This window comes from Chelon labrosus, assembly GCF_963514085.1.
Source record: "Chelon labrosus genome assembly, chromosome: 5".
Lineage (NCBI taxonomy): Eukaryota > Metazoa > Chordata > Actinopteri > Mugiliformes > Mugilidae > Chelon > Chelon labrosus.
In genome coordinates, this window is record NC_140341.1 from 13783567 (window position 1) to 14026744 (window position 243178).

The following is a 243178-nucleotide window of genomic DNA, read 5'->3' on the forward strand; positions in this document are numbered from 1 at the left end:
TGCTACTGATATCTATACTGAATAGTCAAGTGGCAGAAACTGACGTGGCCACTGCAGTGGTGCAAGTGAAAGCACGCCTTTCACAATGCATACTGATTACCAGAATTCCTCTTTAGAGGAAATGAAGTTAATATAACTAAGTTCAGGAACAAGCTTCATGTCGTTCTATTTCTACTCTCTGTTACGCCACCAAACCCTCCCCATCCCTCTCGTTTCTTTGCTTCCTCTTCCCCATTGCGTTACAGGAACCAGAAGGACAAGGTTTTCTGACACCTCCCCCCACCCTTAACATCGCTCCCTGTCTGAAGACATTCAGCCTCTCTCATTCCATCTCTATGAATCTTTTCATCCCGCCATCTTCCTCCTTTAGGTCCCGTCAACTAATCAAGTCTATTGCATCAGTTAAGGCGTTGTCTTTGTTGCTGAACTGGTCATAGTGGAGCTCCGCAAGGCTCAAATCTGGGTTCACTGATTTTTACATGTTGCTGTACTGATAACATTAAGATCAGACGGTAATGGTTTAACAGAGCAAATAGGCACTTGCAGAAATAAGACATATTGGCTGTCCAGTTGCGGTATGAAGAACGGAAGAAGCTACTCGGATGAAACCTCTTCTCAAAAAAAAACATACTCTACAAGTCCAGTTGCTTTTTTTTTAAGCGCTACTTTTTTCAATATGAAGGTACATACACAGAAACCGTTTTGAACCTGTTCTGAATGCTGCTGAGTCTCTCATCTCTCTCTACTTTTTTTAAATTGCTTTGTAAACACCTGCAGTGTGACGTCCTAGTGAGCTAAATGTAAACGAGGCATTTGCATTCTGCATATAAACACTGCAACTAAAACCGTTTCAACACAGCACCTGAGAGTACCTGAGTTCCTGTTATTGAGCGACTGACGTCAAGACCGTGTCTATGAAACATTCAGAGATTTACATTGCAGATTTTTTTTTCTCTCGCTCATCCTGTGGTGAGGATGACTTTTGCGCATGAAAAGGGTCTGTGAACTTCGCATGTCATGCATGAAACATGCAGCAGATGGTCACAACCTCTGTGCTTTTGAGAGCATGTTGCAAACGGCTTGTTGGCTAATACATGGTTACGTGTGAGACAGGCAGCCGCTGCTGACTGATACGTTTGCGGCAGCTGGACATCGTTCCTTTTAAGCTGAGACCTCACGAACAGCTCCCTGACGGCCGCATGCCAAATGTCAGGCCATATGTCACGCATGTAAATGTGTGCCGAGTGTATGTTCGAGGCGGCCCCTCACACCGTCAATCTGTGTCGCGAAGCGAGCAGCAAATCAACACCTTTCAGTCTGCTGAAATTTAAATAGAGTTGCCTCATTTTCTTGCCGTCTTATCTGACTGGAAATAATGAGCAAGCAGGGAGGGTGGAGGAGTGCAGCAGAGTTCACTTGGCTCGGGCCTGAGTTTGGCTTCTCGTTTGTCTGTTACGTCACTTGACTCCCACATTGCCTTTCCTGTCACACGTCAGGCACCTGTCTGTTCTTGGATTTATGAATAACCGGCCAGCAGGAGGGTCATCAGGGTTTGATGCATCATCAGCATCACTCTGAATTAGCACAGGGTGCTTGTGCATCACCAGCGTGCCTAATCATCACTTAGGGGAAAAGCATGAAGCGTTGTGGAGGGCCGGCGAAATAGTGGACGTCTGTGTTGTGTGATTTTGCATCAACTGTTTTCAATGTCACTGTTCAGGTCTGTTCCGTAATATGAGTATTAAAGATGTACAGAGATCAGGCATAACATTATGACCACCTTCCTAATATTGCGTAGGTCTCCCTTGTGCCTCCAAAACAGTTGTGGCTCATCAGAGAATGGACATGGGTCTTCTGAGGGTGTCCTGTGGTGTCTGGTAACAGAATATTGTTAGTGGGGGCCTTTGGGTCCTATGAGTTGAAGGGAGGGGCCTCTGTGGATCAGACTTGTTCCACTGCATCCCACAGATACTTGATCAGTTTGGGATCTAGTGAATGTGGAGGTCAGGTCAACACCTTGTGCTGCTTTTCATGTTTTCTGAGTTGTTCCTAAACCGATTTTGTGACTAGGTGGGTGGCACGTGTCTAAGTGACATAAGTAACACGAATGCAAGGTCCAAAAGTTTCCCAGCAGAGCATTAAATTGTCACAAGATGGTCAATGTAATTTACTTCTCCTGTCAGTGGTCATAATGTTGTGCCTGATCTGTGTATATCGACTCAGTGTGTATTTCTCATAGTATAAGATTAAACAAATGTACATACAGTTAAATAATAGTTTATGTTCAGATGCGGTTCAGGGGCGATAATCGTCCTGATGGAGTGAAGAAAGAAAGAAGTGTTTTCTGAGTCTCCGTGTGTTGAACCTGAGCACAAACCCCGCTTCCCGCTATCAAAAACATCCAACCACCGACTGTTTAGGAAGTGAACTTTATTTAAATAAATAGCCACATAAATAAACAATCTCTCTTGCGGAGCTAACATTTTCTCTCCTTCTCTACCTCTTTCTGTTTTCTTCCATCCACACACACACTCTCTCTCTCACACACACACACACACACAGGCATGCGCACACACAAAGACGTGTTCATGTTTACAGTCAAGTAACAAATCGGAAAAAAAACAAAAAAAAAAAACATGAAATACTTCTTGTTATCCAAAGTTTATCAAAAGGGTCATCTCAGAGATTTTGCATCAAGAGTCTTAGTGTTAATAATTTTATGATTTCTTTTTTTATATATACACCATGAGAAACAAACCCAAAAAAAAAAAAAAAATCAATAATAAGAAATATGAATAAAGTGCAAACCTTGCTACGGTTTAAACAGCAAGTTCGAAGGTCAAAGAAAGCATCGGAGGGGCGTCTGAGCGAGCGAGCGAGCGAGCGGCGGGTAATGGAGCCGCCCGTCGCTCGTTTCGGATCGGGAGTTTGTTCAGATAAAGGCACAAGTGATGGTAGCGAGTGCAATCAACCAAAAAAAAAACTGTTGGGCAGAAAAATATCAACACCTTCCCAAGTAAGATCCAGGTTTGGAAAAAATAAACACTGCTCCCCTACAAGATGTTTCACAGATATGATAGAACTAACTAACACTATTACACATCTCTTGTAGCTTTGTAATACGTCATCTGAACTGATCAGCTCGCTGCAGGTCACGTCTACCTATATCTACCCACTTTACGGGCAACAGAAGAAAGTTCAACTTCCTGCACAACATGGTATTGCTATCTTCTGACTTTTTATTTATTTATTTATTTTTTTGATCATTTTTTTCTTATTATTTTCTAGAAAAGTACAAAAAAATGAATACTACCATGGTCCTGATAGTAACAGCTAGAGATAATCAATAACAACACGCGTAGCATAAGGATTTTGGTGGCGGCGGGAGTTTTCCTCACAAAAGCTAAGGAGATCGTGTGAAAATGGCAGCTAGCCACCGCGCTACATCTTGAGACAGCATTCGAAAGTGAAACGTCAGTAGTGTGTCTTTGATAGATCACCAATCTCTTGCGCTGTTCGCACTTTGGTAAAACCCAAATTCCTCCTTACGGTTAAGAGAACTACGAGCGCGCCGGCAGGGAGGAAGAGCACGTTGGAGTTCCTCGAGGCTCTCTCCTCTAGGTCACTACAGCATCATGTTACCGGGTTACATAACGAGTACCTTTTCTAGTCAGCTAGCTAGCACAGCAAGGTCAAACACACTACAGGTGAGAAACAAACGAACCTCAGGCAAATATACACGTAATTTTGACCATGTCATGTGGCGCCTCATCTTTCCGTCTTATTCCCAAGTAAAATATTGCACTGTTCCCACTGTCTTTGTTCTGTCCATGTGAAAAAAAACAAAAAACAAAAATAAAGAACGGCTTTCCTCTGATATTCTGGTTGGTTTTTGCAGGTTTTTCCGAAGTTTCCAAATGGTTGCCTTGTTGCCTGAGGAGGTAGTAAAAGCATCTGACAAGGAGGTGCTCATCACATGAAGGGAATATGGACACGTATCCACACACGTAAGGTGCTACCAAGCTGACGGATGTACCTTTGTGCTTTGCTCAATCAGCGAGACACTGTCTTCATTCCGTTTTGGCTGACGAGGAGTCGCAGCAGTCTTTTTTGCAGCTTGAGGTAAAAGCAGCGTTTGCGTAGCTAAAAACAAAAAACAACTCACAGCTTCAGTACAGATCGACTCCTTCAGTGAACGTTTGTAAGCTTAGGGCACTATACTGCATGTTCATTGCACTGCTACAGAGAAATCAGTCTCTTCGGGAAGGCGAACAATGTCGGGTGGGGGGAAAGAAAGAGTTTTGGTCTTCTGTCCAGGCGAGTGAAAAAAAAAAAAATCACTGAGAACTTTTAACAATAATAATTAGGAAGAGGAAGAAGGAGCTTTCCTGTTTTCAAAGGAATCAAAACGTTAACTTAGACAGCATCAGTGAGAAATAAATGTTGGTTGACGCCAGCTCTCATTTCATTCAAGTCAAACGGAGAACTGGAGAAGAGTCTTTCAGTCATTATTGCTTCTCTGGCTGTTTGATACGGATTTAACGCCTCCTCCAGAGTTTGGTTATTGCTTAGTCTTTAGCTTATATGATTCAAAAACACGTGTCCGGACACATTCTCACATGTGTACCTCATGTTGTTACAGTCTTGCATCTGCTTTTTTGTTCTTCCTCACGTCTGCTCTCTTTTCTTCCGGGCTCGACGTCGAGTCACTTCTGACGTTTTTACTTCACCATCACGCAGCTACTGAGCTGCTGCTGCTGTCCAGACAGGCCCAGCTCCTGCATGTCAGGATTTGCGCGGGAGGCCGATCCGATGCCCCACACCGCCGGTTTGGGCAGGATGGTGAAGGGGCCTTGTGCTGCAGAGTGGAGCTGCTGCTGGAAGCCGGTGAAGGCGTGAGGGTGGGGTTGCTGGCTGATGTGCAGACGAGCCTCGAGGAGGTAGGCGGCAGAGGCCACGGGGGACAGAGTGGAGGAGTAGCAGGGCGAGGAGGAAGAGGTGCAGCCAGAGGAGGACGTCTCGAGGGGCTGCTGCCAGGGGCCGTGCTGCAGGCCCACCGCGGCTTGCTGAGGAGCCAGGGCGGTTTGGGTTGGGGTATCGAACAGGGGGGAGGACGCAAACACGGTAGTAGGTGGAGGAGAGGGTGACTGTTGGTGTGCCAGAAAGAGCAGGGGATTCTGGGTAGGGCCTGCCTGGGCGGCTTGGACCTGAGGCTGAGGTTGGTGCTGGATCTGGAGCATCCTGGAACACAGAGACAGAAGATCAGGCTCCACATCTATCTACATCTGTTCAAGACAACTGCACCCTCCCAAACCCGCTCTGAACACCAGCTGTTTGAGCTTCTTGCTGTTTCCTTGAAAGACCTAAAACCACACTCTAAGAATATTTGTATTCCCAGAAGCCCAAAAGGAGAACAATGTTTCTACTCTCTCTCACAAAACTTGTGATCTAATACGTCTAAAAACAGTGTGTCTTCAGTGTGTCTCACCTTTGCTGGTGCAGCACCTCCTCCAGCATGCTGCGGTGCTCGGAGAAGGCCGGACCCAGAGACCCTCTGCTGCCACGGTTGCAGGAGGTTGGTGGGACAGCCTGCCTCGTCAGACCCTTGATCTTATTTAATCCCAGGAGCCCTTTAGTGCGTGTGTTTTTCCTCAGCTGCTGGCGGAAAGCTTTGAGGCCTGCAGGAAGGCATGGGAACGAGTTACACAATGCTCCTTTGATCCTCTAATGTGACAGCAGATGTGAGAATAAAACGACGGGCGAGATAAGTGAGGAAGCGATTCCATGATCGTGTTCGCGTACCTTGTGTGAGGGAGGTGTCAGAGGCTCTGCGGCCCTCCTGGAAGCTGGCAGCGGGCAGGCTGCCCTGGGCCTGGGGCAGGAGGTGGGAGGAGAGAGCCAGTGGGGCTCCGGCAGGCAGCAAAGCTCCACCTTCAGCCCCTGAGGCCAGAAGTGTTGACATCTCGCCCACAGCAGCTTGCAAACTGGGGGCAGGACTGGATGAGGACTTCAGACAGCTGTCAGACGAGGCGCCATCAGAGGGACTGACCACTATACCTACAGGAACAGGACATGGTGTTAAATTCTGTCCAGCTGGCAGAATGAAGATTGATTGATGTGTGTTTTGTCAACATATCATACTAACATGGAGGGTTGCACTGGTGGAAACGAGCCGAAACTTCAGCCAGAGTGTGTCTGCGGGAGGTGGTGGTGGGAGGGAGCAGGGGCCCAAGAGTTTGTGTTGCCTCCTCCTCCTCCAGGTCCCTGGGTCGCACCTCTTCGCTGATGCTCGTCTCCAGCAGGCTGTTGGGTGAAATGGAGCGGTTCCAGAGCAATCTGTTCAGACTGGCCTCCACTGGAAACACCACCCGCTGAAAAGAGAAGGAGCAAGACGGTTAACCACTGAATGATAGCAGAGCAGGACGCAGTATTTACATTCAGTCTGTTAGTTAGAACAAGAAAAGCGCAGTTTACCTGGAACAATCCGCCTTGGTCGCACTCCACCTCCGAGTACACAGGAGGAGTGTTTTTGGCTGGGATTGAAAACGCCGTCGTTCTAAAACTGTCGGTGGACTCCATGATCACCTAGAAGCAGGCAGAAAGCACCGGGTATTTTAGACTTCAGGTGGAGGACTCGATCAGGACTAGTTTGAGCTTGCAGCAGTCGGAGTGCTGACCTCTGGGCCGGTGGAGTCGGAGGTGCTCCTGGGTCTCTGGGTCCAGGTTCCACACTGGCGGCTCAGCTGCTGCGTGCGATGCTCTCTCACTCTCTCCAGCAGCAGGTAGTAAATAGCGGAGAAGTGATTGTAGCTGCTGCTCTGCAGAGACTGCGGAGAAGAGCGGTGGATTAGTGAGTTTGCCGCTTTGTTTACTTTCTCTGCCTTGTAATGACAGATTACATCCATCTCTGCAACTTTTATCTGTTCAGTCACCTCGATAGTCCTCTGGCGGTCGATCCCCAGGGTGTTCATGATGCCCAGCACGGGCTCGCTGTAGTCGCCCAGGTTGGAGTTGTACTCCGTGAGGGAATGGCTGAGGGTCTGGTGGGCGGCCGTTGGGTCAGCCAGCATCCAGCGGTGTTGCTTGATCTGGGCCACGCTGATCCTCTTGGCCGGGTCCACCACAAGCATCTTACGGATCAGATTTTCACAGTCTGCAGGACACAAACAACTAATTAGTCTCTGACTGTGTGAAAGTTACACTGAATTAGTAATGAGCGGTAACTGCTGGGACGGATCGTCGGGGTAATGCACACCTTGCGACATGAAGAAGGGAATTCTGAATCGCCCCTCTGTGACTCTCTGTCTGAGTGCAGGAAGGCTGGGTCCATCAAAAGGCAGCGAGCCGCAGACGAGGACATAAAGCACGACACCGAGGCTCTGTGAAGAAAAGAGGACAATTTAACCACTGCTTTGCCTCACTATTTCAACAAACATGACTCAATTTCTTTGTTATGAGCTTACCCAAATGTCCAGCTGAGGACCCTCATACTCTTTCCCTTCAAACACCTCAGGGGCGGCGTAAGGTGGGCTGCCACACCATGTGGACAGAGGCTCCCCTGCGTTGTAGAAGTTTCCAAATCCGAAGTCTGCAGGACATAAAGAGGCATGCACAACAAGTTTGTTATTCAGACTTGTTTGTTTTACATTCCAGTGTGAGAAGCTTCAGGCGTTGCAATGCAAACTATTAACTGTCCACAGTGTCTTATGCAATTTGCGATCATGACGTTCAGAGACATCGGCGGGCCAGATCATTAACATAACATCTCTTGAACAAAAGATCAGTTGTCTCTGACTCCTCTGAGAGTGGAGCCATAAACTTTCTTCATGCAAGAACGTCTGTTTGTGTGCTAAATCCATTTCTTCTGGTTGACATTACTCTTGGTAAACGGGTGGATTATTCACATTTAATTAGCACACAGTCTGCACAGCAGTAATTTAACATGAATGGTTTAGCAGTCCCAAAGCAGCAAATACTTTCTTCGGGCCAAAAACAGGAAAATAACACAGAAACAGCAGCGAAGGAGCATCTAACGCTCATTGTACATCAGCTTCCTGCCATCAAAGCAGTAACCATGGTAACGGTAAATGGCAGACGTACCAGCCAGTTTGATATTCATGTTGGCGTCCAGCAACAGGTTCTCGGTTTTTAGGTCACGGTGAACGATGTGGTGTCGGTGGCAGTAGTCCACCGCCGTGAGAATCTGCCAGAACTTCTTTCGTGCCTCGTCTTCGCTCATACGTCCGTTTGAGGTCAGGTGGTCTGGAGGGAGGCGGGGAGGATATTTTAGTCAGCATGCGAGGCAGAAGCATTGTGGCGTTCACCGGTCAAGGCTGTCACAATCATCTGATTTAGCCTACATTCACAATTGCGAGCGAAGGGACTGAATGTGAACTCACCAAACATCTCTCCGTTCTTTGCATACTCTGTCACGATGTACAGCATGTCTTTGGTCTCCATGACCTAAGAGAAGGAAAAAACAACAACTGGGTCATTCACAGCTGGCGATGATGACTATATTTATGAGTAAAGTCTGTTCCACAACGTCTCAGTGCAGCCGTTCTGGTATGCATTTCTAGGAATGAGACATTTTCTAACCATCAAATTCCCCTTTTCATATTTCTCTGTGTCCGCGTTCCCTTCACAGAAAAAGCTGACACCCTGCCCTTCCATCAAATGCCCTCTTGCATAATCCTAACGTCAGCGACTTCCTGCAAGCATTTTTATCATGTCTTAAAAAAATGTTTACACACGTCACACAAGCCCAAAAGGAAGATGTGTAACATTCACACACGGGACCCAGCTGATCAGACGGCCCGGGAATGTTTTCTAGATACGAGTTGGATGCCGGATGCCGGTGTTGAATTTCAAACTTCCCCTATCTCCTTATTTCCAGGAAACTGACGGAAGACTTCACACGAGCCGTTCGCATGGTTCCCATCTTGTGTATGAAAAACAGAGTACGTGCAATAACTCCGGCGCACTTTATGGGAAGGGACAACACACTCTGTGGGACGGAAAGAAGCAGCTCCCAGCCCTTTGCTGGAGCTCCATTTCCCAGGAAAGCCCTCTGGGAAAAGAGCAGTTGAGCTGAAAGGTTCCACAACAAAGCCAAATTTATCAGATGACAAAGCCCTGTCTGGATAACGCCGCCGGCCGACTCTGAATTGAATGTCACCAAATTCCATTGACTGGTGAACCTTACTTCTTTTCAGCCACCAGGCTCCTTTCAGAAATGTGAGCGGGAGTGATTGAATACACACATGTCTCTAAGCGGGAAGTAGTCTTTATCTGTGAGATAGGGCAGCTCTCTGGGGCTCAGTCACCTTGAGGTGCAGCTGACGTCACGGCTGTGAAAAACAGGCTCGGCACGTCAAGGGCTCTCAGGCCATCCCAGAAGAAAGATTAACACTTTAACATCCGTATTCGCCACAAAGTAGATTTTTGAAGCTGCGAGTATAAAAAAAGATTTCAAAACAAATCAATGTGGGTTTGAACTATACTTACCGCCCCACCGGTGGCCAGCAGGGCAGTGTGCGACTGACAAGGTCGAATAGAGGCTGAGACAAACAGAGAGGGAGAGGCTTCATTGATCCTCGACTACAGAGGAAAAAAAAATGCATTTTTTTCCTCCCATGAGGCCGGCGAGAGAATGGAAGCAGCAGCTGATTTATCAGGCCAGAGGTCTCAAGAGCGCTCCCAAAAAACTGCGCAGACACTAAGAGGATGTAGCCGTGAGATCACAAGACCGTCTCATGCCACCGTGCTCCCCCCTTCGTACAGGAAGGAGACCAAGAGGTGCTGCAGCGGCGTGGGAGGGTTGCCTAGTACTATCGTCAATTACCGACCATCTGACTAGCATCACCTCAGAAAAGCCAAGGGGCGAGGAGAAATTAACACACGGGACGGAGACACATGCGCGCTGATGTCACCTCTAACACCTGGCGTCTGATCGTCTCTCTCTGCTTTCATGTCTAAATGAAACCGAGGTCATTGAGAATTAAACCAATTTAACTATTTTATAAATTCATTTTATCGCACCTCTAAATATTCCCTAACACAGAATTACCGCATCTACTCTAACATCCCCTGATTGGAAAAGCTTTTAAATACATGTCTTCATTCTCATTTGACTAATGAAGGAATAAAACATGATTTTTTTTTAATTTAATATTGACACATACTCATTATGTTAAAAAATAATACTAGGGCTGTGACAAACAGTAACTTTCATTTTCGATTCATAATCATTTCCATCTTGAAATTGCCCAATTTGCTCAACTACCGGTCCAACAGAAACATATTTAGTTTACGGCCACGTAATACGGGGCAAGAAGTTTAGATTATCACTGTGCATGAGGGGAAACATTGTTGGGGCTTCCCGGGAATAATGTCACGCTCTCATTTCTACAGCCCAGACATGATTTCACAGTAAGAGCTGCTCAGCTGCTTAAAATCGGATGTGAAGTAATCCATGCAAGGAGGGAAAAAAGTACATGACTAAACACAGGGACACAGAAAAAGACCACATTTTTTTTAAAAAAAAAAAAAGGAAAGGAAAGAAAGAAAGAAAAGGAAAAGGCGCTGTGTGTTTGTTTGCGTGGGTGTGTGTTTGTTTGTTTGCTGCCAGACGCGTGCCACAGCGCTTGGGAGGTCAGCTGAGTGGGAAAAAGCGGATTTTGTCTACTAAGACTTCGATTTGATTAGGAGTAAAGCAGCGCTTTGTGAGGAGGCCTTCACGTGACGCACAGACACATTGCACTTGGCTTTAACAGGTGCTAATTGGTCTTAACGTTCAGAGCTGTGGACGCGTCCTCAGCCAGCACTCTTCCCCGGCTGCTGTTTCCCCATATCACTCCACCATTATATAACTGGGAAAAAAAAATCTCCGAAACGCATTGTTCCTAGCGCTGACTGGTACCTATGAGTGTACTCACACTCTCACTCTCTCTTTCTGCAGCGCACACACACACACACACACACACAGAGGTCAAAAGGGATTGCACTAATGCTGGTGTGCTATACTTATGATTCAGTCTACTCCGAGTATCAGCTCAAAACCACAAGCTGGTATAAACCACTTTGATAACAAATGCCCATTATTTTTGCCACACACACACTCACACAATGACACTGCTGCATCTGCATATCTGTAATAATGACGCACAGCACTCTGCAATAAAACAATATTTGTCCCCGGCTTTGCAAATCTTTCCACACCAGAGCCTTTTTCTTCAATATTCATGCACGCATTCAGACGTGGAGCCAGCACAGACCACTCTGAGCGTTCAGCAACGGCGAGGATGTAACGCCGACTGAACAGCACAAATGCACGGCAAAAAGAAACACTGCAAGGTGGATTAAACAATAGTACACACCTGGTACAGTTTGATGATATGGGGGTGGTTCAGCAGCTTCATTATCTGCACTTCTCTGTAAATCTTCTCCAGGTTGGATGGATTGAGTCTGGTCTTATCAATGATCTTTATGGCCACCTGAGAAGAGAATTGACGTCAGAAAATTCTTTAGTCCAAAAAAAAATTTAAATAAATGAGGTGCATTGTCGAGTAATCGCAAATTAGGAGAAGAGCTGCTGACCTGCGTTTTGGTGACTTTGTGTTTGGCCAGCTTCACTACTGCAAAGTTTCCTTTCCCCAGAGTGCGGATGATCTCATAGAAGCCGACCTGCAGGGGCCTCCCCTGGGCAGGGGTGGACTGAGCCACCCGGCTGCTCTCTGTCATGATCACCATGTTGCACCAGGAGTTACGGCGTTGGGATGAATTAAGGCTAGTACCTGCAGAGGGTTGCATATTTAACATTACAGCATTCATTGCTGAGGGCGTATGATCTCTAAACACCATTAAATAAATAAATAAATATATATATATATATGATCAATGGGAGTAAGGTGCAGTCAAAAATTTCTTCGCAGTCCTGTTCTCAAATTAAATGTACAACAACTATTACATTTTTAAATGAGGTTTTAAAACTGATTGGTTTAAAAAGTTAATTCCAGTGAGAAAAGTAAAATAGAAAATGTAGGTGTTTTATTTTACGCTTGAATGAAAATAGTACAATAAAATATAAATAATAGAATAGAATAGAATAGAAAGCAAAAGGCTCTAATAGAACGGAACAGAAAGTAGAATACATGAGAACCCGGCTTCACTAAAACCGAATGAAACATTAGAAAATATTAAGCGGTGAAATTTGTGTTATCGGGCGTTTAGTCTTACCTTAAAAAGACATAAACCACCTTCTCTCGCAGTTCAGACAGCTCTCAAACAAAACGTAAACCATTCCACAACCAGAGCTCCGGGTCAACTGCGCAAATAAGGAGGAAAAACTGCGGGAAACACGCGCGGAGCAACTTTTTCCTCTCGTCTTCACTTTAGACAACAAGTCTTTTGGGCCCGGGACTGGGCTGCGGCCGATGTGTGCCTGTGAGCTCCGCCGGAATGCAGAGCGGAGGGCTTCGGCACTCACTGGGGGAACTCCTCCTCCTCCTCCTCCTCCTTTCTCCCTCCCTCCCTCCGCCACCATAACAAATTGATACCCACCTTATTAACGTCACACCCGCGTCAGAGCTCCGAGCTGGGTGCAAGGCAAGGCCGGACCCGAGCGCAAGGCACGGGTTGCCGGGCAACAGCGCGGCTCGGGCGCACGGTGACGCGAGTGCTGATGGAGGGGTTGCTTGGAGATGGGGACGGTGACGTCAGTCGTAGAGATGTGTCACCACGTGATGTTTCCCTGTGCCGGGCTGTTGCTCGCGGGCTGCCTCGCTCTCGCGCAGCAGAAAAGGCTGCGCGCGCGGCTGCAAGCAGGAAGAGAAAGAGAAAGCAACTGGTGTTCCTCGGATAGATGTTTTTTCATTGTTTACCCAACACTTTTCTATTCAACTCTATTTTATATATAAAAATACTTTATTCACTACATTAAAATACAATTTATATCAATAGATTTTTCAATGAATTTTACTTAAAGTACGCCATTAAAAAAATACTATACTACACTTTTTATACTTTTTCATAATTTTTATTTTAAGTTAGTCATCCATTTTTTTTCCTGATTAAATGTTGTTTTTTTCTTTGAAGCAGAAAGTTTTGAGGTTTTTCACCTAAAAAAAGGTTATTATTAACTGACTATCAAAGGAGTTGTTGATTAATTGTTAATTTAATTAAGACGATTGACTAGTTGATTTACTGTTTCAGCTGCATTTATTCATTTGTTCGTTACTGATACATGGATGAAGTAGGTCAAGATCGATGTGTCATTAAAGAAATATGTTCTCTACAATCTAGTCAGTCCGGTCACAGTGGCTTTATGACTTTCTAGTGATCATGTCATGTGCTGTGTGCGTCAAATTACTGTATGTGAGTAAAAATCCAAGCTTTGAACCAAGCTCCAGAGTCTGAACTTGCTAGGCGACAGGAATGCAGTGCTGGATCATGCAGTGTCAATAAAATGTTATGATAACCTACTTTTGATTCTTGATTTGTTTGTCAGATATCACTGTACGCTGTCAGGCATGCAAACACTGACCTAACCTGATTCTCAGTAATGCTGTGTGTGTGCGCGCGCGTGTGTGTGTGACTTTCTTCACCTTTTCCACTCACTGAGCCGTAGCTTGAAGCTAACTGGGATTTTCTTGCGGTGGTTCCATTTTGACTGTCAAGATGAGGAGAAAAACACAGCCCAGGTCATTAGGAGAGGTTACAGCCGCTAAAGCTGGTGTGTTTTTGTGTGGGTTTCTCTCATGTTGACAGGTAAACTGCCCATAATTATCACGCAGTGAAACTGTGGCTGTTTTGCCTGCAAAGCACAAGAAGACCAAAGACAAAAAGACAGCTATGACTATGTTGGTGGACAAAGTGTAACACCTCACACCACGCACACTATAAAAGTCAGTGCAACCACCAAACACCAAGCTCAATATAGACACTATTTCTGCCCTCCCACGGTCTTAAATGCTAAAGGAATGCAAATCACATGCAAAAGGTCTCTACTGAAAGGTCACACAATATTTTCGCGCACACTTACAACGTAACCACACAGCCCACTCTGCTTTGCGTGTCGCTGTTTTCACAACCAAATGCCTCTGCCTGCTGCCATTTGAATATGTGCCCCACATGCATGTTGCACTTGTTGTATTTCCTGATTGTGTGCAAAGCAGACACAGTTATATAAACGGTAATAACTCAAGTCAGATTTTTGAGGCACGGCGAGCGACTAGACGTAGCGCCAGCTTACTCATGTGAGGGGATGCAGGTTAATTATTTATCAAACTGACAAATAAAAAAATTCTCGTTAAATTAAATCAGACAGCATCTGAGTTTTGCAAGTCATACCAGACTAAGTGATAAAAATGTTTAATAAACAAGGAAATGTGTTGAATTGAGAGGTCTAAGTCTAATAAGGTAGCTTTAGTCCACTGCTCAAATTCTCTGCTAAAGGTATATTTGTTTGCATGTCTCTATGGTGCAATCACAAGAATAAAACTAACGACCTTTTGTATTACGTGTATTATGTTAGTTCTCTGTACTTGTGTTTGTGGTTCTAAATTCCCCTTATTACATGTTTCAAATAACCAACTTCCTTGTTTTTCATTGTTTTACTTTTGCTTCAATCGTTTCCACATCCATATGTGGAAATCAGCTTAATAGCTTTCTGTTAGTATTAGACTGTCAGTACAGACTTCTTCTACAGCATTTTGAAGTGTACTTCTAAGTTTAGGAAGGAGTGATGATGGCCACTTGTGCTACTAAACCACAATATGCAGATAATTTAGTTTTCAAAAGACGTGAGAATAAGAATATATCCAGCGGTTAACATGCAGAGTGGAGTAATGTGTTGAACGTGAGCCAAACCACACTTAGCCCGAATCAGCCGCACAGGCACAACTTCTTGTTCCTGGAAATGACATCCCTTCTCGCCGTCACACACTCATGCACCACTGAGTGGTCTTCTAATGGTGCTAATGCTTTGCCGTACGTGTTCTTTAATCTGCATGACCATGTGTTCATTTTTGAGATTAACTGCTGACGTTGTGCTGTAACACTTGACACTCGTGCTGCAGATGTTCGAGAACTTCCTGCGTGTGCAGAGCAGAAGATATTGTGATTCCTGCTATCAGTCACGTGCAGACTATCTGCAAAGCAACGCAAATATGAATGATTGAACAGTCATTGTTTTGTCTTCAAGAGTTATCAGTGTTTACTGAAAACAGATGAATATTCAGGCACTTTCACTGCACATGGCACAAAGGAAGTGACTTCACATGTTCTGTTCTTCTTATGCTTCTGGTGCCCTTTTATCAAATGTGGGCGCACAAAGGTCACCCCAAGGGGTATTTCAGCCTCTTACTTAAATTTTGCGGACTGACAGTAAACAGAGGGTGTATGACAGGAGGTGATGAGTCACGGCGTCGACCCATGGACTTTCTGTTTGCTACATGCTGGGGTATTTATGCCGCATCCTCTCACTATTACTCAAACGTACTGCTGTGTAGATCGGTGAAAAACGCGAACAACAGCAGGAATGCGGGCTTCGAACCGGACGATAGATGCGATTCCTTCAAAGTGAGGATCAAAAATTCACTTGTAATAATCTTGTGTCTTGTAATTATGCCAGGATACGAGATCTAATAAAGCTCAGATGTCCCCTGGCTGCTCTTTTCAAACAATACGTCCATCTGGACATCAAGGTCAGCGATCACAAGACAGCAGAAAATCCTGTGATGGTGGGACGTGCGTCTACAAAACAAGATTAAACTTGGCTCTAGCATACTTTAAAAGGCTTAAACAATACACGGGCCGTGCTTAGTTTTACTTTTCACATTCACAGAACATCCGGCTGTTAAATTCCTGCTTTTTTTCCCCTGTTAGTTTTAAACTGTCCTCTTAAAGAGGTGACTGCCGCGACTTCCGCGCTGCACATCACAACTCAAAATGTGACACAGCAGGCTCTCAAGAACATCTGCTGTAACCTGACCTTGTCTTACCGAAGAACTGCCCTGGATCTGTGCCGACTCTTGAATTATCTCCAATCCTTCTCGTTCCAGACTGCTATGCTTGTGTTTTCTAATCCCCCTGACTGCTTAAAGCACAGAAACAGAGGAGAACACAGATAATTGAAATCAATATGTTTCAAAAGGAATAATTCAGACCTGGAGTAGTTTTAGCCTGCACCTGCTTTAAAATGCACCATAGTCGGCCTGCCTTGTTAGCAATAAATAGTTTAAATATATTAGATTATTGTTGTTGGCGAGCAGCAATGAGCTTCGATGTGACGCTATTGAGGCAACAACCGATGTCAGCGTACACTTTGTTTCACACTTCTATGTTTATTTTAAGGAAACACCGTCCACAACTTTGGTTCCTGCCATCAAATTCACCATAGTGCTCAGATCTATGCTAGCTGCCTTATAAAGTTGTATTTAGTCACGGTGGAGCTTTAAGCTTTTTAGTGTGCTAGTATGCTAACACTGGATAAACCCTGAACTTATGATTCTCATAAGTTTTGCAAGTAATGTGCAAAGTGAAATTTTGACATGATGTCAACACAAGATGAAAGGTCAAAGAGTCACAATTACCCCATGGATAGTGGTACATCTAGTTGAATTAATCTCAGCTTTGATGCGACGCTATTGAGGCAACAACCGATGTAAGCGCCTGGTACGCTTTGTGTCAGACACTTCTGTATTTACTGTAAGGAAACAGCGTCCACAACTTTGGTTCCTACCATCAAATTCACCATGCTGTGTAGAGCTCAGATCTATGCTAGCAGCCTTATAAAGTTGTATTTAGTCACGGTGGAGCTTTAAGGCCTGTGCTGTCAGAATGCTAACATGCTCACAATGACACAGCTAACATGCAGATAGTTAGCATGCTTGCCATTGTACTTTAGTGTGCTAGTATGCTAACACTGGATAAACCCTGAATGTGCAGTAGCCTACGGATGATTTTCATACGTTTTGCAAGTGATGTGCAAAGTGAAATTTTGACACGATATCAACACTAGATGAAAGGTCAAAGAGTCACAATTACCCCATGGAAAGTGGTACATTTAGCTGAATTAATCTCAGCTTTGATGCGTCGCTATTAAGGCAACAACCGATGTAAGCGCCTGGTACGCTTTGTGTCAGACACTTCTATGTTTACTGTAAGGAAACACGGTCCACATGCTGTGTAGAGCTCAGATCTATGCTAGCAGCCTTATAAAGTTGTATTTAGTAATAAAGAGTTTAAATATATTAGATTATTGTTGTTGGCGAGCAGCAATGAGCTTCGATGCGACGCTATTGAGGCAACAACCGATGTCAGTGTACATTTTTTTTCACACTTCTATTTTTATTTTTTAGGAAACACCGTCCACAACTTTGGTTCCTGCCATCAAATTCACCATAGAGCTCAGATCTATGCTAGCTGCCTTATAAAGTTGTATTTAGTCACGGTGGAGCTTTAAGGCCCGTGCTGTCAGAATGCTAACATGCTCACAATGACACAGCTAACATGCAGATAGCTAGCATGCTCGCCATTGTACTTTAGTGTGCTAGTATGCTAACACCGGATAAACCCTGAATGTGCAGTACGGATGATTTTCATACGTTTTGCAAGTGATGTGCACAGTGAAATTTTGACATAATGTCAACACTAGATGAAAGGTCAGAGAGTCACAATTACCCCATGGAAAGTGGTACATTTAGCTGAATTAATCTCAGCTTTGATGCAACGCTATTGAGGCAACAACCGATGTAAGCGCCTGGTACGATTTGCGTCAGACACTTCTATGTTTACTGTAAGGAAACACGGTCCACATGCTGTGTAGAGCTCAGATCTATGCTAGCAGCCTTATAAAGTTGTATTTAGTAATAAAGAGTTTAAATATATTAGATTATCGTTGTTGGCGAGCAGCAATGAGCTTCGATGCGACGCTATTGAGGCAACAACCGATGTCAGCGTACATTTTGTTTCACACTTCTATGTTTATTTTAAGGAAACACCGTCCACAACTTTGGTTCCTGCCATCAAATTCACCATAGAGCTCAGATCTATGCTAGCTCCCTTATAAAGTTGTATTTAGTCACGGTGGAGCTTTAAGGCCCGTGCTGTCAGAATGCTAACATGCTCACAATGACACAGCTAACATGCAGATAGCTAGCATGCTCGCCATTGTACTTTAGTGTGCTAGTATGCTAACACCGGATAAACCCTGAACGTGCAACACAGATGATAATACATGTTGCAAGTAATGTGCAAAGTGAAATTTTGACACGATGTCGACACAAGATGAAAGGTCAAAGAATTACCCCATAGTTCCTTCACCGTGTGCAAAAATCCTCTTCAGAAATCATGAGGATAATCCATCTATCCTTATTTCATATACAATCTGTTTGGAAATTGCATACAATGCGCAATAAATGCCTTCAAACGATAATTACACATCTCAAAAATAACACTTCTAACACATAAATACAGAGAAGCAACTTTTGTCCCTGTCCTGATTCTCTGCAGTTTCTCTCAGGTCACTCTCCTTCTGCTCCCTCCAGTGACTCTCAATAGCCGCTTATTGCATCCATGTTCAATCTGTGACAAAAACTGGCTTTCATAATCGCCACAGCTTACACTCCGCGCACATGCTATACACATTAGCAAACGACCCCTCTCAGAAAATCAGTTTAGGTGAGGTAATGATGCTCCATGTCCTGTGCTGACTGTTCAGCTGAAGGCATACCATTCTTGTTTTCTTGTTTATTTTTCTCATCATGCTGGGCTTACTCTGCAAAACGTCTGTCCACTCGCAGCAATGCTGAAGCACAATTACACGCTGAGAGATCCATGGCTGTTCTCTGACCTCGACCCATTTATCCACTTACTTAGCTCTTTGCGTTTGCAAACTACGGCAGTCTGTGAAAAGCTCCTTTGTCTGATCATTCGGTGTCATTGTGTCTTGTGGAGCACAGGGGTACCATTCTTCTTCGATAATTAACGCTAGTCTGTCTCCGCTTGTTGACTTTGGCAGGCGCAGTCTGTCCTCGTGAGCTTGTGCGTCAAGCTCTCATCCAGGAGGTCCAGCACCAGCGCTCCTCAAACAAACAGTTTCAGTGATGAGGCCCTTACAGATCTTTCACTCACACAATACCCGGAAAAAAAAAAGAGCACATTTCTCACAGATTGTGAGAATTTCTGGCTTCTTCTTTGAATGCATTCTAACATGAATGTCCTCAACTAAATCTTAATTTCACGAAGGTTATGGAATTTAGCACATGTTTAAATTAACTGTGAGAGATGTTGATTCAGCTGTGTTTTCGTTTTTGAGGCTGTGGTTTGTAGAACTATTGAGTTGCATTGTGTTGCACCGACTTGTTTCTATTACACAGTTTAACATCCTCTAAAACGATACTACAGTTGAACATTATAGCAGTAATGAGGGGGGGATTTAGTGCAGGACCGTTTCATTAAACTGCATTCATTTTCTCTTAGTGCACGTAATGAACTGTCTAGTGACAGACTGTGTATTCTGAAAAGTGTGTCCTGTTATGGTGTTGTGTACATGCACAACATTTCCTTACAGGCTATGTGTTACTGTATAGATAATAAATCACCATAATCAGATGAGTGTTTTTTTGTGTTGCAGGCCCCGAGGGTGCCAGGAAGCTAGAAAATGCTTCATTGATATGAATTGTTTTCAAAGCATTTCCACTTGGAGCGTGCAAATGGAAACCCTTACATAACGTACTAAGATATGTTGCTGGTTGACGTCTTTTTCCACATGATTGCTCAGAAATCTGAAATAGCTATTATCAGAACAAGTTGTGGTGAAAGTGTAAGAGATTGTCACGAGTACTTTCGACTAGCATGTATGGCGACGTCTTTCAGGGCGCTTAGTCCACGGAAGGATCAGGTGAGGTTAAGCGAAGTTAGAGCCAGTAGAAGGCTAGTTTAGCTTTGTGGAAAGAGGTAGCTGGCCTTTGTTGTTGCGATGTAATTAAGCCAACACTGTCGTCGCTGCTGACTTGATTTTATTACGGGTGTTTGTGCATTCACAAGCTTGATGTAGTGGCCTTGTTTAACCAAGCTGACTTTTCCAGCTTCGACGTGTTGTTTGTGTGCTTTTGAGTCAGAACGTGGAAACAACACAGACGCCCTTGTTTTACCCTTCTTTTTTTTTTTTTTTTTTTTACCCATTCCCACAATGTGCTGATAGCTGTTTTAAAAGTATGTGCAGGAGGACAACGCGGAGCAAAGGAAGCAGTCGCGTCGGCGTCTCTGGGTTGTGTCAGCACCCAAGCTATTCTCAAGCTCCGAGTGTAGCACAGATATTAGCAGCCCCACTTTAGGCTCTGCACGTAACATCCCCTCTCATGCTAACGTAAGCTACGTGTGAGAGCCAGAATCCAAGACTGCAGTTTTCCATCTCTAGTTTTGTTTGGTCCAGTGTTTAGAAAGGGAATTTCAGTCTTGTTTTTTGTATATATATATTTTTTTCTCTTATAAATTTTCAGGACTGCAACTCTCTGCAAAAAGCAGCTGTAACCATAGAGACACAACATAAAGTCATTTTATTTAAGCTGAATTAATTGCATTGTTTTTCATTTCTTTGCTTGCAATGCTTGTCTTGCCTCCAGTTTGCTGCAGGGTTTTAGACGCTTTTGTTGTTGTTTTGCCAAGGGGGGTGATTTTGTCGTCAGTAAAAACGTCTCTGACTCTGAATTGCAACTAAATTAAAGTTGCCATTAATGTTTTGTTTTTGCCTTGCAGGCGCAGGAGTAAAAGCAACCCGAAACTCGAGGAAAAGCAAACTGATCTTCAATACCAGCCTCTAACCCTGATACCTGGCGGCTACACAGTAATCAGTTTTTGCGATCGCTATTCATAACAGTAACAAAAGCCCTTTCTGCTAAAGAATGCCGAGTCTATTGTGCTGACAGCCGAGCTGGTGATACAGTAATCTTATGGTGTCAGTTATCTCAAGATGTAAATACCTGGCCAGCGCCTGTATCTGCACACCAGGCTGTGCAGAGCCTTTATGAATGCTTGTGTGCGCAAAAGCCCCTCTGGAGACGGAGCCATGTGCGTCATACCAGAGATCAGCCTATTATCCGGAGCTGAGGGTGGCAGGGAAGGGGATATGGGGTACCCAGAAAGGTGATAGTAAGCCTGACAAGGAGAGTGACATGAAAAATGGAGATAAAGCACAGTAATAGATAATAGAGTTGACGTGCGGGGACACTTCAAGAGAATGAAGGCAGGGATTAAAAAAAGGCAGCATTTAACAAGGAAGTATAGATGGCTCAGGGAGGTGAGTGCACGAAAACTGAGAGCTGCATAAAGAGGTCAGCTCTGAGCGGAGCGGGATGATGCACCTTTCGTAGTGATTTGGTGATGTAAGGCTCTTATTTGACTGCTCCAAAAACACGGAGAGTTAATGGACAAATATATATATAAAAAAAAAATGTCTGGGTCACTTTTATTTTTCTTTCCCTCGTCACAAAACACACACGCGGCGTTTAAGTGCGGCACAGTTGCACACAAACACGCGCACAAACACGCTCGCGCAGTCTGAACCGACCCGGGGATTTGCTGAATTGTGCTGCTCATGATGAAATGGATTTGATATATGGGACAGTGGAAAATCAGCAGAGTGCCGGGACCTGATTAAAGTCACATATAAAACAAATAAAGCCATCAAAGCTCCACCCGAATGCAGGATGTAGAGGGGGATAAGGGGGCTGAGGCAATGAGTGTAATCGGGATTGAAAGCAACTTTATGTGAACAAATATGACTGTTGTTTACTGTGCTCACTATCCTAGTTTAGCCTCTTTTGGCATTTAGGTGTGCCAAATAGTCCACTAGTCCATCTAATATTTTCCCTTCAGTGAAAAATACAAATTTCAATCAAGAGGAAAATCAAGAGGATTTATTTTAAGGGACCTTAAATGTCATTTTAATCAAGCCAGTCGTTGATATTTAGTCTAGGCCAAGTTTAAAGCTTAAAATTTCTTGCATGTTTAAAACACAGTAGCTCGTATTGTCTCTGTTATAACTTGTTTACGGAGCAGATGAGCATCAAGCATGACTTGGAAGTGACACTGCAACAGTCCAGATGGAAAGAAAGTTGTACGTTTTATCTCTCCAGGTGGTGCTGCATCTTGTGCCACTGATCTTTTTGCTAAACGTCCATATGGCCTCTCAGCTGGCCCGTAAAGCCGGATAACAGTCCTCAACCCACCAGAGGAAAGAGAGAAATGAGAGAACTGCAAAGACATAAATGTGCACGGGGCATTCGAGGCAAAAATCAGTGCACAATGACTCTCAAAGGAAACAACCCTCCAGTGCTGATTAGTTAGGTGCTGAAGAGGATGCATCATTAATTACTTTCCTCGTGCACATTGTTCCTGGTCTGAATTCACCTTAACTTCCCCCCCTCTCTTTTCTTTAACCCAAACGTGTGGTGGTGTAACTCACTTTAGTCATTTTCTCATTACCTTTGCTTTATTTCTTTCACCTGACCTCCATCATCTCTTTGCACGTCTGTTGGTTCAGAGGAGGCGGGCAGCAGGTTGAGGGAAAGCGTAATGTGTTTTTGATTCAGTGGTGGGGAGCCTGAGCGAAGTCTGGCAGAGAAAAGAACAGCTAAACGGGGATTAAGAGACCTAAGCTGGGTGAAGGAGGGTGTCTGAGAGGTAGAAATGACGCTGAGGACATCTGTGTGTTCGCCTGCTCCGGCCATGTGAGCACTGGAGCTTCCAGGCTAAAGGGGAGGGGAGGGGAGGGGAGGGGAGGGGATCTTCTTTTGCACCAAGGCCAAAAAAGGAAAGCCAGAGCTGATGTCTAGAGGTCACGCATCGTGATTTGCAGCAGGACGAGCTTTAATGTGGTCTGTTCCTGAAATAACCTTTTCTTTGAAATTAAAACCAAGACTTTCTGATATGTAAACAAAATTACATTTGGACAACAGCCAACCAAGGAACCAACAAATCCTCCAACCTGATATGCTGGGAGGACTGTAAAGGCTGATGGACCGTGCCTTTTGAAGCATTTACTTGAATTAGCAACACTTGCAGCACAGATATTTTACCTTTGTCTGGTTTGTCTAGCGATGATGTGACGACAAGACAATTTACAAAAAAATAAAAAATCTGACGATGCAAAATGCTACCAAGTTGAACCAACTTTGAGGTGATGGCTGATGGGAGTGTCTGATACAATTTATTGACATACACCGATCAGGCATAACATTATGACCACCTTCCTAATATTGTGTAGGTCTCCCTTGTGCCTCCAAAACAGTTGTGACTCTTCAGGGAATGGACATGGGCCTTCTGAGGGTGTCCTGTGGTGTCTGGCAACAGGACGTTGTTAGTGGGGGGCCTTTGGGTCCTATGGGTTGAGGGGAGGGGCCTCTGTGGATCATCCCACGGATAATTGATCAATTTGGGATCTAGTGAATTTGGAGGCCAGGAAACACCTTGTGCTGTTCTTCATGTTTTTTGAGTTGTTCCTAAACCGTTTTTTTGTGTGTGTGCCTGTGTCAGGCTGCATCCTGCTGGGGATGGCTGCTGCCATCAAGGAGTGCTATGGGGTGGGTGTGCCTGGTCTGGTCTAGGTGGGTGCTACATGTCTAAGTAACATCCACATGAATGCCAGGTCCAAAAGTTTCCCAGCAGAACATTGAATTGTCACAAGATGGTCAATGTTATTAACTTCTCAGTGGTTTTAATGTTGTGGCTGATCGACACCTTTCACCTAATAAATGATATGAGGCCTTTCTGTGAACTGAAATAAAAATGGGTGATTGTTGTGACAGTAAAAAATTCGATTTTAAAGTAATAGATTAGAAACATTGACTTTGGGTTTTATTGACCCATCTAGCCACACCGACCTCCTCCCTAGAAGACTTTGCTCCTGTCATAATTACAACAGAAACTAGAAGGTTGAATCGCAATGGAACACAGCTATTTCTCCTGTGATACCAGGAAATGAAACTATGCACTAATTTGTCTATAGGTTACCCCTAAATCTTTTTTTCTAGCAACAGAAACACTTCTCAAAGCCTTATACCTAATACTTATACAATCACTGCATAAGAACGTGCACATTCTCACAACCACAGTAAGTGCAGAACATATTGTTAGTTTCACTTTCCTTGTATGCCAGCGATTCTTTTGTGCCAGGACGATAAATCCAGAAAATCTGTTCCAGCTTTGTGCGGAGTCACAGGAATGTGGGATCGTTGAGTCCCGGATACTTTAAAAAAAAAAATATAGTAATCATTTAATATTGCTGTGCTCTGTGAGATTTTCCTGATTTATAGGATCAAACCGCACATGTGCAGCTTTTGTATTTGATTATGTTTTTTTATCGTAAAATAACCGTTAGTAGTGAAAAACACAGAGTGAGTAGTTTGATTTTTATCTCTCGGTTTGAGGTTAAGGGTAAGGGTTGGGGTTGAAAATGTTTTAAAACATTTGCACAGAGACAAGAGCTTTTATGAACTGAGAGGCTGAACTGCTGAGCAAACACAAACATGGTCTGTGCCATGTGTTCCTAGGTAGCTGTGCTTTCCGTCTGACCGCACCTGAAGGCAGTGTAATGTATGCTTAAGTGATGTATGGAAGCAAGTGTGTGTTTGGTGGTGACGGTATATAACAGACACAGTGTGTGTGTGTGTGTGTGTGTGACCCTGTGAAGCTGTGAAACCCATCTCAAATTAGTATGATATTATTAGTAGTTCTGCTTTGATGCGACATCTTTTCCCATCGTTTATATTAGGGTTTGTACCGACTAGTTGACTAGCTGACTTGGCGCCATGACGCTTTAAGCACGAAGTCTAGGAGATTAGTCTCCGATAACGTGACAATAACAAAACGGACGCCTCGGCGAAGACAGTGGGTCATTGCAGCCAACTAGCAGAATGTAAGTCAGTCCTGAAATACAACAGATGTACTACTGCAATACACACTCATCTGAAAAGGCATCTGCTAACGCTAATGCTAGCAGAGGAACGGTCCAAATCCTCTCAACAGCAGTCAGTTAACTTCTCCAAAGGTCCTGCGGTAACAGAGAGAAGGAGTCTACAAAACAACAATTTGAATTTAACTGGCTAAAGTTATTAGACCTTTAGCTGCTTATTTTTATCCCAGCTACATTATCATATCTTACAACACGCTGTCAAGTATTAAACGCTATCTCGACGTTGCTGATTTACGTAGACTAAACATATCTACAGCGCACAGTATTGCTAAGCTCGTGTCAGTTCTGTTGGTGTTGACATTGGGAAAGATGGAAATGTTAGCAGTTGGTGGTGTTGACGTGGGCTACGGCCAACGTTAGCCCGTGTTCAAGCTTCAGTTAGCTTGCAGCCTCTGTAGCTTCGTTTTACAATACTAGTGCAGTGCCCGTCGGAAGTATGTATTCCTATAGTGGGAGCCTACAGGTGCTGTGTATGAGGATTAGTGGAAATATTAGAGCGGAGAAAACCTATTTTACCGATATATTTTACATTTCTTATCCAAACAACGTCAAACTTATCAGTGCACATCTTCGTGCCCGTAGCAAGACACCTGCCCAGTTTCAAATCCATCGGGCCAACGGTTCGCGAGATATGCGTGCCACAGACACACACACACACACAGACGCTTCTTGATTTATAGATAGATGGCGGACTACATGCTAGTTTTCCTGCCGGAGAAGATATTGAGCCTATTAGGGTTACCAGGGCAAAATATCATTTCTCCTTGAGTTTGGTTTCTTCTAAAGCCGATTTGTAAACAGTGCTCAAGATTTGTGCGCATGCTCTGCCTCTTCCTCTCCGTTTTTGGTGAATTTCTGAAAGTGGCTGTTTTTGATGCCATGGCAACCGGAGTAGTGGAAATATTAGAGCGGAGAAAACCTATTTTACCGATATATCCAAACAACGTCAAACTTAGCAGTGCACATCTTCGTGCCCGTAGCGAGACACCTGCCCAGTTTCAAATCAATCGGGCCAACGGTTCGCGAGATATGCGTGCCACAGACAAACAGACAGACAGACAGAGCTCCTTGCATTATTAGATAATGTATTCAGGCCAAGAACATAGATTTAATTGTTGCAAAGCATTACTTTACTTTGTGTTTTTACATGTGACGTCATCGACGAGTCGACTCGACTTTCACCACATATTAGCCGACTTAAAAAACCCGAAGTCGTTCAACCACTAGTTTGTATTGATATCATAGTGAGAGAGTAAGAGGACTTTTTACTTTGCTTCCACATTTGGTCTAAGTTGCTCACACACTTGTTGTGTCCACTCGCTGTCCAGCAGTTTGTCAGCCACACCAGGAAGCTTCAAAGCCATTCCCTATTTGAGTGTTTTGCACTGTATTGGGTTTTGTTGCTAGGGTTATTGTGAGATAAAGTAATCCAACAGATAGTTTGACAGCCCCTTCCTTTGTTCCTCGGCCAACTTGGTGCTCTCTTCATCCAACACCCAAACATCCAATGCTCATTTTAAAGATTAACCTCAGATTAGCTGCAGCACAAAGACCCCTTCTTTCGTGTTTTTGTTGCCGTTCCCCCTCCAACAGCCCCCTCTCTCTCGCTCTCTCTCTGTCTAAGTTTATCTCCCTCCTCTATCTTCTCTGCAGCCAGTAAATGTCAGCCGCTTAGGGCAGGGAAATGAATATCCGAGAAAGCGAAGCAGCCAGAAGAGTCACCTGCCACACTGTGCAGCAGCGTCTGCTCATCCAGCTTAAAGCGCACGATAGTCGAACCTTACACCATTTTTAGCAGCGGAGATAAGAGAGCTGCAAGAATCCAGTTCGGCGCAGGGTTCGCTTTAACGCTCCCCCCGTGACAAAACTATTACTCAGAAAGAAAATGCTCCGATTCTCTGCTGAACTTTTGCTTGCATACACCCCTGTGCACTTTTCGCCAGCGCCACCTCCGCCTATAGCACGTGTGACGTCAGCCAGCTTCCCTGGAAAGTTACTCTCTCTTTTTCATGATATCCATGCCTCCCACACCGTGAGTCAAATACCATTATCTCAGTGTGATACTCCTAGTGTATAATTAGTGTCAGGTGCATGGTGACATTTCCGCTGCTTTAATGATGCGCTGCAGGTATGAAGAAGAAGGCGGTGGCATTATTTTCTTGCAGGAGTGACAGAATAAGTATCCTGGTCGCAGGGGTTCAGTGGGCGAACGAGTGCCAGTTATTATTTTCTTTGAATTAGTGCAATTTTTTTTCCCCCACCTAATAACTTCCCTTGACAGGCCACAACTGCCTCTTAATACTCTTCTGCTTTTAATTTCCTTCAAATCAAGCCCCGTCTTTCATTGGCATTACACACTCCGTCACTGCTTTCCTCCTCCTCCTCTTTCCCTCCACCCTCCACCCTCCTCCTCCTCCTCCTCCTCCATGGGAGTGAGCAGACTGCTTGGTCAAACGGAGGTATTGGCAGTGATGTCAGCAGCCTGCGTCAAAGTCTCAGGGGCACGTTTACAATCCCCTTAACCGAACTGAGCCTTCCATCGAGACCATTGCGCTCTAATCAAATCTGCGCTGCTAGCGGCGCGTCTTTGTGTATGCACGTCAATTTCCTCCTCCCGTCCATAAAGAAGTGCGGCCACTCTGCAAGTGGGCACCACATTGAGCTAAACAGATGCCGGCGTGCATGTGTGAACAACGGACACGCTCACACACATGCACAGTCCTTGGGGGAAAAAAATGAAAAAAATGTATGACCTTGAAATAAATCATTAGAGATTTCTTTCCCGTGTGATCAATGGAGGTGACCGAATTCTTTTCTGACATGCACCAATCCATCATATTCTCCCCGGGGGTCATGACTTTTGCTGAGGAAGAAAGAAAGAAAAAAATCACCTCATTGCAATCTTCTGTATAACAGTGCCATTCTGTTGCTTCCTGTTAAAGATGTACTGTGTTTACTAGACACCGACAATGTAGGGTTGTGTTTTTGAGAGTCGGGCTTCCAGCGAAATGAGTCAGTTGTGCAACGCTTCTTTGCATTTAGATTTGACTGCGTCACACGATGCCATGAAAGCTGACCTCCATGCGTCAAGACGGGTTCGGTTTAAAAGTTATTAGAGACAGCATGAAAAAACCTGGAGTCTGCTAGACCGTGCAAACACACAAGTGTGCAAATCACGTGGAATCAAAAAGGAAATGTTTGGGATTTATTCATGTAAACCTTAAGGAAATAACATTGACCATCTTGTGACAATTCAGTGTTCTGCTGGGAAACTTTTGGACCTGGCATTCATTCACACTAAAAAAAAAAACAACATGAAAAACAGCACAAGGTGTTGACCTGACCTCCAAATTCCCTAGATCCCAAATTGATCACGTATCTGTGGGATGCACTGGAACAAGAATGATCCACAGAGGTCCCTCCCCTCAACCCATAGGACCCAAAGGCCCCCACTAACAATATCCTGTTACCAGACACCACAGGACACCCTCAGAAGGCCCATGTCCATTATCTGATGAGTCCCTACACAATATTAGGAAGGTGGTCATAATGTTATGCCTGATCGGTGTATGTGAAAGACAGATTTTAAAAACAACAGTAGATCCTGTCGAGCGATCGCTCACAAGCTCAGGCTCCACAACTTGTTTTGCAGCTGTCCCTTAACTAATAGACTAACGCTGCATTTACACCATGTGTGACAAAAGCTACCGTGGCCAGAAACAGTCACAACTCGTCGCCGTTGAAGTGCGCTCTCATGAACTCGTGAAACAAATGCATATGATTTGTTAAAGCCAGCTCAACCTTGACAGATAGAGCCACACGCCCGTCACATGGTTGCAAGTGCATGGTGTCAGTTTGTCGCTTCATGAGGCCAGATTTCATTGAAAATGACTCGAAGCCTGTTGCCTTTTCGCCTCTAGTATGAACACAGCCTAACAGTAAGCACTTGCACCGGCAGCCACGGCTGTTGGATAGTTTATATTTTTCACGCTTATGGGAATTAGCACAGCTAGCACCCAGCCCAAACTACAACTGATCGACAGCTAGTCTTTCCATTGCTGCACCACTGTAAAGTGAAGCAAACGGTGGTATTTCAGAATGACTTTTTGGTCCGAAACCAGCTTATCCGGTGGTTACATTGTCTTGAAATGCATGTACTCAATTTCTCAGCCACTTCAGTGCATGTTGAAATGTATTCTAAATAAGTAAAAAACTGACTTGCTCATGCAGCTGGAAGGAACTCAAGCAATCAAACAGTTTTTATGCATCCATTAGTGGTTATAATGTTTCAGCCCGGACTAAAATGATTGACTGAGTGAATCTGCCATCGTTACAGTCGCATTGATGAAGCTGAAAACCTGTTGCCATCGTCTGCGTTACTTCTTGAGACCTCAAAAAGCACCTCCAAAGCGAAAGGAGACAATATACAACTGCCTTCACAAGCTGAATGGTGCTTCCCATAGGCAGTAAACTCAATTGAATTAACTAAATTAGACCTTAATTGAGCTCCAGTTGCGTCTTAGCTACTGTAGGATGATTCATTCTGATTTTGCACATACATCTCAAGATTATAGGCACTTAGTGGACTTAACTGGCATCTTTACAGACAGATGACAGTATGTCACTGTGATCGTCAGTGGCCTCTGAGCATCTGCTCAGGCTTGACTGTGAGCCTGCTGGTGCAGCCCTGCAGAAGTGAGCCGGAGGGGAGAGGAAGAGAGTGTGAGGTAACCCATTAACTGGTTAGAGCTGTCAGAGGGGCTGTGACCGCACAAACAGAGCGCTTGTGCTGCATTTACGTCAGACAGCAGCTGTGGTTCATCCCTCCCCCCCCTGCACTACTACGAGAGTCAGCCAGACGGGCTTTCAGACTGGGAAAGAAAAACACCGCAAGGAGCCGCATGTTTGCGTTAACGGACACGCCGATATGCTCCACAATGCGTGCACACAACACACGGAGACGCAAATGAGATTAAGATTAAGGTGGTTGCCCGTGGCATTTCCACGGAGGTGACAGAGAAAGATTCACACACATACATACATAAAGCTTCTATAATCCACAACATGACATCTGCTATAATCCTCCTTGGCATTTAGTGCACACGGCTGAGCGATTATAACAGGTGTCATGCCATGTTTAAAACAGGATTATGCTGGCTTAAGCCTGCATGTGTCTAACAGCAAATGTAAGTGTGCAAGAGCGTGTGAAATCACTCAGCTGCAGACTCATAAATGGCGTTTATTGTTTTAATTGGGGAGAGCATAGAGTCACGTCTACTGTTCGGGATTTTAACTTGCCACCCGTATTTCTGCAGGGACTGGAGAGGAAAATACATAAAATGAAAGAGAAGGAGTTGCTTTTATCCCCGGGGGAAATTTACATGACAGAGAAAACTCTTCTGTTTTGGCTGACCTTGATATTTTCCTTCTTTCCGTTGTCTTATTTTTCTTTCCAAACCAGCACCGTGGAAGAGGAAAGAATACACAGCACATTGTGTTTGTTGTCAGAGTCAAAGATGCTTCCAGGCATGTGTGTGTGTGTGTGTGTGTGTGTGTGTGTGTGTGTGTGTGGGTGTGTGTGTGTGTGTGTGTGTGTGTGTGTGTTCAGGACAGGCGAAGCAAAAGCTGTTTACTAACTAGGCCAAGCTCTTTCAGATGCAGTGTGGAGCTCTACATGTTTGCAGCAAAACCACTTATGCACGGCTGTAACTTTGCAGGATACAATTGTAGTCGCACAACAAAACATGAGCTCAAATATTACAAAGTCATGAAAAGACCAAAACCATTTGACTTTCACTCCAAACCTCACTCCCATTCTTTCCTACTGAAGCTGTAATTTTTTTTTTAAAAAAAGTATGCATTTGGTGCATGAGTTAGTGTGCACAGCAGCACTACGAAGTATTTGGTATTGACTTTGAATAAGCTATAGGAAGACGTCACCTGGTCCAACAGAAGGGTTCACCGTGATGTTTTTAGCATAACTTAAGGACATTTCCATCTTTCCCAAAATGTCTCCATTGTTCCTGAATGACTTATGGTGCCATTAATAAACTGCACGATGTGGTGATTCTCCTTCGAGGACACTCTCTGGGGTCAAAGCGTGTGAAGGCCACAGATCATAGACGCGCTGGAGACATCTGGGTCGAGCGCCACGCGGGGACAGTTGTGCTCCTTGTATTACTAGTCCTGATGGCTGACATTCGTCACAGTTGTGGCTGTGTTTGCATTCTCCGCACCTGCCTCATATATTCTCTGTTTAGTTAGCGCTAATGCATGTTGTCCTTTCTGTTTGTTGAATCACATTCATGGCTGCTCATCCCCCCCTCGCTGTCACTTGAGCTCAGACACATGCGTCATTTCGGGTGTGTTATTCAAAGCATCAGCTCACAAACACATAGTTGTGACATCTGATTGACGGAAGTGCCTCCGGGTTATAGATTAAAACAGCATTATGCTCAAATAGGGCCCGATCTATTACCTGGAAATGCTTTCTTGACCATTTTGTATCATTTTAATCCCAATTTAATTTCAATATTAGCATTAACATTGTGTAACTTTTGGTGGTCAACAGAAATGTGCTTTGTAAAATGTGTTATCTGCTGTGATCACAGTCCATCTCTTGTTTAGATGCAATCTGTTAACGTTGTTGCATGCATGCCAGAATTGCATGCATGCAACAACTGAGCGCTCTGCTGACTTTAGACAGACATAATGTCTACCACATGAATCATCTCAGTCGAGTTTGGTAAGTTTGGTTACATTTACTGAACACTAATCATAAAGTACAGCTCTGGTTTATGGAAACAAAATATATTAATTCGGCATTAATTTGGACAGGTCTCCAGCCCATTGCAGGGATAACACAGAGAGACAGACAACCATTCACACTCACATGCAAACCTACGACCAAATTAGAATCACCAGTGAACCTAACGAGCATGTCTTTGGACGGTGGGAGGAAGCCGGAGTACCCGGAGAGAACCTACGCAGACACAGGGAGAACATTTCTTACTTTTACTGCAAAAAGTTTTTATTAGATTTATATATATATATCGGTTTCCAATGAAATTTCCTGCAAAGCATGTTATGCGCAGGTTCATATTCAAAGTTAGGAGCCGCTCCTAGCATAAATTTGCATATCTGAACTCAAACCAGTTAAATCCATTCTGAACACACACTGCACGAAGGGATGAGTCTGCTGTAGCTGCTGGCACGGCTAAAACACACACCGTATTTCTCTGCGTGGGAGTCGACAATAAATGTGGTTTATGTCTGCAAATGTGACGTGCATACTCGCGGCTGCAAGTGTGCACCCGGGCCGAAAGATGAAACGATAATGTTCTTAAAAAATAATAACGTCACTACTGGAAGATGGATACTAACGTGAACCTATAACAGGTTGAGAATATAAAGCTTTATAGTTACAGCTGAAAAATAAAAGTGCTCTTAAATAGACTTCAGAGAAACAGAGAAAGAAAAAAATAGCAATCGATCATTAGAGCTGGTGCTGTGCTGGCGTCAGAAGCAACTGATGTCATCTCTAAAGCCCCCCCTCCCTCCTTCTCCAATGTGTCCAGAAACACTGCATCACTCCTGGGCCTGACGATCGCCTCGCTTCTCCCCGGAGGCCCCCCCCCCCCCCCCCCCCATGGTGCATAAACGACTGATGACGTCCTCCTACAGGTATATCTTTATGTGATAGATGGCGACAGCTGTGGTGCCTGATGTGCTGCAGACCACTGAACATATGCTGCAGTCCCTTGTGCTCTACAGTCCATTGTAGACACACAATTGTGTCATGCAGACAAATTAACAATGTGGCAAAAGAGCAGCCATCTCGCAGCCAACCATGAGAAGCAATGCATGATGAATACTCCGAACAGATGGTTTAACAGTGTGTGTAGCATACTTCCTCTCTGCAGTGACACTATGAATCACATTGAACCACATATGGCTCGCTACATATACCTCAATTTGATGCAATTCAGTGCATGTGTGCGTGAGGAACTAATGTAGGCGGAAGTAAGAAACCGCCAGAGGGAAGAAAGAACCGCTTTCAAGCTCTGGGAACGGGTTTATTTGGTTCTTGCATGTGCAGGTCTGAGATAAGACAAAACTAAAGAAAAAAGGAACATCTTACAGCACCGGAGTGATGGTGCACAGTCTCACATTAACATTATGGCACCGAGATATATATATATGCTAAACTTTAATAGATAGTGTTTAATGCTTCCGGGAATCTGCAGGATGCAGTATTTATATTTATGACACCTCTTCTGCTCCCCTGAGAGCGCACTCTCCTCCTAGAGTCGCCTGAAGTCATATCTTGTAATTGCAGTCGGTGTTGATTATTTTTTTTTAACTGCAGACAAGATCTACATCTGTGATCACAGTCTGCACAGAAAAGATTCATTCAATTAATGATCAAAAGATACAGAACAATGTTAATTAGTAAAATCTGATAATTGTGGACAATTGCAAACGCATTACAAACAAGCCCAGAGATCAGTTAATGAGCAGTTCAGCCTCACAGGGGTTTGTGAAATAGTCACAAAATGTAATTTACATGATCTGTGATGGGGGTGTCTGGGGCCTCTCTGTGGAGTTTGCATGTTCTTCATGTGCCCGGAGGAGGATTTTCTCCAAAGACACACATGCTAGGTAAATTGCTTCGAATTTTGCATGGGTGTAAATGGTAGTTTGTCTCTTGGTGTTGGTCCTGCGGTCTCTTTTCTGTCTTAACCCGGCTGGCCTTAGGCAGATGGGTCCCTCGATATGAGCTGGGTTCTGCTCAAGGTGTCCTTGCCACGGTCGCCTTCAGGCTTGCTCTGGGGGTTTCAGGCCGGGTTTTGTAAAACGTCTTGAGACGATTTGTATTGTTATTGACGCTATATAAATAAAATTGAATTGAATTGAACTGAATTGAATTGAATTGAGGCGGCACAATGGCGAGGTGGTTAGCACTGATGCCTCACAGCGAGATGGTCCCGGGTTCGAATCCATGGGCCAACTGGGCATTTCTGTGTGGAGTTTGCATGCATGGGTTCTCTCCAGGTACTCCGGCTTCCTCCCACCATCCAAAGACATGCTCATTAGGTTAATTGGTGATGGACTGGCAACCTGTCCAGAGTGTACCCTGCCTATCGCCCGATGACAGCTGGGATAGGCTCGAGCAGACCCCGCGACCCTTAACAGCAAAAAGCGGTTACAGAAGATGAATGAATGAATTGAATTGAATTGAATTGGCTGGACTTGCGACCTATCCAGGGCGTACCTCGCCTAACCCCCTTGACCCTCCACAGGATAAGAATATTTCTTCCTACCTAACCAGGGAGAGGTTAGGTAGGAATCTTCTGAATCCAATCTTCTGGATGAACGTCCTGCATGTGTTTGGAGCCACCACTGCCTCTCTAGTCGGTAACAGTGTGTGTACGTACCTAAAACTGATTGGTGACCTTTAATCCAAAACTGAAGAAAACAAAACTTTAGTATGCCAGTGTAAAACAGGAGGCTACACTTTTTCTTTTGTTTCATCTGTGCATGACGACAACCTTTGTCTGCAACAGATAGTCGTAGTTCAGTGCTTAAACATAATCAGAGTTATTAACATGCTTTTGAGTCTTTTGAACCACACAGTCAGGCACATACAGTCAGCTCAGCTATTGATGAACAGAACATTTTCTAATAGTGAATGTTTATTTGCTTTGGATGATCACATAAGTCCTCCTTCTACGAATCTGTCACACAGTCGTGTTTGCCTCTACACTCAGAGCAATGAAATCATCCACATTGCCTTGCTGCTGACATCACACCTCTCCTTTTCTAGTGTTGTTTGGATGATCACTCCTTCCAGTGAGCAGCGAAGATCCTCTCTGTTGTTCCGTTGCATGAATTCACCTTCAAGTCACACCAACGCTTTCACATTTGTCTTTTTACCATTTTAATAGTTTTGAATAACCGTTGAATAGACTGGCTTAAAATAGCACATTTGGTTCTCATGCTCTCTGACTTTGATACTTGGTCAGGGGTGAACACACTCACCTCAAGAGGAAGCAACCCACCAAACCAGTGTGTGTTGACGTGTTTGAGCGTGAGCGGGTAAGATGGTGTTTTCAGTAAAAAATAGTTTCAGCTCACTCTTCTATCTCAGCCGTGACCTGACGGTGCAATCTGCGTGCTCGGAGCTCGGAGCACGGCCGTGCGCGCATGCAGACGCTGGCACATACGACACCGTCCCGTCTGAGGCTAGGGGAAAAGATTTACAGCGGGGGGGAAGCTGTCGTCTTTGGGGAAGGATTTTTACCTTTGACCTAGATAAAGAAAGGGAGGAAGAGGGGAACACGTGGGAAATGCATGAGCATGTTGCAGCACATTCATCTGCTTAAGGCTTTACGAACGCTGGCATGCGTTGAAAGAAATGAGTAAAAAAAGGACATGTGTAAAATACAAACACACACGAGTGCACGTGATTCTCAACACAGTATCTGTGAATTATATAAGTGCTGTCAAGAGGACAGTTTTAACTTTGTCAGTGTGGCTATTACATGTAGAGATATATATCCAACAAAGTATTATTTTTTATTTTATTATCACTGTCTGGAAAGAAATTGCATTGCAAGTAGGAAGTAGCGCACCTTAAACACACAATAAGACATCGTCAACATACGGAGTTACTTCATGTTCTTCATTTCAAATAGCTTTTACGGTTTCAACCCAAGGTTATTATTTGTGCAACGAACGAGCGTTACAACACTTTTATAAAAAAAAATGCTTGAGAAAAAGGAGCACGTTTCTAACGATGCATGTTGAAGTGAGAATAGATGTGGAAACAAATACGTGCAGTCTCGTTTAGCACGTATATAACCGCAGCTTTTCTGAAACTATTACATACGTCTGGTAGCAAGTGGTGCAGAACTGTATAAAGTGGATTGAGTAGAAGTATATTGGTGGTGGACACAAACTAATTTAGGATGTTTTATAGCTTATATTCATCACTGACCTCTTAAAAATGCAGGGTTTTTTTCCTCTTGCACACACCCTTCCATGACTTATCATAGAGTTACACCTACCAAACCCAAATTAGTCACTAATTACACACGAGTGTCTGGTCTTCATTGTTACGAAGACATTCCCCAAAGCAGTTTTTTTTGCTGCAGTCAAATGCTGACCTCAAAAAGGAGACATCACCTTGATTTTTGGGGGGGAAATTTATTTTGATATAGTTTTGATTATGGACAGAGCATCTGCTTTTGGAAGTCATGGCAAAGCTTTTTTTTTTTTTTTTTTACTTTTCAGGAGACATGGCCCTAGCTGCACAATGGCAACATTTTCCAGGGGTGTGAGAGCTTGTGACGTCTTACCGGCTCACCGAACACGGTTGAAACAATTGACGTGCATGTATGACATGTCCTTATCGCCCACACACTTCTTGACTTGGACTAATTTTTGACCTTTGTGTGATTCAGAGGGCATGCTGTTCGTCATTTTAATTTGAATGCCCCTGTTCTGCCTTTTGCTTGTTGAAGACTGCTCCCGAACAGTTATCGCGTTCAAGCATCTGCAGCCTCGGGTACGGCTTCGTCTACAACAGGTTAACTGTCAATGAGATTCTTCAATACACAAAAAGAAAACGCTGCTCTGAACTAAACCTTTAACCAGCTGCGGTGTCATCGTGTTTTTGTGGTTAAGAGCCAACAGACAGATGTTCTTCTGCATCACCGTGTCTGGATTCAGAAACCATAACAGAGAGAGACCACCATGAGATCAAACTGGAAAATGTTTACAGATAAAAGCATTAAAAATGATCAGTGCTTTCTTTTTTTTTTTTTTTTTCTTTTAGTGCTTTTGGTATTTCAACACCAGATAATTGTCAAAGAGAAAAAGCTGGTGTGTTCAGCTGAAGAAAAGGAATGAATTATGCAGAATGAAAAAGAGATTTCATTGTCCAGGTTGCAAACGACGCGTGTTGTACATTTGAGGGTTATGAATATTCAAAGGCAGCATTATAGCATGTTCACTGATTCCAAAACAACTAGTGTAATCTACGTAAATTGCACATTCAACAGATTTTTTCTTTCTAATCTCGACATATCTGCCTTTTACTTTCTCCTGTGCGGAGCGTCAAGGAGCTGCACTCCTCTGTCAGCTTGTGTCTCAATCCGAGTATAGATTGGTGCTGCAGTGACGGCATGATGACAAATGTCTAAACACAAGTCAGACCCGAAGCTTCAAGACTGGTACAGGCCATTAAAAAGAGATTGGGAAAGATGTACCGCTATGCGTGTGTTCTGGTGAGAGACGCGGCCGCAGCTGAGAGAACTCCCCCATTTCCCAGAGACATCTGTAACCCACCAATCCCCTTACAGTTTGCTTTAGTAACACCCTGCACCTTTGCGTCATTCCTCTTTCATGTGTTTGGAGTTGACTCAGAGGTGCATTGTGAGACGTCAGCAAACAGTCCTTTGTACTTCCCATGACACTGGTGAACATGTGAAGGAGAGACTGGGAATGTCAGCAGGCGTGCCAAATTGGATTTACGGTGCATTATGAATTGCAAAAGACACCCATTAAACACATGCGCTTTTTTTTTCCTTTTTTTTTTTCCCTGTCTGAGCTGAGGTCAGCAGACTGATCAGTATCGATGGAGAGGCCGGACTAAGTGGGCAGAAGAGTGAGTTTCAGGTCAGCCTGTCCGATCTGAGCAAACAGACAGTAGTCAGGTGGGATATTGACCCACGCTGATACGTTATCAGCAGACATTCCTGTTTAGATGTGCAGTCAAGGTCAGCGACGGAGATCAAGACACAGGAACTGGCAGCAGGTCCATAAATTCACATTGGAGTGACGCATGAAGAGACAGAGAGATAACTCATTAGAGTGGCCTGACATTCAGCGGGGCTGGATGTGATTCACCCGCCGAAAAGAGAAGCAACTCAGTGATTCAGCTCTAACTTTAATCTATAAACAACACGTTTCATTTTACCGTGCTGGCATAACACGCTACATTAGCATAACCACATTATTTTGCATCATACTCAGAAAGAGACGGGGAAGACGGAAAGCAAAAACACGCAAGGTGAATTTGATCTAATCTTTCGCACATAGCGGTTATAAGCTCAAGAATCAGAGCCGGCTGATAATATTGGTTTTGCGACATTATTGGTATCACACTGGGTAAATAACAGGAGTCGGTACACGGCCCAGCAACTGTCAAAAAGTACAAAAACACACAATCAGGAAAGCTTCCTGTGAATGTTGTGTCCTTGTTCTTGCTGTGCTCAGTTGAACTGTAATGTTGTGATATGCTGCAAATCGCTGGGACCACAGAGTGTCTGCATCACACCGGACAACGTCCTTCAAAACTATTATCTCCTAGTAATCAAGCTGTACAACAGGCGATTCTTATCTTTAACGAAAACATCACAGGATTCAAATTATGTCTTGCATGCCCTTATTTTACGAGGGGCATAAAAATTGCTGAAGAAAATAAAATTATTTTACTACTTCCTCAGTGTTCTTCCAAATTAAAGCTATAAAGTGGAGTTTCCTAACGCTGATACCCGCCCCTCATCATCTTTAAAGTTAAAGTTAAAATCAAGATGCAGATTCGGCTGCACATTAGGTGGTTGTTGTGTTTACTAATTTATGTAGTGGCATCTCTTTGCAGTGATCAACTGGGAGTAAATGGATTACACCGACTAAGTGCTTTGATCCTCACACGCACACTTAAAGGTATTTGCCAGGCCTAACTATCGGGGGTCATGTTACGTTTGTCTTTATAAATGAGGCTTCATACTTGACGTTGCACAATGAAATGACGCAGGCGAGTAAGCCGGCAGAAATTAAGGACTGGTTGTACCACAGCAGCCGGCACACGCTGAGCTGAATCACCGACTGAATCATCATACGACACGGATTTGGTTCGATTACATTTTGTAATATATGGTAATCGTTTAATGTATTTAATGTTAATTTAGATATTTAACACGCTTTTCCCTTTGCTTAGACTCTAACAGGCAAAACCACTCAGAGGTTAAGAGTCAGTCAAAGTTGAAATACACCGATCAGGCATAACATTATGACTTATGACCTAATATTGTGTAGGTCTCCCTTGTGCCTCCAAAACTGTTGTGACTCATCTGAGGAAGGATATGGGCCGTCTGAGGGTGTCCTGTGGTGTCTGGTGACAGAATGTTGTGGCGGGGCGTTCTCTGTGGATCATCCCACAGATACTTGATCAGTTTGGGTTCTAGTGAATTTGGAGGCCAGGTCGCCACCTTGTGCTGTTTTTCATGTTTTTTCGAGTTGTTCCTACACTGTTTTTGTGTCAGGCTGCATCCTGCTGGGGATGGCTGCTGCCATCAAGGAGCCTGGTCTGGTCTAGGTGGGTGCTACATGTCTAAGTCAATGTTATTCACATTTCCTGCCAGTGGTTTTCATGTTGTGACTGATCAGTGTATTTATAAAAATGTGCATCAAACTGGACATGAGTTTGTATACTTTAAAAAACAAAAAACATGACTATAAAGACACTAAATCATACCCTAAATTATTCTGTTTCCTACTTCCTCTACAATAGTTTCAAAGGAAGGTCACTTCAGACATGACATCCTTTAATATTGATTACTTTTGCTCAAACTTGCTGTTAAAAATGATCAAATTCATGATCCAAACAGCATAAAATCCAACGTTGTTGCTCCTAACAGCCTCCAGTTGATCATGCAAATGAAATCTGGACTGTGTTCTTAGGAGTATTGTGTGTACTTACAGTGGAACGGCATCATATTTCCATATTAAAGTCTATCAGGTGCCAGGGAGCACTAATGCACACGTGGAAACTTGATGGAAATCTGTGATCCGCACTTGACTCTGTTAAAGCAGGGGTGTCAAACTGATCCGTGAAAGGGCCACTGTGGCTGCAGGTTTTCATTCCAACCATGCAGCACCCATGCAGTGGGTGTGGCTGGCAAGTTTTTGCTCCAATCAAGCAAGAGGACACCTGAAACGACTGCGTGAAGGCAGTTCAGTTGATTGATTGAGCCAAGTCAGGTGTGCTGCTGCATGGTGGGAATGAAAACCTGCAGCCGCAGCGGCCCTTTCACGGATCAGTTTGACACCTGTGTGTTAAAGGCTGCAACCTTGAAAATGAAAAATCTGGGGCCTTCTCACAGGAAGGCCTGAAACATGGTTCTATTACACAATAATTATCTGTCTTTCTTTGATATAGGAAACGCTAAACACCCTGTGATAGACTGGGGACCTGTCCAGGGTGTACCCCACCTGTTCCCCAGTGACAGCTGGGTTAGGCTCTAGCCCCTCGTGACTCACTAAGAACACTTAAATATTTTAGGAGGTCTTGTTAAAAGTGTAAATACACATGTGAATAAGGGGCATCCTCTATTCCAGGGGTGTCAAACTGATCCGTGAAAGGGCCACTGTGGCTGCAGGTTTTCATTCCAACCATGCAGCACCCATGCAGTGGGTGTGGCTGGCAAGTTTTTGTTCCAATCAAGCAAGAGGACACCTGAAATGACTGCGTGAAGGCAGTTCAGTTGATTGATTGAGCCAAGTCAGGTGTGCTGCTGCATGGTGGGAATGAAAACCTGCAGCCACAGCGGCCCTTTCACGGATCACTTTGACACCTGTGCTCTATTCTATGTTTTAATAATCTGCAGATTTTATTTGGTCCATATTCATTCAGATTTGTGTATCGGAGCCCAATTATCTCATGGGAAAAGCAACAGGGACTCGAGTGGAAAGGGCAGGGAATCACTTTTTGTGCAGAGAACGTCTCTGCGTGCCGCTGCTGTTGTGTCGTACTAATTAGTGTCCGCATCCACAAATACTGACCTAGATGTCACTTGGTGGAAAGAGCTTGAGGGAGGTGACTTGGGGAAACTGTGTAATGGCGAGCCTCCCAGAGCTCCCAGGCTAGCTGGTTGAAGTGGAGCAGGACATCAACACAGCGATATCAGGATGACACAGACTCATTCCAAAGAATTTCTCATTACAGAAAACAGTGCTGGAGCTCACGTAGCAAGAGAACGAGAGTTTTTTAAGGAGAGAGTGACTGTCTCTGCATACATGGAATATGTCTCAGCAGTGGAAAGTACCAAGAAAGAATCAGCTATTTACAAAATGAGGTACATACTCCCTTCTTGCGTATTACCACTTCTGCCTCACTGTATTTCAGAGGAAAGGCTTTGAAAGTCACTGCAAGCTCTGCAGATGAACTCAAGTCTGTGTTGGTTAAAGGCCACAACCATAAAAAACAGGAAACATATTTTTAAAAGTTAGTAAGAAGCGGGCACCTTTGTAGCATGCAGAGGCTTTGCTTGAGGCCTGCAGCTCGAGGCTATATTCATCACTGCTAACATAACACTCTGAACTTTTGCTAGTGGAGTTGCATTGTGGGTAATGTAGACGCAAGGTTTTTACAAGCCAGTGAAAAAACCCTCACAAGGAATTAAAAAGGAAAGCTCTGTCACATGTGTCTCAGTGGTGCGAAAGTGACCAAGAAACACGTTATTAATGATATTAATACAAACTATAAACCCAACTAACAAATTCTTACAGATTTGCAAACTGCATCTGCAATACTAAAAATGCTTGCAAAGTAAAAATACATTTAAAATACAATATGTATTTTTCTTAAATGGTTTACTCTGCAGTTTTTTTTTTGTTTTAAGTAAAAGATCAGATCAGTTCAGTCTTAATATTCATCTCTAATACGACGTTATTGGATTTACAGGGTCTGTTTTTTTTTTTTGTCTGTGTAGCTTAAGAACACGACCTGTCAGTGTCCTCTAAGGACTGACATGAGGAGATCTGAACTAAAGTGATATGGATAATGAACCGTAAACTGGCTCAGGCGGGAGGGACATCGACACTACGTCATCCTGTAAAGCTCATGTACTGTATCTCCCTCCAGTGTGCAGAAATAAAACTTCATCGCAGACACTGACTGAATGGTCTGCGGCGTGCAGAGAGGGAAGTTCATGTGCATTATGTCTGCATAGAACAGGCAATGTCCCTGAAAAGATAACAATCAAACCAATGATGGGATTCGTATTTCCTTATTTGAAAGCAGTTATTCCAGTATCACTACAATGCCCTTCCATGTTAACGTTGGTCAGCCTGTGCTTGTGTTTCTCTAGTTGTATACTCCCATCTAGTGGTAAAGAAGTGTGTCTGTCAACATTTCAGTGGGCTTATCTCTTCTTCCGTAGTAGACTCCGGCTTTCTAAAAGTATTTTTCTGTGCCAGAGTGAGACTTAAAATAATATGTGCAAAAACAGTGTCCTTAGGCCGCTGGTTCAAATCTGGCTTGAAGGAGATGCTTTTGGTAGTCATAATAGTTAGAGAACACAAAAACTAACCTTAAAGGTCAGTTAGAGGTACTGCATTCACATGGGAGAAAAATATTTAAAGTTTCATGGACCGTACTTGTGTTGGATGGAGTGGAGGACTGGTTTGCTTGTCCAAATCCAGCTCGAAGGAGATGTTGTCATTGCAACAGTTCATGAAAAGGACCGGTGTGGCTGGGACACTTGAGAATGAGCACCTATTTCCGCGACATCCGCAGCTGAAGTACTTGAGAACTGTACCTGGCCACAAACTGCTCTTAGGAGGCTGCTGCTCACTTTAAATACAGACACATTTGAAGGACAAGAATCCTCAAATCTTATCCAAAGTGTCTCAAAAAGGAAATACTACTGAAATACGCCAGATTTGATGTTCAGTAGTGTGATCATAAATTGCAAACAGAATAGACACTACACTGGAACAATTGAGTTTTAAACTTCTGTTTGGATTGTTTTATTGCTGCTTACAGTAAAGTGAGGATCTGGATGTTTTTGAGGAACACTTAAGGCCACTCTGATCCACCAGGGGTCAAAGGTTAGAGTCTGTAGTGGTGGAGGCCTGTTTTGGCCTGGCCTAGTTGTTAGAAAAGCGGGATTGGAACTGAAATGTCACCAGCTGGAGGCAGCGGATGTTTGTGAATGTGATTAAAATGCAATTTGAGAACACCCGAAATGTAGTGACTTTAGTATTTAATTAAAGTTCTGGATATCTCTGTGGAAGAAAAAGGGGCCACACTCCAACCCACAAGCTGGGACTTCTAAAAAGAGGCAGACTGGGCAGTTTTCCATCTAATGTTTTTCAAAATAGTTTTTTCTGTGTGTGTAGAAACTCAGTTTGAGTGAGCCATGTCTTTTCTTTTCTTTTTTCAGATTGAATAGATGGGAAAAATCTGTGAAATGTGAAGAAGTGTTTTAATAACCTTTATAATTAAATCAAAAGACCAAAGTGTCGCTTAAGTAGGTTTTTATTCATGTATGAATCTCACTGGTACACACAAACGCCCCTATCTGTGTAGGCTAATCCAAACTTTTCAGTGTAGCAGTGATAAATATATGTTTCCTATACGATAACAATAACAATGACAGTAGAATATGCCACGATACATCTGTGAACTGTCAACAAATCTCAGTGAAAATGACCAATTATCCCTTCGATAGCTCAGTTGGTAGAGCGGAGGACTGTAGTGGTTAAACAAGACATCCTTAGGTCGCTGGTTCAAATCCGGCTCGAAGGAGATAGCTTTTGGTCTGGACGTGTAGATAGAGAAAGGACAACTGAAATTCCGCTGGTTGGAATCACTGGACTGAATATACACTGTGTCGGCAAAAAAAACGTCGCCACCTGGATTTCACTAAGCGAATAGGTATGAGCCTCCCATTGGATAATTACTGCATGGGCGATTATCTTTCAGCTGGCAACAAGTTATTTAACCCCAACTGATGCAATGAGTAGCTTCTCATTTCTTACACAACCATGTTGAAAGACACATCCTGTGGTCGTGGGAAAGATGTTAGTAAGGTTTGAGAAGGGCCAAATCATTGGCATGCATCAAGCAGAGAAAACATCTAAGGAGATTGTAGAAACTACTAAAACTGAGTTAAGAACACATTATTAAAAACTGGAAGGATGGTGGGGATAGTGGGTAAGAAGAGAGGCAGATGAAGTGATGCTCCCATCATGCCTAGTGTCTACTGTACAAGCCTGTGGGGGCAGTGCTATGATCTGGGGTTGCTGCAGTTGCTCAGGTCTAGGTTCAGCAACATTATGTGCCCAAAGAATGAGGTCAGCTGACTACCTGAATATTCTGAATGACCAGGTTTTTTCTTTCCTGATGACATGGGCATATTCCAAGATGACAATGCCAGGATTCATGGGGCTCAGATTGTGAAAGAGTGGTTCAGGGAGCATGACACATCATTTTCACACATGGATTGGCCACCACAGAGTCCGGACCTTAACCCCATTGAGAATCTTTGGGATGTGCTGGAGAAGGCTTTGCTCGGTGGTCAGACTCTCCCATCATCAATACAAGATCTTGGTGGAAAATTCATGCAACACTGGATGGAAATAAATCTGGTGACATTGCAGAAGCTTATCGAAACAATGCCACAGTGAATGCGTGCGGTAATGAAAGTTAAAGGCGGTCCAACAACCTTTTTTTGATGGCGACTTCGTTTTGGCCAGGCAGTGTATGTAACTTATACGATAATAACAACTGAATATGCCACGGTACAAGTGTGAACTGTCAACAAACCTTAGTGGGAAAAGCAGTTTGTCCCTTCGATAGCTCAGTTGGTAGAGCGGAGGACTGTAGGGGTTAAACAAAGACATCCTTAGGTCGCTGGTTCAAATCCGGCTCGAAGGAGATGGGTTTTGTTCTGGCCTTGTAGATAGAGAAAGGGCAAGCGAAATGCTGCTGGTTGGAATAACTGGACTGTGAATAGTCTGTGCTCTAAATGAAAATAATGGATAAGCTATAAATAAAACATACTTTCCTTCACATTGTCCAAAAGAAATTCCAACTTTTCAGTGCTAAGGATATGTCTAATTTACACATGTATTTTGGCGGTGAAACCTACTTTAATCTTGGTAAAAGTACATGGTTCATTTCTAACCCGCTATAATAGTGTCAAGGCCAAGGGGCGAAGGTTACATCCTGTGTTGATAACCATGTAACTACCTGTTCCTTTCTCTCACTTCCTGTTTCTCTGCAGCGTGCAGCGTGCGTCCCTTCGATAGCTCAGTTGGTAGAGCGGAGGACTGTAGTGGCTCATGCTGAAATCCTTAGGTCGCTGGTTCAAATCCGGCTCGAAGGAGACACGTTTTGTTAGTAGTTAAAGAAAGCGGGATTAGAACCTATATTGACAGGAAAAGATTTGTGGTTTGTGAGTTCCGCGCAGCTCGTCATAATACTTGTCTGAGATTGAATGTTTGCTAATGTGATTAAAACAGGGAGTACACAACACACACCTCAATAAGCATGAAACTTAGTGACTCAGTGTTTCTGTGGAAATCTGAGCTACACTCCAATCCTCAAGGACTGGTTGCCAAATTGGTCTCTTTTTTTTTTTTCAGTGTGGGTGGAGCACCATGCCTTCGCAGATTTTCCCTTTTACGTGGATGTAATAAATAGACCAGTGCTGAGCTGTGGAAGCTGCAAACTGTGATGGTACCAGCAGTCTGAGTTATGAATGACCGCCAGTATCATCACACACCATGAAAATAACAAGCAGTTATTCTACAAGCAGAGACAGATCAAAAATGTATCCACTGCATCTGTGTTAGGAGAGTTTCACTACTGTCCCACATTAATAATAATACATGTAACCAGGGGTGTAGATCCGATGTCAGGACTGGGGGGGACGCAAAAGTGATTTTTGTTTTTTGTCGGTATGCAACTCATACCATGGCACCATACCAATCATTTCTTTTTAGATGTGAATCTAAAATGTGAAGAATGTGAAGTCTGAAAATACATTTGTTCAATTTTGAATAATTTTTATTGGGGGGGGACAATTCATGTTTTTCACAAATTGGGGGGGACATGTCCCCCCCATCCCCCCCGGGATCTGCACCCATGCATGTAACCCATAATGAAAATTCGCTACCCCTGCCAAACAATCCGCTTCCTGTCCCTTCGATAGCTCAGTTGGTAGAGCGGAGGACTGTAGAGGAAAAAGGCTGTAATCCTTAGGTCGCTGGTTCAAATCCGGCTCGAAGGAGACTCGTTTTGCCCAGAACTAATCTTAATTATTGACGGTACACTCTACGGTCCTAAGAGCTGGAGAAAGCACCACTGGACCTCAAACGTCACCGGTTATAATAACAGGACTGAAAGGAGGAAAACATGTCGTAATCAGATTTTGAAAGGCTTTTCCACCATTAAACACCCACGATTGATGAGGATGAAGCACTGTAAGTTGCTTGGCAAAGTAATTAAAATACAAACAAAACATAGACTGATACACAAAAAGCTGAAATAAATTAAGTTAATAAAGTGGCGTTGCATTGCTACCTAAATTCTGGATGTTTCTTTGGAAAACTGGAGGCCATTGCGATCCTCACTCCAATCCACAAGGTGGAGGTAAAAGTCCTAAAAAGATCTGTGTTGCCAGATTGGACGGTTTTCCCATCCTGATGTTGCCAAATTTGGCCTTTTTCACGGAGGCACTGCCTTTTTGAATTTGTAAAAATGTATATGTACAAAAGACGATTTTTCAGGAAGAGTTTTAGGGTTAAAGTTTTAGATTTATAATTGACTTAAAAGACTAAATGGCAATTTTATGCAAGTTTTTATTGATGTATAATGTATGTTATTAGCACGACAGAGCATGTTTGCCACAAGTTAGCAAAACATTTGAGTTAGCTTGTTGTCTTTTACTGTGACTAGTAGCTATACATGAGAAGAAGGCTTCAAGTTATCTAAAATTAGCATTAGCTTGTTTTGGTATTTGTTGTGACTTGACAGGCAGCTTGATTACTGTGTTTAAAACACACACAAATGCTACATTACTGAAGTCCCAATGAGGGTTAAATGCTGCAATTAAATAAGTTTTTGAAAGTAGCTGCATGCTGAGAATAAACAGTGTTGCAGTCTAACCTACTATTAACTCAGTTAGGTATTTTTTAAATAATGCCTTGTCCTCCATGCAATTGGTGCAGCATTTAATGTTTCAGCTATGTTTTAGAACATCTTTCCCACAAATTAAGCTAAAATTTGTGTAAGCTTTTCTTCTTTTGTTGTGACAAGCAGCTAAAATATCTTTTTTGAAAATAATAACGCCACAATACTGACATCCTAATGACAACAGGAATTAAATAGCGTAGATAAAATAGTAGCCAAATACGTGTTTCTAGCTAACTTACTATTATACTATTATCAGAAGAAAGCATTTTTACCTTTTTAAACTCGATTAGGTCTTTTAAATTATATTTTACCCCTTTATACAATTAGAGAAATGCATCATTATTATTATTTGCTACACATTATCACCGATTAGCTGTTAGCTTGTTGTCTTTATTGTGACCAGCAGCTAAATTACTGCTTGTCTCAAAAAGTCATTGAAATTCTAATGTCAATGGGAATTAAATGGCACAAATTGAAAAAATTAAAAGAAAAGTATAGCTTCATGCTGAGAATGCTTCTGAACTTTCTTTTATACTGTGTTGCAAGCTACACGTGAGAAAAAGATATTTTAAAAAAAAATATTTAAATGTATGTAATATTTTTCAAATATCTTTCAAAAGGTTAGAAAGGTAGAAAATGGTGACTTAAATGCACTGATGTAAAGAAACAGGAACAATACCGGAAGTGAGGAATGTGAAATCCAGTCCGGAGTTTGCGGCTCTCGCGGCGTTTCTCAAGTTTCACCCCGGCGCGTGCTCTGCCGTTGTCTCTGCTTTGTGTTGTCAGGCAGAAAGAAAGAAAGAGTCGACAGTCAGGGTGGCGTGTGTCCTGATTCACGGGCACTTCGTCAGCGCCCAGAAATAAACAATAGCCAGCCATTTTATTATCACAACAGAAGAATAACTCTAACGTTTCATTATATATATATATATTTTTTGTTTTTTGCTACAATGTCGGTGAGTGTGGAGTCTGGATTCTCGAGCGAGGAGGTCTTAAACAGCCGCTTCCCTCTCCATCGGGCTTGTAGGGATGGAGACGTCGGTGCCTTGTGCTCTCTCCTCCAGTGCACCTCAAACCCGGCTGACCTAACGGTGGAGGACACCTTCTACGGCTGGACGCCCATACACTGGGCCGCTCATTTCGGAAAGGTAGCTCTCAACGAAGCCGACACGCGGACCCCGGTTTTCTGCTAATTAATATTTTTGGTGAAATCCTCTCCTGAATGGGCGCCAGCGCTCTCCGACATGAGCTTCGTCTCGGCCATTTCCTGATGTTTGCCTGATGAGACTAAAAAGCAGCCATCGTTAGAGGAGGCAGACAATGGGCCGTTAACGCTTAACGGTTGCTAGTTACGCGTTAACGGTTTCATGCGTTTATATTTTTGAATATATGCAACGTTAAGTTTGGGCGGGAACATATTAACATTAACTTAACGGCAGTTAAATAATTTATTGACTTTAAACGTTAATTAGCTAGCGTAACCGCCCAGCTAACGTTTACTTCAGCTCACATATATTATTAAAAATAATCAACGGCCAGTTCATTAGGTACACCAGTGAAAACAAATGCTTTGTAATTTAACAGTCCTCCTCCAAGTCTTCCTCCATGCTTGTTTTAATGTTCAGTTTATGTTGAAACAACACAAGAAAGGTGGTAATCCAACTGTATGATCATTTTGCTGTTCTGTTAAACTGGATTGAATTAAACACTTAAGTGTTTCTGTTATTTAGCCTAGCCTACTGACTAAAATGGGATTGTCAAAATAATAGAAACACTTGTCTGTACGGCACAGTACAACTCAATAGTGCTACAAACCACTTCCTCCGAAATGAAAACACCGTTGAATAAACAACACTTTTTTAAACAAGTGCTGAATACCGTGACATTAACGAAGCTAAGTTGTAGTTATTTTAGCATGCATTCACTAGTGAGCATAAAACTGTTAAAGACATAACAAAAGCTTGTTCTTATTGTTCATACTGAAACGGAGTGGCAACTTCCAAGCTGCTGCAGACAAACTCTCTTTGTTTGGTTTTAAACCTACTCATGCTTAGCTTTGTTTTACACTAACCATGCATTGTAAAGGGCAGGGCTACACTTTGCACAGAAATTGTTTAAGCTTCTAGCTACTGTGCCACACTTGTCCATACCTGCCCAAAGCAATGAGGGAATTTCGTCTAACAATCTGTCACGGTTGTGTCTTTGCAGCTGGAGTGTGTCATGCGTCTGGTTCAAGTGGGATGCGGCGTGAACGCGGTTACGTCCAGGTTTGCACAGACGCCCACTCACATTGCTGCATTTGGAGGCCACCCTGAGTGTTTGTTATGGCTGCTTCAAGCTGGTGCAGACATTAACAGACAGGTACGGCACTGGATGCACCTACACACGCACACTTTATTCAGGGAAGGAAAAAAAACAGGACATTACAATGAAACTATAGACATGGCTCTACAAAAAATAAATACAACTTTGAACAGGCAGGGGTGCATGATTAAAAAGAGCAGAGCGGTGTCAGATGTCGAGCTCCGATGATCCTATCAAGGAGGATCATCCCAACGTTGGGATCACGACCCTTTCAGTGTTGCCACTTACTCCTCCACTTGACCTACATTCAGACTATCTGTGTGTCCTTTCCTGATAGTGCAGCTGCTGTCAGACTGCGTTTAACTCATCACAGCTTTTCCTCTTCACGGGTTTTCGTGCTCAGACTACTCATGCACTGGGGCTATATTTTATGCTCCGCTGCTCTACTGAGAGAAATCAGATTAGTAGGTCACAATGACATAACACGCTGCCGTCACCGTCAAAAACCCATTGCTCGGATTTGGCTATGAGGTTCGCTAAGCATATGTTGGAGAAAAAAAATGCCTTGGGGGGAAATTGTGGGATTTGTGATTTTCTTCCTTGTATCCGTTGTATTTTGATCCGGCTCGTGTTGAACATTAGAACAGCGAGGAATTTGAGCATGGCCTGCGTTGCATTGCGGTTTAAGACAGCCTCCTCAGTCAGATTTTTTATTTTTTCCCCCCCCCCGCTCTTCCATCAGCACTCTCACTAATGTGTGACTGTAAATGTGCGTGGGTGCTGGCGGAGTCTGGGTGAAAAGTTCAGGCGTTGCTCTGCTGCTACTTCCTGTTGTCTGTACTCGGGATTATCAAGGAGAAAGAAAGGGAGTATATCTCTGATAAGAACATATGCACTCCCTTCGCAGTTTATTAGGTGCACTAGTAAGTGAGTAAAAGTATTCAGTGTCTGAGAAGAGTGTTAAAATAAGTGCTTTGGCTCATATTCGTTTACTATATTGTCGTGCGCAATACAGTCTGTGTGTAACCGCGGTCTTCTGTCATCACTCAGGACTATGTGGGCGAGACGCCCATCCATAAGGCTGCTCGTGCGGGCAGTCTGGAGTGTATCAACGCTCTCTTGATTCAGGGAGCGAAAGCTGAGTAAGTCCTGTGACCAGTCCTGTGTACTCATTTCTTTTCCTCTCTACTATCCCAACATCTCAGTTACACCTTTACAAGGGATCACCACCAAACGCACATCAGAGCAGTGAGGTTTAAAGTGCCAGATTTATGTGGTACATGTACAAACGGGATAAGTCAGAGGATTTGCAAATTAACTGTGCAGATCTGAACAAAATAAATTACTGAAACGTGCTAAGGTAATAAAAATTAATTTGGAATATTACATTTGTTGTTACTGTGGCTGACATGTACTCAGCCAAAAGCAAGCTGCTCTATTAAATGCTAACTTTGCAGCCGCTGGGGTTGTTATCCATATATATCACAGTGAAATATGTGAGTCACAGTGTAAAAGCGCGGGATTAACTTTCGCATACACTCCAACAGTGTGGAGACTTGTACAGTAATACGCCTCTTTGTGCTGCTACTATACCAGGTCACTGTGTAAACATCTTTATCTCCTGTAATATGATAAGAGATAAACCTTATCAAATAGTAAGAGTAGCAAGAGATTTCTTTTTGGAAGTTGGATCTTAGCTCGCAGCGCTTTGTGCGCCACAAGTTTAGTCACAAGAGGAAATAAAAATACAAATGAGCACGTATGATTCTTAATTTTCTCCAGCTTTAAACAGTTTGACAATGAGACGTTAAATATTTATAGAATTGGTGGTGCTCCCTTGAAAATGTGACACATTTTGTTAATCCTTGAAATTGTTGTTTATCATTGCAACAATTCGCATTAAGTTGCCCTCCGTGTGTAATTTTTTTTAGCTAAGAAATACTGGATTCATGGTGAATGATTAAAAAAATACCTTTTTATTTACTGTAAGCCAACACCTCTATATTACCTTTGTAATCTGAGAGAGCGAGAGAGAGCTACACCTCCATAAGAGTAAATAATTAACCCTGAATAGCACCTTTTGGTGTTTAACGGAGGGCTTAGTAAGTCCACCGCGGGTATTACACGAAGATGAGGACAACTTAATGTAAAGGTTGATAAACTGTTTTTTGTTTTTTACCTACTAGGACATATTGCATGATGTTTGTTAAATCTAGAGTGTGGTTTTCTTTGTTAACATTTGTTTTGTTAGTGTCTTAAATACACAGCTTGACTTGATGACCAAATGCACATTGCTTCTTTTTCAGAAGACGATTAAATGTAGTTTGTGAAAAGGCTGCTTGTTGCACAGAATGAAAATGCGCAGATAATACAAATTGGTTTTATATTTTACATTTTGAGCGTGCTGCAAGATCAGATTTATTTATTTAGTTTTGACGAGGCTGTTTTGGGTGTCACCTTAGTAATACCAAGAACACCTGTAAAGGAACACATCATACAGATTGATTAAGATATAATAATGTTTTTCTTAGTGGCGTTTCCATATCACTACAACCTCCGTCACACGCTATCTTTAGCCGCACCCTTACAGTTTGCAGCTGCATTTTTGTTGTGACAGTCTTACTCCATTTGTAGAAACATTTTGTTGGTGTACTCAAGGAAGAACAAAAGTATGAGACACAGCCCATCTTTCCTGTTTTTTAAAATATGTATCCAACGCCTGCAGGGAAGTGAAACAATAACGGATAATTATAGACGTCTCAACTGATCATAGCGAATCTTTCCAAAGGTCACGTATGCTGGCGCTTAAATTACCAACTGCCAGCTTCCTCTTATGCAAAAAAAAATACTTCTTGATCTGCATGACTCGATTGTTAAATCATAGTTTAATGTTTGTTTAGTGCAGAAATGCAAACATGTTAAAAGTGTATTTTAATGATTCGATTAGCAGTTTAGACGTTTTTTTTTTGTTTTTGTTTTTACTTCTGATTAAACTTTGTATTATAATATTTGTTTAACAATGTTTTTCTTAAAGTTTCATTTTGTGCAACAAGCCGTATGCCTTTTATTTAAGAGAACAACCATTGGAGTACCGAAACGTCAAACTTCCAGAGAGTTTACAGTTACACAGTTTATTTCATGTATATTTTGTAATCTAATAAATCTGAGCGCAGCAAAGTCTGTCAGTGGACAAGGTAAATAAATACCTTAGTGCAGCATTGGTGTATATATTATACTTATTTTAAGATGGAGGCAAAAGATATTTGTATTTGACAATAAAAAAATATATAATCTGATACGGGTACTATTGACATTAGGCCTTTTCTGGTTTCAATAAGGAATGTGAAAAATGCTTAAACAGATTGCATGTGCCCTAGTTACATAAGGCACTATAAATAGAGGAATAGCAAAAACTATTTTACGTATGTATTTTTATTGATGAAATGACTCTGACAGCTCAGACAGATTGATTATTATAAGTCAGACTTAGAAGCAGCTAGATTTGTTTTTAATTCTTCTTAATTCTTAATTTTCTACAGCGTAGGAAATCCCTGGTTGCTTTGACTGTTTCTACAAATTAAGTCAATTTCATTTGTGCAAACATGTTTAAAAATGCTTTACGAGTTGTGTAATGTGCATTTGGTTATCGGCTGATGAGTATTATTTACGATGTAAATGATATGTGATTTTTTTCCCCCCTGCAGATGACAGATATTTAGTTTAGTTTATTATCAAGTTTGTTTCTTTGTTTCTTTGTTTTTTAACTTGTGAAATATAGTGGGACACAACTGGGAGGGAAACTAAGGCAAATCAGGTGGGAATGAGGCTCATGACAAAATAACTTTGGACTAATTTTAGAGTTGAGTTGATGTCAAATATCTAATCAGCGTAAAATATTTAGGTCGTAATGTTTAAAAGATCATATAATAACACTTCTTCCATAAAAAACTGCTCACCAAAGCTTGAATATATGAATATATTGCACTGTTATGCAACTAGAAATACTTAGTGTTAAAAGACACCAGCTTTAACTTATTTACTTTAATATGCTTTATATTTAAAACTGCCAGTCGTTGATGTAATGTACAGTATGCTGTGTGGCTCTATTGGCTCTGATCTGTCAAATGAACATTATGCTTAACCAGTCATGATCATCAATACACATCGAATCATAACCTTGTTATGTAAAATTAAAGCAAGCAATTCTGCAGGGTATCGGCTTGGTTGTGTATTGTTTACTACCTCATAGTTTGTCATATCATAGGAAATTAACAATAAACACAACAACTCCTTATTACTTTTTTGCGTCACTGAGCTGGCAATATGACATCTTACGCAACTATTGCGCGATACAGATAAATTTGTGACTTTACGGCTTTGGTGCTTTTACGATAATATTAAAATTGATGCAGAATTTAATTAGAATTAGAAATGCCACCTCTTGCTGTCTGTGTCTTTGATAATATAACTGTAGCCACACCAAAAAATGCTTTTATTAAAAAAAATATAATAATAATTCCCTGCTCTATTATAGACAAAGTCTTGATTCTACGTTCAAATTAGGATCCGATCTTCTGAATTTCCTTTTATCAAGGCAGCTTAAACACTTAATCTCTCCTTCATGAACTGCCATTGGACCATCTATCTTCTCATGGTGGTTTCTTTCTGATTTTCTGCCGACACACATCTATGAAGTTCCTTTGTGCTTCTGGGCACCGTCTCAGTGCACTGTTATACATCAAGGTGTGACCGACCCAATAAAGCGTTTTTATTCAGGGTCAAAGAAAATGAACCCCAGTGTATTACATAAACCTAATTTAGTCTTTATGACTTCCATAAACACTAACGTCAACATAACTTGTCATGTTCACAGATTAATATTTGCCCAAATAAAATTCGCCATGTCACGTTAATGATGTGGACGATAAATATAGTGATTGTAATATTTGATTTGCTGGATTCCTCCCCAGCTGGCTTCTGTGATTGTTGACCTCCTTTTGGGGGGGGATTCTTGAGTAAAAATCCTCCATCTTCTGTTCAAACCACCTCATGCTTCGTCACATCCTCTGGTGATCTTGAAAAAGCCTGAAACTTGCTTTTGTGACCTGAGCTTTCATCACATACTTTAGAGCACTTTGCAGCCAGGACTTTGCTGCACTCTACTTCTCTTTGCACTTTCATACTCAGTCTTTTGCTGATGTAAGAAAACAGAAGACACAGAAGTGAAGAAGAACAACCTGCACCAAATGAATCCTCCTCCCATTAGGAGGGACTCTGCTCTTTCACCAGCTTCCTCCACCACTGATTGAACTCTTGGTTGACCAAACAGCTGCTGATGAAGTCTGACTGACTCTGGGTTCACTACCACCAATGATCAATCATGGCTCCACAACGCCAGATGTTAGCATTCATCTGAAGGTGTGAACAAAATATTTCACCCACAAATGCTTTTGAGCATTTTCTTGAATCTCTGTCTGCACAGCGTGAAGTCAACAGGAAGTTGGATTTTGTCTCATTACGCCATCATGGTTGAAGACAGTTTGAGGAAATCCTGCACTACTGGAATAGTCTTGGGGTTTTAACTCCACTGGTCACGTTCGCCGCTTTCATCTTACCATCATGACATCTGTGTCTGTGTTGACATATCAAAAACAAATCTACTCAACTCAACAGGACAAAAATTAGCTTAAGCTCATCGATTTTAAATTCAAAACTCTACAAATAAAACATTTAGAAAAAATCTATCCTTTCAAATCTAGGAATACTATTAAAACAAGTTTAGGTCTTTAAAATCTATTTTATTTGTCATGAGCCTCAGTCAAGTGTTATGGTGGTCCAGTAGCAAGCTAGCAGCAGGTAGGACAGTGTTTAGAGGCTGCCAGTGATGAGAGTAGTGCAGACATGCTTAGAGCAGCTGAGTAAAGATGGGTTAGATTTACGTAGCATCATGTACTGAACTGTTTAATGCTAACATCATCCTGTTGCAATGGTTATTCACATGTCATTTCACTGTACCAGATATTTTACTTTATACACAGAAATGTTTTATTTTGTATGTCACAGTATTAACCCTATACAGTATCATAGTCTGTTTTGACATCTAATCTTTGTCACCTTTTCCTTTATGAAAGTGACAATAAGTTACAAAAAAAACGTTTTCTATACTGTTAACAGAAACAGAACCGTACGTCTTAATGTTTTGCAGCCATTGAATTGGAAATGACTTGGTTTTTTCAAGTAATCCTAGAAAGGGGGAGAATAGACACTGCTGAGTCTGCCCCGTTCCCTGGGATAGCCGCACTGTTGTGGCATTGAGTGTTCTCACTATCGCTTCCTATCTACACACTGGCAAACTGTTGAGGTATTTCTTGCGGTGATTGGTTTTAATGCTAGGTTTTTTATGAATCAAAACTAAAGTTTTTAGACCTGCATGCTTTGCTTATTATCCATGATTGTTCCTGTACTTAGCCTCTTGTTTTTATTTTATGATTTGTTTTTTGATTTTGTGAACTAACCATAGGAGTCCTTTATATGGACAGGTTTAATCACGTGAGTCCCATGCCAACATGTAGCATGATAATAGGCTGCCTCTGGAAGGTTAGACAATAGTTAGAGAAGATACATATTGTGTGCTTAGGACCGAAAAGCAAAGCATACCAGGCATTTACAACGAATTAACGCTTCCTTTATACATTGTCAAACCAAAACCTGGGTTGTTAGAGTATAAAGTTATCCATTTTGTTGGATCGGTGTTAACTGTAGATGTTCGGTCTCACTAAAGGAATACTGCTTTAAACTTTTTAGGTCAATACAAAGGTAGGATGGATTTTCAATTATGTATGGGTCAGTTTAAGGGGACAAACTAATGTTTAAAATGAAGCCACAGGATTTAATTCAGTTTATGGAGGGGCATTTAAAGAAGGTTTAATTAAAAAACAATCCTACATTTTAAAAATGTTCGTTGGATTTCAGCACAGTTTGAACATTTGCAGTCTGACAAATCAGCATTGTGTATTTTATGTCATATTATCCAGCTGTTTCTTTTCTGAACCTCTAGTCATCTTGAAAGTCCTCCTTATGTTTACCCATCGTTAAAACAAGGGTGCATAAATCTATGAATTGCTAATTTGTCAGTAAATATCAGCTCTTTAAACCGAGGGGTGACAGCAGTCTCAGTCACCGTGGGCTCAAACTATCTGTTGTATATGAGCGTACTGTTATGGAGGAAGTCTGTGGGTCTAGAGGCTGCACACTTAACCACTTTACTACCTCGGGACAAAAAAAAATATGACAGGAAATCGGTGTAGTCTTTAACATTCAACAAAAGTAAAAGAAATGTAAACGGTGAGGATAAAGTAATGCAGCTATTTCCTTCCCTACAGTGAAATTTTATTCAGCATTGCCACTCTGGTGCAGTGCTTTGCTCAGGGTGTCGCGAGGACACTAGATTAATGAACATCGCGATTAAAAATCTAACTTGAGAATTTCTATCCCTTAGAGTGAGACCAATCCATCTACCTTATCACAAAATTGTTTACGGTATAAATATAACCCCCTTGAGATAATCCTTTGGAAGCGTTAATTTTGATGGGGACGGGTAATGTGCAACAAGTTAATGTGTGATTTTGTTACTCTTTTGTTTTTTTTAACTCTTCAATTCTTTATAAAATGTATTTTCATGTGCACTAGTTCTTGAAATGTTTCTTTTTGCACAACTGTTTAGATAAAAACGCAGAGAATGAGCAAGTTCTAAACGACACGGATGAGCAAACAGTGACTGCGCGCTTTAAATTCTGCCTTAATAGTGTGGAAGTGAATGTCACTTGGTTTTAATTTAAAAAGCAAGTAAAAAAAAAAAAAGCCAAGCATTGTTCTTCTTAAATCGACCACGAAGTAGCCAGTTTTATTCACCACAGAATGTCTCGTTTTATCGTGTACGTGTGCAAAATATCCTGCAGATGGAGAAGTTTTCCTCCTATTTGTCGTTCACATTTTCATAAAAAGTACAAGGTTGGATGAGAGCCAGTAGACCCGGTTCTTTGACAAAGGCTTAGTTGTTTGCTTAGAGAACTCATTTTACAGTGTGATGACATTTAGGCTCAGAACAAGTGCAGTATTGTTTTGTAGTCGGTCAGCGGAGAAGAGAGAAATTCCCATCATTAAACTGAAAAGCCCTCCATTGGCCAGTGAGATATTTTTCTATGCACTTCTCACGAGTTGACAAGCTGCATTTCATAGCAGCTTGAGAAATTCAACAGTTTTGTATCTTACAGCTCATATACTGTTAAATGAGTGCAGCAACAGCTCACAGAAAAAATTTAGGACTAGTTAGATCATGATTTTGTCTTCCAGTGAATTTGCTTCCATACTAGTTCCATGCGCAAGCCTGAAAATTGACGGAAATGTGACGCAGCACTGTTTGTTCATTCATTATTGCGCTCAGAAAAACCACTTGAATCTCACTGCAACTGGACATGATTAACACAACTGGACATAATGCACAGACTTTGAGTTATGAATGATTGCACATACTGTTCTTACAGTAGCAGACCTGCTTCTCCTATTTTTTTTTTTTTATTCTTGTTCATTTTTCTTGAAGCAACACAATGAAGTTCTTGTAGCTTCTGATTCCAAAGAAGAGATGTCTGGATGTCTGATGCTTGAAGACAGCAGCCTGACCTCGTTATCAAGCATTCATTCTTTGGAGTTTCCTCTGAAGATTCGACCTTTACGTCCTGGTCTCCTCTGGATGATGAACTTCTAAGTCTTGTACTTGATTCTGAAGACTTCTTTGCTTTGTCTACAGCTTGTTTTTTGTGCCGACTTCCCACTTTACATACACCCACTGTGCCAATGACGTGGTTGTATCTTGGAGTTTGAAAGCAGCAATGCAGAAGTCCTTGAGCGCTATCATCGTTGGAAGCTGGCGATTGCAGTGGTTTTTCAAACGCTTGCAGACGAGAGCTCTTGACTGTCTACAAAAATGATGTCCTTTGGATCATTTGACACGACTCGTCCTGTTCATTTTGTTGGATTTTTTTTCGGGTACACACAAAAGAAGCTTGTGCATATCTCCAGTTGTCTTAACCATGTGCTCTTGCAGCAGACATGTTTCCTTAAGTTTGTGGAAACTGTTTCAAATTTTTAATTTCTATGGAGGATGAAAACGATCCTAAAGGGATCAGTCGTCATCTTTCACGGAGATGACGAAGAGGATGTGAGAGGGTAGAGCAGCACAGGCTATTTCTGTACATCTGTGTTTGTCTGTATGTGTGTGTGTGTGTGTGTGTGTGTGTGTGTGTGCGCGCGCGTGTGTGTGTGTGTGTGCGAGTGTTTGCTTAATGAGTCTGTATGCGTGTGTGTGTCTGCGTGTGTGCGCGCTTGGGCTTGTCTTAATTTGTTTGTTCTTTATTTGTGTACATCAAACGTACAGTGAGCCTTTCTAACACTCCTCCTTCCCGTTGTGCAGCATGAGGAATGCCAGTGGGCTGACTGCGGCTGACCTGGCCCACGCGCAGGGATTCCAGGAGTGCGCTGAAATTCTCTCCAATGCCCAGAACTTCCAACAAAACATGGCTCAGTCCCATAACGGGGTTTTTATGAATGGCATGAGCCGGAATGGGGGCCTCGCTCACCCCACCATCCAGGGACGCAGCTTCTTGAATGGCGTACCCAACAGAAAGAGGTCTTTTGATGGCATGGAAGTAAATCCAGGAAAGAAGGCTAGAACTAATGGTAGGTCACTAAGCTAATCGGAATAGTAAAAAAAACTGTTTCAGTTCATGTCGCATTCATTTTGGGGTACTTTTAAAGAATCTGAACGTGTACTCCGCTGCAAACATAAAACAAAACATATATTTTTGAGATAAATACACAGGATATTAAATCAACAGACAAGACCACGATTACTTGTATTAGCATCAGGGATAAATTGTTAAATGTTATGAAACCATCTGTCTATTTGTGAAGTTTATAGAGTAATTAATTCAAATTTTCAACAGAACAAAACACCGGACAGTAAAGACGGTTTAAAGTTTTGAAAACTTTGTTACTTAGAAGTGAATGGAAAAAAATGGACATTATAATAGTCTGTAATACCTAAAAGGTTGTCAGCAGCAGAGATTTTAGTTGAATCACTAAAAATAAGTAAAACAATATAATGTATGTGTAATTTCCAGTGAAATATATAACATTCTGGCACAGTTTTCATGAATCTCTCATGGCCCCCAGGTCTGAGCATGCCACCCGAGTTGCTGAACGGGAACGGGCCGCCAGGTGGCAGTGGAGAGGCCCAGATGGAGAGCATGAACATGGATTTGGCAGCTACTGTAACCACAGGTGGGCCAGGAAGCTTTGCATTTGGGCTGAATGGGTTTGCACCGCCACAGGGGCCCACGGATCAGTGTGAGGACCAGGGGGGACTGGTCAGGCCAACCCCTGCAGCTAAAGAGCTGGAGGTCATCACTGTGGCATCAATGCAGACCCCTTGCCGCTGCACCAACTCTTACGCCTACCTGTAGAGGGCTGGCCTGTCAAATGGCGCACTCTAATGTTCCCATTTGTATTTGTCTGGCGATGTTTGCTTTGTTTTTTTCATAATACACACACAATGGAATATATTTGTTTGGTCTGGTGATGAGCTACGTTTGAAAGGCGTATAGCAGTCTGTGTGCTGTATTATCTACTTTTTCCATGTACCTGTCAGATGGATAAAGGTATTAAGATTGCTTTTGTTATACAGTAATATATATATATATAAATATATTCAATGCTTCTATCCTAATTGTCATATTATGCTCAGTTTTTACGTTTTTAATGAAAAGATGAATTTGTTTTGCACAATTATATAGTAGTGTTTGCATCACCGTTGCAAAGTACAGTTTGCATAGTTTGTATTGGCTTGGTAAAAAAAAAAAAAAAAAGCACATTTTAAAAATAGTTTTCATTATTGCTTCTCAAATTCTGCAGCGTTCACGTCATTGGTCATGTGAAGATGTGAACACTGTCCTTGCAGTGGGAACATCCTCTGTGAATTCATATAACATTTATTTGACCTGGCTAGCAGGAATGGCTAACGCTGTTACATGCTCAAGCAACAGGTAAGAAAATAATATTTCCCCCCACTTAAAGAAATCCAGTTTTAATAAATCAAATATGATTAATGTTCACTTAATGGCATCTATGTAAGACTGACGAGTGCCTAAGCACTCTTCAAAAAACGAAGACTGACAAAATGTTTGGAGTTACTCATTAGCTGTTTTATATTAAAGAATGACTTTATGCCAAAGCATATCCCTACATGAATGTAGCTCGTAAAGATTAAATGATTCACTGTGCAGCTTTGTAGAAATCCTGTACTAAGATATAGTGGTCTATGTGCTTGGTATTGAGTTATTCCACCGTGTTCATCTTTGTTTATTTGGTCTGGAGTATGGTGAATGTTTATTGTGTGCGTGTTAGCACAGTTTCTAGGCAACTAACTGAGCTTGCACATGTGATACGAAAACCCAGTACAACTCTGAAATTCTTCTGGTAATTGGCTATTTTACAATCACTAAAGTGTAAGCTGTACTGCTCAAGAACGTTTGCACGGACTTGTACTCTTTGCAAAAAGCCTTACTTCTTGAGCTGCATTGAATAGTTATACAATGACTTAATGTACATTATTTTAAACTTTTATAGATACTAAGGGAAATTCTTCTTTCTGTATTTTGTAGTACCGTTTCTTGATAAAGGTGGTTTCTGTTTATTTTACATGGCTGAAGGTTTGATTGTACATTCTTTTCAGTTTGGAGCATCCAGTGCTTAGTACCGAGCAGGCTTAGCTTTGTACTTGACTGTGTGCGATCATTAAATGTTGATCAATTTTATACATTTGATCGTGGTGGCCTTTTTTTTTTTTTTTTTTTTTTAATGTACTGAAGTTATGTGTTTTTTGTTGTCTCGCAATAATGCGTTGGGGAAAAAAAACTTTCAAATTAATGATTACAAACACATACTACACTTGGTAAACTTTAATCACCTCTGCATGTTAAGATGGGTTTTATGTGACGTCGTCTGAAAGACTTAAGATTTCCTTGCAATAGAATTAGGTCACCGTGTCATACAGCACAGTCTGTATGTCAGAACCACCACCAGTCAGGAAGTGACCCATTTAAACCAAGTTATCAGGTCAACCTTTGTTACACCACAACGCTCTGTAATATATTTCACAATTCATTGATTATTCTTGTGAGATCGAGGCTTGTGGAACGTTCTTTCTCGAGCGTTGAAATGTGGCCATGCAATAGCTTCTTCACATTTTTTGCAGTTGACTAGCCTCTTAATAATAGTTGTGCAAAACAAAATCATTTTTTCTCCCACCTAACTTGTTATTTTAAAGAAATTAAAACTTAATGATGTACGTATATACCATTTTGATAATCTGTCTCATTTACTGTGGCAGGTGAGAGACACTGTGGAGATTTTTCCTCATACAACCCAGCAGCAGAAATCCTTCTTGGCCACCACGTCTACAGTGACTCACCTGAGGTCAATAGCACTGCAGGCAGCCAGGTGGAGCACCAGAAGTCTGTGAAAGCAGAACAGTTGTATGACCATACCCTCTACAGCACCATGCTTCTTTACCATGGCTCCTAAACTACAGAGGATATATAGCTGACAGGCCGTCCTTTTTGCCTGACTCTCATGCAATCCTAAATAAGCATTCATTCGCCTTAAAGCCACTCAGTGGCCAAGTTGTTCGTTGAAATTATTTGTTGTTTTAAACAGCAGACCCATTGTTGTGGATGGAGCTGAAGTTAGCAGCTGATAAAGCTGGAGAAGTGGATTTTTGCTTGTGTCCTTAAAGAGAAAGTCTTTGTTTAGCTCCTTATTAAAGTTTGATTATACTGCAAGTACACTAAAGTAAGCATTTGTGTTGAACCACTGCCAGTACTTACATTTTGTTTCTGTCACAACTTGATGTTAATAAAACAAATATAAAGGCATTAAAAAAAGTTTTGCAAAATTTAAAGTTGCACTGGAAGTTAATTTTTTTGATTGATTCACTTTTATATAAATAAGTCTTAAATTCTGGTTAGGATGTATACCTTATATCTCTCCAAAGTGAAGTATCCTTTCAAATCAGTCTTTTTAAAACTTAAGTGTATTGGAGTTTTTTTAAACCTTAAAGAGACCAAGAAATCTTATATCTGGGATCAGCAGCTATCGTTTTATCCAGTGCAGTGCTGCAGATGTATCGGAACAGTTCCCCGCTGGCAGTGGGCCATTGCAGCGTCACGTGTAGAGGCGGCACACCTGTCACCATCAGGGCCGACCTTCATCATAGCTGCGCTGCACAAACACCACGTCACTAGGCCACGCCCCACGGCAGTCGACGCCTTCAACTAGAATAGGGGACGAAAAAGACTCCTGTTGATTAAAACATCGTATACGATACATCTATCTGTCTGGACTACATCATAATTAATTTGTAGACGTGCGTTTTGCTACCGACAACGTACGTCTGTAATACCCTACTCCCAGAACATTTCAAATTCATCTGGCATTGGAAAGTGTCCCCTCCTTCATGCGAGGTGGTATCTTCCTGTAAACCTATCCGGGCTAAACGAAGACCTGGGGTTAACGAAAGAACGACGGAAAGAGTCGGACTCCCCTGAACAGGGAAACTGTGAAGTTGTCAAAATAACTGTAAACTACAGTGTAACGTTTTGATCAAATAAGCTCCTGTCAACGCACTGGTGTCGCCTGTACACTGTTTCACAAGCTAAGCCATGTCAACCCCGGCTAGAAGAAGACTTATGAGGGATTTTAAACGGTAAGTGGGTGGTCAGAAATTATGCCGATAACATTAGTCAGCTATGATTTGCCAAAACAGCTAACAGCGTTAGCCTAGCTCGCGTTAGCTTGGCGTAGCTTAGCCGTATTTCTTATTATCAAACGTATTTATTTACATATCTCTGTTGTAAAATACAGCGTAGACAGCGTAGTTTAAATCGCTTCCTGTGGGATATGTTTAAGCGAAATACTGTTATTTTCCGGCGCTTCGGCTGTATCGCTAACCGTGCTAGTGTTAGCAGGTTAGCCGGCTAGGGTTACTGTGACAGTTAACGGCTGCTAGCTTACTCTTGACCACAACTAGCATTTAAATGTCCGGTACAGGTGGTAAGATGGCCATTTTATTCACGTTAAAAACACATGTAATGCGACATGTCCTACCTTACTGCTCCGCTAAATCTACCCTGACGTTTCTTTAATATTGGCAACGTTGTTACAGAGTCGTAAACTAATCTAATCTGAAACTAATCGTAATGTAAGTTTGGTGGATGTAGAGTAGATTGTTATTCCGAGACTATTTTTATTTATTTTTTTTAAAGGGGATTGAACATCACGGATTATTAACCCGAAATCTCCCAAGAATACACTCTTGACAATCGTGAGAAGACAACACAACGGAAGCTACACTGTGTAGTCGGCAGCTGCTTTCTGTGAAGTCAGCATTAGACTAGCCCGTCGTTAGAAACGAACAATTTGTCCACAGAAAATTACTTGGTTTATACTTTAAACCTCACTGCACGGTAATGCTTCTCTCCAGTCAGCCTGCTTACTTCATGGTCGTCACAATAGTCACTCATCTCGCTGTAAATTTCACCATCTTCTGATCTCTCGGTGGGACAGGGTAATTTAAGTGCTGACTTATAGAGCTTCAGGAATTTCTACAGGTCTTTCCAGGTATTGGGAGTGGTGTGTTGTTTGCAGGTGACAAAACCCCTTGTTTTTTATCTGTGGCAGTAGGATTTTGAAACTTTTTACAGGCTCGTATAGGACTGGATTGCTCTGTGGAGGATAAGTTGGGCAATGATTAAGCACAGTAAAAAGAAATAATAGCGTCTGGAGGCTTTAACCTTTTAATTGAAAGTTAGATAGGACTGTAAGATGTCATAATGTGTGTCTCTGTAGCACGCCTAAGTTGCTCAACAGTTAGACAAGACATTTATTGTATTATATGCACTAACTTTGTAGTTAAATAGCTGCAATGAATACAGAGTAGTGACAACGAATGCATCCTAATGTGTCCTGCACTAAACCCTATCTTCGTGAAGGTTATGGTATTCAGCATTCGTTTGAAATGACTTAAGGGAGCTGTTGATTCAACTGTGTTTCCATTTTTTGTGTTATCGCTGAATTTTGTTGCATTGACAAATGTTTTTAATGTGTCGACACCCCCATTTTAGTCAGTGGGATAGGCCAAATAGCGTAAACACTGTTGTGTGTAATTCAGTACAGCTATACAGCACCACAAACTACATCATCCAGAATGATCATACAGTTCAGATACCACCTCTCTTATGCTGCGTCAACACAAATTTAACGTGACAGTCGTGAAAGGCGGATTTAGTGCAGGGCTGTCGTATTGGAATGCGTTCGGTTGCACTCGTGTAAATAAGGCACAGCGCCCGCAATTTATGAATCACAGCACTGGCTTGTGTTTTGTTTGGTTTACACAAGACAGCTGCTATTGTAATTATGTATATATTTGTTCGGATGTGTAAGTGGCATCGAGTCTTCTAGCCAGTTGTCAGCTGTGCACCACGGATCCATGTTTCAACATAGTTTGTTTGACAGGTTAAATTTGCCTATGGTTAAATGATGAAAGAGGCCATTTGATTATGTAATACACCCATCTATGCACTGATTCAAGAAATCCAGTGGAATAAAGATTCGAGGAGCCGTTGTCACATCTTCGTGTTTTACTTTTGGTTATACAGGCTACAAGAGGACCCTCCAGCCGGTGTCAGCGGTGCCCCATCTGAAAACAACATCATGGTGTGGAATGCAGTCATATTTGGGTAAGAAACTAAGACACATCTCCAAAGTTTTAATTTTGTGAATTTTATTTGTAAAACTAATGACTTTTTTTTCCCCTTAATCCTCACAGCCCTGAAGGAACTCCTTTTGAGGATGGTAAGAATCAGATTTAGTTTGCTAAGGAATATTTGTATAATTCTTCTATCATTGCTTTTTTTTTATTGCTTATTATACATAGCTGTTATATACATGTAAATGTTAAAACTGTTAAAAGTATTTATCAATAGCTACCGGCCTGTATATACACAATCAGATTTCAGCTTTGGAAAGTATTCTTCATTAGCTTTTACTGTGTTTGTTGTAACGGCTCCGAAACTCAAGTCGAACGGCTCACTTCCTTTGTTTCTTTGTCACAGGTACATTTAAACTCATTGTAGAATTCACAGAAGAATATCCCAACAAACCCCCCACAGTACGATTTGTGTCGAAGATGTTTCATCCAAACGGTAGGAATAATGTCCTCTGCAGGTAAAGTCTGTGAAGCCTGTGGGTGGTGTTCATAATTTTATTTTTTATTTTTTTCCACAGTGTATGCAGATGGGAGTATATGTCTAGACATCCTACAGAATCGCTGGAGTCCCACTTATGATGTGTCCTCTATTCTTACATCGATCCAGGTAAGAAGTGTCGACATCCAGCACTGTAGGAGAGAATTTTATGAATTTAATTTTTTGCTTTATTCTACACATAAAAAACCCAAACATAAGTTAAATGTTTTTACTACAAAAGTGGTCATGCATACTTGCGTGCAATGAGATTTTCTAATTTGAACGGCTTTATAGCTGGAGTTGTAAAAAAAATTAAGATTCTTATATTGTTGCTTAGCAAAACAGATGCCCTAGTTGAATTTTTTAATGACCAAGTAGATTAACAGGTCGATGTGGGTTTGTTATTTTCCTCCCAACACATTCTCACCGCCACTGGTAATCTGTTTATCCATCCAGTCCCTGCTTGATGAACCAAACCCCAACAGTCCCGCCAACAGTCAGGCAGCTCAGCTGTACCAGGAGAACAAGCGGGAGTACGAGAAGCGCGTGTCCGCCATCGTAGAACAAAGCTGGAGAGACAGTTGACCTGACAATCCTGAAAGCTGCTCTCTCTCTCCATCGTGAAGCTGTGTGTGCTGCAAGTTTTAGTGGAGTACCTCTTACATTTTTTTATTTTTTTTTTGCCTCCCCACCTTTTGAATTTTAAGCTTTTATGCACTTTACCTTCAACTTCCCTTCATAGAATGTCTTTTTCTTGCCCACTGAGAAGGGTTTATTTTTTTTCTATTCTATCCCACTTTTCCAGTTTATCAGGGGAAATGTGCTGAATCTTGCCTTGGATGTTTTGTCAGTATAGACTTGAGGGCCACTACCAAAAAAAATAAAAAATCTGGTGTGTTGCTGTAAAAACTCCCCATGATTAATAATGTTTAATGACTCTCAGTTATCACGGGTCCTTTTCTGTTGTGCACCTGATCTGTTATGTTAGTTTTATATTCGCAAGGCAGCGGGGGGGGGGAACGAGCAGCCCGAGGACTACAACTAAATCAGATATCTTCACACCATGTCTTTTGCTGTGTTGTGAATTGTTACATGCATGACACGAGTGTATTCACAATCCTGTTTAGTTCTCATGTATATAAAGACTCCTGCAACTGAAATTATGTACAGATTTTGCACTGGTTGTTCCCCATGTCACTTTTCCAGTACTTGTAAATAAAAAAAAAAAAGGCAAATTCATCCTTACATGGAGAGTTTTTTCTTTTTTCTTTTATTGTAGTTGCAAAGTTAATACTCTTCTGGGTGTTTTAGATTGACTAATAGGAGGTAAACCATGGTTTTATACAGGGGCCTGTCTGCCTAAATATACTCTATACTGCAGTTAAATAGCAGAGGGGACCTCTTTTTAACAATGCACCAGTACGAGGGCTTAACAGGTCAGATAAGACACCGTTAAGGACTTCCTGTAAGTGGTGTATTTACAGTCTACAACGCAATCTTGATATAGTACTCACAGGCCCACGTGTGTTATATAGCGTTTGTGTTTATGTAAGGCAAAAATACAAAACACTTGGCAAACATTAAGCCCTCAGCAGGTTGAACTTCAGAGAAATGTTGTACCATGGTCGCTCGAATACATCCACTGAAATACAGAATTCATCCGATTCATTTGAGCCGTCTAGTTCAGACTTCAAAAACCTCACACGAGCTTCTGCTGAACTTTCAATGTCAGGACACAGACGAGGACTTTGGCTTTTGTGTCCCACGTCCCAAACGCTGTGAATCACTTTAGGAAAATCAATCAATCTCCAGTGGCAGAATTGACAGAGATCAATAACCTTTCAACTTTCACACGAGTGTTACAGTAAGATACATAGATATAGTTTTGAGGGAGTTGCGTTTACACAGATCAAAAAAAAAAATTCTTCTTTTCTTTAGAAATGTTTTATTTGTTAACGGAGCATATACGAGACAGAAGGTAACGTTGCATGCATGATGAAAAGTAAAGAGGGATGTAAGTGCAGAACAGCTAGTTACAAACATAAAGCTCAGTCCTGTTCTGTACCGTGTCCATTCTTCACAACTTGGAGTCGGCGATCTTGTTTCTCAGCTACACAGTAGTTACAAAAATAACTATTTTTAAGATCCACCTCATCAGGTAACAACTCCTTTTAAAACTGCAGTAACTGTGAATGGAAACCAAGACAGATAAAATATTGTTTTATACACAACAGAGTTCATTGAGCAGGCAGAGCGAGCTACCTGTTGTAGGCCCTCTCCTTCTTGGCCCTCTCCAAAGCCTTGTCCATGGTTTTCTCATTCTCGCCTCTACACTTGGGGCAGTACCACTTTCCTTTGGGCTTGTGATGGAGCCCAACACAGGAGAAATGAAACCACTCGATGGGACATTCATCGTTATCACAGCCAATCATCTCGCCGTAGGACACCTGCTCACACAGGCAGTACGTCGGCTCATCTGGATCGATGGGCAGGTCTGGAGGCGACACTTCTCTCTCAGACTTTCCCTTTGACCTTTTCTTCTTCTTGGAAGAAGTCTTGGCCCTCTTCTCCCGGGACGCCCCCACTCCCACTTCCTCGGGGTGATCCAGGCCCCCGTAGCTTTCCCGGTTTTCTCCGTTTTTCTGGCGCCTCGAGCGTTTCCCCCCAGCCTTGTCCCCACCACCGGAGCTCGGGGTGACCTCGTCGCGCTTCTTTTCATGGTGGCTAGGTTTGCCCGGCGTGACTGTGGCCGAAGACGAGGACACCAGGGCCGCTGCAGCGGTTGTCACGGATGCTGCCGTGGGGACGTGGCTCTCTGGGACTTCTTGAGAGGAGAGGAGAAATTCAGAATGCCAGTCTATTTGTCGTGTCCGGTTCTCAACCAGCTCCACCTGAAAAGAAGAAAATTAATATTTTATTGGGTCTCTTCGCTTTTATTTTCGCATGCATGTAGAAAACGACACACTGAGATATCATCTAAAAAGAAATAGAGAAGTGGTTATGGTGCATAACACAAGGGAGGTTAAATATGGTACTAGATTTCTGGTAACTGTCTAGCCCAGGGGCGTCAAACTCATTTTAGTTCGAGGGCCACATACAGTCCCAATTTGATCTCAAGCGGGCCGGACCAGTAAGATAATAACCTATAAGTAACGACCGCTCCTGATTTTTTTCCATTTGTTTTAGTGCACAAAAGAACAAGTAAATTAGGAGAATGTTTACAGTTGATAAACTAGCCTTTAAAAAAGGACATTTCTTAAGTACAATAAGTGCAGTTTGGGCACTTTGCTGTCTGTTGTTCAGTCCTGGGTGTCTGTGTTGTGTTCTGTCCACTTCTCTTACTAAAACAGTGGACAACTTAGGGCTAACAGTTATTTTCATAAAAAAAACTGCAGTCTTCTATGTACTTTTTGTACTTTGCAAATTCACACTGTGGGCCAGATTAGACCGTGTGGTCTAGCCTTTATCTATGAGGTCATTCTGTGTTTTCTGCTAAGTTATACAAACGTTCAAAAAGCTTTTTCTCTGGTGAACTACATTTAAGCGTGAAACCAAAGTCCACCCAAACAAAAAAAAAAAAAAAAAACATCCAGTTTCTCCTCGTTATTTGCTGGAGCAGCAGGAGAACGTTACGTACCATTTGACCTGCAATCTGGATCTTTTCGTCCCCCAGCTCCTGACTGCGGATCAACGCCCTCTGAATGGACAGCTGAAGCTTGCGCCTCTGGAACGCATCCGATTCGCGGCGATACCTTTCATAGGCATCGTCGAGCTCCTTCAGAACATCTGGCAAAAAAGGAAATTGAGGGAAAAAAGAGAGTTTAAGGAAAAATAAGACAATGGGAACTCAAGCTATGCTCAGAACGAAGAAGATATGTCAACTGTCACCATATTATTATTGGCGTCTGGGCATAAACCCTCAACTATGAGCGAATACACAGTACAGTATGTCTGCCAAATACAGATTAGGAGCAATTGTGGTATCATGCAAACTTGCTACAGCACCGTTATCAGTTCGCAGCGGATTATGGTGATTCAGCTAAAACCAAAACAACATGATTTCAGTTTGATTTGAAAGAATCAGGGGCATGGGGTTGTGAAGCAAATCTTTAATTAATGCACGTTTTATTGCCACACTCTTTTTTTGAAACCGTTCTAGTATATCCAGCTCCTTCACCTTGATACTTGGCATCAATTTCCTTCATCAGGGACACGCTTCTCTGCAGGTCAAAGGGGAGAGACTCCACCAGGTCCAGGTACTCCTCGACATAGTTAACAACAACGTGGCCCGGGTCACCATTGGTCGGGTTCAACATTGTGGAGCCGTTTTCCCCGCCAGGACACTCGTGCACCTGTTAGCAACAAATCATTATTAACACTTTCACTGCTGCTGTAAGGCCACAGTGATCCTGAAGCATTTCACTGTCAAAATAGCAGATAAATGACAAAGGAAACTATTACTTTATAACATCAGACAATTCTAACTAATATGGAAACACATACACATTTAATTTAATAACTTATTTTGATGTGGCAGTGCTGAGTGACTGTTATAAATGTTGAGTTTGTATTGAAACAGTGTGAGAAAGGTAGTAATTCACCTATGTGATAATTTAAGGAGGTAGTTTGTGTTGCTGTTAAACTATATTGAATAAAAACACAAACAAATGTTCCTGCTGTTGCTGTTGTGGTCAAAAACCACAGCCTCCAAAACGAAAACGCAGTTGAATCAACAGCTCTCTTAAGTTATCTCAAACTAACGCTGAATGCCATAACTTTCACGAAGCTGAGATTTAGTGCAGGACTGTTTTTGCTTTTGTTATAACTAGTCTACCGAAGGAAAGCTGCTGCAGACAATAACGAACAAAATGTAAAAGGGGGAGGGGAGGGGGTGATCTGTGGTCAGCCATCCTGAAATTGCTACGTGTACCATGAATCTGCCAGCAGAGAGTAGACTATTAAAAACGCTAATAATAGCTGAACACGAACATGGCAGTCGGAAGACATCATGTGGACAACAAAGCACTTTTAGTCGCAGATAGTTTGTGGCGACAGTAATGTTATACGGCTAAACGTTAGCTGGCTAAAATTCCCGGGGAACCGTGTTGTTTATTGGGAAGTGGATGAATCATAACCTAGCATGCCTCCTAAATACAAACAAGTTGACCGCTAAACTAGATTTATATCCATCAATAACAGCTCAGCTCTACTGGCTAACGTACGTCAACGCTAACTACAGCTAACAGGACCCTGCTGGTACGTTTACGTTAACGTCAAGTAACGTTAACCAACTTTTTTTTTAGTTAGTTAAACGTTACTCCACGCAGAAATACATTCAACTGTAATTTATATGCGTGCCGTTAGCTAGCTGCAGTAGCTATATGACAACGTTAGATGTTTACGAAAATAATACCCTACTAATGTGACAAACAAAAAGATAAATCAACGCACTCAGAACAGAAAACCGTTTACAGCCTCCCCGGTACACCCGCGATGTAACGGTACACACACACACCCAACGCTTAAATTAAACAACTGATTGAATTTAACATTACACGGTAGACGAGACGAACAGATACGAGTTGACACTTGAAGCGGTCTTATTTCTAGCATGGTTGCTTCAGCGTTGATAGCCAAATTAGCTTGTTAGCTTACAACGTTACTAACCGAACCGTGACGTTAAACCCTACTTAAAACAAACACCGTAGCGCAAACTACAATGGTGTAGTTAATGGGTAAGAAGCTCGCGTCGTAACTTACCTGTGGATAATACTTTTTTTACTGAAGCTAACCTTTAGTGCTCCGAGATGCCGCTGTTGCTAACGCTAGGCTGTGTGTGTAACTACGCTGCTGCACTACTGTAGCAGCGCAGGTCCTAGTAGCCTACAAGCCGTCGATGCTACAAACGGCTAATGTTAGCTGTCGGCTAAAGTGCCTGAGTAAATACTTTCAGCTATGCGCATGCGCTGTACTCCACAGCGGGCGGTTTAGGTTTTTAACGATGAAGTAACACAGCATTTCACCGCTCTCCCCCCAAAGAATTACGTTATACTCCATTTATAATAATACTTTACTATATTTCGACGTGAATCTCAATTAAAACCAGTTGCCGTTTTTGTCTGTACACAAACAAACGTGTTTAAATCTTTCCACATACAAGTCAATGCTGCCACCCTCTGGCGGTGCGTTGCCATGGCACGAAGCACGACTGCTTTCAAGAACTTGGTCCAACATTCACACTAAAGTCAAATTTATAGTTTATTTGAAAACTCACACAGGTTTACCGTGATCCCACTTATGTTTACCTTACAGTCTCTTTGGTGGGCTGTGAAGAATTTGGCTACCTCAACATCCAGTTTGGTGACTGCATTCATTACACTACTAGGGAGATAAGACGCTGCGTTTCATTGAATACGCTTCAAACAACGTGTCAGCGTATTCATTTTTTTTTTTGCACCATGTTTCAAACATTTTCTTTGAAGGGACGGTCCACAGTCAAATCTTCATTTAGATTCATTTTTTTCTGAGAACATATTCTGCTAGCCCAACAAAACGTGTGTGTGTGTGTGTTAAGAACGCACTTTCAAATATACACAACTATACAACAATTTTGACCGTTTTCAGTTTTCAAATAGCTGTTTGAAGGCTGAGCCGATCTCCTGGATCATGTCTGAGGTGGTGGTGGACCTGCCGTGCCGCTGGAAGGCTTGACTGTTGCACTTTCTGGTGAGCGAACAGGCGCCGTACGCAGCAACAACCGATGGGTTCACGCTGAAGGACGAGAAAATAGATAATGAGGAGACAAAGGGACAATATAACACAAATTATACGGCCTATATTTCTTTGTGCAATATTTTAATTCAAGAAAGTATCAAGACCCCGCATTGTGAAAGTATAAAAACACAGAAGGCTAATGGGAAAAAGCCTCACACTGTAATGTTTCTGCATTTCAGTGACGTGCCTATGTAACAATAACAGGATGCTACAGATGGGTATATGGAGGTCTGGAAAAACGTTAAGATTCAGTTAGAAAAAAGTCTTTAAGTATATTAAAAAGTCCAACATCAGTGACTGCAGGCTGTCGAGATGAAAAAATGACAGGAATGAAATTAAACTAGTCTCGGCCGGGCTGTGTAGCCATAACATTTACTCGACTGATATGATGTATTATCATCTTGGACTGTGGAAATATCTCTGAGTATTTGAAACTATTTCTGAACACAAGCATAAGTCATACAGTACATCAACAGTGTTTGTCTAATTACTCACTGTGAGAAGGAAGAGTAAAAGGTTTCGCACTGCAGCTTTAAGGAAAAAAATAATAATAATAATAAAGCAGTCCCAACATGCAATAATTTCTTCACCTTCTGATCATTCCAGCTGGGGAGGCAGCATGGGCCCAGTGTGCGAGCACTCCCATAGATCCAGACAGGAGATCACCCTGTCCGCCACATCGTCTCCCGCTGCCCTCTACGCTGCACGAGTAAACTGAAAACAACAGGCCATTGCATGACGTCAAAAGAAGCACCGCCTCAGAAGAATATAATATAGCAGTGATTTAAACAAAACGATGCACTGAATGATCAGCTGGAAGCCTTCAAAGAGTGCGTGGGTCTGTTCAGATCTTGCATTAAGATCCGATCTGCGCGATATCCCAGACATCTCAGATTGAGATATCTGATCTCTGACCACATTTGGAGGTGATCTGGGTCACGTGTTCCCGCATTCGTCCGCATTCCTTTGGTGGTGTGAACGCAATGCGTCCTGGGCCACATTAAAGACCGCCTACACTCAACAGGGTTGCCTCAATCATTTGAGGAAAAAAAAGCATACGACAGGTATAAACGATCGCCTGAAAAGGAAAAAGCTCTGTAAGTGATGTCTGTTCATTAGTAATGAGAGCCTTTTAAAGTATTCTGTCCATGTAGCTGTTAGTTAACTAAAAAATAAATAAATCCTGTTCTGTTAATTATTGATGTGGTCATGTTGATGTATGAGGAACCGCGTTGAGTATTTCCTCATCAACAGTGTCTTTATTTGCCTTTATTAACAGAGATCACGGTGCGTATGGAAACTTCCAGGGCTCTAGTTAATCAGAGTTTTGTGCAGGTCTAACTAACGTCAGGGCGAAGATCAATAAATAACAACTAAACGTGTTTGCCAAAGTCATGACGCACGCACTTAAAACGCCGCTGTTCTCGGCTCCGGAGCAGCGGTAGAGATCCATTAGAGACAGCAGCTGTTAAAATATTGTAATGCGCCGCAGATGATGTCGGTGTTTATTTACATACAGAGTGTGAAACTGAGATCGGATCGGGAGGACGCATTTGGAGACGCATGCTAATGCCAGGTCTGAACCTAAAGCTGGCCACTTGCGATCTGAGAACAGGCCTTATAATAAAGCTGTGTGTGATACCAACCCTTGCTGCCGTCCGTGATGAGATCCTGTTCTCCTTTTAGCACCAGAGTGAGGTTTCCCAAAGCTACACTGAGCTGCACGACGCTGCGTTGATGGTCATTGCTGTTCAAGGGCTCATGGTGCTGAAACGCACAAACAAGAAGAAAACACTGAATCACACCGTATGTTACACGACATCAACAGGCGACTAACTGAACTCTGCAGAGAGACCCACCAGCGCCTCGTATAGCCGGGTGAACTCCATGAAGTTGGGTGTAAGGATGCCCTTCTGGTACCCTTGGATAACAGACGGTTGCTGCGTAACTAGCCACAGTCCATCCTGTTGGAAAGAACCAAACGACAAACACGCGCTGGTTACGACGTTGCGAACAGAAGCCCATCTGTTCAGCAGCGGAAACTCAATGTTATCAAGACTCACCGCATCAATGACTATAGGGATATCTCTTGATTTGGACTTCTCAATCACCTCCTGAAAAGAGAGAGCAGAGCATTATAAAGACAAAGCAAGAACACGGCATTAATACACGGAGCCACAAGCATACAAAGCTTAGGTTTATCACGGTCATCTATCTAAGAAGTCCTTTTGCGTCAATACACAAGCAGCCGGTCTAAGGGGTCGTCTTGAGTGATTACAGTCCACGTGCCTTGGCCGTTTTCAGTAACGAGTCTTCTCTTCCCAGACCTGGTCCCACCACGAGGCCATGCAGTCTTGGGAGCCATTTTTCAATTTCTTCCACCGCGTTGGGGCTGTCCCTTGATAGACACACACAGATTCGTTAGGGTTAGGGTGGTGTGAACGCAATGCGTCCGGAGTCACGTTAAAGGCCGCCTACACTCGTCAGGGGCGCTCCCGCGTCAGTCGAGTTTAACTCATTCATTCAGACAACAAAAAAGCAACACACAGCTTTTATAAATGATCGCCTTAAAAGGAAAAAGAAATAAGTGAGAATTTACAGATGAAAGTATTTAATATGAGCACACGAGTGGGATTCTGTTTGTTATTTATGCAATTATGCTGATGCATGAGGAGCCGTGTGTGATTAAGTTACGCGTTTCCTCATTTACCGATGTCTTTATTTACCTTTATTACCGGAGATGGTGCGTGTGGAAACTTCCAGGGCTGGAGTTAATCAGAGTTTTGTGCAGCTCTAACTAACGTCAGGGCGGAGATCAATAAATAATAACTAAACGCGTTTGCCAAAGTCATGACGCACACGCACGAACCGACGCCGTTCCCTGATCTGGAGCACCGGCAGAGATCCATTAGAGACGGCAGCTGTTAAAATATTCTACTGCGCCCCGGACGATGTCGAGGTTTATTTGCATACAGAGCGTGAGACCGAGATGGGATCTCGGGTCTTAACACGCGCACCTAAAGCCCCCCCCCCCACCCGCAATCTGACAGCCCAGACCGGATCTTAACGCAAGGTCTGAACAGGCCCATAGTCAGGGTTGAATGCACAAAATTCAAAGCTTATTTTTATTCATGCCTTGGGCGAAGATAATAAACAGGAACTTGGTTAAGGGTAATTTTTGCATGTCAGCCACACCCACAGAAACAAGTGGAGATCTGCACAAGCCTCTGTAGAGCTAATTACTTGCATGTCCTGTATACACCATTTTTTAAAAACCTGCTTCTCAGATAAAACATCTGAATAAAACTAAGCCTCAAACCACGACGTTTAGTCGTTTTTAAAATTTTTTGTTGTTTACTGATGCCGTTGTTCAACTCTATGGTCATTTTGGAGGGTGCAGATTATAATGCTGATGAACTGTGAATGCGGGTATGTGGGGAGTAGAGAGGGGGTTCCGGTTATTTAGCCTGACCTACTAATGGTGGCCTGGACAGAGTAAAACAATTAACAGCACCACAAACCGCGGCCTTCAAGTCATAAAATAAACTTTGAAGCTAGCGGAACCTAATAAACTGGCTGAGTTGTTGTCCATTTCAGAAATATTACTCAACATCGCATGTCATTAGCTGACATTTTGGCATGCCAGAGCAGGGACTGCACAGATGCAGCTGATAAAATTAATGACATCTGCTATCAGTTAAGTTGTGCAACGTTCAGGGTCGGGGTACGGCGAAAGTCAGCCAGATGGCAACAGTTTACTGGCACACCTAATAGAACTGAGCCAATGAAGCATTTCTTTTCTTGCTATGACAAGTCAATAACAGCTCGATACCAGGATCCTGGCATCGGCTCACCTACGTGGAATGCACGTTATCATTAAGGCAATCAGTTACCTGGACCTGCGCTTTTCCTGCCGTGAAAAGTGGCAACATGTTTGGTGCAAAAAAAATAAATTAAAAAAAGTCTATTTCGCCACGTTGTGATGTGTGGTAACATATACTGGATACTTTGGCTGAAGATGTAAGTCAGGTCAACAGTTAAAAATGTGTATAAAGTGAATTTCATCATGAGACTCGATAGTCGGATCGATTTTCATTGGAGGCTCTGAAATCTGACACCGGAACACACGCTGAAAACCTTGAGAGACGTTTAAAGCAGAAGCTCCCAGTCTGCTCTACTTACAGACTGGTTTAATTAATAAAGCCCTAATTCAATGCAGCTCAACCGACTATTAACAACTTACCAAATGAGCACAGCAGTTGCAGGCGGTTGCAAAATTCTGACCAGACACGTTGTTATAACTCCACCTATAATATCACACGAGTGTCGTTACGAAATCGGACGTATCGAGCATCTTGAGCCGTCTTGTCAGTGATGCGGGTGTATTTGTACTCACAGGACCGGGTGGACGATGAGTTCAGGGCTGTACGATTTGATTACAGTCGCGGCGTCTTTGGTGCAGAACACGTGAGACAAGTCGGCCCCCTGGAAACAAAAAAAAAAAAAAAAGAAAGGCGCCGTCGCACAATCAAACCCAAAAAGACTATGAGTTCTGAATTATTAATGATCAAAACGGTCGCTTACCACTTTCAGCGCAGAGATGGCTGCAAAATACGGAGCTCCTGTGTAGCTTTAGAGGGGATGGAGGTGAAAAGAAATTAGGGACAATGTTCTGTGCATTTACAAATTTCTCAGTGAATGACATTTATGAGGGTTTGTTTATTTTTTTTTTTGACATACTCTTGGCATCCTCCAATGATCCCAATACGCCCATCTTGTCCCTTGTGCTTTTTGGATGTCAGCGGAGGGACTATGGTCTTAACTAGAGAGAGGATCTCGTCGTCCATGCCTCTGTGTGATGCAAAGCCGGCTCTCATGTGGCGTTCTATCGCTGAGGAGATAAAGAGGTTTATCCAGTTTCAAAAAGGCACAAAAGTTGACCAACAAAAGCAACGCACAGTGATGGTGTAATAAAAGGACAATAACAAGAGTGACTGAGCCTTCACGTAACAGCTGCTCCGCCTTCACACATTCCTCCTCGAGGCTCAACACATGACACCGGAACCAATACCTAAAGCGTGGGGATCTGTGTCGGGCAGCTGGCTCTGCTGAACGAAACTGTCTGTCTGGGGCGAAGGGCGTCTGGGGTGGCCGGACGGGCCGCGCGCGTGGGACGGGGAAGCGCTAGAGATGACGGGGGCGCGGGCTGGGGGCGCCGCGGCCGTCCTGCAAGGGGCGGCCGCGGAGTCGGTCCTGGCCGCGGAGATGCCGGAGAACATCTGGCCGAGCATCTGCAGCATGCGCAGCTCCCGGTCGTGTTCCACCTCCCGGCGGCGGTCTTCCGCCTGCAGGCGCTGCTCCTCCATGCGGTAGAAGCTGTCCTCGGCTTGGGCGCTCTGCTCCAGGAACTGCTCCATCAGTTTCTCCATGGGGAAGTTGGCGCGCCTCTTCCTGGGCCGCTTGGGCGTCCTGGCTGATGGATTGCTCGTCGACTGGGTGCTGTTGTTTGCCCTTGCTGAGGCGCCTGTGAGGGGAGGACAGGAGTGAAACATTATGTGATGCAACTAATAGAAAAGGCATCTATTAACACAGAAGGACAAATGCACTTACTGTTATTGCCCACAGTCACTTTCACTGGAATAGGGATGGGGACAGTTGGGTATTCCAACTTCACTTCAGTCTCAGCAGGGTAAGGACACTCCCCTGTGCTCTCCGAGTATGCATCTTGAATGTCTTCTCCATCTTCCTCCAGGCCGTCCACGGCCTCCTCTCCTCCCACCCCGCCGTCCATAAACTCCTGAGGGTCAAGCGCCGGCCGGTTGCTCAAAATCCTCTCCATGATGTCGTAAAACTTACAGATCTTGTGGTACTGCCCGTTGTTCCGCAGATTGCCCTCCTTGGCTAACAGGTACTGTCTCTTGAGGCTCTTGATGCGCACCCTGCATTGTTCCGGCGTCCTCTCAAACCCCATGGCCCCCAGCCTGCGGGAGACGTCGCGGTACACAAAGCTGTTTCGGAAGCTCCCATCCAGCGCCGTCTGGATGTCCTGCTCCCCCCAGATGTTCAACAGGGTCCTCGTCTCCACGTCCGACCACAAGAAGCCCCTCGTCGTGTTCGCTTGCATGGCTGATCCAAAAAACACAGGCCGGCTTCACGGCGTAACCCCCACCACCCCGGGGAGTTGAATGGAGGTGTTGACTCCGCGGACTGTGGTGGACGTCTGGTCTGAATCTTTGCTCTTCTGTTTGTCAAAGCCGCGGGGTGCCGCTGCCCCAAACCACGTCAAACGTCCATTTGTGTCGCTTACAAGGACTCGCGGAGGGGACGGTTACAGTCCTAAACTTGAGGACCATCACAATAAGGGACAGTGGTCAACTCTTTGCATGCTAGCTACAGCCTAGCCGTCTGTGTTTATCCTTTCACGTCGATAACAAAATGCGTAGTTTGGTACTTTCCGACAAACTGACCGGGGATCAGCTTCCCGAGCCGACTCCGCAACCTTTAGATTCATTGGTGGAAATTCAAACTGACCTCTGATCAGTCCTCTGAGGTTAACTTCACCTTTCTCGGCCCGGCCCCCTCCCCCCCGCCCCTTATGCTAGGTGTCTGCGGGGTCCTAGCGCCCCCGGGTTACACATCCAACTGTCAACCGCTGCACCGACATGAAGTAAGAGGCAACGAAAATGCTCAAGCTAACACTAAAGCTACAACCACGTTGGAATAAAATAAAAAATGTCAGAACACTTCCTCCACTTTACCTTCCTCGTTCAAACACACCGACAATCGACAGTGCAGCTGTGACCAGGCTACAGGCGAGGGTCTGAATGTGTTGAGGCATGTTGTCGTTCTCCAGCTGCAGCCACCGACACACCTGAAGTCCCTCTTACCATAGTCCAAGCCTCTCTCATCATCGTCGCCAAGTGTAAACAAATGACCCTGATCGATCATGAAGCTCTCTAACTAACCCATGGCTGCACGACAGGAAGGAAAACAGTAAGGGCAGGGCTTATGCTGCCTTCACAGGCTCCTCGGACATCCAGCTATGCTCTGAGGCAGTCAACAACCAGTGAGCAGCCACTACACTACACCTGGGCAGGCAACCCGGAAGTACCTTAAAGCAGCACTCCTTTAAGATAGAACAATAATTTGGAAAAAAAACTTGGACCTACTCTAACAAATATCAATAAATAAACAATAAATAACAATAAAGTTAAAGAAGTGTCCTTCAGAATTACACACTTGATTTATCCAACAACCCAGTATCTAAAAAAAAAAAAAAGTATAGAAGTGACCTTTCTGAATCCTGTGTGTTATTGTGAACTAACTTTATTAATGTATTTATGCTCAACTCTTCTGGAGTGATGTTAAAAATTACCTTTAATGGTTTAGAAAAAGGGGGAGGTTATCTTTTACTTTAAATAATAAGGATATGGAAAGAAGTCATGTTTTCTTCTTAAAACTTCTTATTTTATATGGATTTTTTTTTTTTTTTTTTTTACATCGATAAATGCAAATGGTCTGTGAGAAAACCCAGTATCCACCAGTTTAAGAATGAAATGATAGGATATTTTAAACCATTAAAATTACTATTAAAACAAAAAACTACCCAGACGTTAAGTAACTACAAGGCTTTAAAAATCTTCATTTTAATATTGACCCAATATTTTACATCCCTATTTTGTTTTCTTCAAACAAATGTATTATATTTGGAACTTTTATATTATGCATATTATCTATTTTCTTTATTCATAGTTTTGCTTTAACTAGCTAAGTGTCCGTATGCTAGGTGTCCGCGGGGTCCTAGAGCCCCCGGGTTACACATCCAACTGTCAACTGCTCCACCAACATGGAGGAGAGGCACCAAAACGCTCAAGCTAACACTGTAGCTACAACCGCGTTGGACTAAAATACAAATGTCAGGACACTTCCTCCACTTTACCTTCCTGGTTTAAACACACCAACATGGCGATAATCGACAGTGCAGCCGTGACCAAGCTACAGACGAGCAGCTGAATGTGTTGAGACATGTTGCCATTGTCTAACTGCAGCCACCGACCCAGCAGAAGTCCCCCTTACCTAAACTGGAGCTGCGCTTCAGCGCTGACAAGTGTACACAAGTGATCCTGATCATGAGGCTCCCTAGCCCAGCGCCGTGGGACAGGAAGAAGAGGGTTTATGTTGCCTTCACAGGCTCCTCGGACAGGCCGATACTCAGCTATCCTCAGTGGGCAGCCACTACAGCTGAGCAGGAAAACCGGAAGTACCTTAAAGCTGCACTCCTTTAAAATATCACAAGATGAAACATTAAAAAACTTGATTGTATTTATGTTAAATTCCTCTGGATTGATATTGAACATCAACACTTTTAATGCACTTTGTGGGATTAAGATTAACCTACAGAAAAAAAACGAGGTTATCTTTTACTTTTAATAAAAGGACATGGGCAGAAAGTCATATTTTCTTCTTAAATCTTCTAGGTTTTCTTCATAAGTGACATGAGAAGGAAGAACTGGAGAGCGCTGAGGTGAAAAGATCCTGGTCCAAGTACACAACCACTTTCCCAATGTATCTAATGTTTTGTCAAGTCAGTGTCTAAACCCATAGGCCTGCGATACAGACGCTGATCATTGTTGGTCTATCATGAGACTTCATGATTCTTTGTGTTACTATATATAGTGAGGAACTTCAAGACCACTGAAGAGGAATCTTTGTGTGTCATACTAGTCAAGCTGAGGTTTGAAAACTAACACCCGCCCACTGGAATGATCCAACATTAGAAACAGGGAGATTGATGCTCTGTTTTTTACCCTGAGCTTTGTCTTGCAGGCAAAACCAACAAAACACTGACCAAACTTGTTTATTTAGCACTTAAACTATTAAGTGTAGACATAACTATTTTGGATTTGGTGAGATTTCCATATAGTTTTGACTAAAAATTCATTCTGATATTCTTGTGTTTTCCGTTCTACAGAAGAAACTATAACCTTGTTCGTCTCGAATCAAGTGTGCTAAATGTTCATGAAATGTTCCCTTCTCCAGTAATTATTAGTAAATTAATAAATAAACTGTATTAATATTTTTTTCAGGACAAATATTTATTCTATACAACTGATATCTGGCAATTTTACTTTTAGATTTGTCCTTCAGGTAGTCTTTAAACGTATGCTAGGCACTATGTTTACCACAAGAGCAATTCTCTTAATTTGTATATTTAAAAAATATGCTGCTGATAAGAATTGCATAAATTTTACTCATGTTTCTGTTTCTTATGGTTATTAGTTGAGACATGGTGAATTTTTTGAGGAGGGGGCACAAACAACATCCTGACAATTGTCAGCAACTTGTAAATAATTTTATTTTAATTAACAGTTTTTTAAAAAAGATTTTGAGAACGTGGAGGATATTGCGGGACTGTTGTACACTCATGTGCTAAAACATTAGGTACACTAATGAAAACAAATGCATTGATTCCAGTATAACAGTCCTGCACTTATTCCCCTTCATGACTGTTAGAATCCGTTTAGCATTAAAAAAAAAAAGTAGGTAATTCAACGTCATGATAATTTTGGAGGATGTTAAATGAAAATGGGATTGTCAAAATATCAGTACAACAAATCATTAGTGTTTCCCAATGAAGTGGTAAGTGAGTTATATGCAGCTGATTAAAATGAAGACTACTGGAGGCGGTGCATTAGTGATGTGTCGTTGGCGAACGAGCTGTCTCCAAGAGTAGATTCTTTGAAGCGAACGAGAAGAGTCGACTCCCATCAAGGAGAGCCGAATCTTCAGCCACTCTGCTGAGAATCCATGCAGGCCAGGGTGGGACTTCATTTTGATGGTTCTGTGTTCAGTTCTTCATTTAAAGGTTTGTTTAAAAGGTAAACACATAGTAATTGTGACTGTTTTTGTAACAAACAAACCATCCATAATAGATAAACTAGGCTAAAATAGAAGGGTTCGATTTATACTAAATGAAAAGTCATCCGGGAGCCGTAAGTGCATTCTCATCTAAGGGAGCCGAACCAAAAGAGACGAATCTTTGAAAAGAGATGTACTTTCCATCACTGCGGTGCATTAATCCTTAACAGAAGAGCCTGAGAGGCGGGACTGCGGGTGAAAAGCTCCCATGATCTTTAGCTTCTCACCTACTTCCTGTTTTACCTCAGTTACTTTTTGAAGTTCCGACTGTCGGCGGATTTGACCATGAGCCAGCACAGGATTTTCACGTTGCCACAAATGAACTTTTCTTCATAAAATGGCGTTTGTCAGAGGAATTCGCGAAATGTTTTTTACGAGTTAAACGTCTGCGTCTCTTCTCCGCGTTAAAGAGAACTTAAGCTCCAGGGCAGCATCATGCCCGACGTGTCGAAGATGAAGAAGCCTGACGTCAAGGTTGTTCTCCTCGGGGACATGAACGTGGGGAAGACGTCGCTGCTCCACAGGTACATGGAGAGGAAGTTCAAAGACACCATCAGCACCGTCGGAGGGGCGTTTTTCCTCAAACAGTGGGGACCTTACAATATCTCAATATGGGACACAGCTGGTAATACCTCCTTCATGTTACCTATTTTCCTTACAAGTGTTTATTTTTAGGCTCCTATCATGCCTCCTTTCCCTGGTTCATAAACTGTGTTTACCTGATAACGCGTGACCCCACCACCTGAGGCAATCACACGCATGTGACTGCTCGGTCTGCCTCATGGGAACCGTGGGATGGAAAGTTCACTCTGATACTGTGCTGATTCATTTTAAACTTTAAAAAAATATTTGATCAAGAACATGCCACCTAGAGCTTCAACTCAAACAGGGTCAAAACAAACTGGTAATCCATCTTTGAAATGTCATATTTTAAAAATATAACTCTTTAGATGATGGTTAAATATACTTTAAAGTTTATATATGGGCTGATGGCCTACTTGGGAACTAATGGATTTGTATCTTGAACATAAATTAACCATTCAAGGGAATTGGAAGTGGTTATAGTAAAGATATAATTGCACAATATAATAAACATTGTCCGCCAAGTCAGTTTTAATAAGAGTGACAGTAAGAATAAGGTTTTAAGTAGAGACTTTATGTAAATAACCATCAATTACTCAACTACTGTGGTAAATAAACAGTTCGACGAAAATATTGATGTCAGTTTTAGTTTCACAAATGTCTCAAATGTTAGATTTGTGCGGAAAATGACAGAATCACAGGTGCATTAACTAAAATCTAGTAGTTTGCTCCAGTTTTAGTTGCCAAGATGCGTTCAAGGCCCTGCAAGTGAGCTAACATAACTATTAAAATGAGAATCCACCAGAAAATCATTCAACATGCAGGTAAAAGCCCTTGTAAATATTTATTTTGCCACAAATACGAAATCAGTTTTTCCACCTCTCCGAACAACATGTCGTAAAATCGCTGTGTGTGTGTGTGTGTCGCCTTGTGCCCTATTGCTCAATTTTGGACTGCTGTGTCCCAATCCAAGCTGAAGTCAGTCTGCAGATACTCACGCACTGGATCCTGTTTTAAAAATTAAAAATAAATTAAAAATTGTTAATGGCTGCATGATAAAAAAGTCTTCAATAATAACAACAGTTGCTAAACTCTTCTGCGCGTTTAGTTTAAAAAAAGTTAAATTGTGCCTTACAAAGCCCTTTATTGGTCAGTTTGAACTTTATATGTTATTGTCAGAAAATGCAATTACTTTGAACCTTACTGTTGAACCTTAAAGCCTTCTTCTATGTTGTCTTAAATTTCCTTTCAGCATCCACTTAATTAATCTTTCTGTGAACCTGCAACTTTAAAACGAATCCATATTTAATGTAACTGGAATCAATTGTTTCCAGTTGATTACAGATGGTTGCAGATCAGTCGTTATTCTCTAGGCTCTTATAGAAAGCAAACCCCAGGAGAGTTTTTTCTTTAAAGAGTCTAGCATGAAACTGACTGTGGTGAGTGTGGTCAGTTAAAGCTCCAGTCAGTTCTGTTGCATGTCATTGATTTAGCCCCCATGTTGCTCTGACATGTTACATATCAGCTACACAACATACACACTATCCCTGACGACCTCTAATGAATTTTCTCCTAAATAAACTAATTCGGTCTAGCTATTGCAAGGATAATCATTAGTCTGTGAATGAATAAGCTCTGAATTGCACAGCATTCCAGGATTGTGTAAACATGAATTACAGTAAACCTTCTTACTCAAATACACCCTCCACAAAAAAAAGAGAAACCCAGTGATAAGGAAAGGCGGCTGTGTCACCAGTGAGCCATTTCCTGTCTCTGTTCCAGAACTCCTCGACCTCTGTGACAGCTCCCCGTTGGGTTCAGTTCAGTCACTGCGGTGGAGAAATGGTAGATTAGTGCTGAGTCATTTCAACGAAGACCACAAGGCCGTGGACGAGTGACAGTTAGGAGGGTGGTGTGTACGTTTGTCTGCTGCTTGTTTTTCTCACTGATAATGTCCCGTCTTAAGTTACAGTTTAGTTTCAAAGTCCGGCGCCGTCTTCTCAGGCCTAGGCCTAGCCTGTTCCTCTTAATAGTCACATGATGGGGTCATGACAGGAAGACTAGACTATCCATGTGTCAACCCGTCTTTTCCAAACTTGCGTTAAACAGTGTTTTCAAAAATCGTGCTCGAGGAAATCTTGGCGCTTACTTCAGCCGGCATGTAAAAGATAGATAAGTAGAAAGCTAAATGACATCTGCTTCAATCATATGAAAGTAAATTAAGACAAAACTAAAACTCATTTGAGACATTTAAGAAGTTTTAAAGGGGTTTCCCAGCTATTAAAATGTATTTATACATGACACATCAAATGGGAGCATCCATTTTGTATCAGTCCGTCATTAAATTACCGTAATAACGCAAATATAGCAGCAGCTATAAACAGCAGCAGCCCGTGCGGTTCATGTACATGAATACTAAGCATAATGGTGTTGATATGTGGCATCTATGGACAAATGTGTGTAAAATTAAATAAAGTATCAGCGAATAAAACGTAGTTTAAGAACACTGTTGAATTTCAATCTAACTTTAAGCTAGTTCACGCTACGTCTGGAGTCATTTCCTTCGAGTTTTGATCAGCTCTCAATAATTGTAAATCTCCCTTGTCTAAAAAAAAAAAATCACAAGCACAATCAGGGTTTTACAAAGTTGCGGTAACGTAAAATTTTATGAGTGACCAACACAACTAGCTTCACGTGGTACGTGAGTGAAACGGCATGTTTGAGAAATATGGAAGTGACTCATCAACGTCAGCAAAGGAAGTCCATCTATGTATCTGGAGAGTCATTTTAACACTTTGGTTTTATCTGCGGACAGGACCGGCCTTGGTCACAATGAGTTATTTGTGGTGAGAAGCTACCGACGGTCTTGGATCAAAACGCTGTATCAAGGTGCTTTGGATGCTTTTGTGTGCAGTTGGGTACAGGTTTGTCATTTGTGTGCACGTGAGCTGGAGGGCTCAGCTTTATTTAGGTGGAAGTAAGAGGAGGGGGCTCCGGGGGAAAATAGTGGGGAACCACTGATTTATTTAACAACACGCCTCTAAAACAGTTTCCACAAAAAAAAAAATGAGCATTGCAACCTTCTCAAAAGTTGGATTTATCGTTGCACTGCTGTATTAGACTGCATTAGTATCTAATTAACTGCCAACTGGTACCAGGACATGCCCCCGGTGGGAATGTGATCTCGCACAATGTGCCCTTTCAATAATCCTGCATATTCCAACAACAAAGCTTGTTTCTGTTTCCAAACTGCTGACTGTCTTATCCTTCTGCTGTGCTGCACATACAGAATAGCTGATTTTGAAGTTTGCGTTGAGTTGTTGACCTCCCTCTCGTCTTCTCAGGCCGGGAACAGTTCCACGGGTTGGGCTCCATGTACTGTCGAGGTGCAGCCGCTGTCGTCCTCACGTACGACGTCACCAATTGGCAGAGCCTGGCCGAGCTGGAGGAGCGCTTCCTGTCCCTGACCGATACAGCTAACCATGACTGCATCTACGCCGTGGTGGGCAACAAGGCGGATCTCACAGACCCTAAAGCCCACATCTCCCAGGACTCGGATGAATTGTCTGAGAACAGAACTGAGTGCGAGGAGGAGAGGACAGAACCGGAGGTGCTTCCCTCTTGCCCCACGCCTCCAGCCTCCCCTACATCCCTCTCTGGCGGGATGCTTCACAAACAGGTGACACAGGAGGATGCGAAGGCCTTCTATGGGAGAATACTGCGCTATAAGGGCCTGGACGAAAACAGCAGCCTGCCCGCCGAGAAGATGTGCTTCGAGACAAGTGCCAAGACGGGCTACAACGTGGACACTCTGTTTGAGACGCTGTTTGACCTGGTGCTGCCTTCCATCCTAAGGAAAAGACACGAGAACCAGAAGTCTCCTACAGTGGATCTGGAGGAGTGCAGGGTCAGCGGCAAGCGGGCCAGGTCTTCCTGCTGCTAGGGGCCAAAGAGATGCGAAGAGGCTCGCAGATAAAGGACAATCAGGCATGAGCACCAAATCCATGTAATGGTACTACTTTTTTTTTTTTGCCTTGACTGAAACCAATAGCATCAATGACCTCCCGGTAGCACACAATACATTCTTGATGCTGTGAAGACGGTCCTCAGAATAGAGTTCAAAGTGTTTTAAGCATTTCTTTGCAAGGAAGGGATATAACTGTGTTTTGAAACCTTCCACCCTAATGACTGAAACTGCACTTGTGTCCCAAAGACAGATGAGAAACCAATCACTGCTATTTGTAAGTGTTCTGCATTATGAGACTTCCAAGGATTAAACAGCACTAATTTTCAGCTCCGTGGCACATTGCACATTGTCGTTTATTATACCTAAATGTTTGTTTTTTTGTTAATCACGCTTCACTTTAATGTTCTGTTACTAACATTGACACCAATCTTTGTATTTTACCGGCACTTTTCCATGAGTGTAAAGTACCCTTTGTTGAATTTTTAAGCTTTCTGTCATAATAAAGATTTTTTATTTTGCAGTTTGCCTGCTCTGTCCGATCAAAAAAAACAAAACAAACAACAACAAATCAACCAAACAGACGTATAACAAACAACATTTAATCTTTACAATCCAATGAATCGATCATGTAATGGAAATAACCGTAACTGTATTACAATTAAAACTGATGTTGTCTAATTTTCCTGGTCTTACCGATCTGTTTACGTCCAAACAAGTGTGGCAAGGTGGAGTAGAGTTGGTGACCTACTTTGTAAAATGTTAAACGTTAACCCGGGATCAATGACCGGAGCGGGGATTGGCTACGGTTAGACCTCTGATCCAAAGCGTTGTTGAAAACATGTCCTGTTGGCAGTTGGATTTGTAATGACGATGGCGAGTATTAGATTAGATGAACATTTAAAACTCTTGGGGGAGGGGGTCAAGTTCATTCAGATGATAGAAAAAAAAAAAAGAATCAGTGCATTGCTGTGATCATATGGTATATGAAAAAAATACATATATAGATGACTTGCAGTAGTTAAATATGCATAAAGCAAGTTAACAGCTGTAATTTAATGAAAAAATAGTTTTTTTTTGGAGCAATGAAGTCAAAGCAGGATAATACTGTCAATAGTATCAATCATTCACCTTTAATTTTTCTGAGAAGCAGTGTTAGTGGCTTTACGGCGGGCTGCAACTCTTAAAAACAATAAAGAAACATGTAGTAAATTTAGAAGCAGTGCATATATATGTGCATCTTTGGTTCAGCTGTAGTGTACGGTCTCTGATAGTTAACAATGTGACATAGTAGCTGAGGTAATAAGTTAAAAAAATAGTAAGCACCAAACCATATTCAACACAAACATATTTCCCACAGTGCAGATATTTTTCAATGTGGGGTTTCTCCTGTTGTATCTACAGTGGAACTCAAGGCGTCACGCAGTCATTGTATACCTGAGCTCTGCGGCTCAGTGGAGAAAGTTTTCCATTGACATCGATCTAGGTGAGTGATTTCAGATCCCCCGACGTTTGATGGGTTTAGTGCGCAGACGGAGAGATGACACACTGTGCACCACTGTTAAAACGGGGCAACTTCTTCCCGTCAGCGCCACCGTAGAGTCTCTCACAAGTTCTTCATGCAGACCTGGCAGCGGCTGATGCGCGACAGCAGCTGGCCCGCTTTGAGCGTCTCTGCTGCCGGCTCGGCGTGGAACGACTTGTCTATGGAGGTTAGCCAGAAGCTGTGCTTGTTGGCGAAGTAGTGGCACGTGCCTTTGGCTCCGTTGCACTCAATGAACGGTGTCGTGCGGAAGTCCTCCAGGCAGGAGCCAGGCGACGACAGGGACTGGCCTCCGCCTTCGCTTCCTGCTGCTGTATGCTGCAGGCACAAAGGTGAGAGGAGATTCAAATGTGCATCAAAGTATTTGGTTTCATACAATATTAGAAAAACATGTTTCTTCACCAGCGGCACTGTGTTGTCACCATAAATGTGACACCTTGTGTGCCAAATTTATGGTGCTCATTTATACTGTATTGATCCCAAATGGGGAAACATTTTTCTGCATTGGATCCATCCATTCGTTCACAGTAGGTTGCTACCAGTGTGGCGCCTGTGGAGTCAATTTAGGGTTGGGTACTTGCTCAAGGCACCTAAACCATGAGCATAGGGGGGATGGGCTGTTCGAAGCTGCTTCTCTGACCACTACGCCACAGCTCGCCCCCAAACAAAATGAGATGAGATCCCCCACTACCAGAAATGATGCAGTCAAGATTCACACATTTGGGAATTTCTTGTGGGACTCTCACGGTCCCATGGTAGTCGCTTTTATGTCACATCCTGTTTCTATAGCGTCAAATAACGAACTTAAACAAAATTTATCTGAGAAAATTGACTCTTGAACATGCATCAGTATTATGTTAACCACCTAAAATGACAGAAACCATCTTTGAAAATGTGTATTTTAGTGTTTTAGTTTGACGAAAGCCCCACCCACTAACATGGAGGGGGTGGAGCTTATGACATATACTGCAGCCAGCCACCAGGGGGAGCGCTACTTGCTTTGGCTTCACTTTTGAGGAGCAGTCCTGTCATCCATCTTTATACTGTCTATGGGTCAGACACAACCTGGAGTGCAGTGGCTGAGCCTCACCCTGGGTGAACCGTCAATGTATCTTAATCTAAAAAACTACACCTGGTTTTCTTGCCATTTGTGTAACCGTTATAATAAGAACCCTTTCACCTTTGATTTCTTCCGTACAAAATTAGCATTCTCTGGTTTGAGAGTAAGAGTGAAAAGATAAGAGCTTCTCGAAGAAGGAGAGGATATCTGCACTCTGATTGTCAGACCTTTCGTACACTGAAAAAGACCTGAGATGACTCACTCTCTAAAAGAGTTTACACTGTATTTAATAAATAAAATAAAAAGCCAACATATGCGAAGTTCCACCACTGGTGTTTAAAGTCTTGCTCACCATGAGGAAGGAGTAGCCAATCCACAGGCTGCGCCAGCCGTTTGGACACATCGGGATGGTGATGTCCTGACTGTGAACCGCTATGGCGACGGACGGAGCTTCACACACCGAGCAGCGGCTGATGTAGGGTTTGATCTCTCCCTCTTCCACGGGCATCATCGGGAGAGGAGCAGTCGTTGACAGCCAGTAGGACTTATCATTTCTGCTGGCGTAGTAACAAATGTCTCCGGGGTTGCAGTACAGGAAGGGCATGGTGTTGAACTTGGGGAGGCAGGAGCCAGCCAAACCTGGGGAGAACAAGTCAATGCGTTATATTCTGAATAATAGGCATTTTTTTATTGGTACGGCATATTTAATTCACAAACTACAGTTTAATATACAGTGCATTTATATATTAAATAAAAATGACATGCTTAAAATACTCGTGGAAAAATATAGACTTGTGGTGGTTTGGAAAGGCATCTAGTTACCTGTCATGTCATCAGACAAACAAAAACCAAAAAAACTGAACGTATCAGTGCATTAAAATAGAAGTTGAATTCCAATTTGCAGTAAGGAACAATGTGTTATTTCCTCTTTCAACCGTTGCATAGCCACACTACAATTGTGGTCAGAGTTGAAAAGTTTATTTTCCCGTCATTCGTTCCAGCCGTTTTGGCATAAGCTGTTTTTTCTTGGGGGTTTTTGGGAACGTCTAGCTTATCCAGTCTCTGAAGTTTCACCGTTTAAACTCTTAGCAGCAGATCAGTGATCCAGTGTTGGTTTTAGATTTTTCTCACATTTAGTGAGATTTTGCTCAGATTTATAATCAAATCTTCAAAGAGAATGAACTGTTCTGCCTCTCACACATAGTTGATTCCTGTCTGATTACTTTATGAAAAGTCAACTGGCTTGCACAATTGGATTAGATTATAAAATAAATCTTTTCTGTAGCTTTCATGTGATTTCAAGTATAGAAAAAAATGTGTCATTTTCAGTAAGGATGCTTACTGTTGCTCTTAATGGAAACACAATAAGAAAGAGACCTTTGATGGACTGAGACAGGACTCTGTGACAAATTCACAAATGGATACACAATACTGTGCAAACGTACACAGGCGGGTGCCACTTATGCAATATTATGCAATACTGACGGCAAAGCACCTTAAAGGGGAACTACCGTTTTTTACAACCTGGACCTTATTTCTGGCATATAATACGATTGTTTACTCACCCATATAACTTTGGTGTCATTTGGAGTCGTTTCGGACAATATTTATAGCGCCGCGTATATCCATATAGTGGGAGTGACTGGGGCACCGAAACGCGAAACTCGTTTATTTCACCAATATTTTGTTATGATACCCTAGTGCTATTGCCCGTTGAGTCTGGAGTTACCTGTTATCATCATCCGGGGTCTGTAGATTGACCTACTAACCTCTGACCTGGATGATGTCATCTCTGAGCGTCATGTGTCAAATGGAGTTAAAGGTTTGTTTGCGCGGCTTGTTTACCCGTAATTTGCTACTGCTAGTTTTTTGCAACATGGCTGAATATTTTTCCGACTCTGAGGTTGTGGACGACGACTTTGTTTATGATGGACGTCCTTACCGCTTTGAGCCAGAGTATACGGATGAGGAGCTTGTTGAAACAGCTGGCCAAAGAATAACAAACCGCTGCACGTCCGCGAAAAGACAACAAGTAACTCCGGACTCAACAGGGAATAGCACTAGCTATCATAACAAAATATTGGTTAAAATGAAGTCCCCAGTCACTCCCACTATATGGATATACACAGCTAAATATCTTCCAAAGGTAAACAATCGTATTTTATGCCAGAAATAAGGTCCAGGTTGTAAAAAAACGGTAGTTCCCCTTTAACTCCATTTTTTCTCAAGCATGGAAATGACTCATAACATAAAGCCAGAGTTATGAAGAACAAGAAGAATAACGAGAAGTTCTGCAACAGAGCAGCAATATGCAAATTATGGATTCAAAACATTGCCGGCCGAGTGCCTTGGCAGGTGTACAGTTGCTACAGTTTAAAGTCAAAGGCTGGACACAACAAATATTGAGCAACATTTTCTGTTTACTGCACTTTGAGTCGAGTTAACTGAACAAACTTTTCAAACCATCCTTTGCTTTTAGTGCCTAAACCTTTCACACAGTACAGCAACTCTACACACTACACAGATAAGATTTATTATACAGATAAGATATCAATCTAACGAATCTAAAAAGCAATGTTACTGTTCAATCTGACTTACCGAGATCCTGGTTATGGGCCTTTTCCTGGCCCTCCAGGTACAGCAAGCTGTAACCGTCCCACAGTTTAGACATACCCACCGGACACATGGGTGTCTCGGATGACTGACTGTGTTTCACCAGCAAGTAGCCCACGCTGACACTGCGGCCAGGCATACCAGGTAACCCAGAGATACCAGAGCGGCCACGGGCGCCTAATGAGGAGTGAAGAATTTATTCAGCATAATACAAATACACCTTTATAGTCTGCTAACGGCTCAGTACTTAGTGGTTTTATTCACTCATTCAACCTTCACAAAAAATAACAATCAAAAACTTCTTTGTAACTGGCTCCCTCCTTAAACCTCTGCCTACTCTTAATCTTTTAATCTGGGTTTATTAACCTAATCCTTAATTTCCCCACGGTGTCAGACGCACCTTCCGTGCCTTGTAGACCAGGGTGGCCTACTTGTCCAACCGCTCCGCGGAATCCAGGCGTTCCTGGGGTACCACTAATCCCGGGCATGCCTTTCTCCCCAATGGGTCCCATGAACCCTGCAGAGAAACAGGACACACATGTTGACGAGCTACAACGTGTGCGGGTATGTTCAAATATAAAGTTAAATGCACTTACCATATATAGCCTTTTCGCGTTTTATAAAGAATTTTTGACTCTCATTCACACAAACAAGCTCAAACACCAATAGCGGTGGAGTCGTCATGCAGGTACCTCTGTTCCCATCGAGAGAAACTTGGAGCGATGTGTTCAGTGTCTTAACCAAGACACCGACCCCACTCTACCACCTGGGCAACAACCGCAGGTGAATATTCGGTAAGAATTACTAACCTCCATCCCCAGGGGGACCTCGTGGCCCTGATGTCCCTCTAACACCCTTTGGTCCTTGTATACCCTGCGGCCCAGGAGGACCCCTCTCTCCTGGAAGTTTGACGGGAATTGGAGGAGGACCTTGGCTGCCGGGGATCCCGACAACACCTGCAGAATAGATATATCATTTGACACTGAAGAAGAAACAAACAACAACACAAAAGTACGTCCAATATGCGATAACAAGTGGTGAATTTATTATGAGTGTATAGTTAACCTGGGAGTCCAGTGTTTCCTTTTGGACCCACTGGTCCTCTTTCTCCCTTTATACCAGTCATGCCAACAAATCCCATATCGCCTTGGTCTCCTTTCATTCCTGTGTTAAAAAAGCATATGAAGAATATCAAGATTATTGGGTCATAATTACTATAATTTACATAATTACCAAATTAGTACATAGCACAAGTTGTAAAAAAAATCAGAACGATAACTAACATAATATTAAGCCATTATAATATATTTCAATGGCCTATTGACAGTAAAAGCAGCACCATACAGTACTGTATGTGTTCTTTCTCTTGCTATACTAACTATAAATTAGACGACTGTTTAAATTACCATGTAGATTGACGTCATTTAATTTAACACGGGATGCTCAAGTAACTTTGCAAACATTTCATCCCCGGTACAGTTGTAATCTGAACACAGGCATTTAATGTTTGATATGTGGCCTTGAACAATACAAACGTTCAATTCACACCTTTTTTCCCAGAAACACCATCAGGCCCCCTGTATCCATATTGACCGTGATCTCCTTTGAATCCTTTCCTGCCGGGTAATCCAGGAAAACCGCCAACTCCTGGTATACCCTTTTCTCCAGGGGATGCATCCAAACCAGGGAATCCGCTGTCTCCAGGGGAACCTGAGAAACAAATAATTTAGTGTCAGTAAATGCATTTGAAATATGCAGGAAGGCCCCCCAATATATCAGTGTTTGAAAGAAGGATGAAGACAATGAAGTAGATAATATGTATATCAATGCCTCCAATACCAACGGTTTCTTCATCTAAACTGAATCTTTTCACCTTGGTATCCTATAGATCCTGGGAGGCCAGGGTCCCCCCTGGCTCCTGGTCTGCCTGGGACTCCATCTTGTCCTATGGGGCCACGGAATCCTGGTGGTCCAGGTTGACCTTGGTCACCTGAACAAATGAACACAGGATTGTTTTGAGATTTAAGAAAGTTTACCCCACACGACGTGTGTTTCTGGGCAGCACCGGTTCTTTTATCGATACACCAGCAAGTAGATGATCCCTTCTCAAACTGGGGACTTATTTATGTACAAGGACACCAGCTAACCTTGACTCCCCTGGGGGCCTCTCAGACCCTGAATGCCTGGAACACCCTGCTGGTTGTTGGGGTCACCGCTCTCTCCTTTCGCTCCTTTAAGGCCTGGCTCTCCGGCAGGTCCAACAACGTCCAGACCTTTATATAACAGAAAAACCAAGACATGGTCCTGTAAAGGGTCCTGGCTCAACAATTGTAACATCTCTGAAAGCAAGGCTAATAGCAAAACACTTCTATGATATTAAATATTCATGACAATTTAAGCAAACTTCAGGAATTACTTTTTTGACATCAACTCAACAACGCTTTAGTAACTTTTAAAAAAAAATGTATGCGCAAAATGGTGCCCATCATTCTAAGTAAGAGACACATACTGACAAAATACACATACTCAGGGTAGTAAAGTATTACCGAGCTAATTTATAGCTAAATAAATACGATTGGCATATATCATGGTGCATCGTAGCAGCACTTTGAGTGTTTTTGGAGTCTGGTTGAATACCTGCTGCTCCTGAGAGACCCTTTTGTCCTTTCAGTCCGTGTAATCCGTAAAGACCCTTCAGTCCAGGATAACCTGCACGTTTACATAACCCAGATGAATTAAAAACAAATATGTAAGTTTGAAGAGAAAGAACAAGAGGACAATTATTCGATCTTGTTACCTTTGCTTCCAGGGAAGCCAGGGGAGCCCTGCTGTCCGTCTCTTCCAGGAGTCCCTGGAAAGCCCTTTTGACCTTGGGTACCAGGAGATCCAGTCTGGCCATCTGAGCCTACAAAATAAATAAATACAAGTACATGTGATGTAATTCGCCTGCAATGTGTGACAGAAAAATTACCTTAACTAGAAAGCATGTAACAAAGAAGTGAATCTTTTACCTGGCTGTCCTTGAATTCCCGGATCACCAGGCGTTCCCTTTTTCCCTTCAATACCATCAAAACCAGATATGCCCCTGTCTCCAGTTGTTCCGAATAATCCTTTCTCCCCTGTAAGGGTGATATTATTTCATATCATCTACATTCAAAACCAGTGAAAACAAAAACAATAAGTGTAGGAGCTACAGTTTGTACCTAGTTCTCCTGGAAATCCAGTCTCTCCTCTCAACCCAGGAGTTCCTGGAAGGTCTATACGAAGTCCTTTCTCACCTGTAATAAAAAACATAAAATATTTTCCTCACAGCCACTTAAGCAATATAGCTGGTATATACCACAGATCCTGGTTTGTTTGAAGTTTAAATTTAAGGTTGTACCTTTGGCTCCCTTCCTTCCTTTGTCACCGTATGCACCGTAGGCACCGGGGCTTCCTTTAATTCCCTGAAAAGTAAAACAAAAAAGGTCATGTCATTTACAGTGTACTGTTACTGATTATGAGCACTGAGAAAACACTGACATCATGAGGGCCAATTGGGGGAGTATATCTTTGAGGCCACTTGAGTCACTCCAATGCTCCTATTGTTTCCCTGCTCACCTTGTTGCCAGTCATCCCATCAAAACCAGAAATTCCTCGGTTTCCAGTCGGCCCTGGCATTCCTTTGAGCCCAGGCAGCCCCTGTGCTCCAGGATCTCCGGGAGAACCTTTCTTAGTGCTGGGCTCTCCAGGAAGACCGTGACTTCCCGCGGTGCCTGGCACACCGGGTAAACCCTTATCACCTGCGGAAAACAGTAAGACATGATATAAGGAGTGGTGAGAACATAGAGAAGAAGAAGAAGAAGAGGAAGGAACGGCTGTTATTTGAGCGGAGCTGCACACCTCTTGGCCCTGTGAAACCTGGAGGTCCTTTCTCTCCTAGTGATCCTTTTTCCCCCTTCATGACAGCCATCTCCTGAGGAGACATTTTAGGCTTATCCCCAGGCGCCCCTGTCAAACCACGTTCACCTGGCAGAGGCAACATACAACAAGGAAAAGAGTAACTATTGCACAAGTTTCAACGAGTCAATGATGAATTACTGGGTGAAAGTCTCACCTTTCTCTCCACTTCTGCCTGGCATTCCTTTTTGACCAACTTCGCCCGGCAGTCCATGCTCTCCTTTCTGCCCACTGAAGCCCTTTACTCCTCCATCACCCCTGATCCCCTCAAATCCTGACATACCGGAAGACCCTTTTTTTCCTGAAAATAGAGAAGTTCCAAAAACAAACGCTGTGACTAATGTTGTTTGGATATATTAAGGATATATTTAAATACATTATTTGATTATTTATTCTCAATACTGCAATACAGAAGAAGAAGATTGTCTGAAGAACAAACCCTTCATTCCGGGAAGTCCTGAGCGTCCGCTTGCCCCTGGCTGTCCTGGGTCACCTGGTGTGCCGTACTCTCCGAGAACACCATCTTCACCATATGTTCCTGGGGTACCTTTTAATCCTATTGGACCTGGAGGACCTGGGTCCCCTTCGCTTCCTCTTTCTCCAGAAACACCTGGTGAGCAGGATGATGTATCAGAAGGATCAGGGATGTTAGATGTGAACAAAACTGTTTTAAGAGTGTCTGTGTGTTCCTCTCACCTGGCTGCCCAGTAGAACCACGTGGCCCAGGTGGACCTGCTCTTCCAGGATCACCAGGGAAGCCATACTTGCCCGCTGGCCCAGGCCTTCCTTCCTCTCCCTGCAGGCCGGCAGGTCCGCTTTCTCCCTTGAAGCCAATCATACCAGGCATGCCAAACATTCCTGGACAAACAAATGAGTTGTGAATGTTCTGTAGTTAATTATTTCATTATTATAATTATTGATTTAATAAAATAACAAGGTGAAAACACAGCTAACCTGGATAGCCTTTCTGGCCTTGCTCTCCAGAGAGACCTTTATCACCTTGAAGCCCAGGCAGCCCTGGGTCACCAGGCGGTCCAGGAGATGCTCCAAGGATATCTCCATGAACACCCTTCTCACCTTGCGCCCCATCCCTGCCACGCATACCAGGTAAACCAGGATTTCCTACTGAACCTTTCCTGCCAGGAATACCAAGGTCTCCGCGGGGGCCTGGAAAACCTGTAACGGAGAACCAATAAAAGTCAATCTGGACTAAAGAATATATTCAAATCAAGGATAAGACATGATCAGTTCTATCTGTCTGACTCTTGCACAGTCAGTTTTGTCTCGTCCCTCCTTACCTGGTGGCCCAGTATTGCCACCTCTGCCTCTATCTCCTTGTTCTCCTTTCTCTCCCGTTACTCCACGTAAACCCTGGCCTCCTTTTTGGCCAAGAGGACCTGTTAGATAAAAAATATAAAGGGCCATCAAATTACCATAACACTTAACCTGCAGGCAACATTTAGTACTAGTTTCTTGTCACGTTACCTGGGAAACCTGGAAATCCACTGGGTCCTGGAGGTCCAGGCGGCCCAGGAGGTCCTGGAATAGCTTCACAAAGGCCTTAGAAGAAAATAGCATAAATACAATCTTCAGGGCAACATCATGGTTGTATGTGGAAGGTTTATAAATGACTATTTTGGTGCAAGTGATTTTTGACTGCTGCCCAGCGTGGGTGGTTTTCAGAACATTACATTACCATTACGTTAGCTGGTATCTCAACACACTACATCTAGAGTTATACACAATTAAAAAAAAAAAAAAAAAACACCATCATGCACAACAGGATTATAATCCAGAGGCAAAGCACAAAGGAGCTGTTATAAAGGCAGCAATAAGATGAAAACGTCATTATACCAGCTACCTGTCACATCCACCTGTTCTCCATCTCCTGCTGGACTACAGTCGCCTTTCAGTTGCAAAAGAGAGAAAATGAAAGAGGCATTCGAAACAAGAGTTATTCAAAAGCACAAGCACTGTCTCAAGCTCAGCTGCCGCTGGTTTGAGGGATGCAGCTCCTTCATCAAGGAGGCAGTAGGAGGAGAAGAAGGAAAATTAAATAAAACAGCAAAATCTGCTCATCATGCTTCCTCCTTTTTAATCACAAGCCATTAATCTTCATTCCCATTTCACTGCTTTGCATTAAATTGCAAAAGACAGTTGTTGTTTTTTTTTAAGAAAGGCAAAGTCAAATGAAATACTTAGTAGAGTGAAAACAGGTAAAATACTTTTAATAAGATAAAGCCTTACAGGAGACATATTAAACACCAACAATGAGAGTGAATACAAGGAGGCAGTAAGCTGCTCCATACCTGGACTGCCAGGTGTTCCCTGAAGTCCATCATAGCCAGTGAGGCCGTCATCACCAGGTAAACCACGCTGACCTTTGAGGCCCCTGAGGTCTGCACCAGGTTCTCCCCTCAGCCCGGCTGCACCGGGTCGACCAGGAAAACCTGGAAAACCTTTGTCTCCACGTTCTCCCCAGGGCCGCTCTCCCTGTTTATATGAACCAGCACAATTATTATACTGTAGGTCCGAAGCCATGAGAGGTACGGAAAGGAAGAAGAAGTTCATGAAATAAACAAAAATAATTTTCTAAAATATGACCATTTGGGAAAGAACTGACTCACTGGAAGACCTGGGTTGCCAGGGAAACCAGGTAGACCATTTGCCCCTGGAGTTCCTGGTTCTCCTGGCTCACCATCTCTTCCTTGATCTCCTGGGTCTCCGGGATATCCTGTAGGAATTACAAGCACAAATGTTTACACACAGTATGCCCACACATGGAAGAGGCTGATCAGAAATTAGATGAAATTATAAAACCACTGCACCTTTCTGCGTAGCAACACCTGTGTCCCCCTTTCTGCCTTTTGGGCCTGGCAAACCACTGAGCCCAGCAGGTCCCTACGACACAAGACAGAGAAGTGTTAGACGAGTATTTAAAATAAACAATGGAACAGATTTATTTTGATTATTTTATTTGATCTTCTTGATTTTTCTTACAGGGATCCCATTATCTCCTGGGCGACCCGGGTCTCCTTCTTCACCCTCCCGGCCAAACTCTCCAACCATCCCAGCATCACCTTTATCTCCAGCAGGGCCGGGTAAACCAGGTGGGGAATTTACAATGGTGCAGTTGCATTCGCCGTGATCACCTAACCATACAAAACATCACACCCACAGGTCAGCGATCTTGGTAAATGTTTTAGAAAATTCAACTCATTATAATGCCGATTAGGCGTTGTGTGTTATTATGATATCTACAGCTGTACTAGATCTAACAGCATGCTTGTAGCACCTTTCACTCCTTTGATGCCTGCACTGCCAGGCCGTCCTCTTTCTCCCGGGGATCCACTAAAATCTCCCACTAGAGACAAATACAAGCACAGTAAACATTTTTGAAACAAACTTAGACGACACTGAAACTACTCGTGCCACTTCTTACTCGTTCACTCACATGTTCCTTTGGGTCCGGGAGGGCCCATGTCACCTGGGCGCCCGTCGGTTCCAGGGGGTCCTGGCCTGACTGCTGGGCGTCCTGGTTCCCCTTGCTGGCCCTTCTCTCCCATCTCACCCTTGTAACCGAATGGCCCAAAGAAATCCCACACTGCCAGAGAGAAATTAAAAAAGAAAAGTTACAGCACCTGTGATGACAACAACTCATGAAAACTGATTCTGTTGTTCACACCTGCAGATATTTAATGTAGGCTTGTATCTAAAGACTCCAGAAACAACTTCATTTACTGATCAGGCATAACATTGTGACCACCTTCCTAATATTGTGTAGGTCTCCCTTGTGCCTCCAAAACAGTTGTGACTCATAAGAGAATTGACATGAGCCTTCTGAGGGTGTCCTGTGGTGTCTGGTAACATAATGTTGTTAGTGGGGATGCTTGATCAGTTCGGGATCTAGTGAATTTGGAGGCCAGGTCAACACCTTGTGCTGTTCTTCATGTTTTTTGAGTTGTTCCTAAATAATTTGTGTGTGTGTCTGTGTCAGGATACATCATGCTGGGGATGGCTGCTGCCATCAAGGAGTGTCATTGCTATGGGGTGGGGGTGCCTGGTCTGGTCTAGGTGGGTGCTACACATCTAACTAACATCCACATGAATGAATGCCAGGTCCAAAAGCTTCCCAGCAGAACACTGTGGTAAGATGGTAAATGTCATTTGCTTCTCCTGTCAGTGGTCATAATGTTGTGGCTGACTGGTGTACAGCCACGAGGCTAAAGACAATGTGGCCACTAGAAATTTAAAGCACACAACTATATGCTCAGATTTGGAGCAGGTTGCCAACATTTACATAAAGTTGTGACTGTCTCAAAATAAACCTTTGTGGCTTCATCGTCTAACGTCTCTTGGCTTTTCTCTATTCGTGTCACCGCCACACAAGAGTGTCGGCCTCTGTGTGAATGTTTAGTCTCTGGCTGCGCACAATATGAGGAAAATGTGCAACGTGGGATAACATTCTTCAGCGCTGCGGTGACGTGAGTTAAGTAAACAAATACTGAGTGAGCCGCTGTGCTAGCCAACCTTATCACCAGTTTGACACCTTTTAACCTGGGGACACATGAACGAGCTGGGGCTCCATCTGACCGGCAAAATGGGTTTTTGGGACATGTAAATGGAAGTGACTCCAAAAACTTGAAGGTGATGTCACTGTGTGCTACAATCCACTGTGTGTACAACTCTCTCGATAACAGCCATTCAAGTTAGTTGAAGAATCGCTTTCTACAGCTTCAGTTTACAGACCGTCTTGCTGCCTTTCAGAGGCAGGAGGTCCAGGAAGTCCGCGGAAGCCTTTGTCGCCTATTGGACCCCTCTCTCCTCGTGGGCCCTGCTCACCAGGAGGGCCTGGGGGTCCAGCTGATAAAAAATAAAAACATTTATTAGCATGTGTGCAACAGCAGCTAGCATTAATGGTGTTCAGACATTATTGGCACATGATTCACTTCAACAAGAGTTTTTATTAACAGTTGTACCCTCATTTAAATGCACTGAATACCAATACTGACGGTTGTGTTTGTTTAACACTATGAGAACACAAAGATTCTCGTTGCCTTTAGGGCAAAAGTTCGACAAGGAGAATCTGTCTCCTCATGTTCTGTTTCCCTATTTCCTCATCTCTCCCACTTTCCCACGCTCTCGAAATCACGTGCTTCTCAGTTTCAACACCATCACTCTCGTCCAATGACCCGTTTGCCCTCGTTGTCTGAGCCAATCAAACCCTGGTCCCTGTGCTTTAAGGCCCCCCCCCCCCCCCCCCCCCCCGCTCACGTCATCTGCTCCACCACCACCAGCGTCTCAACTCTCCGTTGTCTGTGATTCAGCTCTGGTTTCTTCAGTCTAACCACCAAAGCACTTTCACATTGTTCCCAAAATAAATGCTCATTAAGCGCTCTCACTTGATTTCCCCTTGTTGAAATATACAAACTAGATGTCCGTCCAACATCTGTTGCTGACAGGATACATCACTTTCCATCCCACACGAAACAAGTCAGCTGTGGTATTGATTTTAATAACTGTAACAGGTCCACACGCCCTGATGAACCTCGGTGGTGGGTTAAATTGCACATACGTCTCATTTCCATGCAGAGTTTCACTTCTTGTTTAATCTCAGAATCAGAACTCATTTAGTTTCCTGTTGACTTGTTCTACAATCAACGTACCATCTGAAGGCCAAGTGGAGTCTCTTGAAATCAGCTCTCCGGCGTCGCCTCTGACTCCCTGCAAGGCAAACTCAGTGTCAGTCGTTTTGGGATTCAGTTTGCCGGGGCTGAACTTGTCATCTCAGCAGAATATAGATCAGATATGGTCCATCCAGCTGATGTTATCTGTATGCCTTATCGCGTCACATTTTCTTCTAAGTCTCTGATCTTGTTTTTACTTCGGTGCATATTTTCTTACACCGATAAGAAAACAAAATAGACAAAGTATAAAGAGTGGAGCAGTATACTATGATACTAATATATCAATTTACTGATCAGATAAAACCCTCTAATTTCTCTCTGTGGCTACTTGCTTATTTGAAGTAGGTCAAAACTTTCTAGAAAAAGTAAAAAGAAGGCTCCCCCCTCATTACCCACAAGGATTCAAACTATCTGGTGCTCTGTAATGCTTATATAGATACTGATGTCAGATATATTTCTAATAAATTTTGTCTGGAATCTTTGGAAACTTTCGACTCTCCGCTGCAATTTATTACAAACGGCCCGCGGGCCTGAACGGTGTTAGCTTTTAATGTCTGACCCATTGATGGTGAGATTCAAACACACCTCAAATATGATATGTAAGTACAGTACGTGAATAAATGCACTTGTACTTGCAATCGTCTATTACCAACCACAAATTGCTGAATTTGAGCAGTCATATGTTTTTCCTTAAAAGCGATCTTAATCGACTATGTTCTCACCTTAGGACCATGTCTGCCTTGTAGCCCCGGGTCACCAAGATCGCCCTGAAACAGAGTTTTCATCATGGAGTCATAAAATTAAATCTGATTGTAATTCAAGGCTCTAATGACGGTCTTTAACTTACCCTTGGTCCAGGTCTCCCATTTTCTCCAGACTCACCCTAGAACACAGTAACAAAGAGCATAGGTTATGAATTCAGAGCGTGGAGAGAAAACAATAGTTTACTGGGAGGTGAAGAAATGTTTCCGTGCTAACCCGTGTTCCGGGGTATCCCATGATGCCCGTTTCTCCTCTGTTGTCTGCCTGAAATAAACCGAACAACAGAGAAGATCAGCCGAAGAAGTGACAATGCCGGCATGTGCATGCATCTGTGTGCTCTTGGCGCGGATATGTGAGACGCAGAAATGTGGTTCGTGTTTGATCAAAATGTCCGATCACGTACCTGATCTCCTCTTTCTCCTTTCAGACCCTTTTCTCCAGTAGGTCCCTAAAATAAATGAATGATAGTGAATATATGATACACATGTGTTTGCAACACTCTGCAACGCTGTTTTTTAAATGTAATTCAAGCCGATTAATGAATAAAAGTGCGTACTCGTAGCTCAGAGGGCGAAGTATGTTGGTAAGTAGAGTTTCCTGGGGGCCCTTGTTCTCCAGTCTCCCCCTGTGGTGAAAGCAGAAAGTTCAACAAGAGTCAGATTAAATCATAAAATCTGCCATGTGCAGTGTGTGCGTACAGACATGCAAGGAGTCTGGTCTCCGCATGTAGCCGATCCAAGTGAGCACGCCTGAAGCAGTTTGAGTTTGGGTTTTCTGGTGCTTGCTCAAGGCACTTCACCACTATCCCACATCTCCACGGTTAACAAATCCTTAAAGCTGACATCTTTAAATAAAGCTAGATAAAAGTATTAGGAGAATAAAAGTGTGAGAATGATATACTCATATACTGATGCTGTTATTATTAAATGACTAAATTCTATAATGCAAAACATTCCTGTACAAGGTGTACCCCGCCTCTCGCCCAGTGACCTCCCACCCCGGGACCCTCCAGAGGACAAGCAGTTATAAAAAAAATTAATGAATGAATAAATCCTATAACGATGCATGAATGCAGTTAAATTGACTGCAATAACATCCATATATTCATCTTTTGGACAGTGTAATCTTTAATTCTAATAAATAATTATGCATAATTTGACATATTCAAAAAATTACTACAAGAACTACAACTACTAACACGTCACAGACTCTACTAGAACATAATTTCACATTGGAATAAATTGGAAACAGTCGGATATAAAAACAACGCTTCAGTAAAAGTACTCCAGTCACTTTGCACCACTGCCAATCACCGAATATGAAAGTGCAAAAGCAGACCTCAAACTGGAGTGAATCAGATGTTTTGAGATCCTGCATAAATTCAGGATTCTCCATGCAACAAACTATTCTGCTTCCATGCGTTTGCTCTACAGTAATGCAAGTGGACCTGACAGCCTTGAACAAATACGCTCACTCACCCGGTCTCCTTTGACTCCTTTAATCACTTTGGTCATAGTGCCCTGCAAGGAAAATAAAATAAGAATAAATAAACAAACAAACATGGGATATATGATTATTTTGCATCAGCATTTACAGCGATACATCAAAATTGTATTATATTTGATTAAATGCTTATTATTGCTGTCTTACCTTTGGTCCACGGGGACCTGGAGGCCCTGGAGGACCCTGGCAGAAGACACAAAGAGGTTTAAACACTTTGCATAACAACTGATTATGTCTGAGAAGCCTTAAAAATAACACATGCAGTTACTTACCTTTGGTCCTGGTATGCCTGTGTTACCCGGCCTTCCTGGGTTTCCTGAATCCCCCTGAAAAAAATCAGTTGAAAGACGACAGTTGGGAAAGGCTGCAACTGCGCTAAACTGTCAAATAATTAAGTTGACTGGATAATGTGTCTTACGATTATTCCATTGAATCCTGGTGAGCCTTGTTCACCCTGAGGAGAGATGATCGAAGTTTCAACAAGTTAGCATAATCTAAAGATGATGCCGGTCCTAATATTAATTCAGGATTTTTATGGGGTCAACAATAATCCCATTAGGTGTGAATTTCCTCTTCCATACCCTGAAACGTTGCATGTACACACTGATATCCAGAGTGTCTCCCTTCTCTCCTTTCCTGCCTGCCTGACCCTGAAAGTCGAGAAAGGAAAAACAGTGGTCACACGCAGTAAAATCAATATCTTTGTATTTACAATTCACTGTCTTGGCGATTTGGGATTACACACAGGAAAACCAGGTGAGCCATTATAGCCGGGTTGCCCCCCGAAGCCAGGATCTCCATTAGTCCCATTACAGCCGTCTGCGCCTGGCCTCCCCCTGGGCCCTCCGTGTCCGGGATGTCCCTGCATAGACAACGACACAAGCAGAATTAACAGTCCGTCAGCAGACACTGACCTCCCAGTGCCCAATTCACCCAGACCGCCTGATGTACTTACGGGAATACCGTTGTTTCCAGAGAACCCAGGTACGCCAGTCATTCCCTATGAAGCAACAAGAATCACACACATTATAACAAAACGGTATTCACTGTAATATCTATTTGACAATTAAATATGAAGAAAATAGAAAGACATCTTACCACACTGCCTTTGGGACCCATGAAACCACCGGGTCCACTGTCACCTTTCTGCCCTTTTGGTCCTTGGATGCCGTGATCCCCTGGTCTCCCTGTAGGCCCAGTATTGCCCTGTGGACCAAGGGGCCCGGGGAGACCCTGAGATTGAACAGACACAAAAATTATGTTGATTAACTTCAAGTCAAGGAAGCAATGTCAAATAAACTGTAAGATACTGCAGATTCGGAGCAAAAAAGTTTACTCACCTGTTGTAAGAAGAGGATAAGAAGAGAGAGATTTGAAAAGAGTAAGAGATGTGTTAAAAAAAAACAAAAAACTAAAGGATCACAACAATGCAACAAGAAAAATATATTCTATATATTTAACAATATTTCCCTTAAATTCTTTTTAAAATTTCTGCGTGAACTTACACTTTGCACCACCAGGGGGAGACATACCCTTTTCTTTTTCTAATAATAATCGCCTCTCCTTCAACACTGCTTGCTCTCTACACCCATCTAGTGGCCAAGCTGTAGACTGCAAATGTGCATTGTTAGAAAAATAACTGGAAGATAAAGCTGAACGTCACCCCCAGATACTTTGACGCATCAACAAAATCCATATAAGGGAAATTTAATGTCTCTAAACTACAACTTTAAAGGGACACAATAAGCAAGAGGAAACTGTTTAAAACCTGCACGCCAACTTATCAACTCTAGCCTGTAATAAATGGACCCCCCCGCCCCACACACACACACACTGTTATTCCAAGATGGAGACAGAGCAGCGAGTAGATTAAGTTAATATAAATAATGCTGAGCTGCACTGTCAGATGTCTCCTTAATGAGAAGAAGAAATGTACTTCAAGTGGTTGTTCAGACGTATTTAGTCTGTTTGAAACTGCAGACAGCCCCCCCATCTGAAAGCTAAATATAACAATTTGATTATGATACTTGAAGTGACGAAAGAGAGGAGACAGGCCCCTAGATAGGAAGGAAGAAAAGTGAGCAGTTTGGCAGAAAATGACCGCCAAGCCCGGGCTGCTACATTTTTAAGGATTTCAATTTTTAACTCCTGAAATTGTCTTCAAAATAACTGTCTGCTGCAAACTGACAAAGGTGAATATACAAGGGTCGTGACAATGGAGGACTTCAGTGGTTCAGGGTGTGTGACGGCAACCAAAAGGTCAAGTAGAGTCCTTTAAGAGATGGAAAACAGGTGCTTTTCAAACACTCTCACTCGTAACTCAGCGTTTCACGGTGACAGTCATTCACGTGGCCGAGGGGCGGCAAGAGTTTCGGCCAGCGTGGGCGGTGACGGAAAACAGAGCGATACGAGGACAGTGCTTTTGGAAGAGTCAGAGGCTGACGATACCATGGGAATGTGGCGTGTTTGTATGGTCTGGGGGTTCGCGGGGTCGGCAAGCGACGACCTCTGAGGTTCGGGGGCCTGACCGAGTTCCTGTGAGAACCAACAAACACAGCGGCGCTGTTTGTCCCCAGACAGAAAACGCTCTGTGCTGCGCAACATTAAGCTAGAGCCAAGGGTCTCGGAGGAATAAATAAAACTGCTGAGAGCCTAAACAAAAAAATAAATTTAAACAAGCTCACGGATGAATCAGATGCAGATAGTGTGAGATAAATACCCCAGCTGAACTCATGAAACCGGCAGCTAGAGTGTCTCCATCCTGTGTGTGTGTGGCAGACAGAGCTTTGTCTATGGATGGATTTTGGAACAGGAGGTGTGTGTTTTGTCTCTGTTTGCTCTCGACCCTGCAGCTGTTGCCTATAGAGCAGACAACCGACAACAGTCCTGTCAAAACAACTCAGACTGTAGTGAGGAGGCATCCACAAGCTCCTTATCATTTATCCTTCCTATGTATATGCTGCATAGTGACTTCTATTTCTATTTCTTGTAGATTTGGACATATGCAGATCTTATATATTTTATGTTTGGGCGATTCTATACATAGTTGTTGAGGCATTTCAATCAAAACCACAAATGTGAACCTTGTGGCTGCACTAGGCAAGCCAGGGCGTCCTCGGAGTCATTAGGATTCAACCTCTGGAAACCATGAATGTTTCACAGTCCACTGGGAAATATAAGTCTCACCACCAGCTTGGCTAAAAATGTGCGACCGCGGTTATATAAAACATATCCTGAATATTCGGACAACAGGCTGGAAACGTCTCTGAAAGGCGCGTGATGCAATTTGGTGTTTCTTTCAGCGAGAAACCACATATATCACAATATCAATTATTTATAGCAAACTTAGAACAGATGGCTGCTGGGCGTGTGCCTCCGTCTCGGTGCAACACGACAGCGCGGACTCCCAGTCCTCTTCATCGCTCTATATAAATTCATTTCTTGTGTAAAACAATCAACGTTCAGAATCAACAAACGCGCCTCCTTGACTAGACCGCCAGCGGTTTTATTTTTCTCCGTCACACTGGAAATAAACTCCCTTTGGGAACATGAATTAAGGTGAATTCTACCCATGCGCACAGGCAAGCCATCCATCTGAGAAGGAGATTAATCAAGCTGACTCATTTGCCGAAGACAAATGGTTCTGTCAAAGCAAAGGCATCGCAATAATTCACACCGAGAGGGCGAAGCAAAATATACAGTAACGGAGGGGAGGAGTGGCGTCAGCTGGAATGAAGTCGTCTAATTAAAAAAACGGCATGTCTCAACTGAACCACGTGTGCGAGTGCGCTCATGTGTGCAGAAGATCCTTGTCTAAAGCGTTTGCACGGTAAATGGCACTGCTTTATATCTTTTTGCATGGCTTAAAGCAGAGGCCTGATAAAAGCCAGTCTTCTTCTATGGCTGATAAGGGCAGAGATTTTTCTTAATGTGTGTGTGCATTCAAAAATAAAAGGTCCACTGAGCAAACATTCTGTCATACATAACAGGCTCCTCATTTGTAACACTGTCTCTCACACACAAACTACTGATTCTTAATGGATTTTTGGAGAAAACATTAGACCTATAGAGCCCAGCTGAACTGTTACTCAAGTAAGACACCAAAGTTACAGAGACCTCCCATCACACTTGGAACTTGTAATGGCAGGGCTTCTGCCTAAACCCTAATTCACCGTGTTACTGGGTGAGAAAGTTCTGTGAAGTTCTGGTTAGTCTGTTGAACCAGAGTTTGGGACAGATCAGAACAAAGGTGCAGGTCTAACTGACCATCACACGTTGAAAGGAAAATAAAAGTATCCCTTCTAAGAAATAAAAGTTTGCAGGGCCATGAATGCGGGGGTCTAGAACTTTTAAGCGACCACAAACACGGCCTCTTCCTGCAGTGGCTGACCAGTTAGTGACAGGTGAGAAACTCTCTCAAACTCTCTGCCGCACAATAACTTCCACCACTCTTTGCGTGTTGCTGTGGAACTTTTTTGCTGTTTGCTGTTGGTGAATAATGAAATAGAGACGTCTGCCGGCCAACAAGTCTTATTTGCTTGCGAGAAAAGGTCACTCCCCACCCGAGCGGTAATGGTGAAGGAAAAGACCCTGAGCATGGGAAGACGTAGACATTTATACCTGAGGAAACCCCCCCTAGGTTTCACACTCCTTTGTCTTCTGCAGGTATCAGAGTCTTGACATCATCAGTTTGCAAGTGATTAAAGACAAGGGGATGCCCCAGTGGGAGGTGGGGCATCTGAAATTATTGAATTTTCCATTACAGTGTACAGTGTAAAGCATTGCAGTACAATTTCCTTGAAGAGAGATTTCCTAAATAATGTGCTCCTGTCCCCATTTGTATGAATCTGTCTTTGTGGAGGTGGATTGAGGAGGAGTCCGTGATCGTGAGGTTTTTACAAAATGTCATTTGGAACAGGTTTGTGCGTTCAGACATGATTAATCAGTTGTCTAAATGAAACCAGTCACAGAACATTATCCAGCTGTTTTGTTAGGAAGCTTAACACTTTCCCTCGTCCTCCTGAGCTCTCTCTTTCCGCTCTTTAATTATCAGTCTCCACAGCTCCGCTTCCTTCACACATCTATACTCCCCTGTCACCCATTCTTATCTGCTCACACTACCTCTACCCAGCCTTTCCTCCTCTCCTCTCCTCTCACATCCCTTTGCCTGTCTTCTTGCTCTCCTTTGTCTGCATGTCCTCTCTTCCTGTCTCCGCTGGCCGACAAATCAGCCGGCCCATGACGGGTACCATAAGACCGCTCAGAAGACTAGAAAGAGTAGAAAAGGCCTGAGGTCGGTTAAATTCCGAAACCGAAGAGTGAACTTGTGACGAGGGGAAGCTAAAATGCTCTTCAACCAGACATGGTCTTGACTAAAGGACACCGAACAAACCCACATGTTTGTCTGGTCAGATCTGAATTCCTCGGCCTTTGAAAGCTGGTCATGACTTTACCAGATTCTGAAGCCCAGGAGACGTGCTTTCTCTTTTCGCAGCTGTAACTGTCTGTACTCCTTTATTTTTCTTTCTGTCACAGACGGCCCAGGTCATACGTTTGGCCTCTCGTCTTGTGAGCTCAATGACGCGATCGGGGCTGACCGCTCATTTCCGGAAGTTCTGATTGACGTCGAGTACTCTGCACTGTACAAACGTTGAACTGTAATTTAGTACACTCAGACAGGACGTCTTCTTGTTGTTGTTATTGGACATTTTTAAGTTCACACTGGTTGGATAGAGCGAGCTACGTGAGCTAACTTTGGATTTTAGTAAACCCTAATGAGCATTTTATCATCCAGCAGATTAAAGGACGTGCAATTAAAGCTGAATTTAATTTTTCCACATTAATCTGTTGTATCTAGTCCTTCTGCATTCCTGTATGTATCACAAGAATGCAACCAAAGCGAGAACCTTATGGTGCCTTCGTGCTGCGAGTGACGAAAGTTACAAAAAGATGAATATCAACAACACCAGTGGACTATCAGAGGAGCACGAGCTGTCCTGGCTGTTATGTGGGAACAGGATGCAACGAGGGACGACCCGCGTCCAATATTTGTGAAATTCCATCAGACTGAATGACTTGATCGACTTATGGCCAAAAACCTGTTTATCCTTGAGTCCAAGTTCACGTTTGAGCCAGTTTGGAAGAAACTCCCTCGAGGCCTTCCTGACACATTGAGGTCAGAAGAACGGGAAAAATGGATAACCTTTAAAGCATAAATAATTACAACAGACTGACGACAGGATTAAACTACAAACAGTAGAGAAAGGTATAAAAATACTGCTAATGCCAATAAAACAACATGTGATAATGAATGTGTGCGGGAACACCAGACTGTTAAGGAACGGACAGAAAGAGTCGTAAAAGAGCAATAAAACACCAGTGCAGCCCGCGCGGGTCTGCCGACTGGAGTCTGCTTTTCATCCTTCTCACCCCATTTCAGGGGGCACACAAAGCATGTCACTGAGACTAACGTGTGGGATGATGGGATGCTGATAGGGAGAATTAATCTTAAATTACATTTCTTTCTGGAATGCGGCAAAAAGAAAGACGCACAGCTGTTGTAGGGATGTACAGGGAGGACTCTGAACAGCCTCCTCTAGTTAAATCTGGGATTTGAGAGACCAAAGAGCGCTGAGCAGCAGAGGATTACCACTGATTTGAAGCAAACCTGGCCTAAACACTGCTGGAATTGGAACAATGTGGTGCAACTAATAGGCGGTTTTAGGCTTTTGAGTTAATTTGACGACATAGCTACGGCCCTGCACAGACCCTAGCCTGGCCTGACGTGCACCTCCCCAGAAATGTAACCGAGTGCCGCGGCGACGCATATTGCAAGAGCCGTGATCGGTCCGCTCAGTAGTAGCCTGCTTCTGCTTTAGTTTTTCCGGCTGCTTCTGCATCCCCGCAATTTTCGGATTGATTGTTTTGGATCAATAAAGATGGAACACATCCAGGAAAGGCTAACTGAGGAGTCGTCTTCGGTAGAAACAAAAATGAACCCGACTGGCAAAAAAGACACAGCGCCGACGTTGTTACAGCGACTCAGACTGACGAGCGCAAGTACAAATGGCTTGCAACGGCATAGGCTACGTGCGTAGGTAATGCCGTCTATGTCCCTCAGTACCTTAAATGAGCCATAAAGAGCAAGAGAGGATTTTTTTTTATGAACTACCAACTAATCGCTGGCAAAGTTCAGTCTCTTTCACAAACACATAAGCTTAAATCAACGGAAGTTTTACCAAATTCTGCACGAAAACACATTTCTTATGCATCTTAAGGTGCACCTATGAAGACTTTCTCTTGTTGTGAGCTATTTAAGACACTGTGAAAAAAAGCTGTATTTGTGTAAATAATAATAATAAAAAAAAGATATTGAATCGAACAGTTTGCACGAAGGGACATTTTCACGAGGAAGAGAATACTCCTTTCTAACTGAAAGCATATTGGAACTACATAAAAACAAATCTTGTCCATGTTGACCTCTATTTTTCAGAGTGGTCACAGGTGTGAGAAGTCTCCACCAGAGAGGGCAGTAAAATCTTACTTTCAAAAAGTTGAGGAAGGATGTTTTCATTATCCCCCTTTGTGGTTTTCTTTTCCTTTTTTTTAATTTTCCGTCATACAGACCACATCACTGCTTTGCTTCTGTAAACTTCAACAAGTGCCTTGCTGATGTACGACCATAAAATCTCTGAGAAAATTCCTCTTACTCACAGGCTGTAGAAAAAGCAGTGACCATACTCTGTCTCTCTGTCTGCCCCTCCTCCTGGTACGTGGGTGTGTTTGCATTTCTCATTCCTAAATCACAGATCTATTAAAAAAAAAAAAAAAAAACCTCCCCTGTCTGACACCATAAATTTCATCTGGGCCCAGACCGTCCCCTGGGGTGGACGGTTTTGGAACGAACCGCTAAGAACAGGATGGGAACGCGCAGCCCAGTGAGCAAACCTCTGACCTGTGAGAGGAATAAAATAAATCAATAAACAACTGGCCGGAAACCTGCTTTGTTATTTCATCTGTCTGTCTGCAAAAAACGGAAAAACTGGGAACTATAGAACATTTTGTAATTGTTTAACCCAATAATATTAGGATTAAAAAAAAATAAAAAAAAGGCAACAAAGGTGGGATAAATCCCAGTGATCACATGTCGGATGTGCAATTGAGAACTAAACGGCGCTGCCAAAGAACAAGACACTTAATTAAACGCCTCGTTGCAATAAAATGCCTTCTACGGGGTACAGATGCATGCACGTGGTCCCTCACCCGCTTCCATGCCTGTTTATCATCTCTAGTGATTATTTATTCAGCTCCTACTTTGCACTGTTAATGCCTCGTGTCTCGACTGGATTGCCTTCCTGGTGGTTGTATATACTGCGTCTCCTCGGGAACAACACTCTAATCTAAACAGGAGCCGTTGTGTTGAGGGAGGACTGATGCTGCGCAGCGTGACCGGTGACTCCTGATGTCATCACTGTGAGACGTGGAGCTGACAGACCCGTGCGGCACTTCCTCAGAAACATCCTCAAGCTCCGCAGTTTTATTTTGTTTTTTATATATCATTTACACAACACTCACTCATGTAAACTCCTCATTGTGAGCGCGCTATCGTGGTAGGTGTCTCTGTTGCACGGAATGCCAAAACACCTCACCCTGCCAGCGAAGAATAATTACAGTAGGTGGATTTGATACGGCTCAGGACTGAAAATAAGCCGTGTGTAAGGCATGGGATCCAAACATGTCTAGAGTCTAAGTGTTTACAGCTGTTCCTGAAGGCATCGCTCAACGTTACGCACAATTGTAACAAAAACAGTCGAAAGAAAACCCTAATAAAGGGATCGTTTTCACCCAGCTCCGTCACATGAATCTCGGTCTCCAGTCTCCGGCCGTGAGCCTGCATGAGCTGCATCTTGCTTTCCTCTACACATGCACCAACCTTTACACCTGAAGTGTGAAATGTTGCAAATCAGTTTGATTGAGTTTCTCACATCTGTAAAAATGCCTCCATGAAAGAAAGTGAGCTTTGGGTTGTTAGTTTTGGTAAGAAAGATTTCCGGCTTGGCCCTCTCTGCTCTAGTGCTGCAAAGGTGTGGTGAAAAGTGGGTCGATGCGGCTGACAAACACTTTGTTTTAAGCATGCTGAGCGGCTGTTTGGGGTTTTGAACTGATTCCTGCAGTGAGCTACAGAGGAAAGGCAAGAAAACCAAATCAACGGAAGGAAGGACCAAAAAAAAAAAAAACAACAAAAAAGAAAACAAATAGAAGGCATTAAGTAAAGCAGAGAAGGACAAATGAAGGAAGGAAAGGTGGTGTGAAAAAGGAAATAGGAAGATTAGATTAAAAAGCGTGTTTTTTTTAGAAAGGAAGAAAGAAATTAAAGAAAAAAATATGAATAAATCCAAGGAGAAATTATGAATAAAGAAAACAGGACAGGAAAGCAAATTCGTAAACGCCACTCGTCTGCCCTTTTCTCTTGAACTCCCACAATGGGGCTCAGGCACTTTGCTCTGCAGCCCCGCTCAGATGTTTTTCTTGGAAAGCTTTTTCCTCGACTAATTTCCTGAAGATTCACAACCCTTAGGCATGATGAGCGGGAGGGAAGCGGGGGCTCAGTTCTCCTGGAGGGGTGGGCCTGGGATTAGGGGTCAGGGGACAGGCTTCGGGGACTCTGCTTGGAGGGCCCTCAACGAAAAGCCCTGAGGAGGACGAAGGCAGAGCAAATAAACATCTGTAGATGATGTTTAGACGTCTGTTAGAGTGTGTTTAGATCTCCTTGCTGGGGGCAAGAAGGTCAGTTTTCAGAATCCAGGCTGGAAGGGGATGTCCAATTCTAAAAAATCACAGTAGATCAGAGTGGATAAGAAATGATAAACTGATAGTGAAGGATTTTGTCTGAGAAGGTTAAAGCTCTGTTGCCAAGGAGACAAACCTGTGGCCAGTATTGTGAAAACATCTAAACTGAAATCTTCATATTCCCAACTGGTGCGACAAGACGTTCCTCTGACTCATCCTCTTAAATTGTCATCATGTGCCAAGGCAAAGAGATGTCGGAATAAAATAATAAAAAAAAAAACAGATGTCGGTCATGGAGGGCTGCTGCTGCTTTTTGTTTGGCCAATTCGGGCACGGAGCATCTTGGCTGCGTCGAGACCGGTTTACATTAGAATTAATGTGTTTAGACGCTGACCTAATTTCTGCGTGCACGTGTGTCAGTTTCTCCGAGCACGTGCCCTCGCATGTGCCAGAGGTCTGACAGCATCCAGACAGTGCAGAGCGCTGCTAATGACCAGTGCTTAGACTGAAGTGCGTGAGAGAGAGTCTGCATGCGTGCTCGGGGTGTGTGTTGAAGATCAAGACTCGAGGGGGGTAGGGGGGGGGGGGGGGTGAGGGGGATCCTCCCAGCCTGAGAACAGAACAGCCTGGACCTCCTTCCATCCCAGGGGTCTCTGGGGCCTGACACCTGTGATATTGCCTCATGTCAGAGGAATGAGACGTCTCAAGCCTTGTGGTGCGAGCACATGTGCGTCTAGGCAGGACGCAGCTGCAGTGTGTGCATGGGTGTATGTGTGAAAGAGCGAAGTATGGAGCGCAGAGTCAAATGAGGTGTTGCCCTCACCTCTGAGATCAAGCACCTGCGTGCCTGTATCGTGTGTCTGCGTATGTGAGGGTACGTCTGTGTGTAATGAGGTCCTTCATGGGCGTGTCACCTCTCTAATCCCACCGTTACATTTATCGCTGTGATTGTAATGACATTATAGCTTCCATACAGGAGATCTCCCAGGGCGCATGGAGTGACCTCCTGTTTATGAAAGTCCACGGAGGAAAACTCAATTTCCTCACACTGACGTACATCACACCCAAGGGCTCAGAGGTATATATTGAATTATATTAGAGAGGCCACAGGAGCGACGGTGAATATAAGAAGCGTGAGAACGTTTTTATGACCTAATGTAGGTTTCATTGATAAACAGCATGTTACTAAAAGTCAACTGCATCTTGGGAATCATTCATTCATTGATTCATCTTCTAGCTTTCATCGGGCGAGAGGCGGGGTACACCATGGACAGGTCTCCAGTCTATCGCAGGGCTAACACAGAGAGACAGACAACCATTTACACTCACATCCACACTTACAGCCAATTTAGAATCACCTATTAACCTAACAAGCATGTCTTTGGACAGTGGGAGGAAGCTGGAGTACCCAGAGAGAACCCACGCAGACACAGGGAGAACATGCAAACTCCATCTTGGGAATCAAATAAAAATAATCTCAGTGAGAAAAATTATTACTCCTATACAACTGACTACACCGGCTCTAATTCATACAATGGCAAACGGAAGATCTTTGAGCAACAGGCAGTTTTTCGGACAAATGTGGGAAGTTGATGACTTCATTTTGGACACTGAGGGATTGTAATGGGTATTTTCCAATGTTATGTGATACACTGGCTCGCCAAAGTCATTAAATTCATCCTGAAGGGAACATTAATGTCCACCCCCGAGCATAAAAACTGCAGTTCTGCAAATGGCCACTCGAGGCTGCCTCCAAAAGTGAGCAAATCCCCAAAAGACCTCCATGTCAAAATGCCCAACTTCACAGCAGAAATTCTGTTAATCAGCCTGGGTTTGGTCTCTGTAGATAATTTCTACTTTCATCGAGGGTGTATTTGAGTGACAGGTGGGTGTCTCAGTTTGCTAGCGGTCTGACACTCCCCCCTCTTTGCTCATTTTTTGAGTTTTCTTAGTGTCAGTAGTAGTCAGGCACCGCAAAGCCTCAAAACTACACTCCAGACATCCTAGGGGTGATGACACTGAGGATTTGTCCATTTTTATTTATACAGCCAATGCTTCATGCCAAACGTCAAGGCAATCCAAGCCAAAGTTATCAAGACAGCTCACGTAAAAACCAAAAAGGTCAACCTTTATAGTCGACTCTGGGACCATGAATCTTTGGTGCTACCATGTCTATAACACATCACTCCATCTAATGTTTGCTGACTGTTTTTTTTAAACATAAAAACAGTATAAAACAGTAGATTGTAATGGAGAGAGCCCAGTATAAAAAATTTGATTTATAGTCGAATACCCAGCTGTGATCTTGGCTCTGGTTGCCTGTCACATTAGCAGGGGATACCCATGTAATCCTCAGGGTTTGCCTCTGCGCCCTCCGACGCATCCAGCTGGCCAAGCCCACAGTCCAATTTGGCCGCCTGGAAGGGGTTTTTTATTTTCCCACACAGGGATGCATCGCCCACTGCCATTCCAGCTGCCACGCACATTCCTAGATGGTTTGCAAGAGAGCAAATTGAGGGAATTGCCCAAGCATGTATGTGGTTTGCTCACTGAATGAATGGATGATCATATGATTATTGAGGATTTCCATGTAAATGACATCACATAATTTGAGTAAAAGGCAGAGGACAGGGTTTTACCTTGACTTTTTGATATGGAGAAGAGGCTTTGGTCTAATATTACACAATGTTTATAAAGTCTCTCAAATCTCAAGTCTATCTTGGAAACATGTGTTTCTCTGAAAACTTTGGAGAAATAAATATGAGAGGACTTAGAGGAGGTCTAATTGTTTCCTCTGTAGCCGGCCCCCGATGTAGGTTTCACAACAAGGCCTGATGGGGAACACATGCTGTTGCTGTGGTGACCCAAAACCCTGGTCACATTTTTCCTACAGGCCTGAGAACCCCCCTCTTGTCAACTATAACATTTCCAGACTGCTGTCTGCAAATAAAATGCATTCAACCCAGAGGACTGACAGCGCTAACACCTTATACACCCAGCGTGAGAATGCAGACCAGACAGATGTGATTGACGTGGAAAACGTGATCTGTGTCTGCATGTGTTTTTCAGTGAAACGTATAGGGAGATGGATGGCACCGCAAAGTGTCCTCTGGAGAATTTTCAGGAAGCAGTTTTAATATGGGGATGAAGCTCATCGCGGGACATGAGCAGACCTTTTTGCCGTATTTCTCAGCGATCAGGGGTAAAGTATGCTAAAGTTCATAGCCGCAGCCACAACATGAAACGCAATATCTCCGGATAATCATCTTGATTTCTGTTCGCGTCGCTTGTCCTTGGTCATACTCATGCCATGTGCCGTGGTTGAAGATAACAAAACCAGACTACAGATGGTAACAAGGTCAGCGTCTAGGGTTTGAATTAAAACATGACTGTGCAAAACTTTTTTTTTTTCCATAGTAGGAGAGGTCAATGAAAGTCCAAAACCGTGATGTTATGCTCAAGACTAAAATATCCCTGAGGTGGATGAAGCAGGTAAAATTCAACGTTTGAGCTCGAGCCAAGCTGCGACTTCTGGGCCTGAAACTTGAAGCCGGTGCAAACTGCCTAAATCCGCAGTTCCTCAAATGGCCAATTGAGACCGGCTCCAGCAGCGAGTCAGTCCCCATAGACCTCCAAGTTAAAATGTCCAACTTTACAGCAGAAATAAACCTGTTTATAGCCTGGTACAAAAACGGTTTTGATCTCTAAAGCTCACATCAACCGTTCATGACAACTGTGCAGGAGTTCATTTCATATATGCTGTAATTCAATCATTTCAATTATATTAAGGCTTCAAGCTAAGCACAGTTAAGGGAGTGACTGGCCCTGAGGTGGCCTGCCTTAGTTTTACTCACACTCCATCTCTTTATCCAATTTTTGAAGTAGCTGACGGTTAGGCACAGTCAAACAATCCAAGATGGCGACGGCCGGCGCCATCCACGTTGAGCTTCAAAACTGTTTTTCAGAATTCCTATCGGTAACATTAATGAAATAATTTAAACTGGTGACCAAAGAATACGTCATACGCCTGTTTAAGGCCAGGGTTTTTCTTTTGTTGAAAGAAAGGAAGGACTTAATGGCTTTTAACACCTAGTAGGAAGTTGACTTCATTTATTTTATTTTAAGGATTTTACTGTGTGTTATCTGTTATCTCTTTTATCTCATTGGCTTTATTTTTGTTTTACCATACTTTACCTTTATTGTATTTTACTGTGAAGCACTTTGGAAACCTTGTGTTTGTTTAAATTGTGCTATATAAATAAAATTGGATTGGATTGGATTGGATTAATAAAACGAGGAGAAACACCCTTCCACTATGCTTGTCTGTGCTCGACAGCGCAAGTTAGGCGCTCGGCTGTCATTAGACTTTTTAATTACTACATCTTAGAAACACATAACTATATCAGTGAACTGGTCAGTGTGCTCGCCTGCGTTTCTATGTATGTGTAATAGTACATGTGTGTCTGACATCAGCTCAAACCGGGGAAAAAACAGAAACAGAGGAAGGATGCATTTGGAAAAATGTGACGTGATCTTGTGATGTTCGTTACTCGAGTTATGCGTCCGAGAGCTTCTCTGTACATGCTGCCCTTTCTGTTTGTAGGGACTTTTCTCTTTCTGTGCTGAATTAAAGTAGCAAAACCAAACATTTGACGTACTTTAACATATGGAAAGATGTGATGTACGGTATGTGATGAAAGTGGTCAGAGAAGGGGAGATTTGCACCAACGCAGAGCTGCTTCTCTTCTGGTTTGCTAATGTAGAAATTGAACTGTCATGCAGTTTATGTAGAAATTGTTTAAGAGAGGTGGTTAATGTAGCGTACGGCACATGGATGTAAACTAAAGGAGTTTCAGTTAGTGTTCTGTTAGCCTCACTGATTGAAATGGGACGGTTACAACGACAAACTGCAACCTTGAAAATGAACACAGGACTGAAACAGCAGCTCTCTGGATTAGTTTAAGTAAACAGTGCGTGTTAGAACCTTCATGAAGGAAGCTGAGATTTATTGAAGAACTGTGTTTGCTTTGGTTAAAAGTCCCAGATAAAATGGAAACTGATGTTTGCACTCAATGGATGCTGTTCTTCATTTTATATAATTTAAAACTTCTTGCGCTGTACTCACTAACAAGTCTAGGAAAAACAGTGGAACCAGGCAAACCACACGAGGAACGTGTGAGGAGCGGACGTTTAACAGGTCGGTTAAGAGTTTGTGTTTCTTATTGGCATGGCTTTAATTTTCGACAACTTCACCCAGTGACTGCAAAACCTTTGTGTTTAAAGCTCTCGGTCTCTAGGAGCAGCATTCTTTTCCTCTGGTACACTTGGCCGTGTTAACACACACAAACAGCTGGTTGCTGTCTGTCTGTCCAAACATCTCCCAGGACTCGACAGCTCCGCAGCTTTAATTTTCACAAAGAACACTGCCGGCCTGTGATCCCTGCAGAATTCCTCTTTCCAGAAGTCGCAGGAAAAGAAAATCCTCCTGACAAAAGTGATAGCAGCAGATTTTTTTCTTTTTTGCTCCCCTTCCCCTCCCTTCGCGCACACGTGCACGCGCTATTTGTTTTCCATCGTTAATCCACTGTTGGTAGCCTTTCCCTGACGACGCCAGGCCAAGGTCAGGGTCAGGGGAGGGAGGGAAATAACGGGAATAGATGAGGCTCCTGATTGCAGGTTTGGAGCTAGGCTTATAGTTTAAAGCTGCCATTACACATTATGTCTTTTTTCCTGATACGTGAAGCTGCAGTGGGTTCCTAATGCAGACTGGCAAGAGGCCTGTACCACTGAATCAGATCGCTAACTCAGATCTGGTCCTCTACTGTCGGTCTAATTTCAGTCAGAAGAAATTGATCAGCTTTGATCAAACTGACTGACCACTGCTGCTCTAGTTATCCTGACAAAAGTTCAAGAGTTTATTGCCAAGGCCTCAAGATCTGCTTTGCTTTCATACGGTTAACATCCATCCTTGTCTCACCATGAATATAGGGTCACTGTGATCATACTGATGTCGTCACTGCCTGAAGATAAGGATCCTCAGAACAAAGTCAGAACCTGATAACCTTCAGTCCAGGGCTTCCGACCTTTTTGATCTTTTTTTGAATGAACCTTCCTCTCACTGCCGTTTCCTGGGCAGACAGGAATGCGCATGATAGCCAAGGCTACTGGATTCAGATGGAGGTATGAGCTTGTTTTCATGGAACAAGGAAATCTTTGCCATTTATAGCCGAATCCAAACACACTGACGATCTTGTTCCCACAAAAACAGAGGCCGTCTATATTGATAAAAAAAGATCAGTGGACTGTCATTGTGCTCGGCTTCCTGAGACGTGTGTCATTTCCAGTCGAGCATCAGCTGTGGCAGCTTTTCCCATGGTGGAAAGGACGGCATCTTCCATCTGCACAGTGTCCTTGACGGTTTCCCTGTCTTGTCTTCTGTTTCCTTTCGCGATCTACGTCTCTCTCCATGTTCACCCCGTATAGGAAGGGGTGAGACAGTGAGCTCATGCTGATGGCGTGGCTGATCTTTAAGTTTCTTTTCCCCGGCGCCACTCTCTGTTTCTGAAAACCGAAAGGCTCCCAGCACAAAAGACATCATTGATTTGCTAATAGGTTTTTGGGGAGCATGTAGAGTGCCTTGTGTTCTCATGCCGTGTTTGTTCTCTGGGCTTTTAAAGACCTTAAAATGCCGTCTTTCACAACACAACCCTGGTCTGGAAAGGGCTTCCAATTCCTTTTATTTGACAGCACTTTTATTACTGCGCGGAGATGCCAGCTCTGTTGTATGATTACATTTGCGCTCATGTTTCTCGGCCGTAATGTGCAGTCTTGTGAACTACTTCAGATGCTCATGTGCCTAATTTATTTTCTCGTTATTTTGCTTTAAAGTGCCTGTTCTCCTTTTTATTACCAATCTCATGAATCCAATCCAGTAATGATGCAAAATAACAAGCAGGGCTTCTGGAAGCCTGCTTGATATTTTGCAATGGAGTCTCTGCTTTGCACGTCTAATGCAGAAAACCCATGAAATTAACATATTTAGTCCAGACCATACAATGTGCTTCATTCTTTCAGTCTCTCTCATGCTCTCTCAGTCTGTCTCTTGTCCTCATTCATGAAATGTCCCATGCGACCCCATGCCACTAAAACATTATTCATGTCGCTTTTACCCTTTAGATGAAGACTAGCCTCGTCTGACCTCTTTAAAATTACGATTCGGAAATCCATCTTGTTTGACGTTCTCAAAACTAACACGCAGAAAAGTTGGACGGTGATAACGATCCTGCTCCGCCACTAGCGCGCGGATGAGTCACACCGCGATGTTGACATGGCCGTATCCACTTTTCACCCGTTAACGGCAACCAGCTAACCACGACAGCTGCGTCAGGTCTCAGCCAATTCAGCCAGCTGCGCAGGATCAGTTTGACCCGTTCGGCGAGGGGCTCATCGCTGTGTATCTCCTCGGGGGGAAAGGTTTGGAAAGAGAGAGGGTTAAAGCTAGAGAAGGGGGAGGGATAAAGCACATCTGTGGGGACCCACCGTGGTTTCCAGTATATTTGAAAACATTAATCCGAGTGTTATATTTGAGCTGGATCAAATTATGTACAAGATTCTTGGACCTTGGATGGAAATATGCATGCAAGGCAGAGACAACAAGATAGAAAATTATAACTCCTGCCCTGTTGGAAAGTACAACCTTATCTTTCAGTAACAGATGGTTACAGAATTAAATCAGTGTTGTTGAGAAATGCAGCAGACTAGGATGTAGACTTTGAGTGCATTTTTCCTCAGATTTTGCCTTGTTTTCACAGAAAAAGTGCAAACAATGCCACGAAATGAACGCTCTTCTTCAGAACACTTCATTATGCACGGCTAAATCTTTTCCTCAACATCTGGTTGACGCAGACAAACACTAAGAAAGATGAAGAGGGGAAGCGAAAGGGGGCTCCGCTGACCCCGTCATCAGGCTCTCGCATCCTTCAGATGTGGAATGCGAAACCTCCCCGCTCTGTTTCTCCGCGGCTCCTCGCGGGGGTTTCCTGTATCCGCAGTCAGAGGTCAGACCTACTGTAAAGTTGGTCTGGTAAATTCTCGGTGCACGCCAAAAGTGTAGTCGCTAGACATTCCTGTCTTCACCTCTGCGTTTCTGTAGAACACCTCCCTCAGGAGATGCAGGCAGTGGTAGGCAGTGAGAGTCAATGAAAGTCCTTGAGATCACATCACACAGCTGAACCGAGACGTTTATAGCCCCTACGAGAATTCTTTTACAAGATAAGATAAACTAAGGAAATTAATCACTTTCTTATCATCAAGAAAGTCTGCCTTAGAAATGTATATAAAAAGAAGGATAAATTGTCTTTTAAATTATTGTCTCTAGATCACTTACTTTGACTCGGGTAGATCTTCTGTGCAATTGCTCTTTAATCCAACCCTATCGTCGCTGGGAGGAGACAATTTTTTGGGGGGTTAAATAAAATGCTAGATTCTTGGATTGTACTATACTTGCAGCAGATGCCGTTCTAGAGTTGACTGGGGCCCTTGACAAAATGTCAACACTAAACTTGGTCACTGCTCTGCTAGCTAAATTAACTGATGCTACCCGTTAAAGAAAGAACAAACTAAATAATGTCATGCTTGAGGAAGTTCTTCTATTCAAATATCTCTCCCCCGTACTCAAGGCCAGACTAGCAGAACTTAGCTATGCAGTTATCTACCTAGCGATAACGTCATTCCATTTTGAATTGGGCGCCATTGTCACATGTATTATTATTATTTTTAAAAGAGTCATGCACATGACATATAATCAGATTGAGAGAGCAGAGTTGTGCCAGGCAAGGGCCCCTTAGGGAGGTCGCCTACTGTCATTGAAAACTCAGCACGTTGCCACTGCTGTAGTTTACAATTTGTCAGTTACCCGTCTGGCCTGTTGACAAGCTGTGATGGATGTAAGCACACAAAGCTCAGGACACAGAGACTGGGGTTCCATCCTGACTCAAGGTTGGGGTTAGGTTTAGGCATTTTGGTTTTATGTTAACATACCAGGGTCGACACTTACAAAGCATTTTCAAGCAGTAACTATTTTTTTTTGCTCTTTGTCTTACATTCATATACCGTATAAGGCCTCAAGGTCTGAAAAGTGAAGCCAATAAGGAAGTGCCTTGAACCTATATTCTTTCTAATGGTAACAGAGGTCAAAGACCCAGTTTCCCAAGTGTTTTATTACCTTTTTGCACAGTTTCCGAATGCATTTATTGTCTCAAATGCTAATTTCTAGTTTTCTTCAATACTGCAGGGTGTTCCTTTATAAAACAATGGTTCCATCTGGAGTGAAATAGACGATGCAGCAGGGTGAGCTATATCGAGGTTATAGTTTCTAGGGTTCCCATTCAGAGCCACCTCGAACTCTGCCCTCTCGTCCAAATTTGGCCCTGTCTTGTTCAAAAAACTGAGATGGCTCTATCTATCTATCTATGGCTTGTTGACTATATCCACTTCCTTTATAGTCAATGCCTCCATGTCTTCTTTTGGAAGTTGAGCAACTACAAATGCTTATACTCAACCCACAGGTTGTTATTTCATCCACAGCACTACAGGTGAGCTCAGTATGTAAACCTCTGTGTAAACCCTTGGAAACTAAGAATACCCAGAATCTGTCAACGTTCCCGTTTAAAGCATGTTTCAATCTTGGAAAAGATTTTCCAGAACAAATGGAATCATGTTAACCATAACGCTTAAACACATGTGGCCAATTGCCATGGAAAGTGGACCTTGGCTGTCTGCTTCTAAAAACACTTTAAGGATGTGAAATCCCCCTCGAACGATCGGAACACTATCTAATAATCTGTGCAGCACGTGTCTGAAGCAAAACGCTGCCTTTAGTCACGCAGAACCCCCGGTCACTCACTCGGAGCTTGTTATCTCAGCATGTTTAGTCTATGTCTGTCTCTGATTTCAAACCCTCTCACTCTCTTTTATTTTTTTTCTGTCTTTTCATTGCTCTGTCAAATGGCTCTCCCACACTCCAGACACTCCTTCCACTCTGACCTCCTCCTTTACAGGGGTTAATGGTGTGAATTTCATCACTTAAACTGTAAGGAAGTGCGATAAGCTTTTTCAACTAATGAAAGATTAAGCGGCGCAGCCTTCCATATGGCCGGATGCCCGTGTCAGCCTCATACATTCCCATCATCTAATATGTGAATATTGCATTGTTGTGGTACTTTAATTACCCACAGGAGGTTTTTACGAGCCATGATCGAACGTGACACTGCTGTGAGTTGTGCTGGAATGAATAGAATGAATGTGTTGTTTATATTTAAGTGTCTGTTAACAAAACTGTACTTAAAATAGCAAATTTAAGTGTGATAAAGGCTCCAGTGTGTAAAATAGAAGCACCAGAAGCTCATATGGGGGATGTTGTGCAACTTCGACAAGCAAGTGATTCATATCACTGCGGCAGGGCACGTTGAATTCATCATGTGCGATCATGGCCGTATTTGGTATTCCAGACTGAAAACAAGCCGGTTATCACAGACTTTAAGGATGAAGAAAAAAGGAAGAAAATAAATAGAGGGATAGAGGTGTTTACAGAGCTATTTGGAACAGTTGTTTCTGTAACGGACTTACCCTGGCTCCCTTCTCGGGGAAACATTGACAGCCTCCGCTACAGTCTCTTCCTCCACAGGGGCCACTGTGCTTCTTCCCACCCTGTGTGACACAAAAGAGACAACCTGAAGGTTAGAGCTGGGCTACGGGAGGTCAGGGTGTAGATGCAAATATCTGCACAAACAGAAGCGATATGTGTGTGATCACACGTCCTCCTCGTGCATTACAGTGCGGACTGAACTGTTGTGATCCCGTGCAGGCTCAGGTCTGTGAATATCCCTGTTTATGCCAGCGGATTGTTGCACTGCTGTCTGTCCGGTTGTGTATATTAAGTCTGGTGCGCTGAAAGGATGTTTTGGATGTGGCTCGAATGAGTCATGACGGAGATTCAGAAATAACTGATAGCTCTGTGCACATGACTAGAGGCTGGGTCCAACCGGTGACGGGGGACAATTTGTCTTTAGATGTCTGCATACCAGCGAAACCACCCACCATCATAGGCTGATCTGTGCTAGACATGACACAAGGCTCACACACAGCCATCGGGGTCAGTGTGGACATGACACGATCAAAGGGAGCAGTCACACAGACGGGGCTTCCCAACCCACAGGTCAGAGGTGACGGGACCCTAAGCTCACTCAGATAGCTGGCGACATTAATTAAGACAGAGCGGCGTCGTTATGTAGTGTTTTAAATAAAAATCTCATGCACGATCCAAATCAAGCACATAATGCCTTTTGATTCTTTGCCATGGCTGCATTTCTTTCTCCTCAGAAGCAGAAAACTATTTGAAACATTGGCAAAGCTGTAAACACAACACAATATTCTGTGAGCCACACCCTAAACCTGAATGCAGCAAAACAGAGACTTATCAAGATATTGGTGGAAATTCAAAACAGCTCATGCTGGAATTAACAAATCACTGATCCAAGTGGGCCGATTAGTGGCTGTTAAAATGCTCCAGCGCTGTTTCCATTTAAGTGCATGACATGAAACAAAGCTTTAAAACTTCCCCCGTGGTGACTAACAGTGAATACTAATGAAAAACGCACATAAATAGCGAGTAGTCTATCAACTTTGCAAAGTTTATGCAATAAGCTGAAGAGACACACCAGTGGGCTTTTAATTTACATGCATCCAGAAGGGCTGCATGGAGCTGGCTTATCTTGTGACGTTTCTGCCTCCTATGTCTGCCTACATCCTCCGCCTACACACCCATACCATAGCCTGCTTGCGCAGCAAATGCCTCAGTACCCTCCCCTCTCGCTTGTTACAAAAATGACCACTTTATGCCCACAGTGGCAACACAGTGGCAGAAAAAGAATCAGAATAATCTTCCCGCCTCACTTTGACAGCAGATCCCAGCAGCCCCGTTTACAAAGGCCACATTGAGACCCTATTCACACACAAAGACCTCCTTTTACTATAGAGAAGCTGTCCTTTAATGATCCCCTATCTCCAACAAAAAGACCCTCTTCCTCTCCCTTATGGAATGCACAAGGCTGTATTTCTTTGTTAACCATGCATGGATCTGAGGGGTCTCTTTCAAACCACTGTTTAATGTTTTGATCTAGCCTGCTCGCTATGACGCCAGACGGTCCACATATAACATTCTTTACTTAAATTTGAACTGATTAGGTGACACATGTCCTCTGTTGCACCAAGCCTCTGTTGAACGGGGGATACCTTTGCAGCTCCTTTTAGTCTCTCATGTGGAGACAAAAAAAGCATCCCAGTGAGGATGTAACAGTCACGGCATGACCTTTCTCCACACTGAGGTGGAAGTCCAAAACACAGACAATAGACTGCGTCACCTCCGGACAGACGCACAAAAGAATGGCCCCCATAAAGGCAATCGCACATCACAGAGCAATTCTCCATCAATTCGGTCTTACTTTGCTCAAAATAGCTGATGGCAGTTTCATCAGAGGACAATAGGACTGTGCTGCGGTATCCTGTTTTCTCCACCCATAGTCACAATAACCCGCTGTTTGTCAAAATCACCTTTTCCACAGCTTCGTTCCACCGTTGAATAAGAGTTGAAGTTAATGTGCCTGTTCATTTATTTGCGTCAGTTCAGCGAAGCTCAATATAATGCATCCACCATATCATGAAAAACGGTAAATTGATTTTGAGAACAATTCAAAAACTGTTCAGAACATGGGCCTATTGCACCAGCAAGTTTTGCATTTCCTCTTACGGTGCTTTGAGACTTTCTGCTCAGTTCATTTGATCGAGAGAGATAAAAAAGACACAATGTTGTCTTAAAGTCCTTTAAAGTCCAGTTCCTTTTTCATAAAACTATGAAACATACTACCGTACTATAAAAAAACAACAAGATCAGTAGCGCAAGAAGCAATTTATCGGATATTTTTGTTTGTTGAAAAGAACCAAAATGAGGGGAGGATGAGTACTGGACAGTACGATGCAACAGAACCTATGTTCTGCCTTTATTTACCTACCCTGATGAGCTCTTTTAGAAATAATTATGAGCATTAAAGAGTAAGACTACATATATCTGTCAATGTAATAGGAAAAACTAAAATTGCTGCCTTGAACACATCCATTCTTTAAGATGTATTTAGTAGAATGAGGTGTTTTTGCAGGAAGAACAATATGATGCCAGTGAAATTGACCTTTGACCCATTGGATGCCAAATATCATCATATTATTCGGTTAGATATTTGAGTGAAAATGTGTCATAATGACAATACATTATTAAGCTATGGCACAGTGACCTCAATCTCTAATATCACGTTCAAGATGTCACCCTCCTACACAATAAAACTCAACGGGCCAGCACCAGAATTCAGCTGAACCAGTAGGCCGATAGTAAACCATCCCGAGGCAGATAAAAAAAGGTTTGCTTCCAAGAAATGTTTAACAGACCAAGCGTATACATCTGAAGAATAAGATGAGTGTTTTTATCTATCGGGCCTATCAGATAAATATCCAATAACATACTGTAAAAGCTATAGATGTATCCAGACCACCTTGCATCACAGCGTTTGTATATTCTATAATGAATCAGGACCTCCTTCCAGTCTCAACACAGGGCAACCAAATGCTCCACCAGACTCAACAGTTCCTCTATGAGGTTTTCACATTTTTACATATTATATTCACACATTAATACCTTGTCTAATCTAGAACGGTTTCAAGAGTATAGATGAAAGCTTACTCTCGTGGGCTTTATTATGAAAGCTGTCAGACAACAATGTATATGAAATGAAACAATGCCCATACACCAACGCAGTTCACGTTGATTGGTCAGCCGTGGCTTCTTGTTTACAGTACAGCTCTGCAGTGACAATCAACTTTTATGGGCCCTGAACTGCATTTGGTGGTCTGCTCTACTTCACAAATGTAGCCTAAGCCATAAAAAACACACCCACTTCTCATACGCAAATGAACCTGTGCAATAATATTCACAACTCAGACCACACAGACATGACAGAGGATTAGAAATGAAGAACAGACTCAGTCTTTCCATGGAACAGCAGGATATTTTCCACTGAGAGCCAATGTGGTTTCTTAGAATCAAAACAAGTGCTGTTGCTATATCCAGGTTCCCCAGCGTTAAGTCTTTCAACCAAATAGCCATTATCACAAACAGATCAACAAGAAAGTGTGCGTTAACTAACTGTAAGTGTAAGGTATATATAAAAAAGCAGTTAGGAGACGTTACATCAGGAGAAAATCAACCTCAGTGCCTGCTATTTTGTGTGTAATGTTTCTGTGCTTTCCATCTTCCAAGCTTCTTAAATGTGTGAAGATAACCCAGGGTTTCAGGTCTGGGAAGTGCACAAGGTGTTCAAGCCACAGCGTTCTTATTAACATTTTTCTTAATGAGAAATGTTGTTTACGTTGCCTCCCTGGTCTTTACGGCTGCACCGGTGCCTTGCTCCGAGCGTGCACCGACTCCTTCGCTGCTCCGTACAGCTAATGAAATAAAACCAGCTGGGTCAACAGTACTTTTTCTCACGCTTGATGTTTCCTGTCTCCCTTTCCCTCAGGTTTATGCACTCAACACATTATTGTTATTATGTTATCGGGGACAAATTATGTTCAGTGTCTGTGGCTTTTATTATATTTATTACGTATTTGTGAATGGAAACAGGTGCTCCAATAGTCTGTGTCGCATTTCTACAAAGGTTACCAAAGGTAAGGTCTTAACAAAGGAAAAAGAAATGAGATAAATGAACATGTAACTATTCTGTAGTATAAGTGACTGGTTATTAAAATGTTCCTTAGCATTCTCCTCTGTACGGAATCAGTTTGGGTCCCTATTACAAAACATTCATAACAAAGACATATATGCTAGTACCAGTCAAAGGTCAAATCACAGTTCGTAACGGGAATAAAAGCAATGAAATGCAGTTTAGACAATTTTAAAGGAACAGCTCAGCATCTGGCACATAAACTGTATTTATTTACAGCTCTCTGGATGAGGGTTATTTGAGAACCTCTTTACCACTCATGGAATAGGCTTCGGTCAGAACCCAGTTAGCTGCAAAGGGGGCTAAACAGCTAGCCTGGCTGTGTTCAAACGTAAAAAACTCAGTTAACCAGAACTTCAAAATGTCACATGTAAACTGAATTATTTAATCTGAACCAAAAATATGTCTTAAAATAACATGTTTTGTCAACAGTCTAAAATTCATTGTTACATTCACTTAATAAAATGTAATTCCGCAGGTGTAATGAGGTGTTATAACAAACTCAGCTAGTGAACTTGGTCCTTTCTTACATTCAGTAGTTTTCGTCTACAGTTTCAGTTTCTTTCTTGCCATGATCCAGCACATTCAGACATAGTGATGACTAGTTCGTCTGTGGTCAGCCTGAGTTTTCTTTTTTTCATACACTGTATTCATTAGGTTAACCACAGACATAACCACTTCCTAACACTTCCTGTCATTCTCAAAAGTCGCCACAATCAACAAAGAAACTCAGGCAGCGAGACAGGATGATGACGAGACAAAAACGGAAGAAAAGACACAAGGACAAAACAAACTGAAAGCAATGTACAAATAAATGTGCTGAGAAATAATGTCTGATTTTGAGAGGGAGTTGGAATTAGGGAGTGCTTTGGCCTCTAGCCTCCAACGCTCAAGAACCCTAAATCATAAGGATCATGAGAGGATCTAAGGTATTACAGCGTAACCAGGGACCAACATAATCATTACTGTCAGGAAACCATTTACAATACCACCAAGGAAGGGAGGAACATTAGCTTCAGAAGAATTTTCAGATGGATTGAAAGGGGTGGTGTAAACCTTTGATAATCTGTAGAAACAATTTGGCACCAAACATTCATGTCCCATGGTGAGTGTACATCAGGTCGTACTGAAACAAAAACTTGTTCCAACAAGTGTGTGAAAGGGTGAGTGAAGCCAGTGTAGATGAGAGCAGCGCTGTTGAAAACCTGTGTTTTTCTTGGTCATTGGTCTTTTTTTCTGTTGAATGAATTCTAAATGATGTCCTGTGGTGTCTGGCAACATAATGTTGTTAGTGGGGGCCTTTGGGTCCCATGGATTAAGGGAAGGGGCCTCTGTGGATCAGGCTTGTTCCAGTGCATCCCACAGATACTTGATCAGTTTGGGATCTAGTGACTTTGGAGGCCAGGTCAACACCTTGTGCTGTTCTTCATGTTTCTTTGAGTTGTTCCTAAACCATTTTTGTGTGTGCCTGTGCCAGACTGCATCCTGCTTGGGATGGCTGCTGCCATCAAGGAGTGTCATTGCTATGGGGTGGGGGTGCCTGGTCTGGTCTAGATGGGTGGTACATGTCCAAGTAACATGTTTCCCAGCAGAACCTTGAATTGTTACAAGATGGTCAATGTTATTTACTTCTCCTGTCCGTGGTCATAATGTTGTTGCTGATCGGTGTACAACATTATCTGATCATTTTACTTATCATCCATGTAAAGAGTTAAGTTGGAATTCCAGATCAGAATGATTTCAATTCGCTTTACAAACTGAACCTAAGATAATATTCACAACCTAAGTTACTGCTGAAACAACAATGCCCCATCTTGTCAACACACAGGTGTACGTTCCAAATCTCCCCCTCCCCCTTCCCCATTCCTTTAAACTTTAGCCCACAGATAACATTCAATTTAAACACCTCAACAATCTAAGATCTTTCTTTAATCTCTTTAGGTGATGGAGATGACAAACTACCTCTTTGAGCTTCTTTCTCCATTTTCACACATGAAACAACAGTGAAGTGTAAACACTGTTTGTGTGCGAGCCTCCTGAGGTATCAGATGAACAGATATCACCGACTATGTCAGGTCAGGACGAGTGTTTGATCTGTGATTGGTGGTGACACGGTTTGTAGCCATCACAAAGTCACACTATGAGGAAGACACCACATGATGAAAACTGAGGAGAGAGGAGTAAAATATGGCTGCTGTGATAATGGTAATGAAGACACTCGAGGCCCCAAGAGTCAACAGAAACTAAATCCCACTACAAGGACCATTAAGTGGTTGATCTGTGGGCCGTTTAGCAGAAGCTGCTGCTTATCCTTAATAAAGAATCTGACCTGCGACCTATGCACTTCGACCTCGGCCAAAAGGAATGTCTGATCCCATTATTCAACACTGTAGATGTCAGTTCCCTTCTTTAACCTCTTGTCTGCTATAATGGATCCTCAAAGAGCTGCTGTAATTGCCACAGGCATGAGTCATCTGCCAATGTCTGCAAAGAAAGCAATGTGAGCGCAGACGCACATCAAGTTAACCATTTCTAGTTAATCGGAGCTTACCAGAGTTTTAGAGTGACATTTCCTTGACAAACCCTCAAAGATAAAGGAGATGATACACAGACGGAAGTGTCAAATGCTCATTTTCTGAAGGTCTCTGTGTTCTGGACCTCTAATGGTATAGTGCTTCAGTGTGCAGTTGTGTACATGATGCACACAGTCATATCAATGAATTCAGTGTTTTTGATCAAAATATTCTGGGGTTGTTTTGTTAATCATCTGACAAGCTTAACATTATTTTTGATCATCTAAACCCTGTCATTTTGGAAAAATTATAACTTTAATTACAACTTTATTACTAATTACAAACTGCTTAGACAAAACTAGACATTTTACAATATACAGTGAGTTCACTCATTTATATTGGACTTGAAACTATAGCCTCCAAGTACACAGCTACTGTACATGTTGTAAGAGGCTGCATGACATTGTTGCAGATAACACAGGTTAAAACGGTCTTAAATCTTGAATGACAGCTGAGCTAGCGATGAAGCAACAGATTAATTGTATGTATTCATAATTAATAACAGACATGATGCATACATTTCACTCATTGACTATATTAAACCTGTACTGTTCACACCCATGTTCATTCTAAAAAACTTTTTTCTATTTCCATTCCTTTTGCTGCTATGTTGCTTTTTTTAAACTTCTGTAGACTGAAATAACCTTTGTATTGTCGAGATTAAATGAGATTTACTGCACATAAACCAGGAAACGGCCCTTTTTTTGGGTGGGGGTCGGGGGGGGGGGGGGGGGGGTATGTGTGAACTTTAATGACTTTCATTCATTTGTACACTGTACGTCAGACGATCTGTCACGGTGATGATTTACCAGCAGCTGTTCTTCTTCCTACTAACGATGTAGATGTCAAATCGAAAGTATAAACTGGTTGAATTTGAAACACCTGGCTGGAAGCTCTGAGAAGAATTACTCTATGTGTAATGCACAACTGTGATGGAAACATGCTGTGTGATATGGCGTGATGTATATCTGCACTATATCTCTGCCTGCTGGGTGTGTGATACTCCCGTTTCCAGCTGAGAATCATCTCTGCGAAGGATTTCCTGTAAGCAAGCTAAACCGGCTGGAGTGGACCTCTGAATGAAGGTGACTCAAAATGTCAGCGAAAGTTTGTTCGTACATTAGCAGTGTGCCTCATGATTGGTCATGTCAGTTTATGGGATGGTCAGTCCACCACTTGAAATCTCTCATCAAACATTTATATAGACATTCAAAGTGCACTCATAATGAATCCTGACTCTGGTGATTCCTTGACTTTTTATCTAAAGTCACCATAAGGTTGGGATTTTTCATTTTTAGTGAAATTTCTAATTATTGAATTATCTGCCATGAAATGTGGTGAGTTCGACCTCTTAAAGGTCCAGGGTGTAGGCGTTAGGGGGACAAATTAAGCAAAAATGGCATATTCTTGTGGGTTTTTTTAAGCTTGGAGTGAGCTCTTTATATCTATAGCTCATCTTCTTCCGTGGAGGACGTCATGTTGCACCACCACGTATCTACAGTGGCCTAGAATGGACAAACCAAGCACTGTGTCTAGAGATGACCTTTAAGTTTTTTACACTGAGTTGCTGGCCACTGCCGTTTATTTTATGCTTGGAAACAGAAGGATGAGGAGTATTTAGTTGGTTGCAATCTCCAATCTCACCACTAGATGCCACTAAATTTTACACATTGCTCCTTTAAAATTATTTGTATTAATCCATACCTCTTTATCAACATTTTCATTTGCCAGAACTAATTCCATTCTCACTTGTTGCAGCATAATGTCCATTGCTAACTAGTAAACATTGGCATGAAAACACATTACATGGTCAGCTCAAACATCCTCAGCAAACATCCGTGTGTTAGCATTATCACAGTGAGCATGTTAATAAGCAAATTAAGAAATGGTTGAACCCGATGAAGGCCACAAGTTGAAATGGGATGGTCTAATGAAGGTGTTCCATATGCTACAAGTGTATCTGGAGTCTTGACAGTACAACATTAAGTCAGTCAGTTAGTCATGTTAAACTGTAAACCATTTCTTTAACAAGACATATTTGCCTGATTTCATCCAGTCAGTTTTAAACAACAATGCAAGGAATTTCCTCAGTTTCAGATAGTTTCGCTTTCTGCAAATAATTAATGACTGTAGCGCTTTCACATAGTCCCAAGTGTTTGATGTCCTATTCACATTTACAGTTTAAACCCCAGAAGAAAGCTTGCACTTTGGGTGGCTTTTATGTGGCCTACATTTCACTGGTGGTGCACTGTATTTCAAAGCCTATTCAGCACTTGCGCAAAAGAGAAAGATCTCGAACAATAACTTTATTCATTTCCCCACACTGTTTCGCAGCCTCCCCGTAGGCTCGGTGAATCCAGGACAACATAGGGAGGAATTTGGGTGAGAGAGTTCTTGATTCATTGGATATAAAGAGGAGAGAAGCATGTCCAAATGACCCCTGTAAATGTGAGTGGGAAGGTATAAACATAAAACCGCGAATGTCTTTGTGAGCGAGGGAAGACACAGACTGAAAAGAGCTTACGAGCAGAGTCTGCGACCAACTCATGCTGGTTATTGTTGCCCGTCTGGCTGTATGACTCACGTGTATGCACAAAACAAGTCTGGAAAACTGTGACGGAAACACAGGTACTTGACTTCAAGTGTGCTTCAGTCAGCAATCAGTTCATTTATTCGTTTACTGTATAAACCTTAAAGAATGTTTCCTTCCTGATTTTGTTCAACAGGCTGTTACTTACTTCTTAGCACAATGCTAAAATACCAATTCAAAAAAAAAATGGCCTAAAAAGTAGGGCAGCATGTCAAAAGGGAGAGTTTATACTTTCTGTGCAGCTCCGCCTTCCGGGAATAGTTCAACGCTGAGCAGAATCAAATAATCATACTTGGACTATAAAACAAACACATGCACATACTGTACATACAGAAGCCAGTAAAGCAAAACATCAAACATAACCTTGTTTGATTTGGCTTGGTTATAACCGAGGCATGTCTTAATACTAAAATTCCCAAAGGCCTCCATTAAAGAGATTTTGTGCTACCCATAAAAGGCTCTCACTGTTTTTTTTCTTCTCTTGATAAACAGCACAGCTTGTCTGCACTATTAGTTCTTTACAGCTAATTCTGCTTCCTGCCCCACCACCATCAACTTCCTGCCAGGGAGCTGAGGGGCCGTCGTCACTCTCACGAAGTCCCAAAAGACCAGAACGTTGGCTCATGTGGGGAAAAGATGTGAGACAGGAGAAAGACTTTTGGTTTCAAGGTTTATCCACTGACAATGATTTTATATTACAAGGTGTTGACTGACTTAGGCTGCACAGATGACGTGCCATGACTTGACACACTTCCCAACAAGTACATAAAATATGTTATGCCAAAAACCTAACCTAAAACAACAGATCTTTTGAAAATCAGTTGGTTCATTTTTGTTTCCTGGTATTGCAGCAGCTTCTCAAAATTAAAGGGACCTTTTTTCTATTTTAAGATAATCATAAGGAAACAACCTACATGTGATACTAATTGAAAGTCAAGCAGAGGAGTAGTACAAGGGGAATACAACAGCAAAGGGACAGGGTCACTCTGCACACAGCAGGACATGACTCTAATGGAGAACATGAACTAGAACAGCAGGACCTGAAAGAAGCAGGACAGAGTAGAAACTCCCACTGTGTTCCTTTGGATCGGCTCCATTGTAAACAGAGCTCTGGTTTCTGCCCTCGGCCTGACAAGAGCTGCACCTTCCCTCTCTTTAACTCGCCTCAGGTCAAACAGAGACTCAACTCCATTTCCCAGCGGGCCACTCTTCTAATCAGGGTTTCCTGCTACAAATGGAGATACATCAGACTGGGATTACATTTCAGTCCTGGACCTTGGTGCAAACAGGGCAACCTGTCAGAGCTGGTTATGTTGACAGTTCTGCTGCTCACCCAGCAGATGGGAGGACCTGTTAATCAGACACCTGAGAAGTCTGAGAACAGCAGTGTTTGGTTCTGTTAGCTTGGTTTATGAGGAATCCAAACTGGACTTTAGGATGGTGGGATCAGTGACCACAGATTGAGAAAACTAAAACAGCGAGGCAGCCAGGAGCACAGATTGTTCTGAACCTGATTTTGTCCTTCAGGCCACAGTGACAGGAACAAGACTAATGGTGCACTACGGACTACAAATAAAAAAGCAAGTGGCTTTAAGTCGTTTTTAGAGGACGGTGGTGATATGAAGCCACAAAGTAACGCCTTACCCCACAGCCTGATGGCGGGCGTAACATGCTACAAATCAAAGCTGAGTGTGCCTCAGCTTTTTCCAGCATCCAACAACTCATCAATCACTCTTATGTGTTTGCGTCACCATTTCACTTTTGAACAACAGATGGCAACATAACAACACCAACAAGAGCTTGAGCAACACTTGACTCCACGACAAAGTAGATAGTCATTATTGGCTAGCATCTAACCCTGTGAGCTTTCTGCTGCTAAAAGTGATTAAAATCCATCTAGAAGGCTACATATCAATGTTTAAGTCATGTGACTATACATGCAATAGCTTATGAGACATTTAACTGAAAGGTACAGATGTCAACCTCATGGTGACCCCATAGGAAAACACACAGGATGACCAAAATTAATTCACTGGGAACCGTGAATATCTATGCCCCATTTCATGGCAGTTTCACTTTGTGGATATCAGAGTCTGGTGGACTGATCTAAAAAAAAAGAAGAAAAAAGAGAGACACACATGGCTGGCAATGGTTAGACAGCGTACAGGAAAGAGAGAGAAAGAGAGAGACGGGAAGCTGGACATGGTCATGTTATCTCGAAGTGCGGATTTAACTTTGTTAACATTCTTCCCATGACGAGAAATAATTCACTCTAATCAATTAGGCCACAGCTGGGATGGAAATGAACGGTCGATGACTCCTTCCAGAGGAAAACATGTGCAGCAAATGCACATGCTTGATGAGATATCAAAGTTGTGACCTTACTCTTGGGTCTCAAACCACCTGTAACACATGTCAAGATCCAGCACACCCTCGCAGCGCATCGCCCCCAAACTCCCCCGCAAATCAAGTTAAAACAAATGACTTCAGAAATTCAGTCAGCGTGAGGGCACCTGTTGAAGCAGACACAACATAAGAAAGTCCAGAGTAAATTTGTGAGAAAGGAGTATGTTCCTTCTCTAAACACAGCTGTAGCGATCCTTCCATCTGAGCTCACTGAGGAGATTCACCTCTGCCGAGGCGAGACAGGCGACCAGAGCAGCACGTGTAGGAGGAAGACACGGGGGGGAGGGGGGACAAACGAGGAGAGAGCTGAGAAGTGAAGAAGACGAGCTGAGAGAGGAAGAGGGAGGACAGACTGTCTGCCAAGTGTCCCTTTCAGGAATAGATGGAGAGCGAGCAAGGGGACAGAAGACAGGGGAGATAAAAACCAGGGGCAGAATGAGGCTATAAAAGGAAGCGATGGACAGAGCTGGGCTGAGAGACTGAAGCTTGGGAGGACGAAGGCTTTGGAATTCTTTCTGCACAGCCTGATGGGACCCCTGCGTCCCTCCATTAATCACTGCGAGATGGAGTAAGGGCAAAGGACAGGGGCGGATATATATATACAGTATACGGGGATTTTCCAGAGAGAGCGTCCGTAATGACATTACTTCCGAGCTTCATTCCAAGTCAAATAAAGTCTTCATGTGCTACCGCTTTTGGCTCATTATGCCCGAGTCCAGCTTCAATAAACACAAAACAAGGCAGACACAAACGCTCAGGAGCTGCACATTTCTAGAACTGCACAGGAATATAATTCGAAGCATGATAATGTTGAACATGTGAGGATTAAAAATACCACGCTGATTCGATTTAGCAGCCGACTCTGGCTCTGTTTGTTTGCGTATGGCAACATTTTTTGTCTGTTACTGTTAAAGAGTTACTTTCAGCAAAATGCGACTGGTAAAAACAGCAACTTTGATGACACAAGTTCACATCTGTGTCTCTTAGGGGAAAGGTCATAGGTAGGTCTAGGTGCATGACACCCTCTGTCACTCTGTTTGTAATAATGTTTAATACATGGGATATGTGTGAAGACAGTTTGCAGCCAAGACTTTCTTTACACTGACGTAGAAATCCTCTAAAAACCCAAGCTTGCCCACCATCAATGATACAGAAAGCATAGCAGAACACAGGCCTCAGCATCACAGGATAGCCACAAAGCGCTGGAATGGTTAGTCAGTAGATGATCATAAAAATGGCAACCACTTTGGTCTGTTTCAATCATAAAACACCAAGCATTTCCTTTATCCTTTTATTTCTAACCTCTGAAGATTTGTCCTGTGAAGAAGAAATGCAACAAACAAAAGCACAAATTGAAGTTATCTAAATATATTTAGGATATCATTTGAAGTATGGACATGACAAGAAACTGCAGTCCACATGGTGATGGTTTATATCGTCATAATACCAGACCCTTAAATACAGGAACAGACTGACACATATAGAGAGCAGAATGTAGTGCGGTGGCATGAGAGCCGTATCTGCCGGCTGTCACACATGACGGGCAATGAAAACAAAGTGTGGCCAGTGATTATCTGCGGTATCAAACCGCTCGTATTCCCACATCCCTTTTTGCCCTGTATATTGACTTTTTCGTCGTTACGACATAGAAACATTATAATGATGATATAATTAAAGAGTCTGTTGTGCCAACAAAAGCACCAATTTGAAAAAGAGACTATGCAAGACGGCTGGATCCAGCAGTGCGCTACAGCATATGTGTGCACTTTACGTCTGTGTGCAGATTGGCAGACACTTTGCAACCAATCAAGTTAATCTGATATTTTAGTTTAGTGCATCTGGAAAGTCCCAATAATGTGATCACAGAAAGACCACCAACATCCCATTGACACTTTACAGACTGGAATTACTGCCCTGTGGTTATTTGTCTGCTGCAGACTAGCCAAGTTGCAGTTTATGTCCATGTCTATGCATGTCTCGATTTCTACAGCATAATATATGAAGTGAAGAATTCGAAGGGATTTAGAGAATATTTTGATGTCCCTGTGAAGTTCTGCTTTGTTCATCCTTGAGTACAAGCAAATATTTGTGCTAAATTTGAAGAAATTCCCTCAAGTCTGTCCTCAATTATTATTGACCTAGAAAAAAAGATGGCCATCACGTCCTCACACATTACATTTATGTTCTCTTTTGCACGCTGCTTCATGTTAAATACGAACAGGGCAGGGTTTACATCGCAAACATACATCTCTGTAAACTCTGGAGCAGCTCCAAGTATGTGGGGTCCAGCAGGGCTGTAAAGAAACTCTGACACATTTAACTCCACCCCGTTTCCTTTTCCTGTTTAGAGAGCTTCTCTGGATAATCTATTTTCTCTTCACACAATTCTGCACTCAGGATGTTTCCCATAAAGTATCGAACTTCACTGAGCCCACAGATAAACACAGCCCACGCTCACTGCACGTGCACGAGGGAAAATTGGGCTCTCACATACATCCTGCCGACGCGGGAGAGCAAACCGACTAACTAATTCGAGACATCTTTCGGAACACCCCGCAAGAAACTGTCCTTTTAGTCGTCCGCCGCCGCAGCACTTGTTGTGCGTTCATAATTGAACACGCATTCTTGTCAAAGAAGGAAATAATTCGGGGCAGGCGGCCAAATGCACCGGGTCTTTCCTCGCGCTTACAATGCAGCACTGTAGAGGCTAATCAAACAATCACCACCACAAAGTCGCGTTTCATTAACAACACTTGAGCGCACAAAACACACACGTACTTGTACGACCATTCGCACATGGACATTCTCATCCATCGACGCAAACTTCGCACAGCGCAAATGCACACACACACCAGTGACAGGGAAGCCCCACACATGGCCTTCTCATCCGAGGCTGCGGCTTCCTGCATACCAGCACAATGGGCTCTTCCCTTGATTGTTAAAGCCAAGAGCTGGCTCTCTATGTCACAGCCACTGTTTTGGCAATGGATGTGATGGCCATTTTTCTCCCCTTATCACAGGCAGACATCTTCCTCCCCGCCCCGAACACGCACCTTTCTCCCCCATAAAACAATCACACACGACAGGTCAGTCACGTGTCAGCTTTCCATTTGGCGACCACACCCACCGCACATTTGGAGGCAGGCCTTTGCTTTCAAACCATGTAGTAACGTGACCTGTTATTTGCATATTTTTTTTACTATTCTCTTATGGATATTCAAAACTCACTCATTTTGATTTGGTTTGACCACGTGGCTGCGATGTGATACCTCGCCAAAAAGAGACCTGCGCAAACAACATTTATCACAATCATCCACTTAGCTAAAAGGAGGGTAATCGCTAAAGCAGACGGTGCCGCTGGGCTTCCCGGTACTGCAGCAATCCGCGGCCAAAAGTGCCTCTTCCATGGTCGCGGACCAAACTCCCACATGTCACACATCCCCTGCCAGCATCACCCCCCTAGTTCCGTCATGCTCGAACACATCTTGAAATATATTCTCAAACGCATCCGAATCAAAGCGTCTCAAAGGGGCCTATATGAAACATCCTGTTAACATTACTGATTCAAGAGCCTTCCTTCCTCCGCCAACAGACGCTGATAAATTATGCTTGTGTGCGTGGTGCGAAGGGGAGGCTGAGGTTGGTGGCGTCTGCGGTTACATGTATCCACGTGATCGTGTTTTTGCTTTCATGAGTCTGGGGAATCAATTTTAGCAAAGTGTGGGAGCTCCACGTCCGAGAGGGAAATTTTACCACTGAAGATCGTGTAATGCGCCACCACAAAGTCACAGCGTGTTCGTCATCCAAACACAAATGTGGGTTGCTATGCAGATAACAGTGCTAGTCACTGCATTAATTGTCCCAAGATGGAGTTTTCCTTTAAAAGGATCTGAAACCATTTGACTGGATGCCTCCAGCTTTCCAACAGTGATGCTTTCATGGTTTGCTTTGTCATATATGTGAGCTAACTAAACAGAGATAAGCGCACACTTTCAGACAGTCAGTTTTTGAAGGTATTGCACTTGGCATTGTGTGACAGAAGTAAGAGATCTAGAGAAAGATGTCAGTGTGGATGACAGATGAAGGTGGACTGAGGAATTTTCAGAAGCTGTTGAAGCACAGTGACGTGCCTGTAGACCCGAAATGCGTTTTGGATGATTAAATTGCCTCAAAAAGCGTCCTACAACTTCCCACAGACCGTTTGCAATTCACTCCTCCAACATGCTAATATTGGTTAGCAGTGTGCAAGTCAACCACAGAGGCTGGAAAATGAAGCCAATGCTAACTGCTAAAAACTGCAGCTTACTGAATGTCCACTTCAGGCTGGCTCCCAAAATGGGTCAATCCCCAAAGACCTACATGGCAAAAAGTCCAACTTTACAGCAGAAAAATAAACATGTTTACAACCTAATAGCCAATTTCCCCATTCATTCAAATCTACAAGAATGAATTTTTATATAACTCACTGGGTGATGAAGAGAGCGGTCACTGAGTGCTGTCGTGGGTTGCTAGCTGTCCCCCTCAACAACCACATTCATTTTTTAACTAACCAGGACTTCAAAATGGCAACAAACGGTGCCACCACATCACACTGAGTTTCAAAACAGCCTTTCAGAAAACCTCTGATCGATGTCATTCAGGGTTTGTCCACCTTGATTTACAGTCAACGATGGAGGCAAGAAAGGAGGCAGTAAAGCTTGAACATCTCTCTGTAGCTCTCTTTTCACTTTTTCCATTACTTAATCACCATTTCTGTCACTTTCTTCTGTCTGAATGACTCTCAGGAGAACATGTGCAGTCTTATTTTATATTTTTTATATTAAATATTGGCTTATTTAAACAATACCATGCTCATCCTTCCCTGTGAAGGCCTTACTTATTACTTATTTTTGGACATAACATTTGGCATTTGCCGTTCAACTCATTATACAGGCGCCGCTAGTCATATTGTGCATTACGGACACCCACTTCTTTGTAACCAGAAGAACGTAAAAAAACAAAACTATGATTTACAAATAAAAGCTCATGTACAAAATATGTTGAGTTACAGTTTCAAAAGACAGGGAAATTCCAAATTTCAAACATCACAAGGAAATAAATGATGGGAAACTGCTGCACAATGGGTTTAGTCCAAACACGTGAAGCGGTCCCATGGGTCAGATTTGGATTTGACATAAAACAGAAACATATTTTCCAAGATGTAGTTGAGATTGTGAAATTCTGTGTCAGATGGCAAACATCAGAGTGTCACACTCATGGTTACAGTTTCCCCCCCGATGCTTTTTACACGTGAAAATCTTCAGCTACAGCTCCTAGCTACTGGAACTGATGACTCCCTGTTGCACTTCCAATCAACCTCTGAAATGTTTACAGATGGAAGTATACGTACGTCACATCCAGTAACTGAAGCTATTTCATCTCACCCGAATTTTTGTTGTATAATCAACACGAGCAGTTTCTCTGTTTGACAGTTTGCTTGTTTGTGAGGAGCACATGGAATCGTCCCAAACTATAATTAGCTTAACGTGTCCTAGCATCACCGCCTTGGAGAAAAGCTACACAATACACAGAGAAGACAAGCTGTGTCACACGCTTTTAATCAAGCCCTGACCAAATCCGATAAAAGCGAGAGACAACGGGGCCTTTTCACCACACACGAGAAAAATAACTGTTCATTAGAGAGCCTTGAGTATGATATTAAATACCTTGAAGACCCACCGGACATCTGACATCTTGCACAAGCTGAAGTAAAAATGCTCAGATGCCGGATTTAGTGCCACAACGGTGGGCTTCAAGAAAGGAAAAAATAAAGTTCAATATCTCTGGAGAGAAAGAGTGTTTAAAGTAATAAATTAATTTTAAATTAAAAAATATTTTTTACCACTTTGGCCCAGTCAGAACCTATTACAGTGTGATGAAACATCTGTTTACTCTTTTTCACTTGAACGTTTATGAGAACTTGCAAAGCCGGTTCCAAGTGAGCATGTTTCCACAAAGAGGTGTGTGAGAAAACAACAAATCAATACACCACATACAAGAAAGGCTTTGTAATGTCAGCACTGACAGTGAGGACTTTCAGCTATGGATGATTCCCAAATCAGAAGAAGTAGAGGGCTCCAAGCCAAACCCTAATTTAACCAAATTTTTCTAATCAAATCCCTGCACCTATTTTTGGCCGTGTCCTTCTACGTGGACTAACGCCATAGGCTTTTAAATTAAAGCCAAAATGAAACTGAAGGGTGATGGAAGGGTCATGGTGCTGAATGCATAATGTATTAAAACAAAGACGTCAGAAAGTCTCTCAGATAAAAGGCCAATTCATACTTTGTCCATTTCCCTAGGCAGCCGTGGACCAATTGACTTGCATTCACTTTGACACATACTACAATCTGAAGTATGGCAGCAGAACAGAAGAGCTGTCTGTATTTGAATAAACGACATCAAAAAGTCGAACAACAGAAAACAGGACGGCTAATGGATTTTTGACTAATAGTGACCCAGGCATAGTTCCAGGCATTTCAGCTAAAACTAGGTTGCTTTGGAACCTGGTTCCCGGCGAGAACCAGATCCTAGTTGGTGTTGTTTTTCATAGTTTGAGTGATTGAACCTTTGAAAACAAACATGGCAAATGGAGAAGTGTGATGCTTGGTCATCTGAAGAAACTCAGCTTTTAATGTCAATATGGACACCCACCGAACTTCTAAAAAACTTGGTGAAGGTTGGGTTTAGCTAAATCACATATAGATAAAATTCTCAAAATAACTGCTTTTATTTCCAAATGTTTTTATTTTCCAGGCTACAAGGATTATGACACTGACTTAATTTACACACAATATGAATATCACCCATATGTCTCCTCAATTGTTAATTTATTTTATATTGAAACTTAAACTCCATACTTTCAACTTTAAATTGTATGTTTGTGGAGAGTTCTCTTATAGGTAGGGTTGATAGTTACTTGCTACCATATATGAACAGCATGCCAAAGCTCAACATATCATCATGTCTGCAGAGGTCGTGAACCCACCCATCACTTCCAGGTCAAGGGGTCAAGCAAAACACAACATATCCCTAAATGGTCTCCGCTTTCTGTTTATTCATTTTGCAAAAGCAAAAGCCCATGAAACTCACCATTTTAAGAAGTTAAGTTGCAATATGGGTCATTTGAAACAGTTTGGAGTCTCATGTTGCTGTTTACCAGCATGCAAAGCCAAGAACCCTCCTACTGGAGGAACTCCCCAAACCAGACCCTCCCACTGGAAGCACACTGAGGTGAGCATGTGTCTGCTGCTGAGCAGCTCCAGCCAAGGCACTCTCAATACTTAGTCTCTCTCGGGTCAATTTCACGACTCAGTTATGAACAGGATGCGGTTTTCAAGTCTCACAAGCAAAATATGAACCACACGTGTGGGTTAAAACTTACTGCGTTCACTCCCGAGACCAGGATGGCAACGGTGAGGCTCAGGAGCAGCAGCCTGGTGATTAAAAAGAACACAGCGTAAAAATGCTGATCAGTTCATCAGGTTGTAATCGTGTGCACAGATGACATAAACGTGGCTCACCTCAGATTCCTCCACTCTCTGTTGTGTTTGTGTTGTTGCATTGTCCCACTCATGCGGACCGCGAACTGAAGTCTCACACCGCTCTTACACTTGTAGAGAGGCTTCTACAGCATGACGACCCTAGTTGAGGCAAACCAACACCCGCAGTGATAATAATTAAAAGTTAGTCTTGACTTTAGACCCGATGTTTATCATCATCATTCATCTGCAATCACTTTAATTAAATGCGTAACTTACTTTCACCCAAGTTTTGCGCGCGATGGTTAGATGAAGGGACTCGACCTGGGGAGGAGATGCGCTGCTTCCTACGGTTGAAAAGTTTCACACCAGCCACGCGCGGCACCGAAAACCTCCTCAAATATTCTCACAAAAGCACAAAAGTGTGTCGACTAGTCCCTCTCCTTACAGAGAAAAGTCAAAGTGTTTGTAACAGCAGGGTTGAGCCCGTTTGCATGGGCGAGGGTGGTCGTTTTTTGGGAAGGGGGTGTGGTGCAGCAGAAACAAGAGCAAGTTGCATTGATCAGAGCCTCACATCGTCTCGGACAAAGATGCAGTTAAACGTGCTGTCGGTGCTCTACCGATAAGAATTGAAGAGAAAAGCACGAGAAGCGATTAACAGGTGGCCGTTTGTGGACGCGACGCACCGTTTCCACCGCGCACCGCCAACATGATGTTACCGTCCGGCGCACTGCTGCTGCTGCTGCTGGTTCATCTTTACTCAAGAGTCGATTTGACAGAAGCTGAGGTGAGTGGACAGGGACTATTCTGGATGGAGTTTTTAAGTTAGAATCTAACCGATGTGTGGACAACTTTTAACTGAGGATTAGACTTTTATCATGTATTGAAAGTCTAATGAAAAGTTTTTACGCAGGACAAATGTATAATAGATTCTAATGTATCCAGTCTCTTGACACTGTCTATTTATTGTTTTTATCGTATTTATTTCACCAGCACTGAGGTGCACGTTATTAGAGCCAGATGTTTGTGATTTTTGAGTGTGTGTATATTATTCGTTGATCGGGCTGCTCATGCTGCTCTGAGCACTTGGAGTTGGGCATACTCCCAGTCCAGCCTCCTCCGCCACTTCTGCTGGAGAGAGGAGCAGAGAGTTTGAGAGGGAGAGAGGGAGGGAGAGGGTGGGGCAGATGTGCCTACAGTAGCTGAAGTTTCTCTATGTGTGTGGGTGAGTGTGTGTGTGTTTGAAAGAGGTCTGGGGGTGATGAGGGACACAGTTTAGTTGATATGTTTATGTTTAATCCAGTAAAGTCACATTTTAATGCTCTCATGACCTGGTTGGAGAAGGTTTGCATGTAATCACATGACAAGTGACTATGTATATAAGAAGTAAGTCATCATGAAACTAAACTGATGAAAAGTTTAAAAGCTAAATCTGTACTCCCGCTCTCAGTTTACTAAAGACAGCATTTGATGTTTGGCGTTGACCATGTTTAGATTCAAAGAATCCTTTAAACATCCACGTATAATTATGAGAATGCCATCTATGCAGTCATCTTCATTCAAACTGTCGCCACTCAAAATGAAAATTATGGAGGACTGTGTTTAAAACTGAGAGAGGACGCACAGTACTGACTTCTTATGTTAAGATATCTGCTCGTAACGAGTCCCAGTGATAGAATTTCACCAAATTTAATCTGTATGGAAACTCAATTTGTCCAGAGTTGGGCAACTCACCGTGACTGAATGAATGTTACCAGAACACTGAATGTTTAAAATGACATTGACAAAGGAACTGTAGTTTATAGTGCACCCTACAAACAATGCTGGGCACTGTTGGTTCAGATTTTCTTGTTGGCCAGTTACACCGAGAAAGCAAGGGCTTGCGCTCTTACTGTAAGTCCAAATCAAGAATTTAACAAGGAGCCTTTATCTCAAGGCCTGATTATAGGCGGTATACCCAAAGAAGGAGGCTTTGGCAGTATTCATTCAAAAATAGATCAGTGAGTTTGATGGCGGTGGAGGACAATAACTCCTGTCACCCCTGAGAATTCATGCTGAGACAGAAGGAAGCATTGTTTTCAGACAACTGTGTCTTAAAACTAATGGAATTTCCAGCAGAAGCAGCTCTCACACTAAGAGAAATTCAAGCGAGTGGGAGGAAACCCCGGCGGACTACTATCAAAAGATGAGGAGGAACATGCTGTTAGTTCAGTTTATTGCACAGTGAAGCAATGTGTGATGTTTCAAAGCAAACGACCACCTCTCAAGGAACCCTGGTTTTATCGTCACATCAGCTGGGTTGGATGGATCAACTGTAGCTGTGAGCTGTGTGACAAGTGGTCAGGATCCTGGTCAGCCACATGTTTAAATATGTCACAGGAGCTTTTCTCTACCTTTACTTTGCCAGATCAGTGAAGCCCGAGTTTCCTACATTTGTCCATTGTCCGTGCTGTGCTGGCAGAAAGCGTAGCAGCGTGACTTTGAAGCGTTTTCCCTCAATCATTATTCACTTTATTTGCCATTATAAGCCATTAGCCTCATATTGAGCTTTGATTCAGGGAGCTGCGTAGGATTTTGTGATATTGAGAGCCAACATATTGAGTCAAACAAAGCAGCTGAATCAACTTCTCAAAGCATAAACACAAGACACAGAACATCTGGACAGAAGAGAGGACAAAGTAGGAGGTGTATATCTGGCTGAACATCTTGTCACCGGTCGGATGACACCAATGAAACCGGAGCAAGTCAGCGTTGTGGATTTATTGTTGGGAGTTGAATATTTTCCCATCCACCCATGGGAGGTCCACAACGGGAAGTTTGTGATCCTTTCAGATCTTTCATCTGCCCAAAGCTGCACAGTGAACAGAAATCGGGTTTCCTCATCTGAAACAATCAAGCCGACATCATACAGCTTAGAAGTGGTCATAAGTCTGACCTTATTAAATAAAACTAATTTCTGTGCTTGCGGCAGTATGAATTTTGGTTCACGTGAAATAAATCGGAGGAACTCAGGATCTTGGCTGACGTCCACAGGGAGATTCCGAGTGTTTACCTCTGCTTTGTCTTCACATACGCAGAGACGCGACATTGATTGAGCATCCTGTTTGGGCTGCTTCGCAATCTGTGAAGACTCCTGTGTACACTAAGAACATGCAGTATACACGGGTCACGGGCCACGAGTGCATGCAAGCGCTCACAAATGTGATAACCTTGCACCTACAGTGGGTCAGGCTGACTTTAGAAAGGCCGTAATGATAATAGTGAGATGCATTCCCTCACCCTCTTTTCTGTAAGGACGAAGCTTAGCTCTGTGTTGGCCTTTGCTCCCATTTTTTCTTTTTACTGTATCTTCTGTTTCCGAGTGAATTTCTCAACTGTTTATTTAATATAAACACAATAAAAGTTTTCTCCCTTGGCGGTCATTTAATCTGGACTGAATGAGTCACTAGAAATTCCTAGAGGAGAATCAGAAGGAAGAGGCACAGATTAGCAGATTCCTGGGGGGGGGGGGTTGGATGGAGGGATTGGGAAAAAGGAATAGCTGGTGGGAAAGACAAACTTCTGCATCTAACTTTGCGTTGATGCTTCCAGATACGGTGAATCCTAGGGAGTATGAACCCAAATCTGAAATGCATGGAGGTTGAAGTGCTAAGAGCTGTTAATCCCCACACAGTCTGGCACATGTTTCGTCTGTTGAAATCTGAGAATCATGATCAAGACCTGATCTGTTGCTGCCCAAGGTGCTGACAAAGCTGCTTGGTAGTTTTGTCTAGGCCAGATCGCGTGGGCCAACCTCCTCCGCATCGCCCCCCCACGGAGACAACAGCTGACACTGTCGCCGCGACTGACCACCAACCAAGCAGTGCACCCTGGGAAGGCGCAACCTGTCTGACCTCTGTCCTCGGCGTCGTAAAAATGCCTACATTTGGAAGAGTTGCGATTGTGTTTACGTCCCCCTATTTTGACAGGCGCCTCTGCGTAGCTAAGATAATTCTCCGCTGACCTTGTTGCTCAAGTACTGTAGCAGGTATGCCCTATTTTCTGTTTCTGTGTGTGTTTCTCTGTGTGGGATCCTTGTCTGGGCCAAGAGAGGAGGGGATTAGATTAGTTGGTTAAACATAGTGAAGCCCTTTTTTGATTCCCTGTGGTCCACGCATCATCGAGGAGGTATTTCATTCAGATCTGGTTCAGTTGCAGTTTACTATTTGCGCATAAAACTCTCCCTTTGTCCCACGCTTGAGTCTTCGGCGCTAACTGAAAGTCAACTCGCGAGTTATCCTTGAGGCCGGTTACTTCCCAGAGGTGAAAGCGCAGATTAGCCGTTTAGCTGTGAAATCGGTGAGTCATAAATGTCATTTGCTGTTTGGGCTGAGATGGAGTAATGGATACGTCCATCTGACAGGGAGGTGGGAGGTGGAGAGTGATGGAGGGGAAAAAGCTGGAGGAGGTGACTTAGGCCCCAGAAGAGGAAGGAATGTCGGAGCCGGAGAAGATACCCCGTAGCAAATCTTTTAGTCTCGCTATTTGGCCCTTGACCTGAACTTCCACCCTCGGCTGCCAAATTGTCCAACTGAGGGAGAATAAGATAGTGACAATGGTAACATTGGATTTATGGATTTCTGTTTTTTAGTCTGAAGAGGTTTTGGCGGTCTCCTCCGTTCAGCTGTTCCTTTTGTCAGTTTCTAGGCTGTCTTCAAGTGTTGATATAGATACAATGGATAGATGCAAAACTAAAGGGCAGTGTTTGGTCAAAGTTTCCATTGGATGCGCTAGATTAGTCACTTTACAGTAAGCCTTCCACTTCCAGACAACCTGCAGATCTGAAACAAGACAAAGACAAGCTGTGTGAGCTAAATGCTAACACCAGGATAGTCATACTGGCTTCGCCATACCCATACTCTGCATCTTAATCCAGTGTATTAGCAACATTTTCCTATCACAAGGAAATACAAACCTTGCTAGAGTTTGGTGCCTTGCTAACATGATGATGATGATAGGATATTACATTCAGTATGAACTGCGAGTTATAATTGAAGTGTTGCTCAAGTGTTCATTGATATAATGTTGTAGTCTGTTCAAAAATGGACTCATGACACAAACACATATGATTGGTTAAAGTTCCGGCGCATCATTGGAGCAATGAAAAAGAGGGAAGCCAACTCAACGTTGATTTGCATCACAAGGGCTTCCATGGAAAATAACTTAGAACTCCTTCGCTATTTTGGGGCCAGACACCTTTGAATTAAGGCACAATCCTGTAGATTGTTGTAAACTATAATCAGTTTGAATGTTTATATCTTATATATGGAATCACACAGGTGATGTTGAGGCTACATGGTGCATGTATTAAACTATTCGACCTCCAGAGCTTTGACAATTTCCACTGCAGTCTTAATATTTATCATCAATTATTGCTTGTCTTCTGTACTTCACCAACACTGCATGCATTAAATGCAATGCCATCATCAACTGAGTCTCAAGCCAGACCACGAAGCCGAAGAGTTTGGTTCTTCCTTTCACCTAAAACTAGGGTCTGCCTCATGTGTCTATTCTTGTTTCACCTGGAAATGTTGCTGCGTCTGTTCTGACCTGAGCTGTAGTGAAGGATTTACTGGAAGTCTTCCAGGGAATTTTGCACAGAAGATTCACAAACCTTCCCTCGCTGCCTCATCACACCTACGCAGGACGCTGCTGGGAACTTCAGGACAGTGATTTATGTGTTTGTGTGTCTGTGTAAAAACGTGAATATACAGTACGGTCCCCATGGCAACTATCAAAACGTACACCAAAGTGCCCCTCTTGTTCTCAAATAGAAAGAGCCACTTGCAGAAGAAGAAATATTTACTATAAAAGCTTTATGTCTTATTTCTGTCCTTACTCACTACCCACAAGAAGACTCCATTTTCTGAAATTATATTGTTTATTCTCATAAAGAATGTTTCCAAATTAAATAAAGATAAAATCAGAGCTGTCGTTTATACCACGCTGCAGAACTGAGTGTTCCTGGACTGGCATTACGTCACCAGATAAGTCAGAGTGGATGTGGTTTGGCACAACTGTAAAAAGTCATTGCAGATAACAGATTGGGTTTAGACAAAATGCTGTGCTTTTGCCATGTCATAAACCTTTAGTACTTCCATTCGCTCTTGGTTGCTGGTTCAATTGCCTATAATATTATTTTGCACCACTCTTGGTTTGAAATACAACCAAACATTTGCCATTTTCTTTCCAACTGTTCAGGAAACAAGATAAACATCATTGTTTTTCTAGGACAAATGTTAAACCTGCGTTGCTTCATCTAGTATCATATTCTTCTGTTTTGTCTAAACATTACAAGTACTTCCAAAATCGCTGGGTTTTCCCAACGTTAATCACACCTGACTAACTTCAAAGGGGATCTGAGAGAGATTTAACTTTAATGCAACCCGCTGTCATCTACAGATATTAATCATGTCAAAGATATCAACAAGTAAATACTGTAAAACACAGAGAGAAAACACCTGACTGCGTCATGATATTTGAGACGTGACACAGCTGGTCAGGTTCATGATGCAGAAAAGGCTTATTTCCTTTCTGAGAAACTACACTTTCACTCCTTGGAGACACAGTATTTAGGACTTTTCCTAAATATGCCCAGGTGCTGGCATGTAAGTGGGCCTACAAACCATGCAGATCTTTTTTACAAACTGGCCTATTACAGTTAACATTTTGACACGTGCAACAAGAACCATGGAAGAATGGGTCACCGCAGTCACCCACTGAATTATGTTTTTATTCTACTAACTTTGGTCACACTTTGTTCCTCACATGTCACCTGTCTGCGGTACCCATGTCAAGACACAAAGTCCATTTCTCACCGAAGACTTAACTTTGTAGTTCAGTTAATGGATTCTGGACATTGACCTCATTGCTCTTTGAGTTCGGACCCTAGCACAAGGTGCATTCAATGACAGCATTGAGTGTAGGTTAGGTTGAGTGTGGAGCCTACCAACGAGTCTGAGCTTTACATCAAAGTAGGCTTTTCTTATTTCTATCAACTGATCATACCGGCGATGTCTGATCGTGATGCGCAATCTGTTTTTTTATGTCTGTCCTGCAGCCTCCACTGTGCAGTCTCCTCATCTAAACTGAGCTTGAGTTACTCTATATTTTTACCAGACGTGGTAGAAATGGTAGAAATGGCCTAAGTGTTGTGGCGCTAAAGGTGCAGAGGAGGACTGATAGATACAGCAGATCGTGAGTCAGATCCAGCTGTAAATTTAGAAGATCTGAGAGTTGTTATGTATTCATACCAAGAGCCTTGAACCTCTTTTTCCTGGAAGAACATATGCTTTATTCATCTCCTCCTGCGCCGCCCCTTTATGTTGCTGCTTGCGGTTGAGCTCCCTCAACTTGCTGGACAATGGGAACAGCTTGTGTACGTAGCCGTTATTCTCCTGAAGTATCCCGGGAAAACTTTAATCAGATAACTTTGAGTAGGAAGCAAGCTAAAGCCGGTCACATGACGTGGTTCACATCAGGAGAAGAAGAGATATGCTAATCTTTCAATGCACATCTGAGTCGAGGGGTAGATTAAGGCGTTTTAGCTGATACGAGTGCAAATCTGTCACCAGGCTTCGGCATCTTTAAGGAGCTGAGGCCTCGTGGGGATGACGTTTTTCCATATGTTGAAACAGCAATGATGTATAAGGATGACGGAGATAAGGACTGGAATAAGTAGAACAATAGAGAGCAGCTTTATCTATTAGATGGCCATTAACTCAACTGAAGTGTACGGTATGCTAATGGAGATAATCTCAATTATCTATAATGTTTGTTGCAGTTAGTCGGTGAAGTGCACGGACAAAGCTTTCTTCGTCTTGTCCTTGGAATTTCCTCTTTTTCTCACACTTGCTTACTTTGGGGCGTCTCCCTTGTGTCTCACATAAAACCTGTTGTGTTAGTGAGGACGATGAAAATATTACAAGGGGATAATTTCCTCTTTGAGAACAAACAGCACTGACACATGTGCTGCAGCATGCACAAAGGCGGAATCCTAGTCTAAATGTACGTGAAGCAGAGCTTCCGTGGACACGTATCCTCCCAGATGGGTGCATTGTGTCACCCTGTGTAATTGTAAAAGCCGCTCTTAAAAGTCTAAAATGACTAACTCAGGAGCCAGGTGCTTCCGTGTAAGATGAGAAGGAGAGAATAGTTGAAAAATTGGATCTAATCCAATCCCCAGGGGATGAATGCAACTGGTTTTTGTTATATTTCTTCAGAAGGTTTCCACTTTTCGGAATAGCTCGACACTCTTCTTTATGGATTGGCACAAATGTTGGTACGTTCTGCAGCACATCCATACAACTGAATACAATATGCACCTTAACCTTTGACTATCTTTGATTATCTTCTGTTGGCAGTCTGTAGCACCAAATTACAGTATTGCTGATAAAGTATCAACATTTCACATACCATATGACTTCTGAGGAGCGGTTTCGAAGCTCTATTCGTGCCCATCTTGGCTCCGCCTCACTCCTCCTGGTTTTCCGGCTAATTTAAAAAGCGGCAAAGAGGTCAGTTTGCAACCTGACATGAGTCGGCGCCAACCTGTTACTTAAGATAGCCACACCATTAATTATGCATACATTTAAACCGTGATCTAATTTAAAAAGATGAGCAAAACTATGACAAAATTACCTCCCGTGCACATGTCAGGATTGGGGAAATAAGCTGCTGAGACCAGTTTTTAAACTAGGCTGTAAACATGTTAATTTCTGCTGTAAAATTTTGAATTTTAACATCGGACTTACTCGCTTTTTGGGCCAGCCTCAAGTGGTCATTTGAATTTTTGCCACTTGCCACACGCATTGGCTTAAATTATCAGAGTAGTCAGAATAGTCAGAAAATCATGCTGGCTTGCATACTACAAGGACAGTAGTGTACATTTGGCATACTGCATCTGACATACAAGGACAAACTATACGTTTTTCTTCCACAATAGTTAGTGCAATGTATTATGGGTACACTAGGCTTTTCCTCTAGCGTCATCATTTGGTTAAAACTTTACCTCGACCAGTTTTTAATATAAAAACACCACACCAGAATAATGTCAGTATATTAGCTTTTAGCCTAAAGTCCTAAAGTTCAGCTCCACAGTGATGCCAGCTACCAGGTAGACTGATACTCTTGTTAAACTTTAAAACTAATGGGGTGAATTAATTTCTTTCCCTTCCTTTTATGTCCCCTAATTTGTGTGAGAATATTCCACGCTGGAGGAATTCAATCAGTACTTAAGTCACTGAGGTCATTGCTTGTCCTCACGTGCTGACGTTATTCCCAGATACCAGAGCACTCTTGAGAGAGAGGCGGGGCTGACCCAACCCCTTCTTGTCTTTGTGAGCATAAAAGGCAAGGAAGAGGCCTTCCTCCTTGGAGAAAGAATGGCCTCCCAAATCTCATATCCTGTGGCACAGTGCTGCGCATTCACAGAGCAGCCACAGGCAGAGTTGAAGTGCATATGAACTGGACCGGCCCTTTCTCAAAGAAAACAAACATCTTAACAAAGTAACTGTTGCCCCCCGTTTCCTTCGCCACCTCCGACCATTTTCTCCCTCTTTTTGCCTCAAAAGCAAACGTGCATGCATATGTGCTGTTTACTTCCAGACATGTCAAACTGATTTAGTGGAATGCAAGAAAAATAAGTAGAAATGTGTGAATTTGACCAGTGCTGCTCCTGTGGGACTGTAGAGGAATGTTTTTTTTTTTTTTTTACTTGTGTCAAACAATAGCTGCCCAGACCAGTGATGTGTGGGCACACGAACAGAGCTCTGCACAGAAACCGAGCAAACCCATCTCTCCCACTGGCTGCGACAACAATGCAACTGCAACACGACCTCACAGCTAGCTTGCAAGATTTCTGATCTATCAGACTTGTGACAGTATCTTCTGCATCTCAATAACTGTGGGTCACTGTTGGAGCTGGAAAGTCCCCTCGGAGGCAAAAAGATTAGTAAGAGTCTGGCCAAATTTGTTAACAGGGTAACAAGTTCATCCACATGCGCATCTTCAGACACACACTTGGGAAGAGCTGAGCTATCAAGATGACCTTTATATTGAAAGCTCTGTCTAAATCCTCTCTAATGGCCTGGCCAGAGGTCACAGGGTCAACGGGATGATCCTGTGTGGGTCATGTGACCGGTCAAGACGACGTGCCGACGGACCGGCTGATTAAGAGAGGTCAGTGACCTTTAGGATGTAAGGCAGGACTATTTGCACAGCATCTTTTAGAAGCACTAGCATGTGTTGTAATGACTTATAATGACAGTGTTTTGTTAAACTAGACCTTTTTAGAGCTTTTTTGCACTATGAAACAGTATTTATTTTCTCAACATGTGCAGGGAGTGATCAACAGAGAACAGATTTCTGCAGCTGGAAGTATCCCACTACTGTATGCACACACAGACACGCACACACAGACACACACAACTCTGTGCCAACCAGCGGGGCCTGAGAAACCGTGTAAAACTATTTTCCCATTTGCTGAGTTAATTTCGCATGTGAGAATTCCTGCTTGGACTGTTAACATGGACAGTACAGTATTCCTATTTCACTTCTGCTGACATGTTCATTAATTTCTGCAGTTCCAGTGCATGGACTGTGTTTACATCTGTGTCCACATCTGGCCACATAGACTTAGCTTTGTGCTATTCTTAAGATGTTGAAGCAACAATGCCGGATGTTTTTCTAATGCATATACAGTTTTCTTAACTTAAGACCCCACCACTTACAGATGTTCGGGTATCGTGGCCTCAAATTTGATGACAGGCAGCATTAACCTGGACAGGCTTGATCATGCATGAGCAGACTGGCGACTTTCTTAAAACTGTAGATATTCCCAGGGTAACATACATATTTTATCCCACGAAGTTTGCCAAGAATTTCTCGATGTCTGGTATTCATTTTGTTTACATCCATTGCGTGTGCGTTTTTCTAACTCGTGAGATTTGTGCAAACGTGAGCCGGGCCCATGTGTGGGTGAGAACAGGCTCCTGCAGAAGCATCTGCTTTTGATTACAGAAGTTATTTCTTTGGGGCAGATGAATACCTGTTTAACATCAAGCTGGTCTCGGTGGATAAGTGGTACAGGACCCCTTAAATAGAGGAAACAGAAAACGTGTTTTATTGCACAAAGTGCACATGATACGTCTCCAGGTGTGTGACTCTCAGCTTGGCCTTGTGTTTCTCCTGAGAACTGACATGCAACTACTGTGCGTGTCTGTCATTTGCAATGTTTAACGTGTAAATATGGATCTAACTAAAAGCTACAGGCATAGCTTGGCACAAGATAGGGTGACGCTAGACTAATTCTGTCCCATGCGAAATGTTGAAAAACCACAAAGTGTCATTGTTACGCTTCAGTTTTGGTGAGATTTAACAAATGGGCTTCATTATGAGATCAGCGCTTTAGTGCTGGTTGGTAGATTTGTCTTTGGACGGAGCCAGAGTAGCTGTTTCCCCCTGCTAATCTATCTTGATAAACTCGCTAAAGGCTGTAGCCTCTTACTTAGCAGATTGGAGAGCACTGTTAGTCTTGACATATTACTCTAAATAAGGAAGTTGATGACTTTATTGCACCGACATTTAAGATTTGAACTTAACCTACTTTTTGTTCTTTATATGTGCAATGCATGTCTTGACATTTCTAATAAAATTAAATGAATGTTGGCTATTTTATTTAGTGGTTATGATTTTTTTTTTTAGGGTTTTAAGATGAATTTCCCCACTAAATTACTCTATTGTTAAATGGCGCTCCCATATGCACCGAAAAAGGAAATGTGTGCTAAAAGAATCAAGCCCACAGGAGCAGACGAATATGAAAAGCAATTTGGCTTTGCTTGCTATCCAAATCAGCATTAAGTAGTCCCAGCCTGCGCACGTACAGCTCTCTCTCACACAGACACGCACTTGTTTACAGAGCAAATTGCGCTAGGAGCCTTGTCTTCCAAGTATGGCAGTCAGACAGAAAATTCCCCTCCTCTGCTTCTATTCTCTCGTCCTGGCCTCAGTACCAGAGAAGGCCAGGAATGTTAGAGCAGCGCAGTTCAACCAAGCACGGGCTGAGAAAACACATCGATCTCCTACTATTTTAGTCCGTTCGCGTCAGTGTGCGCGGCTGAGGAGTGTTGGGAGGACTTTTGCGGTCAGTAGCACCTGTGAACTTCCTCAACACGTGCAAAAGAAAAACACAGACGAGAGCCTGGAAACCACAGACAAGCTGGGATGAGTCAACAGCACGGACACGCTGATCTCATACACTTTTCAGGGCATCAAAATCAGCTGAGTCCTAGCAACACTACAGCTACTGTGTGTATTGCACTGCAGTCCATAACTGTCTCATTTAGAGCTGCTTAGTGGTCCCCACTTCCATGTGAGCTCCTTCTGACGTTTATAGAGTAAAACTACCCTGATTGTCTCCATATGGAAGCCATGATCTGTGGTTTATCGCCATGAGAGCGTCTTTATGGGGTGACTTACATAGGTTAAACATCTATGCAACTGTGCTAAATTGACTGCAACCGAGCTGGATCCTATTTGAGAGTTCATCGTGAGGATTCTGCATGCACGTGTCAAACATGTAGGGATTGGCACCGATGTTAAAGCGACACCGGCGCACGTGAGAGTCTCTACAGCATGCTGAGAGAAAAATATGCTGCATAATGCTAATCCTTATTTCAGTCATTTAACAAAAGAACCCAAATGTTTTTGTGAAAGTTCATAGGTATGCTAACAACTCAACAGTGTTGAACAATATTTACTGTTGGGACACAAAGCCGAAGTCTCATCGGATGTCATTAAGAGTAATTAGATGAGCCAACTTGAAAACCCAAACAGCCAAACGCCCAAAACATGGAGCTAAATGTAAGCACAAAGCTAAGTGATGCAACAGCATGGCTAACCTCATATGGTGAAGCTTGTGTTTCTGGATGCAAGAACACATGAGGAGTTTCGGTGGTTTCAGTTTTATGCTGTAAACCAAAGCAAAACAACAGAGTCATGTCTAAATTTAAGAGATATTTGGGGTTAAGTGCCAATTGAGTGTAAGACATGGGGAACTACAGCTAACGCAGCAGTTGTTATGGTCAAAAGGAGCACGAAAGTAAACCTGAAAAAACCTGAAAGTAAAGGAGTCTGGTAGAAGTGTGAACTATGAGTGGAATCGAAAGCATGCTCAACTAAAGAATAATGAACAACTGAGTTATCTGCTTTGGCCCTCGGTGAAACCCATATCAATGTGGAAGGAAGGCTCCTCTCCGCTCCCCCGTAGCCGAGGAGATAACCGAGAGGAAACACGGCAGTCCGACAGTTTTCTACATTTTCTACATCCAAGAAAAGTTGTGTTTCGTGTTCGGGGAAAGAAGAATAAAAACAGCCGTCCACAGCTGTCACTTCCTGATTAAAGTCGCTCAAACTTTAGTGCGTGACTTTGGTTAAAAATGTTACCACATGGTCAAGTGGACAGATATTTGTGTCTCGAGTGAGTGGAATTCGTCTAATCCAATCCCATCCAATTGCAAATGCAGGAATATGTTCCATGATCTCATGATGCTGTTTGATAGTCATTATGTTAGATCAGTCAGTAGCACCATTAAAACAATGTTTGGATGTTATGTATGTATCACGCCTGGGCAAAAAGGAGGACTCAGTCGCAGAGGCAGTGGATCAAAAACTTTATTTTAACTAAAATAAAATTCTCAAAAAAGAGTTCAGCGAAATAACAGAAATGTCGAACAAAAAATCACTCCAGAGGAGGCAAAAACTTGACAAGGATTCTGTAGGAACAAAACTTATCTGTGGCTTGGAATTACGTAGGCTTGGTATGCTCGACGAGACAAGACGTGACGTTACGAAACACACTGGCACAAGACAGGGGAAAACGCAGACCATATATACACAGGAGGGTAATGAGGAACAGGTGGAAACAATCATGAATCGGGGAGACAATCAGACCGGTGACACAAGAGGAAGGGCAAGTGACCTGAAACGAGAGGAGAGTTAGTACTTTCAAAATAAAACAGGAAATCACGAGACAATAACAAAAACAATTCACCGCGGTGTGACAGTACGAGCATATAGAGAGATTGCACCTCACCAGTATTCACAAGTATCACTCTTTTCCCTGCAACAAGATGGTGATCAGTCCAGTTTGAATGGTTCTGAACCAGATGCACACAGAATATCTTCATGCACAATATTTTAAAGTACCACCCATCACCCACCCATTCATTTTTAACATTGGCAGCTCCACCGATAGCGAAAGGTTTCTTAGATTTAGCATCATGGCTAGCCAGTAGCTATGGTGCCATCATAGCTGTAGCATTTGTAGAGATGGTGGATCTCATCACTTACTTGTTTGTTTGAATGCAACATGCACATAAGGTCAGCGGCGGATGATTGGCATTTGTCGGTTGTGGGTGCGACGGAGTCCCCTGCGCAGACAGACGAAGTTCTGTATAATGTTAAGTGTTTATTAGTCAGAGGATTCTGTATTTACTTATTTTACCCAATCACAATATACACCGGTATTCGTCCATGGCCCTGTGGCTTGATGACACTTGTGTTACTGCTTTATTTGCTTTTGCGAGTAATTAATAAGACTCTGCGTGTGTTTAAAATGAAGAAGGAGGGTTGTGAAACGACAATACCTCCCACATTTCAGGCCTCATCCCCAACAGGATACCCTGGGGGTTTGTAAGCTCTAGCAGCAGTGGGAGGTTATGGCAAGAATGCGCTGGGAATGTAATGTAGTTTTTAAAGAAAGGTCTGTAGATGACACTGACCAGATGTTCGCGTGATCTTCGGTTTCCCTTAACATGAAAGGATGCAGTTGCAGGGCCTGATCACACAGCGCAGTTGTAAATGTACAGTCAGCATGGAGCACTGCGGCTTTCTGGCCACATGTGGAAATGATTTGTACTGCTGTAATAATGCCAGTGAAAACTGTGCTCAGACTGGACTCTCTATTGTTTTCCTGCAGATTTCTGCAAATATTGCAGTTGAATTGAATTTTGTAGGATGTTGCTTTGCAGTGTTCGGAAGTTGGCTTCAGTACGCAAAGATTTGCCCACTTTTTCAAGAATGACATCCGGAGTCATACAGACTCACAAAGAAGCTAGCATGTGGAAAGGAAGAGATTCTCTCTGTAGGTCTTTGGAAACGTTGCCATGACAAAACCTCAGAATTGTGCAAATAACTTCAATCCCATTGTTTATCCTGTGGACAAATGATGCCTCAAGTCCACAACAGAATGAAAAACGTGAGGTCCGGAATGCACTTGGATTCCCTGTGGTTACGAAGAGATTGACTGGTTGTGCAAAATCTAGGAAATCCTCTTGTGGAAGGCACAGAGACTTGGGTACAGTTTCAACATTGCAACATTTCATTACAAACATTACAAGTAGAAAAGCTGACCATAAGCGGGCAACAACAGCAGATAGCACTTTTAATTGTTTTAAAATGAGCAGCTTTTGCGGTCAATTCTTGACCATGGAGAATGATTGTATCATGCAATCGTCTTAAGGTCGTGTACCATAAATAACTAGCCACCCTCAGCTGCCGAGGAGATGTACGTCAACATGGACGAGAAGTCCTTATAGTGTTTGGAAAAAGGTAAGAATTTGCAAACACCATCTGTTAAGGAAGACAGAATAGTATATTGAAAGCCGACCACACTGCACATTAGCGTCCAGTTATGTAACAGCTCAATAAACACACGATACACAATACATACGTTAAGACTGTTTGTGTTAATGTCAGGGTCTCTGGGCCCACATCCTTTGCTGACCGAGGCCTTAAATCTGGAAAGCAAACATTACTCATCACTTCCTCTCACCAGTGCTCTGTCTCCTGAGCACTGGACTTACGTATGCAATGATGTCAGACATATCGAGCAAGTGTTAAAATCCAGCCTTTTGGGAAGAGTCTTGATGTATTCGACTGCACCACTGACACGTAGCAACCAAGACGCATCATGCCACGTTATGAAGTGCCTACCATTCCACAAACCTTGGTAGTTAATACCCACTCCATCCTCCTCTCCTGTTGTCCTTTTATGCATCTGTCTGACTTTTTCTCTGGCAGCTCCATCTCCAGAAAAACACCTCCTTAAGCACGCAATTATGATAAGGCACTGTTTTGAGCAGTGCCCAGTAAAAGCAAACGAATTTGCCAGCGTACGTCATATTGATTTTTCACAGTGTGCAGACATCCAGGCCTGGCGTCCAGATTTGGGGATGATATAAACACTTTTGTCCGGGGACACGTGAGGTTCCGTCTGCTGCATGAGTTTCTGGATCCGATACAGGTCCTCCAGGGCTCAGTGACTCACCAACCACTGGGTATATTCACAGTGGACGCTACACACTCATCGCTGCGGGGCCTCAGCCTGCTCCTCAGTCTGTTTGCTCTGGGAAAGATCATGCCGTCTGGGCACAGTAACATCTTCATCTCTTTATTTTCTCACACCCTCCAGTGAAATCACGCGTGTCCATGTCTTGTGCTGTCTTATTAGCACACCTAAATATAGAAAAATATTGCGTATTCCGTTAGAAGTAAAGATAAATTATTGAAAAAGATTGAATATGAAGGGCCGATCCCAATCCAGCAATTAGACCGGTGCGTTCATACTGTCGGATAAATGAAGTAAATGGAGTAAAAGCTGGAAACTAATCCTCTGAAATATAGGGAAGTAAAGAAAATCTACCTCAAAACAGTAATTTACCTGGGTTCATATTTGGATTGTGCACCAGTCTGGCATTTATCCCTGTGATGTGTTGAAATGCTATTGTGGTATAGCTAGATAATCAGAGCCTCTATTATCCTATGTACCTGAGGATCTATGTGACAGGGTCCTCTTAAGATCCCCTCTCCCTCCGAGACACGGATCAGACAGTCATCTGATCTTAGGCTGAGAGAGTCATTAACAAGACACTCTTTGTGCCGACGTCAGGTGGGTCTTTGTGCCTTCACTCCCATCTGGTGTTTGGGTTTGTGATGGCGCGGAACGGATGTCGAAGGGAAAACAAACAGGAGAAATCAAAGAAGCGCCACTTTGATCTATACCTGCAGATTACCGCGCCGTGTTTGGAGATCCAGCGGCAGACATCACAGAGGACGGTGCTTTTTTTTTTTTTCCGTCACACACTCAGGCGTTCCTTATTGTGCAGCCATGCCCTCCCAACATGCGGGCCTGTTGGCTGGAGTTGTGTCTTGAAGGAAAAAAAAAAAAAAAAAGCCGGAGACAAAGAACAATTCTGAAACATACAGAGAGCGACAGGTAAATGAGGGAGTGCTTATCCTACAATCAGCAGTGCTGGCAGATATGCAAGCGTTTTCCATCATTGCGTTAGATTGCCGTAACTCCCCGGGGTGAACTGCCAAAAAAAAATCACGTCAATCAGCACCAGGGGCCTTTATTGCTGTGTGACACATTCAGTTCATTCTCAGACTCAATATTAATTTCCTCTGTTTGTCTTATAACACTAATCTGATTGTGAGCAGGTGTCCCGTAAGTTTTTCCTGCGGCGTATTGGATAAAAAAGTGGTGACATGGAGTGAGAGGTGTTTTAGAGAGCAGGAGATGAATGGCATAATGTAACAGGCCCCACCTGTGTAATACCCTGAAAGCAGAGGAGAACAAGTGCACTGGGACGGAGTGCAAACAGCTGGTCCTCTGCATTAAGTCAATTTGGTGTGATTTCCCACAATTCATAGGGCGGCATATTGATTCAGATCAAGTATGCTGGAAGGCCAGTGACTGATGAGCTGATGTTGAAGACTTGTGTATTAAATGTTGAGTTCAGGACGTTGGAAGGGGATCACAATGAATGGTATTGGAGCCTTTTATTTGTTGTGTGTGTGTGTGGGAGAGAGCGAGAGTGTGAGAGGCAGACAGAAATATGTATCTGTGAACTCTCTGCCCAGGCCTGCCGGGCCTGTCCAAAACTCTGATGGGCTTTTGGCTGGGCGCCTTACACGTGAGTCCAGCAACAGCTGGAAGATGGAGAGGAAAGGAGCAATGGAAGACAGAGCCGTGGCAGTGGAGGCCAGTTCCCAGGCTCTGGCCTCTGGAGACCCGAGAGGAAACGAGGCAGGGTGGGGGGTGGAAAGGCCGAGGCCAGCTGCATTAATGTCCTCCTGCCTGCCAATAGTTTTACAAAGCTAATAAGTGATCCCTTGATGTGGATTAAAGGAAACTTCCTTTTTTTATTTTTTATTTTTTACTTTTTTTTCATTGTCAGTAAATTTAAAGCTGCAAAAAATAATATAAAACGGTGGAAATTATGGATGAATGGGGTAGATAACTAGTAAAATCTGCAGGTGACTTAAGATCTGAGGAGGTTTTTAGCCTCTAACAGCTAACTTTTATTATTTCATGTCCTGCAACTTTACTATTTTGGTTCAATTTCATTGCACCAGTCAGCGTTGGTTACAGAAATTGCTGGTATTATAATAGCTTACGTTAAAAGGTTATCTTTGCTTTTCAGATGAGTGCACGTGGCAGTAAACAAATGTTTGCTAATGCAATCATCCTATCAGAATGATAGCGTTATGCATATTTACAGATGGTTTCTGGCGCCCCCAAGTGGTTTAAATTATAACCAAGCCCTGTTGTGCAAATCTGTGTTTTTCCTTTAAGTGATGGACCATTTATTTTTATGTTTCTCTCCATTCCTAGGGATGCGGGGCATCTTGTGGAAAATGTGACTGCAGTGGTGTAAAAGGAGCAAAGGTGAGATTTTTATTTGTACCCATTTCATTTGTCTGTTAACCAATCCTTATGCATTTTTTTCTCCCACTTATCTCATATCAGGTATTCGTGTTTGTTCTCCAGTTAAGCGCAGGCTTGGAAACGAACAGCAAGTAGTAACAAGTGACAGTGCTTCCTAAACTCTGTGTCATGGGGTCAGTTCAGTGGGACAGACCGAAGCCAAGCCTTTGTGGAAAAGGAGTGCACGGGGCTCAGTCACGGAGGAGATATCACGATGGGAATGAGGATCAGTTTGAATTAGAGCATGTCCGAACACACAGCTGGGCTGAAGGCCTTGTTCCCAACAGATGAATGGAAGCTTTGAGTTATAGATGTACAAGTGGTGGGGACACCAGCCATGTACTGGCTGTGGGCCTTGAGCTTGTCAGCGCTGCAGCATTAGTGTAAATCACTGAAGAGAAACATGAAAAGTTGACGTTAGCTCACTCGGGCACTTCTACATTTTCTCTTTTGTGCAGACAGACAGCAACAGCATTTTCTTTAAATGCTTTTAATGATGAGATATTTTAAACAAATAAGAGACAGGCATTGAATGATATGTCTGGTGATGTCCTCGTTACAAATAAATCACTTTCAGAGACCAAATTTATTATACTGACAACTATTTACTTTGGAGCCAAGGTTTGTTATAGCTTATTTAGTCTTTTTATTTGTGGTTATGGTCTAAAAATTTATGCTTTCTTACTTTGCTTATGTTTTAATGGTGAAGTAAAACCTCAGCCAAAAAAAAAGGAAATGTTTGCCAGCACTGGTTTCAAACTTTACCCCCAACATAGAGTTTCAACATAAACCCGACATAAACCCTGAAGGGAGGACAGGAACCAGAAAAACAAACATGTTTTTGCCACATAAATTGAATATTTTATTTTTTGTTGTTGTTGTTTTTTAGATTTTCCTCTCTATCTTTTTAATTTTATGACATTTTTAGGCAACTCAGAATAAAATTTGAATGAAATAGTGGTCACATGTAGACAGGAACTGGGAACCACTGCTTTAAATGAGATCCGTCGAAGTCGATTTATTATCCATTGCACCTCGCGCTGTTTGACTGTGCATGCGTTCTGTTTGCTCAGGTTTATCAGATGACTGCAGAGTGTTATTTGCCAGCTTAGAGCCTTTCAATGGCTCGCTCTTACAACGACAGCAGCCAGACGTTCAGCTCACTCCACAACAACAGATGTACTGACCGTGTTCAGTGGAGCTGAGCCAAACCCCGTGGATTTAGAGCACTTCTGTGTGTTCAGAGTTGCCGAAAGGCCTCAAAACAACCTTCCCAGAGTCTCATGTGAGCCCCGTTTCCACTGTCACATCCCGTATTTGCACAGCGGTTGCCATGGCGACAGCGCGATTATTCCCCATAGTTGAGCATGGAATCTTTTTCGATTGACTGATGTGATTCAGGTGTTGTGTTCAGAGGATGGAGATCAGTCCTGGTGTCATAGTGTCAATGTGGCTGCTTTCTTATTTATGGCAGAGTTTTGCAACCCACTGGTTCTCTCGTTGTGTGGAGGGCATGACCCTCCTTTATGCAGCAATGCAGCCATCTAGTGGCAGACAGTGGAATATTTCTGGGTCAGTTTAAGGTCACTGGGAGAGACACAGTGGATAATGCTGCAACCTGTGTTTGTTTTTATTTTTTCCAGTGCATTGCACATTAATTGAATTGAAACTATTATTCAGTGAATCTACATAAGGAATATGTATTTATCACGCACTATGTTAGCCCTGGCTTATCATACATGAAGGAAAATAATTAAAAAAAATATATATATATATTGCTTGCATTTAAAACAATAGTGTCTTAATGATGTTGAGATATATAATAAATCACACAGTATCTGTGTTTCATCCAGGAAAATCTATTTTTATCATGTGATTTATGAATGGAAATTATACTGCTACGCCGGACACGAACACAGGAACTTGCTCTTAGTCACAAATCTATTCAACACTTCATCACCTGATAATTAAACAAAATCATAACATGTTTTAAAACATTTATTTTTTTCTTCTGTGTTCTCTATTTCCTCATTTGTGGGTAAACTCGTTTAAGTTGAGTAAATTAAATTGCCTTGTGTCACTAAACTGCGTATCTGTGCATAACAGGGTGAGCGTGGGTTTCCTGGTCTCCAAGGTAACATGGGATTCCCAGGGATGCAAGGACATGAGGGGCCTTCAGGGCCAATGGGCCCCAAGGTTAGTACACACTTTCAAGGGCTTTGAAGTTATAACTAGCAGTATTAATCTGCCAAGTTACTTTTTTTTTTTTTAAATTACATGCTGCAATTTAACATAGTCTGATATGTTGTTTTGCTCCAAAAGTCTAAAAGCCAAATAAAAACAGCTAAGATAATCTGCAAATGTGATGATCAGTTTTCTGTCCATCTGCTCTTCAGTTAGTTGACTAATTGTCACAGCCCTACGCACATTAAAATCAGTAACCTTAATACATTTGAGTGAACCAATATCTCACACTGTTTGTATCCAAACCCTCCACACATGTGTTTACTCCATTTCACGCAAGCATTTTACATATTTCAGATTTGATCTTTTCTGTGTTGTGTTAATCTTGATGTTGTTTGGATCTTAGGGAGATCAGGGTGAGTTTGGGTCTCCTGGACAGAAAGGAGTGCGAGTAAGTATGCAACACTTCTATTCCCCAAGTTATTGATCACGTTCTAGTTTTGAACAAGTAAACCTGACATACCTGTGATTTCGCAGGGTCCTCATGGTCTGCCAGGTGTCCCGGGAACTCCAGGACTACCAGTAAGTTTCTGTCATCTTCCTTCACGTCTCACATCTTGCAACAATCCAGTAGACTCACTTGTGACAATAAGAATGCAAATATGCAATGACTATATATCACAGTTTTAGATGATGTTGAAGACTATTCATCTCTGCACTCTCACTTACAGGGCATCAACGGAAACGATGGTCCACCTGGTCCGCCCGGTATCCCAGGATGCAATGGCACTAAAGTAAGCCACTCCGAGTTGTATTGTGTTTTGAAGCAGATTTGTTCGCCAGGAGCTTCCACGCATGGCTGTTATTCTGACACTTGATCTCGTTGCGTTTGTGTGTTTCAGGGAGAAAGAGGAAGGGATGGCACTTCTGGTTTTCCTGGTCTTCAAGGGCCTCCTGTAAGCAACCACGGCTTGCATGACAAACAGCCAACCTGACAATGACCAGCATGAATTTTGAATTGAAAGCAGCGAAAACCGACAAAACATTTCAAGAAAAAACACAGAGCATAAAGCATTTAACAAATTTTGAGATTGGAATTAGTAAAAAAAAAAGCAAGACGACAAAGTAATGCTGTACAACTTGGCGCTATTTAAAAATAAAAATATGTACGATGAATATATTTATTTCTACTCTCTCTTCTCAGGGCACCCCAGGAATTCCTGGAATGAAGGTCAGCTCAAATTCATGAAGCTTTCACATCAAACGTTGCAAATAACGTTTGGCACAATTCTACCATCACAAACCATTTGACTTTTGTTTTGTCTCCCCCAGGGTGAAGCTGGTGGTGTGATTGGGATTGTTCCCCTGAAAGGAGACAGAGGATACCCCGGCCTGCCTGGACAACCTGTACGTAGTGTGTATTTGTGACAACGTGGTCACTGTGTACAGTACGAGGAAAGAAACCAGAGGCCGTGCATTGAATGTTCTTGCCTCAATTTTTCTTTCTATACCAGGGATTCCCTGGCCAAACTGGACCTATGGGGCCTCCAGGACCTCGTGGCTATCAAGGACCCAAAGTGAGTTACTGACCGAGTCAATGAAAGTCTTCATTTACTCTGCAGTATTAGGGGCACTTCAAGTATTCTAACCACAAACTAATAAGTGCAGTATTTGTAGATTTCCTAATTTCTTAATTACTTCTAAAATGCATTATTATTGGCTTGTTTTATTAATTGAACAACTGTTTGACAGGGTGATCACGGCCCCCCTGGCCCCCCAGGAGAGAAGGTAAGATTAATCAAACCTATAGTGAAGATTTTATAAATATGAAGCACCGCAGTTCTGAGATATTAAAGGGACTTTCTTTCACCTCCCTGCAGGGTGACAAGCTGGCGTTTGTGAGTGAGAAAGGAGAAAAGGTGACCGGCCAGCATTAATTAATAATGTTTTGTCATTGTTTTTCCTGCAATTTTCTTGTGTTTGCTCCATGAAAACATCATTGCAAAAGCAGTAACCTCATTATAAGCGATTATTATTCTTGTTAGCTAACTATTCACGCATTCTTTTTAATGTGAGGATGTGTTTGGCTTTCGTTGTTTTGACCGTTGGTGTCTCCCTGCAGGGCGATCGCGGATATGCCGGCCCACCTGGCCCTCCTGGCCAGATAGGGGGACAGGATGGATTACCCATCACAGTGCAAGGACCACCGGTACCCACTCAGTCACTCAGCAAAAAATGCAAATTTACTGTGTAAAGAATTGAGTTGCTAATTTTTTATTTATTTTTTTTACTGAAGGGGTACAGAGGAGTTTCAGGAGACAAGGGAGATAAGGTTGGTAATTTGCTTTCAAATGTTGAGCTGTAAGACTTGCTGTGTGCCGAGGCCATTTGTTATCCAATAATTAATTCTGAGATACTTGCTTTGTGTTTGCAGGGATATTGCAACCCTTATGTGGATGGTTTGAAAGGTGAACCTGGCCCACCCGGACCAAGAGTAAGTGGAAAAATCATTTGTGTAATGTATAATAATATATAGAAGGAAGTTCAGTTGAAATGTGCCAAAAACTTGAAAGTTTATATCTGCTTTAAACTCATACAGATGCAGATCTGTGTTTCAGTCACTTTATTATCAGTCCAAGGGATTACAAACTGAATAACTGAATAATGTTTCTGTAATTTAGGGTAAACCTGGTAAGGATGGAGAGGACGGCTTTAAGGTGACAATAACTTACTGTATTATTATTATCTGCCGGCTCTACTGATCAACTGCAAATTGCTTTCACTTCACATCAATAAAGTACAACATTTTCTTGTGCAGGGAGAAAAAGGCTTTTCAGGACCTCCTGGAAACCCAGGCTTTCAAGTAACTAATGCACTCATTTGTCATTATTTTCAAGGCTTACGTCTAAATCCATATATGTTAAAGGGTTTCATGTTCAGCCAACTAAAATCTTTGTGTGGTTTTAGGGAGAGAAAGGAGACAGAGGACCTCCTGGTTATGTACGTATTTAATCTTTTTTGTCTTTATCATTTATTTCTAAGGCTCCAATTTTTCTGTCTCACTGACCCGCTGTCGTTTCTGTTGACCGCAAACAATGCAACTCCTGAAAGCTACCAGCAGATGGCACCTCGTATTCATTCTGTTAAAATGCGAGGGTATTTTAAAGGGAAGATACACTGTTAAACAAGACCAGGCTTTGTAATGGACACATCATATGGCCTATTTGATTAATCTCGACTTGGACCTACATAAGATGTGGCATTTATCAAACAGGGAGAATTTAACAGAGATGCTACGGTGCTGCACTATGAAAAACATGGGCTCACAGGATAGATAGATAGATAGATAGATAGATAGATAGATAGATAGATAGATAAACAAAAAAATCTATATACACTATATTTACAAGGATTATAAAATAAGTGAATATTAAAAAAACACAACCAATAACCAAACACTGTTAAGCAATACTAGGCTTTGTGAAAGACACATCATATACGACCTTTATTTGATTAATCTCAATTGGGCCTCATTTATCAAACAAGGAGACAAGGAGAACAGAAAAACATGGACTCACAGGATGGATAGGAGACACCTGGGATTAGTTTTAAAACCATTAAGTCACATTATTACTAGGTTAGAGTGAGATCTGGAAAAAAAAAATTTAATTTTTACCTCAAAATTGTAAATTAAAGGGGATAAAACAAGGTAGTAAGTAAACCCTGATGCCATTGAACCTGAACATTTTCAGCTGTAGTTACTAAATGTGATAAAATAAATATCGGCCTTTCCAGTGAATGTGCCACCAGTCGCATATTTAATTACGACAGATACAGTCTGCACCGAGGACAGGAACCTCCTCGTCGGAAGAAAGGTTCAAATAGAAACAGTGTCTGTAATTAAAAACAGAGACACTTTCTTTAAAATTCAAATAATATGCACCCTGACCTGAGTAACAGTCAGCTTTCACTGGAGATTTCCCAGTAATAAAATGCATATAGTACATAATAGTAAAAATAATTTGCGATCTTAATCTTTGTTATTGTGTAATTTTAGGGCACCGGTGCACCTGGCCCCCCTGGCCCTCGTGGTCTGCCAGGGTTAGAAGGAGAAAAAGGTAACAAGATGCTCTAGTATGCTGACACATGCTCTCAATGGCACACACACACTTATAAACACTTTTTGGTTTTTGTCTTAATCTACAGGTTTTCCCGGTTCTCAGGGTGAACCTGGCCCACCAGGTAAAATAACACTCTAAAATATATAATAACAACATTGCTTTAACTATATATATATGCCAGATTCTATGTGAATGACACAAAAATGTGTGGTCTTGTACTTCAGGTCGGTACAGTGAAGGGCCTCGTGGAGATAAAGGTCAGAAAGGAGAAGTGGGTGAAAAGGGAGACAGGGGACTAGAAGGAGAGTCTCTTGTTGGACCTCCAGGACAACCAGGAGCCATTGGACCCCCTGGACCACCCGGCGAACCAGGTATAATATGTCAGATCGTTCAGTGTCATTTTAGATGACGTAATGGGACACGTTCATACACTGTGTATCTACAAATACTTTAATAATCTAATGTGTGCATGTGTGCAGTTGACCCTAATATATGTGACATTGAGAAGGGACCACCTGGCCCACCTGGACCTCCAGGGTTACGAGGGGAAGAGGGCCAGAAAGGTGAGGATGGCCACAGTTACTGAATAGTCAGTGAATAAAAAATAGCAACAAAAAGAAATATTTTAGGTCAAGTCGCAACTGTACGTTAAATATTTTTTTCTATTTATAGGTGACAGAGGAGACACCTGTTTCGAGTGTCAGGCTTTTGGCCCACCTGGACTACCTGGCCCCCAAGGCCCTAAAGGAGAACAAGGTGAGTATACACTGAAACTGCCAAATTTACAATGTTAGTGCCTTTAATTATTGAATGTTTTTTGAAGGATTTATTACGTTAACTGTCAAAGCACAACTAGTTGACTGTTTGCCATTTGGATTTTCTAATGAAGTGACACACACACTTATGAGTATTGTATAAGCTAAGAATGTACAATGTCAATGTTCACCCGGCAGGACCTCCTGGCCTAGTTGGTGGCAAAGGAGAAAAAGGTCTTACTGGACCCCCCGGACGATCTGGAACACCCGTGAGTAGAAAAATGTCCAAAATAATAACAACTAAATCTCAGTTCAGTTGAGGAAAATGGAAAAGAAAGCTACGTACTAAGTTGGATTGCACTTCACATTTTTGGATCTGTGCAGGGTACTCAAGGAACTCCTGGATTGATGGGGGTCCCTGGTGCTGTTGGTGAGCCAGGGGATATTTTCATAGCTCCGGGTTACAAGGGGGACAAAGGTCTTCCAGGTCAAGCTGGTTCCCCGGGGCGACCGGGCCGGGATGGACTGCCAGGGAGAGATGGCCTTCAGGGCCAAGCTGGCATCAAAGGAGAACCTGTAAGTGTATTTTTAATATGTACTGTAAATAAGTTTGCTAACATGATTCCTTTATTCACTATGAAGCGTTCACTCTATAATATATTGTCAGTTTTTGTAAAACCTTGTCTAACCCTACCTTCAGGCAAAAGAGGGCATCAAGGGTGAACGTGGACCTGATGGGGACCCTGGTCTTTTCGGGCCTCAAGGAGAGCGGGGTCCACCTGGTACACCAGGTTTCGGCCGACCGGGAGAACCTGGAGAGAAGGGTAGTCAGGGTGGCGCAGGACGTCCTGGAACTCCCGGATTACCTGGTGGGCACGAGATTTCTGTTTGATGATAGTCTAATGTATGAAGTGTTGCTAGATCAGGGAGTTTTATGTCCAATTGGGTGGCTTTGAATTTTATTTTGCACATAGAGAGTTGGCTGGATGAACAAAATCTGGGCTAGTTTGGGATCATTTTGGTTGTTTTCTTCGAATCACTTTTTCATGCTGGTTTAAAATGAAATCCAAAGGGGATTTGTTTTACTCTTCCCAAGACAGTGTGCGTGTGTGTGTGTGTGAACACTGTGTGTGCACTGCTTGTGCCAATTTCTAAAGAGTAGAGATGCGCTACCTGTCTGCCTATCAGTGGATTACATGACTTCATTAAATGGCTTCGTAGTAGCTGCTGCGGTTTGTTACTGGATGATTTCTAAGCTTCGATTGTGTTGGTTTTTACACTGGTTTAAGAAATCTAGGTGGTCAAAATACCAAACAAAATATCAATCTAATATTTTGGGCAGTTTTGTGTGTGTGTTGGCGCTTTGGGCAGAAAATCATCAGCTGTATCTGGCAACACTGCTAATGGGTGTCATCTTGATGGACATATGAAACTCAACAGACTGATACTGCACACGCCTACTGAGTACATTAAGTCACTAATTACATATCCCTTTAACTTGTGTCCACCAGGTGCAAAAGGTGAACCAGGTAAAGGTGTGATCACTCCTGGACCTCAGGGGGTACCTGGACCACGAGGAGAAACAGGCATACCTGGACTTCATGGTGAGCAGCACAATATTCAGCCAGTTTCCATTTTACTCCATTTTAAAACCACTTGATGTTTAGTATATCTTTTTAGGATGAGTTATTAATCTTAATCTTGTATCAGTTAAATAGGTGTGAGCAGAAAATGACTAAAAGATTAAGTTTAGTTAGTTAAACACACGATATTTTGTTGGTGGCAGGTGACAGAGGCCTACCAGGAGACCAAGGGTTGCCAGGTTTTCCAGGAGAAAAGGGTGAACATGGACCTCCTGGAATTGGATTTCCAGGTCCATCCGGTCCTAAAGGTGAGCTATTCTGTACCACCAAACATGTCCTCCAAACACAGAGAAAATGTAATACGGCATGCACATGAAGAGAAAACAGGAAACTCAAAAACGAGTTTTATTCCATTGTCCTTGTGCAGGAATAAGTGGAGTTCCAGGAGCACACGGAATACCAGGAGAGCCAGGAAGACCTGGACAGGATGGCTTGACTGGGAATCCTGGTACACCTGGACAAAAGGTGTGTATTTAACAACATATCTATATTAGTTAATAATTGAACTATACCCAGTTACAGTATATGCAACATGTGGTGTCATGTACAGTACTCTAGATGTGTGCAATATATGCGTAAAATGTCAACAAATAAAATGGCATTATTGTGTTTTTTTTTAAGAAAAAAAATAATAATAAAGCCACAACAAGCAACTAAGTTCTTATTTCTGTACCATGCAGGGTGAACCTGGACGGGGTCTTCCAGGTCCAAAGGGCTCACAGGGCCTCCCTGGAAATATTGGCTTCCAAGGGCCGAAGGGTGACATTGGTCGACCTGGTATCCCTGGACAAGAAGGACAGACAGGACCACCGGGACCTCAGGGACTTAAAGGTACTGAGGGAAACTTAGTGCATGGTAAAATGTGAAACTCTCATCTTATGTTCTGAGATTCTGTTTCTTTTGTTTTTAAAAATAGGCGAGATTGGACCCCCGGGACTTCCTGGACAGGGTGGCAGACCAGGTGATCCAGGAATAGGCTCACCTGGAGCTCCTGGACCCCAAGGACAACCTGGAGAACCTGGACCGTACGGTGAGCAGAAACTCAGTGCAGGAACATAAAGGCGTGTGTCATGGATGCTATTTTGACATGTCTGACAAAAGCTGAAGTACAAGTAAGAAAATGAATTCTTCATGGCTGCTTTAGATTGAGCTCTTGTGAATACTACACCGTTATGGCCTACTGAAATTCATTATGTATGTCTGCTGTACAGGTAGGGAAGGTATAAAGGGAGAAAAGGGTTACCCAGGTCCTCCTGGTCTGGACATGCCGGGCCCTCAGGGAGAGAAGGGAACGCCTGGCTTCCCAGGACCCCCAGGTTCAAAAGGACCGCAGGGGCAACCAGGCTTACCAGGAAGGGATGGACCAATTGGAAACGAAGGTGAGAGAAAACAAACCAGTATCTTTAATGGATATGTGGTGTCTTTGTATTTTTTTCTTCTTCTGTTATTCTGTTATTATTCATCCAAGCTGAAAAAAACAGAGGTTATTGTCCTGCTTTAATTTTCATCCTTTTTAATCTCCTTTTCAGTTACAATAATCATACAATTTACGTTTGCATTTAAGGTCCAAAAGGGGAAATGGGGGTAATAGGAACACCAGGAGTACCTGGATTTCCCGGACCACCAGGTACACCTGGATCTCCTGGTCAGAGAGGTAAGGATCATAAAATGAGAAAAATAAAATGTCTTCCCTTGCTGCTCTTACGAGCTTTACATATTTTCTCCAGTTTCTTCTGTTTTATCAGTAGCAATAAAACCATCTGTTTCCAACATTTTTATCTTAGGTGATCCTGGTGTTACTGGACCAAGAGGCGATATTGGAGAGCCTGGACTTAAAGGTGATAGAGGAGAGCAAGGTCTTCAAGGTCCACCTGGGAACATGAGTGATGCTGATATGGTGCACTTGAAGGGGGAGAAGGGAGACAGTGGAGCAAAAGGTATAAACCAGCATACTGGCATTTGGCTCAGTAACTGTACATTACATTAATGTAGAGATCTGCCACAAACAGATTGGTAGATGAGGGTTTCCTTTTAATTCCATTGTCCTTCAGGTACCCCTGGGGCCACTGGAGCTACGGGCCACCAAGGAGAGTCAGGAAAACCTGGAATGCCAGGCAAAGACGGAGAGCCTGGAACACCTGGAAAACCAGGTGATGTACCAGATCAATTTGAATGAATCTGAATTTGAATTTAAATTGTGTTCCATGTTTTTATGCTTGGATTTTTGTTTTTGTTTTTAATTTAAGCATCATTTCGATATCACTGATATTTTTCAGGGGACAAAGGAGATCCTGGTAATCCTGGAGCGACTGGCGGAATAGGATTACCTGGACAGAAAGGCAATGCGGGAGAGATGGGGATACCAGGTGGACAAACAAAACACAAAATGCATGACTTGGCAATGCCAACCCGTTTCAGTGTGATGAACATGAATGTTATATATTTACCACTTAAATAAGGAATGCAACACAAAATATAAACACTTCCTATGTTTGTGTGTGCGTTTGTGCAGGTCCGGCTGGTCCAAAGGGTACTAAGGGTGATATTGGTACACCGGGACATCCTGGATTCAGAGGCACAGATGGAGAAAAAGGAGACAGTGGACAACCTGGTGAGCCAGGTATCGGCCTCCCAGGATATCCAGGAGAAAAGGTGATGCACTAGTTAAAAAGATAATGTTCCTGTCCTGAGATTCCTTGACCGCAGGCGCACATTTCACTACACATGTAATGTGAAGTGAAATTTTAGTGAATAAAGAATGTAGACTGACAACAACAGCAGAGCTGGAACAGGAATAATTTATTCTGTCATGTCTTACTTTCACATTGTCTTGGGAGTACATGCCCCTTAATGAAAAGTACCTACCGGTCTTCAATTAGCATACCTCTATTTGTGCAGGGTCCGATTGGCCAGCCAGGATTTCCAGGAACACCTGGAGATAAGGGTCAAAAAGGTCAAGAAGGTATGCCCGGCAAGCCAGGAGTCGAAGGACGTAAGGGAGACAAAGGAGGCACTGGATATCCAGGTCAGGTTTTAGTCCGTGTTCATTCATTTGTTCTGTCTACCAGGACAGCTTCAAGTATAGTAATCCTACATATTGTTATTTCAGGAGTGTTCTTATTGAAGTTTTTGTATGTTCCTATATGTGTTGTACAGGTCAGGCAGGTAGACCAGGTGAGAAGGGTACCCCTGGACTTCCTGGGTCTGCAGGAGATCCTGGTCGTGACGGTCGGCCTGGTAAGTAACAGGCCTATTTGATTTACAGCAAAAATGCCATTCATTTGTCTTAGGTTCAAGGTTGGATACATAGCTACATAATGAACTTGACACAGCCAACCACAATTTCAGATCTATTTTTCTTCGAAGGGTTAAAACCAAACTAATCAGTGAGCAATTGTGTGAATTTGGAACTCCGATTCTTTTTAAACACTACATTCAACATAAAACAAAGCATCACTGTGTGGCCTTTTTCTCATCAGTTATACTGAAAAACCTCTTTTAGTGGATAAATTACGAGATTCAAAATAAACTGCTTTGTTTTTCGGGCAATGATTAATGAGTAAGCTGAACAAGCTGAGTATACATACGCAGACAGATACGAGATCTGTTCCCAGACCAGTGCTTATTTATTCTTGCTGGACAACTGTGAGGGATGTGAAAACCGTGCTTCTGCAAGTCTAAAACGCAGCAAGCAGCAGTCAGTAAACTTGTTCCTCCACAGGTGAAGGTGGCCTGCAGGGTCCTCCTGGTCCTCGTGGAGATAAGGGCGAGGCTGGGGTGGACGGCATTCCGGGATCCTCAGGAGAGAGAGGAGATCCAGGTCAGTGTCAGAGGAGTTAGGAGGTGACTGCAAAGTTCCTCTTTCTTAAGATCCTGGACGTCAATGAAACTGTCTAACATAAACACAAGTCCTCTCATTGTAAAGACCTGGAAAGCACCGGCTAGATGTTGATACGCCTTCCTTAAGATAGCATTATAGTTAATCTTCCTCAACGTTGACTAAACGTTACTGAAGCAACAGCTTCACATATAAACTTACCCCCAGATATTATTATCATTAAATATGATTACTTTACACTTCTTTATCTCTATGTATCTGTCCTTTTCTGCAGGTTTACCTGGTCGTGGTTTTCAGGGGCCACCCGGAGAGCTTGGTGGCAAAGGTTAGACCATTTCCTCTGTTAATTTATATTATCCTTCAGTTACTGAAGTGAAGATATAATCTGGCCTTCTCTTTGTTTGTCCAGGTGACAAAGGTAGTTCTGGCGCCCCTGGCTTCCCTGGTGTCCCGGGTGTTCCTGGTCTCAAAGGAGACAAGGGACTTCCAGGCCAACAAGGATTCCAGGGCGAGCCAGGAGAGCGGGGTTCCCCAGGTATCTCTCTAGAGGGTCCTAAGGGAGAGACGGGAGAACCAGGACAATCTGGAGAAAAAGGTATTGTGAAATGCATCACATGCTGGCAACACAGGTGCACCAATAATGGAAGTGAAAGGTCACTGAATATATTTTGTTTCGTAAAAAAAACTCTTGTGTTTGTCGCCGTCAAAAACAGGATCCTCAGGTTTCCCAGGACCTGCTGGTGTGCCAGGCAGAGATGGCCAAAAGGGAGAGAAAGGAGATCAGGGTCAGCAGGGTTTCCAGGGAGAGACAGGACACAAGGGAGACCCCGGATCTCCTGGACTTCCTGTATGTCATAAGGCTGTTTAGCTAATGTACATTATGATGGCCAATATCTGACACATGGTAGTAACAGTTGCTGCAATATTGCAAAAATCATAATTTTTGTTTTTGCACGTGTCTTTTTACAGGGTCAGACTGGTCTTCCAGGTATCGATGGAAAGAAGGGAGAGAGAGGATTGCAGGGAGTTCCTGGCTTTCCAGGTGAGTACACACAGAGTGATATGTTTGTGTGTGATAGGCAGTATGTTTCTAAATGAGTGTGTATATGTATGCTTTTATATGTGAAAGGAAACATGTTATTTGTAATGGAAAAAAAATGAATAAAACACTGATACCTACTTTAGGTGCAAGAGGTACTGTCGGGGACATTGGGTTCAAAGGAGATGTTGGAGATCAAGGATTCCCGGGAGAAAAAGGTAATAAATGAGTAAAGATTGTGAACCACTGTTAATGATAATAATAATTGTTGCTTGTAGCCTTACTTCCTTACTTGCTTGCATCTTTGCTCGCTCCCCTATACCCGTGCTTGCTCACTTGTACCCTCCATTGCCGCTCACTTTTGTCTTTCCCTACTCCCTTGCTTGCTCACTTGTTTGCTCACTTGCACTGTAGAAAGCTGATTTGCTTGCTTGCTTCCTTTCTCTCTTGCTCCCTTGTCCCAGTGCTTGTTCCCTTGCTTCCTCGCTTGGACGCTTGCTTTGGCCTTTGCATATAGCACCTTTGTTGCTGTGAACTTGCAAGTGCATTCTTTCAAGGGAGCAAGTGCACCTCCAAGGGAGCAAGTATGCACTTCCAAGTGTGCACTTGAAAGTGTATACTTCCAAAATAGCACATGATGCAAAAAATCAAATCCCTTGCTCCCTATCTCTAGAATGCAACCTGGCTCGCTCCCTTGCCGAGCATCCTCCCTTGTACCCTCCGTTGCCCCCTCATTTTTGCATCATTTCCTGCTTCCTTGTATCCTTCCGTGATGGCTAATTTAAAACCAGATTCAGTGATATTTGTCAATGATACTGTATATTTCAGGTAATCAAGGGCCTCCAGGCCCCCCCGGCCCCCACACCTCTATTAAAGGAGACATTGGTTTGACGGGAATTCCAGGCTTGCCAGGACCTCAAGGGCCAAATGGGCTTCCTGGGCAGAAAGGACAGCAAGGTGGCGTTTGTCTAGAAATGTTCTTCATTTAATCCACTGTGATGATGCTGTTTTTCTTTTCTTTTTCTTTTTCCATTATTTTGTTTCATTATTTTTTGTCATTTTCTCTCAGGTGTGACAGGTATTCCAGGGCCAAAGGGTGAAGAAGGTGTGCCTGGATATCATGGCCAGCCTGGAGCCAAAGGAGAGACCGGCCTGCCGGGGCCACAAGGTGAGAAGTTCACATCAAGGAAAACGTGCTGGTAGAGATATTGCTGTTGCTGTTTTCTTAACATATTAATTACTCTGTATCCTTAGGACCCAGAGGATACCCTGGGCCCCCAGGACCTGATGGTGTTCCAGGTCAAGTGGGTCCACCTGGCCCCTCGTCTGTGGAGCATGGATTCCTTGTAACACGTCACAGCCAATCAGTGGAGGTTCCATATTGTCCTCAGGGAACCTCGCTCATATACGACGGCTACTCCTTGCTCTATGTACAAGGAAATGAACGTTCTCATGGACAAGACTTGGGTAAGAGACATGATATGAAGAAAGAAAGATAAAGAAAGAAATGGAGGTTTTGTGAGGTGAATTACAATTTCTCTATGTTGTCTGTCTTTTAGGTACGGCAGGGAGCTGTCTAAGGAAGTTCAGCCCCATGCCCTTCCTGTTCTGTAACATCAACAATGTGTGCAACTTTGCCTCTCGTAATGATTACTCCTACTGGCTCACCTCACCCGAGCCCATGCCCATGAGCATGGCACCTATCACCGGTGAAAGTATTAAACCCTTCATCAGCAGGTACGCCAGCATTTCTAAGCCTACTGTTCTGTGTCACATGTCCGTGACATTAACGCATTGTGCTGTTCTTGTTTCTTTTTGTGCATAGGTGTGCTGTGTGTGAAGCCCCGGCCATGGTGATAGCAGTCCATAGTCAGACCATCATGATCCCAGCTTGCCCTCAGGGCTGGGACTCTCTGTGGATAGGCTACTCTTTTGTCATGGTAAGACGAAGCAGTGCAGATTGACAGAGTCTTCATTCTCAAGAAGACATTTTGTTTGGCATTTGGCCAGAAAGGTTTTGGGTCTTTGAAGAAGTTAATAAAGAATCCATGTTGCAGCAAGAAGAACTATCCAAAAAAAATTCCCACCTTAATGAACGCAAGTGAACATCACACCTTAGTTTAACCTATAATGCCAAAACGTAGCTCATAAAGCGGGCGTACTGAGCTTTTTAGTACAGCTGTACACTTACATGACGTTACTAGTAAGATGAAATTGTGATGCGACAGTAAGCCCTTCAGTTTTTGCGGACTACATTATCTTGACTGACATCAAACTAAAATCACTGGATGTTGTATCAATGCAAAACTGTAATGTATTTTAAAATGGAAGTTTTATAGGTCAAAAGTCTAATGACAGCCCTCTTACAGATTGTGTCCCTCCTTATTTGTTTCAATTGCATTATGTGTGTCTGTGCAGCACACCAGTGCTGGTGCTGAGGGTTCAGGCCAGGCTCTGGCCTCTCCCGGATCCTGCCTGGAGGAATTCCGCAGTGCCCCATTCATTGAGTGTCACGGTCGAGGAACCTGCAACTACTACGCCAACTCCTACAGCTTCTGGCTTGCCACCATCGAAGACAGCGAGATGTTTACGTAAGACTGACTTTGTACTCTTCTTTTCTCTTTTAATAAATAAAAACGTGCAACAAATCATATGACTACACCCAACCAGTGATGTTGTATACTGTTAGAGGTGAAAAAAAGTGCTTGAGGCAGTGAAGGGGTTTTTTAGACTTACGCTGTGCTTATGTCGTCTGGTTTATCGCATTTATCGGAGGACTGACTTGCTATGTTCTTTCATCCAGGAAACCTGTTCCGACAACGCTAAAGGCAGGCAGTCTCCGAACACACATAAGCCGCTGTCAGGTCTGCATGAAGAGGACATAAACCCCGATGCCAGAGTCCTCCATTTTAACCTGCAAGCAATAAGGTGTGCATTGACGTCCTCGACTTGGCTTTTGACTTCCTGTTTTCAAAGGATGGTGCTATTTCCCTGCATGACATGTGTGAGAGGAGAAGGACAGAGACGTGGGTCGCAGAACAGCCAAAGACTAAACTTTACAATCAAGAACTCAGAGACCAAGTGGCCTTTTGCTCCACGCAGAAACACACAATCACAACACGTTTCTAAAGAATGGCACCCAGTTTACCACTGCACTGAGTACATGCCCCCTAAACTGGCAAACTGGTGTTCATTTTGAAAGGGCTGTTTGTGTATGTCAGGTGCTATTGAATCTTACTCTTGTGCCTTTTCATTTCTGTGCAACTATTTCCCTACCCTCCCAGTGCCACATGATTGAAAGATATAGCTTCACATTATTATAGATGTTCACACCTTATAGCTTGTTTAAACTTACTAATGTAAAGGATGGGACTTACCACTGGTTACAGTCACTTGTCATTCGCTAAACCACCATAGTGTTGCAGATATATACCAGTCACTCTGTTGTAAATATAATGCATTCCTCTTTAACATAGTTCAACATACTCTCCTCAGGTTATTACTGAATTACTTTGTGTGTTATTAAGCCCATTTTTATTTATAAGAGTTCTGAGAATATGTTGGACTTAAGTTTATCTGAGTTTCCATATATTCAAATACAATATGTGACAACCAGCGCCTTATTAACATACAAAACAGCACTGAAATAGCATTGACAGGTGTGTGTGTGTGCGTGTGTGCGTACGTGTGCGAGAACGAGTGTACATATGCATTTGAGTGGCTTGGAAATGTGTGTTGTGGTGTCCATATATATTATTGCACAACCCTGTTGTTGACATTATCTGAAACCAATGCAGAAAAATAAATGGTCAGAAAAGAAAATCATGTTTTCAAAAGCTTTACTCTGTCAGAACCTCGTGTGTAGCGGCTGTGTGTCAAAGGATGTACCCTTTTTAGATTAAAGGACCAGTGTGTGGCCTCTAGTGGTGGATTTGCAGACTGCAGCTAACCAAATGCCCTTCACCTCGGCCTTTACTTTTCCAAGCATGTGAGAGAACCTAAGGTGGCTGCTAAAAGGGTGAAGCACACAAAATGCTCTGGGTAGAACCACTGTTCGGTTCATCCATAGAAACCTGATGGCAGACTTTGTGGAAGACGCCCTTCTCCCTCCGCAGATATGAAAACCTTAATCATATAACCTAACAAAAATATAGTGATTTTCATTTTCAGCTGTTTATGAAAACATGAATATTGATGATTTTTGAACGACGATCCCCGCTAAATCCAACACACTGGACCTTTAAGTGAACCAAAACTTTCTCATCTTTGATCCCAAAGAAATGCACATGTATATATACCTACACATAACATGTACTTGACTTTTCCCGTTTGTGAATTAATGTTGTAACACCTGGCGATTTTGTGAGTGAAGGGTCATTGTGTCGCGGTTCCACAAGTAAAAGATACACAGTGCCTGTGCAGGTTGAGATGCTTCAAAGGGTCTTGACATGAATGTGTGTTTTGTTCAATATTTCATATACTGCATTTGGTAATCTTACCTGCTCCCAAACATTTCCGTGTCCCTTTCAGAGCTATTCAAAGTTTTATACTGTTAAAATTATTGCAAGTTACTACACTGACTGCAACCTTTTTTTGTTTGTGTGTTGCTCCTGGTTGTGATTAAAAGCTCCGTCTAGCATGTGCAGTATCTGCAGCATTTGCCAGCGTTAAGTAAACTTCCTTCCAATTACAATAATCATTTGTGAGTAACAAACAAAGCAAACACACTTCATCATCATTGTATATTTTTTTTCCGCATCCCATATTGTGTAAATTCTGCAATAAACGGATCTGTAGAATATTCTTATTAAATTATCACAAGTGTGATGGTTTTTTTTTTCTTCTTCTTCTTCTTTTCATGTGGTTTGTTTTGTCTTGGACTGGTAATGTCAAGCTTTGCAGTACTTTTTTGTAAGTGCCACAAGAGGGCAGCACCTGCACACTTTGAAAGTAAGTAGCTAATGATTCACATGATTCATTACCTTAAAGTGCTCCATTTAGATGGCTCAGTTAGTTTCAGTGGTTTTATTTTTTATATATATATACACATATATATCACCAACCAACAACAGGGATCAAAAGTTGACCCCAAATATATCCTGAACAGTAATTTAAGTGCAGCCTCTGCAGCAACACGTCCACAGTGCCATGCAGCCACTACCTCAGCACTTCTGCTGGGACTGTGGCCAGCAAACCCGTTCACCCCACGAAAACACAAACGGATCGATACGCTCCGCAGAGAACCAGATAACCCCTCCTTTCAACTCCGCCCTCGTCTTTCATTTATTACCGGAATCCTATCCCTTGTTTCCTCTCTTGTCACCAGACAGACAAACAGAGCCCTTGACCCCCTTGCCGTCTTCGTGAACATGTCTAACAAGGCCTTGACCTCTGACCGGTGAGTGCAAGGTCACACAGGTGGGAGTCAGATTGGATGGCCGTACCACGCTGGCTAAAGGCCAAATGGTCAAATGTCAGGCACAACTGAGAGCAAAGACCTGATGACCATGAAGGCTGAGATACCTGTAGGTTGGGAAGAGGCTACACTGAAGACAAGTGACTGAAAAAAACTTCTCTGCTTCTGTAAAAAGTTGCATAAACTTTACCTTATTACTACTACTATCTTCACGCTGCACCTTCTTGCTCGGGGGCATGGTTTAAAAAGAATAGCTGGAATTCATATTCAAACACAACATCAGTGGCATGTGGTTAAGGTCAGGGCTCAGCCTTGCTCGGGGGCTTTGGAGTTCAAAACTTTGACCTCTTTAAGTGTCTTAATCCTATTGGTTTGCTAACACTGCTAAGTTGAGACCCGAGTTACAAAAACCTTCAGAGAGCTGGGATTTATGCTGGTGCAATAATATGTTCATGACATTTCTGATGTAGACAGCGAGCTGATCATATTAAAGGTCACATAAAACAATATGGAAATTCCATTTGCGATCGTTGTTGACATTGAAATGGGAAAAAAAAAAAAAAGCATCAAATACTGGCTTTGTGTTGAAAAGTCAAAAAAGCACATAGATTAAATTTGTCTGAGAACTGAGAACGAGCACTAGTTTAAGTTCCCTTACTTAATATCTCTTTTTTTCCAGGGTGTGTTTATGATGCAGTTTGGGAATGTGTCAGGAGGTCTTTGTGACCCTGACCTTTCTCCTGAGTGGATAAAGTACAGAGGCCACCACCTGTACCACCTATCAACCTGAGCTGTGCCAAATACAGACTAGCTTGCGACGCCGCACGCAAACACAAAACCCAACGGAAGCCGTGCAGAGAAACCACTCACAAACACACATAACTGTAAGGCTGTGTGTATCGGTACTTTCATTTGCATTAGACAAATAACTGCAGTCAGAGGTAAATGCAGCGAGGACATCTAAAAGCTGCATCTTTCAAGTTAATGTGACTTTTGTCCCCGTGGGTTTTCACCTGCAAAAAATAAAAAAAAGGTTCCTCAGCCAGTCACACTGGTTACTGGTAAGCTGACAGCTAATGACAGGTGGCAACTGTCACAAGACTACAGGTGCTTTCAACAACTTCAGATTGACCCTTACACAGATCTACTGTAACAAAGGCATTTCACTTCACAGTTCATAAACTTGATTGTGTTTGTTCTTTGTTGGAGCTCTTCACGCCCACACAGATGTTTTCATTATTCTGTCTGATTGTACTCCAGTCAGGAGGAAGTTGATTGCATATTATTACTGTATCAGGACTGGTGTCATTCTATGAACTAATAAGAATAACATTGCGTGAGTTGTCCTGTAAAATGCTGGTGCTACAAATGCAACACGCCCAAACTGTCCTGGAGGTAAAATTAGACAACACTTTTCCTCGAGATGCGTACTTGTGTCGTGTGGTGCAACGCAGTCGGGACAGAAAATGAACGACCGTCGGCGAACGACAGCACAAACACAAAGAGTCTCATCAAGTACTTATTACCCTGACCCTCAACCACTGTCCTCTCTATCTGCAGCCGGCCTGCCTCCCTCCTCCCCTGCCTGCTTGTATAACTCCGCTGTGCAGAATTTAAACAATCAGTATTTTTCAAAAGACAGGGAAAATTAATCCTCTCTCTCAGACCAGCTGTACATTCAAGCAGTTTGTAATTTCGTGTGTCATCCTGTCAGATTGGACTCTGCGTGAAGGTCAGTTTGCACCCAGAAGAGAAAATACAGTGCATGGCAGTATTCCGCGTTGACATAAATGCAGAATGAAATGAACAGACCTTGAAAAGTCTCATGTAACTTGAATGAAAAAGACGTTGAAAGGAATGTGTTTGGGTTGAAAGAGTGACGATAGAGAAAAAAAATACATAGTTGATTAATAAATATGTATATAATACAGCTACGTCCTTGTGTAGCTTTGTATGAATCCTACTCAGACAGCATATTCTGTCAGGTTTGACTATTGACCCTAAGTCACTGAAAAGGTTTGCGTCATTTCAGCAAAACGCAACTTTGAGTTCATATTGTCAGAGCATTAAAAAAAATATGAAGACCTGAAACACTGACCTGGTGTTTACTATAAACCAACGTAAAATGGCGTAAATCTCAATCTGACAACGTCTTGCTTCTCTGCTTATTTTGACCCGACGTGTTTTCAGCCGTCTGCAAAAGTTAAATCAATAACTTTCGGCCAAAGGCAAGACAGCTGCAATGCCGGAAACTGAACATTCGGCTGTATATAAAAATAACCTCTGACTGACCTGTGGGAAGATACAGATGTGCCTCGTGTTTCCTTAGTTACGCAGCCTTCAGGTTCAGGGCATCGACTAAATCTTTATTAAAGACTGAGCGTAATGATAAAGGCTTCTGTGTGTCTGATACCATGGCTTAGAAAAAAATTATATTCTACACATTTATATTCGCAGCATGCGGCGACACACTACCATTCATAGTCTTGGATGTGATGTATTTAATCACACTACTAATTATCACCCAGTTTATCATATTGCTAATTACCGTATTTAATGAGCCTGTTTTCCTTGTAATTGTGCATTGTTACTTCACCCAGTGAAGCAAATGACAGCCTAAAAGCCGAGGTCCTGCTGTAAACCTCCACTTAACCTATTCCTTTGCTACCTGCCACCTCCAGCACGCGGGTAACGGCTTTGAAATGCTGGTTGCTCCATGCTTTCCCCTCCAGCTGGTTTAGCTGAGGAGGATCAGGCACTGAAAGGCCTGGTCCAGCTGCCACTTACAGTGAAGGTCAATAAATAACGAAAAAAAAAAGAAGAATAAAGTTATGATTGTAACGACTTTACACTGAAGAAATTGCAATAATGTGGTCTCAAGTGGGGACTGTCGTGAAGAGTTGCTGCACAACTAATTGACTGGTCTGCCAGTTTTGGGTTTAGTAATGAGCTTGGCCTTGTCAAGGCATCACATTTATGTATAGGGGGTTTAGGTTTTAAGGTCCTCTTGAGGGACTACAGAGATTAACGCTCAGACGACTGTCAGTAAAATAATTACCCTCTTGCATTTCTTTTCTTGTTTCTTTATTTTTATGGTATTTGCTGTGCCTATATATAGGGTATAGTTCTTCAGCTTATAATACATATAGTTAAAGGCACTGACTCTGGTACTAACGATAGTAATCTGCTATGTTTTGTAAAGTCTGTGAAGAGTTCCAAAGATCTACGTAGCAATGAACTGAATGAGGAATAGGAGATTATCAAAATTGTCATGATTAAACGAAATATTTGTTTTGAGCATGGAAATTAAAAAAAAAAAAAAATAAGTTCAGGAGGAATCATTGAATCCAGTCCTGCACATTGGTTGTCTGTGAAAATAAACTACAACTACCATATAATACCCAGGTCTTAAAATGTGCCAATAGTATCCATAAAGCACATCGACATAAGTGTTTAATATAACGCAGTAGCTTGAGCAGGGCCCAATACAAAGTTCACAGTAGTCCACTATTTCTTTTTTTCTTTTTCTTTTTTACAGAAAAGAAATCAGAATCACCACCCTGTGATGTCCATCTGTTCAGGAACATCCTGTTTTGATAAAGCACTGATTTTGCAGTCAGCAGTGAGATCAGCAAAGTTGCGTGGCGCAGCACGCACACACACATGTCTCCAAGCGTGATTATTGGAAATATAATTCCATCTGCAGGGCCTGGCTCTCCTGCGAGGTCTGATCACGATCTCAGCATGATCGGAAATCTGATGTGCTCAGATGGAGCCAAACATGGCGCTTCCTCCTCCTCCTCTTCCTCCGCCTCCTCTTCCTCCACAGTTTCACTGAATGCACGGTGTCCACTCAGAAATATGGAAATAGTGCGGCGCTGTATGAATGAGGGGAGAGCAGGACGCCTCCACAGCCGAGTGGAGGAGTAAAAAAGACGAGTGGACGTCACAGTAACAGAGAGTGCGTGGGCGCAAGAGGAAGAGTGGGAGTGAATTTGTGGGAGGCATTCCAGTATAACTCTCAGTCTGTCTTTATTCATCTCAGTTAAATCACTCTCACTCGCTCAAATGACTCTTCATTCTTCTCTCGCAGTGATCCTCTTGATTTATGAGTAATTCCCTTTTATCCAATGCCCTTGTTCTGTTATCAGAACATTAAATGAAAATAACATCCTGTCGATAAGCCACAACGCGTCCATTTGCGACCTTGAGATGGAAGAATATCCCACAAAAAAGACAAAGCGTTATTTAGAAGGGAGAAATAATAATAAGAAAATTATGAAACAAAAGCTGACAAACACTTCCCTGACTGTTAAGTTAACATTCCCCTCAATACTACTCTCATGGCTGACTATTTGATAGTAACAGATGGTTGGTTTAGCTTCGCCTAAAGACTGGAAACAGGTAGAAACAGCTAGAAGGGCTCCAAAACCGTCATGTTGTCACTGACATAGGCAGTCGACAAGAACAATTTTAGAGTTTGTTTGAACCAACCTGCAGTTATCGCAGCTTGAGACAAATGTTGCGTTACAAAGACTCTTTACAGGATGCTGTCATCCAGGAGACTGAATGTGCACAATTGATTATGTACCCGGTTAGCACAATGTAGCAAAGAAGCTAATATTAGCCCACGTGTGCTCGTGTTTCCAGTGAGTTTAATCCGAGGGAGCGGGGCTTGTTTCCAAAGCGTGAGAGGAACACTCCATATTTGGACGGTGCTGGCTCCAAACTGAAAAGATGGCACTAGCTGTGAGCTGCAAATCTGGGCTTCGGACCAGCTCCATTGCAAACCAGTGGGTGACCTGAAATGACACTATGTCCAACTTCACATATTGCTAATGCATGAACCTTACAGCTGCTTTTGATTAAAATTGAATGGACCAATATCAAAGTGTCTCACTGTTTTAGACGGAATTTGAGCAGCAGCAGGAAGAAGATTAGGACAACTACTGATGAAAAATAACAGGCAGTCTACACAGGAGGGTCTGTCTGGCCCTTCTGGACCATCAGTATGATCAGATGGTCGGCATTCACGGACCGTCCCTGTCTAGTACTGGGAACAGAAGACGGGGCCACGTGTAGGTGGATGTCAGACAAAAAGGGAGCTATGGGAACATCCACAGGCGTGGAGGGAAGACGGAATAGGTAAGGTGAATAGTTCACCGTGTAATATTACGTCTCATCCCAACCGCGTCCCTGATTCGACATTTTATCTATTGTAATGTTTGATGAATTCGTTTATCTTGCACAGAGCGTCTGTTTTTTTTGACAAGGGCCTTTTAAGCGGGGAGAGCAGTGCAGGAGTTTAGATGCATGCGTCCCCATTCCTCGGCTACGCATGCAGTTCACGTTTGCGGAGGAAAAAGGTACACTCAGTCCAGTCTTCACACATTTGGGAAAGGGTGATTAGGTACTGTTCTTTCCGTGCGCAAAAAGAGGATTGTGGGTGATGTGTGAACATTAGCAGATAAAGGTGTGAAGACTAATAGTTAAAATTACATTTTTGGTACGGCGGAACTTTTTTTTTTCCCGTTATTTACCAGAAATGTTAATAAAACTCAGACATACTTAGTAACCATGTCCCACTCTCATCCATGACTGACCTTTATTCCTACGGTAAACCATACTGATAGCAGCAGCTTCTTTGGTTTTTATGCTCTTGTCACATCATAGTTTAAATTATCCGCTAATGATTATGAAACTATATGTTTTGGAAATAAATTGCACAGCTGGCTATGCATGATTTTGACATCTATCTTAATGTCACTTTCCTGTGTTAAAGGTTGGGGGAGGGAGGGCTTTATGGCTCTTCACTCACTGCACAGCAGGGGCTGGATGATTAAAAATAAATAAAAAACAACGCACGCCATACCTTACAATCTAATTTATCCGGCAGACAAATGTACAACAGAATATGATGCTTAGTAAATAACCTTTTACTGTGTTTCATGCTAAATTACCTCAGTTAATATTACAAGCTGGGTGCTGGAATCTCTCATTGGCTTGGCTGCTTCATTTACATGCTGAGTGAAGTCTTCACTTACCGCAAGCACCATTAACAAATGGCCTCCCACTAAAAGAAGCCCAATTACAGGAGATGAGAGGACGACGTGTGCTGAGGCCGACCTGCTACGTCTGCTATCAATGCAAGAAAATAAGTGACTTCTAAACAAAGACTGTGGGTCTTTGTTTCCACTTATATATCGTGTACCGCATCGCTTTGGCGCGGGGCACATAATCTGTCGGGTTGCGTCGTGCCACTGGTTATCCGATGACATTGTCTACAATGTTGTTTGTTCTTTCAGAAAGCTGAATTGTTGATTTTCTCAGCAGGTGCTGAATTATTGAACAAAGCTATCATTACACCAGCAGACCAAGTATTTACAGTACTATTAGGATTGTTGTGCTGTTAATGGGCCCTTCCATTAGCCTTTGCCAAGGCCGGCGTGACACCTGCATCAACACAAACACACGCGCACACACACGCCTGCAGACGCAAATGCTGTCGCGCGGCTGTTGTCGTGGGACCCTCATAGGCGTTAGCTGTTTTTCAACAGTGGTCTGAGTACGTCAGAAAATGTGCTTACACCGTGGCGACACATGCTGGCTCAACAGTATTACGGAGCGTGGCTGTCCTTCAACATCTCTGGAGACTTCAGATTAAACACACAATCGCGCGCCGGAGCCCCGTGGCGACAGAATGCGTGAAGGATGTAGGACTTTGCCTTTCTTGATTACCTGCTGTTTGTGCATGCACACGTGTTTCTGACCTTTTGTATTTGTGTGCCATCAGTCTTTTCCATCATCGAGGGCAACGAGGAGAAAGCCATGAAGTGGGAGAGACAGCAATCCCCTCCAGGGAGTTGAGGGATGCCTTTGGCCTTCCCCTCTGGAAACTTCGGTGTTTATAGTCTCCACTCCTGGCTCCTCTGCTCCTCCATCAGCTGACCAACTGTTACATAAAGCAACATAGTGGCAACAACATGGTTTGCCAGGTCTAGATTTACTGGCTGACCCAGTCACCCTTATCATTTCACTCTCACACACACAGCTGTTCCTAAAGAAGGCTGTTTTTCCCCTCTCCACCTGCAGTATGTTTGTATGGGTTATGAGTTTATGGGTTACTCACTCATAAGCTTTACAGTACAAATACTACACAACACTTTCACTGAAGACCTCAGTCCCTATTGCTGTTGCTAGTCTATCAAGCTTTCCATGGCTGAATTGAAAGAATGACACAATTTAAATTAAAACTCAAAAGGGGTCTTGCCATACGAGATATCATGCTAATACTTATGCAAAGCTGCGTGTCCTGGGTCAGAGGTTAGCATCCTGACCAGTTGGCTAATGTAGAAAATATTTAAATAAAGAGAAGCACTGTGGGAGGAAGGGTTAGGTCTTATAGTCTGAGTAAAATTGTAGCACTAGCCATTAACATAGGTAGTTTTTGTGTTTGCTGATTATTATCTATTATTATCTCTTCCTATTGGCAGATTTGTGATCTGCAGAACTTGCTGTGGGCAAATTAAGCGGTCATCATAATAATCATCTCTACATTTCTTCATTTAAGATGGAGGTGTGGAAGAGATGTCGGCTCCTTTAATCATAATTAGAGGATCAGATGATTTTATGAAGCAGTTCTCTGCTTTGTTGACGCCAGTGCGCGAGCTACCTCATGATTAACTGCAAGGCTTTCCAGACTGAAACTATACTAATGACCTGAATTGATGCTGACAGACCCCTGCTGTGTCTAGTCTGTATTTATTAAAGGTTGACAGTGTGTAACTGCAGAAAAGCCACTGCAGCTGATGAAGACAAGTGAAACCGCGGAAGGTGGCGGCAAACCCCGCCGTTTGAGTGCCGTCACACATGTGAGCTCGACTACTCAATTTCTTGCATATCAAAGCCCCTTTCACACGCTATCCCTGTCAGGACTCATCTCATGAGGCTGCAACCTGAAAGACCGCTATTTCTCAGATCCTAGAGGCCTCCAGATGCAAACGTACATCAAATGACTCCACTTTATATCCTTTCAATTTATAATTTATTCTGTACACAAGGGCTGCCATGCATTGACCAAATGTCTGTTCTCTATACTATGCATTTCCTCTGCTGGTGGTCTTTTGATTATTCTTGTTTAAAATGTAATGTAATGTAAAATACATCCTGCCAGCTCATCCTTTGCAGATTTATGCAGATTGACATCACTTTAGTGTTTTTCTAGGGCCGCCTATCACACTCGCACACTTTACACTGTATGTGCAAATATACATTTCATCACGCATACACACATGAACATATAGGGACCTACACCCATGCATTCATGCACAGTGCCACAGTGTTTGTACCCATAAGGTATTCATTAACTAGTCCTCAATCTACCATCGTGTTGAAACCCCATTAAACAGAGAATGGAATGAGTGAAATGTTGGTATGTAAATATATGTAAATGAAGGGTTCTGCTGCAGCCTCAGTCACACTGAACGGCGACAGACATTTTCAGTGTTGTGGCGGTTGCACAAAAAAAAATAATAAAAAAAATCAGCTCAGGCTCCCTGCCCCCTCATGTCAGACCCTCAGATGGCGTTTCATTATTCAGTTCATTCCTCTTTTAATTCGGTTACAAAATCATTATATCTGAAATATTGAATTGCGCTTAATGTATGCACAATTAGGGCCTGTCTCATCTCAATCAGTTATGGTCACCTAAACAAAGCCATTATTGAGTAAATGATTGAGATATTAATGTTTCTGTGTGGCCTGTCTCCATTTGTCAGACTGCTAGATATATAGTGTCTTAAAGGATTGTGTTAAAGAGACGGTCCTTGAATGATAATGTCAGCAATACTATATATGTTTATATGCTATTTTTTGCAAAACAGATAAAATTCTTTAAACCCAGTCCTGCTGCCCTACCCCGTCTATGGTTCCTGCCAAAGATGCTTTAAAAACCCAACAGGTTACAAATATGTAGTATGTTTTTTTTCCGAACCTTGGGTATGCAAATTACATTTATTTCACATCTCCACACAGTATATATGTTCCTCATAACAAAGAACATATCACCTAGTGCAATGATGTGGCTCATTGATGCGTATTCAGGATGGCGATTGGACTGTCACTCCATCGTATTGCATTTCTCTGAAATATCTCAATAACTAGCTGTATTGCCATGAAATTTGGTGCATAAATCAGCGGTTATCAGGGGGATGCATCCCGCTGACTTTAGCTGCTCTCTAAGCTCTCATCTAATGACATCATCAAGTCAAGTTTTCCATTTGTCCAATGCACACTGCAAACCTGCAAAACTGAGATTCTCATCTGACTCCTAAGATTTAGCTTAAATCGTTGCTATTCCTGAGCGAAGCCTGACAGCGCAGATTTGTTACAGATTTTGTTGTACGAAACTAAGAATTAACAAAACAAAATTCATCTTTACTGGATAATTTGGCATTTCTTGCTGTAAATTCCCTTCGTTTAGACTCTTCTCAGATTTTCGGGGATGGAAGATGCTCAGACTTTTCCATTATCCTCAAATTTTGACACAGTTGGCGCTCGGTGTGCATTGTTGATATCTACCGATATGGGCGTTCCATACTGTGGACAGTCAAAGTGGGCTGTCCCAGAAAGGGTGTCTGGTGCCTGAGGATGACATTTCCCAAGTTCTACAGCAATCCGTCCACCTCCTCACATCCTCCACCCCCATAGTTGCCAGAACCACTCCATTACTCCTCTAGTCACTTCCCACACAGGCAGCCTCTGACTGATGATGAGGCAGGCAGGCAGGCAGGCAGGCAGACAGACAGAATGTTTTACCCTACTATACCATACGCATGTGGTTCTCTGTGATCTCCACCCACCACATGTTGAAAGAAATATGCCTCGGAATCTTCCAGACTGTATGAAGATATGAAGATAACCTACAAAAATGGCTAATTTCTCTGCGTGGATAGTCTGGGTTCAAGCAAATCAAATTCATTGTAAAGAAAGGGAAGATGGACACAGATCATTCTGAAACGTTAAATATTTAAGAGCTGCAGGCCTCTGAGCAGGGACGAGAGGGGAAGGGGGGAGGAGGAATCCAAGAGAGAAAGATGAAAAAGGAGCGGGCAGAGTGATATAAAACTCAGTCCTTCTAATTTCAGTGTAGACTTCATTACATATTCATGCGATGGCGCAGTCATTATATAGTGTGCGTGCGTGTGCAGCGCTGCCAGTGATCACACACATTATCTATCACTTCCACTTTAATTGTGCACGGGGTGAGCTCATATCAATAACTTTAATGCTACATAAAAGCAAATATTCTTGCTTTTTCAAATTATTTGCTTGAACGATCTCTCTGGAGTGTTAGATAAATGTGTTTATATGCCTGTGATATGTTATTATGACTGATTCTTCCATTAGCGCAGCATTTGTGCATGCATGGATTGAGTGTGTTTGCATGTGGCTGTGTGCTGTCTTTGCGCGTGTGTCCGTGTGTGTGCCTCTGTTTCCATATAGATTTCCATTACAACCCCGATCGACATTCAATTTATTAGATATCATGCTCAACTCATAGCATGTTGCACTTCAGATAAATGTGATTACAGTGTAGTCATGTGTATGTGTGTGTGTGAGAGGGGCATTCAACAAATTATTTATGCCATTTGAAGTTTATGTACCCTGACTAATAACGTTTTAATACCATTGCAAAACAAGAATGATTAATTTAAGCATGAAAATAATCGTATTTCCAGCCAGTACGTTTCCACCTCCATTCAGAGGGTTGCCCTCATCTATATAGTGCTGAAAATGAAAAGTATAAATCCCGAACATAAGTGGTGGACAACGTGTATCTGAGGGAGATGATGGGTCTTGTGGTGTTCCTCAAGGCAGGTGCCGAGGTCCCCTGTTTTTTTTCCCCCTCCATATTCCCATAAGAAAATAACATCAGATTTAGCATAGTGGATGATTTACCAAATGATTGATTACATGGGTAATACCCTGAGCTCTCTGATTGATTGTTTGTCTACAGTCGATAAATGGATAAGCAATGATATTTACAGCTGATCTAAGATGTAAATTCTTTCAGTTGGCCCAAATGTCAAATGAGACATGCTTTTCTAGAAATCTTTGGTTCAAGTAATACACATTGGAGTCATCTTAAATGCTGATTTGAAAAGCACATAAACACAGTGTGCTTAAATACCCTTTAGATCTTGGGAACAATGTCAGGGATCTCCCAACAATTTTTATTGAGAGGCTGAAACTCTATCCGCAGCACAGCTATCAGTTTCACAACTAAAACAAAAAAGAGTGAACTTAGAAGTCCAGTCTTCAGCAGCATCTCTGTATTGAGTTTCACCTTCTTTTATAGCTGATTATAAATAAATCTGTTTTTAAAGCTATGGAGGGGTTAAGATCTACCTATCTGAGAGATAGTGTTTTAAGTCAGTGGCTGCTATTTTTGATATATTTTGCTTTTTTTACAAATACATTTCAGAGTAAGTATAAGCTGCCATTTTTTTTTTGGTCCTCCTTTCCGCTGTAATCTAACCTTTGCTTTCAAGGACATTTTATTGTTATGTTTGTTGATTATTATTAAGAAAAGAGACTCATGGTGACAAAAAGGAAATTAAATGCTAAATAATTCATTCTGTTTAAATTTGACCTCAGCACCTACACCGCAAGCGCGAGGTGAGATCAAAAAATTTTTAGAATAAATTTAACTTTGCGGGGAGAATTATGTGATGAAACTACCCTGCATGTAGAGGAAAGAAACAGGAGTCAAATGCACTTTTTAGACGTCAGATACACAACTGATGTACTTAACTATATATTCATGGCGACGTATGTGCAGATGTGATATTAATATCGTGACAGTTTGTGTTTAAACAATACAATAAGAGAAAACAGAGACTCTAAGGGAAAGTATTTATAGACTAATAAAAAACCTCAAAACATGTGTTTAATGGAAAAACTCATTGTCCAGCAGCACTTTGTCCCTTTTTCATTCCCCGGGTATAATACTAGTCAGTGATAAGAATTTAAAGGGTTATTTTAGTCGACTTCAAATTAGTTTTTTTCGTTTCAAATGTAAATCGTGATTCTCACTGCGCTTTTTTTCAAAATTAATTCAAACTTAATGGGGTTGCATGTGAATGAGTTTAAAATTGCTGGACATTCATGATATAATTACGCTACAAGATGTGATGAGGATGTAATTAAAGCCAAATATCAGATAAGCTAATTACCTGCTAACAGCATCATTAGAAAACAAAGAAACATAAGGGTTAATTATAGGCGAGCACCTAAGCAACGATACTGTACTTCATAATCACAATAAAATGCGAGCCTACCTGAAAGGGTATTAACACGCCTGCGCTCAACACAAATGTAATTGTGCTCCTTGTCTGGTCGATTCTCCTTCTGTTGGGGGAAGCCCTCTTTAACCTGAGGGAGGGCCACCTTCTCATTTGTGGCAAAGTGTCATCAACATCTAATTTAAACACTCAATTGGCTAATTACACTACATGCATAATTTACCTTTATGACCTCTCTCGCTTTCCTCTCCGTCTTAATTCAAATTAGTGCACATGCAGGGCTTTACCTCATTTTACCACCATCATTGCACTCTGATACTATAGAGCCACTATAGTAATTAACATGCACACATACTGTAGTGTACACACACATTTCATGCAAAAATTAAAGGTAACAACATTGCTGTTATTACTTGCCTTTTATCCATGAGCATCTTCTAATTCTGTGATAAGTGAGTGTTGTAGAATGTGTGGGTACGTGCCCGTGAATATCCCTCTGTATGTTATTGTCATTGCTGTGCAGGGCCACATGAGAGAGAGGGGCTACACTCCAAAAATGCCCTTTTACATGATGAAAACACGGGAAATCACTTTGTTTGATTTAATATATGCTACAGTTGTACCTGCATGCATCAACATGGCTGTTATTGTGCCGATTTGCAAAAGTGTAAACAAAAAGGGCAAGTCGTAGCTTGGACTAAAACAATGCTCCATGGCAACATGATACTTATGGGGATACAGAACAGACACGGCTGCAGGGACGGTTTTGTAGATGAACCAAACTTGCAGTTTGTCCTCCTTTTTTTTTCTCCTGTTGGCGTCAGTATCACCAAAACTATGGGGAACAGAAATGCTACAGTCATTGTTTGTATATTTAATAATGTAAAATGTTTAAAATATTTGTTGCCATTACCTTGACTAAATCTAGTTTGGGCAAGTCCTGAGATGAGGCCTACTGGAGGGAGCAATAAACCTCTTTACTAATTTGATGTGCGCTATTTTCTATCTCCTTTGTCTGTTTGTGCCATCTTTATTCGCGTGTCTTGTTAATCATCCAAAATTTGAGGAGATGTAACCCATATTAAGAGCTAAGATCTGTTTCCAGCTGTGGAAGAAAAATTTAGATCCTTTAATTAAAATCGGTTTAATTAAATGTACCAATGGAGCGATGTAAAATTACTCCATTACAAGTAAATGCCATGTATGACAAATACTGCTCAAGTACAAACACATACCTACTGGCGGTTTATAGTAAAATTCATGCCTGATATATGGAGCTGTTAACAACTCGCAGAGAATTGACTTTGACTACATGCAGCTTTTTGTAAGAGGTCAGAAGCCATAACAGTTGCATTTTAAAAGCTCGGTACATCATCCATACACCGATAAGCCACAACATTATGAACACTGACAGGAGAACTAAATAACACTGACCATCTTGTGACAATACAGTGTTCTGCTGGGAAACTCTTGGACCTGGCATTCGTGTGGACCAGACAAGGCGCCTCCACACCATAGCAATGACACTCCTTGATAGCAGCAGTCATCCCCAGCAGGATGCAGCCTGACACAGGCACACACACAAAAACGCTTTAGGAACAACTAAAAAAAACAGCGCAAGGTGTTGACCTGGCCTCCGAATTCACTAGATCCCAAACTGATGAAGTATCTGTGGGATACACCGGAACAAGCCTGATCCACAGAGGCCTACTCTAACACCTCACAATTGAACTTCAGTAAATCTTCTTTCTTAACTTACACCATGGACTGATCAGAAGTGTTTATCTCTGATCAACTCCCTTTTTCCTGGAAATGATTCAGAATGATTCACGCTCGAAAGATCAGCAGCTGACCAACCGTGGCGATGAGAATGTTACAGAAATGGTCGGACACGGACAACCCCCCGTCTGACGTCAGAAGGCTGTGGTGGGAGCGAGTATCTAAAAGTATCCGATGATCCGAGAAGCACTTTTGGTGGAGTGTACGTGCCCCCTAAGCCTTCAACAGTCATCCCTAGGCATCTGGTAATGAGGTTCTAAACCTTGACCTTTAACATCATGCGAGCCCGGCAGCTGAGATCATCTACGGTTATGTTTATCTTACCAGATTACCATTATTTCTTTTTTAAGCACGCTGCCTGGTCTTACACGGTCGGAAATGTGCTATTTGTGTATTTTTAAAACATCCTGCGGTGCTGGCAAACACAAACACACTTTCATTCAGTCTGTGTTTAACTTGTGGCTGCCGCACGAAGAAACTGCAATCCATATGCAGTGATGTAATAGCAATGCAGTTTTCCCTGTGTTTTTGTATTTTTGTCTCTCCGGGTCTACAGATTTTATGGAAACTGTTATTTGGTTTAAAAAAATAAATAAATAAAAGTGAGCTATACTCTCCAGTGTGTTCCTTGCAGCTCTACACCCATGTAAGTATTCACGCAGTCTCTAAAGAAACTTAAGGTAGATTATCTTGTAGAACAGCAATACATATAATATGTGTCTCAAGTGACCATCTGTAATTGGATTTTGCTTCCCGTCCTCCACTTGATTTGATTAGTGGGAAACTGCTAAAGAGAAAAAAACATTTGCTCTGAACTGTTAAGCCATAAAAGATTGGTGTTGTTACTTTGTCTTGGGTGTGGACTTTAAAAACAACACAGTCCTTTAGGTGATCTAAATGTTTACGCACACTTGGGGAATCTATTAGCAGAAACTGAAGCAGAAACTGATTATCGTATTCAAAATAATGTTGAGTATAACCGTGAGTCGTTGTTGTTCCCATAGCGTCAAATAGGTTATTCATAACTACACTGGGAGCATTTCTTCTTCCACAGAACCCCACTACATTTCACCCATCGTGTTACAAAGAACAGACCAACCACAGGCTCTGGAAATGACCTTTCACATTACTATTCTGACGTGTTGGCCACCATAGATTATTCCGCATGCTTGGAAAATGGTTGCAAAGTGCAACCGGAGCGATAGAAGCCGCAATATTTCCCTTTCCCTCTATTTCACAAACAGTCCAGACTCAACATGACCCCGTGACTGTGACTTGACCAGTTTATCTGCAATGGTTCGTCCACAACCTCAGAATTGGAAAAATATTCAGCCATGTTGCAAAAAACTAGCCGTAGAAAACCCACTATATGGATATACGCAAAACTAAATATCTCCCGAACGACTACAAATTACACAAAAGTTATATGGGTGAGTAAACGATTGTATTTTATGCCAGAAATAAGGTCCAGGTTGTGAAAAACGGTAGTTCCCCTTTAAATGTTTGACTATATCACGATTACATTCTACATGTACGCTTTAGTCAGATGTATGTATCTATGACAGGTGTACGTTTATCTCATTCCTCCTGCTGCTCTCTTCTCTCTCTTTTTCTGTCTCTATGGGTCCCTCCATATCAGCTTGTTGATAGAGGCAGAAAAAAATGCTTGCTGTGGGGGTTTCAGGCTGGGTTTTGTAAAGCGTCTAGAGACGTGCATTATTTACACTATATAAACAAAATTTAACTGAATTGAGTATTTTGGTATAGTATGAGTATTTTTCCATCGCAAACGCAAAGATGTTTAGTGTGATAACATGTTGTAAGTTGTCAGAAACGACTGTAAAAGCCTTTCACCTTTTCCCTATTAAAAAACAAAATAACACCACAGATACGATTAAGTCCGACTTAAGTGAACTGAATAAATAGCCCTATCTCCTATAAGTTCTGCTGAATCACCAGGATAAATCTGTTAATATGAGCAACAGCAGGAGAGATTCGCTTTGCACCGGTAGTAACTAAACATATAATGTACACTGACTGTTTAAAGTGATCTACTCAGAGACTGTCTCGGAGATGCCTGTCATAGTTTGCCTTGGTGCACTGCAGCCAGAAAGGGTTGACCTGAACTCCAATGCAAAAATCCATCTCAGATGTAGTACAGGGGGCCCAGTGGCGCTCAGACAAATTCATCCAAGGGCCGGAGCCACCGCGGGACATTTTTAGACACGCCATGTTGCTGTAATCAGCTGTATTCAGGTTTCTCCACTTGTAACCTGATCGGCCAAAACGTTTCAGTGAAGAAGACTGTGCAGGCTTTTGTAGCATTTCCAAAGAGTAACAGATTTGAATCCCAATAACGTGGAACGTGCTTGTTTTAACTCTCTGACGCATGTATTCTTAATGTTGTTGTTTAGTCTATGAATTTTGCATGGTGGTTGTTGCTGTTTATAATGGGTTTTTAAGTATATTCTCCTTCTTCATTATCTTGCTATATTGTACTTTTTTTTACGCCTCACCATGGCTTACTCTATTAAATAAAGGTTATTTTCCACTGCTCTTTGTTTTGCCATTACTATTATATATTATTATTGGTGGGCATATTAGGTAAAAAAATACCCAAACGCATAAGTGCTAAATGCTCAAAAACATTTTCCCCGGACCCAAACTCATTCATTTAATACTGAGTATTGCCTGATCCAAGTGAAAATAAACAGAATTTCCTCCGCTGACGTGTAAAGTGGAGATCTTAAAAGCTTTGTTTTATTTTAAACTGTGAAACAAATACAAAAGATCTGGCTTGGCTACATACTCTTTCGGATTCGATCTATTAGAATTATTAGAAATAATTATTATTAGACCAATACTGGTCTCATGATACTGATTGGAGCATCCCTACAGTACATACACCAATCAGCCACAACATTAAAACCACTGACAGGAGAAGTAAATGACATTGACCATCTTGTGACAATTCAGTGTTTCGCTGGGAAACATTTGGACCTGGCATTCATGTGGATGTTACTTAGACATGTACCACCCACCTAAACCAGACCAGGCACCCCCACCCCATAGCAATGACACTCCTTGATGGCAGCAGACACCCCCAGCAGGATGCAGCCTGACACAGACACACACAAAAAAACGGTTTAGCGACAACTCAAAAAAACATGAAGAACAGCACAAGGTGTTGACCTGACCTCCAAATTCACTAGATCCCAGACTGATCAAGTATCATCAAGTGGGATGATCCACAGAGGCCCCTCCTCTCAACCCATAGGACCCAAACTAACAACATTCTGTTGCCAGACACCACAGGACACCCTTCTTCTCTGATGAGTCACAACTGTTTTGGAGGCACAAGGTAGACCTACACAATATTAGGAAGGTGGTCATAATGTTACGCCTGATCTATGTATACGTGTTTATAAATGCATAAAACTACTGTGTGAACGTGTTTGAGTCAGAGGTACATAACAAAAGAAAACAGAACAAGACTGAATGAGTGTGAGCAGGAGAAGGAACTAATGTTACATCAGCGGGTCAGCTGAGGCTAAGTTGCAGCAACAATGAATGTGCACCACACAACACACACAAACAAATAAACAAGCAGGACCTCCTACACACTCCCACTCAGTTCCTTTTTAAATACTGTACTGTTCCCTTTTAAATAATGTACACCTACATTCCTTTAATCTTCCTTCCACTAATGTGTGGACTATGGCTGCCTCCAATTAAACAACATCTGCACACTGATTTGTCATTACGCTGTAGGGGATGAGATTACAAACATCACCGGCGTGAGCCAAGCACCGCCTACAGTTTCCCCTAGAAATCAATAAGTGGCCTCGGATGTCTAAATGTAAGCTGTTAAGTTATGGAATTGTTGTTGTGTGAACAGAGATACACTTGATCTTTATATTTGATGCACTCTTTCCGTCACAATCATCTGTTTCTCCTGCTCTGGCCGAGGCACGGAGAGAGGGCTCATGTATCACTGTCATTTATATCAAACCATGTGACTCCCGATAGCGCATAATTATGACAAATGACTGATGACGGTATTATGGAGCCTGAATATCATATGCGTTCATATCTGTTTAATCAAAGCTGCACAGAGCTAAAATTTTACATGGCATGCTGCTGTTTTATCTCTGTGTGCGCCTGCAAGAGTAATTTGTCGGGGGGGGAGACATGTTCATGAATAAATATGTTGTCTGTGTATATGTTCAGCCTCCAAACACATTATCACTGGTTTCTCTCTGAGTCACACGGGCATGCTACAGCTGCACATGCCTGATACGTCTCCTGTCCCTTCTAATGAGCATATTGAATAAATGTACGTGACCTGTGAAATGAGAAGTTATTCCGAGTATGTGCACAATTCGTTCGTAGAAAGAAGAAGTGATAACTTTACGAGGCGATAAGACAGAGGTCACAGAGAAAAGGGAAGTTCCGCGGCTCTTCATCAAACACGCACAGCCATTATTACCCACGTGATAGGGCGTTGATCACAATATAGAAATCTGTCACTGAGCTTCTATGGCGTCATCCTACACATGCATACGCTCGTGTCCAACTTAATACAACAAGTCCATACCAGTGAATCGCTTAACCGAAGTCATCAGACCTGTAATCACTTGTGCCGTGGCTCAATACAAAGTGCTCGCGGGGATGTCCAATAACACCGAGATGTCCACGGGAACATGCTGTCTGTTCCCCAGGTCAGCCCGCCCCTGATCAATCAGCGCAAAAATTAACCAGAAGAGAAATTTCAATTTTGCGCTGCCGTATTGATCAGAGAATCGAGCAAATTACTGGAGACAACATAAGGCCGAGCGGGGCGATCCATATTGTATGTGCTCGAGTGCAGAGAAAACAGGTTCCATTATCTTTACCTGGCGACAGCATCGAGTTTGAGAAATCACACATGGAGCGATGTTTGAATGTTAAAATGGAAAGAAACATAGGACATTTACAGAGCCAGGCACATACAGTATAGTATAACTAAGTGGCTGTTGTGTCCTTGTTTTCCACACTGGGTGTTTCTGACCCTGGGTTTACTCACTAATTATTTAGGATCCGAGAGAACCATATAAACAAAATTACAATTTTATTTGTTTATTTTACATCTTTTCCTTTTTTCTTCTGAGCTCATTAAAATACATTATGCAGAAAAGTACCGACCCTGTCCTTTGTCTCAGCATCCATCTTTGATGAAGGTCAAAATATGGAAATGGGCACAAATAAGAAAAATAATTCATGTTTTTATACGTTGAAAGGGTTATGTTTAATCCAATATGCGTTTGTGCTGCTCGCTCAAATTCACGCAAAGCAATGGATGCCACTTAGTAATATTACTTATGTTTTATTGTCGTAAAATTGTATTCTCATGTTTTGGATCTAGAAGGAGTAAAATGAATAAAATTGAAATGAAAATGCATTGTATTTACTTTTTACAGTTGGTGGCATCTCTGGCATCTCTCTCTCTCTCGTTTTCTGCATCAGGCATCTGAAACATTCACAAAAATAGACATGAAGCGGTAACATGATGAGTTTTTTTTAAGTTGTTTTAAAGAAAGGCCCTGGGAGTCCTGGGACCCCTGACAGGGCATTAGGATTTCTTCCTTATCCACCATTGACATATCACGTTGAAAAAAAAAAACATCCCTTACCATGAACAATAAATAACACTGGGATTGTCCTCAGATCAAAACACCACAGCCACAACAATATGAATCAGACACCCTATAGGCTTCGGCTGTAATCTGTTTTGCCTTTGACTAATAAGACGAGGCAGAGTCAGGCCGAACGTTGTGCGCGATGTTTGGACGCCATCTATGCATGTTTGTGCTGTTCATTTGATGGGGGCTTATGTGGCAGTGAGTGGAGTATGACCGCTGCTAATCCCCCCCCCCCCACTGCTTGTCCTTAATCTTATCTCATCAGCGTGGCTATTCTAATCTACTTTATGAAAGCTTATGAAACTAATCGTCACACACAGTGACAGTGCAGCGGGTGACTGAGACGTTATGTGTTTGTGACTCAGCAAATGGGGAAAGCGAGGCTGTTTATGTTTGAGGGCCGGCCTAAGGAGGCTAAATGCGATTAGGTCATCAAAGCTACAGGCTTCTGACATAACTCAGACAAACTATTATTCTTACACTCTGTCTGCAAGATTGCATGTGTGTTTTTTCCAACCCCATTTGTGTGGTTTGCGTGCATTTAAAAATTCCATCGCATCGCTTGCACAGAAGAGGAAATAAATCCAGAGTAAGGGGAACCATCTGTTTTGAGAGGATGCACCCTTAAAGTCATGGCCCTGTCCTTCCCTAAATAAATAAACCTATAAAGACCTAATGCATTCATTGCAAGGGACAATGAAAGGGTCCATTTAAAGCCTTGTAAATCAGGTTGCGCTGGTCGTTTAATTAACTTGTAAATTAATGCACATTGCTGTGTAAATTGGAGGGGTGATAAATATTCATATAGTTACCTAAGAAAAGGGCAAGGACGTATCAGCCAGATTGGGTTTGCAAGCAGCACACCCAGTCAACACCTTATTGGTATTTTATAGACAGCTAATTTACATTTCCTATGCTTCATGGGTTATGCAAAAAGAAAGAGTCACTCTCCTCCAGCGCCTGCCTTCACTTCTCACCACCCCCACTCAGTTTGTGTTTATCTTGCCATTGTCAGGTCATGGAATTATACAAGGCAAGCTGTCATGCACTCGAGATTCCTCTGAGAGGGACTGTTCATAATCGTAATTCGCCACAGATTTGCGCTTCAAGATTTAAGTGTCGATACTGTAAGTGATATTTTAAGTAACACGTTTATAGCACAAATATATATATATATATATATATATATATAAAGAAGAGTCTTTTGTCGGAGAAAGTGAAAGTTCTGATTCGAGCCTGTGTCCTCCGTCATGTAGGAAACCAAATATTAACAGACAGGGAACCCTTCTCCCTGTCTACAGGGAGACATTTGAGCTGAGGACATCCAGGCACTCGACTCTGCTACATCTATTTATATCAATATGCCTTCGTAGCACTTTAGAAGCTAAGGTAGACGCTTAAATAATGAAAACAACTGCACAGAACACAAATTCGGTCCTGCCTGTGGGCCAAATTTGTAAGTTAAAGGAAATTCGAGAGAGAGGCCAGTTGAGGTTGCTGTCTAATTTGATTATTTTCCTCTGTGGCAGTAGTCAAGTCATTGCTCCTGCTGGCATAATTGACCTGCGTAGGGCATAGTAATTGACCTTGCTGCCGAGGACAGGGTGGTTACGTGCTGAGCCAGCACTGTGAGATCTGAAGGAAATGGATATATAGGGTGGGGGTAGTTTTCATAATCATTAGACTATTTAAAAGTGTCACTACAATGACTTGTTATTGACCGATAATGTGTGCAGGAATGGGGATTAATCCTCACTTAATTAGAGTTCTGCGCTTTTTAATATCCATGGCTGCTTCATGTGAAGAGGGACACAGTGTACAGCCTGTTTTCGTCAGTGGAACAGTAACACCCCTCTCTGTTGGAAAAGGAAAAGACCCCCCCCCCCCCCAGGAAGTCAAAGGCAGACTACTGGCTATCAGCACTCTCATCACTATCACACAGCGGTACCCAGCTGGCTCCCGCATTTCATCATTACGCACACAACCCGCCTTTGACGCATCGAGATCAGGAGAATTTTTTTTTTCTTTTGCGTCATCATGATCACTGTTTTATATGACCATATAAGGCTCGTATCTTTTTCGCCTCGCCTAAATATATATATATATATTTTATCGGATTAAGCTTCTTTTCACCATATGTTCTCATTCTGAATTATGTACCACGCTGTCGCACTGTTTCTGAATGGGGAGAAAGACGCGCACGCAGATGCATCCTCGGAGCGTGAGGCGAACACGAAAGATAATAAAAAAATAAATAATAAAGCATCAGGCGGCCGCCTTACGCAACGAGGCACGCCGTACTACATCTGCTCTCTCCCCTATTTCGTTATACATACAGTCTACGGCTCTTCCACGCTCCTTGCGCTAGCTGCATTCCGCGAACACTCTGATGCGCTCACTGACGACTGAGAAAATGAAAAGGGCGTAGTGTATCCAGTTCAAACCCGTGAATGTAGCCTATTCTGTCCGGGTGGCGCAGAGGGAATATTAAATTCGTGTGCAAGAGCTGCAGACCCCGACTACGTGATGCTTGTTTACCAGCCGGAGAGTGTGGCTGAAATAACTCCCTCTACAAGTCATCTTCAAATATTCTCAAGAGGTTGTGAAAATCACCACTGCGACAATAAACAAAACAAACATTCTTATGAGAGATAAACTTGCGTATTGCGCAGTTTTCCTCTCACTTTATGCACATGTATTCAGGTTACTGATTATTCCGATATGTTTTATAATCCACCTCAGCGCCTTAAGTGACGCAAGAGAAGGGGTTTATAGGTCAGGAACATCTCGTTTTTTTGCAGCTATTTGGGGCTACATCCTGCTAAAAAAAATGTCCACAGCAGCCAAATGATGGATCATACCAGAGATGCTATAAATAAAGCTACAGTCCTGACTGACTACGCTCAAATGAGTCGGAAGAGGGCAGAGTGATAGTAGGAGGGCCCTTTCCGTCTCTCTCTCTCTCTCCCTCTCCCTCTCCTTTGAACGGGGCGATCTCACTCCAGCATTCATCCAGTTTCCACCAATAAGCCCAATGAGTGTGTGCGCGCACCGCCCACCGTCGGCGTGTGTATTTTTTTTCTTCGCCTTCCCCTTCTCTCTCTCTCTCTCTCTCTCTCTCTCTCTCTCTCTCTTTTTTTTTTTTTTTTTTTAACCGGAGCTGGATGTGTAGATCGTCACATGTTGTTTCCCCCCCTCTTCAGCCAGGACACCAGCAGACATGTGTTATTTATTGCTCGGCTGTGGGAGAAGACGAACCTTCAACCTGGGCTCTGGAAATAGAGGATTAAATTAAAAGCGCGTCGTTTTCTTCAGCAACCCGGGGAAAGGAAGCATTGTGTCTGGAAGCGGAAAAAAAAAAAAAGGAGAATGGCGAGTCCGCCAAACACGGGTGATCAGTCGTTACCGGCCAGTAATGTGAACAACGGTGTCAAGAAATGCGGGTATCTGAAGAAGCAGAAGCACGGACACAAGCGCTTTTTTGTTTTGAAAGAGCCGAGCGAAGGTTTCCCTGCCCGGCTGGAGTACTACGAGAGCGAGAAGAAATGGAAAAACAAATCGGCCGCGAAGAGAGTTATTCCTCTGGACTGCTGTCTCAATATCAACAAGAGAGCGGACGCAAAACACAAATATCTTATTGCTCTTTACACCAAGGACGAGTATTTTGCCGTGGCGGCGGAAAACGAGCAGGAGCAGGAGAGCTGGTACCAGGTGCTGACGGATTTAATGGCAGAGGGGAAAGTGTACGACGGCTCGGCGTCCAACTCCGCGTCCTCGCTCGTCGGCTTCGACGAGGCGAGCTACGGTGTGATAACGCCGGTGTCTGCCGCCTACAAGGAGGTATGGCAAGTGAATCTGAAATCCAGAGGCCTGGGACAGAGCAGAAATTTAACCGGCGTTTACAGACTCTGTCTTTCCAGCCGGAATATCAGCTTCGTCAAGCTGAACACGGAGGTTGCCTCGGTCATTTTACAGCTGATGAACATCCGGAGGTGCGGGCACTCCGACAGCTTTTTCTTCATCGAGGTCGGTCGATCTGCAGCCACGGGTCCCGGTGAGTTGTGGATGCAGGCTGACGACTCCGTGGTGGCTCAGAACATTCACGAGACTATCTTGGAGGCGATGAAAGCCATGAAGGAGCTGTCGGAATTCCGGCCGCGCAGTAAAAGCCAGTCGTCCGGAACAAACCCCATCTCTGTACCAACACGGAGGCACCTGAACAATCTCCCCCCGAGCCAGACCGGGCTTCCCCGGCGGTCGCGCACCGACAGCATGGCTGCCACTTCGCCGGTGAGCAAATGCTCCTCCTGTCGGATACGCACGGCGAGCGAGGGCGACGGCACCATGACACGCCCCATGTCAGTCACTGGGAGCCCCCTTAGCCCCGGGGTTCACAGGACGCTCCTGAGCAGGTCCCACACCATCACCGCTCGCCCTTCTCTGACATTTGAATCTTCTACCCTCCAGCACAGTAAATCCATGTCTATGCCCCTGTCTCGTTCTCCGCCTGTGGCCACCACTTGCCCAGGGAATGTATCATCCTGCCCAGACAGCAGTGCCCCCCGGCCCTCCAGCTGCAGTGCATCATTCTCAGGCTCCCCCAGTGATGCTGGTTTTATATCATGTGAAGAGTATGGCTCCAGTCCTGCGGACGCACGGGAACTCAGGTTACCACTCACCCTCCGCAGCAATACTCCAGAATCTATCAAAGCGGACACTCCCCCCTCCCGAGATGGCAGTGAGCTTGACGGCTACATGGTGATGGAGCGGCAGATTCTGAATGGTTGCCGGCGGTTATCAGAACTGGACAAGGTGTATCGAAAGCGCACATACTCCCTTACCACCCCTCGCCAGCACAGAGGTCCCCCCCAAGTATCTTCAGCCTCCCTGGATGAGTATACTCTCATGAGGGCCACATACACCAGTGGAAGCCAGCCTTCTCGAAGATGTCACACCACCTCCCCTAAAGGGACTTCTCTTGAGGATTGCAGGGATGTTCAGATCAGCTCCAGCAGTCTCCAAGGTGACAGTGGCTATATGCCCATGATGCCTGGAGTGGCACCTCAGACACCAGGCTCCAAGGATGACCCCTACATGCCCATGAGTCCCATGTGTGTTTCAGCTCCAAAGCAGATCATCAACCCCCGTTCACACTCTTTTTCAGTGGGGCTGGCCCCACGCACGGACTCCCCTGGCAGCGTTTCTCTGGAGGAAAGTGGGTATATGCGCATGTGGTGCGGAACCAAGATGTCAGTGGAGAGCACGGATGGGAAGCTCACCAGTGGAGAGTATCTGAACATGTCTCCAGTTGACACCCTGGTGTCTCTTACTCCCCCAGACTACATTCTGAGTCCTTCAGGAGATCCCCAGCCCCACCACAGTCACAGGCAACTGTATTCTTACAGCTCCCTGCCACGTTCCCTTAAAGGACAGCTACAGCGCAATGGGTCCACTGACACGGACCAATATGTGGTGATGAGTTTACAGAGACAACGGATAGAGGAGGAGTCCAACTATTGTCCCATCTCTCCAGGAGACTCTGTGACCAGCAGCTCTCCAGGAACACCAAGCACTCCATCCTCTGCGCCTTCTCCTCTCAGAGTGGCTCGGCTGGATGGAGGTTTGGTACACCGTAATAGGATGTGTCGGCCAACCCGCCTGGCTCTGGAATCCCTCAGAACACTACCATGTATGAGTGAGCACCCCCTCCCCTCAGAGCCACGCAGCCCCGGAGAGTACATTAACATAGACTTTAGTAGTGCCACCCACCACCCGCTGGCATCCACAGTGTTAGACAGCTCAGAGTCCTCTGTAAGTTCAATGTGTGCAGAGAAGAAATCCATGCCACTCTCGGACTATGCCAATATTGAAGTCAGCACCCCGGTTCACCTTGGATCACACCAAGCTGGGGGTTCCCCTCCAGCAGGGGGTCTAAACCATACGCCTGAAGTCTTGACCTGCCCTAGTCTGGTGAACACCCAGAAGGAGACACACGGAAAGGAGGAGGAAAAAGAAGGAAACAATGTAGAGGGACCGGCAAAGGAGCGGGGGATGGTAGAGGAATATCCTCTCCAACAGCAGAGTCTGGTGTGTCAACCTGCTCCAGTCAAAGATGACTACACTGAGATGACCTTCAGTCCCCCTGCCCCCTTACCTTCTATCTGCACCACTGATGCTGCTCCCCTTCCCACCAGCCCCACTGCTTGTGTCCAGAGACTCAGCCTCGATAACAGTGTAGTGGATGTTGTGCCGCCTGTGCCAGTGGACTCTTTTCTCCTCGGGGCTCCTTCGTTATCTGTCACAATAGTGGATCCACACAGGGGAGCTAAAGTTATCCGGGCCGACCCTCAGGGACGTCGGCGTCACAGTTCCGAGACCTTCTCATCCACCACCACCGTCACACCTGTGTGCCCATCTTTCGCCCACGACACCAAACGGCACAGCTCTGCCTCTGTGGAGAATGTATCCCGCACCGTTCGCAACTCAGAGGAAACCGGTGAGGACTACGGCAGTCCCATGTGCAGGGAAACGTCAGCTGGTTATCAAAATGGACTTAACTACATTGCCTTAAACTTGATGGAGGGAACCCTTGGGGGATGCAGGTTGGGAGGCTGCGACGGACTCCTGAGGTTCAAGGCGGCCTGTGGCTGCAAGGGAGGTCTGAACAGTTTCAACACTAGCCCCTATGCCAGCATGGGATTCAAGGAGACTACAGCTGCTGCAGTGAAAGGTGAGTGTTTTCATGCTTGTCACACACGCTCATTCATTCAGTAGGGTTTCATTCATGAAGGGAGTGGTGTCAGGATAAGAGTAGGATAGAGATCCGCCTCAGGGCGACTGTATACTCTGTAACTTGTTACATTGCTTGCAGCATCTCTGAGCTCAGTTTTGTTCCAAAATCAATAATTATCTTTCAGAGAGCGTGCCTGATAAAGCTTCATTTAGTTATTTGCCTTTGTGTCACTGTCACTGTCAGTTCAGTCCCCATGCAGCTATAATAAAACTGTGAGTTTATTTTACTTGATAGTGGTTTTATGACAATATAACAGATCATCTCCGCAGTAGCTCGGCTAACACCCTACAGTGTTGTAAAGTCAAAGCGTAATCATCATCTGTGTCCATTTCACATTAACGTTAAGTGGTTACAAGCTCATATGTGCGGCTTCGTAAACACAGGCTACAGGAGCTTAGAGAAGTAAACTAGTTATGAGCATTGCTGATGGGTGTAGGCTGTGATGTTTAGATAGGATTAGTCACAAACTTGTCACACCCATGACACACAGACAAATCTCAAGGCTGTGTGATGCTGAGGAAGTCTTTAATCAGTTTGAAAACTGCAAATCAGTAGCAATGGGAAGCGGCCGGTCAAATAAAAGCACGGGTTTAGGAAGCTGGATAAAAGCAGTGAAGTGTGCAACGCATCAAACATGCGTCTATGGATTCTGAAGCATGGTGCTACCTTGGTTGAACAACTGCTCTGTTTAGACTTAGTATATTAATTGATAAAATATAATATTTTATGTTGAAACTTTTATTTTGAAAAATGACGGCCGGACACATAAGGAGCTGTTCTGTCTGGCTTGATGCTGCTGTTGTGTGTTTGTGTGAATGGTCTGCTCTAGTTTTCCCTCAGTGACGCAGTTTTGTACCACGTCAGTATTTAAAAAAAAAAAAAAAAAAAAACATCAAATCTGATTCAGTGACGCATGCGGTGCTACACATGATGCCTCTGTGGAAGGAGCTGGAAAAAGGCAAAAGAAGACTTTATATTGTTACATTTCTAACGTTTATCACGGCCGTGTAATGTAACATTTATAGCTGCAAAATCCTCGTGACTAGTGGGAAAGAACAGCTGACATCAGAATATTACCTTTTGCCTCCTTTTTCTTCTCCGTTGCGTCAGTGGCTTCACATGCATCTGTGCACGGCAGGGATTATTTACCGGGGCAGATGACCTGAGTGGGGCATGTCAGAAGTTGTTGTTTGAAAAGAAAATAGTGCCGGGATCATTGTGAGTCAGGAGCCAGTGTTCCTGATGATGAAACACAAGAGTTTAATTGCTCGTTTGTGGTTTCACAACCCGAGTTGTCTGTACGTTTCTGTCTGAGCTGGCTGTCGCGCTGCGAGCGCCGCCAGCGTGGGGTCTGGTGCAAGTCATCGGGTTCCCCCAGAAAAACAAGTGAGTCAGTTGTTTATCAATTGTCAGGTACTGGGTTTCAGGACTGGAATGCGGGCAGTGTGCAAAGGTTGCTGGGAGAGGTGAATGCTCACTTGTTTTTCTAACCTGGTGGGATGGCCTCGGAGGGGGGAAGGGAAGATTCTTTTTTTTTTTCTCCTCCACAGTGAGGAACTTCACAAACACACCAGTGAAACGGACTTTAGCAGGCAGTGACAAATGTTTTCAACAAACACGTCGCACACGCAAATACACGTCGTGTGTTGTAAACCGCCCCCCTCGCTGCCGGGCTGGTACGTTTTTATGTTTCACTGAATTTTGACCCTCTGTGGAGACGTTTGTCCAAGGCTACAAGAGCAAGGGAGGAGGAAGGAGGGAGGCGAAAGAACAATGGCGATGGATGGATGACTTGTTTTGTTTTTCGTGTAACAAAATAGACTATTGAACCGAGAGAGGGAGACGGAGCAAAGAGGAGAAATGCTGGAATGAGGAAAGAAACAGATAGAGATCAGTGTCTTCTCAGTAAGGGGTGGGTGGCCTTTGCCTCACCGTGTTGTTTATAAGAGCCCTTCCTGTACGCGATATTGCACCACTCCGCTCTGACCAGGTGATGCTATCATCACAACACAATTCTGTTTCCCTCCCATGTGAGAGAGAGAAAACGAGGACGCGCTTGTTTACTGCGAGGTGACAGGCTATACTGCATTTTCTCGTTACCGCCAGGTGAACCATAGCTTGAATTCCTGCCACTGCATCAATCTTGACATAGGTAGATTAGGAAATCTCCTGCCCTCGTTTGACCTCCGAAGTAAGTGGAGATGGAGGAGGACGCTGGAGATATGTGAGCGTGTCTACCGGGTCTGCGCGTGGAGGTTCACGTGCTACAGCTTTAAGTGCTTTGAGTTTTGGTCCTGACGTGATGTGCAGGGGAGAGGGGAGGTTGCATTTAAAGGGGTTTGTTTAGGTTTCGGTTTACACTTTCTGTCCCTGATGGAAAATGCTGGGAGAGGTGAATGCCATCGGGGTATTACCAGAAATGCATACACCTCTGTGTGCACTGTTTTTCCCCAACTCTTTATGTGTTTGGCTGTCCTCCCCCTTTAGAGTATCTGCGCTGCTACTTGTCTTTCCCCTATAAAAGCCTCTTTATCATCCTCCTGTCATCTTCTGTCCTCATTTATTTTCTGTCCCTCTCTCTCTCTCTCTCTCTGACTAAAAGCAGCGTTGCATGAGTGCAGACAGGGGAGTAAACTGACTCACGCTCTCCATTTGTGGGCCCAGACTGCGCCCCCCTCTACCACCACTCCCACTCGCCCCAACATTACAACATTCTGACTCTGCCTGAGCCATGTGCGTACATATACACAGCCATCAGCAGATGGTGGAGGGTTTTTTTGTAGGGGGTGGGGCGGGGTCAGGGGTTTTTTGCACCTGCCCCGCCAAGCAGTGCTCACTGGTTATCTGGCCCTTCAGAGGAGAGTGACAATACGCTAATGACTGGCCGCCATCTGCCACGACAACAGTGGGGAGAAGGTGGGGGAGTGGCTAAGCAGTCTCAAGAAGCCGCACACCGACCCAAAACACCCCTCCTTCTCCTTCTCCCCCCCCCCCCGTGCGTCCTCCTCCCCCGTTTTTTCCTCGTCGTCTCTCCAGGCGCTAGTTTCTGTTTTTCAGAAATCATGTGATTCGCCCCCGCCCCTTCCTTACACACAAACACACACACCTCCACACCGGTGCATCCAAGCCTTGTGTTGATCTTGTTGTTGTCTGAACTGTCTCTGATTGGCCTTTCACACCAGAGGCCGTAGAGGATTGTCTAACGATGCATTAAAAAATTACCTAATTATATCTGCCACTAACAAGAGTGGAGAAATAAATGATGTGTAGGTTGTTTTGAATGTAAATAATAAATTGGGCTCTGGGAAATAACAGCGGCCATTTACATTTTACGATATTAAGCAGATAAAAATAGTTGTCATTAGAGAAAATAATAAAAAATCCTCTATGTTATGTTCATGAGCTGCTGGTAAAGTCTGAAATCTGATAATCAGAAGCTAGCTAGCTGGGTTTTTTTGCGTTTTATCTTTTTCTGATGGCTCGGCACATGAATGCAGGGAGTTTGTCAGATTTCACTGCTGCTTCAGTATTTCCTGCAGAAAGGGCACCAACAGTGACTGTGCTCGGTTCTAATATTACACGCAGTATTTTGAGGAGCGTGCAGCGCCTGTCCTCACCTGTCCTGTCCAGCACAGCCCTCCCCTACAGACACACATCCTGGCTGTTTGATACATAACTCTGAGCAAAGTAGGGCGGGATGTTCCAGCGCTAGATAAAAACAAAGTTAACCTCCCGTATCCTCAATTTAGCTTGGAGGTAAGAAGGATTACATTCACTTCGGGATTAGACATTGTTCAGTAGCTTGTTTTTTTTTCCGAAAGGTGGAGGAAGAGACGGAGCTTCTGTGTGTGACATTAAAACACGCACATTCTAGTCCAGTGGTTATTAGCTGATTAGACTCTTTTAGTCGTAAGCAAACCTGCTTATCACAAATCCAGGACCTAATCCCTGTGTAAATGCTTATTGATTGAAGTGTTGTGAAATGTTATAGCTAGGCGGCACATTAGGCAATTATTATGAAACATGGAGTGCCTTCATATGTAAGAATATACACAGATCAACCACAACATTAAAACCACTGACACTGACATAACGTTGACCATGTTGTGATAATACAATGTTCTGCTGGGAAACTTTGGACCTGGCATTCATTCATGTGGATGTTACCTAGACATGTACCACCCACCTAGACCAGACCAGGCACCCCCACCCCGTAGCAATGACACTAATTGATGTTAGCAGCCATCCTCACTAGGATGCAGCCTGACACAGGCACACACACAAAAACAGTTTATAAAAAAAATCAAAAAAACATGAAAAACTCCAAAGGCCACAGAGGCCCCTCCCCTCAACCCATAGGACCCAAAGGCCCCCGCTAATATTGTGTTGCCAGACACAGAAGGCCCCACGTCCATTCTCTGATGAGTCAGAACTGTTTTGGAGCCACAAGGGAGACCTACACAATGTTTTGCCTGATTGGTGTATGTTTTTTTGCTTCTAGATCAGAGGTCAGGGAAACTACAATGGGCATTTTTCCCCCCCAATATTGCTAATTAAGTGGTTAGACACCGTCACTGTCGCCATGTAAAGAAGGAGAACATGGAGAATATGTAAACAGTTTCCTCGTGGACATATATAATAAGGACTGAGTCAGAAGGATAGTTTACGGGGGTTGTTGTGTTTGTTTGGTTGGTCAGGCGGAGGTGTGGGAGGTCAGAGGTGAAGAGTCAGTCGCTGTTTGTTTGGTGGAGCACTGCTGTAGATCAGGGAGGAGCCTGCAGGGCAGGAATGTAAACAAAGCAGAGCTGATCTCTCCTTGCCTGTCGGCCCATTTCCAGCCTGCTAGTAGTAAAACAAAGGTTGACGATCCTCTTCCTTTTCTTCTCTGTTGCTGTTTAGAATAACAGTTGTCGTAGTTCCCCTAAAAGCCCGCTCATTTAGCTCGGTGATGACACGAAGCTACTCAAGTGGGTGATGCATCTGCAGACATGAGGACTTGTCTACACTGCCTCTGAAGCACTAGCCTGCTAGTACATGTCTGTGTGTGTGTGTCCTAGCCCTGAATGGAGCATGGCTAAATTTAGCCTGTGAGAACTAAATAAATAATGAACAGAGGCTTTGTGTGTGTGTGTGGGTTGGGACAGGGGGCACAGACATGGCTCGTTGGGAGGGGTGGATGGATGTGCGCTCTGAAAAGAGGAGGGGTCGGGGCTATTGGGTTCATTCCCCCACTGGACCTCTGTCCCCTTCCCTCAATAACATCCCCCTCCCCAAATCTCCTCGCCCACCCACACTTTTTCTCCGTTTGCATAACGGTTCGTGTGTGTGTGTGTGTGGGGCGAGTCCCCGTGCGCCGCTCAGCTCACTCTTACCAACGTTCATCAAAAGAAATAATAATAATAATAACAATCACAATGGCGTGTTTTACCTTCACGGCTACACCTGGTTGCTAATCTGAACTGTTTGTGATTCAGCGCTCCTTCCCGGCAGATCGCAGTCGTTCTCACCCAAGTGCCTGCCTCTACAGGCCGCCGACTGGCCCAGCCCCTGCAGAAACACACACATTCAGATTGTTATGGTCTGACGGTCCCATGACCTCACTGCATTCCCGTTCCTCTCTGTCAGGTTGATTCGGTTACTGTGGTTTTTTTTTTTTTCCACCGCTTCCCTGTGTCTAACACCCGTGGCGGTGACGAGGCTGAGCACAGCCAGCCCAGGTGGTGGCAGGAGTGAAATCAATTACTCTGATATTCAAATGAGCCCCATATTTTTTTAGCCGACATCCTTGAGCAGCTGTACTACGAAGGCATCGACCTCTTCAGTGTGTTTCATGTATTTTATTTCTTTATTTTGGCCATCAGTTGTAAAGTTTAGATCTGATATAAGCCCTCAGATTTCCGTTAACATCAAGTATGTATAGAGCAAAGGCAGGGAACAGACGTGTGTGTGTGTGTGTGTGTGTGTGTGTTTATGGTTGGAATAGTTGCGGGAGGGGGGCGGCACTGAGGACTCTGAATGAAAGGTTTGTTTTAGAGAATGACGATCACATCCAGCTTTGTGAAAACGGCTCTTGTTCGTGGCCGGGGAAGAGGAGACGGCGAGTGAGGGAAGAAATGCAGCCGTTGTGTGCGTGTGTGTGCATGCGCGTGTGTTTGTGTGTGCGCGTCGGCCAGCCAAGACTTCCGCTCCCATTTGATAGCTCCGCATGCAAATGAAACCTCACAAACATGTACACAGGGGCAGGGGTCAGCACAGCTTTCCGCTGGGAGAAAAGCAACTCTCCGAGGACTCTGGTTTCACGCCGTTTGGAAAAATACCTCGCGCGGCGCGGCGGAGAATACCTGCGTGTGCGTGCGCTCGATGGCGTGTGTTGTTGCTGTCACTTTTGTCGTCATTGGAGACTGCCCTGCTTCATCTGCACTGTGCTAAATGCCACTCTGTTTTTCCACTGCCATGAAAGCACCTGCCACTTCAGTGTCTACCAGCTGAGGAATACACACACACACACACACACACACAAAAAACACACAGGCCCCTTGAAGAGCACTTATTCCTTACTTGGAAACAGAGTGGGGGTATCCGTTTGACCTTCACCTCCCCTCTGTTGCTCCGTCCTATGTAATAAATCACATCTACTGTATGTACACTCTAAATTAAGTTTCTGGAGGGAATATTGACCAAGGAAATCTCATTTGGTCACGTTCAGTTTCATGTCTGTAAATCACATGATCCAAAACTCACTTGTGTTTTTCTTTTCTTCTTCTTTCAGAGTGAAGGCCGATGGGCATTCCCACCCCTCCTCCTTCCTCCTCCGCCTCCTCCTCCTCCTCCGAATGTAGGATTTCGCTGCAGCCAGATGACGAGGTCGCCACGGCGACAGCTGGACAGGCGCTGCAGTCGACGTCCTTTGACCTCTTCGCCGCCTCTGGGGTTCGCAGGCGCGGCCATCACCATGGAGACACGGACACTTGACCTTTGCCCCAAATCTTCCCTCCTTTTTCCCCCCTGGCGCCTAAACATTCAGGCGCCATTGCTGCTGTAGTTCTAGATGAGAAAAAAAAAACAACAACAACAAGAAGAACTTAAACAGACTATTAACGTTAACAATGGGTTGCTATGTATTTCTGTACGTAGGCCTGCAAATTTGTCTACAGTATATTATTCTTATTATTATTTTAATACTGTAATACACTTTTAACTGGTTTTCTAACGGCTTCGGCTGCTAGTCGCCAGATATTCTCACCCGAAAAACCTGTGAACCAAACCTGCAGAGCATGCGTGCGCGCACACACACACACGCAAAAACCTTTCATGCATACGGATTACGTGTATTTATTTATTTATCTTGTATGTATGCATTAAATGAAATGTGTGTAAGAATTTGAATACATACTGTACTGCAAAAATAGTCGGCATTTAAGAACATATTTAAAAACAAAACAAAGGTTACATTTGCTTAAAGAACCCTACCTCAGCACCAAGTCACACAGTAGAAATATATATAAAATATTTATTTTCAGAGGTGAATGTTTTTTTTTCCTTTTTTAAAAAAAAAAATCACCGATCCAAAGCCTTACTCTGACCGTCAGCCCCCCCGTCTGATGGACCTTTTTTAGTTTTGGACCTATAAAACCGCAGTATATCAAAGATTTAACCGATCATCTTAGAGACTGAATGTTCATCAGAGCTGAATGAGAGGCAGCCTCTCTGAGATTAAGTTCCCACTCCCCCCACATTTATGACAAGATTATGTATTAAAAGTCCAGAGTAATATATTTATTGATACGAGATGGATGATTCATACACTCTAAAAAGAATTTCTAGAGAACCTTTAGAGGAAGAGTTGACAATGCGTTGCATCACGCATGCAAAGCAGCTGTCGAGAATCCAAACACTGCAGCACGAGCCAGGTTTAACCGGACCTGACCACCACGTCTGTGGCCTGTCTGAGCCCAAGTCTCAGCACCTTTAAACACTTTACCAAGTCATCTACAGTTGTTCTGCGATAACCTGAACACCCGTACAGCCTGCAGGAGGTTATGACCTGTCAGGACAAGGGGCGGAAACATGAATGTTTGAATTTATTTATAACTGGACAGCCCAGTATTTTACATATTCTCACCTGATGCCTCGTTGCAGAGCTCTGACACACCGCGCCCGGCAGCACTGAGCAAAGTGGCGCATGCGGGGACGGCACGGCCTCAGTCAGACTGGCTGTTTAGCAAGCCGCTCGATAGCTTGAATCCACGGCCTCCGTTGCATGGTCTTGCATTTACAAACTTTTCAGATTGTAACACAAGACGCCTTGAATGTAGTACACACTGTGTTCCGAGCTTGGGAACATGCAACTAAACAAACACAACTGCAACAGTGAAACATGCAGAGGTACTGAATGGGGAATTACAACACAAATGAATAAAAGAAACAAAACCAGGGGAAGTATCTTAATATTTATCTGAACTCACAGGTACTTAACCTTTGCCTATAGACTGTAAATAGCGCAGAGTTACAGAGAACGACACCCGAGCAAACGCTGAGAAACTCTGAGATGTTACATTAAATAACTTATGTTCTTTGTACTGTACATAGTATGTGTTTGAGTGAACTTTCTGATACAACAAAAGCACTAATTAAGTTATACGCTAACCAGTATGGTTTGGCTTTGATTTTTTTTTTTTTTTTTTTTTTAAACTGTCATGGGAAAGTCTTGTAAAACGGATGCCACTATGAGGACATTTTCTAATGCTGTAATTCTGAAAAAAAAGAAAGAAAAAAAAAGATTTTAAAGAGAAATCATTAATACTTGACATAATTCATTCTTGATACTTAGGTACAACACAAATGGCATATATGCAATATTTACACTTTTGAAAATTAGTTTACAAAGACGTACCAAATGTATAAATACTGTTAATAATGTTTGTTAAACCTTAAATCAAATTTTTGCTGTTTGTAAAAAAAAAAAAAAAACATTAATAATTTTCTTCAATTTTGAAACGGAAACTCTTTTTCTGCTTGTTTTTGCTAATTGAGCCTCCTTGGTGTTTTTGAGTAGTGTTTTTTGCATTTGCATAATGTTTCAAGTTTTTATCCAGCATCTAAAAGATTACAATATGGGCTATGGCTTAACTTGCTGTGTCTTTGCATTGTAAATATTTCATATCATGCACATTGTGATGCTACTAAGAAACTATAATTTAAACTTAGTTCATTGCTTTAGATTGTATTGATTCTTTATAGACACATGCAATAAATAATGATATTTAAGAAAGCCTTTTTCCTCTCTGTCTCTCTTCCCTCGCCCCTCCCACGTCACAAACAAGAAGTCGCTTTTCATCTCTCGTATGAATAGGCACTCGCCGGAGCAGATGTTCCAATTCACTTTCCTGCCTTTTTCATTAAGAAAACCTCATTAGGAGTGTGAGAAGTAAGGAGTGGATACGTCTTGCTTCTCTTTGTGTGCGTCTCGTGTTTTTTGAAGCCCTGCTCCCTATTGAGAAAGAGCGCATCAAAAAATGGGTGTAGGCCTAACCTCACGTTGCCTCCAGCATTAGCATTGTTATTGTTTTTGTGCGCTTGCCTCCCAGTCCCCACCCCCAGCAATAGTAATTAGACCAGCGTGTTGAAACAGCCCCTGGAACTGGGAGGGAATAAATAACAGCACAGTGATAGGATAATGATTTTTCACTCTTCGCCATATGCTGTCGGATTATTCATCCTCACAGCCTTACTAATTAAAAAGGTAATTAATGCTGAGAAGTAGGTCTAATTGTCTGCTATGACTGCTGTTACTGTGTTTGGATGGGAGGGGCGGCCCATCCTGCATCCTGGGCTTTTGTGAGCAGTACGCATGAGTCAAAAAGATTTTGTTTAGAACAGCTGGAAAGAGGGCTTGCGGAGAAATGGACAGGTGAAGGCAATGAAATGATGTCCTAAAGGAAGAGCCCCGCACATTAGCCAGATTTACACCGGCGATGCTAGGCGGCTAATGAGAGAGCACAATCCTAGAGAGCAAAGTGTGACATGCTCCAACCAAATCTCATCCATCACTGCTCTGCTCACTGCTCCTGTCCTCCCCCTTGCTTGACTTGCTTCTAACATTTAATTAAAGCCTTTATCTCATTAAATTGCAAAGAAGAAATACAGAGTGAGCTGCGGGCTACTTTGTCTCTGTCTGTCACGCGCTCACTGGTCAGGACGATGGGGGAACTGCGACGCTTTCATTACTGTACGTCGTGCCGAATGAGGAGGATGCTGCCGGAGAGCGGACTCTTATGTTGGACGCCATGCATCCGAGATAAAACCATGCAAATCACCTTTACAGCGTGATAATGCAAACTCAATGGACATAGCTCATCTGTGAACACTGGCCAAACATTAGTCTGTGTGTATAAAGGGGTGGGAGGCTGATTTTTGCAACAATGGACAGGTTCATATGAGTAGCATAAAGTAACCAGCTGCCCCAGGGAGTCGTCAGGCTTATGGACAATGACCTGCAGTAGCTCCACAGGAAATAGCTTACTTCCGGAAAGCTGCCTGGGACACCGCCGCTACATTAGTGGCCGTGGGTGCGCGTGATTTTAAAAGCTAGCGCGCTTTGCGGCAATTTGTAGCCGTCCCTCCCCCGACAACAATCAGTCTTTTGCAGGTTTGTGTGACCATCATTGGTGCAAACATACATGTTTTCTGTATTATAATGCACATGGTAGGCTGAGTGCATTAGAGGAAGGTTATCCTGAGTACAAACACACAAAACACTATAACCACAGACGCAACTTCTTGTATTTTTCCTTGCAGCAGATGACACTACATAAAATCACTATGGCACTTTAACGTTTGCCTTAGAGCAATGAATGTTCAGTGAATCGTGGTGCCACAATGTAAAACTGTGCAAGCATAAAATAGGAGACTCTGTGGCAATCATTTACTCAGATGTATGGCTTACAAGGTCTAGTTTATTCTGCGTCATTTAATGACGTAAAAACCTGCTGCTTTGTAGATATGGGGCATACCAGCATCCCATTCTCCTACATTTTCTCACACAGGCTTTCTCTGGTCACTAAAGCTCCGGAAAAGGTGTTGCACACCTCCAATTTAGTCGGGCATCTAAAAACAATCCACCAGGTTTCACTTACGACTGTCGATTTTTGTCCCTAATAGCTTAAAATCACACTGTAGAGAGGCCTTTTGCTCAGGCTGTTTGCTAATGGTGTTGATAATCTGGAAAATGTTCTCTGTTTTTAAATCCCCTTAGTTGTTTGCACAGACCTTTTCTAAAAGGTAACAGTGCTATGCACAGTAAGATACTTCGAATCTTCTTCACCCAGCCTTTAAAAGAATTCTTCTGTAATCATCACGAGACATGTATTTGGCTTTTGTCAAACTCTGTCTGTCTGCAGATGTGACCGGATGCTGCAAGGATTCACCTCTGCAGGGTTCCTGATAACTCCTGCGGATCTAACAAGGAGCTTCTGCACGCTGGAATATTTTCACCATATTTGTATATATTACACAGCATAGGAGATAATGGATGGCAGACTCGCAAAAGAGAGAGAGAGAGAGAGAGAGAGAGAGGGAGGACAAACTGAGCTCGGGCACTCCCATTTTACTCGTATGTGTGTTTAACTGATCACCCATTCAAATAGCTATTTGTATGAGTTTGCACCAAGGTCAGTGGTCAACGCTTATCTCTCTCCGTGACACGCTCTCTTACCCTCATACACATACGCAACTGTACACTTGGAGCACTGGAATACATTAACACACTTGTGTCATCTTTTCGAGGTTGCATAATCAGCCAGCAGCGCTGCAGTAAACAAAGGACAACTTCCTCTTACTGGTGAAATCTGAGAATGCAGAAACTGTTTCTTCCCATCCACTTTCGCACACACACACGCACACACACACCATCACACAAGTGAAAACACATGCATGTGAGAGTTCATTCAAGTATACATATGGGAGTAGAGTCTGTTAAACACAGTGAACCAACAAAGTCTGCACTGGAAGAGAAATACCGTAGGGTAGAACGAAGGGACAGAGCTCATGGGGATGAGGGTGTTCTGCAAATGTTTAAAGCTAGCTAAAAGAAATCCCTGAAACTGTCATTTCTGAGACATTAGTCAGTGCAGAAGTCCCAGCTGGGTCTGACCCAGCATGTATTTTACAGGAATGTGTGCATGTGGGAGTGCCTGTAGCTGACATGCATGCATTAGTGTGTATGTGAGTGTTATGTGTACGCTTGGTCAGCTTGTTCGGCAGACATTCCCAGCTGTTTTCCAGGTAGTGTTCTCACGCTTCTTGTGCATCTCCTGTTTCTCACGCTGGCTGCTTTGACTGTAATCCCTACCAACACACGCACGCACACATATGCGCGCACACGCACGCACACACACACACACACTGCCCCGCCTTGTTCACCACCAGGTGAACAAAACCCCCCTCACGCACACACACGCACACACCCTTTCCTGTCTCTGATGATAGAGAAGCAGCCACAACAAAGACAGGACAGTGGAAAATAAGCACACTCGGAAACAAACACACACTGAATGGGAGAGGGGAAATGGTGCAAGTAGGTAAGAAAGACATAGACAGAGAGAGGGGAGAATGTGCAGGAACCAACATGATGAGCTCATGTGCTCTCCTGGCCATGCCCACCATGTGTGACTCATATTTGGCAGGTGTGTCTGTATGTGTGTTTACAGCTGCAGGTCAGCTCTGGGTGTGTCCTCATTACAGTGCTGGTGAACATGTTTTCTCAAGCACAGGTTCTTTAGTACCAAACCGCCTGCATAATCAAAGTGACAATCAGAATGAGCTCTACGGAACAGAAAGTACGGAAAGTACGGCCTTTGAAAACCAGTTTCGTCTCAAGTGAATTTAGAAAACAGTAGCCCCGCAGCGGGTATGATGTAAGGATTTTAAATTTGGAAACTCATGAGTATGCCGTCCCTTGAACGTAACCGCATCCTTTCTGGGAGCACAGTATGGGAGACTTTTTTTTTTTTTTTTTTTTAGGAGTGGGCCCCAGCTACAAGTCTTCCGTTCCCCTCCCTGCCTCTGCCTCAGTGTGATGGATGTGGTTGGTGGAGACAGCACACAACCTGCAGACAGCCACCAGCTCCTTAGAAGGAAACACCATCTGCTTCTTTGGCTTCTGAGCGTCGGCGAGCTGCGTGTCCGCATCTCATTTTGCGATCATGTGTGTTGGAGGTGGTGAGAGATTTCATGGTAATAACACATTTAGCCCAGGCGTCTAGATTTTCATTGCCGTCACTCTGCAAGACTCGCCCCTCGGCTGTGTCGTGGCAAACGTTAAATAAGTCACTCTTGTTTGGTCAACTGATGGTTCTCTGAAAAAGAAATACTGGTGTGTTGAGGCATGCAAGTCAAGTAAACAGTGAGAGAACAGAGTACACTGTCATGGACACCATAACCCGCTAATTCATTCTGTCAGTACAAGGTCAACCTTGGTGAAATTCCTGTTGACAGACACTGTAGTGATTTCATCATTTACAAGCCTCTGAACCACTTCATTTATTCATCTGTCAATCTGACACTGTCCACATATAATGCATTGTGATGAGACTAAATGCACCAAGGAGCGTGCACACACCATGACTAGGTCTTACTCAAGAAGACACACAAATACTGTGTTTTGGCTCTGGAGCATGCAATCCAAAAAGTTGCGCTGAAAAATTTAACTGTTGCAATAATCTGAGTAACAAATGTGGCAGGCAAAACTCTACCACTTTATATTGTCTGTAACTGTACAACGTCACTTTATATTCTCGCATATTGTTGCTTCAGTGAGGACACATTTGAATGCGCGTGTTTGTGTGAAACTTTTAAAAAGACAAGACCAGAAAAAAAAAAGAATAATGGTTGCGTCTATGCTTTTGTCCTCATTCCAGATTGGGACGTGGAGCCGTTGCGCTCGCTCGTGAGCATCAGTTTCCCCATTAAAATTAAGATGGAACTGCGACTTGCTGGGCCTCCGGTAGATAATCATTAAGCCACCTGCAGCCATTTTACAGCAATACATCAGTAGTTTAAGTGACACTTCCCGTTTTAAAAGAAATGCATGCAGTGAAGTGAAACATGTTCCACTGATTTCTGCCATCCAGTGGGAGTTATGTCTTAATAACTGAGACCATGCAACGGGATAATGACACATTGGGTTTCCCCGTGTTTCCAGACACTCTTTTGAGGCTTAAAGAGGAAAGCAACAATCATGTCTTCTTCTGTTGTTTGACTTTTGGGTTAAAACCTGTAAAAATGCACACGTTGCATGCTAGCACAAGAACAGCATAGTAAAGCAACCTCAGTAAAATTGGCCAAAGATGCTCCCAGTCATGGTAAACCAGGTAAGGCTGCAGTGGCAGAATTCCCAATTGTATTAAACTGGGCATGGGTTTTCTTTCTTTTGGCCCTGACTTTCCATTTGTAAGAGAAACAACATGTCTTCTTTCAGAATTTACATTTTGTGTCAGCAAAACCCATTAGAGAGACACACGAAACCCATTCATGTGACATATCCTTCACATAACCACAAATGAGCTCCTTGCCTCTGCATGCAGACGTCTGCTGTTCTTCACATCACAATTAGTAGCCAGGTGATGATAACACAGATAAACAGCAGAGGAAGCAACAGTGGAGTTCATGGCCTCTGTCGTCTTAAGGTATTTCACCTGACCCAGTCGTGGCTTCAGTTATTTATTTTAACTTGAGGCAGAAAACATGCTGTTTGTGTCTGGTATTAGGAGTTCGTGAGAAGTGTCACATTTGTTCTTTGTATTCCAGTAAAACTGAAAAAAAAAAAAAAAAAAGATCTTTAGACACAAATGTCAACACGTGTTTCTCTCTGTGTAGCTTTATATAATCATGACCAGTCTTCTCTCTATTCATGGTTTCTCCATCTAGCTTGTGCTTGAAACGCGTTCGTCATCTTAACCGACGACCATTTCATTTCCTCCAATGTCGGTGTCGCCTCCATCTACATTTTTCTTTATCTCTGATAATGTTCTGAATTCTCAGGGTTCATGGCTTATCTCGGCCGCTCTGCGTGTGACGCACGGAGCTGAGCAAGGTCATGCAGTTTCTGTGCCACACTGAGACAATGTCCTCGAACAGTCAGTCGCAGAAAAACTCCAAATGTTTCAGAGCGATCTGTGGAAGGGCGGAGAGCTAGAAAAGGAGGGGGAACCGAAGGACAATAATGCTATTATGTGCATTTAAATTTTAATTTACAACACCTTCAGGGACAAAAGAGATATTCAGCAGGCCCTGACCCTAACACGAGGTCATGTGTGAGTGTCTCCTGCTAAAATACACAACGAACTGATAATGGGAGGATGGGGGCAGAAAAGCAGATTTTGTGGAGGAGACACGAGGGGGGATGGGAGTCTCATTTGGGAATTACCACATTATTATATGAATGATGGAGGCCGGTAGTGGTGAAGGGAAGATAAATAAATTATAAGTGAACCCACAATTGCACAAAACAAGGCCTCCCCTTTCAAAGTAAAGGAAGAGCATTCATAAAACAGAGGCATGGCTTCATTTTCCCACTCCACTATTCATTTCACTGGCAACAATAACAAAATGGGACTCGAGATACAAAAGATTTCCTTGTTTGGCTTCTCCTATATCAGTGTAACGAAAGCTGTTTTCCATCATTGAAATCACACAGCAGGTTTTACCGAGCGCTCTAGAGACACTGACACTGTCTGGAAGTGGGCCATCAGTTTCCTTCAGTCACCCAATGTGCAAGGCGGTGAAGCTGACAGCCATCTATTGCGGAGTGATACCCCTCCCCCTGAGCGCTAATAAACAAACACGCAGCCTCCCCGGAGTCCCCCAGGTGGTCTCAGTCAACACGTTGAATGGAGCATCACTCAGTGACGGCTCAAAAGAAAGACCATCCACCCATCCCTCATCTTATCTTCTCCCTTGTCCTCCCAGCTATCCTCTCCTCCACTCCTGGTCTCTCCCACTCTTTGATCCACCTATTTTCATTTAGCCCCTTTCTCATCCATCTTGGGTGTTTGTGCCCAGCCCCGCTATGTGCTCCAGACAGGCTAAGGGGCTTGAGACTCCATCCCTCACTGGGCTCTCCCCAGTGGGACAAATAGATCCCTGAGCGCCCACGGTGAAGTATGAGCCTGTTACACTTACGGCATTTGTTTATTATTTTTTCTTTACTAATTCTTTTGTCTTGTTTTTTCATGCATGGACTCCCATGTGCAGATACGTCAAACCCAACTACTATTTCCATACAAACACATGAAATCTGGAATCTAGCAAGATGTTGTCCGTATGGGTAGGTTCAGGGAACCGTACAGCGATGGTGATTGTTGGTACGACCATAAACGGGCAGTCGTTTTACAAATTAAGTCAGATACTTTGTTCACCCATCCATCCACCCCGAGCTCCTCCCTAGGTGTTGTTCTATTAAAGCATTGCTTTACCTCATCTTTTGCTCCTTCAGCAGGGGGTGTTGTCACTTGACTGTTAGCATACATGACTCTGGAGTGTTTGCTGAAACAACTGATGATGCTGTTGTTACGAGGAGGACAGTTTCACAGCGCAACATCCTGCGCAACACACTCCTTGTGTCTGCCCAGGTGTTTCACTCCAAGTGCTTCTCTAGGACTGTAAGCGTAGCTTTGTACTAACCTGTCGAGAGCCCTGACACGCCTAACTGCTCTCAGGAGCAGCCCCATTGCTGTCCGCTGACCACTTTGTGCCCTGTAGCCTTATCTTACTTCAATATATGATTGACTAGTTTAGAAGCCGCTGAGGGAGATTCTACATGCAAATACTTTAAGGGCAACATCATGAATGAGTAAGCTGATTTCTGCTCAGGCCCGGTGAAGCATGATGTGTGGCTGTCAAAACAGAGAATACAAGATAGAGAGAAACTTGCAGGAGTAAGGTTTAGACTAGAACACCAATAACAGCCAGTCAGTTATGCAATTGCTGGCATGGGCTGAGTGCAGAGCATCATAACAGCTGTAATGAAAACCAGAGACAGACAGAGAGAGGGAGAGAGAGAGAGAGAAAAGAGAGAGAAAGTAAGAGAGAGAGAAAGAGTAAGCCAATGAAAAGCAGCAAACCTTCTATCATAACTCCAGCCACTCTAAAGAGAGATTTCACTACCCTCTGGTTTACTCTTAGCAGTAATGGGTCCAAGTACTATTTCCCTCCCTGCTTCTCTCTAAGTCCCCGCTTGACTTGTTTTCTCTCTGCGTGTCTCTCTTGTTCACTTCTTTTTCCTTGAGCATGATAGCATGATAGGTTTTTCTCCCTTTGAGCACTAGCAGAGCAACAACACATTCCTGTCCGCATTCCAGCCTCAGGAAAAACAGTGTCCGGAACATAATAAAAGGCCAAGCACGTCATTTGTTTTTAAACCCACTTGCTCGCTGGAACAAAGCTGCGATGAGGGCAGGACTGGGCAAATGTGTTTGCGCGAAAGAGACAGTGAAAGGGACGTGTTTGTGTTTACAAGGATCTGTGTGCATGTGTGTTTTCTGTTTTTCTCTGCGGTAATGAGATTGCGATGAGCTTTCCCCTCCACGACAATACGGCGCAAAGCCTCCGCCCAGCCACACGAACCTGAAACACAATGTTTGGAGGAAAAAAAAGTCACGGCAGACTGAGTCTGATCATCTCATAATCCCAGCCATTAAGACTGTCAGCACTTCATAAATTTTCATTTGCGCCATTCATCTCTCGCGCCTGTTGTTATTGGCACATTGTCCACCTTGTCTCATTGCTCATGTGCACTCTAGGTCACATGTACATCCCAGGTACACCGTGACCTTGTTTGGACCACCTCCACTTTCAACAATCTGCTGTATAAACATATGCACTGGACACTAGCATACAAATGCTAATTGGCACACACAGACATGCGTATTTGGCTCTACACACAATAATTACACTGATAACTGCAATGCGGGACATTGTGTCGCTGGCAAACTCCGCACTTTATTGTGTCTGTTGCGGAAACAGCCTTTCATGTGTGTGTTTACACACACTCTTAGACCTTGATAATTATCCATGCAAACAACAGTGTCTGACAGCGGTGGCAGTTTGAAGGTCAGGGCAGTTTTAATGTTATGGTGTTTTGCTCGTAACGTATCTTTGGACTGTGAGGCACTTGACCTCCACATCCTGCCTGAAACAATATCACTTTCACCCTCTGTCTTATAATCACTCTCCATGCATGACTGTAACTGTAATTTTGGTGCAAACGCCTCAGTGTTAGCCCTTCCCATCATTCGTCACTATTTTTGTCTTTTAATCCCTCCAGTCGATTACATTTGCCACAACCCGCCAAACTCTCATTGTCTAAACATTTCCAGGTCATGGGGTAACCGATACTGAGAGCTTCCTACTGGTCAATCCATAGCAGGGTTGACCTCATCCTGTCCTCTCATGTCTGATGTTCCCCCACCTCCCCCATCCTACCAGCTCTTCAGGAAGCTAATAATCTCCTTCCTGTATCTGACACGGGACGCGGCGGCCAGCAGCAGAGCCCATGTGTGAAGGGTGCATGTGCATGAGTGTACGTGTACGTGCAAGCCCAAGCACAATGATTATTCAGCCATAACGGAAGTCATAAAGACTTCCGCTGATCACTATCAGTGTAGACAGAGGGAGTGGAGAGATAATACAGCCACGGGGTAAATACGCAAAACTAGACCAGAGCTGGGCCGACACCAAAAGCTGCTGCCGGAGAAGCAGGGAGATTCCACAGATCACTCACATTATTTTTTAAATGTCACTAAATGTCAGTTGGTGTCAGTTAAAGACTGCGGTCATGCCATGCTAATATAAAAATATCAAAACATGTTTTACGGTCTCTGGGTCGAGATGACACTTTGACGAAGGCTTTGAGTTTCTTACACACATTACGCACTGTGCATTTCTGCAGCTACGTTAACGTATCTTTGAGAAAATGTCATGCAATTCATGCTGAATTTGAGGTGTTACCTGGGCTAAATTTTTTGTCTAAATTCAGTCAATTAATCAAGGTCTAGTCCGCACAAGTTCTCATTTACCACATTTACTGCGGTATGAGTGTATTCTGGAAAAAAATCCCCTACAACAGACTGAGGCACTGACTGAAGATTGGTAACAAGGTGAGCTGAGGACAGAGAAAATGTGTGTGCTAAATTGAGCTCAACGTTGCTTAAATTACCTTAAATAACCCGTTTTCCTCGCTGCCAATAAATCCTTAAAAAAAGGATTTAGCTGATTTAGTTTACTTCCCCGTGACACAGACCTCCAAAAACTATTAAAAAACGATTAGCGAACCTCACTGGGTACAATGTGGGCGCTATTCTCCCAACGTAACGATCACAGACACTGCGGTTAAAATAATTTTTTCCTTAGCATTTAATCGACATTTACAGTAGAGACAGGCAGCGAATGTCTGGAAAGAGAGCCGGGGAAATGACACGCTGAAAGGTCAGGCTGGCCGGGAGCTGAAACTGGGACTCAGCAGCTCAGGGGCATTTTCGGGCCACGTAGGATGCACTCTCACCACTCAGCCGTCGGTTCATCCCTGGACGCTGTTGTTTATTTTGAGCTGATCCCATATAAACTTTCCTGCAGCCATAAAAAAATCCTGCTCGCTCACCAAAAGCGTAATTACCCCTTTGGCAGCTATCACAGCACACACTCTCTTCCGTCCTGCTTGTATCACCTGTTTGTGCACATTGGAGCACTTCACTGTCACTCCTGTATCAGCTAAACCTTTCTGCAGGTGTTTTGCCATTATATGGGGATTTTGCTTTGGCTTTCTGACCGGCAGATGTGAGGATTTATCTCAAAGTTGTCTTGATGTTCCAGACACCAAAGTTCCCCACAACTGCCTTTTTCTTAATGATGTTTTGGACAGCTGTCAACTCCTGATGACTAATAATAAGGTTACTGGACTACTTCACAAGATCTAATTAGTCAATTAGGGCTTAAAAAGTATTTTTCAGATGTGTAATTTGTCCAAATATTTTTCACGCACCTGCAGGGCCAGGATTATCTGTTATCTTCCCCGAATCAGATGCATGCTCAGCGCAAACAGCAAAAGTGGATCGCCGCTACCCTTGTCCACTTGTAAGTGATCTCAGAGTGAGGTCTCACACGGGAAACATCAAAAAGGCCAAAGTTTAACAACCCACCAATAAACCAGCAGTTCTTACAACCTGCTTTTATATGACCCAATATCACACTGCCACTCTGTTAGGACTTGAGGGACCAATAACTTATGTCATTAATGACCACAGCTTATCCTGCCTCTTGACCTGAACATCCCTCATAAAAGGAGAGGACAGAAAAAAGTCCTGCCCCTCCCAGTTTTCCTTTCCCCTGCCGTTCAAGCCGAAGCCTGCACCGACCATCGTCTTTTCTTTGCTTTACCACATGGCGTGTTCACCAAGATAAATGTTGCTTGACAGCGGCGTCTCTTTGTTTTCATTAATAAAGCTTGTTCTCTTTGTAACAGACATTGTGATTTAGTTGAGTTTAACCGCAAAGGAGGACGAAATGTGGAATAAAACCGCGAGCTGAGACCAGTTATTTCCGTCTCTTTTTGGGTCTGCCCCATTCACTCGCTCCCTTTCTCTTTCGCCCTGCTTCTTGTTTTCCCTGTAGTGGTCTTAATGTTGTAATCCACACCTGGATAGGCACCAGGCATGTCTGCAGACACCTGCGTCAGAGCGACAAAGAAAAACACAAGCGAAAGAACAGATCCCAACCCTTCCTCCCCGTTACTCCCTCCTGTGTGTCTCCCTCTCTGTTTGCCTGCCTTTACCCCCACCCCTTACTCACTCTCTCTGTTTTTGAACAGGTCATGTGACTTCCTTCCTGTTGTTTTGACCCTGGGGTCAGTCTGCCTCAGGGTCTGTACACCCCCTTCCAAAAAAAAAAACCCCAAAAAAACACCATCTTCTTTGCTTATTAAATTCAATCTGAAAATCTCATTTTCACCCCTTTTTTCTGACGCACACACACACACACAGACATGTAGAAACACAGCGGAGGCGAGCTGTAGGAGAAAGGCGGGCCTCTGCTGAATCTGATTGAACTTTAGAGGAACTCAATGACCATGTTCTCCTCTTTATGGTGGTCCCAGGCTGACCTTTCCGTCTGTGGTTTACAGACTGTGGGGGGTTGTGTTCTGGCCTGTTGTTGTGGCTAACTCTTAAAAAAAATAAAATAAAAACCTGTACCCTGCATCGGGTACAGGCACTGGCTGAAAGATAAAGACTGCTGTTAACATCAGTCAGTCTTTTCCTTTGACAGAAGTGTAATATGCCTGATCTGCTCATTTCATACAACCCTTTCGTCTCCACGTCAGTTGTCCAGGGTAACCATTGTTTCGCTGAATTGTTTCGAAGAACACTACAATCCAAGGTCATCAGAACATGGAGTGCTCCCCAAAAAAACAACCCCTCGGGATTGCCGAATGTAATGCCCTGAATTATCAAAGGTCCTGCTATCTCAGGGTTTCTTTTTTTCCACAGCAGCAGGCTTCTGTTCCTATCTGAACACCATTCACGACACTTTCCAGATTCAGAGCAAGCGTCAGAAGGTCCACGGTGGAACCGGTGTGTTGTCATGGTTACGGATAAGGCTGTGCGTTATCACTCTCCTCGGCTATGGAAAACACACAGCCGTTACAGTCGGCTCATGTGTGTATTTGCACATGTCTGTGATGTGCGTATGTGCAAATAGCAGCAGTGTTGCATGCAGTGTGAGCAGAAGTGTTGGAGGGGGAGCGAAATTTTTCAATGGGAATTTCAGTCATCGTTCTCATACACCTGTCTGTATCAATGGGAAGGTGCCAGACACGAGGAGCTACAATAGAATTTATGTGGCTCAGCTGGCGAGACAGAGATTTTGGCACTCGAATGTATGGCCCTTTGAGAGAGTCCCTGAGAGGGTACCTGTGGGGGAGTTTCGGCAGATGGTCATAATCCTTCCGCTTGTTGAGTTAAACATTACTATTCATCAGACTTAAACATCCTTTTAGGTGAGAACATAGCACGGTGCAGGTGTTGTGTTCATTGCCACATCACTTTTCCACTGGCATCTATGAAGTTTGCCAACGCTAACACTAACAGCAGCCACGTCAGAGAAGCACAACCTTGGGGTCAAACTGGAGCCAGTGTTATGTTTTTTTTGGCTCTTTTCAGATTCAGAATTTCATATTTAGTTGTTAACCAAGCTTCAATAATGTCCAAAGTGTGTCTAACTACTTTGGTTTTGTTTGGGCCTAGCAACAGGGATGGCGAGAACTGCCACTTCTTCATTGCGGCGTAGTTTTGCAGAGCGGTACTGAGATCCTCTTCACCTCGATGAAGTTATCAGTCAGTTTGTATGGAAACTATCTCCTCACTTATCAAAAACATTCCTGTCAAGAATGGGGAGCTGCTTCCTCTGATGAGGAACACTCTGTCTTGCTCTAAGTTTAATCGTTATTTGTGTGTACGTGCGCACGGCGAATGCTTCACTCCGTGTACTTCAGCTGACTGAGAGAAAGGGATGCTCTCCATGCTGCTTTGACAGCTCTGGAGAACACTGGGTGTTAAGCAGCCCAAATTAAACCCACCCTCAGCTGCATAACGTTCTGTTCCCAACCCGGGTACGATGAGCCCCCTGGCAGTGTTAGACATAAGCCTGAGTGCTTCTCAACACCTTATGCTGCAGAGCAAGGTGACCTGCTTGTGTCATGTCATCCATCTGCGCAACGGGAAGAGTTGTGATTACTTTCCTCCAGCAAACAGACTTTTCTCATGGCGGATATTTTGACTCGTCAAGGTAGGGAGATCCCAGGTGTATTAATGATGGCTCAGAGCCATTAAGTATCTCAGTAAGCTATGACAGAAAACCATCATACAAGAAATCAGTATACACTTCAAGTGGAATGCAGCCGCCATTGGTAGGCCTCTGCTAAAATGTCTGCCTTGATGCAGGTCTCTACTATGTTTTTCTATTCATGCGGATAAAGATGTAGAGATGAAAACGCCAGTAATAGTTGTAGCATACAGTACGGACCAACTTCAACACTGTGGCCTTCACCAGGGTCAACTAAAACATATGGCCTGACAACAGCAATGCAGATTAATATCAAGAAAGATGAGCCTTTTTTCAGAAATGGGTAAAAGTACGCAGTCCAGACGAGATGTCCACATTTAGTTTTGTTCATCAGGTTCTGTGCCACGTCCAATACATCACATTAAAGTGCCATGGCACAGTTTGAACTTGGGTTGGTGTGTGCCATCGGTATCAGAGTAATAGCGCGAGATACGCGCAGCCTTCATGCTGGAACTCACGACACGGGAAGTGGAGCACACAAAATACTTGGCGTCCAAGTGGTAACATCAGAACTTACTAGTGAATTTACGAGGTCATGAATACCACAAGCGGGGGGCAGTTCGTATGGACTTTGCTCATGAACATGCTGCATAAAGTTTAACAAACTGAACGGTCTGAAGCACACAGCGTAAAGATGTGTAGATACTCACAACTTGGACTGTATCTATATATTAAAATTAGAGAATGTGCAGGTAAGCGCCTGCATGAAAAACATTCATTCATTCATTTATCTTCTGTAACCACTTGTTCCTGTTAAGGGTCGTGGGGTCTGCTGGAGCCTATTTCAGCTGTCATCGGGCGAGAGGCGGGGTACACCCTGGACCGGTTGCCAGTCTATCGCAGGGCTAACACAGAGAGACAGACAACCATTCACACTCACGGCCAATCAGAATCACCAATTAACCTAACAAGCATGTCTTTGGACGGTGGGAGGAAGCCGGAGTACCCGGAGAGAACCCACGCAGACACAGGGAGAACATGCAAACTCCACACAGAAAGGCCCACTCAGCCCATGGATTTGAACCCGGGACCTTCTCGCTGTGAGGCATCAGTGCTTACCACCTTTCCACTGTGCCGCCCTGCATGAAAAACACTGAAACATTGTCTTCAGAAATGACAGAAATCCTAGCAACCGAGGGAACACTCTGAGTATCACGTTGCATACAGACCTGAACGCACAATATACCAACCAAGGAAACTGTTCTTTCAAAAAGAAGAAAAACATCATACATCGGTAACCATTTCTTCTCTTTGGTGAATGTAAAGCTCCATCATTTAGAATATATGCATAAATACATTTTTTTTGTGCTGTGGAGCACAAGATGCCACGGTGTCTTGCACTGTCTAGAACCAAAAGGACAGCCTGGTTCTCATCGTAAGTGAGCGTGCACTACCAACTGTGATGCTTAACACTTATTTTGCTTTGTCTCTTTGGGCTGTTTCACACATAAGCAGCATCCTTATCACTGAAAATATTAAATATGACAGTTACACAGGAACCAAACCTCTCAAAGGTGGTGAAGTGATTGCAGCATATCTGATTTTTTTTTTTTTTTCTGTGCCAATCCCCTTGCGCCAATGTTTCTCTGCTCTGTTGTTTATAACCTCCATGTAGATGAGCAAGTGCTGTAAAGTGCAACAGTTTAACTCAAGCACACTCATAAATTCCCAGCACCGGTGGTTTGCTCTATTTATATTTTGCATTTAATCTCAATGCCTTTTTTTTTTTCTTCTTCTATACCAGCACCTAAAGGCATGACAATGTAATGCAAATCGGATGATGGAGCTTGTGCATGTGTGCGAATGTGTCTTCCCATGTGTCTCCCACCAGTGTGTAGACCCGTGCTACGCCTGCTGTATACTAATACACAGATCGAGTAGAGTGTACTCATTAGGATTAGACCACTCCGACAGGACAGGGAGATGAGAACCATTAAACAGGGAGGACGAGAACTGGAGGGGCGCCAATACACACATGCCTCACATGCAAAAAGGGGATGAAAGCCTGAATGGCTAAACGGGAAAACAACACTCAAGTTTAGTTTCATTGCTGCTGTATTGCACTGGAAGGATGTTCACGTGGATCGCCATATTTGCTCATGTGTTGTCATGCGTGTTCGGCCATTGAATTACAGTTTTCTGTTGACAGGCAGTCTAAGACGCAACATATACGTGTCCCAATATTTCTCGCCACCGCTCAGTGTCTTGACGGAAAGCACGATCTTGCTAGAGAAAATGTATAGAAAACACAAAATAGAAAATGAAAAGGTCACAGCTACAAATTCATAACAAATAGAAACAAATTAACGCCATTCGTGTTGCCAAACTAATATACTCAGGGTCTTGCCTCCCTCCCAAACCCAGGTAATTATTCAAATGACCTAAAACGTTCCATATTTATGGAGCTTGTTTAGAGCTTTGAGATCAAGCACTATGTGTTTCAGGGGAAAAAAAAAAATCTCCATTGACCACTGACTGCCCTTCTTTATAGAGATATGCATTAGAAATAAAAACGGTATAAATCCTTTCAGTTTACAGGGAGCGTCTTATAATGAACTACTGTAGATGTACTGTAGATAATCATTCAGATCAACAGCTCTGGAACAAGGTTTGTCTTACATTAGCAACACGTTATTAGATGTTTGACATTTTTTTTAACATTGCAGAGAGCAATAAATAAATAGACTATATTGACCCTGTACAGTTCACTCTTCTTCTTATTATTCTTGTTTGTTTCCTACTTTAGAATCGTTTTCTGATTCGAGGGCGTACAGATGAATTATTCCAATGTTACCGCCTGCCATCGTGTAACATATAGAAGTTAAAGAGTCAAAGGTGAGCAGGTATGCTCGAGCTGCAGGCGGTGGTGGTGGAGAGGTGGTTGGAGGATGGTGGGCTCATTTGCATATTCATAGACCTGCACATGCTAAATTGGGCAAAGGTGTAGAGTTACGTCTAAGCCGTTTTAAGGCTTATGAGCAGATTTTTATGGAAATAAAAAAAAGTCAGAATGTATAATTCTGATTCTTTTTTTAAGGGTTTAATCAAAGTCAGGAGAGGAGGTGTAAATCCATGACTGTTGAGGATTATTTGTTCTTTCACTTAAATAATGTGCTGTCTGTTTCTAGGCCATATTTGTCAAAAAGCAATACAAGGCCCAGATGGAAATGAGGCCTCTCAGTTTTGCATATGCGTCGTATTTTTATAAAGTTATGCCTTTTTGGGCCATAAAAATACACAACAATATACATAAACATATAAAAGCAGCATACATGTAAATAATATACATGTATACTGGTATGACGGATACAGAATACACAGCTCGGAGGACTCTATTTCACACAAAATAATGAAGTGTGTGTGTAAGTGTGTGTCTTTGTGTGCTCGTCAGGGCTTCATTCTTAATTTTTTTGACAGACAAGTAATGCAGATGGCTCGTAGGTGACTCAGAGGTAAACTAGGATGGGCCGAGTGGCTCATTGTATCACTGTATCGCCATTCAGCAGCTCCTCTTTCATCCATAAAGCAGACCAAGCCTTGCGAATTAAATTACTTATACCTCTTAAGTAGGGCAATTATGAAATTTAATTAGTTGGCAAATGGTTGATTAGATAGTTAACTAATGCTTGATTAAAAAGTGTTTCAGAGCAATGTGGCGCTGATTGTCATTTTATTGGGGGGAGGGGAGCTCAGACCTTTATAGATAAACACAGATGTATGGGATCAGAAGCAAAACGTAGCCATTTTCCTCTCTACATTTGTCATTCTGTCTCCCTCAGATGTTAAATGTATAAATGGTTTTCTATAATCTTTCTTTTTTTTTTTTTTGCTGCTGACAGCAAAGACAAATGACAGAAGAAAGCTTGGCCACCACACAAAGGCGAGGCCCGTGGGACGAGGAAGAAACATGCGACGTTTTTCCCTCTTGACCAGGCTGTGTTTTATCTGCTGAGCTTTTTGCATATTATTTTACTGCATACATTTCTCCACCCCGAATTCATGGAATGCATGATTAATCTCAGCTCTAGATGCACATATCCATGGAATCAATACGCATTTTCGCTAAGCCCTTCGGAGTGCGAGCCGGAATTTCTTTTGTTACCACTGCACACAGGCGTATAGACCGCGCTATGGAGCGGCGTGTGTTTGCTTTTGGGAGCATGGGTTGTTAATGTAAATATGACATACAGCAAAGAGAGGTAAAGAAAGGTCCTTGGAGAAACGACCCACGGGAGAGAGGCAGCATTGCAGCGCATGTGGTTATGCTGCACTGACAGGGCCTCCAGTTGCTATGGAAACGATACAGAGGTTATTGACATCATTTCAGACAGTTACCAGGATTCCTAGCTTTGCATTATTTTGAAAATATGTCTATGGTAAAGAAAGTACATATGACTATGAGTAGGAGCGCCTGCTCCTACGTATATTCACACTCATTAAACATTAAACAAAAGATGTGAACAAACATGAACTTGTTTTTCAGTTTCTTCTATTACATTTGTGAAATCTTCTCGACCCATGCCTATGTATCTGAAGACACATTACACACTAATTGTTTCCCCATGAGCTCCTCCGGGACCTCACATGAGTTAACCTCATGCGTATACGTCCCCGCGTCTATATGAACCTCGGCACTATAGAGCCTTGTTAATTGCCGTGTTAATTAGCTTTATAAAAGACAGCCCGAGCCTCTGCTGACTCAAAGTAACATGGAAGGAAGATGATTTCAGCTGCTGCCGTCTGGATTCAGCGAGGGTGGGGCAGAAAGGATTCATCTCGCGCTGCTGATCTGCTGTCAATGATTTATCACTTTGTTTTCCCTTTCTAAAAGCGTTTGAGCATGGGATCATTGTGTTTCTTACATTAGAGAGTTTATCAAGTTCAGATGGGGGAAAGAGAAATTCCACGGTGGGTATGTTGGGAGTGCACATATGCGCTGAACTATTGACACAATACATATCTCACTATGGGGGCAGATGAAAACTGTGCTTATAGATTTTTTTTCTTTGTGGTTGGAAAGAGTTTAAAGAAAGAAAGTTCATCTAACAAATACGTTACTGTCATTATCTTCTGTTTCATTATCTTTAAACTATATATTTTTTCTTTTTGTGAAATATGTTCATTATTTTCTGATATTTTCTGTATTTTTTTCTCTCTACATATACATATGTTGAATTTTTATTTCTTTAATATACCCAACAGTACACTATATAGAGATTTTAGATTCTGGACTGGCAACTTGGCAGAGGCAGTGAAGGAAGCAGAAGATCAAAGGGGACCCAGTATGAAACTGATCTGCTCTATATTTTACGGTCTATACTTCCAACAAAGACAAACACACACACACACATACTATCTTGAATCGGTGCTAGGCTAATAACATACAATTAATTTATCCTTTGTTGCTGGTAACATTTAACTGGTATGGTTGAAAAAAAAAAAAAAAAAAAAAAAAAAAAAAAGCCGATATGAGTGGACCTGTGGGTCATAAAACCAAATCAGCTGATGTAATGACACTAAAACGCTGCTTGGTGGTGAGTGCAGAATTTGATATAACTCTCTGAAGGTGCGTCACTACAAGCATCCCTTCTAAAGTTATCTTGATTCTCTCTTTATATGTAATATTACAATCTTTAAGAAGATGACTTGAGTATTGTCACAGTGTACGTGATGGAAATTGGATATGAAATGCGTGGGGGCAAGTGTTTAAGAGTTTGTGTCTAATTTTATGTCTCAAAAGCTAATCGGATATGATGGATGTGTCTGGAGAGACGGACCCCACAGTTGTTTATTGAAAACTGAGGCAGCGTCGAGATGATGTTATTGATTTTCACACTCTTAGCAAGCAGTACACGGAAGTTTGCGGCATCGCGAAAAATGGGTGAAGAGGTTAAAAGCAACAACAGTGGGGTCAGAAGAAGATCGTCAAAATGGGACGTGGGGGTAGGAAGAGCATAGAGGGCAAAAGGAGGTGAGAAGGCAATCATGGAGGTGGGCAGTAAAGTGGGGCTGAAAAATGGACATTATGGGACCTTTAAATGCTTGAGAAAGAGCTACCATCCTTCATGTATATGACCAGTATACCACTAAACCTTTGGCTATCATAAAGCCTGTGAAGGCTCACAGAGGAGGGAACAAGTCTTTAAACCCGTCCCTTTTCTTCACAACATCGATCAGACTGGAGCAAGCCAGTCCCCAGGCTGTTTATAAGTCAACTATAAACCTACCAACCTGCAACCAGTGCTCGAATAATCAATAGAGGTGGTAATCGTGTTTACTCCTGCGTTCCGTGGCCCTCAAAACGTCTCAGATGGAGGAACTCTTACAGCTTTTTATCTGCTTCTTCTCTCGTTCAAGCACAAACAAATAGACACATAGACAAACAGGACTGTATGTCAGTTTGTCTCTGGTGGACGTTTCTAGACCAAAACACACATGATCAATACTTTGCCTCTTTCCTTCCCATTGTGCATGCCACGTAAAGTAGTTCCTCCTTTCCCGGCACTCACACACACACACACACACACACACACAGTCCGCTGAGCAACCATTCGTTGCTTTCAAGGAACAATCTCGTTTCATCAAGCACAGGATGATACAAACATTACATGCAAATATTGATTGGACGCATCATTTATTTATGTATTAGAAGTGGCTGGGGTCCAGAACACTGTGTAAAGGAACTTTATGTTCAGCAAAACAAGCTGCAGAATAAACTTACTGGGGCATGCTTAAAAAATACTACTGAAAATGTAGGGTATTTATTCCTTGTGCATAGGGTGTGGCCGGGTTTTCTGTGGACACATATTTTTGTCATCATCCCAACTGGTGTCCAGAAGGTCCATGCATTAACCTTTTAGTCACAGTTTCCCTGTCAAGCTTTACATTCAAGCGTCCCAAATGGAATGTACAATATTCTTTCAGCATGTTCCTGGGTGTTTCTCTCCGTCCGCTAAGAAATTTAGCTGACCGATATAAAACTGGAGGCAAGATTTTAAAGAAAACAACATTTCTCCAACCCAACTGAAATCCTCACAATTAAAGAATCCAGTGTTTATATGGACGCTAAATAGAACAATCTGATAATATGTACATATTTACATGCTTCAAAACATTAATCTGAATATGCCTTTTACTGAAGTAGGTCGGCCTGCTGTGGAGAAACAAAACTGGAGGAAATACAACAGAAGAAGAAGAAAGAAACTGAATTCATTCAGTTGAAAAAGATGACCTAAGACTAATCTATGTTTTCAACTGCACCTACATACGTTCTGGTTTCATTAATCTTTTCATGTTCTTGTTTGAACAACTTGTTGTTTGCGACCACCATGTTTCTGCCACTTGACGTGCACCAAATGGAGTGAAAGTGGAGCAAACGACAAACATCGCAGAAAGAATGCATTTATTCGAGCGACAGAAAAGCAATTGGCAAGTTTAAATGTTTTTTAGGCACCGTGACGGCCGTATCTACAGCCTCACATTCAAAATAAAAAGTTACCTTTTCTGGAGTTCCCGCTTCTTTCCTGGTCTGGCCAAAAGACATGCTAAAGGGCGGAGCTTAATTAAATACAGAGGACCAGGAAATGGACCAGACCATTAACTGTGACAACATGGGGGGGCTTCTTAGTATTCAGTTGTCTGTTGTTTCCCCTTTGTGTTTGTGTTGGGCTGACCAGTCAGCATATATGTATGCCTGCTTTTTGCCTCATTTGGCAGGTCAGTCAGGATGTTTTTGGTTGACGGTTTTTGATTTTTTCAAAAATTAAACCTGTTTTGTCCTTGACCGGATGGTCCCTGACAGGCACCAATATTTCCCTGATACCAGGCCATTCTGTGCATATTAACGTGGTTGCATGATGCGTTTTTGGTTTTTGGTGTTTGGTCTTTCTTTCTCCCTTTATTGCATTATTATTATTATATATTTCTATGTTTTAATGTGACACTGTAAGGGACTGATATTCCAGTTCTGATAAGACTCTTCCTAACCTTCAACTCTCCAAACTAATATTGCTGTTAATCGAAACCGCTCACAAACACTGTGCTAAGCCATGTTCATTAAGCTATGATGAGACTGCTTCTGCTACACTTGATATATATATATAGTTTCTCTTTTGTTCCAACCTTGAAATACATACAGATACTGCTCATAGACACCTGAGTACAAACTGTTTTCTAAAGAATCCCTGAGGGAGTAATGGAGAGCCAAAGTAATCAGGAGGAACAGAGGATATATGGCAAAGGTGACCACATCCAGGGGCCTAAATGGGAGACTGGAAGGAGGAGGAGGCTGTGTGTTTGATTCAGGGCTTACTGGCGTAAAATCAAGGGGCAGTTGGATCCAAATTGCCTCTTGACCATTTACCCCCCTTCCTCTTGTGTAATGGTGGACCTTGTCAACCCCAAATAAATGGCCAAATGCCCCCGCTGCCACTTCTAGTGATGGGGATAAATTAGAAAAGAAGTCCCCTACTACGCAGGTGTTTTAGATTTAGATTAATGGTTATCCAATGTGAGGGACCACCGCCGCTGACCTCGGGTTAACACTACAAATGGAATTTTATCTAAAGAAAATAAAATGAAAATAAAATGTTGCACAATTGACCCCATGTCGGCCTTCAGATTGGTTTGCTACCCTCCGATCAAACTGTACTGTTGCTAGGTTAGACAACCAATCGCAATGGGAGGGGGTGCATTTCCATAGAAAAAAATGTTGAAACCTGTAATATTTAGTTTTTATGTATGTTATTTCCTCCTCTTAACACTTCCACAGTTCACACTTGTCAACTGTATGACTACGAATGGTGAAGAATCTACATTAAGAGTTCCAATGCCAAATTTCAATTGTTTGCACACTGAGCAACAGTAACTCCAAAGCAGTGCCATTAACAGCTTATACCATTCCCAAATTCTAATGTTGCATAATAGGACAGAAACATGTTATTTATTCGGTAACCTGATGACTTTCTTTGAACTGTATACTTTTTCGATCCTAGAGTACATAAGACTGTGTACACCTGGCAGTGCATGAGTCAGCCTTCTTTGGTAGAGCTTGTTTACTGTGAGGCACACTGACACACACTTCAGAGTCAGGCTCCCACACTCTGCGGTGAAGCTTCCCAGTAACTACTGCTCGGGGGAAACATTCCTCTAAATTACTAAAGCGACTTAGTTGTGTTGGGAGAGAAAAAAAAGAGAAAAAATAGTTTGTGCCTGCCTTGACCTGATCATCAACAGAAACCGCCGCGGGTTAGTAAATAACCGGAGGCAAAGAGTCTCATCATGGGAAATGTGACTTTAAGTCTTTTGACTAAACATTGGCCATCCTTGTAGGATTTTATGGTTCGTGCAAATGCTGAGGGACTTGCACGCACAAACGCACGTCAAGCTAATAGGAGAAGACGCAGTGGAAGATACATTTACGTAAGCGCTATCGTGAAGTTTTCAAGTTGTTTTTGAACTTTTTCACAGTCATACTTTTTACTGTATTGCATTTGTATGAAAACCTTGCAACAATAATCCAGCATATGACTGATTTAACACTGCAGTCATATAACATTGTCAGGAACATCATTAGACAGTTTATAAGAGTATCAGCAGCAGAATAAGAGGTTGTTATTTTCCTTTTTCAAAACTTGGCTTCTACATCTAAAGTTTTAAAGGGGAATTACCGTTTTTTACAACCTGGACCTTATTTCTGGCATAAAATACTTTGGTGTCATTTGGAGTCGTTCTGAAGATATTTAGATCTGCGTATATCCATATAGTGGGAGTGACTGGGGCACCGAAACACAGCTTCTAAATAACGCATTATCTGCCGCAAAACTCCTTCATTTCACCAATATTTTGTTATGATTGTCACAAAAGGGTAGCGGGGGTTGGGAGTACGGACCCAGATGCAGGACTTCGAAGGAGGCAGAAGTAGGCGAAAAGATATTTAATTAACAAAAACAAAACTTACAAAAAACTAAAGACACTGCTAAGGTTGCAGGATTTCCAAAAACACAACGTGGCATGAAACATGAAAATCTATGACATGAGCTTGGCTTGAAACACTTAACATGGAACATGGATAAACTATGCTGTGGAACATGGTAAATGAGCAGTATGACGCGGCAGAGACAAAGGGGAAGGCAGGGCTATAAATACACATGAGGAACAGGGGTGACGAGACACAGGTGAAGCAAATCAAGAATTAACACAAGGTGAAACAAATGATCTAATCAAAAGAAAACATGGAGTAACAAAACAGGAAGTTGAGAACTTAGCATAATAAAGCAGGAAACAGAACAGAAAAAACTAAACACTAACCATGACTATGAAGACCAAGAACTTAACAAAATACAAGAAACAGAAACACAAGAAACTAAACCATGATGGAAACCATGACAGAAACGAAAGACATGACGGACAACATGGAAAGCCAGAACTTAAAATAAAACAGGAAACTGAAAACCTAAACACTAAACCATGACTATGAAAAAAAAAAAAACAAGACTTAACAAAATACAACAGAAAATCCAAGAGACTTAACAAAATACAATAAACAGAAAATCCAAGAAACTAAACCCGTGACTGTGAAAAGACATGACGAAAAGACCAAGAACGGAAGACATGACAGAAACATGACAGAAAACCAAGAATGAAGGACATGACCGAAAACATGACAAAACATGACAGAAAACATGACAATGATAAACTAGTGCCATTCCCCGTTGAGTCCAGAGTTACCTGTTATCATCATCCGGGGTCTGTAGATTGACCTACTAACTTCTGACCTGGATGATGTCATCTCTGAGCGCCGCGCGTACCCGCAACGGTCGGCTTGTTTACCTGTAATTTACTACTGCTAGTTTTTTGCAACATGGCTGAATATTTTTCCTATTCTGAGGTTGTGGATGACGACTTTGTTTATGAGAGATGTCCTTACTGTTTTGAGCCAGAGTATACAGATGAGGAGCTTGTTGAAAGGAAGATGCAGAGGCAGAGAGAGGAACCGCTGGCCAAAGAACAGCAAAGCGCTGCACGTCTGCGAAAAGACAACAAGTAACTCCGGACTCAACGGGGAATAGCACTAGCGTATCATAACAAAATATTGGTGAAATGAACGAGTTTCGCTGGAGATAATGCGTTATTTAGAGGCTGTGTTGCAGTGCCCCAGTCACTCCCACTATATGGATATACACAGATCTAAATATCCTCAGAACGACTCCAAATGACACCAAATTTATATGGGTGAGTAAACGATCGTATTTTATGCCAGAAATAAGGTCCAGGTTGTAAAAAACGGTAATTCCCCTTTAAGTACAGACAGGGTCTGCAACTCACAAACACTCGAAAAAAAAAACAGAAGTGCACACATGCCCACATGCACACACACTATATAGAGCAAATCATCCATCATCTGTGAGTCAATACTCAATCAATCAGACAGGAATTCCAATCTCCCTCAGTCCGTAATTCCAGCAACAGACACCGAGCACTGATGATCCCCATTGGATCAGGAACAGGAGGTAATAGTGGTGGCAGCTGATGCCCTGTTAAAGAACAACGGGTTCTTTCAAATATACAGACTAGAAGAAAAAAAAAGGTTAAAAAATTAACTAAAGATTATATTATACTTTTGTATTGGCGCTGCTCTCTTACTCACACAGAAAGACTGGCGTTGACACGATTGTGCTTTATTGCTGTACAGGTACAGTACTTATAAAACATTGGGAACATAATAATTATGAAATATCACAATCCTTTTTTTTTCTTTCCACAAACACTTATGAATGCAGATCAAAATATAACGTATGCCATGTAGAAAAAGAAAGATTACAATAAAAAAAGAAACAAAAATCAACAACACTATGAAAGGCAGTGAGATGCCCCTGTTTTAGGTGCTGAAATATTGTAACTGTACACGGACTGGGGACAATAAAATGGCTGTTCTACCCTGGCCGTAGCACCAGAGAGCTGATTTTTTCGGAGCAGAGGATTTATAAATCCCCGACTAACAAAGATGACTGGCAGTATTGTGGCTGCCAGAGTGTCATATGCTTACAACAGACTGAGATAATTTACCGAGGTTAGTTTGTGATGGAGCTGATGTGTCTGTGGGCCGGTCCAGTTAAAAAGGAAATGATGAGCGTTCGGATGAGACATAGGAGACAGTGTAGTGATTCACAGTGCTGCGGGAAGCAGTTCTTCACATCAGACAGCCTTTGTCTGCTCAGCATGTTTCCAGGAGGCGAGGCCCAACATGTG

At 42.9% G+C, this 243178-nt stretch overlaps 9 protein-coding genes across 11 annotated transcripts; 5 read left to right on the plus strand and 4 right to left on the minus strand.

Moving 5' to 3' along the window:
- Positions 1-2410: 2410 nt before the first annotated feature.
- On the minus strand, positions 2411-12459 carry sik1 (salt-inducible kinase 1). Its single transcript, XM_084544264.1, has 14 exons — positions 12238-12459; positions 11599-11795; positions 11379-11495; positions 8400-8463; positions 8101-8262; positions 7464-7588; positions 7256-7379; positions 6933-7153; positions 6678-6827; positions 6475-6585; positions 6146-6371; positions 5803-6057; positions 5489-5678; positions 2411-5241 (listed from the first exon to the last, which is right to left on the minus strand). Exons 2-14 carry the CDS (start codon positions 11749-11751, stop codon positions 4722-4724), a joined length of 2418 nt encoding a protein of 805 aa, XP_084400390.1. The 5' UTR covers positions 11752-11795; positions 12238-12459; the 3' UTR covers positions 2411-4721.
- A 35236-nt stretch (positions 12460-47695) lies between these two features.
- Positions 47696-62280, plus strand: ankrd10b (ankyrin repeat domain 10b). The gene is made up of 6 exons (XM_084544988.1): positions 47696-48115; positions 49176-49328; positions 50322-50413; positions 58741-59006; positions 59502-59609; positions 61717-62280. Exons 1-6 carry the CDS (start codon positions 47918-47920, stop codon positions 61908-61910), a joined length of 1011 nt encoding a protein of 336 aa, XP_084401114.1. The 5' UTR covers positions 47696-47917; the 3' UTR covers positions 61911-62280.
- A 314-nt stretch (positions 62281-62594) lies between these two features.
- On the plus strand, positions 62595-66874 carry ube2al (ubiquitin conjugating enzyme E2 A, like). The gene is made up of 6 exons (XM_084544230.1): positions 62595-63090; positions 65042-65122; positions 65212-65237; positions 65498-65587; positions 65670-65758; positions 66086-66874. Exons 1-6 carry the CDS (start codon positions 63047-63049, stop codon positions 66212-66214), a joined length of 459 nt encoding a protein of 152 aa, XP_084400356.1. The 5' UTR covers positions 62595-63046; the 3' UTR covers positions 66215-66874.
- Positions 66875-67088: 214 nt separating this feature from the next.
- Positions 67089-72377, minus strand: ing1 (inhibitor of growth family, member 1). Of its 2 annotated transcripts, none has more exons than XM_084545240.1 (4): positions 72245-72377; positions 69807-69981; positions 69267-69415; positions 67089-68520 (listed from the first exon to the last, which is right to left on the minus strand). In XM_084545240.1, exons 2-4 carry the CDS (start codon positions 69943-69945, stop codon positions 67888-67890), a joined length of 921 nt encoding a protein of 306 aa, XP_084401366.1. In that variant the 5' UTR covers positions 69946-69981; positions 72245-72377; the 3' UTR covers positions 67089-67887. The 2 variants fall into 2 exon arrangements, with proteins under 2 accessions (XP_084401366.1, XP_084401365.1); XM_084545239.1 differs by lacking the exon at positions 72245-72377 and adding an exon at positions 71390-71517.
- On the minus strand, positions 71877-79146 carry naxd (NAD(P)HX dehydratase). The gene is made up of 11 exons (XM_084545238.1): positions 78014-79146; positions 77475-77927; positions 77144-77294; positions 76988-77033; positions 76800-76888; positions 74693-74801; positions 74467-74517; positions 74263-74367; positions 74050-74170; positions 72994-73117; positions 71877-72400 (listed from the first exon to the last, which is right to left on the minus strand). The coding sequence occupies exons 1-11, from the start codon at positions 78525-78527 to the stop codon at positions 72250-72252; spliced, it is 1914 nt and encodes a 637-aa protein (XP_084401364.1). The 5' UTR covers positions 78528-79146; the 3' UTR covers positions 71877-72249.
- A 3181-nt stretch (positions 79147-82327) lies between these two features.
- rab20 (RAB20, member RAS oncogene family) lies at positions 82328-88446 on the plus strand. Its single transcript, XM_084544457.1, has 2 exons — positions 82328-82946; positions 86248-88446. The coding sequence occupies exons 1-2, from the start codon at positions 82757-82759 to the stop codon at positions 86844-86846; spliced, it is 789 nt and encodes a 262-aa protein (XP_084400583.1). The 5' UTR covers positions 82328-82756; the 3' UTR covers positions 86847-88446.
- col4a2 (collagen, type IV, alpha 2) lies at positions 87450-144113 on the minus strand. 2 transcript variants are annotated; one of them, XM_084544454.1, is made up of 48 exons: positions 143957-144113; positions 143720-143839; positions 143581-143632; positions 124390-124470; positions 105073-105207; positions 104930-104974; positions 104720-104836; positions 104556-104624; positions 104393-104428; positions 104247-104300; positions 104122-104157; positions 103950-103991; positions 103028-103096; positions 102875-102919; positions 102688-102735; positions 102557-102592; positions 102432-102476; positions 101689-101746; positions 100772-100885; positions 99477-99626; positions 99318-99386; positions 99023-99174; positions 98851-98923; positions 98650-98756; positions 98332-98515; positions 97884-97928; positions 97508-97582; positions 97321-97419; positions 96977-97198; positions 96719-96880; positions 96462-96632; positions 96180-96323; positions 95966-96091; positions 95684-95865; positions 95466-95529; positions 95287-95361; positions 95095-95202; positions 94881-94988; positions 94721-94792; positions 94231-94356; positions 93957-94073; positions 93632-93793; positions 93149-93247; positions 92893-93039; positions 92484-92600; positions 92069-92260; positions 89823-90109; positions 87450-88728 (listed from the first exon to the last, which is right to left on the minus strand). In XM_084544454.1, exons 2-48 carry the CDS (start codon positions 143770-143772, stop codon positions 88474-88476), a joined length of 5025 nt encoding a protein of 1674 aa, XP_084400580.1. In that variant the 5' UTR covers positions 143773-143839; positions 143957-144113; the 3' UTR covers positions 87450-88473. The 2 variants fall into 2 exon arrangements, with proteins under 2 accessions (XP_084400580.1, XP_084400581.1); XM_084544455.1 differs by lacking the exon at positions 97884-97928.
- A 120-nt stretch (positions 144114-144233) lies between these two features.
- Positions 144234-180969, plus strand: col4a1 (collagen, type IV, alpha 1). The gene is made up of 52 exons (XM_084544456.1): positions 144234-144464; positions 162393-162446; positions 164592-164681; positions 165076-165120; positions 165207-165251; positions 165401-165463; positions 165572-165625; positions 165874-165900; positions 166002-166076; positions 166184-166246; positions 166422-166457; positions 166550-166588; positions 166792-166878; positions 166966-167001; positions 167104-167163; positions 167351-167386; positions 167488-167532; positions 167637-167669; positions 168727-168787; positions 168876-168911; positions 169015-169161; positions 169270-169353; positions 169463-169546; positions 169744-169814; positions 169930-170121; positions 170246-170414; positions 171057-171149; positions 171332-171436; positions 171556-171653; positions 171869-172019; positions 172105-172218; positions 172400-172567; positions 172753-172842; positions 172973-173125; positions 173240-173338; positions 173465-173554; positions 173701-173840; positions 174087-174213; positions 174345-174425; positions 174910-175008; positions 175301-175351; positions 175436-175621; positions 175740-175873; positions 175996-176068; positions 176212-176283; positions 176894-177022; positions 177135-177233; positions 177320-177532; positions 177625-177802; positions 177891-178005; positions 178484-178656; positions 178869-180969. Exons 1-52 carry the CDS (start codon positions 144387-144389, stop codon positions 178948-178950), a joined length of 4923 nt encoding a protein of 1640 aa, XP_084400582.1. The 5' UTR covers positions 144234-144386; the 3' UTR covers positions 178951-180969.
- Positions 180970-204419: 23450 nt separating this feature from the next.
- Positions 204420-217293, plus strand: irs2b (insulin receptor substrate 2b). The gene is made up of 2 exons (XM_084544081.1): positions 204420-207976; positions 214809-217293. Exons 1-2 carry the CDS (start codon positions 204616-204618, stop codon positions 214811-214813), a joined length of 3366 nt encoding a protein of 1121 aa, XP_084400207.1. The 5' UTR covers positions 204420-204615; the 3' UTR covers positions 214814-217293.
- Positions 217294-243178: the final 25885 nt, after the last annotated feature.

What these genes read in the sequence shown, in the direction of transcription:
- sik1 (XM_084544264.1), bottom strand. Translation starts at nt 11,751, where the DNA reads ATGGTGATCATGACAGAGAGCAGCCGGGTGGCTCAGTCCACCCCTGCC. An exon ending in ACCGCCAGAGGACTATCGAG is followed by an intron (nt 6,828 to 6,932) that starts GTGACTGAACAG and finishes TCTTCTCCGCAG; the next exon opens with TCTCTGCAGAGCAGCAGCTA. An exon ending in CCACCAGTGCAACCCTCCAT is followed by an intron (nt 6,058 to 6,145) that starts GTTAGTATGATA and finishes CTGTTCCTGTAG; the next exon opens with GTATAGTGGTCAGTCCCTCT.
- ing1 (XM_084545240.1), bottom strand. Translation starts at nt 69,945, where the DNA reads ATGTTGAACCCGACCAATGGTGACCCGGGCCACGTTGTTGTTAACTAT. An exon ending in AATTGATGCCAAGTATCAAG is followed by an intron (nt 69,416 to 69,806) that starts GTGAAGGAGCTG and finishes CTTTTTTGCCAG; the next exon opens with ATGTTCTGAAGGAGCTCGAC. An exon ending in TCCAGATTGCAGGTCAAATG is followed by an intron (nt 68,521 to 69,266) that starts GTACGTAACGTT and finishes TCTTCTTTTCAG; the next exon opens with GTGGAGCTGGTTGAGAACCG.
- ankrd10b (XM_084544988.1), top strand. Translation starts at nt 47,918, where the DNA reads ATGTCGGTGAGTGTGGAGTCTGGATTCTCGAGCGAGGAGGTCTTAAAC. An exon ending in ATTCAGGGAGCGAAAGCTGA is followed by an intron (nt 50,414 to 58,740) that starts GTAAGTCCTGTG and finishes CCCGTTGTGCAG; the next exon opens with CATGAGGAATGCCAGTGGGC. An exon ending in GGCAGCTACTGTAACCACAG is followed by an intron (nt 59,610 to 61,716) that starts GTGGGCCAGGAA and finishes TTACTGTGGCAG; the next exon opens with GTGAGAGACACTGTGGAGAT.
- naxd (XM_084545238.1), bottom strand. Translation starts at nt 78,527, where the DNA reads ATGCAAGCGAACACGACGAGGGGCTTCTTGTGGTCGGACGTGGAGACG. An exon ending in CACAGATCCCCACGCTTTAG is followed by an intron (nt 77,295 to 77,474) that starts GTATTGGTTCCG and finishes TTATCTCCTCAG; the next exon opens with CGATAGAACGCCACATGAGA. An exon ending in CTCATCGTCCACCCGGTCCT is followed by an intron (nt 74,802 to 76,799) that starts GTGAGTACAAAT and finishes GTGTCTATCAAG; the next exon opens with GGACAGCCCCAACGCGGTGG.
- irs2b (XM_084544081.1), top strand. Translation starts at nt 204,616, where the DNA reads ATGGCGAGTCCGCCAAACACGGGTGATCAGTCGTTACCGGCCAGTAAT.
- col4a2 (XM_084544454.1), bottom strand. Translation starts at nt 143,772, where the DNA reads ATGAGTGGGACAATGCAACAACACAAACACAACAGAGAGTGGAGGAAT. An exon ending in AGAACAGGTGGATGTGACAG is followed by an intron (nt 97,583 to 97,883) that starts GTAGCTGGTATA and finishes TTTTCTTCTAAG; the next exon opens with GCCTTTGTGAAGCTATTCCA. An exon ending in AGGCAGAAGTGGAGAGAAAG is followed by an intron (nt 96,092 to 96,179) that starts GTGAGACTTTCA and finishes TGCCTCTGCCAG; the next exon opens with GTGAACGTGGTTTGACAGGG.
- rab20 (XM_084544457.1), top strand. Translation starts at nt 82,757, where the DNA reads ATGCCCGACGTGTCGAAGATGAAGAAGCCTGACGTCAAGGTTGTTCTC. An exon ending in CTCAATATGGGACACAGCTG is followed by an intron (nt 82,947 to 86,247) that starts GTAATACCTCCT and finishes TCGTCTTCTCAG; the next exon opens with GCCGGGAACAGTTCCACGGG.
- col4a1 (XM_084544456.1), top strand. Translation starts at nt 144,387, where the DNA reads ATGATGTTACCGTCCGGCGCACTGCTGCTGCTGCTGCTGGTTCATCTT. An exon ending in CAGGAATTCCTGGAATGAAG is followed by an intron (nt 165,901 to 166,001) that starts GTCAGCTCAAAT and finishes TGTCTCCCCCAG; the next exon opens with GGTGAAGCTGGTGGTGTGAT. An exon ending in TGGGCAGAAAGGACAGCAAG is followed by an intron (nt 177,023 to 177,134) that starts GTGGCGTTTGTC and finishes ATTTTCTCTCAG; the next exon opens with GTGTGACAGGTATTCCAGGG.
- ube2al (XM_084544230.1), top strand. Translation starts at nt 63,047, where the DNA reads ATGTCAACCCCGGCTAGAAGAAGACTTATGAGGGATTTTAAACG. An exon ending in TGGAATGCAGTCATATTTGG is followed by an intron (nt 65,123 to 65,211) that starts GTAAGAAACTAA and finishes TAATCCTCACAG; the next exon opens with CCCTGAAGGAACTCCTTTTG. An exon ending in CTATTCTTACATCGATCCAG is followed by an intron (nt 65,759 to 66,085) that starts GTAAGAAGTGTC and finishes TTATCCATCCAG; the next exon opens with TCCCTGCTTGATGAACCAAA.